Genomic DNA, 240,414 nt, shown 5'->3' with positions numbered 1-240,414 from the left:
GTTGATGCTTTTTGACCCTGAACCAGACCTCCGTGTTTAATTCTGATTAAGCACAGTTTAACATGACCTTGTTTATAACGTGTACCATGAATAGTTTCATAAAAATGATACTTTCTTTAAAAAAAAAAAGAAAGAAAGAAATTAGAAACCCGCCCAGGGATGTTTCTGACCTCAGAGAAACCATGAAAAGTTTAAATCACACCCACTTCAGATGTGCAGCCGTGAAAACTCTTGGTCATGTTTTTGGAAAACACACCAGCTTTTTCTTCCCTGGGTGTATTTGCAATCAATAAGGAAAACAGGGGCTCCTGTAGATAATAGGTACTGAAATAAACTGGTGCACTTAGTTTCAGCTGATGAGCACTTGCCAGTTTGCGTTTCCATTTATAACGGAGGTTCTCACTCATCAGCAATGTGTGACTTAGAGCTGCCACGGCCAGCTCAGCACACAGGCCAGCCTCCCCCTTCCTGATAGTGTAACTAAAATTAAAGGAATACTCAAAACATCAAAGTGGGACATCTCATTCCAGTTCTCCACCGATGCACACGTCTTCCATTACACGTGACCTCCTCTCACGGCTTCAGCTACTACCCCTTTGCCAGTGATTCTGAACCCTGCCCCGTCAATCCCATCTGTCTCCCCACCGCCCGGGACACAGGTATCCACTGCCTCCCAGACGTCCCCTCTTTGATGTCACACAGTATCTTTACAGTCAAAGGAACCAAAGTCGCCTCCCAGATCGGTTTGTCCTCCTGCATCATATGTGACTGGCACCACTTTCCATGCTAACAAGAAACCTGCATAGTGGAGAGATCCCCAGGGCTGAACCGGAGCTGGGCTGATCACACCCCGGCTTACCTGAAGAACTAGTGGTGCATCAGGAGGATTTAGCCAGAGGATGAAAGATAAGAATGCAAAGAACGCTGTCCGTGCTGAGCTGTCTCTACTCATCCTGGTGTCTATGGGGCCACCGAGTCCTGTAATATCTACCTCCATCCCCCCGCGATCGCCTGAGTTCAGCTCTCATCATCTCCAACCGGGACTGAAGTACCAGCCTCCCGTCTGGTCTCTGCTTCTACTCACCCATTCTCCTCCCCTTACTTCTGCGGCTGCAAGGAGCTCTCTAAGATGCAAGTCTGGTTTTGTGGGTCGCCATTGCTTACACTCTCCTTGCTACTCAGGTGTGTACATTGCCTAGAACCAATCTGGTCTTTCTCTGGACATCTGTGCATTGCCTGAGAAAAGTCCCAAGTGGCTCCAGGCAGGAGGGAAGGGTACGAAGCCCCAGTCAAGCCAAGAGGGTCCATAGCACAAACACGCAGATAAAAAAAATGTGAGCAGCAGGAGGGACCAGACAGACAAGAGGCAACTTATAAACATAATGCCCACTTCCTATTTTTTAAATATTTGACAATACGGTCCTCGCCCGTTTCATTGATCGTACGCTGTTTTCCAATTACTACGCATGACATTTCAGGCGGGGTGCAATGTCTCAGACTCCAGGAATTTTATAGTAGGAAGTAAACATTTCATTCAGCTTTCCTCCAACTTTATTCTACAAAACACTGGGGGCTGATAACAGAGATGGAGACCACCAGTGTTCGCCCAGTCAGGGTTAGTTTTATTAACTTACTGCAGCAAGAAGAGTGTGTATATCAGATGAACCCTGGGATGTTTCAGTATGAGGCTGTGGGAAGGGGGTTTTTGTAGGATTTGGTTTGTGCCAGGTGATTCTAAGCTGGGAAAGGTAGGAGAAACAGGATCAAGGTCGGAGGTGGTCCTGAAGGGGGATGGTTTAGTCACTGGATATCTCAGAAATCTTTGTTCGGGAGGTGGGAGGCACCGAGCGAGTCGGAGGAAGGCATTGATAAGAAAACATTAGTCATTCGCAGTTAGTCATTTTGCAGCTGTGCGGCGGCCTCAGGGAAAACACCGTGTGCGCTTGGCCTTGCCCTGGACTTGTTTACGTCGGTTGGGAACATCGGAGTCGGCTCTTCCGGGCTGATTTTCGCTTTCTCAAGTCCCACAAGACATTAGTGGGTGTTTCTGGGAAAAAAAGAGATCTAAATAAGCCTGCAAAGTGCTTGTGAAACCAGGTTAAATAAACACAACATCAGGCTCCCTGGGGCTTTTAACACGCTAAAGTCACTGGTGACTCTTCCCAAAGACACCTTCGGTTTCTTTCAAGCTGCCTGAGGGAGTCTGCTCAAATCTAAGGCAGGACGTCCAGTGGTTTCTCATCCCTCCCCCGCACCCTGAGCGTGAACCATTCTGGCCCCTTTTCCTGTTTATTCTGCCCTCTCCTCTCTCTTCCCCAATGACCCTGGTGGCTCCTCCACGTTCCAAGAGCACTCCTCTTCCTTCTGCCCACAATGCTTTTCCCCACGTGGCCGCATAACCTCTTCCTTTCTCTCCTCTGGGTCTTTGCTCAAGTGGAATCTTCCAGTGAAGGCTTCCCTGTTTACTCTCCGCGAAATCTACCTCCTCCTCAACACCTCCAAATGCCCTTTCACTGCTTTCTTTTTCTTCCTAGCACTCATTACCATTTAAGGTGGGCTCCATTTTTTTTTCTTCTGTATGGTCCCCCTGCCCGCGTGGGCAGGGATTTTGAAAATTTGTGTCCCATGGTGCATTCCCACGACCTGAAATCGAGGCAGGTGTGTAACAGGCACGTGATAAAAATTTGTCAAATAAATGTATGTGCAAACCCCTTCCAAACTTCTCGTCCAGTAGAGGAAGTGGTGAGTGAGGTGTCTGTGTTTTCTGGGTACAGACAGTAGAGAGGTTTTGGAAGAACACATGGGGAGCCTTGGAGGCTCTTCCTCTAGGACTTTAGTACCAGCTCTCCAGATGGCCTCCTCAAGTCAAGTCTTTCCTGCAAGGTCCACCCACCAGCCTGGAACAGAATACGGAAGACCACTAGATGGCACTGTTCACCACGAATTGTTGGATTCCTGGCCCTCATTCTGCTAAGACCTTTGAAATCACCTTCTTCCCAGAGAATTCCGACGAAAGGTTACCACTCCCAAGCTCTCCCTCTAGACCACGAAGAAACCCAGAGGCCTACAGCACCACATATCAACGAGCCACCCCTACCCATGGGCTCAGGTTAACCCTTGGCTTGGGAGCAAAAGATGTTTTCAGATACGGTCGACCCTGGGTACCCACAGGGATTGGTTCCCAGATCCCTGCCCTGTATCAGAATAAAAAACGGCATACAAAAGATGGCATAGTATTTGCACATAGCCTATGCACATCCCCCCACAGGCCTTTTAAATTTTTTTATTTTTTTTAATTTTTAATTTTGGGGGGAGGTAATTCGGTATTTATTTATGTGTAACAGAGGTACCGGGGATTGAATCCAAGCCCTCATGAGTGCTAAGCACATATTCTACTCCTGAGCTGTACCTTCCCTCTCGCATATACTTTAAATCATCTCTGCATTACTTACAATACCTAATACAATGTAAATGCTTTGTAAATAGTTACCTGAATGGTAAACTCAAATTTTACCTTTTGGAACTAACTGGAATTTATTTATTTATTTATTTGAATTTGGGGGGATTTTTCAGTCAAAGTTTGGTTGAATTCGTGGGTGAGGAATCCACTGATACAGAGGGCCAGCTGTACTTCTAGCAGCACCCTGGAAGACTTAAGCAAAGCTTTGGACCTCTTTGAAAAGCTGCAGGCCTCCATGCCTCCCGTTTGCACTTGGCCTGTGGCCTTCTTGGCGCAGTCCTGTCTTCCTCTCTCTACCCTGCCTGTCTGTCCCTTTATAGGACGGCGTACAGGATAAGATGCTAACTCTTTCTCGCCTTGAGCCATGGCAGCATGAGACACAGCATGGAACAGCAGCCTGAGAATCTGCTGGAGGGAGCTCAGAGCAAACAGCATCTCCAGCACACACTGCCTTGAGATCGCGAGATCTTTATAAATGCACCCAACACATCCCAAGTTTGCTTCACACAGCTACGTGATGGGGATAAAATCCTTGGGTTGGGACAGATACAGTGAGCACTAAATGAGAAGATATAAGAGGCTTCAAGACAAACTTTATAGAAAGCTTTGTTTTCCATTTCCAGATACCACCTATATCTACACTCTAATACCTAAGTTGGGGTGATCAGCTGACCTGATGAACCCATGTCTGTAATCTCAGCTGTTCTTAAGATGTCCAAGTGAACAGAAACTCCATGAATCGAACCTTCCTATATTGTCTTAAATAATAGACCAGGAGCCCAAGGTATGTCTGCAAATGCATACATAGAAAGCTACCATCTTTGTGAATGTCAGTCTGTCAGCAAGCATTTATTGATGGAGAACATGTGATCTGCCTTGGTGGTTTAGGATGATTATTCTGGAAGCAAAAATAAGACAGATCGGGGAGAGGGGGTGAAGACAAAGACACCAGCTCATTCTTCAGTGAAACATCATAGTTTCTTATCCTGGAGAGGAAATACGTAAGTCAAGGAATATTAGAATGGCTCTTAGTTTTTGCTCCCTGCCCTCCTTTTTTTTTTTTTTTTTAATCAATGAAACCAGAAATAAAGGTTCCATTTTGGGGAACAAAGGCACATTCTATGGGCTGTTCATTCACTGCAGCCATGATTTCCCACACAGACGGTGCATATGATTAGTTTAAACAAAAAAAGTCCAGTTGTGCCTTCTGGGGACTTCCTGATTGCCGATCCCACGGGACAGTCTCCTTTCCCAGAAATCACCCTACAGCCCAACCCCTCCTCCCCTACCTAGAACCGTGGGGCTGACTTCCTGAGCTTCCTTCACTTTGTGGCCCACCACCTGCCCCCCTCGCCCACCACCCCGAGGCTTTCGTATTCTGTGTTGCCCCTTGTCTTTTACCCTTTTCTCAAAGTACTGCCACACACACTTATCCATTATGGTTCTACTTTTTTCTCAGCCCGCATTCAGAGTGTTAAAACACATCAGAAAAGAAAAAGGAGATTGTTTCCTGTGACTTGATTTTATAAAAATAGAATGGATTTTATAAAAAGCAGCAGCAGGCAGCCGTGGTATTTGCTCACCTAGTAGTTACTCTAATTATAGACCTTTGGGTGTTACGGGCAACCATATTGGGTGACAGAGGGGTTGCCTCAGACAGGATGTCTCATTTCCAACTTCCCCTGTAAATGCCTCGTGCACACCCTGATCAGCATCTCAAAATTACAACCTGATTGTTGACACAAAGAAGAAGTCTTCCCGTTAGCTGAACTGTGGCCTACAATTTTGTATTACCAAGGATGCTTGATTCCTAGACCCTGGCTCAATTCTCCCAAGATTTTGCTGACTTATGTTTCCCTAAAAATGAGAGGTGTTGTATCTGGGAAAAGATGGACACTCGGGAATTCCAACTGGGAAAAGGAGAAAAAGTCAAAAATCTTGTTACCGTTTCCATAAACTGTTGTATTCTCTCCCTCCCCTCACCCAATATCCCCCACATTGCTTCTGTCATTTAGCCTTGAAATCGCTGTGCTAAGAATGTGGAAGGTTATGATGCCACAAGCCCAATATTCAAATCAGGAGTTTCCACTCCCGCAGAACCCAAAACGAGAACTAGGACTTAGAAAAAGAAAAACCAGCCTGACATCAAATGAATTCAGCACCTCTGAATATATTTAAAACCTTTTCCTTGGCTTTTTATATAAATGGAGTTCTGGGATTTTTTTTTTTTTTTTGAGGGTGGAACTTCTCGAAGTGGCTGCTTCTGCCTCTAAGAAAGGCACAATGGGGCCACAAACTGGCCCTCCACAAACCACATCCAGCCAGCTGGTGTGTTTAGTTTGGCTCATCTGCTGTTTTTTTTTTAAAAGGTAAGAATTAGTTGTCAACATTGACAATTTTTACATAAAAATATAAGTTTATGTAAAAATTAACATTTATATAAATATAAACGTACATAAAATACAGACTTCTGTAGTGTCTTGGGGAAAATAAAACCAGATGAGGCAGCCCTGGGATGTTACTTCCACATGGGTCGTTAATGGATCATGAAACATTAGCCCAGGAGCATACACACAAGGGACATCATTCACAGGAAAAACCAGGGCTGGGAAGGTGATCTGTTTTCTCCCATATCTGCATCTCTAAGCCTGGACCTTAACTCCAGTGAGCCTTCAGCTCCACTACCACAACATATCTGAAACTACATGAGTCTTCCTGCCAAACATCTGGTTTCTGAAAGCAGCCGGATGGGCCTCTTAACCATGGAATCAGCTTTAAGTATTCCCTCTTCCCCCCTGCCAATCACCCCTTTCCCCACCAGCCACCCCTTTCCCCACCAGTCACCATGCCCTGCGGTTTATGCTCTCAAAATGTCACTGGGCGACAAGAAAGCTACCAACCACATGAGCGCCTGAAGTGTGGGTAGTGTGACTGGAGATACACTGTAAGTGAAAAAGACACACTGGATTTTAAATACCTACACTAAAAGATAATGCTAATTTAAACTGGCTGATTAATGATTTTACATGATTATTATTATTAAAATGACACTTTTGACATATTGGGTTAAATATAGTGTTAAAATTAACTTGCCCATTTCTTTTTACCCTTTTTTAACATGGGGTCTAGAAAATTTTAAATTATATATACCTTGAACATTTTAAATTATATATGGGTTCATATCTGTGTCTCACATTATCTTTCTATCAGACAGCCCTGCTTCTAAGTATCTCTTGGTGTGTCCATGATGAGGTGCTAATTTGCACTACAATGGCAGTCATATTACAATATATAAATGTATGAAATCAGCATGTTGTGAACCTTAAATTTACACAATGTTATACGTCAAATACATTTCAAGAAAAAAATATCTCGGGTTTTTCCTAACCTTTCTGGCCTTACTGCCATCCAATAGACTAGTTTCTCACATCCCTTCACTCTGAAAATTTCACATTAGTCTAGGCTTTTCCCCCTTCTAATCTGTTCTGCACACCCTGGCCGAGTTTATCTGCCTAAAACACTGTTTTTATCATGAAACACTCCTGCTCAAAACCTAACACCAGCTCCCAACTCTACCCCATAAAGTCCAAATTCTTGGTAATAACAGCTTCCACTTTAAAAAACCTATTGTGCACACTGTGTAATTCTAGCACCTAGCATGTGAGGCTCTTGGTTTTCTAAATAGAACAAAAAGGACTGCAGCATTTGCCTGAGCTGGGAGAGGGGAGGAAAAGCACCTTTGATCTGAGCTGTTACAAGGATGATGCAGTTAAGGCATCCAAACAGCAATTCTTTTCACATAAGATGATTTATACAACACCTCACAATCAACTAAAGAGCAATCAACATCTGCATATCTATGAGTTGAGCTATTTTTTACATCAGTTGAAAGAAAGAATAGTAGCATTGAAAGAAGAAACTGTTATATTTGCATTTCAGAAAACCAAAACCAGAAATCAACTGGAAAAGCTTAAGTGAAATATTGATCTCCACTCACCTGCTGCAGGCTCAAGTTTCCAAAAAAATATAGCTTTGTCACAAAATAGAAAATCTGAATTATGTGAATTATTCCAGTTTAACAATAATAAAAATATCATCTCAAAATGTGAAAAAGCAAGAATTAAAAATTCGTCATATAAATCCCAAACTAGCAGAGTTAGTGATTCATAAACTGGGTTGTTCTTTCTACATGGCAACATGTACTTAGCTTGGAAAGAGAGACCCTTTGTCAGGATTCGTCTAGAATTATGTGAGTTTTTAACTGTCCTTGGTCTTCAAGATGTCATCTCTTTCATAAAATACACCATCCTATACACATTTTCTTTCATTTTTTTCAGCTACAGATCAGATAGGCTTTGCTAAATACTGTGGAGCAGTGTCCTTTGGTGCACAGGTCTTGAAATCAGACAAATCTACATTTTACCACTTACCCTGTTACTTCAGACAGAATTGTTCAGCAGTTCTGTGTTTCAGTTGCAGCTTTAAATTGGGCATAATTATACTTTCTTCACAAACTTTTACAAGAATTCAACGAGATAATATACATAGTGAATACAGTGCTTGACATATAGTGAGAGTTCTCAATGGCAGGGCAATGGATAAGACAACTTCCTATCTATCTGGTCTTAGCATCCTCACAGTAGAAAGTTCAAAAGCAGCCTGACGACTCTACAAGAGGGTGGGGCTTTAGCGTCTAACGCTCTCTACTGAACTCTGTAAGTGTTAAAAAGGACAGGAGGTTGGGTGGAGTCAGAACCAGCGCGTCTGCCTGTCTCCTTTGCCGCGTCGGCGACGCAGATGCGGGATTGCAGCCAGCAAGCCCTGCCCCAGCTGCACTCGTTCTTCCTTTCTCCCGCTCCGCCCCGCAGCTCTGGCAATGAAAACACCACCACGTGGCCTGTAGCCTGTGCGTCACGCGCCTTCACCCAATGGAAAGCCGTCTCACCGTGCTGGGGGTGGGTCGCCAGCCGGGCGGTTCCGCCCACAGCCGTTGCCAATTGGCCAAGGGTGCTCCGAGGCATGGACTACGGACCAATGGAAGCCGGCGGCGGGGACCCCGCCCTCTCGGTTACTTTGTACCCCCGCGCAGGAGGGGCGGGGTCGGGGGGCGGGGCGATGAGGGGCGGGGCGATGTGGGAACAGGGAGGAGCTAGGGGCGGGGGGGCCGGCGAGCCGGCCCGCGGAGCCGGCGCCAGCGGGCTGCTGAGGTGGCTGTCGCCCGCTCGGAGCTGCGGCTTCCCCGGGTCGAGCCCCCGATGGAGGCCGTGGCCGCGGACAGCCCCCCAGGCAGGGTCGAGGGGGCGCTCAGCTGTTTCTCTTTCAACCAGGACTGCACGTAAGCCGAGGCTCCAGCCGTGCCGGGGGGTGGGGGGGTGAAGTCGCGATATGGGGTGTTGTCCAGTCGGCAACTTGTAGCAAGAGGCGCGGGCCTGCGCGCCAAGAGGTCCTCGACGGGACGGCCAGTGCTGCCCCAGACTGGTGCGGGTCCTGGTAGCCACCCTCTGCTCTTTCCCCTTCCTCCAGCAGAGGGGTTGAGCGCCCCCATCCCCCGCTGCCGGCCGAGAGCCGGCAGGGGCCCGCAGACGGCGAAGGGAGGGTATCAGCCAGGGGAGCGGGGCTGAAGAAGCCTGAGGAATATGGGGGAGAGGGGGGAGGGTAGTGACCGAAGTGGGGGTCTGGGGAGGGAGGAGCTGTGGCCAAAACAAAGGAGATGAGAGGGAGGGGGAAGTTGCAAGTTGACCCAAGGCGAGGTAGTTGGGGCCCAGGAAGATGGGAGTACCGGAAAAACTTTACCATTTGTCCTTGAGCATCTCAACGTGGCATCTGGGCAGGGCCAATGACAAAGAGGCAGCCTATCCCTACGGCCAGGCCAGCCCAGTCCCAGCCCAAGAGCAGGGCACTTCGCCTGCCAGCTCTGCCTGTCAGAAACCTTTGCATTGCTCTCCCTGTTTTCACATAGCCCACTCAGAGAGGCAGAACCTCCTTCTCCGAGTTCAGGAGCCCTTTCCCAGGCCCAGGCTGCCTTCTCCAAGAAGAGTGCACTCCACCCCCTTGCTTTTTGAGTGGATTTTTAATGTTTCACCGTGATGTTCACATTCGGACTTTGGCCAGAGAGACAGGAGCTGCTGCACTGTTTCAGACATCTAGAAAATTCAGTCCCTTAGAAGCAAACGTCTGTTTTCTTACCTCTTCTCATGGAATTGTTAGATGCCAGCTCAGGGACCATATGGAATCATCTCTTTGGAATGTGTGCCCAGAGCATCAGGCAGCAGTGACCGCTTCCCAGTTTCCTGATATACCAGTTTCTGTTGTGTTCCTTCTTTGAAGTCGGCTTCAGATTTGTGTGTTGGCTGCCTACGACTGGGCTGTGCTAATATTGAACTTCAGTTGTGTCATTAAGGCCATCGTGTACCATAACCAACTCTCTGCCTTCCATTCCCTTTGTGTTTCTGTTTGAAAACACTGAATGCCAAACAATATGCCTTTGTTAGGAAAATCTGTATGTGTGATCGTGTAATTGGGTAGCTGGACAACTTGGTTAGATGAGTGACTTTCAAGCTTTTCTTGACCGCAGCCCACAATAAGAAATACATATTTACAACATTACCCTATATATTTATATATATGAAATATTATATATGTGTATATATATATAATATCACTGAAAAGCAATTCACAGCATGGTGTTTACCCTTAATATGTGCAATACCCTCTGGTATTTTGTTTCTTTTTTTTTTAAGCCATCTGTGACTCAGTGAATTGTTTTTAGGATCCACTCATGGGTTGAGACCCACAGTTTACAAAAATGATAGTCTAGATAAAATTCTGATGTTTTGTAAGAAACATTTTGCAAGAGAGGATGGCTTTTGAAACGCTTGGGTGTTTTCCTTCCCAATTGAATGCAGATTAAGGAAGGGAGCTAGTTTGCTTATTTGTAGTAAATGTGAAATTTTGCCTTGTAGCACTGTTTATTAGATTTTTTAAAAGGGATGTTAATTTTTACTCTAGGTGAATCCCGGCTTTCTATAGCCATTGGATAAGAATGTTATTTTCAAAACTGTAGGGTGCTTGGGAATTAATTTCCTTAGTCCCTACTGTCAGTTCTGTTTTCTTGGATGCAGGCTGTGCTGGACAGCTCTGTCTCACCTATAAATAAAAGTTTTTGTCACAGTCAGTTGCTCTGAGCCTCAGAGGGTATGACACTGGATTTTAAAATAAGTCACGCCCCTTACTGAATACATTTAGGAGTGTCAAGGTGTCTTTTTCTGTAAGACTAGACTCAATTTGGGACCCAGTGTTTCTGGAGAAGGTGGATGAAGACAACTAACCTTTACCAGTCTCCTCTATTCATACTTCTTGCTAGGTCCTATGCTAGACAATTTAGGTTTATTTTGTCATTTGACTCATGATATGTATTTGTCCCAAACCCCATATTCATGAGAGGTGATGAGAATTTTTTTTTCCTTATGGTTGAAATAAGGCTTTAGTCTGAATTCCCTGATTCAGAGTTTTTGTGGCCATTGATCAACCATTTAAAACACAATATTGCTCCCACTGCCATTTCTCATATTTAACATTCTTCTGTTCCCAGAGCAGGGAATGTTTAAAAGGCCACATTTTTTGGTTAAGTATAAAACTCTAGTTCCAACGTATTTTTCCTTTACTGCAAGCTTTAGAAACCTCAGTTTGCAACTCAACGCACATATATTTATGTGAAACAAGTTTACACGAAGAAAGTTTAAAAACAGTGATCGTTATGGAGTATGTATATTTTGAAGTTTTAAGATGCTGCGGGCCTGTCTTTCCAGTTGCTGTTTGCCGTCATTAATGCTGTAGTTCTGGAAGCCGAGCCCCAGTTCTGTGTGTCCTGCTGCTCTTCTGCAAAGATCCAACACACCAGGGTAGCCACACAGCAGGTCAGAGGGCTCAGGAGCAGAAGCAGCCACCTTGCTGATTAAAAGTCGACAGTAGTCACCTCTCCCAGTGTCCCAGGGAAGAGCCAATGTTTGGGTGGGGGAAAAAAAAATTCCAGGGAAAATCATGTGACCTTCTCTTTTTTAGGCTAGTGAAACAAGAGCCTTGGCCACCTAGGCTTGTAGCTGTAAGCTGCTTATTTTAGTACATGCCTTCCTGGGAAGAACGAAGCTCACCTTTTCATATATTTTAAATGAGGAAGTAGGACCAATTTTTAGGTCCACTTATGACCATTTTAGGGTCCGTTGCAGCTCAGACATCCCATTTCTCAGGGTAGAAATGCTCAGAGTCTGACTCATTCTGAGGGCGCCCCGTGGAAGGTTTTGTGTATCACGCGGGTGTGGAGGGCAAAGGGGGAGTGAGCGGGATGACAGTTCCCAGCTGCCGAACAAAACTGACACGTTTGCTTTCATCCTGGGGGCGGGGAGACCTGGGTTCTCACTCTGTCTTTATCTATTGGTTGAAAAGTGAAAAATTAAGAAAACAGGAATTTGTTTTAGCCCCCCCCCCCCGCCCTTTGTCCCAGATAAGCGTTTAGTTTAGTTTTGTTTGGTTGGTTGGTTGCAATGAACCTTTAAGTTCTCAACGCTGGCTTCACATTAAAGGACTTGAACTAAGAAAAAAACAAATCCAATTAAATTGCTCAGCACTGGGGGGAGGGAGCAGGGGTAAACAGTCATCAGGAATTTTTTTAAAACTTCCCAGTTGAGTTCCATGTACATCCAGGGATGAGAACCACTGGTATAAAGTATTTGGGATGCTTTTGTGGGAAAGTGATGCAAAAGAGCATCTGTTAAATTCTGCTACGGGTGACCTGTTGTGCCTCCTCCAATTATGTATCCCCTTTTTAAGCAAAAAAAAAAGAATAAAGAATTTATTTCTTGGTAGCACTGTGATGGATATTCTTAAACATTCCATTTTTCCCGTTTCTGCCCGGTGAGGAAAGCACGGTGGGTTTGACGTTTCTTTTGACAATAGACAAAGCCCACGTGGTTTCAGGTCTCTTCACCACTTCACATCTTTGTGAGTGGTTGTCTTCGAGTTTTTCTTTCTGGCCGTATCTGCCCACCTGACAAGGCACGTATGCGTCACCGTTTAGAAAGTTATCAAATATCCCAGCTCCTGAGGTGGTATGTTTGTTTATCTGTCCCCTGAGAGGCTAGAGCGAAGGGGGTTGTCAGTGTTCAGGCAGATCGACGGGTGGAACACAGTACCTCTTGCCACCCCCATGCTGTCATTGTCTTCACAGATCCCTCGCAATTGGAACCAAAGCTGGTTACAAGCTGTTTTCCTTGAGTTCTGTGGAGCAGCTGGACCAAGTCCACGGAAGCAGTAAGTACATGTGTGTGTGTGGGGGAGGAATCTCAGGGTCCCCCGTCTGGACTTTAATCCGTGATGCTCCGGGACTTTGTTTCCCTCCCGTAACCCTCCAACGGACAGAGCCAGTATTTTTCAGATTTAAATATAAATCATTGTCTCCACGTGCTTCCAAAAAACCACAATGAGGCACTGGTAAGATCTGGCACTAGCTTAGGTAACATTTTCTTTTTACGTTAAGAAATCCTTTGTTTGAAACCATGTTGACACTTTTTCCTATACTTAGATGAGCTGTCTTCAGTTCTTAAAATTCTCTAACGAATAGGTCATTTATGATTTTTTTTCACCATTTTATTGGCTCTGTAGAATACTGGAAACATTCATTCAGTCATGAAGCATTTTCTTTGTTTTAATAAAGCAACACTATCCTAACTTATATAGTCTGTATCAGAGATATTGCAGTACTTCTAGAGAATATTTTTTTTTAAGTTCATCTTAGAAATGTGACTCTCTTACTGTCTCAGGTTAAGTAATAATTTAACCTTCATAATAGTGAAGAATACACAATCTTTGGATTTCCTGGAAAGAAAGTGGCAAGTAATATATGGGGCTCCTAATTGATTTGTAAGATGTTATTTTTATTATAACATTTTTGTGAAGATTTTACTCTGTGTCCGTCCTGTGTTGTTCCCTATGGGACCAGAGCCCAAGAAAGGCAGGGCTAAGAAAAGAATGTTCTCGAAAAGACACCGAGGCCTCCACCAATGGGCAATCAAAAGGCTTGCTAATTTACCTTCTTCCTGAGTACAGAAGCAATTCTCTGGTCATAGCACAGGTGTCCAGGTTGTTTTCAACAGGAAAGGGATTCCAGAGAGAGTCAGGGAGCACAGAGAGATGGTTCCTGCTCCCCCATCCTGGCGGCACCTGTCCCTGTTAACAACAGGGACCCCAATTCCAAAGCAGAGGCTCCCAACAGAGTGGTCACTCCTTTACAAACCTTCTCATGGAGAAGGAATAGATTGAGATTGTCCAGACCTCCCAGGTATGTTTCACAGAGTGAACAGTGGCGCCCTGGGGCCCTGGGGGTGGGGTGATTCCACCACGCTGACAGCATCAGGAGAAGCTCTGGAAATCCTGGCTTTGTGTTCTGGTCACGAGCGTTTTCTTTAGATCATTGAAAGAGCTTTGAAACTTGGGAAACAGTCAAAGCTTCACTGCCGGGAAGCGAGGAGGGCAGAAATCATTGCAAACATGTGCTAACAGAGGACACCCAGTCAGCAGGACCCAGAGAAGGCCGGCTGACTGGCGTGAGGGAGCGCAGGGCAGGGACTGATGTCTGTGCAACTTCGAGCTGCCTTCCCTCCCAGATGAGATCCCGGACGTGTACATCGTGGAGCGCCTCTTCTCCAGCAGCCTGGTAGTGGTGGTGAGTCACACAAAGCCGCGCCAGATGAATGTCTACCACTTCAAGAAAGGCACGGAGATCTGTAATTACAGCTACTCCAGCAACATCTTGTCCATCAGGTTGAACCGGCAGGTAAGTGCAGGGAATCCATCTGGGTTGCAACTGAAGAGAAAGGTGAGCATCCTTTGTGATGAACGTCTCTACCACAAGCATCAGGTTCTAGAGGGGGTTTTAATACTCAAGCTGAGTGTTATGGGGACACCGTTAAGAGAGTTTCCTCCATGCAATGGTTTCAGTGGTGTGACCTTCCCTGGTCCTTTGCCTGGTGTGCTTTCTTGATGTTGGCCACCGGCTAGGCGGACCCTCTCCAGCTGGGTGCTGGCTGGGGGGACTCTGACTCTGAAACTGTCCGGTGAACTCCTGCAGGGGCACCTTTGAACGCCTCTCTGGTTTGGGCCCTACACAGTGGCATTCATTGCAGGCTGGCCATAATGCCTCTCAGAATAAAGTCCTAAAGAGCAAGTGTGGTCCTCCTGGGTTGGTCCTGAAGCCAGTCAGTAAGACCGCCCCTGCTCGTGCTGTTACTAAGGCCTTCCCAGAGGGCCATGTGTTCAGTCTCATGCTTCTAATCCTTAAAGATGTTTCTTGCAGTGTTTTCTTTGTTGGAAGAAGGATTATTCTTATCTGAAATATGCAATATATATTCTTTCTAAAAAATAAGTTCTCAGATTCCTTAAAAAACTAAAAATAGAGTTACCATATGATCCAGCAATCCCATTCCTAGGCATATACCTGGAGAAAACTCTAATTTGAAAAGATACATGCACCCAAGTTTTCATAGCAGCACTGTTTACAATAGCCAAGACATGGTAGCAACCTAAATGTCCATCGACAGATGATTGGATAAAGAAGATGTGGTATATATACACAATGGAATATTACTCAGCCATAAAAAAGAATGAAATAATGCCATTTGCAGCAACATGGATGAACTTAGAGATTAGCATACTAAGTGAAGTCAGTCCAGTAAGACAAATATCATATGATATCACTTATATGTGAAATCTAAAAAAATGATACACATGAACTTACTTATAAAACAGAAAGAGACTCACAGACAGAAAACAAACATATAGTTACCAAAGGGGCGAGGTCGGAGGGGAGGGATAAACTAGGAGTTTGGGATTAGCAGATACACACTACTGCATATAAAACAGATAAACAGTAAGGTCCTACTGTATAGCACAGGGGACTACAGTCAATATCTTGTAATAATTTACAATGAAAAAGAATATATATATGTGTAACTGAATCTCTCTGCTATACACCAGAAACTAATACAACGCTTTAAATCAACTGTACTTCAATAAAAATTAATTAATTAAGTTCTCATTAAATAAGTTTTGGGGATATTAGCAATTTCCCTTGAATTATTCAGTTTTAAATCCTCTGAGGGCAGCAACTGTATCCATTTTGCTCCCTGCTGTAAGACCTGGGAGAAAAGACAGTGCTGGAAGACAAGTGCCTGGTGACTATCTGTTTCCTGGCTGCCTATTAAATAAACAGACAAACCCATTCTTTGTATGACTGGGCGTACCTGTGTATTCAGTTAAATACTCCCAGGATGCGGAAGACCATTGCCTTCACTTCTGTCCTTGTACCCAAGCTATTAAGTGCTTAATTAATTTTTTTTTAAACAAACGAGACAAAGCGCCATCTGAATTAAGTTTATGAGAAGGGAGAGATGGTTTCTTTGGGTCGATCAGCTATTTTGACTGAATATCCACTGAAGTCTGTAGAAAGCAGCGTGGTAGAACACAGGCTGAGAAATAGAATATGGGAGGTTTTAAGCAAGGAGTAGCAGGGAGATAAGATAAACCGGGTTCTTGGCGGGAGTCGGTAAGGCGGTTTGAGAGTTTTCAGCTTGAAGACTTTTAAGCACAACTCTTGGCTCAAGTGCTCTTGCCGAAATCTGTTGGTTGCACGTTAAATTTCGTTGCAGAACGTTTTTATCTTTGCATGTGGTAACAGCCAGGACATGAAAATTAAGCTTGTTTAGACAAATGTCCCATAAAGATCAGAACCCTCAAATGGTATCGATGGTATTTGTTTGTGTAATGTCTCTCTTACTTGCTCTCTGATATTTTCATCAGCAAATGGGACAAAGAAGGACTATTCAAGCATCTAAGCCTGTCAATCTTTCAATGTCACCCCCTCCTCAATAAAACACTATTAACCGCAATGGTCCCCTCTCCCATCTTTTAAAGAGCATTGATGCACCTGGAACTTCTCCATTGTTCATGGCCAAGCTAGCTGGACCCCAGACCGAGCAGGGCTCTCTTCCCTTACTGTTCCTTCTCCTAAGAAAATGATTTGAAACAGGTCTAGAGAGTCTTCAGGGTTTGCTTTCCCTAACAACGTTCAGGTTTGCAGCTCTACTTTTGGTTTACGGGGCGCCGCAGCCCCTCCCTGCCAGGCCGGGGTCCTGCCGCCTGCCCCCCCCCACCAGGATGTGAAAAGTGGGGCAAGAGCAGCATGTCCTATCCATATCATCGGGTCTTCAGACAGTGCAGTTCCTTTTTAAAAAAACAAAACAAAACAAAACAGGAGAAAAAAGTGAAAGATTTGTGTAGGGAGTTACCAAAGAAAGAAAATCCCTATTTTCCTCTCAATCTATAGAAAGGAGAAATATTTAGTAATTGTGGTCTTGTTCACTTTTAATTGCTGTTATTCCCCTTGCACTAATGGAGGAAATGTATCCTGTGGACTAAAGGCGATGGACCAGATGTGTTTTGAGACATAAATGTCCACAGTTCTTTGACCATCTGTTCTGAGGGGCCCTCGTTATCCAGATGGAGATTGATGGGACGGGAAGCCTCTGAGGGCAGATAGAAATATTTTCCTAATGGATGAAAGGAGTTTTTAGCTCTAGAACCTAGAGAAGTAGATGAGAGCCAAGGTGGCAAGGAGTGAGCAGAGCCTGGGGTTCTGCTGAGACTGGAGACTGATGGCTTAAAGAAGCAGTGACCAGGGTCGCGCTCATCCCAGGAACAGGCTGTCGCGTGCAGTCAAGACGAAGTGCCTCCTCTTCCCCTCTCACTGTTTTCTGTCTGTTTCCCTCCATTTTCATTCTTTCTTGTCTGCAGCCAGCAGGGGGTTGACCCGAAATCAGGCCGAGTAGCCAAGAGCAGGTGGCGTGTTTTAGAGCTGGCGGGAGAAGATGCAGACGGGGTCAGACCAGCTAGCTTGTGGAAGCTGTTCCCGCCCCAGACACATGCTGAAGACCCAATATGCTGGGGATCGCGTGTGCAGCTGGGCGTGGGGGTACGGGAGCGTACCAGAAACCTACAGACATCAGCAAGCACAGAACCCTCTAGTCCAAACCGTAACAAGTTCTGGCAAAAAGGCACAGTGACGGGGGTATACCAGGGCGTGTGTATTCCATGGAGAAACACTAACATACGCCATCAATTTGGAGACCCTGTTAGAATCATTTTCACCCCTCAGCACCCACAGCTTTGGCCCCGGAGCCTTAAGTCACATGGGAAAAGTTGTTTAAGTGTTGTTTTTTGGCGTGAAAGTGACAGTCTCCAGAAAAATCCTGAGAGTCTTCCTGGGGAGCCTTCAGAGCAGGCTTTTCCCAGGAAGAGAGAAAGTGCTTCCTGGTAGCCTTGTCCGGTCCCTCCTTTCCAAGAGGTGTCCCTCGGGATGAAAAAGTCTGGCCGGGGAACGGTGGTTCTCAGAGCCGGGGACTTGTGTAAATGCCTCCGAATCTGAGTCTCCAGGCGGAGCCCAGGCCTTGCCCCTGCGATACCAGGTGCTCATCAGCCCAGAGGAAGCCTGGTCTGCACAAGCAGGGGTTGGGGGGGTGGGCAGGCACTTATTGGACCAAAACCCCCTTCCCAACAGCTCCTCCCCAGCCCCCAGCATCTGCCCTTGTTCTGAGCCCTGCACTGTTGTCTCTACACATCCGACACCTTAATTCTGAGGCCTGTTTCCACAGGGCCTGGGGAAAGAGGCTTTAAGTCTGGCAGGTTTCTTTTGAAGAGGAAGAGAAGGGTGACAGGGCCCTGGGGAGGGGGAGACCCCGGGAGAGGAGCCAATCAGAGCGGGCAGAGGGGGCTGGGGGGCGGGCACTGGGTCGGGTGTCACGTGAGGGTTGAAGGGTTTCTCCAATTCCCCTGAACCAGGGCTGGAGAAAGTGCACAAAAGTGGGTCTGGATGAGTTTGAGTGGAGTCTAGTTAAAGCCAGCAGTGACTTGAAGAGGGCAAAATGGGACACTGTGTGATACAGATGGAACAAAGAAGCCCGCGTCTGTACAGGAAGGAGACTTTGCTGTGAACATGGAAGGGTGGGACATGTCTGGTGGGAACGGGAACTGAACAGTTTACCTGAAATCGTCTTAAATGGCAAAGGAATCTGATCAGGAAGTGTCCAGAAACCCGTGTGCTAAGGGGAGGGGAAGGCACCCCCCCAATTTCTAAATGAAATTTCCTGAGACCTTAAATTTTCTGTTTCTGTTCAAGTGGCTGATGTACACGTGTGTGTGTCCACTTATGCACACTTCACACGATCTTCAAATTGACCATCAGAATTCTTCCCCTTTTATTCTAAGTGAAGTAAGCCAGAAAGAGAAAGAAAAATACCATATGAGATCATTCACATGTGGAATCTAAAAAACAAAAACAAACAAACAAAAACAAAGCATAAGTACAGGACAGAAATAGACTCATAGACAGAGAATACAGACTTGTGGTTGCCAGGGGGGTGGAGGGTGGAAGGGATAGACTGGGATTTCAAAACTGTAGAATAGATAAACAAGATTACACTGTATAGCACAGGGAAATATATACAAAATGTTATGATAACTCAGAGAAAAAAATGTGACAATGAGTGTGTATATGTCCATGAATGACTGAAAAATTGTGCTGAACACTGGAATTTGACACAACATTGTAAAATGATTATAAATCAATAAAAAAAAGTTAAAAAAAAAAAGAATTCTTCCCCCTTTAGGCTTAGAATCAGGTTAGGATTCACATGAAAGGCAAGTGATTTTGGGATGGTGGGGCTCTTTTCGGGATGGTGGGGCTGATTTCGGGATGGTGGGAATCAGTCCAGTAGAGTGATGGGTCTGTGTGATTTCAGAGGCTGCTCGTTTGCCTGGAGGAGTCCATTTACATTCACAACATTAAAGACATGAAGCTGTTGAAGACCATCCTGGATATCCCTGCAAACCCAACAGGTGAGCTCCAAGCACGGAAATGGGTGCCCCCAGATCTCGTGTCGGGGTGCTCCTTGCGCAAGCTGTGTTTGCACCTAAACTGAAAGCCTGAAGCAGCGTGTGTGCTTCATTGCTTTACACATCTTCGTGGCGTTTGCCTTGAAGCTTTGTCTTAATGGCGGCAGATTCAAATCCTATCAGGCTGCTCCTCCTGCAGGGGGAAGTTCCTTCCGCCTGGGACCCGTGCTCAGGGAACGTGTCGAAGCATTTAGGCAGACACATAAGAGATTTCACGCATCTGATACTGAAAGGTGTTTACCCTTCGTTACTTTCCTGGTTGTTCAGTACAGAGTAAGCGTAATAATTAGAAGCAGGTTTTGACTTGATGTGTCTGCGAGGAGACGGACAACCCAAACCGTGAGGAATGTTTTGTTACATTACAAGTGAATCTCTCTACTTGGGTGATATGCTAGGATGCTGGGCTTTAAGTCTCAGATGTAACACCGTTCAATACAATTTCCCACTTCAAGAATGGGAATAGTTTGGACTGGTTTGATTGAAATAGCTGATGATGATGATGGCACTTTATGAATTCATGGAAGTAGAAGTAAACGAGAAGGAAGTCCTTCGTTGTGCGGTTGGGTGGGGAGTCACCAGACTGGAACAGCTGGCACATCCAACGATTCAGGGTAATATTTATAAATTGCACTCCAACTTTGTGTCATTGAATGACTGCCTCCGTTTACTGTAGTTTCCTGATTCTTTGACTTCCACTGAATTTCAAGATCTTTGTGGCCCAACTTCAGGCACGTAGGTTCTTGGAGCCTCAGTCTCACTATCTGTGAAATGGAGTAATAATACCCATCTCCCAGGATCAGCTGGAGAATTAAGGTACTTATATAGACGGCCCTTTGCTGTTGACCTCAGTGCTTTAAAATCTCAGTCCTGCCAAAATGGTATTTTAAAAGATCAAAGCTATTGAGGCTGTTATAAAGTTGGGTGAGATAATGACTTTTAAGCCTATTTCGCAAAATGGAGGGTGGTAAGTGAATTTGCTTGGGGTGGGGGGCAGTTAGTTGTTTTTCGTTTTGGGGTTTTTTTTTAAGAAATGAGAGGTTGAACTAATCTGGAAAATATTTATTGCAGACGTGCTATGTGCCCAGGACCACAGTAGACACTGTCAGGCACAGATTGTGGCAGCCACAGGAACCCAGGAACCCAAAATCTAGCCAGCACTGGCTCCCTGAGGCGGCTTGCCCCACGTGACGTAGTGCACGGCCAGGGCCCTGGCCTCTTTGGTAGGGCGGGGACCCAGGGTGTGACAGCTGAAGGAAGATGTGCTCTTCTGATCGGGCGCGAGAGGAGTCATGGAGCCTGAGCAGAGCCCATGGGATGGGTGGGCCTGACCTGGACCCTGGCGGCTCTGGGCAGAGGACATTTCAGGCGGACAGAAAGCTCAAAAGCTGCCGGTGACTCTGTTTCTTAGAAAAGAGGGGAGTTGGGCACAGTCCGTGGCCTCTCCAGTGGGGCGACCTGCGGGTTAATGCAGTGGTCAGCTGCCCTCCCTCCCATCGTCACACTCGGCCCATTCGGGCCCGAGGACAGGACTGCCTGTGTCCGGGGCTGTCCCTTCTATGAAGAGCCCATCTGCTGTTAATTGTCTGCTGTTACAGCTGTTTGTCATAGCTCAGAAAACTCACTGATTGCCTCAGACTCTGCAGTGAAACAGGGAGAAGATGAGGTTTGAAAGTGTGGGGCTATTTGTGCTTGATGTGAGAGAGAATGTGCACTATCTGCAAAGGGCATCCTTTTATCTCAAGAAAAAATTAGGAACAATGGGAGGTGTTTTCTCTGTCTCAGATAAACATTATGAATGGGTCCCGGTTTAGCACTTCCTCCTGAAAGGCCAGGGGCGGGTGAAAAGACCAAGATGTGTCTTATTACACCTGGGATGTTCTTTGGAGACACAGCCTGAGACCTTTTCAAATCCTGACATTTACAACCATCCTCTCAACCCTCCCTGAGCTCTTTCTGCTTCAGTAAAGTGGAGCTGATCATTTTCACCACACAGGGCTATTCTGGGGAGGATGGACCAGGGCCGCGGAGTGCATGAGAGCAAAGGCAGGTCTGCTGAGCACGGGCAGGCAGTCAGCAAGGCTCCCTCAGAGCCGGCTCTGCTCATGTACTTCCGTCTCCAGCCGGGAGGGTGGCCTTGAAACAGGTCAAAGTTTCGCTGCACTGACCTGAGCCATCAGCAGACCCTGAGCAGCTGAAACCATGACTGTAAGATCCTCAGAAGCCAGGAGTCTCCTATATTTGTTCCCATTCTCTTGTTTATTTTCTGAACAGCAACAACAAAATATAAGAGGGGAACTCTGTCCCTCAGTTTTTCTGAATCCTTAATGGGTCCACAAGGGAGACAGAATCACTTGTCTGTGTCTCCATCACACAAAGTCTGAATGTATCTTGACCTAGTGAACCACAGATACGCGATGAACACGGACTTCTGCCACTGCTTCATGCTCAGCATCGAATGTGGCTGTAAATTTCCTTCCCTTTTGTCTGTTTGTGTCAGGCCCATTCCTGTTGTGTCAAAGATTGCAGGCTGTTTCCTTTCAAGAGTTTGGCCAGACGGGGCCCGAAGTTAATTTCCTGCCAGCACAGCAGTCTGTGCCCTGAGCAGCTGGGGGTGGAAATCTCTACAAAAAACCTGCCAACTGCAGAACTCAAGGATGCCATAGATCAGAGAGCCTTTTACGGAGTGTTGAGGGAGCAGTCTATTCCACGGGGCACCGTGTGTAACAGAGAGGAGTCGCTATGTATTCCCCAGCTAGTGCTTTTATCAAAATGTAACCCAGGTGGGGTAAACAGTGCTCGTTTGCGGTAGCACGGAGCGTTTGCAAGCACAGAAATGACTTCTTTCCTTTCTATTTTTAACGATGGCAAAGCATATTCTGAGACATTAATCAACCCAGAGAGAACTGCGTTTTGTAAATCACTGTTAACTTGCTTTATGTTTGACATGTAATACTATAAATACTGAGGTAAGAATGATTTAGAATCACAGGACTTCCTTCTGATTCCAGCAAATGATGCCACTGGTTCTTGAACGGAAAGCAGGCATTTCTTTCCCAGCTGTGGAGGAATTACAGCCAAACAATTTGTGTGAAATTATAGCTGACAGTGATTTATGAAAATGTGTGTCAAGTTTAAAGTCCAAAAGCCACATCAAAACCTAACTCCTGTAATTTAAAAAAAAAAAAAAAAAAGCCTGGAAGAAAATACTCAAATGTTAAGAGCACTGAAAAGCCTCTGGGTTTTAGAATTATGGGTGATTTCTTTCTCTGTCTCTTTATATTTTCTGGGCTCTGCAAATTTTTTTGCACTATCACTTTTATATTACAAAACATTTTATATTATAAAATAATATCAAAGAAAAAGCTCATTTCCTGCCTAAAAAGGGGATTTGGGTGACATTTGCGATACAAACGGAAGACTTGGTAGGACAGTAATATCTAAGTCTGTAGCAGATTCTTCCTGCTGTCCTCAGAGCCTTCACAAGAAATAAAGATGCATTCTTAGGGCTGATTGGATTTGTCTGACAACTGGACTACAGGAAACCAAAAAAGCTCACATTAGGCATTTCTGGGGACCTTCGTTAAGTTTACAAGGGTTGGTGTGCAGAGTCCCTTGGCTAAATTCAGATGGGCTGGCAGAGGTGCCGGGCCCTAGGCAAAACTGTCAGGTAGGTGGTTACATGTCAGGGTCAACCTGCCCTGGTCCCTTCTCATCAGAATCCAGTGTCACCTCTTCCTCCATTAGGTATTACAGAAAGTTGCATGTTAGCTGAAGAAGTTTAAGCTTTCTTCTTTTCTGGGATATTTACGTTTGAATATAGAAGTCAGCAAGTCACCTCACACTCGGCAAGAATGGCCATTATCAAACAGACAAGCGGTAACAAGTGTTGGCAAGCGCGTGGAGAAAAGGGAACCCTTGTGCGCTGCCCGTGGGAATGTAAACTGGGGCTGCCGCTATGGAAACGCTCCAGAGGGTCCTCAAAAAACTAAAACTAGAACCACCTTATGACTAAGCAATTCCACTTCTGGGTATTTATCCAAAGAAAATGAAAACACTAACTCAGAAAGATAACTGGGCTCCCGTGTTCATTGCGGCATTATTTACAATGGCCAAGACATGGAAACAAACAAAGTGTTCACTGATGGATGAATAAAGAAGTAGTATATAGAAATAATGGAATACTACTTGCTCAGCCATAAAAAAAAAAGAAAGAAATCTTGCCATTGTAATAACAAGGATGGACCTTGAGGGCTTCGTGCTAAGTGAATTAAATCAGGCAGAGCAAGACAAATACCATCCGATCTCGCCTGTATGTGGAATCTTAAAAACAAACGAGCTCATAGATACAGAGAACAGATTGGTGGTTGCCGGAGGCTGGGAGTCAGGGGGAAGGGGAATGAGAAATGGTCAGATGGGGTCAAAAGGCACACACTTCCCAGTTACAAAATAAATCATCCACGGGGGTATAACGTTCAGGACAGAAACTGTCATTAATAATACTGTAGTGCATATTTGAAAGGTGCTTAGAGAATAGGGCTTAAAAGTTCTCATCAAGAAAAAAAATATATATTTTTTTTTGGTAACTATGTATGGTGAAAGATGTTAACTAGACTTACTGAGATCATTTTGTAATATATACAAATACCAAATCGTTATGCTGTGTCCCTGAAACTGATACAGTTATTTGGCAGTTACACCTCAGTTAAAAAGAAAAACATACTGAAGGGCAGCGGGAAGGATCTGTCCAAGCCTTCTGCTCAAAGACCCCTGTGGTTCCTTCTCCCTGCCACAGAGATATTTTCAGTTGAGGAAGTAAGTAAATGAAGACTTGGGATCTTGGAACGTTAAAGCTGGAAAGGACCCTAGATCACCATTGCCCCCTTGCCCCCTCATTCCCCAGGGAGGAAACAGGCCTAAAAGGACCACGTGTAACTCAGCCTGTGTTACACCATCTACAGAGCCTATGTCGATGCCATCTTGAAGCCATGCCCTGGGCCTGTCTCTGTCAGACATTCTTCAAACACTAACTCCCCCGCTCCCAAAATAGCTTTATTGAGATATAATTCACATGCCATACAATTTGTGCATTCAAAGTACACAATTCAGTAGCTTTTAGTATATTCAGTCAATTTTAGGATATTTTCATCAATCCCCGCAAAAAACCCATACCTCTTAGCCATCACCCCCTTGCTCCAAGTCCTGGGCTACTCTAATCTGCTTTCTATCTCAGAGCTTTGTCTGTCCTGGATTCTCATATAAGGGACTCATACAATATATGGTCTTTTGTGAACACAGTATTTTCAGGGTTTATCCATGTAGTAGTAGGAATTAGTACTTCATTTCTTTTTAGTGTCTGATACTATTCCATGGTTAGGATATACCACATTTTATCTATTCATTCATCAGTTGATAGACATTTGGGTTGTTTCCACTTTTTGACTATTATGAATAATGTTGCTATGAACATTTGTATACAAGTTTTTATGCGGCTACACTTTTTAATTTCTCTTGGGTGTATACCTAGGGGTGGAATTTGGGGGGTTATATAATAATTCTGTGTTTAACCTTTTGAGGAACTGCCAGGCTGTTTTCCAAAGCACCACCCACCCCCATTACATTCCCAGCAGCACTGTATGAGAGTTCCAATTATCTGTCTTTTTGATTATAGCCATCCTAGGGGGTGTGAAGTGGTATCTCATTGTGGTTTTGATTAACACTGCTTTTTCTAAACCCATGTGCTCAGAACCCGTCAGCAGTTACCCACTGCATCTTAACTTTTTGATCTGGCTTGGTGCTCGAGTCCTTCTACAGATGCCACGTTCAATCTTAATATCTTTGCCGCCCCTGTGGGAACCCCCCACGCCAGCCAGCCGACCTCCTGATTTTCTTCCCTCCCCAGTTCCACAAGATCAGAATGCCTTCTGTCTGGCTCTTCTTGAAATTGCATTTGTGTTGCAAAGAGCTCAGATGATGATGGGAAATTGGGGTTCCTAGAGCAAAACTGGGAAGGGCTGAGTGGCCTCTTCTAAAGCCTGGTGACCTTGCACAGGAAAGAGGGCTGCAGGGTGCCAGAGCCTGCAGGAAAGGGTGCTGGGCTCAGTCGCCCTCCCACAGCTGCATGGCCAGTGATAAGAGCATAGCCCTGGCTGTGTGCTCAGCAAAGCCAGAGCAGGAGGTAGGACCTGGGTACCAATTCTCAATGTTTATTTTTTTTACGCCCACTCTCCCCACCCCACCCCAAAAGATTAGATCAGGTACATCTTAGCCTGATCTAAAGTTTTTCTTATACTTTTGAAAGAAACCCATGTAATGTACTAACTTGTAACAAAGGTATCAGTCACCTTTTTCATTTAAAAAGACGTCTCTCTTGCACTATCTCAAAGTTTCTATTCTGGTGATGCTTTTGATCCTGATAATTCCTTGAATTCACTTCTATCACGTACACCTCTATGAATCTAAACCATCCTTGTAAAAGTCCCTTACTTACATGCTAGTAGGATCCTCCCCAGCTTGAATCCCCTGGTAAATAATAATGGCTCAAGTTGGTTCAGTTGTTTGATTGGCTGTTTACTCTTCCAGAATATTGTGGAAGCGTCTTCAATCCAAAATGTCCTCTTTCTTTGGTTTGCTCCAGTGGCAGCCACGCTGTCTTCACTGCAGATGCAGCCCTCAAGTGCACCTTCACCTCTGCCTTTATCAAGGCAGGGTATTTGGCTCAGAAACGAGCACTTTCTAAATAGGTCCCCCCCAACCCCAACCCAGCCTCCCTATCCTCCAGCCTGAAATGACTGGCCTTTCTGCCACCTGTAGAAAGGCTAACACCCCCACCCTTTTACAGCTGGAACACTTGCAACAGGAGTAAATTCTCCTGCAGCCCTAGAGGGTAATGGAACTGGGGGAGAAGTAAATGTTATTTCAGGGCCCTGGGGTAAAATGTAAGGAAGAGCATTTAAAATGTTCTAAATTCTGATTTCTTCGCTGTGGAGTGGACGTGGTCGGTGTCAAACGGTGAGGTCTTCCCCTGTGAATTCTCTTTATTGGAGCCCTTTGATGAGAAGAATCAGTTCCAAGGAAACATCGGCAAGGCCGTTCCTCCCCTCACCAGCAGGTGGCACTGTAGTCGTACCGTTTGCAGATGCCCTTTCCAGGCAAGGTCTCCCCTGGCCGGACCCTGGCTTTTCATGTGCGCTTTGCTCCCTGCCAGGTCTGTGTGCCCTCTCAATCAACCATTCCAATTCTTACGTGGCCTATCCCGGAAGCCTGACGACAGGCGAGATCGTGCTTTACGACGGACACTCCCTGGTAAGTGAACAGTGACCCTGACCGGCCCAGCCTGCCTGCCTGGCTGCGTGGTCAGTGGCAGGTGAGGGGCAGGTGAGGCGCAGTGCTGAGGCGGAAGCAGCCCTGGGCGGCTGCTGGGTGTGGAGGGGACGGTGATGCTGTCCGCCCTGGTTGCCCAGTCGCCGTAGCCACGAGGCAGCGTGCCAGGCCGAGTCAGACATCTGCCGGCGGATGGAAGACTCGCACCAGCTGGTGGCCCATCGTCGGATCGAGTGCGTCATGCTGGGCCGTGTCGCGGCCCGCGACAGCGTGCAGCTGTTTCACATTTCCTGTCCTCTGCTCTCGGAGGCTTCACAGAGCGGGCCAGGCTGGCTGCAGGAAGTCAGGCCCCCAGAGATGCACGCAGGGCCACAGCACCCTGCCTCGGCCACACGGCAGGTCGTCCAGCTTCCCGAGGGCAGGAAAGGGGACAGAAACGGAGCAGCCCCTGAAGCAGAATCTAGATAGGCCAGGAAACGACGTACAGTTTATGTGTCAACAGTCTGGTGGAAAGAGAGACAGGGAACCTGGCAGATGAGTGGGAGTGTCTGGGAAGGAAAGAGGAAGGATGGAGATGAAATGCACCTTCCCTTTGCCCCGCCCGCAACATCCATTTTGCTTTTCACCAACAGAAAACAGTCTGCACGATTGCTGCCCATGAGGGGACACTGGCTGCCATCGCCTTTAACGCCTCAGGCTCCAAACTGGCGAGCGCATCAGAGAAAGTGAGTGTTCCCGGGGCCTCGGGCTCTCCTCCAGCTGGGGCGGCGCTGGTTGGCTCCCGGCGCTGAGAGCTGAGGGAAGGAGGCCAGGGACGTGAGGATTGACAAGTCTCAGGCCGCTCAGGATTCATTCAGAGGGAGGCCCCTGCAGGTTGGGGTGCATTTATCAACCCAACAGACCAGAGGCCTCGGCCCTGCAGGAAACGAGATACTTTGCACAGAGCCTTGCGGTCTCATTAAGCAGTGTGGGTGCGTGTCATCGCAGATACAGAGAGATACTGCATCTCATAAGCCCATTAGAAACAGTGTGTCTGGCTGTTTAGCAGGTGAGATTAATCTCTTCTGAGTAGAATAACCAGGGAAGGTGATCAAGTTGAACTTCAGATTCCATGGAAAACAGGTGTATCTGTGACAGGCCGAGACTGACTGTTCTGGGAAGGCAGAGAGGATGGAACAGACACGCCCAGAGCCTCAGGCTAGGGTGGGGAGGGACCGGGAAACGGGAGTGTCCGATTCCCGTTCCCAGGATGGTTTACATGGCACGTACACAAACCAGAGAGCCTCGCTGCTCCACCTTCTGGGCTTCCCCTCCAGAAACAGATGTTCCAAACCAACAAGACGTGCTCCTCTCTAAAGGCTCATGTCTGTGTGAAGCCATTCGTGGTATGAATTGCCCACCTGCTTTCTCTTCCAGGGCACTGTCATCCGGGTGTTCTCAGTACCCGACGGGCAAAAGCTCTATGAGTTTCGGAGAGGAATGAAAAGGTCTGTGTTCACTGTGAGACCCGCTTTAAAGTCCCCACAGAGGTCCCGCCATGGGTGGCTGGCAGCCATCTGGGGAGAGGATGGGGGTGCCGTGCACTCGGCTTCTCCCTGGGAGGATGAATACCTGTTCTTTCTCAGGTCACTGCCTTAAACGCCCCGCCAAGTGCTTGGTATCCCTGAGAGCGGAGAGGGGTTACCCTTGCTAACCTGGGCCTTCAGCCTGGAGAGCCCTCTTTTTGACATGTGCATGGGTGGCCGGCAAAGGAGAAGCGAGATGAGCGAGGAGTCACAGCCCGAAAGTAACTTCCAATTCCCTTCCGTGGAATGAAAACGTGCCGTGGTCGGGGATGCTGTGGGCTGCCAGGCTTGCGGCTGGGTCAGTGCACAGAGCACATGGAGAACCTCCAGCATGACAGGAAGGAGGCTTGTTTCTTCTCACCTGAAGCCATGACCCACTGGGAATCTTTCCGACATTAATTTCAAAATAGGAATGACACAGTGCTGAAGGGACCTTAGACCACAGGCAGACCTCGGGGCCGCTGTGGGCTTGGTTCCGGAGCACCGCAATAAAGCGAGTCACACGCGTTTTTTGGTTCCCCAATGCCTATAAAAGTTATGCTTATACTGTACTGTAGTCTTATTAAGTCTGCAATAGCATTATGTCTAAGGAAAACTATGTACATACCTTAATTTTAAAATGCTCCATGGGGGGATGGTATAGCCCAGTGGTAGAGCACATGCTTAGCATGCACAAGGTCATGGGTTCAGTCCCCTGTACCTCCATTAAAATAAATAAATAAGTAAAACCTAATTACCCACCCACCCCCAGAAAATAAATACAAATGCTCTATTGCTAAAAAAATGCTAACCATCATCTGAGCCTCCAGCGAGGTATAATGTTTTTGCAACAGTAACATCAAAGATCACTGATCACAGATCACCGTGACAAATATAACAGTAATGAAAAAGCCTGGAATATGGTGAGAATTACCAAAACATGTACAGAGACACGAAGTGAGCAAATACTCTTGGAAAAATGACACCGATGGATTTGCTCAAGGCAGGGTTGCCACAAACCTTCAACATTTAAAAACAAACAAACAAAAAAACCAAAAACGCAGTACCTGCAAAGTTTAATGAAGTGCAGCAGAATAGAAGGAGGTCTGCCTGTGCCCAGGCTCTTCAAGACACATCAGTGTTCTTCCTGAAGCTGATTTTTGAACTCTAAGGCCGCCCCCCTCACCCCCCCGGCTCACCCGTCCACTCGTTGCTGTGTTTCTAGGTACGTAACGATCAGCTCTCTGGTCTTCAGTATGGACTCCCAGTTCCTCTGTGCCTCAAGCAACACGGAGACCGTGCACATCTTCAAGCTGGAGCATCTCAACAGCAGGTAGGCGAGGCTCCTCAGCCTAGAGGCGGCAGGTCCTGGTCATCCTGCTGGTGTCCGCAATTGCTTCCCTTTTGCAATGCTGTGAACTCGTTACGTCTTCACCAAAGGGGTGAGTGTGGCTTAGCAGAGACTGAGGGGTGCAACGCCTGGCAGCACAAAACCTGGGGCCCCCCATCCTGAGTTTGTGCCCTGGCTCAGTCCCTTATGAGCCACAAGGCTCAGGCAGGTAATTTTGGGCGGGGGGGGGTGTAGGGAAGACATAGCATTTCTTTTTTTTATTATTGAAGTATAGTTGATTTACAATGTTTCAGGTGTACAGCAAAGTGATTCAGTTATATGTATATACACATATACATATTCTTTTTCAGATTCTTTTCCATTATAGGTTATTATAAGACACTGAATATAGTTCCCTGTGCTGTACAGTAGGTCCTTGTTGTTTATTTTATATGTGGTAATATGTATCTGTTAATCCCTAATTTATTCTAATTTATGTATTTATTTATCCTAATTTATCCCACCTGCCCCTTTCCCCTTTGGTAACCATAAGTTTATTTTCTATGTCTGTGAGTCTGTTTCTGTTTTGTTAATAAGATCGTTTGTATTGTTCTTTTAGTTCCACATGTAAGTGCTATCATATGATATTTGTCTTTCTCTTCACTTAGTATGATAATCTCTAGGTCCATCCATGTTGCTGCAAATGGGATTATTTCATTCTTTTTTATGGCTGAGTCATATTCCATTGAATGTGTGTGTGTGTGTGTGTGTGTGTGTGTGTGTGTGTGTGTGGTGTGTATATATCTTTATCCAGCCATCTATTGGTGGACATTTAAGTTGCTCCCATGTCTTGGCTATTGTAAGTAGTTCTGCTATGAACATGGAGAAGGTACATGTATATTTTCGAGTTAAGTTTTCATCTCTTCAGGATATGTGCTTAGGCAGGTAATTTAATCTTTCTGTACTTCCATTTCTTCATCTGCAAAGCATAAAAAAATCATAATCATAATCATAATGATATACGCATCTTAGGCTTGCTCTGAGTTCCTTGACCGGGAGCATGCAGTGTAGGACAGAGGTGTTAGCCAGTCTAGCCGTAAATACAGTAGTGTACAGGCAGGCCTCGTGTTGTGGCTCTGTGCTTTATTGTGCTTTGCAGATACCACATTTTTGAAAAATTGAAGGTTTGTGGCAACCCCGTGTCGAGCAAGTCTATCGGTGCCATTTTTTCCAAGAACATTTGCTCACTTTGTGTCTCTGTGACACATTTTGGTAATGCTCACAATATTTCAAACTTGTTCATTATTGTTATACTCGTTATGGTGATCTGTGGTCAGTGATCTTTGATGTTACTAGTGCAAAAAGCTTACGCCTCGCTGAAGGCTCAGATGATGGTTAGCAGTTTTTAGCAATAGAGCACTTTTTAAATGAAAGTACGTACATTGTTTTCTTAGACATAACGCTATTGCACACTGAATAGACTACAGCATACTGTAAACATCACTTTCCTATGCACTGGGAAAACAAAATGCGCGTGTAACTTGCTTTATTGCGCTGATCTGGAACTGAACCCCACAGTATTTCCAAGGTCTGCCTGGGTTAATCATTGCCATTCCCCAAGCCCTGAGTGCTCGGCAGACACAGTCACAATGTGTCACTTTCTCGTGTACAGCACAATGTCCCAGTCATGCATATACATACATATATTCATTTTAATATTCTTTTTCATTAAAGGTTATTACAAGATATTGAATATAGTTCCTTGTGCTATACAGAAGAAATTTGTTTTATCTGTTTTTATTTATAGTGGTTAACATTTGCGGATCTCAAACTCCCAAATTTATCCCTTCCCCCCCTTACCCTGGGAACCATAAGATTGTTTACTCTGTCTGCGAGTCTGTTTCTATTTTGTGAGTTCGTTAGTGTCCTCTTTTATTTTTTGTTTTTTTAACAGTCCACATATGAGTGATGTCATATAGTATTTTTCTTTCTCTTCCTGGCTTACTTCACTTAAAATGGTGATCTCCAGGTCCATCCATGTTGCTGTAAATGGCATTATTTTATTCTTTTTTATCACTGAGTAGTATTCCATTGTACAAATATACCACAATTTCTTTATCCAGTCATCTGTCTATGGACATTTAGATTGCTTCCATGTCTTGGATATTGTAAATAGTGCTGCTGTGAACTTTGGGTGCATATATCTTTTTGAATTAGAGTTCCCTCTGGATTTGTGCCCAGGAGTGGGATTGCTGGATGATATGTTTTTAGTTTTTTGAGGAATTGCCGTACTGTTTTCCATAGTGGCTGCACCAAACTACATTCCCACCAGCGGTGTAGGAAGGTCCCCTTTTCCCCACACCCTCTCCATCATTATCGTTTGTGGACGTTTTAATGAGGGCCATTCCGACTGGTGTGGTGATACTTCATTGTCGTTTTGATTTGCATTTCTCTGATAATTAGCAATACTGAGCATTTTTTCATGTGCCTATTGGCCATTTATATGTCTTCATTAGAGAATTGCTTGTTTAGGTCTTCTGCCTATGTTTGGATTGGGTTGTTTGTTTTTTTTGTTATTAAGTTGTATGAGCTGTTTATATATTCTGGAGATTAAACCTCTTGTCAGTTGCATCATTTGCAAATGTCTTCTCCCTTTCCATAGGTTGTTGTTTTGTTTTGCTTATGGTTTCCTTTGCTGTGCTGTGACCTTTACAAATTAGGCCCCATTTGTTTATTTTTGCTTTTATTTCTTTTGCCTGGGTGGACTTCCCTGGGAGAACATTGCTAAGATTAATGTCAGAGAATGTTTTGCCTATGTTTTCTTCTAGGAGGTTTATAGTAGCTTGTCTTATGTTTAAGTCTTTAAGCTATTTTATGGTGTCTTTAAACTAGTGTATGGTGTGCGGGAGTGTTCTAACTTCATTGATTTACATGCAGCTGTCCGGTTTCCCCACCACCACCTGCTGAAGAGACTGTCTTTTCTCCACTGTACGTTCTTGCCTCCTTTTGTTGAAGATTAATTGACTGTAGGTCTGTGGGTTTATTTCTGGGCTCTCTATTCTTTTCCATTGATCCATATGTCTGTTTTTGTACCAATACCATGCTATTTTGATGACTGTAACTCTGTAGTATTGTCTGAAGTCTAGGAGGGTTATTCCTCCAGCTTCGTTCTTTTTCTTCAGTATTGCTTTGGCAGTGGTCTCCACCTGAGTCTATTATTGGTGCTTAAAATAGGAGATCACCACATGGATTCATCTCCCCTCCAGGCTCTCCTGTTTCTGTTGGTCTCAGACCACCAGGAATAAGCCTTGGAGTCGCTCTGGACTCTCCCTCAGCCGGTCGGTGAAGTGTTAACACATCCCACATGAGACGGCTCATATTTGCCACCTTGGTGCCATTTCTCCAGCCACTGCTCTGAACCAAGCATTTCACAGCTCTTGGCTGGTCCACTTCATTACTCTCCTCTTTGGTCTCACTCCTTCTAGCCTCTTCTTACAATCCATCCTATGTCTCTTGCTGGACTCATCTGCTGAACACACCCCTTTAAGCATGACCCTCCCTCCTCTGACACCTTTATTCCCCCTTTGCCCTCGGGAATAAAGTCCCGGCTCCTCCTGCCTGGCATTCGAGGCTTTTCTTGGCGCACCTGGTCTGCCGCTGCAGACTTCCCGCCTCTCCCACCTCCACCGGACCAGCACTGCTCATCTGCATCCACGTCTGACATGCGCTCCGCCTGCGCCCGCCCCACGGCTCTGAGTCAGGTGCTGTGGTCCTAGAGCTCTGCCTGTGCCCTGCCTGCGCCCGCCCCACGGCTCTGAGTCAGGTGCTGTGGTCCTGGAGCTCTGCCTGTGCTCCGCCTGCGGACCCTGCATGAGGTGTCCTGCTTGCTCTTTCTGTGTATCTGTGCTGTGCCTCCACCGTGAATGCAGGACCTGGATGTGGTACCTCTTTGTAAGTCCCAGCCCTCAGCTCAGAGCTATGGCACACAGCACAGGTGTGTCTGGGATGTTCAGGATCCGAGGGTGATGGTAGAAGCCTGGGAAGCGCCCGTCATTTTCAGATGAGAAAATTGAGGCCCAGAGAGTTTTGTCCAAAGACCATCCAGCCGGTTGGTGCCCATGAGGAATCAACCCCAGAGCTTCTGAGCTGCAGTGTGCCCCCCCAGCCTCCGTCACCAGGATCTAGTCCCACAGAGGAGCGACCTCTGAGCGGGTGTGCCGCTCAGCAGCACATGTGGCCCCCCTGGTCCTCAAAGTGCTGACCACTGCAGAGAGCTCAGAGGCAGGCGTGCGCCCCGTCCAGCCTCACGTCTCACAGTGGAGCAGTTGTCCCCTTTGCCTGGTGGAGCCCCTGGGCTGGCGCGTGATGACTGCAGGGGGCGCACTGGGTCCCTGTGAATTATCCCCCTCCCCCCCACCCCGTCGTGGATCCTGGGGAACCTGGGTGGCTCGAGGGCTGTAATCAAACACCATCCAAAGCGTTTGCCTGGAGGCAGTCCAGGACTGCATCTTGCTTCCCACGCAGTCTGGCTGGGGAGGCCTTAACACTGGGACCGGCCTGTTCTTCCGTGAGCCCAGGACAGGCCTGGGCTTCTTCTACAGAGTCCAGGGGCAGATTCCACCTTGCTCTCTCCCCGAGCCCCCTTTAAGAAATCTAGAAATCAGACTAATCATCGGACACAACCTTTTTTTAACGTGGGAAAGCGGTAGCACTGTGAACCTCTTAACGGCTTTGCAGTGGCTTGCTGCCCTGCGGTCCGGCCGGGCCGGCACGTCCCGAATTGTCCTAGGTGGGCAGAACATTATGCGAAGGCCGAAGGCACAGTTCCTTCCCGCCGCGGCGGGCCCAGCAGGTTCAGGCGCGCAGAGTGTTGGACGGATGCCGGGAACCGCGGCCCCGTCTCACCCTGGCGTGTGACCTCACTCCCCCCAGTCGACCAGAAGAGCCTTCGACCTGGAGCGGCTACGTGGGAAAGGTGCTCGTGGCTGCCTCCAACTACCTCCCCGCCCAGGTGTCCGACATGATGAACCAGGACAGGGCCTTTGCCACCGGGCGTCTGAGCTTCTCCGGGCAGAGGAACATCTGCACCCTCTCCACGTACGTACAGTGCCACCCACTGCTGACAAGCAGGAACCATTGTGCGTCTCTTTTCCCAAAGCACGAAATTCCCCAAACACGCACAGATTTAAAGGCAAACCCTCCAGTCACCCGTCCGCTGCTTTTACGTCTCGGGGTGGCGGGGGGTGGGGGGTGCTGGCATAGGAATTTTCACCCTCTGGTCACAGTGACACTGTCTTGAAAACAGTTCCCATTCTTAGGGAATTATGTAAAAAGGCTCTCGTCCGGACGCCTAGGTTCAGATACCTATGGGGTCGACATATTTTACCGAAGCAGTTTAAAAGCGCTTATTAAAGTTGAATATTGTAAAAATTTCATAAACCTGGCCAGCAAGCACGGGAGCCAGTTTCACTCCTGTTTTCCTTTCCGTGGCTATGAGAGGCAGAAACCACGTCCCGCTCAGGTGAGCGGATGTGTTTGTCGGCAGGGGTATTTCACGGAGCAGCAGTGTGTACGCACCTCATTTCGTCTCATCCACACAATTGTTTTTAAAAACAAGAAATAATCCTCAAGGTCAATCACTAGGACACAACGCAAAGACATGAGCAGAAACCCAGGCTCTGGGGTCGGCGGGCTGCAGGTCTGTTGACGGCGGGACGAGAAGTTGGTGACCTCCCCGCCGGAGGAGTGAGGCTTTGTCACTCGAAGCCGGTCCGTTGCCCACGTTCGTTGTGATCACAGCACACGTTTCTCTTGGCTCTTAGGATCCAGAAATTGCCGAGGCTCTTGGTCGCATCGTCCGACGGACACCTTTACATCTACAACCTGGACCCTCAGGACGGAGGAGAGTGTGTCTTAATCAAGACCCACAGGTGAAGAGACTAGTTTTCAAAAAGCCAGCCTTTCAGAGAGCTGACCGCGTCGCGTTGCCCCTTAGCTGAGGACACCCACGAGCCCAGCGCCCTTGCTTTTCCCTCTCGGCCGCGGGCAGTGCCCTGGGCCGCGCTCAGGGCCGGCCCCCTGCCCACCACCGCGCTGCGCAGGAGCCGGGCCGAATGACGTGCAGAACGCAAGGCCCCTCCTCGGACAGTTCCTCCGACACAGCGGGCGCCCAGAAACGTTTCCCTGACTGAACCCAAAAGTCCTCTTGACCTGTGACCAAAGGCAGGGCGACCTCCTGCTGCGGACAGGACCCCGCCAGCTGCCACTGCCCCCGCGCCCCAGGGGGCTCCCCTCCAGCACCCACCTTGGTGCCCTCGCCTGGGTGGGCCGGGAGGAGGGGAGGACCGAGCTTCGTCTGTTAGACGTAAGTGAAGCAAAGCTGTGTGACCGGCCCTGGCCGTTTGAGGCCACTTTGCTTAACGCCCACCCGGCAGGGCGCTGACAGGTCCCTGCCTTGAACTCCAGTGGCCAAGCGCGTGTTTCCTGCTGCTTTTCCTTTTGGAAGTGTCCCAGGCGTGTGGTGATCTCTTTCCCTCCTCCATTCCCCTCTTCTGCAATTAGCTTGCTTGGCTCAGGAACCAGCGAAGAGAACAAAGAAAATGACCTCAGGCCTTCATTACCTCAGTCTTATGCTGCAACCGTAGCCCGACCGAGCGCAGCTGCGGCCTCCACGGTGCCGGGTGAGCGGGGCCCAGGGGCCGGCTGTGCACGGGGTGGCGGGGGGCGGGGGGACCGAGACGTGTGGAGCAGCGACCCCCCCCAACACTGCTGCCTGTGGATTTCCTCCCAGGTGAAGCCTTTGAACTCGGGTGCCTAAACCTGGCAGGCGTAGCCCCAAAACGGTTGTGTCCCTGACAAGCAGTGTTAAACCTTTGCCTCTTGGAGGATTTTGCAACTAGGTGGAAAGTTTGAGGTGCCTGGGGTGGAAGGGTGGGCGAGACCGGCCGTCCGGCTGCTTGGGGACCGTAAACGGTGGGGATTTTGGCTCGTTGGAAGCATGGTCTCTCCAGCTGGAAAGCGAAGGCAGCCTCCACGGCTCCCCTGGATTCTTGCTTTGCTGAGGTCCGGCCCCGGATCAGGGTCTGTCCCCAGAGACAGACCCTGTGGCTCCTCTCACGTCTCATTCTTGTTTTCTAGGTTACTCCGAGGACGGCGGGGCGCTCCGAGGAGAGGTTATTCCTGAACACGAGTTTGCGACGGGACCAGTGTGTCTTGATGATGAGAATGAGTTCCCCCCTGTGAGCATTCGGGATCCCTAAGAGCGGCTCAGTCTGTATGCTTGGCCGGAAACCTTCCCCTCAGGCGCGAGGCGGAGTCACTTCCCGGTTAGCTAGTCTGTAAACGTCTAATCCTCTAACATCGGGAAAGCCGCGGGGCATGCTCTGTGCCGCGCGCTTCAGACCAGGCAGATTAGCCAAGCTGGCAGCGCTAGGACAGCCGAGCACTAGTGCAGGGCGGCTGGGCGGCCTCCCTGCACTCAGAGGCCTGGAATCCTTGACCATGCTTCTTTACCCGTCTTTGCTGCTCACAAGGTAGGAACTTGCCTGTGTGAGTGCTTACTTTTCTGAGGTTCCTAGGATGCTCCCGCAGGACGCTGTCGCCCTTGTGCCAAAGCTGGTGGTCTAACAGGGCTGGGTGCTCAGCCCCCTCCAGCTCCGACAGGACACACACTAGTTAACGGCCAGGCGGAGTGCAGGAGCGGCAGCGAGAGCTCCCCCAGCCCAGGCACCTCTCGCTGGGCTTCTGGCGCCCTGCTTCAGCCCTTCTGCCGCAGGGGCCTGGGGGCTGGCTGGACGCTGGGAAGACAAGCTTGTCCCCCTGGGTGGCTGCCAGCCCTGTTTAGCTTCTGATTCCTTAAGGTTCCATTCAGAGCAGCATATAGACCCCTCTTGTGAGCTGCAGTTAGAGAACAGCCCAGACAGTCAATGGGAAAGTGTTTAGAGGTGGAAGTGGTATTTTGGCCAAGACTTGGGAGAGTCAACTGAGTGTCCCTCCTGGAGGCAGAGAGAAGTAGCCACTGGGCACAGACCCTGGTGTGCAGCGTCTTCGCCTGATCATTATTTCCTGTCAGTTGGATTCCATTTACAAAAGGATGGAGTGTGGGTCTGGCTTCCTTCTTGCGTAGATCCTTGGGACAATCTAGCAAGCACAGTCAGCTTAAAAAAAAAGAAAAAAAAAAAAGAGCAAGCTGCCACGGGGCCCTTTGTGCAGGTCTGAAGGGCTGTGTTCGCGATCTCAGCTTGAGATTGTCATTTCTGGCTCTTAATGGGCAGGTTGCCAAATACAGTGCCAACCAGTGAAGTGTGTATTTTAAGGGTGGAAAGCAGTCGTTCGTAAAAACATTAATAATGTATTTTAAAACATCTGTTGGCTTGATGCCTTCTGATAAACCAGTTGTTTTGCCATTGGGTTCTCTTGCCCCAACTGGCTTTAGAGGGAGTTTTTCTGTTTCTCCGAAGTTGGTGGTTAATTACTTGAAGTTGCGTCTTCCGGGAACCAGAGCAGGTCCGGTGCAGCGGGGATGAATGTGACGGTCCTGCCCGTGGTGAGGTTCCATTTCAGCAATTTTGGTAAAAGTCCGTGGCTGCTTATAAAAGATCGTCAGATTCTTAGATTCTAAACTGTAATCAGAGTAGACCTCGCAGCTTCTCACGTTTACAGAATCAGGATACTTCGGATGTTGGCATTCAGGAAGCAACCCCTTGCCAAAGAAAACCTGTATCAAATAATAGGTACACCCTGCAGATCATTTGGAGTGGGGAAAAAAAATTAGGGATGCTTAGAAACTAGCACTAAAACGTGTCGAGAGGCCAGTGTGCCTACACGCCGCCCGGAAGCCGGGTACGAGCTGTCTGTCCTCTCTCCCTCTTAAGGACCAAATGAGTGAAAGTTGGCTTCAGTCGCATTGGGGATTTTTATTTATACACAAGGAAGGCTTCCTGTCAGTGAGAGTGCTGATCACTGAACGAGGTTCCCCAGAACGGTCATTGGGCCCCAGCAATTTCGGAGCAGGCCCTGTGTGCAGAGCTGGTGGCGGGTGTCTCAGAGGCCATCAGACCCCAGCCCTGCCCTCAAGCCTGCAGGTGGACGGTGAGGAGAGGGCCATGCTCCCGCAAGACAGCAACGTGGTAGCAGGGGGCTCCTCCCTCTCGCCACACGAGGGTCGGAGGCTGGAGTGTTGCTGGGATGTTCTTGCAACAGGGACCACCTCAGTCACGCCCTCGGTGGCAACAGTAGTCAACTGGAGATGCTAGACGCCTTCCCCCCTCTGCCTCTGTTCTGAATCATCAGGCCTATTACCAGTACCTGTCCGAGTCCGCATCTCTACCCATGTTCCTTAAAAATTTCCGGGATCACGTGTGGCTCTTGGGGCTCTCAGCTGGGTTAACGTCCCTTCTCACAGACTCCAGCGTAGTTTGGCCCGGGGAGTCTCACAAAGGGCTCCCAGTGGTCGTCTTCAAGCGTACTGACCCTTCCCTGGGCATGGTCACTCTTACCTCCTTGGGATTTACTTTGCTGCAACAACAAGGCGAGAAGAGAGACCTGATCCTCCCCAGTCCCTTGGAAAGATGCTGTATTCAGGAGGGGAGCCGCTTTCGTTTCAGTAACAAGCCAACCTCGACAAGTCTGCATATTTTCTGACACTAGTCTTCCTCTTGGGAGCAAGAGTAAGGGAATTGGGGCCAAGGGTATTTGCTGGCTTTCTCATGGTGATGAAGCAGTCTGTGTTTACACGTAAGATGAGCCTTGTAGAAATAACACATACACACACACACACATGCACGCACGCATTCAAACACACATATCCAAATACACACCCATCTGTTTTACAAGTAGCATTTTCTGACTATGCCACCCCCGTCTCCACCTAGGTAAGACTGGTGAACTTTCTGTGGCCACACAGGAGGGTCAGTCTGTGGATGTTCAGGAAGGCTCTGCGGGGCCCAGCCGACCCCGTGCGGGCCCAGATCTGTTGACAATGCAGCCTGCCTGACAGCCTCTTCCCGGAAAGAGTAAGGCCGTTCTGTTTTGATTTCGGTAGATAATCTTGTGCCGCGGAAGTCAGAAGGGCAAAACGAAGCACTCCTGATGGGAAGCGCACCTCAGAAATCAGGACCTCCCCTGTCAGGGGGTTTTGGAGGAAGCAAGGAAGGTGGAAGAAAGGAGTGCGAGTGTGTGAGCAGAATGGGGGGCAGGAACCCCAGGTGCCGCCTGCTTAAGCCACGGGACACAGTCCACGGCCCAGCCAGCTCTTCTCAGCCCTGGTTGCCCGTGGGTGCGGGAGACACGGTGCACACACGTCCTGCCACTGAAAGCACGTTACAGCCGTAGAGCCCATGCGAACTAACCATATTGGTCCATAACCCGAATTTTATATTTAAAAAGGGCATCCTTTTAAAATGTCTGCTGTGTAAACGTGTACTTACAGGAAAACCTCTTCGAATTGTACTTCTTGTGTATTACATGCCTAGAGAGAGAGAGAGACTATTTTAGCCAGGCAAAGTATTTTTGCAGTCATTGGAATAAATCATTTATTACCTTTGAGTCCCATTTAGGACACTAATAATAAAATCATGGCAATGCACTTTTGAGGCTTTAAAAATTTATTTCTTGGTGGCGTTAGGAAGCAGGAAGAACTCCTAAAATCTTTAAAATACAGCCAGTTGACCTGTAAAAGGGGGCGGGGGGGCGGGTAGGGACTTGGAGTAATGTGGGCACTTCTGCTCTGAGACCTAGAAACGGATCTAAGTTTGTCAGGTCTGTGTCCACGCTGCTCATGGCATTCCGGGGGGAGCTTCCTAGATGGGGAGGGTCTCAGCACCCCCCCAGGCCCACTTTCACAAGCCCCCAGGTGATCTGTATGCACACAGAGACGGAGAGGCACCGCCCTAGACACCAGCTGGGATGAACCTGTTAACATGACCAGCGAAACTGGGTGCGTTGAAAAACTGGCAGTGTATCGAGCGCCTGCTCTGTGTCGTCTAATACGCCCAGCATTTTTCATATATTGCCCGTTTAATCCTCAAAATCAGCTTGCAAGTTAGGTTAAATAATCACCCACGTTCAAAAGCTGGGACCAGAACCCGGTCTGGCTCCCTCCACAGCCCCGGTGCTTTCTCTTCCAGCTCGGCGCGGAGTTTGCCCTCTTGAGCCGGCACGCGGGAGGGGCAGCAGGGGGCCGCAGAGCGGTGGCTTCAGAGCAAAATTCCAAGACTGACTCTGAAAGCACACAGAGCTGCTGTGAGGAGGGTCTGACTGCAGCTGGGATGTGAACGTGCCCCGTTTCTGGTCCCCCAACGTTCGTGTCACACGGTCTGGCAGCGGCAGGCAGCTCGCCGGGGGTTACAGCAGGGAGTTACCGAGGGATCCTGAGCGTAATCCGCTCTGGAGGTGTTGTCATCGGCAATGTCTCGAAGGACACCCGCCAGAGCCTCTCTGACCTTGGGCAGTGCCCTCCGGTACTCGGTGCTCCCCCTTTCTAGAGGCAGGGCTTCTGCTACATCGTCTTCCAGGTTAAAGATAAGGGGGGGCTCATGGTGCAGCTCGGGCCCGACGCTCCCATCGCAGGCTTTGGCTCCACCTAGAGAGAGGGTGACAACGGACACCCCGTCAAACCCAGCGTTCGCCTTACATAATAAAGAGAACTGTGATGGATTCTAAATGAATCCAAACGTCCCAGGACTCGAATACTCAAAATCATCGCTCTCCCGGTCCAAGCAATCGTCTCGAGAACCTGCGTACTCATTCCGGGAATGCTCAGTTGTCCAAAGTGATTTAGAACTTCTCCTTGGACTTGGCTTCAGAGTCAGTAGGACACTGACTCAAAATACCTTTCACTTCTACCCTTTGGGAGTAAATCTGATTTTTTTTTAATGAATTTCTTGAATACAGAGGTTACTCACCACAGCAAATCAGGCAGGGAGGCGAGATGAGTACCTTCACCTTGGGCTGCAATTCAGATTCTTGTATGAATTAGAATCTGGCTGTTAAGGTGGTCCCCAAAGAGAGGTGATGAAATGTCTGGAGTGATGGCAGCATCCTTGGGTGTTAATGACTCAGATGACCCCCCCACCCCTGTTTGCATGCAAAAAGGTCTTTAGGTTCCTGACAGAAATGAATATAATATAACTGCATAATCAAAAGGAACTGAGGCAAAGGCTAGCCCTTGGAAATACAGGCAATCCTAAACACCCTCTTTTTGTCTCTGAGCTTCTTAGCAACCAAACATGAGTAAGGTAGACATTTACCAACTGCTCTGGGGGGAAGAGGGGCCTTTTTCTGGCTCTGAGGTGCGGGAGAACTTTTTTCCCACTGACTCCTCCTAGGGGGGACCCTGTCTGATGGCACGCACCACAGCATCCTTAGGAAAAACACAGCTGTGTGATCAGGGCAGTCCAGCTGATGACCTTGTATCACACCTTCCCTTCAAGCTGATAGCACAGAGCCCACGTGCAAGTCAGCGAAAGCAAAGCTCCACGCAGGGGCCAGCGTCCTGCCACCCGAGGACACAGCCTCCCTTCTGGGCCAGTCTGGACAGAAGAAACCTTGAAATGCTGAAGGCGAAGACTGGGTAGATCACATGCCCTTTAGGCGGCCCCTGTTCTTGCTTTTCCTCCTGCGACTGAGATTCCATTTGCTCAGCAGAAACTAAGACCTATTGCCTCTGCCTAGTGTTTGGAGTTGAAGCTGGCTCTCTGCCAATAAACAGAGGCGGCCCGAACTCTGGCAATCAATCAAGGTAAGGTTAAAGGCTTCCACTTAAGGGAAGAGTGAAGTAGCTCATATAGAACTAATCCTCCTGCAGATGACAATGTTAAGTTCCAAGCAACAGATTTAAAAAAAAAAAAACAGCCGGTTGAAGGCACCCAAAAATCATCCATGCAGGCAGAAAGGAATTCAGTTCCTGAAAGGAGGAAGCCACATTGGGTTGGGTCTTTAATTTTTTTTTTTTCTCCTGGAGACAGACCCCCTCCCAGTCAGTGCAGCAAGGAGCCCCGGGAGGAGGCTGTGGTCCCTTTGGTGTGAGGGGTCGGGGACAGAGTTCAGGGCTGCCACAACAGATGAAAATTGGTGGCCAAATCCTGGGAGAGAGCTGGAGAGGGGAAGCCTTAAAATCTGCCAGTAAGCGCCCTTCAGAACGTCAGCTGACCCCTAACTGCACGCACTTCATGTTTTCCCACTGAAGTCCCCAAAGGCTCGTGCTAGGAGCAAAGCCCACGTCCCAGAATGAAGGCACTTACCTAAGATTAAGGACAAACTCTGAAAGAGCCAGTTCTAACAAAGGACAAAACCAAGCCGTATACCAACCAAAGCTCCCCAAGTTTAAGTAGTAATTCACTGCTGTGAGGAAAAAAAAACCAAAAGCAACACTCCTCGGATCACGAGTCAGAATCTCTCAATGCATCACACACAATGTCCAGTTTTGAAAAACTACTAAATAGGAAGCGTCTAGTTTCTGGTCCAGCCTGGGAGGGGCCTGGAAGTCATCCCTCCGACCTAACAAGCAAAAAGCAGAACAGACTGAAACACCGACGACTCCTCTTAGATCCATCAGAGGAGTGAGGTCACAGGGCAACCCTCTGGCCCCACAAACTGGAGAGACAGGCAGGTGAGTCCAGAGTCACAACGCACCAGAGCAGACACCCACCAGCTGGACTCTGGGACCCAGCGCCCTGGTAGAAAAACCCAAACTGTGCCTGACAAACTGCTGGGGGCTCAGCGTGGACGAGTCCAAGCCTTCAAAACCCCATGGGGGTGGGGGGGGTCATCTTTTAGATGAAAATTCTAAAAAAAAAAAAACCAGAAAAATGAAATGCCAGTGATCAAAAACACTGTAACAGAAATAAGAATAAGGATTCCACTGATGGACTCGTTAGTAGGGTACGTGGCTGAGGGTCTCTGAGTTTGAGGACATGTCAAAAGAAGCTTCCAAAACTGAAAAGCAAAGAGGAACAAAGTCTGGAAAAAGAAAAAAAAAAAAACCAGAATATCCAAAAACTGTGGGAAAACTACTAAAAGCGTAGTGGGACAACTGCGTAATGGGAATACCATTAGGAAGGAGGAAAGTGAGAGAAAGTAACAGAAGAAATACATGAAACAATAATGTCTGAGATTTTCTGCAAATTTGTGTCAGACGCCAAACCACAGATCGAGGAACCTCAGGGAACGCCGAGCAGGATAAATGCCTTTAAAAGACACTGTCAAGAGAATGAGAAAACAAGCCACAGACTGGAAGAAGATATTTGCAGAAGATACATCTGATGAAGGACTGTTACCCAAAATACTTAAAGAATTCTTAAATCTCAACAGTAAGAATAAGACCCAAAACCTGGACACCTCACCAAAGAATATACACAGTTAGCAAATAAGCAAACGAAAGGATGCGCAACACCATATGTCATATTAGTAGTCGCAAATTAAAAAATGAGACATCACTACACACCTTTTAGAATGGTCAAAGTTAAAAAAAAAAAAAAAACTCCGACAATAACAAATGCTGGTGAGGACGTGGAGCAACAGGAATGTCATTCACTGCTAATAGGAACGCAAAATGGTACAGCCACTTTGGAAGACGGTTTGGTGGCTTCTTCCTAAACACACTACCGTATGATCTAGCAATCAAAGTTCTTGGCATTTATTCAAATGAGTTTATGTCCATACAAAGACCCTTGCATGGATGTTTATAGCATAATTGTCAAAACAACTTATTCATAATTGTGAACACGCAGAAGCAACCCAGGTGTCCTTCAGGGAATGAATAAAGTGGTACCTCCAGGCAATAGAATATTATTCAGCACTGAAAACAGATAAGCTCAAGCCATGGAAAGACACGGAGAAACTGTAAATGTTGTATTAGTCAGCACAGGCTGCTATAACAAAATGCCATAAACTGAGGAGCTTAAATGATAGAAATTTATTTTCTCACAGTTCTGGAGGCTAGAAGTCAAAGAACAAGGTTCTTGAAAATTTGGTTCCTAGTGAGGGCTCTCTTCGTGGCTTGCAGACAGCTGTCTTCTCACTACACCATCACAGGGCCTTTCCTCAGTGCACGTGCACAGAGGGAGGTAAAAAGAGAGAAGCCTGTCTCATATCCCTTCCTATATGGACACTAATCCTACTGGATCAAGGCCCCACCCCTAGGACTTCATTTGACCTTAATTACTTCCTTAGACACCCATCTCCAAATACTGCCACACTGGGGGTTAAGGCTTTAACATATGAATTTGGGAAGGACACAAACATTTAGTATATAACATTCTTCCCCTGGCCACCCCCCTGCAAATTCATATCCTTCTCATGTGCAAAATATATTCACTCCATCCTAATAGCCACCCCCCCCACAAAATCTTAACTCATCCCAGCATCAACACTGAAGTCTGAAGTCCGAAGTCTCGTCTAAACATCACCTAAAACAGATGTAGGTGTGACTAATACTCAGGTATGATTAACTTCTTCCAGCTCTGAACCTGTAAAACCAGGCAAGTTATAAGCTCCCAAAATACAATAGTGGGGCAGGCATAGGATAGACACTCCTATTACACAAGGGAGAAATAGGAAAGAGAAAGAGAGAGTGATTACAGAGGATTCATCGAAAACTACATTGTTTCATGATTGCCACGGTACAGACGAAGTAAGAGGTGGCTGAGAGCCTCGGGCACCCTAGATGTGGGGAAATACGGGGTTGGTGTTTGGAGTCAGACCTTGGATTGGAATTTGTTCTCTGTCCCATAAATCTATTAATCAAGTGGTCTTGGGTGAACCCTAATGTAAACAATAGATTTTGGGTGGCAATGATGATGTCAATCTAAGTTCATTGATTGTAACAGGTGTACCTTTCTGCTTAAAGGGAAAATTGCGGCTATAAACGCTTATGTTTTTGAACATAAGAAAAGTTTAAAATTGACTGTCTAAATGTCCTCTTTAGGAAACGAATAAGGAGAGTAAATGAAAGTAAGTAAAGAAGGAAAGAATAAAAATAAAAGCAGAAGTCATGACATAGAAAAAAAATAAGAAATGAACAGAACTCAAAGTTGCTTCATTAAAAAGATTAATTGAAAAGATAATGAGGGAACATTCTGAACAACTTTAGGTCAATAAATCTGACAACTCAGATGAAATGGATGAATTATTTTAGAAATACAACTTACCAGAGCTGATACAAGAAGAAATAAAAGATCTGAATAGCCCTATACCTAGTAAAGAAATTAAATTTGTAACCAAGAACTTTTCCATCAAGAAAGCCCCACGCCCCAATAGTTTCACTGGTGAATTCAACGAAACGTGAAAGAAATAATGCCAATCTCACACAACCCCTTCCCAAAAATAGAGAAGGGAACACTTTCCAACTTACTTCACAAGGTTAGAAAAAATCCTGATAGCCAAATGCTGGAACAGACATGACAAGAAAGGAAAATATAGACAAAAATCTCAGCAAATCAAATCCATCAATATATATTAAAAAAAAAAAAAAGAATACATCACAACTCAGTAGGACTTATCCAGGAAGATAAAGTTGACCTGACATTTGAAAACCAGTCGGTGTAATTCACAGCATTACGAGGGTGTGAGTATGTATGCATTTATTTAAAAAACTCATCAAATTGTGCAGTTTAGATCTGTCTCTTTCATGGTGTGTAAAGTTTCCCTTAATTGCTTTTTTTTTTAAAAAAGGAAAAACCACAAGAGAACTGAATTCTGGGCTACACACAAACAGAGACCATGCCTTTTAAGGCTCGTCCTAGTTCACAACCAAAATAAATCACATCCTCATCACAGAAGGATACATGCATCTTTTTCTAATCTAATGTAGTAGATGTCAATTCATCTTGCTTATCCAAGAGAGCACTTTTAAGGAACTGGGATGCAGATTTTCAGGGACCAGGGTTGGGGGAGGGAGGAATCAGGACACATCCGGGCGTCATCCCGTTTCATCCCACTCACAAGTTTCACCCCATCTGTTGAGATTTCCGTTCACCCGCGCTAACTCTCCTGGGAGTCTGGTGACTCCTCGGAAGAACAGGCCTCCCGTGGGTATCATAATTCCTATCTGATTGTGATCACTTTAAACAGTCCTATTACTTCATAGCAACATTTATGATCTGACCATTGTGGTGCCAAGGGTTTTCTGGCAGGGTTATGACTTCTGAAATTAACTCAGCCTGGAGAAACCATACCTCTTCGATAGCGTAATGTAAGGGCTGTAATCTAGACACTTTCCATCTGAAAACATAACAGAAATCTGGACTGGTCTGCATTTTACGTTTCAGAGAATCAAAGATTCTTGTGGCATTTTTAATATCCCTCAAGTTATGAACTCAAAGGACTTGTTTTGTTTTCATGCCACATTCTCTTTGGGGTCACTTATTCACGCTCAGGGAAAATCACTTTTGTTCTTTATTGTATAATTCTTTGGAAAGCTCTCACATGAAATAACTGCATCAAATTGGAATCCACATCAGGTCCCAGATTTTGGTGGGGTTTTCTTTTGGGGGGCCGTAGGGAGCTGGTTGCTTTTTCGTTTGTCTTTTGAAAATTGTTAGGGTTCCTACTAGGTGCAAGATTGTGTGCCAAGCACATCAAGACAACAAAGACTAAATAGTGTACAGAGCTCTGAGCTTAGAGAGCTTAAAACTATTAGAAGAAATGAAACGTGTACTTAAATAACTTGCCTCGGTGGCAGAATGTGACAGAGAACGAGAGTTCTCCGTACCCTACCAGCTGGGAAGATGAGAAGGGGAGCCTGTGATCCAGGTGGCCTTAAAAGATGAGAGAGATTCCAAGATGGAGGCCAAGGAAGAGGTCCATTGCTCTGGGAGCTAAGATTTTAAACGTGGAGGGACCTAGGATGGGGGGAGTCTGAATTCAGCTGCAAGCAAGAAGCCACTGGAAGATTTTTGAGAACCATCCTGACCCAGTATCACATTCATAAGACACATGTTTAAGATGGCCCCAGGGTGAGCCAAGGAGACTTACATTTGCTGAATAGACCTCTAACATTTACTTTCTGAAACAGTCTATTGTCAAGTAAATTACACTTTAAAATATCTCTGAGCTTCCACTTAATGTTCTGCCAAACTAACATCAAAAGCGGAACAATGGAATGAAACGTTTTCCGTGTGACAAGGGACTGCATAAATGTGCTGGACCAGCTCTGAGCTTGCTGGAAATCTAGATGAACAGCAGAAAGACCTTGTCTGCATATTTGTGGGTGCAGAGGGTCCGTGTTGGGCCCTCGGGAGCTCAGTCCTTCTGCCAGGCCCACATGAGAGGTGCTGAGAGCCCCTGGAAGGAGGGCAGCCCCCACTCATTCCTGGAGGCCTGAGTGAGGGTCCAGGTGGAGCAGGCGCCCATCACTAACTCACCGGTGATGTAGAAGGCCTTGTAGCGCTCCAGGCGGACAGTCTGAAGGGCTCCATCCTCTCCGGCGGCCCCGCTGTTGGGGTGAAACAGCACCTGAGAAAGGACGGCAGTGCTTACAGATAAGAAAACCATGCTAGACGCTCCCCGGAAAGGATGACTTTCTTTGTCGCGGTCCCTGCTCCCCATCACCCTCCTCAAACCCACCCCCTGACGGTGACCCCAAACACTGACAAGCACAGGCCTGCAGTCCACACCAGCCACACCTGCGGGGAATAGCTCTTCGCCAGTAAATTAATCAGAGTGGGTGACAGCACTGGCTGGACTCCTAAGCCAGGTAACAGCTGTGTAAGCGGCAGAGTCCAGTCACAAAATGAGAATGAGAGAAACCTTGTCCAAAAATTAAGATTTTCAAGAAGACCACAGCACATGTGCTTTACAGCAAGCACGGGGTCCTCCTAAGTGGGGTGGGGGCCCTCTGTGACCGCACAGGTCACCCGCCCAGGAAGCCGACCCTGCCTGCACCCCACCTGGGACCTGGGAACCTGCGTGTTTTAATGTTCCCAGGGGGTCTGACACAGACAGGGGGTGATCCTCAGATGTCTTTGGAAAAAAGTCTTCTTCAGCATCCAGTTGACTTTCTAACTCTCCCTTGAGCAAGGCTGGCACAAGAAGGCATCCTTCAGAGGACACCTCAGTGCCATTTCTCCAGAACTGGGCACCGCTTTTCCTCCAGACACAGATCCCCTTTGACTCCATCCTACCGAGCAAATCCCTCCTCACCAGGTCCCAGATGAAAGAAGCACCCCATGGAATGGAAACACCTAGTTCAGGGTTCCCAAGGGCAAGGTCTGGTAGAAAATAAATGACCAGCATCCTTGGTAGGTCAGTGGATTTGGGCTGGAAGCGTGAGACCGCCCTGGTATGAATCATGACCGATATATATCGCTGGAAAGGCGCTTACGTGATTCAAAGTTTCCATGGAGCTAAAAAAAAAATGAGAAACATCTGTTGGAGCAGTAAACAGCTGTGCCCCCAAGTTTCCTGGCTCTGAAAGGATGCCAAGGAGGGTGGGGCTCCTCCCACACCTGCTGCTTCCGCTCTCGTGACAACCCCTGCAAGTTCCCCAGCCAGCCCGATGACAGCAGGCTCCTTCCAAACAGGAAAAGAAGCCGTAACTCAAAACCCTCACTTCTTCCAACCCTGCAGGAAGCCAAGCCTCTCACCGCAGGAGGCTGTTTTGTTTCCTTGTGGAGAGGGCAGGAAGTGGGAGACTTGGAAAAATCTATTGTCAACTGATCTATGATGTACTCAGACATCCAGAAGATGGGAGTCAAGGTCCGCTGGTTCAGATCATCGACGCGACTTGCGCTTCAGCAACAGAAATTCCATCCGACTGGGCTGCCGTGTTCAGGATGTGTATTTGGCGTTACCAGGCACTACTCCCAAAATCCAAGAGGAAGTAAAATGGCTCACTCTCCGAAACGTGGATGGATTTTGGAGAACCTGTATATGCCTTTTTTTTTCTCTCCTCCTTTGAGCAGACTGGTGATGGTGTTCTTGTTTATATCAACATAGGAAGGAGGTTGGCACAGCTACACATGAATCACAGCTGAAGAGATTTCCTCTCCAGAGGACACCCGGTCCGAATTTCAAAGATAACTTAATCTTCTGCAAACATGTTGCATCTTCCTGGTTGCCTTTCTTACCTGTTTGCTTCGTTTCATTTTGTTCTGTCTGTTCAAGCAGGGGGCATCTCCTTACAATTATGCCCAGGAGGCTGGTGCTTAAACAGCCTTCCCAGAAGGAGGGATCTCCCACCCCATCAGGTTGGGGGGGGCGGGGGTCACAGCTCTAGATCTCCAGAATCAGCCTTTTGCCAGCCACTCCAGGCAGCGTCTTTCACCACTAGGGGCCTCCCTAAGAGAAGTGATCGGCGTTGCAGAGACTAAGACTCAGCTTCTCTTTCCTCAATGTATGGTCTCCAGGGAGGTATCAAGCATTTTATGACTCAAGCAGCCCCAGACTGGTTTGGGCTGGACAGATGCAGGGCCATTAAGGAAGCCTGAGAATTCCTTGGCTAAGAATTCTGGGGCTCGGTCACAGCCACCTGGGGCAGAGATCAGGCTTGACCAGCGGTGGCACTGCAACGGGGAGCCAGTGGGACAGTTGGTGCCAGGCTGTGCACCCTCCCCTGCCCGGTTGCCGTCTCCCTCCTTGTGGTTGGCCTCACTGCCTAGACGCAGACCTGGCAAGATTGGAAGCAGAAGGCTCAGCAGAGGCAAGAAGAGGCACGTGGCATCAGCGGCTGTTGGTTATGAACATCACACACATCATGGCCCAAGCTGTCCATGGGTAGTGAGAAGACCATCCAGTAGGAAAACCAACAGCTCACTATTTGCTTGTCAACCTCAACAGAGGGCCAGGCGAGGTGGCCAGAGGGTATGTGGCCCCAAGGTTGCTTCAGCTTTTCAGCTTTCGGTTACTCATTTGCAAAACAGGGAAGAACCCAATTGCTGATTTGCATTTGCAAAGGTTTTTTTTTTTAACTTTTTTTTAACTGAGTTATAGTCATTTTACAATGTTGCTTCAAATTCCAGTGTAGAGCACAATTTTTCAGTTATACATGAACATACTTATATTCATTGTCACATTTTTTTCTCCTGCTGTGAGCTACCACAAGATCTTGTATCTATTTCCCTGGGCTCTACAGTATAATCTTGCTTATCTATTCTGCATATTGCAAAGGGTTTTGAGATGACTATCTAGGGGTTACTCTGAGGCTTCTTGAAACTGGAGTGGTTTTCTAAACCAACACATGTTACAATCTAGTAAGCCCAGGACATATCTAAGCGTGAACACAATTAAGTTGTGTTTATTTTAAAATGCACGTGTGTACATGTATGTATGTGTGTGTACACACAGGTATATGCGTGCAGATCAATATAATCACTCACAGTTTTACCTCCCGGCCCCTCTTCAGCAAACTCAAGACAATTTACTCTAGTGTCTTTAATGCCTGACCAGAAAAGACCAAGGCCAAATTCAGGGCCAGCGGCTACCTCTGTTGACCTCTCCAGCATCTTCAATAATATCGCATCTTCAATAACAACCCAGTGCTCGGGGAGGCTGAGCTCGGCCCACAGGTGCCGGCACCATGTCCTTTAGCTCTTGAAGATGCCATCGGCAGCTTCCGGCAAGCAGTAAGTCATGACTGTTTCCTTCTGGGCTGTGGGGTGTGGTCACAGAGCAAATCAGCCTGACTCCAGCTGCATTACCACAAATCGAACATCCCCATGAAAACCCCAAACGGTGTTGTAGCTAGTGTCTGGTGCTCCCACCCAGTTCCTGGGCCCAACCCCGTTGGGGCTTAGACCAATAACTGTCCAGCCCCGAGGGCAGGGCGCCCATGAGTCTGCAGAAAGCTGCGACTTGAGAAAGAGAGCGAGCCGTCTCCCATCTGAAAACGGAAGTTTCGCGCGAGGGAGCTGGCTTCCACCGGTGGCCTGACAACGTCAAGACGACTGCAGTCCTTGAAGCACTTCCTGGTGACCCCAATTATTCTGTTAGTAGCCGTGGTAATAAACACTCAGGAGCACCTCTCTGCTGACGTCTTCCATAACCCCCCAGGGTCACATACTGCAAACTCCCAGCCCAGAGGCGGAAACCACCTTCCTGCTTAGCTGTTGTCCTGGAGCTGGGCTTGGCCTGGAAGAGTCTGCCCCTCTAGGGGGTCAGATACGCCAGGAGAAGCAGTCCTTCTCTGGGGGCCACTCCAGGCATCATCTGAGGACCCCTAGAGTCTTCCTGAGAGCCCGCTCAGGACCAGTGCCAGCTGCGGGGAAGGGCAGATTCAGGAACTGCCCCAGTACTTTTGAGTCACTTCCATGTGACCCACGGCAAAGCCAGAAATAGACGCTTTGATGTGCGGGTCCCTAACTGAGAAGCCGGGCTCACCGGGCCTTCCAGAGGGGGTTCCGGGTTCCGCCGGCCTCCTTCCCTCCTCCCACTTCCTCTTCCTTTTGGCAAAAGTAAAACACACAGAGAGACAGGGAAGGGCCATCAGGCCTGACATTTCCTGGCTGTCGCTGCCACCGAGTGCTTCACAGCACCCCAAAGAGGGGACACGGGGGTGCCGGGGAGCAGAAGCCTAGTGCTCATGGCGGGGCTGGGGAGCCGTGCGGGCCGAGCCCTCCAGGAGCCAGGAGAGGTCAGGGTATAAAGACCTTGCCAGCCCTGCCACCCATGAGGTCTTCCCTTCATTCATTTATTCATCCAGTTCGCGTTTATTGCCTGCTGGCCGGGTGCCCGGCACCGTGGTGAGAGCCCTGCCCTCAGGAAGCCTCTGTTCGCGTAGGGGAGCCCCACCAGACACAACTTACAGACACAGGTCCTACATCTCAGCCAGCAGAATGTGCCAATGCCTACGTCATGTCAGAAAATTAAATGATGGTGAGGGGGAAAAAAATCATTCATTACAGGGAATAAGCATCAACGTGCGCCCACCCCAGGCCAAACTGCTCCACAGACATCTGGATTGACAAACTGGATGGATGAGGGAAGAAGAGGAGGGGAGTGGAAAGAGAGGTTCACCTCAAAGGAGTCACCCAGGGCGGTTGTCAAACTGCATCTTCATTCGCCACTTGCCAGCATCTTCTGAGGAGGGTTCTGTCTGCACAAAGGCAGCCAGGCCCCCAGGAGAGGCAGTTGCCCAGCGCCCTGAAAAGCCCAGGTGAGACACGTACCTCCGCCACTTACCCTGTGCCCACTCTGCACCCTGCCAAAGAGCACCTCAGAGGCATCCAAACCATCAAAGTGTCGGCCCCGCGGCAGTTGGGCCCCGGCCAGGGCCACCACGGTAGGGAAGATGTCCAGCACACTGCGGGAAGACCAAGACAGCGTTGGCCCCAGCTGATCCCAGGCTCTCTTCCCGGTAGCACTGTGTTGAGACCTGCCCGGACGAGCCCAGACTAGCACTGACAGACTCCTGCACAGCCCACCCCCTCTGCCCGCCTGTCCTTCCTTCGGGTCCCAACTGGATTTCTGCTCCTACGGGAGGTGGGATGGGATGGTGCGGTGGTTCAGCACCTGGGCACTGCAGCCAGGTGCTGCCTGGGCTCACATCCCAGCTCTGCCATCTAGCTGGGCCCTCAAGTGCCTCAGTTTTCTGTTCTCTAAAATGGACGTGTTAATAGTGCTGACCGCACAGGGTGGTGGTGTGGATGAAACCCATGGGTATGGCATCTTGAAGGCCTGGCACTCAGCACTCACTGGATGCTTGTATTATAATTACTCACAGGGGCACCCCTGTAGGCCTATTTAAGCACTAATGGGTTCTACCTGTCACCAACTAGGGCACTGCCACTCGCCAGGAGGGAACAGTGTGTGACAGGTGTCTGCAAGAGGACATTCACCTCCTTCCTTCCTTCCCTGGTCTTTGTGTAGAATGACATCGTGTGTGAAACATCCCATCCTCGTTCATTTAGCTCTTTCATTTCCATTACAAAATAGTAAATGTTTATAGTTGGGGGGAAAAAATGACATCCAGAAATAATAAGGAGCAGCACACAGCGTGCATCACCCAAAGGCAGCCCCTGCGAACATTCCGCTGGGTTTTGTTAATTCGGTTTTCCTTTTTAAGTCGTGCAGTAAAACCGGGCTCTACCACAGGGCCCATGTCCCCCCAGCCTGCTGTGCTCATGTCGGGGAAAAAACTCTTCAGCAAGAACAGATGGGCCGCCCTTTCAACAGAGCTGTTTACCTGAGAGCCAGACCAACTGAGAGTCAGCGGGACTTGATGGACCAGGAGGGCAGGACCAACGTGAGGCTGAACTTCCCCAGGAAGGAGGGTTGGGACCCCTGAGGCTGTGCCCAGCAGCCGGCTTCAGACTCCCCGCAGGGGAGGCCTCCAGGGCCACACCTCCTGCTTTCCTCCCGCCTGGGGTCCGGGGAGGGGCACCTCGCCCTCCAAGGGGGGCTGCGGAAGGGACCTGCCACGGGGCTCCCACCACCCTCTGCCGGCCTCCTCCTCCTCCTGTCCAGGGCTCTGCCTACAACCCCAGGCAGGACCTCTCCTTTGACTCCGGTACAGACTGCTTCTGGTTTGCCTTCAGCTTTCACAGTCCACGTGGCTGGTGGCTTAGCACTTGAGATATGCACCCCAGGAGCTGGCGTCCCACACCCAGGCAAAGCCAGGAAGTGCACGGTAAGCACTTGCAGGGTACAGAACAGTCCAGAGACCTGTCCGGAGTCCAAGGTTCCTGCCACCAGTCGAGCAGCACAGGACCGCAGTGCAGCCTGAACAGACCGACGGGGCTGGCGCTGTCGGTTTGCACTTTCTCTAAACTGTGCCCCTAGGAGAGATCGGCCTCGCCGATGGGTCAGTCAGAGCCCGGAAAAGGATCTGTGTTAGATTTCGGAATGCCTGGTACACTTTCTTTCTCCATCTCATCATCGCCCCCCACCTCCACCGTCATGAAGCTTTAGCATCCTAATTACCGAGCACAGAACCCTGATGTCTCAGAATTTGGCAGGAACCTCAGAAGTACCTAGTCCACCCAGAGCACAGAGAAAAGCTTCTGGTCCACATCTCCAGCGACGTGCTAACCCAGCAGTGACTGGCCAGCAGAGGCCATCAAAAAGTCCTTCCTTATGTAATGGGGGAAACCACGCCCCCGAGGGTAGCCCTGGAGGAGGGAGGTCCTCCTGGGGGACACAGTCCTGAGGCTGGCCCCAGGCCTCAGCTTGAACTTGGAGAAAGAGCATTGGTCCCACAAGGGCCACCAAAGGGACCGCAGCTGTTCCAAACCTCAAACCCCACCCTCAGGTCCCTCTCAGAGACCCGACAGCACCGTTTTCAGGGAGCACGGGGGGCCCGGAGCATTAGGAAGACCCAGCTCCAAAGTGTGCACATCCGTTACAGAGCAGAGCGTGGCTAGAAGTGAGGGTGGGGACAAGGCCCCCTCCCCGACGCCCCCACCACTGCCCACCGCCAGATACAGGGCAGGGGTGGGGGGACCTTGAAAGGAGACATGTGGCTTGGCCTTGCCCAGGGAGGGTGACACCTAAAGCACCGGGCAACGACGTGGATGTTGCCACTCTGCAGCTCCCACTTCCGGGACTCGCTTCTGCGCCTCAGGACAGCATGGAACCAGCCGAATGCCCCTCCCGCATAGCTGCCTGCCTTTTGGACATGAGGAGAGCCATGCGGTGCCCCCAGGGGACCATCGCTCTCCTGGCTAAGCAGCACCTTTAGCCGTTTCAAACGAGTTTATTTCAAGTCCTTCTCACCGTTCTAGTCACGGTTACTTGCCTCTGTTCTGAACACAGATGGGGGCCTCCCAGCCCCAATGCAGAGCCGACCCTGCACCTTTCTGAACGTGACTCCAAGAAATCAAGCAAGAGCTGTGGTTCCCACCCAGCATGACTTTGTCCTCCCAGGGGACACTGGTGCTGCCCAGGGACATTTTGGTGGTCACAGCTGGGGCAGGAGGAGCTGCTGGCCTCTGTGGGCGGGGTCAGGTATGTCACCAAACATCCTACCAGGCCCAGGACAGCCCCCCCACCACAAAGAACCATCCGGCCTCCAATGTCAACAGCGCCACGGTTGAAATACTCCCCACTCTGGAGTTTCAGGGTCAAACCTCCAGGCCTCCTTCACGTGTGCTGCCAAGCCCTGCCCTCCGGAAGGGACATCCACTCCTGCTCATCAGAACCCTTCTGTCTGATGTGCCGTTACTGCCCCTCCAGTCTTGAGAGCCTTGCGTGACCCGTAGTTGGGCACAACAATCAATCTCCATTGAATAAAGGAATTCCCCCCATTCTGCAATTGTGCCCCTGGGCTTTGGGGTCAGGGCACCTGTAAGACCCTTCCTTGAGCTGATCACATCACAGGGGTGCACACCTGAGTATTAACACCAGCTGTATCTAAAGGTAACCAATAAGATGAGTGTGGACCCCTCCTTCCCCAACCCCCAAATGTGATTATATCAACTTGTCCACTGTCTGGTGGCCATAACGCCTCAGGGCCACTGGGATGTGGGCTTGGAGGGTTCTGGCCTTAGCTTGGGGTGGCTGAAGGGGGTTTTCACTGATCTGGAAGGAGATCTATATCCTCTGAGGAACTAGAGTAAGTGACAGGATAGGTGATTATGAACCACAACAGTGGGAGTGCCTGGCTGGGCATCCAAGAACAGGACGTGTGAGCTTCAGTTTCTTGAATATGGATCATACCATCCTGCTCCTCAGAGCCGACCCCGGGGAGTCCTGCCAATCAGCATGCCCCACCCAAGTCTGCTTCTCATGGATTCACGTGGGAAAAGAGCAAGAGGATGAATTCTATGAAGACAAACTGTCCTGCTACAATCAAGACTAATTTATCACCAAAAATACCTGCCAAGGGGCTGATCGGTATTGTCCTGGTAAAATTCCAGGAGCCCCCTAAGCAAATGTTACCTTGCACCAAAACAACTTCCTTTGGCTACTCACCAAACAATCCCCTAAGTCACCTGTCACCCCTGAGGCCTGAAATTATCAACAAGATGATGCAGTTTTATCTCTGGTGCCGTAGCTGACTGTAGGTACAAACGCCACTCTCAAATGAGAAGCGCATGCTTGGTTTTTGGTGATGTAACCTGAGAGACGGCTGAGTGATTTGTGCACATCCAGCCCAGCCCGTGAACACTTGGCCTGACTGCACTGAGTCAGCCCCATAAAAAGCAGCCCGCCTGGCCCTCTTCCTGGCCGGGCTGACCTCCCAAACTCCGGCGTGAGCTGTTGCTGTCACACCTGCTCGCAACCCCCCACCACTCGACAGTACAGGGCCGCCTGGCAGTTCCTAAGGGCCCAGAGGCTGCCAGGGACAGTGCCTACTCGGCCCCTACGTCGGCCATCACAGCTGTTTGCCCTTCCTTTCCCCTGGACTTCAGGGAGCCCACTTCCTCTCCATCCCCGTCCCTCCGGGGACGCTGGAGGAAGACACAGAAGCTTGCTTTCCTCTACCAGGCTGTATTCTTTAGGCCAGAACCCGTTTGGTTAACGGTAAAGGACCTTTGGAACTAGTACATTAGCGTTTAACCAGAACAAAAATTCCAAGCACGTGAACAAGCAGCTGTTTCTACGGAGGACACCACCCCCACTGTCCATGAATACAGGGTAGAACCGCGGAGGGGACGTCCCCCCAGACAAGGGAGAAGTCCCCATTGTAAGTCACGGTTGCGAAGCTGCGTGGCATTGCCTTCAGAAGGGTGCACCTCAGCCAAGTTCTGTGCCAAGGAGATGGCCTCCTGGATCTGCCTTAATAAGGAGATCAGAGGGATCCTGAGATTTTATCACGTTTACAGTCATCCTACGAATAAAAGACGCACCTCATTATAGAAGCTTCTTTGCCAGAGGTAGGAACACTGTCCTCACCTAAGGATTCATTCCTTCCCTACCAGCCCGGTGGACCCAGCTCCCCCGCATCCTGCCCTCCAGGGCACGAGAACACCTAGACTCCTTTCTTGGGGCCACCTGATCACCAGCGACATGATAGCTTGACACAGCCACCCCTAGGACGCCTGCCCTACCCTCAAGGAAGGAGTAATCCTGGCTCATCCTGTAGATGAGCCATTCCCTCCTGTCAGCTTGGCCCAGGCCAAAAGGGGAGATGAGGGTTCTGCCCTCCTGTCAACTGCCTCCACCCCATCCCTCTTCACAGAGACATGATCCCAGAGGATGGCTTGCATTATTGCTCCATGCTGCTACTGTCAGAGTCTGGGAAGCATCAGGGGACACCCGACCGAGGCAGGTGATGGACAAGTCTCTCTTCCCAAGGTCTCTAGCCACTCAAGCGCCCATGACCTTTCCTTACATCCCAAGGGAGTTTGGGTCTCTTACCTTAACAGAGCGGTGCTGGTGACATTGCTGGAGACTCTGCCGGGCCAGTAAGCCAGAGCCGGGACCCGGTGCCCTCCCTCCCAGGTGGTCTGCTTGGCCGGACTTCCCCCTGTGAAAGAAGGGGAGGCAGCTGGTTCTCTGGGGAAGCAGTGCTCCTCTACAGGGACCTCTAAGGGCTTCCAGTAATTCCAGCAAAGGAACGACTGCCTTTAGGAACCAGCTACTTTGATTCCACTAGTGATAGCTTTCAGTATGTGTGCTTTTATTCTACTGGACTCAACACGCATAAATAGCTGCCCGTGGCACTCTCTGATAATAATGTCTTCATGCCATTTTTAACACTTCACATTGTCTGGCTTGTTTATTGACTGGCCTGTGGTGTGTCCGCTCCCCACGAGACAGCATCAGTCCTGTGCACCCAAGACACAGTTGGTGCTTACATATATCTGTTGAATAAGTGAATGCCTTCCTGCTGATCACGAAATGACTGTCTAGGATGGAAAAATAAAATTACTTGGAAAGAGATAAAGGCAGAAACTCCCCCAGTTATTTGGTCCGCCCAGCACCCAAGTGATCTGGCAGAGATTTTGTTGTATTTCGTTCGCTCTGCTTTGCATTTTTTTTCTTGGTTTGGTTTTTTCTTTTTTTCTTTTCCTTTTTTGGTTTTGAGTGAATGAATGACTTGTTCCTGCGTTGTGGAGACAGCGTTCATAATAGCTCCAACCTCTCACCTCTCGGCGGGAGGTAAGAACAACCTATGTGCAATCTATGAATTTCCACTTGGTAATTAAGGGAATTATTTTTGTAACCACGAAGTCAAAAGTGACCACCAGGATAATGATGACCAGCGGGCTGGAAGGGATGAGGTCATGTTTCATGGAAACATCCTGAATACACGTTGCGTTGAATTAACCGTGACCATCCCCACCACTCCCACACACACCCCAACCTCATCCCAGCTGAGCCAAGGATTCCACAAAGTTAGCGTGTAGCGAGCCCTTCCAAGGCAAACGCTGTCTGTGCCTCGCACATTCCGTGGTCATGCAACTTCCTTATGTTTGGCTGGCGTGAGTAACAAAGGCGGGGTGACGGGAGGGAGGGGGCGAGGAGACCAAGGCTTCTGTCACTCGGCCCTCACCCTGAAGCAAACAGAAGCTTTGATGTCCCTGGCCCAGCCACAGCACCGGAAATGCTCAGCATTCCTGGAATTTTCTCATAACCAGCTTTGGAGTCCCCCGAGTGTGGAAGTAAGAAACAAAACACAAAACAACTCAGGTTGTATGGACTGTTTATGTCGAGGGGTGTAGGGCTCAAGAAGCCACGTGGAGTTGTGTGGGCTGAGTGGGAAGCTCTTTGACTTGGCCCAGGACTTCTCAAATACCTTCTTCCTCTCCAGAGCCATGCCTCCCAGGAACACCTAGAGAGCCCACCCCCGACCACTCACGCGTGCGGAACAGACCCCAGCGCCACGCAGAAGGCACGTGCACGTGGCCCTGGAATGCATGACTTACGCTGCAGACACCGCGGCTTCAGGCCAGAGAGCAGGGCGGAAGCCTCTATGATCGCACGTGCTCGGGCTCTGCGGGGAATTCCTCCCCCACGAGAGGCATGTGTATGGAAGCTTGGGGAATAGATGGGTGAAAATATGGAGCCCATTTATTTACACGCTCCCGGAGCACAAAACTCAAACGGACTTGCTTACTCAGCCTTTGAGGCCAGATGCTAAGCAAAGGCGAAGGTTTCAATTCAAGAAACAAGCCGGTCGTTCCGAGGGTCAACCAGAAGGCCAGGGCTGGGGGCTGGCACTGTGATTGACTATGGGCACCAGAGTCAGCACGCAGGGCTGGGTCTCTGCCTCGAAGATGTTTTCAGAAGGGTACACGAGCCCCTAATTAATAAGTCTTCACCACTAGGAGTTCTGCTCATTTGCCATAATCTTTTGTATTGTTCTTTTTCAGAGGATTAACTTTACTAATTCGTTTTCAGAGAGAAGTATTTCAATGTGTTTGCCCTATTTCAGCACAGAGTCGGAAGCTTGGAGAGGGTATGAGGAATTCAGCTAGTTATAAAACGTGAATGTGTCAACAGGGTGGGCTTACAAAGATTCAGTTGAGACAAACAGATAAAGTAGGTTGGCAGCGAGAAGCCTCTCGATGTGGACACATGAGGGGAAATCCCCCACTGTGTCGTCAAGACTGGCCAGCTGGTACTGGCTATACCTTGAGTTCTGGCTTTAACAGAAAGACACAGTTCTCTATTCCAGCCATGCCCACAAACCTTGTACTTGAAAGGAATTTATCTTTAGAAAGTCCAGAGTGTGGTAAGCAATTATAAAAAAATAAAAATCCCCCACAGCGTGGACATCATCTCACTCCAAATTCCGGTATCTCACTGGCACTGCTAGGGGTGGACCAACTTAAAAAGAGTTGACCAGCATTCTCCATGGGTCCCCAGGGTTGATGCTTAATAACCAAGCATCTGATTATCAGAAACATCTAACAGTGTGTGTTGTGGTTTATTTGCACCAGCATATACTGAAACCCATGGTAGCTGGCCCAGGTCCCCTAATTCTCTTCTTCAGTGATACCTGCTCCTACTAATGGAAACTCATTCCGAGTTAAACATAATAATAACGGCAACCATAATCTCTCCTATTGTTTGAGCCCTTCCTAAGCACCAAAGTAAGTGCACCTAAGGATAATGCTAAGAGTTTCTACCATTATCTCATTTAATCCTCATGACAACTTTGTGAGCCAGGCACTATTAGCCCCATTCCACAGATGAAGCTCAGAAAGGTTAAGTAATTTGTCCAAGGTCACACAGCAAGCAAACAGGAGAGTCAGGATATGAATCCAAGTCTAATGACAATGCCAGCACCCTCACCCATTAAATCTTCTAGGACCTTCTAGGACAGCGGTTCCCATCCCTGAATGCATATTCAAATCACTAAGGAAGCTTTTGAGAAATACCCATGCCAAGGTCCCTTTCCCAGAGATTGTGATTTAATTGGCTTGCGGTGGGGCCTGGATATCAGTACCTTATAAAGCTCTCCTGATGATTTAATGCAGAGCACACCTGTTCCAGGGCAAAGGTGAGGAGGGCAAAGGGCAAAAACCAAAAAGTGGACACCATGCTTTTCGAAACTAAATGTAGCTTATGTGCTTTCTGATGACAGGGTTTATATTGCATGCACCTTAATACCTTTATGCCACGGGATCATAAATGTGACCCTATACGTTATCCTGAGTAAGAACAATAGATAAATCCCTAAATTAAAATAGGGACTTTTTAAATTTCAAAATCCATTCGTTAGCTTGGAGCAACCTTACAACTTCGATCAGTGGCACTGGCACATGAAAAGTGTCAGTGGCGTTTGGCTTTCTGTCGGGGAAGGCACATCTCAGGGTCATGAGAATTCATTTCAATGCACTTGTGGTTAGTTATGACTCTAATTAAGGCAGAACCTCTTACTTAAAGCAATAAATATTTAGCCTCAGCAACCAAAATATAAACAGAACCATGATTCATGAATTTGCTTACTTGTTCTTCCCTGGCTACGGAAGTGAAACGGCATTCTGTGATGCATCAAGGAAAGGGCAGGCTGAGGAAGACTCACCACAGCCTACGCTTAGGAATAGTGGTCCCTCCCAGGAAGGACCCAAAGGCCATGTTTCTCTGAGTCAGAAAGGCAGCGATGCTCAGACGGAGGCTGGCAAACTTCTCCGTACGGGGAGCCGCCTGCAGGACCCCCCGGAGATTCTGATTTCCTAAGTCTTGGGTGGGGCTCTGATTCCAGGTCATTCTGACACCAATGGTCTGAGGACCAGAATTTGAGAACCATTAGTCAGGTAGATGGGAGGACGCCTTTTCATTGCGAGGCCCTGGGCAGAATTCTTAGCAACCCTTGGTCTGAACCTCCCCAGCCACGAAGTGGGGAGGGGGGTGGAAATGACTGTACTGACCTCATGGGATTCTGGGGAACGTTCCCGTGAGCTAATGCATATAAAGTTCTCAGTCAGGTCCTCTCCCACAGTGCCTACCACGGAAGTGCCCAACACACGCAATCCAAAAAACCCCCAGCAAAACAAAACCAAAAACGCAACAAAATTACCTACAGAGAGACAAGAGCAGAAGTTGCAAACGCAATCCATATGCTAAACTCCGCCCCCTTGACGGTTCGGTTTGGCATAAATCATATTTTTTATATGACTTTTTTTTTAAAGCAGTCTAGTTTTATGTACTTGGGGTGGGGGGAGAGGGGAGGTAATTAGGTTTATTTATTTTAATAATGGAGGTACTGGGGGTTGAACCCAGGACCTCACGCATGCTAGACGTGCGCTCTACCACTGAGCTCTGCCCTCCCCCCAAACTAACTCTGAATGTCATTAGACAGAGCCCTCTCTCCAATTTACTAAATCCCTAATGCTGCCTGCAATGGACAAAAACAAACGTTTGTTCATTAATATTACCTGCCTGGCTCCCAAAAGCATTTACATTCGGAACTCGGGTAGAAGAACAGGCCTGTTCTGAGCAGGGCACATTCTATAACCTTCTAAAGAAGCAGGCCTCATTTCTAAATATAAACACGTGCCTTTGCCAAGGATGCCCGCAGCCCACACACTAGTTTTCTAGAAACACAGGGCAGCCAGACCGCTGTCAGGACCGGGGACTCTGGCTGGCCTGGGGTGGCCATGAGTGTGGTGGTGGGGACACTGTAAGCCTGGTGGCCTGTGGCCCAGAGACATAATTTCACTTCCACTGAGTCCCCATCGGTGGGCCCTGCCCGAGCCTGGGCCAACAGCCAGCATCCCTGGTCCCTCACTCTTTCCCCCAGCCCCACCTCTGCCCCAAACTGGACAGAAGGCCCAGGATGTAGGGTCCGCTTCCCAGTGGGAAAGGTTATGCAACAAGCCGATAGCATCGAATTACAAACAACCAAGGTCTCCTAGAAGCCGAGGATGCCAAATTCAACACAATGTTTCCTCATCACCAAGGGGGAGGAAGGAACAGCTCTGCTCTTCAAATAAAACAAGAAAAGATTTTCCAGACAGAGGAGCAGTCAGTCAGGGGACAAACAAGGTGCTGGTTCTGTCCCGGATAGGAAGTAGGTCTGGAGTGGGGAAGGGAGGGACGGCTGCTCCGAGCAGGGCCTGCGCGGGGGGCCGTGGGCTTGGGGTCGCCGGTCGACCCGCACCTCAGACCCGCTTTGTTTGCGAGAAGGCAAGGCCCTGTGCGCTGCCCCCGGCCCCAGGCTCAGTTTCTCCCCTGCCCTGCAGGGCGTGGCGCGGCCTCGCTCCCGGCACGGGGTGAAACGATGACTCCAGGAGACGCTGCCTCATCCCATCAGCTGAGCAAAGCGGCTTGGCCAGGAAAGGAAAGAGAAGACAGGAGGGGGGCTCCGGGGGGCCCGGGGAACAGGGGAAGGCAGCACGTGGCCTGCCGTACTGGGCTGGCTGCGGGGAGAAAGAAGCAGGGCTCTGGGTACTGTTTGTCCTACTCTGTTGCGAAAACATTGACTGTCTTCTCTCTTTCATCTATTCTGGAGACTGGCCTCCTTTACAGCAGGATGTGCAGGCATCCCACTGACAAGGAACCTGAGTGAAGAAGAGCAGGTGGTCCAGAGGGACCACCAGCCTCATGACCCGAGCCCCCAGCCATGTCCCTTCCACAAGGTGCTCTGCCTGGCTTGCCAGAGCCCCCCAGCAGCATTCTGAGCAGAGAGGAGGAAGAAAGCTATAAAACAGGGGACAGGAAACAGGTTTGGAAAATGAGGAAGGAAAAGTTCGCCTTTAGGATCTCCTGCAAAAAGAGAGTAGCGTTCGGCCCCTACCCCGCCACCACAAATTCAAGTGCTGTGTCCCACGGATACCACATCCAGCCACAACATTTATGCAAGGCCTTGCCCCCAAAAGGGTGTAATTTTGAGATGAATAAAATCCAGCTTCAGAGCAAAGTTTCCCAATCTAAAGACCAAAGCACTTGTGAAGTTGTCCATGTTGTTTAAGTTGCCCGTGTACTCTGTAGGAAAATCTTTCTCAGGGCACTTCTTCCAATTCTCTTTGTGGGGACCCCCCAGTTTGTTTGGGTTAAAGTGAAGAAATGGAGTCTTAAGGGGTGAGGGGCAGGGGTTGAGGCCAAGCGCCAGGCTGAGTTCCCTCCGTGCGACGTCTCAGCTGGTCCTCCCCACCGGTCCCCCGAGATGGGTCTCCAGCGCCCCTCCGGAGGAGGAAGCCGTACTGGCAGAGGCAGGAGGCCACCAGGCACCAGTCCCCATGCTGAGTCGAGATTCAAGCCTCCAAAACCATCTTTCCACCTCTCCATTCTGCCTCCCATCAATCTAGAAAGGTTCAGACAGGAACAGGGGCTAACCAGATTTTCCTTGACAACCACGGGGTCCAACTTGTAAGACAGGATGTTCCAACTGGTTGAGCAGTCAATCGGGTAGAACAAAATGTGAGAAACAACAATCCCTGTGTTAAGGAGTGAGCCGACAGTGGTCAAACCACGTGGCCCCCTCCATCACTGGCTGGCCTCAGGAAAGCCCTCCAACCTGCTTGGCCTCAGTTTCCACATTTGGACAACAAGGCAATTGGAATAAAGATGGGGCCTCCCACCCTGGCATTGTTTGACTGTGGGGACAATCCTGGAGAGTCTGTCCCTCATTTATTTTTCATCTTTGGCTCAGTAGAAATGAGTCTAGTACCTGCTCCTCTTCCTTCCCTCAGCCCCACGGACGGTAGAGAGGTCCTTTAAAATGGAACAATGTGTCAGGAGCAGAGGGCAACGCAGAGCTGGTGTTTAAAGTGTATGGGGATTTCTTTTGGGGGTGATGAAGGCTTGGAGGGACCCAGCAGAGGCGACAGTGGCACAACACTGTGAACAGGCTGAATGCTACTGAATTGCACACTTTAGCTTTACACTCCATGAACCTCACCACCACTTAAAAAAATCGAATGCCACTCTCTTATAAATCCTTCCACGATTCCACATTTCCTTAGAATCATGACTAAAAGAAAAGCCCTTCGAACGCTGGCCCCGGATTTCCCTGTCTCTCCACTCAGCCTGCTTCCATGAGCTCCAGATGCACAGACAGCTGGACAGCCCCTCCTCTCTCGTCTTCCCACTCTCGCCCGGGCCATGCCAAACCCCCTCTCCAGCAAATCCCGGGCAGTCTCCTACTCATTCTTCCAAACTCACACCACTCAGGGATGCCTTCCTGTTCCCCTCCCAGGTGGGCGAGAAGCCCTGGTGCTCCCCTCATGGAGTTCTTACCCTGCTTTATAATCACCTGCTTGCGTGTTTGCCCCACAGCACTTTCTGCAATGATGAAAACATGCTAACCAGTATGGTAGCCACGAGCCACACGTGGCTGCTGAGCCCTTGAAGTATGACTGGTGTGACTAAGGAACTGAGTTCTAATTTAATTTTTATATAAATAACCATGTGTGGCTAGTGCGCGCTGTATCGGACAGCGTAGTTCAAATTTTAACCTGCATCCATATCGCCTAAAGGACTTGTCAAAACAGATTGCCAGGACGTAGCCCCAGAGGTTTTTTTTATCCTTTCCAATTTTACTGAGTACAGTTGGCATCCAGCCCTGTATGAGTTTAAGGTATGCAGCATAATGGTATCACCTACATACTTCATGAAATAATTATCACCGTAAGTTTTGTCAACATCCATCACCTCATAGAGACACAAAATGAAAGAAATAGAAACATTTTTTTTCCTTGTGATGAGAACTCTTCGGATTTACTCTCAGTAACTTTCGCATATAACATACAGCAGTGTTAATCATATTTAGCACGACGTACATCACATCCCTTGTACTTATTTATCTTATAACTTGAAGTTGGTACCTTTTGACTGCCTTTATCCAGTTCCTCTTCACCCACTCCCACCTCTCACCTCTGGTAGCCACAAATCTGATCTCTTCCTTGAGTTTGTTTGCCTGTTTTTGAAGCGTAATTAGCCTGCAACACTATGTTAGCTCCTGGCGCATCACACAGTGATTCAGTATTTCTGTACATTTCAAAATGTCCACCACGGTAAGTCTAGTAACCACCTGTCACCACACAGAGAGATTACATAATTATTGACTATATTCCCCACACTGTGCATTCCATACCTGTGACTTATTTATTTTGTAGTAATTGGAATTTTTCACTTCTTAATCTCTCACTTATTTCTCTCCCTCCTCCACCACACCCCAACCCCTCCCCCAGCAACTACCTGTTTGTTCTCTGAATCTATGACTCTGTTTCTGTTTGGTTGTGTTTGTTCAGTTGTTTCCTTTTTCAGATTCCACACATAAGTGAGATCATACAGTATTTGTCTTTCCCTGACTTATTTCACTTAGCGTAATACCCTGTAGGTCCATCCGTGTTGCCGCAAATGGCAAGATTTCGTTCTTTTTTATGGCTGAGTAATATTCCATTGTATCTTACATCTTCTTTATCCATTCATCTACTGATGGACACTTAGGTCACTTCCATATTTTGGCTATTGTAGATAATGCTGCAATGAACACACGGGTGCATGTATCTTTTCAAACCAGTACTTTCATTTTCTTCAGATAAATACCCAGGAACGGAATTGCTGGATCATATGGTAGCGCTATTTTTAATTTTTTGAGGCACTTCCATACTGTTTTCCTTGGTGGCTGCACCAATTTACATTCCCACCAACAGGGTTCCTTTTTCTCCACACCCTCTCCAGCATTTGCCATTTGTGTGACACCCTCACCAACACTTGCTATCCCCAGGGATTCTGATTCGGCAGGTCCGGGGTGAGGCCCTACCATCCACAGTGCTAACAAGCTCTCAGGTGGTATTAATGCATCTGGTCCTGGGACCACACCTGATAACCATGGGTCTAGAACCAAAAGTTCTAGACTTGAATGACTCTAGACTCATATGGTCAAGCTGTGGATATTCTAAGTGGTTCTCAAAGTGCGATCCCTGGACCAGCTGTGTCAACATAACAGGAACTTGTTATAAATGCAACATCTCCATCGCCACCCTAGACCTACTGGGTGCAGGATCCCCAGGGGACCATCTACAATTAAAGCCTGAGAAATACTGCTCTAGACAGTCATTCCTTTTTTTTTTTTTAATGGAGGTACTGGGGATTGAACCCAGGATCTTGTGTATGCTAAGTACGTGCTATGTCACTGAGCTATACCCTCCCCTCCTTAGTATTTCTTTAAATATATGTATCATAATTTTTTTGAGCACTCCTCTCTTGCTGGACACCTGGCTCATGTCCAACTATTTTTTTTAAAAACCTACTGCAGTGAGCATTCCTTTACATACATCATTGTACACTTGGCTAATTATTTCCTTAAGACAAATTCTTAAAGGAGGAATTAATGCGTCAATGGGCATGCATATTTTTCAAACCTTTGGTCCATATTGCCAAATCGTCCTCAGCATGACTGCTCTTCCAGAAAGTGGGGTCCTTGTGGGGAAACTTTCTCAGAGTAGATGGGTGTTGAGCTGGGGGCTGAAGGATGTTTAAACAGAGAAAGGCAGTACTGTGTCATGTCAGAAGATCACCAGCTTTAACTTGGGAGCAAGCCTGGCTCTGTCCTCCCAAACTGTGTGACTCTAGACAAGTTACTCAGCCTCTCTGAGCCTCTCCCCGTCTTCATCTGTAAATGGAGTTATCACTACCTGCCTTTCACTAAGCTTTAGAGGTAATACATACAGAAACCTTGCATGGCTGTGCACTAAATATTTCTTGAATAAATGAGGTAAATTAACAGTTGGATAGATGGAGGAATGACTCAAAGAAAAAATGAAAGAAAAGAAAGGAAGGAGGAAGTGCAAGAACATCAGGATGAAAGGCAAGGCTTATGTGTTGGAAGGTCCACGGACCGGCTCGTCAGGGGGAGGGCTGGTGTGCTGGGAGGAGAGGAAAGGGACAGTCCAGGCTGAACACGAACTTTCTCAGTCCCAGTTTGTTTCTTCCCTGGAACCTGGGAGCTGGTGAGTAATCTGTCCCTACTTCACAATGATGCCCCAAGGCCCAGATATAAACTGGTCCCCCTAGAGGCAGAATCTCACGCCCACACTTGGGCTCAGCACCCGCCGTGGGATGCCCCAACCCGAGCTACCTTGATGAGTTTGCCACGATCCAGTGAAGGGCCCCACGCTCCCTGCCAGCTCACACTTCTGAGCCCACGGGCCATTATCTCCTAGAAACCAAAAGAAGAAAAAAGAAAAAAAAGCAACATGTAGCGGTCAACAGGCAGCAGTCAACAGGCTAATGGATGCTTCAGCCAGTTCTCTCTCTCTCTGGCGCCACGTCCCTGTGCCCAGCAGGGGACTGGAGAGAAAAAGGACTTGTGAAAACAAACATGACCCCTAGCTTTGAAGAATTACCTTTTCTAGGGGACCTGCCTCTGATGGGCTTTCAGAGAGGTGGCTGGCCCCCGCCCCGAGCTACCCCTCGTTGAGGCTCCTGCCTTCCTATACAGTTTTAGGAATCTGGTTTCCCTTGTCATCGGCCCAGCAACCATTCACTGAGCACCTGTGACGCTCCCAGGGCTTCATATACATTATCTCATCCTCCTCCAATGTGCTAAGGAGTAGCTCCGACTGTTAGCTCAATTCTGCAGACAAGGAAAGAGAGGTTCCGCAAGGGTGAAGTAACTTTCCCAATAGTAGAGAATAGACTGAAACACAGGTGTCTCCTGCCCTCGTTCCAGACAGGGACCTGAGACCCACAATGCCTGTGTGGGCCCTTTAAATAGCTCACTAGCTCAGCTCCACTCAGAGAAAAGATGTGACCTGGTGACCGGTGGCAACCTCTGGGATGAGGGAGGATGCTGAAGGGGGAGTCTCAGAACTGCCCGAGGACTCTATAAGTTCACAGTGTCAAAGTCATTCATTAACAATTAAGAGCAATATCCAGATAACCCTAATCAATACCCAAAGGGCCAGCAGGGTACCTGTCCCCTCTGTGCCAGCCTTTCCACGGGTTCTGCCTCGGTGGCCCCAATGGACAGGTGCTCAGCACGCAAGCTAATGAGGCCCCAAGTTCAAGGCCAGCCCCCTGGCCCCGTTAAAGAGGATGACTTGCCCAGACTCTGCTCCTCTGGTTGGTGGGGGGGGGGTGAATGTGCAGGGTTATCCATTAGATCTCAGTTAGACTGGCTGGGTTTTACTTCTTCACCTGTAAACCAGAGGAATGTGTTGTTTTTCGCTGTGCGGTCAACTTTGTCCTTGATCTGGCCCACGAGGCTGTCCATCTCACGGAGACCTGCAGCGTATGGCCTTCGACCCCATGGTTCTGCTGAGAGCTGGGTCCTGGCTAAGGGCACGTGCATGTGGGCCAGGCCCACGTAGAGCAGGAAGGGTCTTCCGCTGGTGCTGAAACGAGAGAGCCAAGAGGTAACCCTCCAGAAGGCACTCTGGCTGTTCCAGTGTCTCTGTGGCTCCCTCTGGCCCCAGTGTCTCTGTGGCTCTCCCTGGCCCCAGGGAAAAACCCAGAAAACCTTCTGCCTCATGTGCTCAGGACATACTCATCTGTCTACACCTCCAGAGGAAATGTGGAGATAACCTGGTTAGCTAGTTAAAAACTGAGAGGAATTGTAATCATTGTCACTGTCCTTTCACGTTTACCAAGAGCTTTTAAGTGTGACTCACGTCGTCTAAATTCATCCTCATAACAACCCACAAGTTCCCTTTTTCAGATGAAGCATCAGAGGCTCAGGGAGACTGAAAGACTTACTCAAGCTTAGTAAATGACCGAGTCTGGACTGAAACTCAGACCTGGCTGAGAGCAGAGCCCTGGCCCCTAACTGCTGCCTTCTAAAGTCCAATGCAAACATATTTTAAAATTTTATCTGCTATTTTGCAGCATCCAGGCCATCATGTCCACTCCCAGCCTCGGCCCTTCCTAGGAGATGAATGGATGACTCAAGTTGACTGCAGGGAATTCCAAGGACAGAGCCGGGAACATCCAGATCAAGGTCCTGTTAGAGGCCAAGGCGCCTGGCCGCCCCTCATCTAATCCTGCAGGTGCCCCGGGAGGCCTCTGGTTCCCGACTGCCCCCCACCCCACCCTTCACTCCCAGGCAAGAGACGGGATCAAGTGCAACTTCAGAACCACAGCCTCTCCACTCCTGCAGCAGCAGGGACCCTCAGGGAGCCCCGTCCCACAGCACACACTTATGGGGAGGGGGGTCTTTCCGAGGACACAGTCAGGGTGAGGGGAGACCTCAGGCAAGTTTGTACAGAGTCGTGATAGAAGTGGGGCTCTTTTTACACCAGTGCAGCCAGAGACTCGACTTTCACATTGACCCAAGAGTTCTTTGCTTCCTCTGATTTACACCACCTCACATCGAGCTCTCTTGAGTCCTCAGCTCTGCATCCAACCTCGCGCTGGACAGTCCCCTGCGTCCCAACTCCGAGGGTCCCCTGGTTGGGACGGTGCCTACACTCAGTTCTCTTTGCTGGACAGAAAACCCAGGGTGCACGTCCCAGCGGGGGCCTCTCCCTCTCCACTTCAATCAGCAGTTTCTCTGCAGCGTTTCCGGAGTTGCTTTGTCCAATGCAGGAGTCACAAGTCACATGTGGTTATTTCGATTTCAATTCATGAAAATGAAATAAAACTAAGAGTTCGGTGTCTCACATGCCACACTGGGGATGAGGCTTGAAGACACGGTACCCAGAGTGGCCCGTTTCATAGAGGTAGGAAGTAGAATGGTGGTTGCCAGGGACTAAGAGGAACAGAAAATGGGGAGTGTTTAATGAGCACAGTTTCAGTTTGGGGTGATGAAAAAGTTCTGGATGGTGATGATGGCTGCAGAACAATGTGAATGTACTTAAAAACATAGAATTGTATACACTTAAAAAGGTAAATTTTATGTTACGTGTAATTTTTTAATCTTTTTTGTTTGTTTCTTTTTTAGGTATTTTTGGTTTTTTATGTTTTGTATATTTTACATCTGTCTGTCTGTCTATCTATCCATCCATCCAGTGTCTCAGTTGCCTTAGCTACATTTTAAATGCTCAGGCTAGTGGCTACCATGTTGGACAGCACAGAGAAAGAACATTTTCACCCCTGCAGAGAGCTCTACTGGGTCGTGCTGATTTAGAGTGTCTGTTGCCTGCTCATGTACAGTTGTGTAGGTTGCGTCCTGCACAAAGACAAGGACTCTCTCGGCTGAGAGAGTAAATTGGAGCTTAACTCCAGCCCACAATCCACTGGCTGGGCACTCTGGCACAGATCAGCGCCTGCTCAGAGGGGACGCCTTTTTTCTAATCTGCAGAGAGACACCATGTTACACCGGCACACTGGGTGGAACTGGTTCAAATTTCAGGAATTCTGCAAGCCAGTTGTTAAAACACAGCCATCATTAAAAATTAAATGAAATCAACTTACAGTTAAACAAATGATATTAAAAACAGGTAATACATGTGCACGACTTCTCATATCCTAATTATTTTTTACATTTTAGTGCTATCTATGCCCCGGAGGTAATTTCACGGACACTGACCCTGTATGGTGGAAACAGCCTAAGATGGGGTGCCCCGGCACATCTCTCCCCAACCCCACATTCAGCGACATCTCACTGGCATCTTAAAATCAGCCACAGTGAGGACTTTTTTTTTTTACACCACAGAAATGGGCAAATGGTACAAATCAGAGCTTTGTCTGTCAGAGTGTTGGTTGTTAAACAGTGATCAGCTCACCACTGCATATGGGCTGGGCGCATGGTCCCATCATCCACCCCTGTCCCACTCACCCTCAGCATATCCTCCAAACTCCCCACCCAGTATCAAATTCCTGTTAGTACCCTGGGCCCGAGGCTGAATGAGGACCGTGATGGTGAGGGACGACAGTACGCATGGATGGGAAGGACAGGTGCCGGAGATCTGCATCCATACCCCTGGAATTTTATTTCATGGTTCTGTCACCCTGGACAATTAACTTAACCTCTGTTGCCTATACAGTGGGGACAGTTATGAACTGCCCATCATAAGCAGTTAATAAACGGTAGCCTTCTTACTAACAAGTATGAGTTTCACGAGCCAGCAGTCGTAAGGATCCATGGTACCCAGGGAAGTACCTCTTTCCCTGCATCCCGATGCCGTGCTAGAATTCATAAATGTGGCATCTTGCAGAAACCACACAACCTAGCTCCCTGGGGGCATTGATCCCCCAAACCACCCCTTCATTATGCTCCTATGCTGAACGGAAAATAAAGAATAAATAAAGTAAATAAAGAGAACTGGTACTTAAAAAAAAAAAAAACGCCAATGACACAGGTGAACTTACTTACAAAACAGAAATAGACGCACAGACATAGAAAACAAACTTATGGTTACCAGAGGGGGAAGAGGGGAAGGGGCTTGGGATAAGCAGATACAAACTACTCTATACAAAACAGACCAATAACAAGGTCCCACTGTATATTACAAGGAACAATATTCAATAGCTTTTAATAACCTATAATGAAAAAGAATCACTATGCCGGACACCAGAAACTAATACAACACTGTAAATCAACTATACCTCATTTTTTTTAAAAAGCCAATTACGGGGGGAGGGTATAGCTCAGTGGTAGAGTGCATGCTTAGCATGCACGAGGTCCTTAGTTCCATCGCCAGCACCTCCGTTTAAAAAAAAAAGCCAACTATAAGACAGTATGATTTCATATATATATATATATATATATTCACCAGGCTGGAAAAACATGCCCAGCTCTATCAAAAGGGGTTAAGCTATCAGAAGAAGTAAGATGCTCGAGGGGACATTCCAGGAGAAAGGATGGGGCAGGGCGTGGAAATGCATTAAGATTAAGACCCGGAGACAGCCAAGTCAGCAAATCACCTGATCCAAAACAGAAAATGGCCAGGGAGGGACACCGACCTCTCACCTCTTAGGAAATGTCCCCACGGGCTTCTGGCCTGAGAGAGCCAGGCCTGCAGGTAGAGGCGGGGCTTCCCTCAAGCCAGGAGTGTTCACCTGCCCAGCTGGTTCCTGGCCCTCTCAGCTCCCCCTGCAGTGGTCCCTAGAGTTGAAAGGTCACGGAGTCTCTCTGAAATGGAAGGCTGCACAATTTTACCCAGCCCCCAGCATTTTACCATCCCCCTCTGGGCTTCGGCGTTCCAGACATCTTCTCAAACCCAGACTTGATCTGTCAGTTCCCTATTTAAAAGCCCACTGGGCTCCATGCAGCCCACAAGATAGTCCAAACCCTGCAGCAGCCCAGCATCCGTCCTCCCCGCTCCGAGGCTCCTTCTATGACGCCAGCTTCCCAAGCATCTCACCTCCATCTGCCTCCTCTCCCAGACGTACCCTGCCTGGCTCCTTGCCTAAATACACCTAATCTGTTCTTAAGATCCAGCTCCCAAGCCATCAAGATTCCTCCTCTGCTCCTAGCTCACCAATAGCTTCCTCCTCCCTTCCCCCTCCCCCAGAGTATTGATCAAATCTGGATAATACAACCTACCTTCAAATCAGCTTTTAAGTTATCTCTTTCCCCACTAGCCTGGGAGCTACTCAAAAGCCAGGACAGATCGAATGTTCCTTTGTATTCCTAGCACAACACCAGCCCCATCTTTGAGGCCAGATCAAGTAACTGACTCATTTATTCACTCATTCAATGAACAGTCATTAAGCTCCAACTAGGCTCCCCCCAGGCACTAGGGATAGAGCTGTAGGCGCTAAGATTAGGATGGGACAACTAAGCTGATTTCCATGATCAGCATTATTTCCACACCCTTGGAGCTTCACAACGAACTCGAAACAGGTGAGAGAAAAATCCAACTAAAAATTAATCAGACACAACCTAAATATCCATTGACAGATGACTGGATAAAGAAGCTGTGGTATATGTATATATACGCACATATACGCACAGCAAGAGCTCTCAGCTAAATGCAACTGCAAGTAGGTTACTGTAAGGTCTTTAAGATAAAATTTCTTCTTGTCAGTTTTTCTTAATATAAGTGCCTGTTTGACTTTACCTGTTGCTTTTGTTAAATAAAGTTTGTATGTTGCATTAAAAAAAAGATATATATGTACAGATATGTGTATATATATCTCTGTACGATGGAATACTACTCAGCCATAAAAAGGAATAAAATAATGCCATTTGCAGCAACACGGATGGACTTGGAGATTGTCATTCTAAGTGAAATAAGCCAGAAAGAGAAAGAAAAATACCCTACGATATCACTCATGTGGAATCTAAAAAAAGAAAAAAGACACTAATGAATTCATCTACAAAACAGACTCACAGACATAGTAAACAAGCTTATGGTTACCAGGGGGGAAGGGGGTGGGAAGGGATAAATTGGGAGTTTGAGATTTGCAAATATTAGCTAATATATATAAAATAGATAAACAGATTTCTTCTGTATAGCACAGGGAACTATATTCAATATCTGGTAGTAACCTATAATGAAAAAGAATATGAAAATGAATATTTGTATGTATGTGTATGACTGAAACATTATGCTGCACCCCAGAAATTGACACATTGTAAACTGACTATACTTCAATTTAAAAAAATTAATCAGATGATCATTACAGACTTAGCAGTGATGATGGAGGAAAAGTACAAGGTGCTGTGAAAGGATGTAACGGGGGAACTGAATTAAGTGTGGGGTGAGGGGGAGAGGGGAGAGATCTCTGAGACCAGGAGGCCTGAAGGACGAGGGGCTCCAGGGGGGCGATGCGCAGTAGGCACTCAAGGTGGACAGAACAGCAGGAGGAAGGCCTTAGTCCCATCACCTAGTGAAGCACGAGTTGGTCATTTCCTCATCAGCTATTCATCTGAACGTTCAAACAGAAAGAAGCGAGAAGTGGCTAGGAGATGAGAATGGTCTTTAGGCTGAACCCGGAGCCCTGATATAGGTGGCAGTCGGTGTGTTAGGTGGGAGACGGGTGAGGGTGGAGTTGAGGAGGTGGAGACTTGGACCAGCACGGGGAGAGCAGTGAAGGGGGCGGACCAGCCCCGCAGAAGAAGGCATCGAGCCCTTGATGCAGGTCCTAGGCTCCAGCCCAGAAAGGCAGGGGCTTCTCTGTGTCTGTGTCTCTCTAGGCCCTGGTTCAGAATGACACCCACCCTGGAACAGTGACCACACACTCTGATTTCAAACACCCTCAACTACTCCTCACCCCTGTGCCCCATCCCCTCGGCCTCACCGGGCCCCGTCTCCCCAGTTTAGGTTCAGTGCACAGTCCGAGACCCTGTAAGGAGCAGAGGACTAGCTCGCTCCTTGACCCAGTAGCCCACGCCATCTGCTCTCTTTCTTTTTTTGTGGTGGGGGGTGGCAATTTGGAGCTTTGCCTGCTGTTTATAAAACTCAAATCAAGAATTCACTTTCAGGCTGGGTGGAAGGATAAAATGGGAGATTAGGATTTACAGATACTAACTGTTGTATATAAAATAGATGAACAGTAAGGATCTACCGTACAGCACAGGGAACTATATTCAATACCTTGTAACAGCCTATAATGAAAAAGAATATGAAAAGGAATATATATATATATATATATAAAATATATTTTATATATATATATATATAACTGAAACACTATGCTGCACACCAGAAATTAACACATTGTCAACTGACTATACCTGAATAAATAAAGGGGAATAAAGAGAAGAATTAGCTTTCAGCATTGCTGCTAGGCTAGGGGTCTAAATTCAAGTAAAGACCCAAGGAAGAACGTTCAAAGAAGTCTTAGGGTGGGACCCTCACTGAGCAGGAACAGAAAACCAGACTTCAGGGACCCCCGGTAGTTCTGACAAACAGGTCCAGGTAGGGTCGGAGGTCACGGAGGAGAAGAGAGTACAAATCTGGGGACTTTTCTGCTGACACTTCAGAAATCATGGGTGAGCTGGCAAGGCAGATCCTAAAGAAATCAGCAGGCCTGAGGATTATTTTCCGTCAAGTTAAAAGCCAACAGGATTCATGTGACTTTTCACTCAATAACTAACTTCACAAATTAACAAACCCTTCACCACTTTCCTATGATAAAGAGTTTTGTTGGTTGATTGGTTTGTCTTTGCGCTGGTTAATTCACTGGTCGATGAACAGCCCCATGTCCACTTCAGAGCGTTAATCAGTCCCCAGCCGGCGCACCCCGCCCCCACCCCCCACCCCCAGAACACTGTGCTTTCACTGCAAAAGGAGGCCTGGACTGTCCCCATCAGCCGCGAAGCACCCACCTGTCACAGGGCACAGGGGCCTGAGGCCGTCTCCAAGCTCCCGGGAGCGGATAAGTGCTCAACAGCCCCAGATGGGAGAAGGAGCCTTCCCCTTTTCATATCCACCATTTGAAAAAACAAAAAACCAACGAAGTGTTTCTCAGGAAGCCCTGAAAAACGGGTAAGATGCAGTCTCCAAGGCCCTAAGGGACCGCTCTCAGGATTCAGGCTGTAAACAGGTTTTGTTATCAAGAAAACATCATAAAGAGATCTGCATTGCTGCCTCCACCCTCCCAGCTGCACTTCTCTCTAACGAAGTCCCAGCACGGTTGAGGGGTTTGGGGGTTCTCTCACATTCCAGGAGCTGGTGAGATCAGTCATCCGAAGGTGGAGTCTATTTTTAATTCTGCACAAGTGGACAGGTGTGCAGCACATTTTTTCTTGCCCACTTAGGCAAAGGCTGTGGAAAATACCAAGAGACCTGCTAGAAACTGCTCCCCAGCCCTGGAAGCGGCTGCAGTCTTGGGAGAAAGCTGAGACAGCACCCGTGGGCTCAACGGAGGACAGCACGGGGTGGCTGTGAAGAGTCGAGACCCAGCTGAGGGGGCGGAGTGGGGTGGCTGTGGGCGTGCGCACGTGTGCCTGTACCCCACGGTCGGTGCACCCCAAGGTCAGGGTGCATTACTTGGGAGCTGTCTGTTGTTTCACACAATCTACTCTCTGCCCTGACCAGGGAGGCTGTAAACCAGCAGCCCTCACACATACACACACACACACACACACAGCTTGCTAGAGACCCACTATGGCACAGGTCTGGGTTTTTTGCTTTTTTTGTTATTTTTAATAAGTAGTTTCTAACTTTTAAAGATTAGGAGATTTGCCAACGGCCACGTATCCCATCTTTCCTGAGAAATGGAAAGATCTGACAATCCAGGCTCCCATTTCCACAGAGAAGCAGCGGGCAGTGAGAATTAGATGGCACACGTGCTTTCAAGTTCACCGCAATCTCCACCACTCCCTAATGCCTCACACTCAGCCTGCTTTCTTCTTTAGGTTACCTGGGACCTGGAGATGCTGAATTTGTAACCCCTGCGTGTCACACTGAATCTAATCATTGGAATCTTTGAGTGTTGCCTTAAATGGAAAAAGGGACTTTGCGGGTGCAATTAAGTTAAGGGTCTTGAGATAAGGAAATTCCCTTGGATTTTCCTAGTAGACCCTCAGTGTAATCACAAATACCCTTATAAGAAGGAGGTGGAGGAAGATTTGACAACAAAAGAGAAGGCAAGGGGACCATAGAAGCAGAGATCAGGACGATGTGGCCAAAGCCAAGGAATGCCACCAGCCCTGAAGTTGGATGAGACCAGAAACCATTCTCCCCTGGAGCCTCGAGAAGGAAACAGCCCTGCTGAAACCTTGATTTTGGCCCCATAAGACTCATTTCAGATGTCCAGCCCCCAGATCCGTAGGAGAATAAATTGCTATTGTTTTAGCCAATTAAGTTGGTAGTAAGTTTGTTACAGCAGCAATAAGAAACGGACATACCCTGCCAACTAAAGAACTCCACAAATGCCCAGAGTGCCCAGCATACAGCAGGCAGGCTCTGCCCCCAGGCAGGTTATACGCCCATAGGAGAAGGCAGAATAATAATGATGGTAGAGCATGGCCTGAGCAGGGATACGGGGAAGCTCCCACGGACTTTGGGAACATACCCGAGGCACTTCTAACCCAGGCCGTGAGATTCCAGGGCAGACTGTTTTCCAGTTTTACTACACATGCATCCATCTCTGCGGGGCAATGCAACTCCGTCGTGGCTCTGAGCAGTGCTGGGCCCAGGGGACATGGTGGGTGGGAGTGGGGACCAGCACCAGGGACGCCAGGGCACTCCTCACCTTGCGTGCTGGATGAACTGGGTAGCTTTCTCGGCATACTTCTGTGCCAGGCTGCTCAAGTTCACGGGCTGCTCCACGATGTTGAGGTTTTCATACAGAGGAAGGGCCACGTCAGAGTAACAGTCCCGCTCAAGGTTCCTGTGTGGAAACCACAGATGGTAGAGTATTCATTCCCACGACCTAAGTAGTCATGGAGTCGAGCGAGATGCTTTAACGCAGCGATGCACATGAATACAAAACACTTAATAGTCTGGCCCCAGATGGTTTTTGCAGCCTGCCGCTTCCTCCCAGTGTAAAACCAATATGAGACCTCCTTGCATTCCCTTTCTGTAGATGTATTGATCCTTCGACAAGCCTGGCCTCTCTGTAAAACTCACCAAGACTTCCGTGAGCTCGGGACGGGGGGACTCCCATTTCTTGAGGGTAGAAACTGAGGTCTAAACAAACTAAATTACTCAAGCAGAGTCCCAGAGCCAATCAGCAGCCCTGGCTCTTTCTACGGACCCCCCCGGAATCATGGCTTCTGGCTGCTGGGGGCAACGCTTGGTATTTTCCCAAGTCAACAGCCAGGACTTCCCATGTCACGATGTCTGACAATATGACAGACGGTTAGCAACGTTTTTTTTTAAATTTTTAAATTTTTAATTTTTTCATTAATTATGTATTTGTTTTCCATCTTTTTTTGGGGGGGTCATTAGGTTTACTTATTTATTTTTTAATGGAGGTACTGGGGATTGAACTCAGGACCTCAGGCATGCTACGCACGCACTCCACCGCCGAGCTATAGATCCTTGCCCCCTGGGAACAACTTTTGAATTTCAAACCATGTTTGGAGAATTTGGAGAAACTTTAGCAATTGGGAAAAGTGGGAGGGGTCAAACCAATTCTATCTCTTGGAAAAAACCGAACCCAGCCCTTGGTCTCACTGATGGGAAGGAATCTGATACATGCACGGCCCAGCAAAGAGGCCAAGTCATGACTCTGACCATGATCTTGGGCAGCTCTCAGAGCTTGACAGTCCTGATCGAAAGTGCAGGGTTGCTCGTGCCCCCTTTCCGGGGGTCTGGGGAGGACTAAAGGAGGTAAGGAATGGTTAGTGTTTGCACACTGCTCAACAGAGTAGGAACACAATAAAAACTCAAGCCCTCCGTCCTGGTGGCCACAGAGAACCAGGAGAGAAGCTGAGAATGATGGAGAGCAAAGGGGGGCCGCGGGAGGCCCAGGCAGAGGAACTGTCCTCCCAGTGCAGGGAAGGGCTTGGGAAGAAATGCAAGTTCCTCGCCACACATCTATGTGCACACGCACCACTCCAGAAGCTTAAGAGGAAGGTCAGACTAGGGTAAATAATCACCAAAGACTTCGATTTTTTTTTAAAAGAGAGAGAAAAAAAAAAAAGGAGCACTGTCTTGGGCATCACAATGCTAATCTCATCATTTGTGTCCAATTTTTCAGCTTTTGATGGTCTTGCCCCATCTCCACCATCCCTTACATCCTTGCCCTATTCCTCCCTCGGCCAGTGCTTTTCTTCTGTTTGGCTGAACACAGATTGAAAAGGAACCGGCTGCTGTAAGTCATACCATGATATGGCCAGTCGTGCCCCAGGTGTGACCCCCAGGCCATGGGCAGTCAGAAGGGCAGTGAGATGTCCTGTAGCATCACTACTCACACTGCAGCGTGCTCTGCATCACCTGGGCACGTTGTGAAAAGGCAGAACTCGGGGTGGGGTCTGAACACCTGCATTGCTAACAAGCACCCAGATGACACCCACGCTGCTGGTCCTGCAACCACACTCTTGAGTTGTTAGGATGGAGAGGATATAGGCTCTGGACTCAGAGAGACCCAGACCAGAATCTCCATCCCCCCCTCTACCCCAGCATGACCCGTGGAACCAGGAGAGCTTCCTTCCCTGTACAGTCAGGGTAAACACTCGCCTTGCTTGCTGTTCACGTGGGTCACAGATAAGTATGCAGAGTGCTTGGAACGTAACAATTCCTCAATAAATGGTTATTATTATACTAACTATTGTGTTATTAATAAGCCACCTGAGACTCATTTCCCCCCGGTGGCTGCAACCTTAAAAATAGCCACAGTGTACGGTCTGAACAAGCAGAGGGCTGGGTTTATGTTCCTTTACTATCCGAATAAGGTTTATTCCCTTTTCTGATAATAACTGTATTGCGTGCTCATTACAGAACATTTGCAAAATACAACAAGAAAGGAAAAAAAAAATAAAGAAAATTCCTTAATCCCTCAACCAGAGTGTGTGAACAATGGTTACCATTTTGGCCTATTTCCTCTAGGGCTACTGGAGGTGTAAATACAGAGGTAGTTATGATCACACTGTTGATGACTTGCTTCCTGCCTTTTTCACTTACTATTCTATTGTGAGCATTTTCCCATTTCACTGAATATGTTTTTAAAACATCCTGTTTAGTGCCTGCATGACATTCCAACGTCAGAATGCTGCCTTATTTGTTTGAGTGGGGCGGGTGGGGGGCGGGTGATGCTTGTACGGAGCTCTGGGTACTTTTTCTCGCTCTCTGTACAGATCTCCCACTTTATGTCCACTGTCTGGGCCAGGTGAGTGGTCCAGGAGCAAAGCCAGCAGGTAGAGGAGGAAGGAGGCCACCTGCATGAGACCTTCAGGTTCTCCCCGGCTCAGCTAAACAGTCCAAAGAGCCTGGAAAGTTCCAATAAAAAATTTTGTTTGCCTCATCTTCACCAGAAGTTTTCTTGCACTCCATGCCCATAATGCGTTTAAATTCGCACTCGAGGTACTCAACCTTTCCTGCTGTCTTTGCTTTCCCTTGTCAGCCTCTCTCATTGACTCCTGATGGACCACACCCTCCAGATCTCTCCTTGCTCTGGAGCCCACAGTCAGTGCCTTGGATCGGATTACCTTGATGGCCTGTTGCCCCGTGGACACGCTGGACAGGGAGGGTGGTTGTAGCCGGGGGTGTCAGTGCAGCCCATATCATGGCTGTACGGGATTCCAAAGTAGTAATCAAAGCCTGGAAGAGAAGCCACGAGTTAGGCTTCTGCTGTATGAGTCGGCATTCTTACGCCCAGAAATTTAATTTTCCACGATTTAATTCAGCAGTAATATGGAGTATGTAATTAAAAGGGGATTTGATTAATATCCCTTTGTAGTATGCAAAGAAAACATGTTGCTGGGTTCTGGCTGCAAGACTAGATTTGCAAAACATCTTGGGATTAGCATTAACCCAGACTGGAAGGAGGGGCTGGATTATCGAACCCCTACCATCCACAGTGCGCAGGACACTCTGAGGGATAAAAGAGTAAATCCTGCCCTCAAGATACTTCCCACCTGAAGGGGAGATAAGCTATAGAGATTTAGTTATAAGAGACAGATTATCAGTAAACCAGCAAGGGAGATCAGAGGAAGAAGTCACCCCTGGGTGCCGTGGGTGGGATGGGGTTGGGATGGGAATCTCAGAATGCTCCTGGACAGGGATGCTATTTCAGCCAAACTCAGAAGGCTGTGGGGTTGGGCTTGGGAGGATGATTGGTGGGGGTCGGGGGTGGTGTGGTGAGGAGAAGGTCAAACTGAGACCTGAAAAATCTCCTATTCACTTTTTTTTTTTCTGAGACCCTCCCTCATCCTGTCTCTTCTCCAACCCAAGTTTTAATCTGAAGTTTCCCACAGAAGTTCCCTGCTGCTCCCTGAGTCCCTGCTTCGGTGAACCCATCAGATGATTTTTACTTCTTACCATGCTGGACCTCACGGGGGCCAGATGTTCCCTGACACGTGAAGAACTGGGTCAAGGGGAACATGGATGGGCTCCCGATGGGGGAGCCAGGAGGGCGGACAGGCACCAAGGAGGGGGACCAGGAAAGGTGCCAGGTGAGAGGGATGTGAGATTAGAGGCAGCATGGATGCTTCAAATGCCCCCAGTGACCCTCTGAACGAAGATGTCCTAACTTAGGAGTGATGTCCCCCAGAGGCAGGATGGCTTAAACATTCATGGAGTCCTTTTACACAGAGATCTTTATTTTCTGTTTCCTAGGTGACAAATCCTCCAAAGAATTCTTACCACGGAAGTTGGGGTGATAAGAGCCATGGTGCCCAAGATGCCACTTGCCTGCAAGAAAACAAGAGAAGAGACTTTTAGTGGAATCCCCGTGGAGGCTCCCAGCCCCTCTGGGGAGCTGATCACACACTCAATTTTTTCATCAGCTTCACCCTTTACTGAGGACAAGCAAAGAGAAACTGCACTGTGTGAAAGCCAGGCTTTGCTCTCTGGGACCGAGAGGGGGTCCCCAGGGAGACAGAAAGTAAGCAAGGATGACTCAGAGCCGCGCAGGAAAGCATGCAGGGAGAGAGGAAAGGGAGCCGTTACCGGGAGCCCAGAGAAGTCAGCAGGCTGAGCTTCTGCCCCTCAAAGAAGGTGCGGGGGCTCACAGTAGCCCCCCAGAGCCCACGGCACCCCCCGCTCCGCCCGCCCGCGCGGGGGCCCTGCGAGGGCGCCCCAGATAGTCTCGGAGATGCCGGTCCCGCCTCGTTTCATCATCTTCCCCTCCGGAGGCATCAGCAGTCTGCAGAAGCTGAGCGAGAGACCGCCTCCCTGCTGCAGTCCAAGCACGGGACAGCAAATGAGGAAGCTCAGACGCAGGGCTGCTCCTCGAGCTGTAAATGCGTTCGTGGCGGGGGTGGGGGGGGGTTGCTAACTGGGCAAAGTGGGGCAGGAGCTCGGACAAGGCTGGAACTCTCTGACCTGCTCACTCTGCGCTGGGCGAAGATCCCGGGGAAATCCCCCACAAGGCAAGGAGGCAAAGAAAAGATGGAGGGGAGTTAGGTACAAAGACCTAAAGGGTGGCAGCACGAAACACAGAGGACAGAAATAAACAGGCAGCCGCAGGAGGATGGCTAGGTAAATTATCTCACGTGGCCTCAGTAAAACACCTCCAAACCATCCTTTAAAGACAAATGCATGTAGCTCAGCGGTAGAGTGTGTGCTTTGCATGCATGAGGTCCTGGGTTCAATTCCCAGTACTTCCATTAAAATAAATAAATAAAAACCTAATTACCCCCCCTCCAAAAAAAAAACTTTAAGAAAAGACAAAAGCATGTAGCAAAAATTGACAACTGGTGAATCTAGAGGATGGGCATATGGGTGTCCATAGGTTTGAAAAAAGGTAATAAAAAGTGGAGAGAAGTGGATTAAACATTCTGTGGAACACTTGAAGCATGACATGGAAATATAAAATTATATCACAATTTTAAAATTATCTCAGGGGGAAGGTATAGCTCAAGTGGCAGAGCACATGCTTAGCATGCCAAAAGTCCTGGGTTCAATCCCCCGTACCGCCTCTAAAAATAAGTAAGTAAACCTAATTACTCCCACCAAAAATAAAAAAATTTAAATTATCTCTAAAATTATAAAAATTATAATAAATATGTAAAATTATTATCACATGGAAATACAAAATAGCAGGAGGGGGAAAGGATACAACAAGGTAAACACACATTAATACGGACCAAGGTTGGAAGCAAAGAGCGAGTGGTGAACACGGACTTGATATTCCTTCAGTAGGTTTTTAATTTCCCCTAAAAGTGTGCTGATGGGAAATTCATAATCTCAACAAGCTGATGTGCTTACACATCCTCTCCCGGATAAGAAAAAGGTGTAATGAGTAGTGAGCGGAGGGGGTAGCAGCTGAACGGTCCATCTGCCATCAGTTGCTTCCCTGGGGTTGAAAGGCACGGAGAAGGAGCGGCAAAGGAGATCCGGTCCAGCTCAAGAAGAACTCAGCTCCCTGATGCTGAGCTCCGGGACCAAACTCTTTCCAGTTGTGCGTCTTACAGGGATGCATGAACGGAGGCCGTAAGGATGCTCAGCCCGTAGTGAGAACTTCACAGTAATTAATGCCTCGGGGTATGGATAGAAAGGGACTGAAAAGGAGAGAAGGTTGGGACCTTAGTTGGTCCCTCCTACCAGTGAGGCTTGTCCTCCTGGGACAATGAATACCGCCCTCCTGTTTGATCTTCTGAGAAGTATGTCAGGCTCCTTGACTCAGAGAAGGAGTCGGGCCAACACACCAGAAACGCCAGTTTCGCCCTGGTTTACACCGGAGCTCCAGGCACCAATAACATCCCCCCAGGGACCCTCACTGTGTCCTGTTTGTCAGCACACTGTCCCTTGCCACTTCACGTGCGGCGGAGGGAGGCAGGAATCCCACTGGACCCAGCTCCTGGAGACTTACAATAACAAGCACAGGCAGCTCGAGGATGCTGTTGGGATGCTGGGTTCTGTAGGAGGGACCAGCGGTCCAGCCAAGCATAAGAGCACAGCCAGGCCTGATACACCTGTCTAGATCCAGCCCCCACCCACTCCAGGATTGGCAACTTGGAACAAATCTATGCACCTGCCTGAAACTCAGTTTTCTCACCCGGACAATGGGGGAAATAAGCATTTCAGAAGGCATTGCCTTACTCTGGTGCAAACAAACACAGCCCAGTGCCAGATACGTTATAAATGCCTACAAGCATTTTAAAGGAAAGAAGGGAGGGAGGGGAATAGCTCATTGGTAGAGCACATACTTAGTATACACATGCTCCTAGGTTCAATCCCCAGCACCTCTTATAAAAATAAGTAAGTAAAACCTAATTACACCCCCAAAATAAATGAATAACTAAAGGAAAGGATGCTGTTGGACAATGTGGCAGAGGCTGCTGGTTGCCTGCCGTACACCCATGTCCCCACTTACTCCGCTAATAGAACTTTGGTCTTGTTCAGGGAGTGGGCAGACCTGTGCCCAAGTCCAAGTCAATCATTATAATCCCAAGGCCAGCTTCGCAGCTTTCTTTGCAGCGAGGGGTGGCCACCCGACCCAGATCCACCACTAAGATTTGAGTACATTTCTGCTGGAGGCAGGGGGAGTGTCCAAGAGAAGATTTGCTTTCCTGATAAAAGTGAACAAGTGAGTCTGGCACCACCTCCCCGTTTTCCTTCTTTAAGCCACAATGAATGGTACCAAAGCCACCATTTTGCAACCATGAGGCCACAGGCATGAGGACAAAAGCCAACACACTAAGGATGGCAGAACAGAAAGATAGAAATGATATCTTTGAGCGGATTAGCCAATGAACTCAATCACTAACCTCTGAGTTTGTCATAATGGGAGGAAACGAGTTCTATGTATGGTGAGTCCACAGTTAGGGCTTTTCAGTTACTTACAGCTGAAAGCATTCCTAACTCACACAGTAAGAAATAAGCAAACAAAAGCAGACTTGAGCAGAAGAGGTGGCAATGTTTGGGGTTCTGCAAACACAAAGCAGCCACCACAGTAAGTGCAAGGGCAGATGGGGGTCCCGGCAGTGGGGCTCAGTGTTACCAATCATCCCGGTGACGTAGCCAGCTTGCTGCAGCACCTCGGCCAAGGTGGTCTCGTTGAGCGGGAGGCCCCCCACAGAGGTGACTGCAAAGTTGTGAGTGACTCCATTGCGAAGGCCGAGCCGGCCGGTGAGCAGTGAAGCCCGGGAGGGCGAGCAGGTGGAGGCAGCTGCGTGGAAATCCACAAACCTGCACGGAAAGGAAAGAGATCGGGATCCAACCACAGAAAACCAAGCCAGGAGAAAATTCAATTCCCACTCAGTTCCTAGGATTCCAGTGCTGGGAAAAAGCTCAAAGGTCACCCAGTTGTGGGACAGCTAAAGAAAGCGAAGCCCAGAGAGGTAATGCAATAATCCGAGGTCACACAGCTAATTCAAACTGATTTAATCCAATCTATTTAATCGATTTTTTTTTAAGTGAAAGCAAGTTTATTTAGAGAGATACACACTCCACAGACAGAGTGCAGGCTGTCTCAGAAGGCAAGAGAGAGCCTTCATCAATCCTCTTTCTTTGTAGTTTCCATACTTTGAAATCCTCTACTCCCTAAATGTCAGTACTCATGGCTCTTAAGTGGTCATTCACAGGCATACGCAGGCCTGTGAAAATTCGAGCCGCCCGCTGGGAATGTTCCCAGCTGAGGTCGAATCAGGTGACCTTCTTGTTTGGACTCTCACACTGCACGCAAGTGTCCTCCCTTTCACAGTCCATTTAGTGCCGTGGATTTTGCACTTTTGTTCTTTTCTGTTGGTGATTTCACTGTTTCCAACAGCCCCTGAGCGCAGTGCCAAAGGGTCGCCTAGCGTTCCTGGGCTCACGAAGTTGGGATGTGCCTCGTGGAGAAAACACAGGTGTTGGATGAGCTTCGCTCAGGAATAGTTAAAGCGCTGCTGGCCGTGAGTTCAACGTCACCGACTCAAAAATATACATTAAATAAGACATCTTTATACAGAAACACACATAAAACAAGGTTCTGTACTGATCAGTCAACGAAAATGTTGTGTCCAGGGGCCCCCAGGAACCTAACTCTGCATTTCCCCTGGAAGCAGTGGTTCCAGGTTCCCGAATTCATCGTTCGCAGGGACTTTAGAAAGAAAGTAAATATTGCCGGCAACAAGAATTGACTGTCACTCACTACCATAAGCCCAGCCCTTTTTCAGACACTCTGGAGAAACAGAGGGGTCTCTCCATTTGCCTACCCTCAAGGAATGAGGTTAAATTTAATGTCACTAATAATGGTGTCTCCTGATGAGAGACTGCTGAAGTTCCCAACAGCAAGGATTCCTGCCCAGAACGTTTAACCTGAATCTAATCAGACCTCTGGACCTAATTTCCACATTATAGGGAAAATAACTAAGAGCAGAGCAAAATAAAGAATACCACAAGAAAATAATTCCGCAAACCAGTCTCTGGACGTTCTCTAAGACAACTGGTCTGATCTCTTCAAAAAGTCAATATCTGAGGGAAAGATGGGATGGAGGGGGGATATTCCACAGCAGAGAAGACTAAAGAGATGGAGTCAGTGCAATTCATGACCCTTGACTGGATCCCAGTTCAAACAAGCTGATGACGCCTTCGAGGGCTAATTCGAGAAATTTAATAATATGAACTGGGTATACAGTGACATCTGGGAATCACAGTTCATTTTTTTCAACGTGGCCATGGGGAAGAATGTCTTCTTCCTCTCCAGGTGTACTGAGATACAATTGACAAATAACGGATTAGTTTCAGGCATACAACATAATGATTTGATATAAGTATATATTGTGAAATATATACACCATGATAAGTTTAGTTAACATCCATCACCTCACATAGCTAACAAAATTTTTTCTTGTGATGGGAACTTAAGATCTACTCTCCTAGCAACTTTTAAGTATACAATATAGTATTTAACTATAGTCACCATGCTGTCCATTACACCTCATGAAGTCTTATCTTATAATTAGAAGTTTTCACCACCTTCACCCATTTTGCTGCATCCCCCACCCCCGCTTCTGACAACGACCAATCTGTTCTGTTTCTGTGACTTTGGTTTTTTTTAGATTCCACATATATGTGAGATCATACAGTATTTGTCTTTCTCTATCTGACCTATTTCACTTAGCATAATGCCCTCAAAGTCCATGCATGTTGTCAAAAATGGCAAAATTTCCTTTTTTAATAACTAAATAACATTCCGTTTTGTATCACATTTTTATTACATCAAAAATATGTTTATTGATTGACCAACAAGGGCTTAATTTCCAAAATATACAGACAGCTCGTTTAACTCATTAACAAAAAAAAGAAAAAACCAAGCAACTGAATCAAAAAATGGGCAAAAGACCTAAATAGACATTTCTCCAAAAAGACATACAGATGGCCAACAGGCACTTGAAAAGATGTTCAGCATCTTTAATTGTTAGAGAAATGCAAATCAAGACTACAATGAGGAACCACCTCACACCAATCAGAATGGCCATCATTAAAAAGTCAACAAATAACAAATGCTGGAGAGGGTGTAGAGAAAATGGAATCTTCCTACATTCTTGGTGGGAATGTAATTTGGTGAAGCCACTATGGAGAACAGTTTGGAGGTCTCCTAAAAAAACTAAAAATAGACTTACCATATGATCCAGCAATCCCACTCCTGGGCATATATCCAGAGGAAACTCTAATCCAAAAAGATATATGCACCTCGATGTTCACAGTGGCACTATTTACAATAGCCAAGACATGGAAGCAACCTAAACGTCCATTGACAGATGACTGGATACAGAAGATGTGGTACACACACACACACACACACTGGAATATTACTCAACCATAAAAAAGAATGAAATAATGCCATTTCAGCAACATGGATGGACCTAGAGATTATCATGCTAATTGAAGTAAGTCAGAAATACTTATGATATCACTTATATGTAGCATCTAAAATATGATACAAATGAACTTATTTACAAAGCAGAAACAGACTCACAGACATAGAAAAGGGGTTTGTAAAAGGGATTACAAAAGGAGAAAGGGATGGAGAGGGATAAATCAGGAGTTTGGGATTAGCAGATACAAACTACCATATATAAAATAGATAAACAACAAGATCCTATTTATAGGACAAGGAACTATATTCAACAGACTGTAATAAACCATAATGGAAAAGAATATGAAAAAGACTACATATATATATATATATGTATATCTGAATCACTTTGCTGTACACTAGAAATTAACACAATGTTGTAAATCAATTATACTTCAATTTTAAAACAAGAATATGTGTTTATTATATTAAGAATGTATTTTATTACATTAAAATGTTTTTTACTCTTAAGAGATGCATGCTGCAGTATTTAATAAAAGGTCATGATGTCTGTACCAAGTGATTCAGAAAAAAAATTATAGAGCAAACATAAGAAAAAATGGAAAAATATTAATGGTTGAGCATTCCAGCATTTATTTGACTATTCTCTCCCTTTTCCTTTATATTTGAGATTTTTAATATTAGCAAAGTTGACTGGGATGACGGTCTGGAGTCTCGAGCGAGCAGGGCGGTGATGGGTGGGTGGCCAGGGCCTTGCTGGAGGGTGGAAGGGCGGCGCTCATGTAGAGCGAGGCTCTGAAGCCCACATCTTGTCTGGGCTGCCTGGGAGCCCAGTGGGCGAGCTCAGCCGCCACTCTGGGCAGAGGGAAAGCCAAAGTTTGGGAGGGTGCAGGACAGACTGACAGCCACGGGATCAGCTGGGGATGAAGTGGGTCTCCCTGCCTCTCCTCCCCACTGCAGCCGGGTCGGGGGGGCCAAAGTGCTCCTCTGAGCACTGCTTAACACCCTGCATGATTCCCCGGGGCACTCTACGATGCTGCTCCCCCTGGCCGATCTTCTGGGTCTCTCCCTCCCTCCCTCCCTCCAGCCACAGGCTCAGTCTTACTTCAGTTCTGCAGACAGGCCAGCTCCTTCTCAACCTGTCCTCTGTCCACTGGGCACTGCTCAGGGTGCTCTCCCAGGTCTTCCCATGGGTTCTCCTGGTCCCTCAGTTCTCCTGACAAGAAGCCTCCTCTTTCCTCTCACCAAGCTCCCGATGGCACTGGTCCCAGATGAGAATTACCTTGTCTATTTTGTGTTCATATTTTGTGTTCATTCATCCCTCCACTAGAATGCAAACTCCATGAGAATAGGGCTTTGCTTGTAATGCTCACCGCTTCTGTCCAGCTCCTAAAACAGGGCTCTATAAATAGAGGAAAGGGGAGGGGAGGGGAGACGTCTTTCCTCCCCAGCCACTTCATTTGCAAATGTAATCAAACACCCAAATAACAGTTACTGGGAATGTGACGAAGCAGGCGGGGTTGGGGACGTAGTTTTCCTGAGCACATTCACCAAAAGCAGCGCCTTTTTAACGGTTTTTAAAATAACATGCTAACATGGAAGTTGCAAGCACAAGTGTCATGATGTGAAGTGTCATGAAGAGATGGGACATCAGGGCACCATGGGGAAAAGCCAGGGAAGGAGGTCACGGAGGGCAGTGCGAGTTTCAACGCTCCTTCCCACCCATCATGGAGCCTGCCACCACCACGTCTCAGGCTGGGTCACCAGCTGCTACAGCCTCAGGTCTCAGCCGTGACCCCAGATCTGGGCACAGGCGGCTCCCAGAGTCTACGGACCACAGCTCTGAACTGGGCCCAGCCACCTCCCCAGGCATCTTGGCCAGGGCGGTGCTTGCTCAAGGGCTAAGACCAGTTCGGGGACATCTCCTTGCGATCTGTGCCCTCATAGAGGCCAGCCTGGCACAGGAATGGGGGAAATGCACTCACACCCCTGCTTCTCCATCCAAGCAACTCTGGCAAAAGCCCAGCACAGAATGGGGGTTGAAACGTAATGTTTACAAGGGACTCCAGCCCACACACATGTCACGCAGCCTCTCTCTGGCCACCAGAACCTCCTGGAAACCACAGAAGGTCCTATGAGTCATTAATGCTTTTATACCCCTCAGAGATGCCCCACGGAGCAGCCCCCAGCCTAGTTACAGCGAGCAGGGCCCCGGCAGACCCTGCCTGTCATCATGGCCTTGGCGTTTACAGAGGTGATGGCTCTCGAGAGCAGTGTGGTCTGCAAAGCAACACAGTGGGTTCCTTTCTTTTCTTGAGCCTTTTCCCTCTCTTCTTTTTAACTATTACACAGGCCTAGAGATCATAAGGCAAAACTTTTAAAATCTAACCAACCGATTATGATCTGAGCCAGCAATTCCATTCCTGGGAGTGGAATTATCCAAAAGAACTGAAATCAGGTACAAAAATTCTTATACACGCATGAAAAACAGCAACACTATTCACAGTAATCAAAAGGTGGCAAAAAAGCACAAATGTCTGTTTGTGTGAATGGATACACAAAATGTGGTACTGTCACAGAATGGAGTATTATTCACTCATGAAAAAGAATGGAGCACTGACACGTCACAACACAGATGAACTGTGAAAACGTTCTGTAAGTGAAAGAAGCCAGACACAAAAGGTCACACAGTGTATGATTCTATTTATATGAAATATCCAGAATGGGTAAAATCCACAGAGACAGAAAATAAATTGGTGGTTGCCAGGGGGCTGGAAGGGGGGGGGGAACAGAAAGGAATTGTTTTTAAATTCCTTTTAGGGTTTCCTTTTGGGGTGATGAAAATGTTTTGAGACTAGATGGAGGTGGCGGTGTACAACATTTTGAATGTACTAAATGTCACTGAATTGCTCACTTTAAAATGATTCATTTTAGGTCATATGAATCTCATCCTAATTAAAAACAAACAAACAAATAAACAAAATCTTACAGACTGAGAGGCATATGCTCAAAGAGAACCTCTCAGGAAGGAACCGAGGCCCCGGAAGCTGGAGGTCAGGTCTGGAGGTCTTCAGATGAGACATTACTCATTTATAACTGAGAGGGTGAATCATCACTTCATTCATTTATTCCAAAAGGGCTGACAGAGCAGCCATGAGGGCAGATCTGTGACAGATGCTAAGGACGCCAAGAAGCAGTCCTTGTCCTCAGTGACCTTACAGTTTAGTTTTGGAACAAACGTCCAAGGAGGTCATTTCCATTTTACAACTAATTGAGCACTAACTATAGCCCCGGCTCGTTACATGTGCTGACTTGTTTAATCCTCATGGTGGCCCCAGGGTGCAGATGTCAATGACAGATGAGGAAACTGAGGCAGAGGCAGGGTAAGGAACTCCTGACCTTTGCACCATATGGCCAGATAGCCAAGGGCAATGCCTTTGAACTTGGGCGTGTCCAATTCCAAATCCCACATGTGCACCATCAAACCACGCTGCCTCCACTGGAGCTTGTCCGGAAAGTCAAAGGGAAGGGGTCGGAAGGCTTACCTACTCCACAGCCAGTCTCGGGGGATCAAGAGCCCCAAGAGACAGAGTGAGGTTTTAAAGCAGAAAGGGCCCAGTCCTCCAGGCCTAGGGTAAGAGACGTGAGAAAAGAGAGCCAGTCTGGGCACCAGAAGAGGCTCTGAAGCTTAATCATCCAATGACTGACGTGGGACACACACACACAGCTCCCAGATCTGAGCCTCCTCTCTGCCACCTGTGGTCATTGCCTCAACGGAGGCCCTGGGAGTGAGAGTCAAAATCAGTATAAGAGGTTGGTCTTCCTGCCACCCCCCTACCCGCATTCTCCATGCCAACGCAAACGTCTTTCTATAGGGCACATCTGATCGCATTGACCTACTGAAAAACATGCTCTCTCTCTCCGCCCACTTCTCCGGGCTCATGGGCTGCCCCGCCCCGCGCCCCCCCAACACTCCCGACACACCATGTTACTCCCGTGCCTCCGTGCCTTTGCTCATGCCCTTCCCAACACTGGGAAGGCCTCCCTTCTACTCTCCCACCTTATCTTGACTATCAAGTCCCAGTTGTCTTCAAAGCCTAGCTCAAGGCACAAATGTCACCCCCACTGTGTCCTCTTCCCAGACTCTCCCCTCCCCACCACTGCCCACACAGAGTCAGGGCCCCCTCTTCTTTATGAATTTTATATATACTTTGGCATCTCCTTTACAACACTGAAGTATCATTCTTTTGTTTTCATGTTTAGGACATCTTGAAGGTGGCCAAAAATTCTTTGACAGGCCTCCCATTGAAGGTGGGGTCTGAGTCCCCTCCTCTTGATGCTTGATGGCTTTGGCCACTAGAATAATGTGGGAGTGACATTGTACCAGTTTCTGGGCTCAGGCCTTATGAGATTGGCAGCTTCCACCTCCCCCACCCTTGAAACATGAGGCTTGAGCTGCCGTCTAAGAAGTGGGGCTACCCCAAGGCTGCCCTGCTGGAGAGGCCATCTGTAGATGCTCTGGACAGAGACCCAGCGGAGGCCACTGGCCTCTAAACGCCACCTGTGTGAGTGAGGCCATCTCGGACCTCCCAGCCCAGTCACCTGCTTGCTGAATTTCACCCGAGCGGCCTTAGTCAACACAGTGCGGAAAACAATTGCCCAACTAAGAGATGCCCGAATCCCTGACCTACAAGATCATGAGATGTAAGAACGTGATTGCTGTTTTGAGCTTCTAACTCGGGGGATAGTTTGTTACTCAGCAATTACACAACCAGAGCAACATCTGTCTCTCACTAGACAACACTTACGTCCCCATGAAGTCCTCAAGCGGGCACCACCCACCGTGTGTGGAGTGGGTGAGGCCACCACCATCCTCTTTGCTTCTGTACAATGTAGTGAGTCTGGCTAAAGAGATCTGGGCCTCAGTCCCAGAAGATGAGTGTACTCCCGAAGACCATCTTTCAAGGCGACAAATGGCAAAGAAGGGACAGCATCAGGGAGCAGTGACATGACACTGTGAGGTCCCAGCCACGCCTGCCTGGAAGCACTCAGCCTGGCCCTGAAGCCACGCTTTCGGCAGCGGACTGTGTGGCGCCTCCGTCTGACAGAATGAGGGCAGGGAAGATAAGTGCTGGGTCCACACATGCTGGGCAAGGCCTCCCTCCAGCCTCAGGGAGCTCCCGGCCTCCCAGCTCAGTTCTCACTCCTGCCAACACTTCCTCCCTGACCCTCAGTCCCCTGGGGCTGCGAGAAGCACGTGCAGCCTTCCTTCCCTCCATCACTGGGCACCTGGGGGTAACTCCCCAGCCACAGGCGTCTCTCAAAGCATCCCCACCTGCCACACGTCCTGGGGGCCTCAAGGAGGGTGTCAAACTCCTGGAGCAAAATCCAGGGCCCTCGATGTCACAGGTAACAGGCAACTGCTACCCTCAGAATCCCAAACCGAGTTCCGCTTTGGTGCACACACTTTTGTCCCAAGAAAACGTTCCTCTCTCCCCAGCCTCTTCCGTTCTCTTCCTCCGGAGATTAAAGCACAAGGATCCTCCCAGCTCACACCTAAATGTTCTCTATAATGATTACTAGGACTATTATTAGTCATTATTAGATTACTATCCTATTACCAGCTGTTAGATCACCATTCTCACTCTCACAGCTAACGCTCGTCAAGCGCTCCTGTAATCCAGGCACTTCGAGCACGTTACGTACCTGAAGTCACAGGCATCTACTGCCCCTGGACTCATTGTGGTTTGAACGTGCAGTTCTGCGTGGGCTGGCCCAAGCTGGTTGGTGTCATCTCTTTATCCACCACCCCAGGGGCAGCAGCACAATTTGCGGGGCCCAGTGCAAAATGAAAACGTTGGGCCCTTGTTCACAAATTACCAAGCATTTCAAGATGGCGGCAGCAAAGCTTTAAACCACCAGCCACACCTGGGTCCAGAGTTGAAGTGTGCACAACCTGCCCGGCTGTAGGCGGCAGCCCGGCTTCCCATTTACAGTTCCTGCTCCCAGTTCCTCCTCTTCCCCCTTTCCAAGGGGTAGTCAAAGCAATCTTAAACATCGTTTATCAGCTAACGTTATTCCTGGCTGGATACCCAGGAATGAGTTCTCACTGCAATCTGAGTAAACCCAAAGCCATTGCTGTGGTCTATTGGCCCTCCACCAGAGCTCTCCCGCCCAGGAGCTGAACAGAGAGGGCCAAATAGCTCATGGGTTTTCTGAGATCCAGTTCCTCTCAGCCCCAGGAGCAGCCAGCGTCTGGGCAACTGGAGGGTCCAGGGCAGTATTACAGCGACCCTACCTGTGCCCTGCACAATTCCAGGCAAAACGATCCCATAATACAGAGACAGCCTTTCAGGCGAGGCGCCAGGCATCCTGGTTCGAGGCCCATGCTGGCCACTTCCAACTGCCAGTAGCCTCAGTGGAGACTCTTGGAAATGGACGCAAATGTCATTCGTTTCCGTGTGAGACACCAGACAGAAAAGGTGGGAACTCAACACCTCTGGTGATCTGGACTCCATCTGACATCTTCCCCACCCCACCCCAACCGCCCAGCTCTCTCTTCCATCAGCCACGCCAACCAGAGTGGCTCTGCCTAGAACACCTCAAGTTTGTTCCTGCCTCAGGCCCTGTTTATGCCCTGTCCCTCTGGAACGCTCTGTTCTGGTCTCCGCGTGACTGGTCCCCCCCCACCCGTCATCAGGGTCTAGGCTCTCATTTGCCCTCCCCGGGGAGGCCTCCCCTGACCTGACCACCCTCCACTGCATCACTGTTCTATTTTGTCTTTAGCCCTTATCAACTCTGACCTCACCTTGTTGGTGGATTTGTCTCCTTGCCTGAGGCCCGGCTCCCCCAGATGGAACGGACGTCCATGGGCGTGTCTGCCCGCTCCCACCGCCGCCCCTGGGGGCTGGTTCCTTATCTCAGGAAGGGTCCTTCTCTGCCTTTGGCAGCTGGAGTCTTGTGCTCCACTGGGGAGACAGTTCTTCCTGTCTGGAGGGGACACTGGCTTGCTCCACTGCGTTCTTTGCAGACACCAAGGCGTCATCCCGCCAGTAGCAGGGTATGTAGACTTTGAGATGCTCCCCCATTGAACATTCCTCCCCTCACCCATCTTTCCACCTCCCAACAGACACACAAGCACATCGCCCCACCCCTCAAAGCTTCCGCCTGTGAGCTGCTGGCTTAGTTCAACCAACCACCACCGAGGAACCTCAGGGAGGGAACCACAGCCCTTTTCCATCAGGAAGCTTACTCTTTAGCAGAACGGTCGAGACACATGTGGATAATAATACAAAAGAAGTTGAGCCTGATTAGAGAAATACGAAGAACGTGCTATAGGAAGTGGAGGTGGAGGAATGAGAAAAGTGTGGGCAAACGTAGGTTCAAATCCAGTCCCAGCTCGCTCCAGTGTGAGACAAGACAGGTGACTTAATCTAAGCCTCAGTATCTTCATCTGCAAAATAGGCATACCTGTGCCTACCTCACCCGGTTATTTGGGAGATTCAATGGCATGATGTACAGAAAGCACTTAGCAGAGCTCGAGGTTCAGAGATGCTTTTCCCCCAAATTCACGGTAGTCCATGTGTTTGCTATCATCACTAGCTAAATGGGGAAAAAAAGAACATTCCAGGTGGGACAGGGAAGCAGCGTGCAACGCATGATGGAATCCTAGGGGTGGATGGCACCTGGCTCCTGCTGGGACTATGCAGGCATGCGATTCACTGCTGCAAGTCCATCGCAGGTCACCTCGGCCCCAACGTGCATCCACTCTTCGAGGGCCGGTGTCCACCCTCCTCGCCGTCAACCATCACCTTCGAATCTCTCTGCTACCCCTTGCCTCCTTCAGCTCCTCCCATTCCAAATGACACCCCCCAGGATCAACATGGCCATTGTCCCCCACCTGAATCGCTTCCACGACCTTCCAAGATGCCAGGCACACTGACGGGTCATGCCAGCCACTCCCCGATCCCAGGTCGTCAGTGACTCCCTCTGCTCGGCCACCACATCCCACCAAGCACCAGCAAGACCTACCTCTTCAGCCTCTGAGTCCCTGCTGCCTGCTATGAGTTGAACTGTGTCCCCTAACCCCCATACCTCCAAAGGTGACCTTATTTAGAAACAGGATCATAGCAGATGTAATTAGTTAAGATGAGGTCATCCTGAAGTAGCCTGAGCCCTTAGCTCAAGAGAACTGGTGCCCTGATGAGAAGAGAGAGACACAGAGAGGAGAGCTCCACGTAAAGACACAGAGGCACACAGAGAGAAGATGGCCAAGTGCCAGAGGAGGCAAGGACTGCAGTCGGACTGCCACAAGCGAAGGGATGCCCGGGGCTACCAGAAGCAGGAGGAAGCAAGAAGGAACTTCCTTAGAGCTTCAGAGGGAGTGTCGCTCTGTCAGCACCTTAATTTTAAACTTCTAAGCCTCCAGAACTGTGAGAGACTACACTTCTGTTGTTTTAAGCCACTCGGTGAGTGGTGCTTGGTTGCGGCAGCTCCAGGAAATTAACGCAACACCCTACAAATCCCCAAAGTTCAGCCCAACGGGACTCTTGTTCCTGAAACATCTCGCACCCCTCCCTCCCTCCCAGCCCACGTGCAACTCACCAACCCAACACCTTGACTCGGCCGTAGCTCAGCCAGAATGCTCTACCCTCTACTGGCCCTCCCAGATTCCTACCTCACCTTCAAAGCCTTCCATTGTCACGAAGTGTTTCCTCATTCATTCCCCAGAAGGCTGGGTCTCGACTGTGACTACTGGAGCACACTGAAACTTTCCTGCCGAAGGTAGACATTCACCCGACAGTATTCTGAGTACTTAACGAAAGGGGTTTACTGCGGGGCTGCCGAAGCCCGTTCCCTGCCCCACGCCCACCCGCCCCAACATGGGCCCAGGACTCTAGTGTGGGCTAAGTGGAGACCAGCCCCCCGGCCTCAATGGTCAGGCCCAAGACCCACGATCCAAGCAGGGCTGTTCAGAATCCACACCTGGAATTTTCCGAACCAAGAAGAGAGGACTAGCTCTTTCTTCTCCCTTGCATCTCAAGCTAAAAGGATGTCATCCCAGAAGGGCCAGGGCCTCATCTCCCATCATAAGCAGGAGCCTGAAAGAAGGGCCAACTGGCTCCAAAGCCCAGACAAAAAGACTGAGTCTCCCCAGAGTTTAGTCCATGAGCCAAAGCTGTGCCCCTTTGGTGCTTAGGCTGCTTGAGCTGGATTTCTGTTGTTTGCAACCAGAGAGTCCTGGCTACCACACTGCAAGGGAAACCGGATAGGGGCCTGGAACATAACAAGTACCAGAACGAGGTCAGTCCCTGCCCTCACGGCGCACGTAGTTCAGTGGGGGAGGTGGGTAGTTCCAGCGGGCGAGAGGCAAGCGCTTCTTAAAAGAGCTCCATGTAAGCTGAGCCCTCAAGTATAAATAGGCATTAACTTGATTTAGGTTTGTCTTATGATACTAAAAATAGCCACCATTTATCACAAGGCTACCACCCTAATCGTATGACATGTACTGTTTCAAACCATCAGGATCCCATTTTACAGATCAGGAAGGTAAAGTAGAGAGTGTGCGTAGCTTTCCCAAGACGGTGCAGCGGGTTTGAGCACAGACATGTCTTCCTCTGTGTACTCACTGTTTGGTATCAAAGACGGTGGGTCCCTGCATATAGGAAATGACAGAGCCCCAGGCCTGCTCACCCAAAATTCCTTGCACATCCCCTTCCATTTGAGAGAAATCTGGCTGGTGCCGGGCTAGTGCACAGAAGGAGCTACCTTAACTTTAAGTCACTGGTCTTGGGCTGAGACTCACTCTTGGAGGTGCCAACCCTGACAGCCTGACTCACATCCACACAGACCATGTGAGCCCGTGAGAGACACCGGAATGCCACTTCCCAACTGACTTCCGAGAAGAGGCAGAGGAACCAGAGTTCAGCAAGGTCAATGTGTTCTCTTCCTGCACACGAACGACACGGGAAATCAGAATCCAAAGTCTGTCTTCGTGAGTGTGGAGTTAATGAATACAAAGGGAGTTAAAATGGGTCACAGAAAACGTCCTCCTGTGTGCTCAGCTCAGGGGACTTTTGTTCACTGTGGACTGAGCTTTGCCAGTGGGTCTGAAATGCTCAAAGGCTGCTGACCACCGTTTCTTCTTGCCTGGTCCTCTGGACTAAACATTGCTTCCTCGAAAAAATACATTATGTTCAAGCCCTTACCCCCAGTGTGATGGTATGTGGAAGGGGATGGGCCTTTGGCAGGTAATTAGGTTTGGATGAGGTCATGAGGGTGGAGCCTCCATTGATGGGATCAGTGTCCTTATAAGAAGAGGAAGAGACCAGAGCTTTCTCTCTGTTAAGTGAGGACAGAATGCTGCCAGCCAGAAAGAAAACCCTGTGCAGACCCTGACCAAGCTGGCACCCTGATCTTGGATGAGCCTCCAGAACTGTGAGAAATAAATGTTTGTCATTTAAGGCTCCGGTTCTATTGTTTTTGTTATAGCAGCCCGAGCTGACTCATACGCCTCCACAGTGACCAAACTGCATTTCCTGGATGCAATCCTGCCTGTCTGTTTTTAACAACTGTGCTGAGTGTGGTCTCTCCTTCAACATGGTAAGGCCATCAACTTGGAAGAGATAGAGCAGTTTTTTTTTTTTCAATGGAGGAGCTGGGGATTGAACCCACGACCCCTCACGTGCTAAGCATGGGCTCTGCCATGGAGCTATACCCACCCCCGGCCCAGAGCACATTTCTATGGCAAGATGTAACTCTGAGTTCCTCCCCAGACTGTAGGTTCTAGGAGATGGGGCCTCGAGTTGCAACTCCAGCCCCAAGCAGACAGCCTTGGTGGGAAGGGTCGCTCCAGCAAAATCTGGTGAATGAACAAACAAAACTTGACAAGAGAGGCCCAGGTCATTTGACTAGAAAAAATATGTTCGTATTTTTCCACATAATTGCTTAAGCTGAGGCTCTTAGGGCTCAATTCCTTCCCTACTGCGTGTTAAAGTTCACAGCTTAACTCTCAGAAACAATCTGATTTCCTTTATTTCCAAGTCTTTGGACAGCCCTGACTGTACCTCTCTCCTTCCCCCACCACACACACACACACACACACACACATGCACACACACACACACCCCCCTTAACGACACCCCACGCAGCTCAGTGAACTGACCTCCACGTCACCTTTCCCCCTCTCCCAGCCTCTGTCTCCATTTGGCAGGGGCTAATTAATAAGCAATAAAATGGTCTTGCTATTTGGAAAGCTTCTTTGGTTTTTCCCCAAATCTATCTGGGCAGGCTCAGGCCAGTTCACCAACAGGGGTCCTAATTAAAGTCTGAAACTACATTGTAAGGCAAACCTAGAAATACAGAACCAGACGTTACAGCAGCCTGTTAACAGGAAAATCAACTCAAATTAAGACACAGCCAGACAGAAACCAAAGCAACTTGCCATTGCATAAATTACGCGTATTAGAATCAGGAAACGTTAGCTCTGGAAACGTTGCCTCCAAAGCCCCCGGAGAGACATAACATCGAGAAGTTAAACGTGTCCAGCCTTCATTTACAAGGAATTTAAAATAGATGATGAGACCTGCTGTGGCAACTCCCTAAATTGCTATGTGACTGGAATAAAAGCTATCCGTGCTCCATTCATAATTTAAAGGCTTGGAGGTGAAAATGGGTTTCAGAAATCTTTGCTGTGGCCTTTGAGCTTAGAGGGAGAGGGGTGTTTAGTGAGACCTGCAAAAAGGCTCAAGAAGGACTTGGGCAAATCAGCTCAGTTCAGCCTCCATATTCTCTTCTGCTAAATGGGAAGGACGTTAAGTGGGATCCTTGAGACAACCAGTAGGCAGGCCCTTTGTAAACTACAAGCAAACATGGCAGCACAGAGCCAGCTTGGTGTGTTTTGCTTATTCATCCATCTACCCATCCATCCATCCACTCATACTCTTGTTTTTTCCAAAAAAGAACAGCTGGCAGCTGAGTTTGATATGACCCTTGGCAAGTTTCCCCTTTCCTTTTCACTCTCATCGTGGATATGTGCGCAACCACGTTCAAGGAAGGACACACACAAAGTACTGAAATAAGATGCACACACAGGCATCTCGGCGCCTCCTGGATCAGACCCTTCTGCCCATTACCACCACTCTGAACTGAGCCATCCTGGAGGTTCCTGCGATATGGCTCCTGCCCTCTCAGCCACCAATGTGGGCCATGCCTAGTCAGCTGGAGCAATCATCTCAAATGCAGCTGGAAGCCTTCAGTGCTCAGGGGTCCCCATGCACGTGACGTCCCACACCAGCTGCACTGTTGGTATCCCAGCCAATAGAATGCAAGCCAGCCTATCTCAGCCAATAGAATGCAAGCCAGCCTATCCCAGCCAATAGAATGCAAGCCAGCCTATCCCAGCCAATAGAATGCAAGCCAGCCCCAGAGGAGCTAGCGTTTTTTATTGAATCATGGTGTATTCCCAGCACGTAAGACACCTAGGGGGCGCCTCTGTGAACACCTGTTGAGTTGAATGGGCAACTTTCAATTCTGGATCTTTGCTGATGCTTCCCCTTTGCCTACAACACTCTTTTCCTACCCCTTCATCTGGCTAATTCCTACTCATCTTTTAGGGCTCGACATTCAGGTCCTACCAGAAAAGTTTATTGAGTGCCTCTTAGCTTCCCTCTGGAGAAATGGCCTTTTTTTCCCTGTAGTCCCATAGCACCCTTTTTAACATGCTCCTCGCTCTGAGCTTCATCGTCCAAAAGGTGAGAAGCCCAGCAGGACTTTTCTCATTCCTGTCTGTGACCAGTGTATTAGTCATGTGCTAATTCTGTCCCCAGGATGTCAATTACATCCAACTCGGATGATAAAAACCCAAGGGGTGGGAGATGCATCAGGAGTTCCCACTCTCATAGCGCAGGACCCTTCTGCATTCCAAGGGCCAGTTTTCCTGTCTTTATTTGTCACCAGGCTGTAAGCCTCTTAAGGGCAGCGCCGGCTGGGGTCTCCCAGCATGACTCAAAACCTACCCTGAATAGAGATTCATTGTTGAATGACTGTAGTTGGGACGCTTAAAAGCAGAGCAAATTATAGCCCCTGGAAAGGCTGTTTTGAACTTGCAGTTGTGACGCAGGCTGGCACCAAGGCCTCACTGGTTAATATTTCAGTTCCTTTTCTCTAAGATTGGCTGTATTCTAGATCGTCACGTTCCTGCCTGTCCCTGTCTGCCACACAGAGCCACATGGTGAAGGTTGAAACTCCACCTTGCCCTGGTTAATAAGTGGGCATTACGTGATTTTTAGGTCTATTTGACCTACTTATCCAAGGACAGAGAGATAAAACTGCCTGTCCCATGATGCTGAGAGTTCACAAGGGGAAGATAGAATGGGACCTCCCAGAGCAAACAGCCCCGAGTTAATGGGAGAGGTCACAGGGCCAGAGGATTTCTCCCTGATGAGGGTCCTCAACCTTGAACCTGAATTGCTGTGTGGGGTCAGGGGTGCGGGAGAGAACGCTGGAAGGAGTTTACTTGGTGGGGGGAGGGTCTCATTCAGGAAATTTCTTTCTGGCCTTGCTCTCAGGGTGTCCATGAGACCTCAATCCCCTGCAGTTTCCAGTGCAGCCCGGCTTCAATCTTCCTTCTGCAAAATCCCAACGGTGGCAGAATGGCTGAGAAAGGCCTGAGAGGTAATAGAGCAGATGAGTGTTTGCAAAAAGCCAGTTCTGAAAAAAGAAATCACACCAGGCGTTTGGCTGAATGGACAGCTCAATTCATTCCTCACCGAGGCCCTTTTTTAGAAACAGCCTGAAGCCCCTGGGAGCCTCTGACCTTCCAGGGGGAACAGTGATCTCTGATTTCGAGCTAAGCCACTGCCTAGAACTCTCAGTGCAGTGCAGACTTGACTCAAAATTAAATTGAAGGCAGAGAAGGGGTAACGCAGGGAGGAGGAGAAATCAAGGTGCACCGTTAACAGATGACAAGTCAATTACATAAGTAAATGTATTCACAATACACTGTCAACTTCACCTCTACGTTCATTGCAGCATTATTTACCACAGCCAAGATATGGAAGGAACCTAAGTGTCCATCAATAGGCGAATGGACAAAGATGTGGTATATACACATGGTAGAATATTACTCAGCCATCAGAGAGAATGAAATCTTGCCATTTGCAACAACACAGGTGGACCCAGACTGTATTAAGCTTAGTGAAGTAAGTCAGACAAAGACAAATGCTATATGACTTCACTTATAGGTGGAATCTAAAAAACAAAACAAATGAACATAATAAACTAGAAACAGAGTCCTAGACACAGAGAGCAAATAGGTTGCTGCCCAAGGGGAAAGCGGATGAGTGAAATGGGTGAGGGAAATTAAGAGGGACAAACTTCTGGCTACAAAATAAATGAGTCTCCGTATGAAACGTACAGTGTGAAGAATGCAGTCACTAGACTTACCATGATGATCATTTTCACATGTACAGAAATATCAAATCACTGTGTTGAGTACCAGGAACTCTCATACTCTTGTAAGTCAATTATGCTTTAAGAACAAACTCAGAAAAAGAGATCAGATTTGTGGTTACCTAAAGTGGGGCGAGGAGGGGAGTGAGAGGGTGAGGAGGAATTCAAGGAAGGTGGTCAAAAGGTACAAAAGTTCCCGTTGGAAGATAAATAACACCTGGGATGTAATGTACAACAGGATACATATGTTCTGTGTGTATCAGAACATACAGCCTCTTACAGGGTTGTACAACAATGCTGTATGTTATATGCGAAAGTTAAGAGAGTAACTAAGCATTCTCAACACATTTTTTTCTACTTTTTTAACATTGTAGCTTTGAGGTGATGGATATTCATTCAACTTAACGTGCTCATCATTTCACGATGTGGGTCAGATTGTTACGCTGTACACCTTAAACTTACATGGTGCTGAATGTCAATTATATCTCAAAAAAACTGAAAGAAAAAGGAGAAATAAAACTAAAAAAGAAAAGAAACAATATACTGTCAGCTTCATTTCTGAGCCAGCCTGGCAAATCATTTAAGTGAGGGGCCAGTGTCTGGGTTGGGCTGGCTGGGACTACTGCTGTCTCACTGTCACTGGTCACCGTCCCCTCTCTCTCTCTCCAAGGACATCAATCAGGTGCTCACACCCCAGTTTGGACATCTTAAGCCAATGCCTGAATCCAGTCACCCAGCCAGGAGACTTCACAAGTTGCTTCTCAACCCGAGGATTTTCCGTCTCATCATAGGTGGAACCAGCACTGGCCTTTCCATGGATGTGTTGCCGGCAAGACCCAAACCAGAGCTGCCTTACCAAGGTTATTCACTGGGCTCTCACAGAGATTCAGACGCTGTTCAGGTCGCTTGGAAGGCTGGATGAGATGCCCAGGAAATGCATTTGTCCTTTTCTCTTTTTGAAAGTAGGAGCAATGCACTCCTCTAGCCCACCATGTAACTGCAAGTTTTCTAATTGCTTGAAAAGTTTACATTTTAGTGGATGACTAAGTCCCTGGCATCGTCACTGAAATTCCAACATTTCGATTTTCTTCTGGTTACCCTATCATTTTTCAGCTTTCAAAGGTTCAACAGCCCTGCCCAGCTCAGATTTGCACAGGACACTGGCCAAACGACAGCTCAGCTCTCGAGGTCAAGGGCAAAACCCCTTGGCTGATGAGCTTATTGACAGAAGGGCAGGAGTCTTGCAGCCCGCAGTGCACACATGGGCCACCCCAGGGAGCCCCACATGGGATGCCCCCGATAAAGAGGTGCGGTCACTTTCATTTTCTTCACAAATAAACTGTCTATCATTATCCCAAATGATTTAACGTGATGAACTGGCAAACTAGATAGCCTGTCCCCACATGTGAGAGGGCTGACTGCAACAGTCAAAACACTTCCTTGCTCTCGGGGCCTCAGTTCCTCTCCACCATAACGTGTGATGTGGATGCTCTTAGACCTGAGCTGCCATGAATGAGGTCAAGGCGTGGGGTCTGGGGCCCCAGTCCATGTTTTATCTCCATCTAATAGAGTTTAGAAAGTCTGAAAAGGGACATCGAAATCAAGACGCTGAGAATTTTGCTTCTCTTCACCCAAGGATTCCTTTATTTTTGTTTTTTTTTTTCTTTCTGCAACAATGATGACCTCACAGTTACTCTGTGAATGGTGCCCGTTCTGTCCACAACATTAGCAAATTGCATCTGCAATAGTCAGAGTAACAAAAAGAAGAAGGAGGAGGGTGGGTGGTGGCCGAGGAGTAAAAGGGAAATGTGACAGAGACGCGGAAGTGCTACCTTGGGGACTTGGGGAAGGGGCAGAATTAAGCAGATTCCAAGAGGACAGCTGAGTTCCATGGCCAAGCTGGGGGAAGGATGGGGGGGGTCTGGCCCCGACAGAACGAGGTGCTTCTGGAACACAAGCTAAGCAAATAGGCATGACTCTCCAGCCAGGGGAGGGGGCGGGGGGAGAGCAGAGCCGCAGAGCCAGTGACACAGGGAAATACTAAGAGCTAACACCTCCCAAGCATGACTATTTGCTAGGAACTCATGCAACTTTACTCATTTCCTCCTCAAAATGACCCGCAAGGATGCCATTACCATCCCATTTTAGAGATGAGCAGACTGAGGCCCAGCAAAGTTTAGTAACCAGCCCAGTGTCCCAGAGCTAGTAAGTGATGGATCCAGACAGCCTGCTTTCAAATCCCATGTTGGGATTAACTCACCTATGCATGTCCAGAAGGTTAGACCCAGGAGTCCGAATCCATGCACAAACATTTTTTTGAGCACCTACCATGTGCCAGGTATTGTTTTAAGCACTAGAGGCAGGAACAAGATAGATCAGATTGTTCCTCTAAGGAGCCGACATTCCAGGGTGAGAGCCAGGCAATAAAGAAGTAAAGAAAGATCATGTCAGTGGTGATACAGGTCATAAATCAGGAGAAAAGGTCAGAGACACTTGGTGAAGGAAAGCAGTGTTCAGGACAGTCCTCCTCAAGGACGTGACATCGGAGCGGAGACTGGAAGGATAAGAAGGGACCAGCTACTTGAAGCTGAGGGAAGAGCTTGCTAGTAAGAGGGACAGAACAGGCAGTGCAAGGGCCCTGAGGCAGAATAAAGTGTGTTTGAGGAACAGAAATAAGTACACCATCAAGAGCACGGGAGGGGCTTGGAGATGAAGTCCAGAGCAGGCAGGGGAAGACCGCAGGCACCTGCAAGTTTGGCAGTCACACATTCTTTACCTGTCAAACTTCCTGTCCAATGGTTACATCAACGGTTGACATCTAACCCACATTTCTCTGATTGTCTCTTACATCTGCACAGCACAGAACTCCTCTGTCCGCTCCAAAGGGAAGAGAAATATTGAGATTCTAACCTCTACCTCTTCAACACCTCCTTCCCTCTTACCAGCAAAGCCAGCCTGGGCCTTGAAGGACACTCTTGGCAAATTCCCCTCTACCTCCCAACCATTAAAGATAAGGCTCTCGAATGAGAGAATGTTGATTCAGCCAGTCATTAACTCTGGGCGAGTGACTCAACCTTGATTTCCTCATCTGTGAAAGAAGAGAAACATCAGGTGGCAGCAAGAATTAAACGGGGTGATGCCCAGAGCTTGGCACCTTGCAAACACTGGGAATGGGTTGGTTACTACTGCAGCTGTGGGGCTGATTCAAATACAGGTGTTGGCCCTGTGTGCACAGTCCACGTAGAGACTAACTGCGATACAACCCCGGACTCCACTCCCCCTTCCATGATTTATCATTCAGACCTTTCCATATGCAGAGCAGCCAATTCACACGGACAATTCATTGTGGCTTTTTTGCTTTTTTATTTTTTAATGGAGGTACTGGGGACTGAACCCAGAACCTCCTGGATGCTAACTAAGCATTTGCTCTACCACTGAGCCATACCCTCCCCCCACACTGACAATTCACATGGATATTGTTTCCGAGAACAGTAACAAAAATAACCATAGCTCACATCTATCCATGTCTACTGTGTGTCAGGCTCTGTGCTAACTGCTTATGTGGATGACTTCACTAAACCGTCACAGCATCCTATGGGGTGGGTGCTCCCATTGTCCCCGTCTACAGGGGAGGAAAGCAAGTCTCTGAGGAATGAGGTGGCGTGGCCAGGGTCACGCAGGTGGAAAGCAGTTGAGCTGGGGTTTGAACTCAAGCCCTCTGGTTCCAGAGCCAACCCTCTTAAGCAGGATAATTAACCTTCAAGGCAATAAACACCTAATATGCCACATGCTCCAGACTATGTTGAGAGCAGAGGCAAAGACAAGTGTGGCATAGCTAATGGCTCTGGGTTGAATCGTGTCCCCCCCAGATTTCACGTCTCTCCAGATTTCACCAGTCCTTCACAGGACCTGTGAATGTGACCTTATTTGGAAATAGGATCTTTTCAAATGCAATCAAGTGGAGGTGAAGTCACACTGGATTAAGATGGGCCTTAAAAGCCAATGATCAGTGTCCTCCTGAGAAGAGGGAAGTTTAGACACACACGCGGTGGGGAGGCATGTTAACAATGGAGGCAGAGGGTGGAGGGGTGAGGCTACTAACCAAAGGAGGCCAAGGATTGCCGGCAACTACCAGAAATTAGGAGTGAGGCATGGAATGGATTCTCCCTGAGAACTTCCAGAAGGAACCAATCCTGCTGACACCTTGATTTAGGACATCCAGCCTCTGAGCTGTGAGAGGATAAAATGTGCTCTTTTAAGCCACTTAATTTTTTTTTTATTGGAGTATAGTTGATTTACAATGTTGTGTTAGTTTCAGGTATATAGCAAAGTGATTCAGTTATACTACGTGTGTGTGTGTGTGTGTGTGTGTGTGTGTGTACTTTTTCAGGTACTTTTCCATTATCGGTTATTACAAAATATTGAATATAGTTCCCTGTGCTATACATTAGGTCCCTGTTTCTTACCTACTTTATAAATAGTAGTGTGTATCCGTTAATCCCAAACTCCTAATTTATCCCTCCCCACCTCTTCCCTCTTTGGTAACCATAATTCTGTCTTCTATGTCTGTGAATCTGTTTCTGTTTTGTAAATAAGGTCATTTGTATCATTTGTTTAGATTCCACATATAAGTGATATCATATGACATTCGTCCTCCTTTGTCTGTCTAACTTCCCTTAGTGTGATCATCTCTAGGTCCATTCGTGTTGCTGCAAATGACATCATTTCACCCTTTTTTTTTATGTAGGCCACCTCATTTGTAGTGATTGGTGGCGGCCATCCTGGGCCATCCTAATCCAAGAGAGACAACAGAAAAGAGACTTTCTCAAGTCACCCTTGGACCGTGTTTGGCAACAAGCCCTCTGGTCTGAAAGTCATGGTTCCCCACTGGCAGTGAGTCGGCAGAGGGAAAAGCCGCGATGAATCAATCCCTGGCCTCACAGGAAGCCTGCCTTCCTGTCAACAAAGAACACAGTGAAAAGCCGTCGACATCGGGCCAGAGGGCCACCGCCTGGCCCCTGTCACAAGGCTCAGACAGAGAGAATCTTGTCATTGATGGGAGGGAAAAATAGGAGAGCCCACCCAACTGTGTTTGCACCTGGTCCCCAAGAGGCCCCTCCTGCTCGGGGTGCGCACCCCCCCGTGGGGACAGCTGGGAAGATGAGGCTGAGGCCCCTCGAATCTCAGTTTCAATAACGGGCCAGATAGTTCCCCACAAACCCACTTGACACTCAAAGCAGAAGTTCTTCAGCATTTGGCAACCCAGTTCCCTTTGAGCATCTGGTAAGTGCCATGCATCAGCTCTCTCCCCACGGGGGAATAAATCCTCTGATCTGTAAAATTTCAAGGCCTCCTGAACTCCTGAAGCCCATCCATCAATGAGCAAATATTTCGGAACTGCCTACTGGCCACCAGGCACTGTGCTGGAGGAAGAGACTAGGCATTTTTCTTCCTGAAGCCCAGTGCTAGGAGGGCGGTGCAGAACTTCCCACGGCTGCCATAACACGTCACTACAAACTCGAAGGCTTAGAATGATAGGAGGGTATTTGCTCACAATTCAGGAGGCAAGACGTCTGGTATCATGATGTTCGCAGGGTTGGTTCCTTTGGGAGGCTCAGAGGGAGGCTCTGTTCCATGCCTCCCCTGGCTTCTTAGGGTTGCCGGCAACCTGTGGCCATCCTTGGCTTGAAGACACATCACCCCACCCTCTGCCTTCATCTTCACATCGCCCTCCCTTCTGTGTATCTCCCTGCGTCCTCCCCTCTTCTTCTAAGGACACCAGTTGTTGGATTTAGGGCCCATTCTGAATCAAGTATGATATCACAGAGATCTTTAATTACCTTTGCCAAGACCCTAGCCCCAAATTAGGTCACATCCTGAGGTTCTGGGTAGACACGAATTTGGGGGTGATGCTCTTTAACCCAACACAGGTGGTCGGATGGTTAAGCAGTCACCATGGAGAGCAGCAAAGGTGATGGCTGAGTCTACCTGAGGCATCCAAGACAGCATTCCTGAGGACCTGAAGAGCAATTGGGAAGCAAATGGTGAGTAGAAGCTAATTCAATGGGAGCAGGGGAAAGTGCCCCCAGAAAGAACGAATCACACAGGTGAGGCCCAGAGGGAGGCCCCAACTGAGGACAGCTGTAAGACGGAAGGGGCCATGCAGAGAACCGGTATGGAGGACGTGCTGGTCTTATGAGATCCTCTCCGGAGTTTGGGTTTTATCCTTAAGGTCACAACACGCCTTTGAAGTGTGGGAAGCAGAGGAGTGTTTCTAGAAAGTTCACCTTGGCCAAGGTGAGGAGGATGGACTGAAGTGAGAGAGACCAGATGCAGGAACCCCACGGGTCTATACCTCACGTGAAAGCTCCCAGCTTGAGGATGCAAGTGGCTGAAACCCAGATGTTGCACGTACTGTCCCAGCCAGGTACCTAGAATGACTCCACTGAGCCAAATGGAGGGATTCACCCCAGGCAGACGGTATCGGAGCAGATCCATCAGATCAGCGTCAGCCCAAGTAGAAACCCCAAAAGTCTGAAAGCTGGCACTTGCTCTCAATCTAAGCAGGGAACGGGGCTAGGCCCTGGAGCAAACAAACGTATAAACACTTGGCCCGGCTCAGATACACACGCCTTCTACTTTTGTGGTCCCTTAGAGTTAAGTGTGCCTTAAATGGTCCAGTACGTCCTGTCTGCTCACAGACAAGCCTGTCTGACCTCAGTGCACCCCACTGACTTCCAGTCGCTCTTCAAAGGTCACCTTCACCCTTGAACCCCTAGGCTGAGGTCCACGCCCTCCCCACAGACTCCAGAAATTCCTGGTGCAGGCTCATGTGCTAGATTGTAATCTGTCCTTTCCTTTCATTCTATCTCCACTACCAGACCTTGAGGGCAAGGATTTTTATCTTGTTCGCCTTTGTGTTCCTCGCTCCCAGTACACATTCGCGCACAACCCCACACACAAAATAGGTGATATTGGATGGATGGATGGACGGACGGAAGGATGGATGGATGGGTGGATGGGTGGATGGATGGATGGATTTCTTCATGATGCTCTACTGGCTTCAAACCAAATTCATCAACCAATTAATTAAATCAACATGCCCCCATCAATTACTCTATAAGTGCTTTGTGCTGCCCTCTCCCTCCCTGAGAGTCAGGGTAAGACATCCAAAGAGATGCTGGCTTGGCATCCTCAGGACTCACCTCATTCCTTCTGCGGCCATCTTATCAAGGTTGTCAGTGTCCTTCGTTTCTGCCCAGTTAGCTCCCAGGTCACCCCACCCCACGTCATCTGCCAAAATGATGATGAAATTCGGTCTCTGGCGTTTTGTGTCCCCACTGAAGCAAAAATCCACAAGAGGATAAAGACATCCCAGGAAACTCACCCCCACCAACAAAACCTTTAGGAAAAGCCAGGCCATGGTGATAAGGGGAGGAGTGATGGCGGGCCACAGCCAGAAACTTTTCCAAGAGTTCCCTTCTGCTCACTTTCAACTCAGGGAGTCCTGGCGAGCAGTGGTGGGGTTTGCAACGGTGATCGTGGTGGTGCTGGTGGTGGAGGCAGTGTCTAGAGGGATGGTGGGGCTACAGAAACAAGGCCCCCATCTGGAATCCTAATTCGAGAGAGTCAGCAAATTTGCAACCCTGAACTTGGCTTTCTCCACTGCAGCTCTGTAAGATGACCGGCTGTGCGCGTTACTCAGACATCAGTGTCAGCAGCTGCTCTTTGGCCACTTACAAGACGTCCCTTCTGTGCTCAGGGATGCGGGAGCCGGAGCACAAGCCTTGCATCTGTTCGGGACTCCAGCTGGCGAGTGCAGGATAAATGCTCACATCTGCAGAACACCTGGATGTTCTGGAAGCCACAGTCGGCCCCAGTCGAGTTTCTGAGTCCCAGATGGTTGAAGGCTTCATGTGTCTGTAAGGTTTCCTGAAAGAACAAAAATTGACAAGAAAACAGAGTTAAAACTGCCAGTGCAGCTGTGTTTTACTCAGTAGCTTAGGAAATAATCACTTTTCCACGCCAACAGATGTTTTCCTTCTTATTCAAATATTTAACGGGTTCATCAGTTTCTCCACCTGAGAAATACCGATGCTTATAATATTTGCCATAGCCACCTAATCACAGGGGTGGAAGCGACACTGGAGATCATCTGTCTCTGCTGGCTCACTGTATACGTGAGCGCAGCGAGGCCCCGTGTTCTGCAGGGGGCAAGGACCAGCACCGGACTCTGAAGTCCCAGTGCTCCCGCCACCTCCATCCCACCGCGCTCCTCTGATTCGCAAGAAATTCCCAAACTAACTGTGACCTTATCAAACCCGTTGAGGATTCTAAAAGAAAGGATGAGACCCTTATCACCAAGACATGCTGTAAACAAACATTTCTACATAAAATTCTTGATAGAAAACTAATTTGGGGAGGGGGGGGAAGGACAGTAAAAATATATATAAAGTTATAAAGTTAAATATATATAAATACATATGAAGTTAATGGTAGACACTAGGTGGACAGTCTATGGGAGCGCACTGTAGAACTCTTTCCATCCTGCTGTATGTTTGAAATGTCTTGTAAAAAACGTGAGAAAAAATTGCCAAAAATTTCCATTAAATGTGTCCCTTTACATCTTGACAAAAAGAAAATCTTAAGACATGCTCAGTGAGGGCGTCTCACATTTGGACGTACATATGAATCAGCTGGAGATTTTATTAAAATGCAGATTCAGTGGTGAGGCTGGGGCCTGGGATCTGTCTGTCTAATGAGCTCCACGTAAGGCCAGTGCCAGGCTTTGGATCACATGTTAAGTAGCAAGATGCTCAGATAACAAAAACGTCATGATTCTGGTCTCAGAAGAAAACCAGCTAACTGGAGATGATTAACCTCGCTGATGCTTGACCTAACTAGAGATGATTCAGCTTCAGTGGAAAAACACAAAAGCAATCAATCAGGTTGAGTTTTGAAAGACAGAAATGGAAGGTTATGCATTCCACTGACCGTAGGCTGCAAACCGGAAGCAGAGAATAAAACCATATTGCCCCCCCCACCGCCAGTTCACTTAAAAGCCCTTGGTTTACAAGGTTAGTAAGGAGACACAGACTTGAAATTCGGGATCGGGTTAAAAACTGCAGTCGAATGCCCAGCCCATGGAGGAGATTAAAGGAGAACCAGTTTGCAATACATGAAGGTGCTACCCGGGCTGGGCTTACGACAAGTGCTATTTTCAGTCATGTATCCCTGCCCTGGAGGGAGGAACACACAGCTGACAAAGCCAGCCCACCAACCCAATGGCCAGCCCGAGTGGAAGGGAGTGGTTCTGGGGGTATGCAAATTCCAAAAGACCTAGATAAACTCAAAACGATAGGCAGACATGTACTTAATCAAAATGAAAGGAAGTCCAAGTCCATAGCTATGGTTCTCTGGAAGCCAATGAATCCACTGTTCAGAAATGTGAACTTCTTCCGTTTTCCAAAAGTAAAGTTATTATTTCAAACTCAATTAGGTTCAACTGGTATTTGTTGATCTGGAGGCCCCGAAGACTTCCTCCTTTCTAGAAGAAAGAGCCTTGACACGAGGTGGGGGCCAAACACTTGTTGACCTGCTGGGTGATTCCCAGCCTCATTTTACTGGCTTCTGACCATGAGCAACAAGTATTGAAAGCTTTTCTTCTTAAAGCTACTTAACTCGGAACCCTAGAGTGGCCTCATTCTTCATCCATAATCCATTTCGGAATGACCCAACATAAAACACTTCAGGGGGAAAAAAAATCTCTTAAGAAAGAAGTTAAAATTAAGGTGGGAACATAAATAAACAGATTGTTTTTCTTAGGAGTTCCATGAGAAAACATTCCTCTGAGGATTTTCAAAGAGAATCATTAATACTTAAATTTTTCATAGAATGGAAATAAGTTAATTTAGCCAGTACACCATTGCATTATCCTTCACGCCCACACCTCCAGGGAGACATTTAATCCTTTCCCCCATTTATTTTTTTTTTTTAACTAAAGGAAAAAAGTAAGTCAGACATGCAAAGAATGGACTCCAAGCCACGGACTTTGATTAAGATCCAAGCTGACATTATGGAAACAGTATGGAGGTTCCTCAAAAAATTAAAAATAGAACAACCATATGATCCAGCAATTCCACTTCTGGGTATCTGTCCAAAGAAAATGAAATCTTGAAGAGCTATTTGCACCTTCATGTTTATTGCAGCATTATTCACAGTAGCCTAAGTGTCCACTGATGGATGGACAGATAAAGAAAATATGCTGGATACATTATACACACATACACACAATGGAATTATCCAGCCTTAAAAAAAAAAAAAAGAAGGAAATTCTGCCATTTATAACAACCTGGATGAACCTGGAGGACAATATGCTAAGTTAAATAAGCCAGGCACAGGAAGACAGATACTGCATGATGTCACTTACATGTGGAATCTAAAAAAGTGGAATTCAGAGAAGCAGAGAGTAGAACGGTGGTTGCCAGGGGGTGGGTGGGGGGGAGTGAGGGAAATGGAAAGATGTTTGTCAGAGGACAAAGTTCCAGTTCTGCAGAATCAATACCTCCTGGAGATCGAACGTACAGCATGGTGACTAGGGTTCATAATACAGCAAGTTGCTAAGAGAGTAGATGTTAAATGTTCTCACCACAGGGGAAAAAAAAAGAAGAAGAAAAACAAACAAACAAACAAACACCTTAAAAGGTAACTACGTGGGGTAAGGAATGTGCTAATTAGCCTGATTGTGGTAATTATGTTATCATTTATATGTCTTTCAAAACATCACATCGTATATGGTAAATAGTACAAATTTGATTTGTCAATTATATCCCAGGAAAGCTGGGGGGAGTTTTTTAAAAGATCCAAGCTGAGATGTTGAGCTCAGTGTCTGATCTGAGATTACTTTCCCAAATTTTCTTCAAGGGGAGCGTGGACACAGGCAAGGAGCACTCCTGGGAGCTAAGGAAGGAAGGGGGAGTCTTTGGCAAATAAAGCTTCCACCCTCCATCCACTGGGCTGGAAGGTACTCGACCATCTTGCTCGACAAACTGTGAAAGGAAGGCCTACCTGCTCCATCCGAGCAGAACAGACTAGGGTAGATCTCGCTGAGCACGAGGGTGAAACTTGCCCACGTCTCAGCGCCCTTCAGGCCGCAGGGGAGCGAGCTTTGGTAGCCAACCCGCTTTGCAGTGGTCTGGGTTCTTCTCCACGACCCCTGCTGGGTCTGTGGAAGTTGGCCTCCCTTTGGATTTCCGGCTGACTGATAGGGAAAGGTATTTACAAGCCAGGAAACAATCCACAGGCAGGCTGTAGGCCAGAAGGGCTGAGAAGAGGAAGGGATGAGGCAACCTGAAGATGCGCTTTGCATCTTGCACACCAGGGCTGGGGGCCCATCACCTGACCCTGGCTCCCCGTGGGCCCCCTGTGGCCAAGTGGCCTGTGAGAGCGCCTTGCAAACAGCTGAAACAACAAGAAGGTCGGGCAGACCTCTCTGGCCGAGGGCTCTATTGGTTTTCCAAAGGCAGAGCTTCTGATGAGCTGAGGCCAAAAAAGACAAAGGCACAGAGGGAGTGTGAGCTCTGGTTGCAGAGAAATGTTGATTCACCAGGCCAGTCGGAACACGGTCAGTCGGTGCGCTGGCTGCGGCCAGGAGTCACATGGGGGCTGCCAGAGGGGCTCTGAGGCACCAGCTGCCCACGTGGAGTCTAAAATGATCCCCCTGCACGCCCCCCCCGCCACCCCGACTCGGGGCATTCAGTCACCCTGCCAGCGAACAACATGGACCTAGTCACAGGTCTCCATCTGGGCGCTGCGCTCAGCAGGGAATCAAACCCAGAATCCACTGCCCAAATGCCACTGACCTGCTTTTAGGGGGAAGCCATGGAAGGAGGGCAATGTGTCGCGGAGGAAATCAAAGCAGGAAGGGGATCGGGGGCGGGGGCTGGCAAGCAGGTGCAAAGTTAAAGAGGGAGGTCAGGGACCACCTCGCTGGGAAGGTGATCTTTCTCCAAGGATCCACAGGAGGGAAGGGAGGAGGCTCTGGGGCTCACGAAGCTGAGCAGCTATGGGAAGGAACGCGAGGCAGAGAAACCTGCAGGGCACAGGGCTGGCACGTGAAAGGGCGGCCAAGAGGCCACTGCCGAAACAGTAGACTGAGGGCAGGCGAGGATTAGGTGGAATCCAGGGTAAGGCAGCCTCTACTGGGGGGGAAGGGAAGCCAGAGGAGGGTTTGAGCAAGAGCGGCAAGTTCGGACTTACATCGGAGCAGAATCCCTCTGGCTGCTTTGCTGGGAATAAATAATTGTGTCACAGCGTGGCACAGAAGAGAAGGCGAGAGGTTAGGAGTCCATTGTGTCAGTCCAGGTGAGCCCAGGTGAGAGACAGAGCTGGAGTGAGGCCAGCCAAGTGCCCAGGGCACAAATTTAAGGAAGTGGCACCCCACATCAGGTGCCCTGACCGTGCTGACAGGGCGCACCTCCTTAAATCTTGCCTCACCCTAATCCAAGCCCAAGTGCAGAGGAAAATCCAGTTACCTTGGTGGCCAGGTCAGATGCTTATTTACTGTCTACGTGTAATAAACATCCTCCTGGCCCCTTCCCCTGCCCCCAGACCCCAGCGTATCAGTTTGGGGCTGGCCCAACTTGGAGAGATTTCTTTTTTTAATTTTTTAAAGATTTTCTTTCTGGTGGGGGAGGTAATTGGGTTCATTTATTTATTTTAATGGAAGTACTGGGGATTGAACCCAACGCCTCGTGCATGCTAAGCATGCACTCTACCCCTGAGCTATACCCTCCCCCCGGGGAGATTTCTTAAAGTCTTATCTGGGGGGAGGGGGGGCCTCAGTTTTAGCTCAACAGAGGATGCCAAGGAAATCTTTTGTTTTGTTATTATATTTTTTTCTTTCCATTTTATTGAGATATAACTGACATGCAGCACTGTATAAAGCTAAGGTGTACGGCATAATGACTGGACACATATATATTGCAAAATGATGACCACAATCAATTTAGGAAACATCCATCATCTCATACTGATACAGGAAAATGAGAGAGAGAGAAAAGAAAAACAAATGTTTTTTTCCTTGTGATGAGAACTTTGAGAATTTACTCTCTTAACCTGCAAGTGTTCCCTACAGCAGGGTTGAATACCGTCACCACGTTGTGCATCACATCCCCAGTACCCATTTATCTTATAACTGGAGCAACGGAAACCTTTGAATGCCTCCATCTAAGCTGGAAAAGCAATGCCGCTTAGATAATTTTTAAAAACATTTTAAGCTTGAAGATCTCCAGCCAGACCCTACTGTTGGGACTGCCCCTTCCGGGACCCCAGCGATGCCAGGAAACTCATCCACAGGGACAGATGACATCCTGCCCGATTTTAGGCTGGAACCACCCGTTGGGATCATCCCAGTAGGAAGCCATGTGGCAGGAGCCAATTTAGGAGAGCAGAGGCGGCGTTGTGCCATGCATCTAAAAACTCAGTACGCCAGCAGAAGTCCTATCTGGGTCCTCGAACCCAGGTCAAAAAAACACAAGAGAGTGGGTGGGCCTCTGAATAACAACATCCTTTCTCTAGAATTCCATCCTCCACTTGAGAAGAAAAATCCAGAGGGGTGTGATCAGGCGAAAAGGGCTTACGGTCAATTACCTGAAAACCACTCCCTGAATGCCTGTTTGCCAAAATCTTAAGGACCCCTTACAAAGTGGTGTTAACTTATTATTATTAAATATTTATTACGGAAGTCATCCAACATGCAGGAGTTGAGAAACTCGCACATACCTAGCTACCTAGAAACATCTAGATCTAACAGTTACCAACACAGAGCTGGTCTGGTTTCATCTGTCACCCCTCCACCTTCCATGTCCCTCATCCTCCACATACACTGGATTATGTTGAAACAAATCTCAGCAATCATGTAACTTCACCCACAAGCATGTCTCTAGAGCTCTGTAAATGGTAAGAATTCTCCTAAAATGTCACTACAGTTCTAATGATGGCCCTTTTAAAAATTAACGATAATTCGCTAGTATCATCAAAAATCCAGTGTTGAAACGAACTCCCTCCTCTCACCGATGTCCTCACCAGCACAAGTGCCTGCTCTCAGCAAGTGACGAGATGCTGGTGACTGCTCTTCCCTTTCTCAATTGTCTTGAGGATAAAGAAACAAACACGAGCACCCTCTGACAAAGCACTAGGCGAGCCCAAGGCATTACTAAAATTAATATTAAGCAAAACTACTCTGAGCGTCGATGGTGAAACCCGGGCCCCCCGCAGCTGTTGGCTGAGTCTTCGCCATAACTGTTGGTCAGCATTCTTGGCAGTTGGATTCTGAATTCAGAAAAGGTAGCAGATACAAACACTATGGTTATACCCAAGACCGAAGGGAAAGTGAAGCGTCACCCTGATTGGCGTTTTCGAAGCTCTGAACTACATACAGTTCCTTGTCACGCAGTCCTGTGGCTGTCGGTGCCATTTTGGAAAAACCCTGAGTTGGGACCCTCTGCCTGGGCGGACTCTGGTGACAGCTGGCATGGTCCTTGGAGTACACTGCCTACCAACAAATCTGGTTTTGGACAACATAGCAGGACGAGATCAAGACGTAGAGTGGGTGTGAGGGGAACCTCCCTTTGCTGATGATAACTGAAAGTGGGGATTACATTTTTGTATCAGAAACATCCAAAAGAACGACTGGCCCAGGACACTGAACTAGGTGCTCCACCCGGAAAAGGCCACGACTCTAGGGTGTAAATTCCCCAAGGGCAGGGATGTCTGTTTCATGCACTGCATAATCCGGTTACCTGGTCCAGAAAGCGTTCAATCATTATTTCCCCAATGAGTGCATCGGACACAAAGAACTATGGCTGAGCCTGCTCTATCCACCCTGAAAGCTCAGCGGCATCTCACCACTTCCCCAATCTCAGATGATCTTTTTAAGTTCCCCTCCCTCTCAGAGTCTCACTTGCAAAAGTGCCCTTGTTGAAATGCTCCTTTAGGTGATAATCACACCCATGTCCTTTCTTCTGAACTAGAGGGTGAACACTTTGAGAGGAGGGACCACATCCTCTAAGGTATGGTTTCCTGGCCTGGAAAGCTAAAGCGTTCATCAGTGCGCATGCGTGGCCTGTGATGCGCTGCTGGGATAGAGGAGCGATGGGTGTAGGATGGGAGGACAGATGCTCCCTGTCTCCAGTGCTACCCTGGATCTGTACAAAGCATTTAAGCTCAGCGACAGAGGCTAGGGCCCTCCATGGACCACAGCAGGGCGGGGTCCCTCCTTGCCTCTTACCTGTAACATGGTCCTGGAGCATCCTTCTAGCTTCTTTGCCTCATCTGCCTAGCCATCTGGAAATATGTGGATGCCCTGCTCCTACAGGGTTAAAAGAGAAGCTTAACACTGTGTATTGTTCCAGGGAGCAGCAGGACAGGCCATGCGTGTTTAGACAAGACGGGGAAAGCCAGCATCTCCCTTTAGGCAAGAAACATAGCAGGAGAGCAGGTTTTTATTCCTTGGGCCTTGAGGAACACGGTGTGTGGGACAACTTCAGCAATTATCCAGAGAAAGCCGGGTTTAATCAGGGTGAAACCCAATGGTCCCACACTGAGCACTTTCCGACAATTCCAGTTAGATTTCGTGACCCACAACTGTGTCATAAAAGTCGAATGTGATACGTATTTATTCCTGAAAGTAGTGTGATAAAAATCACGTTGTCCTAAGAATTTTGATTTTTGTTTGGTTCTGTTTTTAGGACTTTTGCAACAGGCTTGAGATCACTTGGAGAGGCCTCCTCAAGGCAATTTTCTCTCTTTTTTTTTAAGCAGTGAGAGGATGCCAAAACTACAGGAGCAGTAAACGAGTCAGGCTGAGAAGGAGGAGATATCAGCGAAACAAGTATCAGCGTTGAAAGCCAGGAACACTGGAAAACTGACTGCAGCATGAATTGGACACACCCAGTGATACATCACCAATACTTCCCAGAACGGTAACCAGGCGTCAGAGCTGCCAGAGCGCCGGAGGGCCCTGGTGCCATGAGTCGGGAGGCGACCTCCCTGTCCCCAAATCCAGCATGCTCTCCCTCCCCTCTCACCTTCCTCTCCTGCTCTTCACCCTTCCCCTCTCCACCTTGCCAGCCCTTGCAGGATCTTTCCCATCCATCCTAAGCCTCACTGAGCTCCACCATCGTCAGCCCCCTCCCCAGCCAGGAGTCAGAGCTTCAGCGTGAGTCGAGCACGGCGCTCAGATGCGGGGCCAGTTCCATGTTAATCGGTCACCCGAGCACTGAGCACGCCCCCCACAACAATAACCCTGCGCAAAGGTGTATTATTATCATCCCCATCTCCTTTCCACAGATGAGCAGACTGAGATAGAGAGAGGTTAAGTAATGTGCCCAAGATGACACAGCTAGTGAGGGCAGAGCTGGGATTCCAAGTCAGGCTTCAGAGTCCATGTTCCAGTGCCCCCTACATCTGCAGCATCCTACAGGGGACGCTCAGCGTGCAGCCCCTGCCTGCCTGTGCTGACTCTCGGGTTTGTTCTCTTCAGAGAGAACCTCTCTGTGAAGGCAGGGACCACATCTTTTCATATTTGGGTTCATAGGGATCATACTCATTGGCCTGCCTTTTTTTTTTTTTTGCTTGGGTCTCCTTTCTAAGAATTTGGAAAAACAGTAAACCCCCTTTGTATAGTCAGCTCAAGCTGCCATAATGAAACACCATAGACCCGGTGACTTAAACAATACAAACTCATTTTCTCAGGGTTCTGGTGGCTGGAAGTCTGAGAGTCTAGAACGGCCAGGTTCTAGTGTGGACTCTCTTCCTGGCTTGTATAGCTGTCTTCTCATCACATCTTCGCAGAGCCTTTTTTCAGTGTGTGCTCGCAGAGAGAGAGAGAGACAGAAAGAGAAATTTCTCTCTTCCTCTTCTTTTTTCTTGGCTTTTTAAACTTTTTAAAAAAAAATTTGCAGGGAGGTAGTTAGGCTTATTTATTTACTTACTTATTTATTAATGGAGGTACTGGGGGTTGAACCCAGGTCCTCATGCTCGCCAAGCATTCACTCTTATCACTGAGCTACACCCCTCCCCACTTCCTCTTCCTGTAAGTGTACTAATTCCATCATCTGAGCCCCATCCTCTAGACTTAATCTAACCCTAATTCCTCCCAAAGACCCATCTCTAAATATTGTCACATGGGTGGGTAGGGAGGGGCTTCAATATATGAACAGTAAGGGGGAACAAACACAGCCTCTAACACTCTCATCCAGTTTTAAGTTATCTTCCATGTTTCATCAGAACTTTAAATTACTGCAAAAGATATCATTTCAATTGTATCTGTAAATGTTGACTTTTATAATAAAACTACTAAACCACTCTTTTAAATGTATCCAATGTAATACAATTTGGAAAGCACCGTCATTGATTTAAAAATTTCTTGAGACTATTTCTCATTAGGTTGGAAATTTTCTATCATTTTTTTTCTCTTTTTTGCAAAGCTGTACTTCCATTCTATCTCAATACACTATACCTTTATGTTCAAAAGTAGTTAATTACTTTATCCTACTTCTCTGGAATACAGACTTTGTGTATACATTGAAATTTAATTTTTTACATTTTCCTCCAAGTGTTAAAAAAAATCCCTCCAGGATAACTGTAATTTATAAACAAAAAACACACATTATAAATTTTGACAAATTGTTATTAAGCACAAGATAACCTGATTGGAAATGCATCCTTAATAAGATGCGCTTGGGGGGTGAGACATTGACTTGAAGAAAGGGGGTTTCCCTCTTATGACGTTTGCATTCTCCCCCCAGAGATGCTAACAGCTGGCCCAGCGCTCCTAGTGACATCTTGGCACTGGTTAAGCCAGAGGCGGCCCACAGTGCGGGAAAAACGGAACACCAGGCCTGCACCACGGTGGGCTCTCCTGGCTTTAGGAAAGAGCTGATGTTCTGAAAAGTGATTCCCCCTAAATTATCTGTGCCTCAGAACCCCTTGGCAAATCTTCAAATTTCCCCATAAGCATGCATTTCTGTTTGAAGGAACCTGCCTTCCTTCAGCTCTTCCAGTGTGGGAGTTGGGGACGTCCTGTAGGCCGCTGGATGTACCTAGCACCTCGTGCTGGAATATCGGTATTGTTAGAAGGAAAAGCTTGTGACATTCTCTGCTGTCTGGAGAAGCTGATATTAAAGTTTTAAAGCAAGAATTCGCTTTCATCAAATATGCGTGGGTCACGAAGAATACCTGCCCATAGGTGAGCTCCTGGGTAGGTGGTGCAGAGGCCGGAAGGGGGAGTGTGGATGGGCGGGCAGGCAAGCAATCCAGGCCTCTGGGACAAGCCCCCTCCAATACACCCCTCTTCATTGGCTGCTCTGCAGACCCAACCTTTAAAAGCAGGCTTGCACCTCTCTGAGCTCCAGACAAGATTGCTTTCCATCTCCTTACCCCAAGTTGAAGTTCTCACGGGCTGGTAAATGCAGGGAGCTTATTTGCAAGCCAGGGCCATATCTGCCTAGCAACCCAACACGAAGACCAGAAGGGCTCTAAACATCGACAGAGAACAGGCCAACTTTGCACAAAGGAATCTGTTCTCATGCAAATGACTTGAAGCAAGAGGGCTAGGAAAGAGAGAGCAGTGGGGAGAGCTCTCAGGAGCCAACGTATTTACAGAGAAGATGTTGGGGGACTTTCTAAGGGCATCATTATAGCCTTGCCCTCTGTAAACCACGGGCCAGAGGGGTCTGCTGCCACTTGGGTTGTGACAGACACAGCAGAAGAGGCTAAGAGGGGCGCCAGACCCTTAACTGAATTTCCTGATTTTTCTGGTTCTGTACTCCAGACTCCAAAGGTCCTTTTGTTTGCATTTAGAACTAAACAGAGTTAGTTTTGTTTAGAGGGTAGTGGGGGTTGATTAGCATGGTAAGGTCGTGCTTTCCTCCCTTGCTCTCCCTCGAGGAGTGAAAAAAGCAGGGGTTTTCACGCTTGGTCTCACTAGCATTGAGGGAATAAGGTGAAGCCGGCCACTAACCAGGGCGGGCAAAAGTCACTGGTGTGTGGCTACAAGACTGGACAGAGGTTGAGTTTCCAGACACCTCTTTGTCGTCCAATGCGGGTAGCCAATGTCATCTTTGGATGAGCTCTAGCTGCAAAAAAAAAAAAAAAAGCCAGTGTGTCTAAACCTTCGGGGGGATCCCACCAGGGCTCTGTGCCAAAACTTTTCTCATCTGTGAAATGGGGATGAGCATCAACTGAAGAAGGTTGCTGATGGGGTTAAAATTAGATCCCATGAATGGTACCTAATATAGTGTTGGGAACAAGCCAAAAGTGCAAAAAACTAATAATAGGTATAATTAATATTAATAGAAACAGATTTATTATTATTATTATTATTATTATTATTATTATTATTATTATTAGTTATGCCCCCCAGCAGCCAGTCATATCACTTGGTCAAATACTCAGATGTCACTTCCCCAATCATTCATTCACCCCTAGGGCTTTTTGCATTATTTGTCTAATTTTTAAAACCAAGCAGCTGAAGCACCAAGATCTTCTGTGACTGGCTTAGAATCCCTCAGCTATAAATAATGGGCTACACTCCTAAGTTCCTAAGCAGGACACAGTACAGTATGTGCTGTGTCATTTTAAATATGGCATTTCCATCCAAGTGCAGTGACAGGTCCTAACGCAGGATAAAATCCTAAATATCAAAGATTACATTTACAGTCCCTCCTATGTTAGCATTAAGTGTTTTCATCCTACGTGCGAATTCTTCGAAGAACAGCTCGAAAAGGATCGCGTGCAGGTGCGGGCTGGAGTCAGCTACCAGACTTGATCAACCATGAACGGCAGTGATGTTAAGAGCTACTGGCTAGTGAGGTCTTACCATATGCCAGTCACTGTTGATCCGTGCTTCACTGGCATCATAAATTAAACCCTTCGTTTCTGGGAATACCACGATTGTCCCCCTTTTATAGATTTGGAAGTTGACGCTCCAAGAAATTAGGTTACTCCAGCGAGGTTGCAAAGCTCATCAGTGGTCCCCGCTGTATAGTGCTGGTGTCAACAAGGCACTTCGAGCCAACATACCTGCCCCCCACCTAACCCACGCCAGAGCTTGTTAACGGCACAGGATGGCATTTAACCCAGTCGGTAGACCCTATTCCAAAATTGTAAGAGAAATCAGGAGCGACTGCAAAGGGATTTTTTTTAATTAAAATTCAAATCGCCGATTCCTCCCGGTGGCAACCCTCCGTACAGCACTCCCAAACCAGGCTCGCTCGAGTTTCTGACATGAGAAACACACTCTCCAAACCCCAACGAAGGGAGCCGCCAGTGCCAAAGTCCGCAGAGGAATGTGGAGAATGAGGCCTCTGCTTCCGAGCAGGTCTCAGATAGGCCCTGGGGATGTGAGGTGGAGACCAGGAAGCCAACTCTGCGCCCCGCAGGCTCCGAAATGCCTGGGACCTAACACACTGCTTTGTCCCGAGCTCGTAAGTGAGGTTTCCCGCACATCATCTGCTGAGTTTACCATAATCTTGGGGTCGAGGACCTCGGTATGAGGGGCATTGTACCCCCACAGCATCAGGGTCCCTCCCCTACCTGCGCTCCCTGCGAGTTAGGCATCCATGCACCTGTATGGACGTCGCCTCCCGCCAGGCGGGGAGGATGCGCGCGCGCCCCGGGCCGGGGATGCTGACTCAGCCCGGCTGCTCAAACACATCCCTTTCGCACAACGCGATGCTGTTGCTGCTGCTCCTGCTGCTGCTGCAGCAGCAGAGGGGGGAAAGCAAAGTCCCCGTGGCAGCCGGGCCGCCAGCTCCCTGGGGCCCACTGCGGCACTCCACCCCCAGCCAAGGGGAACCGTGGGGGTGCGCGAGTTGACGAAATCGGGGGAAGTGGGCGCAGGAGGAGGAACTAGGGGTCCGCGGAGCCGCGCGCGCAGCTCACACCCAAACTGGAAGGAACCTGTTCTGCCCGGGGCGGGCGCAGAGCTGCCGCAGCCGGGAGCCCAAACCCTCCGGGCGCGGGCGGGGCTGGGAGGGTCGCTTGGGGGGCTGCGGGAAGGGAGGAGGCCCCGGAGCCCCGAGCGCTCCCGGCCGGAGGTGCCCGCAGAGTGGGTGCCGGCGCTCCCGGCTTACAGTGCAGCGGAGCGCCGGGGTCTGGTCTGGCCAGGCGCGCAGAGCCGCGCCCGGCTGGAGACGCCTGGGGGCCGCATGCCTGGGACCCCGGCGACAAGGGCGGAGGTGGCCCCGCGGGACCCCGCGGCGGATCGGGGACAGTGACGCCGTTACCTTCCGTGACCCCCAGCCCCGGCCCTGGGCGGGCGCGCTCCCGACACGGCCCCGTCCACGTGGGCCGGCGCGCGCGCGCCAGGCCGGCCCCCCTCCTTGGCGGCGCTCCGCGCTCGCAGCACATGGTCGGCGGCGGCGCGCCCCCGAGGCCGGCGGAGACCGGCTGCAGCCGGTATAGGATAAGAGATAGGAAGCAACGCGGGGCCGGGGCGCGGGCAGCAGCACGCACGGCCCGGGCGCAGGCGGCCGGGGCGGGGGGCGGGGGCGGGCGCGGCCCGGGTGCCCAAGGCGTGGGAGCGGGTGGGGGCCGGGGCCGGGGCCCGGTGGGCCGGGCGCCCGGTGCTCACCCGCCGGAGCCAACTTGCCATAGGCTCAGGCCCACGCCCTAAGGGGTTAATCCTTTCTCATGTTACCGAGCGGCTTATAAGGAGGGGGAGGCCAAGCCTCCGCCTTATTGGGAGCCTTTTGGGGTTTATTCTCTTCCCTTCTAACTTGGTGAGTTGGTTTTATTATTTTACATGTTTAAAAGTTTAATGGTGGGGTGTGGGGTTTTTTTTTTTAATCTGTGTTGGGAGTTTTTGGAGGGTGGTGGGAAGGTTGGAGGGAGGAAGAGGAAACCACTTAACAGCTTAACATTTTGGAGAGGTTATTCCGAAAAAATCTCTTTGACAGTTGGGAATGCTCAGGGCCACCGGGATGACGCGCTCTCGCCAGTGTGGGCAGCCGAGAGTTGCATGTCGGTGGCTCCGGTACAGTTGGGGTCCGGAAAATACCCAAAAGGCAGATTTGGCCTTTTTAGTGCCCCCGGCCCCGGGTTAGGGGCTGCGGGCCGTCGGGCGAGTGGGGGCGCCGTGCTCAGCCCCCAGCATGGATTTTCCGCATGAAGTTGCCTGCGCGTCACAAGAGCGAAATGTCAGAGGTACCTTCCCCAGGCTCGCGCGCGCACGCAGGGCGGCCACGGAGGCAGTGCGAGGGAAAGTGGGGTTCTCGGTCGCCCCTCACCCGACACACACACACCGGGGGTGGCCAGCGTGACACCCCCCTTCTCCCAGGGAAGTCAGGGATTTCCCTGCTGAGAGCAGATCGTCCACCTTGACCGTCAGAGCTGTCAGCGGCTGAAGGCTGGTCCCGTTCAACTTCCAAGGTTCCCGGGGCTGCCAACCACAGGAAAGCGCCCGTGTAGCTGAGCGGTTCTCTAGCGAGGGAGGATGGTTTTGCAGAGGAAATGGGTTATTTCCTTCTGTTCGTCCTCTTTCTTTCTTTCTTTCTTTATTCCATTCTTTCTTTCTAAAAACCTAAACACCCATGCTACCGCAGCAGACAGACAGGTGATAGAAGTTTCATCGGTGACACGAAAATGTCACCAAATACGGGGGGCATTAGTCTTAGAAAAAGCTCCCTGGAGTTAACTGGGGAAGAGCAATTACAACTTGTCAACCTGGAAGCTGGTTTTGTTTGCACAGTTCTAGACACTCCGTGCCAGCGCTTTCTCGAAGGAGATGGTTTCCTCCCTGGGAATGAGATTTCTCAGTACCCTTACTGTTTTGCAAATCATAGTAAGTGGAGGGTCTTGTTTTCAACAACAGAAACAACAACAAAATAACCAAGTACTATGCAGAAATCTCTAAGTGGCTCTAAGTGATACATCTCCCATGTGCCAAGCACCAGTACGTGGCATTTTTGGGGTCAACAATACATCCTGCCTGGTGGGTATAGAAATACCTCTTTTCATAATTAAGGGAAACGCGTCCAAGATAGAGAGTTACAGTATGTAAATAAACAATGCAGCCAAGTGGAAAAGCTCCTTCTATCTTAATGAGTACCACTAACCCTGAGTTTTCCTTCTGTGGTTTCCCAAAAAGGACTTTCCTCAGTGGAACTCCTGAGGAGGACACTTAAATTAGGGGCTCAGGTTTCAACACCATCATCTTGTAAAATGGATGAATCGGTTCTATCCAGTGATTCACAGCTGCTGAGGTGGCTGTCCAGGTTAGGATTCGGATTTTTTTTTCTTAATAAGAGAATCGAAATGAACTTTACCTAAATACAGACTGGTTTTGACAACTAGGGCTGGAAACAACTTGTCGAAAGCTGTTCTCCAGGCTACGCCTTTAAGAAGAATGGAGATTGGCAGTGCGTTAGCTGAGGATTTGCTCAACGCTGGCTGCACCAGCAGCCATCACCACTTCCATCCAAAGCCTGCATTTTGAACTTTGCTCTGAACTGACCCTGGACTAACACTCTGATGGTCTATAATAGTCCAATATTTTGCATTCTTCATGCCTCTAGAGCAAAGCTTTTTCTCAACAAATCCAACTGCAGTGAAATTCCCAGATATAACAGATTTCTCAGTTTTGGCAGGATACTCATTTATTTAAGATTAGCTGACCAAATGCTTATAGGAAATACTCCAAAGTGCCTGTGAATTTTGTTGTTATACTTGCTTTGGAAGAAGGGTGAAGGAGAGATGGCTGCCGGGAACCCTCATTCAGAATCATGGCATTTTACCCTCCACAGCAGTCTGTCTCACCCCTGCTTTTACCGAGGATGAAATTTAGGAATTAAGTGATTTCCCCAAGATTGTGCAGCCAGTTCATGGTAAAGAGAAATTCAACAAATAACGCAGAAGGGCCTCAAGAAGACAAACCCATGGGCCTGGTGTCAGAGGACTCCCAACACGAACTGAGAAAGATGAAAGGGTAACTTAGAGCAAGTCAGGGTCAAAGGCTATCAGAGAAATGTAGATTTTTAGGGCAGAAAGAGATCTGAGATCATCCCAGTCTAGTTCAGTTCCCCTGTTCACTTCTTGATGACACTGAAAGGGAGCAGAGTGATTCTCCCAAGGCCGCAGGGTCGCTCAGCTTACCTCACCCACTATCTCCCCACACAGTAAACTAATATCCCTTCCCATCAGATAAATTCACATGCCCATAAAGCCAAAACAGACATTTCCATGTCCTCGAGTTTACAGAGCCCTCTAAGCAGCAGGCCTTTGTTTCCTGCTTTGTAGACGCTGACCCTTTGCTAAGCCAGTTGGTCTGCTGGGTGAACAGGCAGAAAGGAAAGGAGAGGCCAGGGAAGGATTTATTCTGCAAGCAGGGACTTCCTCACTTGGTGACTGGGTTTTACAAGGATAGAGTGGCGCATTGCATCAGGAGCGCCCCAAGACGCATACTTTGTTCAAGTGAAGTTTTATTGAGCATATATCATGTGCCAAGCACACTGCCAAGCACGGGGTCTGGAAAGAGCAGCTTACTGCCCCGTAGGTGGCCCTGCGTGCCAAATTCAGATGTTATCAAACAGTATGTTTTGAAAACCAGGTTATTCTATTATCATTCTATATGGTGGTCTTCAGAGCTATGTAGATACTAGGGCATAAGATGCTTTAGGAGGATGAAGGCATAAACTTTGGAGTAAGAGTGGGTGCTGGGGTGTCATCTTTCCTTTATGATGTTCCCAGCAATAACAACCAAAAAAAGCTGTCCTCCAAAATCCTAAGAATGCAGGTGAAAGTTATATTTGGATCTAGCTCCTGGAGAGTAGAACAGATGTAAAGCAAAGTTAAAAAAATAAAAAAGAATTGAACACTCCAGAGGAGCTCAGAAAGTAAACAAAAGTAGAGCAATCAAAAGTCCACCATCTTCCAACCAGCTGAGATCAGATCTAACCAACGTCCGAGTCCTTTACACCCACGTTTGCAAGAACCAGCTGACATCTGCACTTTCCTTCTAGCTCCCAGGTCTCCTCGGGCCACCAGGTTTGGCCTGGGGAATCAGGTGATTGAGAACTCAGGTGTCAGCTGCCAAAGCTGGGTGGATGGGAGCTTTAAGGATTCCCAAGTCCAACCTCTTCATTTGAGGCATTCAGGCCCAGAGAGGTGCAGTGACTTTCTCCAGGTCACACAGTTAAGTAGTGAAAGAGTTCTCACAGATTTCTACACACGAAGGCCAGGAGAGCTTTTATCTCTGAAAGAAATTGATTCCTCGAAATCTCTATATAAAACACCCCCTTCCCTGGACTTCTAAATGTTGTTCTGTGTCCTAATACAGCAGGGCCCTGGGAGGCAGGAGATTTGATTCTGGACCATGTTGGTCCAGTCCCTTCCCATCTCTGGGGCTCAGTTTGTGAGTGGGATTTTACAAAGAGGAGATGGACCAAAGATGGGCTCCCAGTTTCCTTTCAGTTTTAACATTCTGTGATTCTAACTCCATCCCGGGGCTGCGGGTTCCTCCCAATGCCACCTATCCTGCACATTCAAACCACTGACAGCAGCAGGCAAAGAAAGAGAGTGACCTGGGCGCCTGTCACCAGAGCTGAAGCTCTGGCCTGACCCAGAGCCTTGCGATGGGTAGGAATCTCATCTTCAGAGAAAAACTGCAGTCTGCTCTTGCTGATCTCAATGCAACCCGACAAAAAGATTCTGTGTCTTGCTCCTGCAGTGATTTTAGGCTAGAGAGAGATTCAGCTTGTCTCTAGGGGGCCTGTATCACATTTTAGCCCAGTATGTTTTTATTCAAGTTGGTCCTGAGCCCTGTATTAAAACTTAAGATCTTACAGGTGCCCAGGGTGGTGGGTATAGCTCAGAGGTAGAGCACGTGCTTAGCATGCACAGGGTCCTGGGTTCAATCCCCAGTACCTCCATTTAAATAAAGAAAAAAATTTTTTTAGAGAATGCAGTGGTTAAAAAAAAAAAAGTCCTATTTGAAAAAAAAAAAAACCTTGGACTTAGTAGCCACTCAGTCTTGACTGCTTGTCAGAAATGTGCTGAACTCCAGAAGGACATGGCTGAATGGTTTTAAAATGTGATAGATTTCAGTCTTAAGGTTCCTGATCCTTGTCATCAACAAACGGTTAAGTTCCTGGAGGCAGAGGCCATCTCTCTGTATTTTCAGTCATGTCCCCCGGTGCCTGGCAAAGGCCCTGGCACCTGGTAGGTACTTTGTTGAAAAAAATAAATAAAAGCCACATGCAAGGTACTTAGGGGCAAAGGGATACAAAGAGATAGAGACCCCAGATTTTGTTTTCTATGAGCTTACAATTTAATTGAGCAACTAAGATAAATGCATACAAGTCAGTAATACCCCCCATTGTTCAAATAATACTTGTCACACAAAGAGAGCCCCTTAGGTTGAGTCGATCAGAGGAAGCATTATGGAAGTAGGAGGATTTGATGGGGCAGGTCTTACAAGTGCCAGCTGGAAGGGGGCCTCCCTCCAGCCTGGGAAAAGGGCCTGGCCACAGGCAGGATGGTGAGAGACCAGGAGGCAGGGAGGAGTCCCTTTTGGTCATGACAGGGGAGTCGAGTCATTGAACAGGAAGAAATAAGGCTACAGACACCCGGGGGGTGGGGTGGGCGGTGTGTCTCATGATCCGTGGATGTTATCCTTCAGAAAGAGGACAGCCACGGAGAAAATGTGAGGAGAAGCATGTCATGGCGATGCAGCATTTCAAAAAGATTAATTGTGCTGGACACGTGGAGCCTGTTAAGAGACCAGTAACGAAATCTTGGGCTCAAAGGAATGGCCTGGTCGGGGTATGAGATGGGAGGATGAAGGCTGAGGACCTGAGCGGTGGGCTCACCAATTCCTCTTCCCCCTCCTTCCCTCCTACTCCGCCTCCCGAGGGATGAGTACAATGCTGAGGCCAACACTGGCAAATACCTTTTTTTTTTCCCTGGTCTTCTCCATCTTAAGCCAGTACTGTTGTCACTCCTCTACCCCAGCTGCCTCACCTTGGGGGTGCATTTTGAAAGTCTAACAAAGGAGGGATCTTGTGAAAACCTCCGTTGCTGGAAGGCTCCAGGTTCCCATCCTAAATCAGTTGCTTTCCTGCTGGGAACACTAAGGACAGACTGTCCCATGGTTGCTTAGCTGACATCCTGAGCTACTTAACGGCCCTTCCCGCCTTTGCCCCTGCTCTTGGGGATGACACGTTGACATGCATCAAAATGCAAAGGCCTTTGCTGCAGAGAGCATAAGCTTCTTAAAGCATCTCCTGCCCTATTTTATGCAACCAAATATCTAACCGTAATAGAGCGAAAAGTAAGTAGACGGTCCTTCCCAAGCGCTAGGCTGCTATAGGGATGGTGCTGTCCGTAGGATGAACAATATGAAACTAGGCCAGATTTGCTACTTCTTAAGATTCTTAGAGCAAATTCAGAATATTTGGTCCTCTTATCAGAAATTGGCAAGACTGCTGGGGAAGATGAAGTTTTATGCTTTTTTCAGTCACCCTCCGTTATCAATAAAACCTGCCTCAGTCTGTGAACACACCTCACAGCTAGGGAAAGGGTACACACGCATCCTGGAAATTCACCTGGATCACTGTGTCACTGTAGAGAATTCTTAAACTCAAGGTGGGTTGCCATTACGAGCTCTCAGACCATGGGCTCATTTATTATGAGAGAGATTAATTTTTAGTTGGGCTAAAAACACCCATGACTGTTTCAAAGTATACGTAGTTGCCAAGGTTTTGAAAATGTCAGTGTTTAGGGGGCTAGAGCCCATCACAGAAGACTTAGCTTAAACGGCCCTCCCTCCAGTGTTAAATCTAGTGTCTGAGTCGTGTGGCGCCACAGGTCTGCTTGTTTTGATGTTTGTTGCCATTTGAGCAGGGAAGCAGGGGTAACCCAGTTAAGTTCACTGGCTGTCCAGACCCTGCACACTGGTGGCCTGATTCGGTCACTATATTCCAGAGTACTTGTCTAGTGTGTAGAAATTCAGTTTCTCATACACCACGTCGTGACCAACTTGGAGGAGCTCACTCACCCCAGACCAACTCCCAGAAGACAGAAGTCCCACATTTTGATTTATGGTCACGTTCTGTCCATGTAGGTACATCCACATGGGACCCTAGCTCATCAGAATGTTGCTGAGTAGGAAGCGGGATGGAGGAGAGGTGGCTGGATGGTTGGGATGGCCAGTGGCACCAGGTAGAGATGCACAGGATGTCCAAGCATGTGTCCCGTGGAAAGTGCTAGACGTACTATCAGTGTCGTCTTAGCCTCTCTTTTCCTCAGTCCTTATGGCCAGTTCAGTCTTCCTTCACCTGACTTGTCTTCAGGTTCAAGGTCAGCATCGATACTTGGTCTTGTGGTCACTCTTTGTCCTTCAGTGTGTCTCTAAATATTCTGCTCGGATTCCTTATGTTGGCTTAGTTAGTTTTTCCCATTTAACTGCCACAGCTTGGAAGCCCAACTTCCCAAAATCTTTGGGTGCTCCACATACAAGAGATAGATGGGTGGATAGATGGATAGATACTGTTATTATTCAAAGACTTTATAATAACTGCTCATGATTCAAATATTCATCAACCTAAGAAGTGCGGTAAGTTGTGCTTACCTGTTACATGTACTGAAGAGTGTTAGACTCATCCAGCCTCGTGCCGTTGCTGGTCTGAACTTTTTTCTTCAACTTTTTTTTTCTTTCAGATTAAGAATGACCCAAAAGAAATCACAGCTTTGTTCCAGAGCCAATGTTTATACTCAAGTGCCTGATGGAGGATGGGGCTGGGTGGTCGCTGTTTCTTTCTTCTTCGTTGAAGTCTTCACCTATGGCATCATCAAGTCGTTCGGTGTCTTCTTTAATGACTTAATGGACAGTTTCGATGAATCTAACAGCAGGATCTCGTGGATAATATCAATTTGTGTGTTTGTCTTAACATTTACAGGTTAGTACATCTTTCAGTTCGAACGCTCTGTAAGCACGTGCCTCGTTCAGTCTGCCTTATTGTGTAACGTTCGGTGCGTCTTATTGTGCAACGGCGCTCACTGTGCCGTGATGTTTCTCCTTAGATGACCTGTTGGCCCTTTCCAGCCTCGATTAAGTAATCTGGTTTTCAGGGGTTGGGGATGGCAAGAGATAAGCGGTACCAGAGAAAAAAGCCTATTTGTCAGATGTGACTGCCTTCGGGTTAACACACGTGTTAAACGCCTACCGTATGCACTCTCTTAGGATCCCGTAGGTAATTTTGGAGAAACGGCCCCTCAGGTGCAGTTACCGTAGGTTATTTTGAAGACAGCAGTAGACCCCAGTTCGGTGGGAATGTAGTCATTTCCTAAAGAAGCACCATCAAACGTACTTTGCCTCCTGGGCCCTCCCTGGGCTCATAAAAACACGCTCAGGAAACAGTTTGGAAACATGAAGATGTGGCTACATGAGGAAGAAAGATGGAAGGTGTAAAAGGGTATCATGGAAAATTATAAACGTTGTCCGGGGGGGACGTTCCAAATTCCAAACACCTGTGTCCCTAAAGGACTTCCCTGGCTAATAGGTGTACCGTGCTCCCAAAGCCAACAGCATCCAATAAAATAGGGGTGTAGTAGAATTCTTAACAAACTGATTTTCACTTGGCCCCATATCCAGACCTAATTCCACATGTCTGAGTGGTCTTCATGACAGTCCGCCCATCTGTCAGGGGCCACCGTAGGGTTTTCTGAGAAAGCAAGGACGTTGAACTCACCTCAGATTTCCCTAACTTTACCCTAATACCCTGTCATGGGACGACTGTCGCTGACGTTTTCTAAGCCCGTCTTTCAGTGTAGCTCGTTTCCTGCTGTAGACTATCTTAAAGAGGCAGCTCCACTGTTCTCTGCTTTTGAGAAAAGTCAGAATTTCTCTCAGGAGTCCTGATACCATCTCCTACAAGTTTCACTGCAGAACTCCGAGCTCCAGTTTAAGCATTCAGATACTTAATTTTTTAAATCACGGGATGTTTACTTTCTCGGAAAGATACGAATTAGAACCAAGATTTTACATCTGGTAATCTCAATAAAAAGAAAATCCCAAAGCTTGAACTTTTCTAACCAAAGATAATACAGTCCACAAGAAATTTCCAGTTAATACAATATCAGATTATCCAGAGGATAGTTCTTCTAAATGCTATTATTCTGGTAGGTAACGCTTTAAGGCAACACACTGCCTAAAAACAATGCTGCTGATGGTGTCATTATATGCATGATATTAGCATGTTAGTGTTCAGCTAACATAAGAGCTATGTATGGACCAACCCCCAACAAAATTTAGTCCTTTTTTTCTTTGCTCTTTCTATCCAGCATGCACTGTCTTGTTTTTCCTTCCCCCCCGCAACTCTTGATGGCTCCTTATCTCATTGGACTCAAGTCAGTATCAGCGGTAGCCTGAGTAACATATAACTAGGAAACTAATTTTCCAGATTTAAATGTCCGAGGGGATGTCGTGCATGGAAGCTACGCCAATTGTAATTCATCAGCCACTCTGAATTCTCTGTCCTCCCTCTGGTATGCATGATGGAATTCACCATACTCTTATATCATTTGCAGAAAAGTCAAATGGAACTAAGCTAGAATTTGACCCTAAATGGAGCCTTTTTAAAAAGAATCCAAAGCAGTGAGTATAGAAAAAAGAAAGAAAGAAAGAAAAAGACTCATGCTCCTAGGAAAGCCCATTTTTATTACAGAATAGCATAAATGTAATGCATGTCTAATTGTATAGGTGCTCATGGAGAGTCTAAATCTTTCATCTGACAATACAGATGTAAGTTTTATCCATTACTTTGGCTTTCTTTTTAAGGAGCCCCCCACCACCACCAAATATATGTCCGGCTTGAGCAAATACTACAGTAAGAGCTGAACTGACTTTCAGGAACCGTTGCACAGAATGTGTTATATATCTTACATCGTGCCTCCATGGTCAAGGCTTAAAGGATGGGATCTAATGAAAGTAAATGCGCACGCCTCCAGGAGTTAAAATACCACGTTCTGCTCTCTTAACACAGCTCCCCTCTCCACTGTCCTGAGCTCCCGTTTTGGACACCGTCTGGTGGTGATGGCGGGAGGGCTGCTGGTCAGCACAGGGATGGTGATAGCAGCCTTCTCGCAGGCGGTTTACCAGATGTACATCACCATCGGCATCATCTCTGGTAAGTGTTCCCTCTGGGCTTACAGTTTCTCCAGATGCTTAGTTTGAAGAACAAGGAAGAGGAAGAAGAGATGCAAAAGTGTACTTCTTTCTGGCTTTCTCTTCTTTCTTTACCATTAATAGCTTCCCAGATCCATGGTCTTGACCTGGGTTGCATGGACTCCGGCGGTAGGGGAACCGCTTCTCAATGCCCAAGATTTTTTTGTCTGACTTTTTTTTTTCAAGTCTTTACCGATGAGAACAAGAACTCTTTTGCAATGGTTTGCAGGCAAAAGATATCATTTTCACAAAGGAAGATTTGGATTTCCTTAGCCAAGATTTCCCAAGTTGGGGTGTGAGGATCCTGACCTGGAGGGGAGGGTGCTGTACTCTTGACTTAGTCTTAGGGGTCTGAGAAAACTTTTTTCCCTTTAAAAGGAGTCCCTACATTACTCTCAGATTATCTATTATTATGTGTATGTGTATATATACACATCTGTATTTAGTTAAGATTTATACACTTAAAATTTTTTCATATATTCTGCACATATCAAAGCTCACTTATTTCCAAATAGAAGTCTTATAAAAACTATTATAAAACTACATTTTATAATATGTATCAAATTATAGTCTGATCATTGCAAATTATATAAATTTGGGGTAAAAATTGCAGAACAGTAGGGGGAAAAAAAGTTGTTTTTTTTTTAAATTCTTCGCTTCCCCAAAAGAGCTGTTGCAGTTTCTCCAGATCTCTGAGGAAACCTGTTTTTCCTTGCGACAGCACTGTTTTCCAGAACGAATGACTGAGCTCCCAGAACTCACCGTTTTAAAAATAAACACACAGATCCCAGATCTCTGAACGCCTCCTTCCGCCATCCATGAGCACGTGGTTCTGACTGCTGTTTTGGACTTTCCATCACAGGTCTGGGATATTGCTTCAGTTTTCTCCCCACTGTCACCATCCTGTCACAGTACTTTGACAAAAGACGCTCCGTGGTCACGGCCGTTGCTTCTACGGGAGAATGTTTCGCTATGTTTGCTTTTGCACCAGGTAGGTAGACCACCCCAGTCCACGTGTTCACGGGGAGGAGCAGACTGGCTCCTCCACACCCTGACCTTTGCCGACTGCTAGTTATTGCCAAGCTCGTAGGCGGAGTCAGCCACGTGCAGAAGGAGAGGCCAACGGTCTTCTCTTCTCCAGCACGTTTTTAGGTCTGTCCTCCTTAACCCCCGTTTTAGGAATTCGAACATTTTAATACTGGTCCAAGGTTACATAATAGGAAGATACATGGCACAGTTTCAGTGGTATGGCTCAAAACATCCATTCCCAAAGAGATGATCTGTTGATTTCGGATTGTTCATGCTATTCTATTTCTCTCCTTGGTCAAAAGAGCCATCTTCAGTATGGATTTAAGTTGTGCCAATAAAATCACTTTCATTCACCATGTGTAGACACTCTCACAGTGAGATTTTTATCCCTGGTTTAGTTCCCTATCTTAATGTGAACATGTGAATTTCACTAACAACTAGCAGACAGATAACCTTGGAGACTTAAGATTCACCTCCTCCTCCCCCGCTTCTCCGCCGTTGCTGGGCGAATGTGTTGGTGAACTGCAGTGGGTTTGTTCAAAGGAGATATGTGTTGTAGTATTTGGGGGGTGACATGTCATAACATCTGAAGCTTTTCAGATAGTTTCAGAAAAATTAATGTATGTGTACAAATACAGACAGGCAGACAGAGAAGAATGTTAATTGTTGAATTTAGGTGAAGGGCTGGCAGACTTAGAGGGGTAATTTCCCCTTTTCTGTCGGTTTGAAATTTTTCTTGTGCCTCTAACTGGCTAGAGGCCCCTCCAAAGCTCTCCTGGAGCGCCGGGCTGAGAACTTTTATTGCATCTCTGTTCCTCTTTATACGCCTTCCTCCTCCTTGACTCATAAAAGCCCCCAAACCCGGAACGAAGCCGAGTGCCTGCTGACTGCATGCACACGGCTGAGTCGTCTGTGTTGAATCATTTCCAAATCTGGGTCCATTCTTTCTTGCTCTTTTCTCCCGGGTCTCGTGTCCATTCCTGACCTCCGGTTTTGTTTCCCCCTCGCTCCCGCCTATCCAAGCCATCATGGCGCTGAAGGAGAGCATCGGCTGGAGATACAGTCTCCTGTTCGTGGGCCTCCTGCAGCTGAACATTGTCGTCTGCGGAGCGCTGCTGAGACCCCTCGTGATCAGAGGGCCGGGGACGCCGAAAGCCACCAGCCACGACAGCCGGAGAGAAGCGCAGTATATGCTCGAGAACGAGAAAACACGCACCTCCATAGACTCCATTGACTCAGGAGTAGAACTAACTACCTCACCTAAAAACGTGCCTAGTAACACAAACACGGACCCGGAGTCCAAGGCCGACCTACAGCAGATCCTGGGCAAACCCGGCTCCAAGCAGAGCGACCCCAAGGCCCCGCTGCTGGACTTCTCCATCTTGAAGGAGAAGAGTTTTATCTGTTATGCGTTCTTCGGTCTCTTTGTGACCCTGGGATTCTTTGCACCTTCTCTGTACATCATCCCCTTGGGCATCAGTCTGGGCATTGACCAGGACCGCTCTGCTTTTTTATTATCCACCATGGCGATCGCGGAAGTGTTTGGAAGGATTGGCGCGGGTCTGGTCCTGAACAGAGAGCCCATCCGTAAGATCTACATCGAGCTCATCTGCGTCGTCTTGCTGACTGTGTCTCTGTTTGCCTTTACTTTTGCGACGGAGTTCTGGGGTCTGATGTCCTGCAGCATATTCTTCGGGATTATGGTCGGGACGGTCGCAGGGACCCACATTCCGCTGCTCGCCGAGGACGACGTGGTAGGGATCGAGAAGATGTCCTCAGCGGCTGGAGTCTACGTCTTCTTCCAGAGTATAGCGGGACTGGCCGGACCACCCCTTGCAGGTAATTTAAGTACCCCAAGTAAAACCCTTGTGTACAGTCCCTTAGTCAGTTGTGCTATCATCCCTGTTGGGGGTCTCACCCTCCAAAAAAAAAAAATCAATTGATTTTTATACTTGCAGAGAGAACTTGAGAGGTGTCAGGATAGATATTACCTGAGCCAACTCTCTTGACTTCAATATGAGGCAACTGAAGGCCAGAGAATGAGCCGATAATCCTACAGTAAATCAGTGAGCAGGTTGGGATTAGAACCTGTGTCTGCAAGCCAAGAGGCCAGGCTTTCTTTTCCTACCACTTCGCCCTATAAAATGCTGGCGAGGTGTCCATGGATTTATGACTTCGTTACCCTCTGACTTTTGGAATAACACACTAAAGGGCTTCTGTCAACCATCTTCCCATCTCCAGAGGGGTTTTAGGGACTGGAACACAGAGCGACACTTTGCAGAGACTTCACTGACCACTACAGAATGTCTCCTCATAGGAAGGACATGGGTGTGCGGTATGCCTTAGACCTGAAATGGGACCTTAAGGTTACTGTGATTAGAAGCTTCACCGCATGTTAAAAGATACCCGAGGTATCTCTTAACTCTTTCCTCTCTTACGACGTCACCTTTTCAAAGAAGCACGCGTCTAACCATCCCCACCTTGTAGATTCTCGACTCGGACCGATTAGACCCCGGACCGATTAGACCCCGGACAGAGTTTTCTCAGGTGCTAAGTGTGCTGTATGTGTGTCTATGCTTTCTCTCCCGTCGGGACAAGACTCCTACCTTCCACACCCTTTTATTTCTTTAAAAAATAAGATAAAGCTAGGAAGGCAAAGAACTCAAGAAGCTGCTGAGTTTGCGGGGAGCCTGGGGGGAGAGAGGGTTGGTGGCCGTGTCGCTAACTGATGCTGGCGCTCCCTCCCAGGTCTGCTGGTGGACCAGAGCGAGATCTACAGCAGAGCCTTCTACTCCTGCGCCGCCGGCATGCTCGTGGCCGCCGTGTGCCTGGCGCTCGTGAGGCCGTGCAAGAAGGGGCTGTGCCGGCGGCCTCGCGCCCGGGAAAGGAGGGCCGAGAGCCGTTGGGGGAAAACTTTACCCGACATCCCCGAGGACTTCCTGGAAATGGACCTTGGGAAGAATGAGAATAAAGCTCCTGTGAGAATGGAGCCCGTATGACGCCCTTCCAGGGCACGTGGGCCGCCCTGCTGGCTGGGGAGGGCGGGGGGCCAGGGGACCGAGGGCGGTGGAGGAGCTGACCACTCTACCCGCTTGCAAACTACACTTTAAAGGGAATGTATCCGTGAACACCATGACCAACATCCTTTTCTTCTTTCTTTTAAATTTTCCTTTTTTGCTTGTTTTTTCAGCCAAAACAAAGACAACCAAACACCCTTTCCGTACGTACATACACCTGGCTGTATTCAGTAGCAATACACAGCTAGAGGAGGACTCTGGTTCACATTCTGGTTTTAAAATAGTGACATGAATTGGCAAAGTGGTTTTAAGGGCTCTCACATGTGATAAACTACTATCTTATTAGAAAATGACACCTGGCCCAGGCCATTGAAGTGAAATCAGCCATTCCAAAAAAGAAAAAAAAAAATCTTGCATCATCATTTTAAAAATTTCTCATTTTCAGAAATATGAACAAATTGTTTAAAACCCTTTGAAAAATACTGAGGTTTCCATTCACAGATTCGGGCCTCTTGATTTTCCAAATATTCCATGGAAGTGAAGTATAGCTTAAGACCAAACATTTGGCTAACAAATGGAAATTTTTAAAATATATGTAACTTGAACTTCATAAATGTGAAGATTACCACTTCTTTTTAAGGCCAGTCATTACCAGAAGTATTTCAATACAGAATACACAACATGACATTCAAAAATGTGTTTCCTGTTGCTTTTAATTATTCAGAAATATATGATTGTAGTGTCTTTAATTTAAACCACTATTTATTATTAAGTTATTCTAGGATGATTAAAGTAATCAAAAGAAAGAAAATTTGAGACATAAGCAGAATTTTTACCTCCTTTCTGCAATCCTTTAAATGCCTCAAAGAATATGTCTTAACTTGTAAAGTTACTCTCATAAAAGGCCAAGTTGTAATGATTCTTCAATTTGATAAAAGGCAACGTGTGTGATTTAAAGGGGCGGGAGGGGAGGGGGAGACAAGAGCAAATCGCCTTAGCTTTTTAAAATGATTTGTTTTATTGCCTAAGAATACTTGAGGATCTTCTTTGATCAGAGTTATATTTCATGGAATTGTTAAAGCATTTCTGATTTTTTAAAAAAAAATACGTCTAACTGTTGAAGCATTTCTGTATTTCACATGGGGTGGCAGAGACATTTGTTTTACCATCACGAGTTATAGGTTGCAATTTACGTCATATATAAACCTTGATTGCTCTGTGCTGCCAGAGTTATCGGGTTAACTGGTCATTGTCTTTCTGGAGTTACACTACATGTATAGTATTTCTATGTGCGTATTTTTCTGTAAAAGGGCAAGTGTGAGGATAACAGGTGGACTCCTGTGTCCTGAATCTCACTCTGCAGGTGATGGTCAGTACCGCTGCTCCATTTTATTCATCATTTACTGTTAATTTATGACAACTCAGGGGGAAAAAAAAATATAACAAGCCTAGTTTGGTTACAGGTACACACAAGCTTGAATATTTCTCTGCACTGAAATGAAAGTGACATATAGTTCATCACCACCTGCTACATTTTGTACAGCATTTGATCAGCCATAGAAATAGGACAATCTGTAAAACTTTGGGGGGGGGCAGGGGAGGAAATGACAAAGTGTCCGTCTAAAACAGACACACCAGAGACAAGGTGGATGTAGCAAATCTCTGTCACTGCCAGAGAAGGACTTGGAGCTTGTGGCAGTTTTGCAGACTTCCGTGACTTCAGCACTTTACCACATTTTTTACTATGAATGTTCAATACAACTTAATATTTATAACTGGTTTCTGAGCGATCCGCTCGATGTCCATTCTGTTAACTGCATGAAAAAAAAAACTGTATGCCAATTTCAGTATGTCAGTAATCAAGGTTTTATATGTTTGGAAGAAAATGAAAGCAGGATTGCTGATTTGTTCTGTATTAGTGACATTCTGGTACTTCTAGATTTGCAATAAATATATGGCTTTTTTTATTTAAAAAGAGGGATTCGTTTTTTATTGACTTCCGGGCATTCACTGTTGGATCCAACTGAAGTTATAAAAACTTAAGGAGGGTTCACTTCAAATAAATAATGTTCTTAAAAACCTTTCAGCAAAATCTTCTTTTTTTTCAGCAAAATCTTTTAACTCTACTAGAGACGCATAAACTTTTCCCAGACGTGTTTGCTGAACGTCGTTATTTCATAAAAGAAGAATGAGTGAATGGAATGATATCACAGTAGCCACAGAGCGGTGGCTAAGCCTATCAAAAGTACTAAGTGAAAACAGTTAAAGACTAGCCGTAGGCAGTTACAGAGCAGTCCCCAAAACTGGTCTAACCTCTAAGTAAACAGCACGGACTCTCCATGCCAGAGATCTGCGAACTTCTTCTGTCAAGGTCCAGTTAGTAAGTATTTAAGGTTTTGCTGGCCCTGGGACTCCGCCTCTGGAGGGTGAAACAGCCACCGACCATATGCAAAGAACGAGCATTGGCTGTCTCGATGAAAGTTTATTTAAGGATACTGAAATCTGAATTCCATAAAGTGTTCACACATTATGAAATATCATTGATTTTTTTCCAACATAAAAATGTAAAAACTATTGTTAGCTTTCAGGCTGTGAAGACAAACAGGCAAGTAGCCTGGATGTGGCCCGTGGGCCTGCTCCATGAATCAGTGACACTGGGACCGACAGGGACCACCGGCGGCCCAGGTCTGAAAGGATGACTCTGCTCAAAGCGATTCCTGGACCACAGGTGCCAAAGGCAGGAAAGATTAAAGAGCTAATGGCAGAGTCTCCGTTTTCATTTCCTGTGATTAAGGAGATTTTGCTTCAGCCTTGCAGACCGAGCAACTTCACTATAAATGTGGACTGTTTCCCTCCCCGAAGTGAAAGTGTTCCAGTTGTAAAAAAAAAAGTTAAGGTCACATGCTCGTCTAAGACAAATTCATCCTGAACTGAGAAATGTTTCCAAGCCTTTTAACAAAGTTATTCGTTTTCCGCTCCAAGAATGGTTAACGGAGCTTTCGGGCACCTATTTGCCTTTCCTTTAGCTTAATACCTGGTGATAAAACAGAAAATGGGTTCTAACTCCATTCCTGTGACCTGCTCACCCATTCAAGACACCTAGACATGTTTATTACATTTAGATTCTGCACTCCTCAAATACTCTAAATCAGAGAGGATCCAGAATCTTTATTTTTGAAAGTTCCCAGACAGGAGGCTCGCTCATAGGCCTCTAGAGCTTAGAAGCTTTAAACTTTTAAATGGTTGTGAGCATTACCTAAAATGACTAATTTAAAGACAATCCAGACATGGTACGTGTCACTCCTATAAGTATACATTTCATTGAAAAATGTGAAAAATGTGAAAAGAGAAACTGTCCTGGTTTTCAGATTTATCTTTAATATAGATGTTAATGTGAGCGCTACAATCTCCAACAGGTGGGCCAGGCACCGCGGCGTAAGCAAGGACACTAGCTCCCCCTGGCGTCCAGTCTCTATAAGGACCACCTGAGGGTGCAGAATGAGAAAAGTGCCAAGGTCAGGAATTGGCAAAATTTTGCTTGTCGTGTAAGAAAAACTCTCACACCCAAATCAAAGTGACTACAGTCACTGGATTTCCTAGAGGGCAAAATATACAGCAGAACTGGTATCTCACAACACTGTATCTAAGAAGGTTTTTCAGATACAGCTCACCAAAGGTTATGTTCAAATACAAATGGTGGCCATGAATTTATATTATTTATATATAACTTTCTAGCAACTCAAGAAAAGAACAAGCACGCTAACTACCCTAGCAACTTACTCCACTACAATTCGCCCAAAACTTCACCTCTTCTACAGTGAGGACTGCCATTGTAAGTCCCAACTTCACCTCGGATCTCCTGACCGTGTGACAGCAGCGGGGCCAACCGAGCTCTCCCAGCTTAGCCTGTCCTCGGCAGAACTCTTGCTCATCCTCCCCAAACTTGCTCCTCCACAAATCCTACCAGCCCTACTTTCTAAATATATCCAGAAACTGACTGCCTTTGCCAACTCCACCGGTACCCTGATCCAAGCCAAGGTCTTCCTAGCTGGATTACTGCTATAATCTTCTAGCTCCTTTGCCCAGTTTCACTCTTGCTATGCATCCACCCTAGCCCACCCTGGCCTTCATTTTCCATACAGAAGCCTTGCAATAATCCTTTTAAAACCTAAAATCCTTCCTATGGGCTCTCCATGCACGGCCGGGGCTAGTATTTTCCACCTTGCTCTTGCTACTGTAACTGCACTTGCTTTCTTATTGTTCCTTGAAATCACAAGCCTCGGGCCTTGGCATCTATGGTTCCCTTTACCTGGTCCGTCCTTTCCTTAGATGTACACATGATACAGGACCCTTCATTTGGTCCCCACCCCCCGACCCACCTTGAAGAGGCATGCCTGACTATCCTATTCAAAACAGCGCTTGTCAAACTACCCAATCGAAAAATGGGCAGAAGAGCTAAACAGACATTTCTCCAAAGAAGACACCCAGATGGCCAACGTGAAAAGATGCTCCACATCACTAATTATCCGAGAAATGCAAATCAAAACCACAATGAGGTCATCACCTCACATGGGTCAGAGTGGTCACCACCAAAAAGTCTATAAATAATAAATGCAGGAGAGGGAGGGAAGAAAAGTGAGCCCTCCTACACTGCTGGTGGGAGTGCAATTTGCTGCAGCCACTGTGGAGAACAGCATGGAGGTTCCTTAAAAAACTGAAGACAGAGTTGCCATATGACCCAGTAATCTCACTCCTGGCCATATATCCGGGAAATACAACTCTAATAATTCAAAAAGATACATGCACACCAATTTTCCTAACAGCACTATTTAGAATTGTCAAGACATAGAAGCAACCTAATTGTGCATTGACAGATGAATGGATAAAGATGTGGTAAACATATACAATGGAATGCAACTCAGCCATAGAAAAGAATGAAATACCGCCATCTGCAGCAACATGGATGGACCCAGAGATTATCACACTAAATAACGTCAGAAAGAGAAAGATAAGTATCATATGATACCACTTATATGTGAAAACTGAAAAAATGATACAAAATGAACTTACAAAACAGAAACAGACTCACAGACACAGAAAACAATCTTATGATTACCAAAGAGGAAGTGGGGAAGGATAAATTAGGGGTTTAGGATTAACAGATACATACTACCATATGTAAAACAGATAAACAAAAACCTACTGGATAGCACAGAAAACTATATTCAACATCTTGTAATAACCTATAATGGAAAAAGAACCTGGAAAAGAATATACATGTATGTATAACTGGATCACTTTGTGTACACCTGAAATGTTGAAAATCAACTACACGTCAATAGAATAATAATTAAAGATTATTTAAAATTTCAAAAAGCAGAACTTGTTTCTATCCCTTTACTCTGGTGTTATGTGATAAAAATTTTTGTTCACTCATTTATTATCTGTCCCTTCCACCAGTGCATTCGGGTAGCAGTTTTCTGTTCGCAGCTATATTCCCAAGGCTTTGAGCACAGCATAGATGGTGCTCCAAAAATACTGCTGAATGAATGAATGAATGAGTTCCACGTTTCTCATGGACTTTTTTTTTTTTGAGGTATAGTCAGTTTACAATGTTGTGTCAGTTTTCAGTGCAGAGCACTATTTTTCAGTTACACCTGAACATACATATATTCACTGTCGCATTCTTTTTCACTGTGAGCTACCACAAGATCTTGTATATATTTCCTTGTGCTCTAAAGTATAATCTTGTTTATCTATTTCTTATGGACTTTTTCATGAGAAAAAATTGGTATCTATTTACGATTACAGCTCAAGAGTCCGGTGCTTCTATGAAGCAGCTGGATGGCTGTGGGACACTGAAAGCATTGTGCTCAAAACCTGCTCATCCAATATCTGAGATGGGTCTCAAAGTGCCCCGCGGTAGAGGCCTACGTGGGCGGGTCCGCTGTGAGGAAGAAAGCACAAATCCAAGGGAGACTAAACAAAAGCGTAACTACCACTAGGTTAGACACGCAGTCCTCTGTATCTGCCGGTTCCACATCTGCGGAGCCAACCAAACGGGGATCGAAAATATTCGGAACAAAAATTCCAAAGGTGCCAAAAAGCCAAGCTGGATTTCCCACACGCCTGGCAACCACTTACATAGCACTTACCTTGTAGTTACAACTATTCCTATTGTTTTCAATGTTACAAGCAATTCTAGGGATGATTTCAGGTGTACTGGAGAATGTGCACAGGTAATCTACAGATACTACAGCATTTTATATAAGGGACTTGCGCATCCATGGATTTGGGTATGGGGTGGGGAGAACAGGGAAGTCCTGGAACCAGTCCCCCTGCAGATAGAGAGAGAGAGTTGTATGCAACCGGGGGGCTGTGAGTTTTAACATATTGCTGGTGCAGAATTTATTTTAACTTTACCTATTTTCCAGTAGACTTTTTTTTTTCATGATGCTTTTTTTTTTCTTTTAATGGCTCGACTATAGCAAGTGCTTTTCTGGATACTGAATCTCTCTCTTTTTCTTTTGTCGGTAAAGCAAAGTACTGTGATTTCTCTGACTTTGAGCAACCCCAGATAGCCCCACTTGAATAGAAAAGAGGTTGAAGGAAAGTTTAATCTTATAGCCTCTTCTGTAAACAATCTGAAAAAAAATCAGGTCTCTGGCATGAGGCATTTTACTTCTTATGAGGTCACATGGCACAGTGAAAACAAAGCAGAACTTGGAATTAGGGAGATCTGGTCCCATTTTTGCCACTGGGATAACTACACACAAGTTTCCTTCGCTACTTGTTTCCACATTATTAACACTTCACAACCCTGCTTTCCAAAAGTGCAAACACATTCAAAGGACGCACCAGACCCTTGGCCATAGAGGAGAGACTAAAAAAACCATCTGCCATGGAGAGTAACAGCAAGATTCAAAAGCAAATCGGTACCAGGTCCAGAGGCCCTTACACTGCTCACAACCTTTCAGCCTGAGTGTGAACACTCACTGTCCCAAATGTCAGGAGATCCCAAATGGCCTTTTCCTTTCAAAATCCTTACTCTCCTATTAATTCAACTTCATAGGTGCAGCTTTTCATGCAGACGAGAAATTGGTGCTAATTGAGAGCCGCATTGTTCAATTACTGTCAGCCCAGGAGCCACCCAGAGCTGTTGAGCACTTGAAATGGGACCAGCGGGAACTGAGATGTAATGTCAGAGTAAAACACGCTGAAATCTAAAGGCTTAGTGCGAAAAAAAAATATTGTAAAGTGAGATAAATCGGACAGAGAAAGGCAAATACTGTGCGATATCACATCTATGTGGAATCTAAAAGAGCATAACTAATAAAAACAGAGACGAGAACGGTGGTTATCAGGAGCTGGGGGCGGGGGAACAGGAGAGAGGCTGTTTAAGGGTTCAAACTCGCAACTGTAGATAAATAAGTCCTGGAATGATCCAGCGCACAGCATAGGGGTAACGGACAACACTGCATGAGAAACCTTAAACTTGCTAAGAGACTAGATCTTACACACACACACACACACGAATGTCAAATATCTCAGTAAACTTTATATTGATTACATGTTGATAATACTTTGGATGTATTAGAGTAAATGAAATAGCTGATTAAATTAATTTCACCTGCTTCTTTTTGCCTGCGCTAACCTGGCTACTAGAGACATTACAACTACACAAGCGGCTCCGATTATTCTGGACGGTGCTGCGCCAGATCAGCAGTCAGAACTGAGTTAGTGACTACGATCCGGACGCTAACAAGACAAGCCTTTTGCACGCTCGACTCGCCTCCAGAACGGATTGCACTCACGCTCTTTGCCGAGCCCCGCCTAGGCCGGGCCCACGTGGCTGCGGCGCGGGGCTCCTCTGGCGGGTCGCGCGGTCCGGCCGCGGAGGAGTGGGGAGCGGGGAGGGTGGGTGGCGGGGAGAACGCGCTGCGCTCGGCGGCCCCGGGCGCGCGGGGAAGCCCCGGGCGGAAGCTGCTGGGCCGCGGCGCCCGCTTCCTGCCGGGGAGGGGCCGGGCCGGGCCGCGCCGCGCCGGGTCTCCGCCGGCGGCCGAGGGGGGCGCCCGGCCTCGCGGCCCCACTGCGACAGCGCCGGCGTCGGGGGAGCTTGGGCTGCCGGACGCCCGCGGCTCGGGGTCCCCCGGGCCCCCCTTGCCACGGGCTCCTGTATAACCCTCACGACGAAGTCTTTACGGCCTGGAACATTAGCACTTAACCCCTCCCTCGACCAGAGAGACACGACTAATTCCGTGGGCGCCAACGGGAACGGTTCAGATGCACTTTTTTTCTAGAGTGGTGGTTAGACCGTGGAAAAAATCCTTTTCTTTACCCTCAGATACCTAGTTCGTTCAGCATCTGCAGAGCAAAACCTGCCTAGATTTCTGTTGGTGGCTAAGTGAAAATAAATTGGCTAAGTGAAAATAAATCATTTTTTAAAGCTACAAAGATTTGTGCTCGTTTCGGCAGCACATATACTAAAAAAAAATAATAATAAAAATAAAATAAATACCTATAGCACATATAGTTGCCTTGAACAAGTTATATTTTTTAACTTAACCCCAAGAAATTTTCCAACAGCAAGTACAACGCAATAATTAATCATACACAACACTTGAGTGATGACTGCCTGTTACATAAAACTTAACGCTTATCCGACTTTTAACAAGAGTGAAGTATTTGTTTCAATAGACCTCTTCCTGGTCTCACAATGCAGAGCAGATACACATGGACTTACAGCTTGACCAAATAACTTTAACCCCCAATTTACACACTTGGCCAAATCTGAGTTCTTTTAGGTTTGTAACTAACGCTGACCTACAGGACTAAAACTGTGTTCACCCTGTAGGAACATGAAATAAAACTAAACAGACTGGAGAATGGTTAAAAGTACGTTACTCAGGAAGGAAATGAAGCCCATAACAGAATCCATAAAGTCCACGCTACACTGGGTTCTCTTTTCAGTAGGTAGGAAGACTAAGTGTCCCGTTAGTTTTAATGGCAAAACACCGTTTTCTAAATGACTTCAAAAGGTTTCATCAAGTAGGAAAGAGTGAATGTAAGGGAGACATTGATTCAGTTATAAAATATGCTTTAAATCATACTGCATAAATAGTAACAGTTGAAGAATTTAGGCATCAAAGTTTAAAAAAAAATTACCTTTAGTTTCACCTCCACAGTTAAACAGTAAGTGGGAAGTGCTTTCTGCTCAGCATTTGGTCAAGTGATCCCCTCTAGTTTCTAGATTTCCAGGATTCATTGATCTGTCAGGTCTGAGGTTTTCAACCTCTTCCCCACCGTGGAAATCCAGCCAATGGTCACAGCCTGACAGGCCATCGTGGGCATTCTTCGCACATCCAGAGGTAACCCCATCACACACCATCCCCTGCTCAAGTTAACACTGAAGGCAAAGGAGTGAGATATTATTGTAGGGAGAAAACACCTGCTTAAACCTATATTAAAAGTGCAACACTCACAAACGTAATGACCATTATGTAATAGGGAAGAACACAGCTAACTCCATACTGGATCTTTTCTTTTACTTTAACCTTTGTATTCTGTTGCTTTTGCTACAATTTAAGACTGTTGCCTATAACCTGAAATGTACAGGATAGTCCATTTTCAAGGCTGTGAACTTTAAAAACGTAACACTTTTCCATTCATAAAGATAAAAGTTGCAGAACAGTTAACATTCGTCTTGTTGGAGGTTTACAGGAACACCGTGACCTGACCTACCTGGACAGTTGCAAGACCGAAGGATTCTGACACCAAAGTTTGCACCAACCACCCCCACCTCCTCCCCTTTTAGTATAAAAGAAGCCTGAGTTCTAACTCAGGTAAGATGGTTCTTTGGGATACTACTCTACCATCTTCTCAGCCTGCTGGCTATTCCTTGCCCCAACTACTCGTCTCTTGATTTACTGGCCTGTCATGCAGTGAGCAGTATGAACTTGGACTTGGTAACAATTACAACAGATTATTTGCAAGACTCCTCAGAAAGGATTGTTAAAGCTGAGAATTGCAATGTACCCACCACAAAGGTTGGTGCAGTTCAAGTACCACTGTCATTTTCACTTGTAAGTAAGAGCAAGAGGAGGTCACATTTTAAGCTGCTAAAAACTGAAGTGAGTTATTGCTTCTTTCAGGATGAGCTAACAATTAAAAAAAAAAAAAGGAGGTAAGGCAGCCCAAAGGGTGGAAAAGCTTGCAGAAAAGCAGGAGGGATGTGAAGGGAGAAAATGACTTGGTCGGGTCAACAGACGGGGAAAGGCAGGGGAAGCACCTCTTTCTAAAAACTGAACCAGAAATCACCCCCTGGGAATTACGTTCCTTGGAAATCCTTTCTTAGGGCATATACAACTATTTTTAAAGGATTTGTTTACTTACTAGTTACTGCTGGTCCTAGCTCCCTCATGAGACATAAACACATGTGAAGAATGGAAATGATGAGCTAGCCGTCCCAAACCAGGCTACTGAGACAGAAGAGAAAGTTTCCAGTTTTTATCAGTCAAAATGAGCCTCATTTCAAAGTTCAGCTGCTTTAAAAAAAAAAAAAAAGTTCCACTCTGTTACTTTGACACAGTGCAGAGTCAATAGAACAGTTTATTCCAATGAAGTACTCCACCCAAATGACTGCATAATGTGCAAGTATTTATTTTTATTACTCCTATCGGAAGGTACTTATTTTTGGAGAATGGCCAGGCATTTTGTGATCCACTCTTTCCATTCCTTAAAGGCTTCCACAGGTTTTGGCAAGTTTACATTATCCTCACAACTGTGTTTTGGAGTAACTCCAGGTGTGTCAGTGGACTCATCATCAATCCACCTCACCAGCGCCTTGAGAAACAGAGAACAGATTCGTTATTTTAACACATCACAGCAAAACTGTTTCAGGCAAAGAGAAAACAGTGGCTCCTAAATCAACTTAATCTAAACTAGTGACTTATGTTGCCCCATGAAGATGTTCCATCTGATAAAGATGGTGACATAAAAAAACACTTGTGATGCCAGGCTGAGTGGAAGGGTGCGCACCGAGAATGCCAACGCCAACCCTGAGTACAAATTACACTTACAAATGTGCACAGGAGAAGAGATTAGAAAGAATTACACTGATCCTCAGTTTTTTTTTTAAAGTGGGGAGATAATTATTCTCTTTTCTCAACTTGCTGAGTGTTCCAGAAGGCATTACTCTGTTCTGTTAACGTGATGTGTCTGTCTCTACACCAGTTAAGTGTACACATAGGTGTAGTGAAGACACACGTGTAGATGTGAATTGTAGTCACACCCACAAGTAGGAGCATGACGTGTACTGACACGTTCGTGGGCATATGTGGACACACGTTCATTCATTCACACGCACACTTGAGATTAGGTACTTTCCTTCCACCTTAAAAATCATCCCTTCCTCCTGATGAGTATCGTATGGTTTTTCAACTTGAACTCTGCCACACTTATCGATATTCTGCTCTGCAAAGTCAAGCTCTCTAGCCCTAAATGAACGGGAAATACAGAAACCTCTTCCACCGTTTCTCATTGAACTCTAAGTGTAAGGCACTCAGAGGCAAGTCAAAGTCTTTAAGAAAGTTATGTCTTTGCAATTTTTTTAAACCACAGCTTCCTGCGTACCTTTGCACTCATCTCCTCCCATAAATCACCTCCAGAGAAGCGCCTGATAGAAAATGGTAGTTGGCTGCTTATAACCACTTCCCCTTTTGACTCCCCCCCCATTTACTTTGTATCTTTCTTCAATGCTGAAGCCGACAGCACTCTGCAACTTGCGTAAACAGATGGGGCAAAGGTTGAGGGGGCGCCGGTCAGCTTCTTCCAAGTGGTTGGAGCCCTGCATGAGGCATGCAAGCCACTGGCAGTGTCGAAGTCCAAAGATATGTCCGATCTCATGGGTCAAAGTCTGCAAGACATTCACATGGAGGCTTACAGCACCGCCATCAGCAGCAGTGAGTTACACCCCTGCTTTCTCTTGCTTTTCTAAGAAACAAATTTATAGGAATCAGCTTCTTTACCATCATCACTAAAACCTCAATCTGCCCAGACTTAGTCCCTCTCTTCCCTAAATGCCTTATTGCCTTCCTCTCTGTACTTAATTACTTCCCCCAGACCAGGGTTCCTCAGCCTTGACACCACTGATGTGTTGGGTGGGATCATTCCTTGGGCTGGGCAGGGAGGGTGGGGAGGGGGAACAGGGGGGGCCTGTCCTGTGCACTGCAGGCAGCTTAGCAGCATCCCTGGCCTCTACCCACTAGATGCCAGTAGCACCCCTTCCCCAACTGTGGCAACCAGCAGTGTCTCTAGACATTGCCAAATACTCCATGGGTGGCAAAACCACCCCTGGTTGAGAGCCACTGCTCCAGACCAATGGGGTACTTGCTAAAATTTAGATTCTGAGGCTCTTCCTCCAAGATGCTGAGTCAGCAGGTTGTGGGGGGTGGGGGGGTTTGATCTGCACATGACAAGCACACCAGGTGATGCTGAGGCAGGGAACATACAGCTGACCCTTGAACAAAGAGGGAGTTGGGGTGCTGACTCCCCAGTCAAAAATCTGCTGGAACTCTACAGTCAGCCCTCTGCATCCGCAGTCCCGCATCCCGGACTCCAGCCAACCTCGGCTCCTGTGGTACGGCAGCACCTGCTGAGTGCCTGTTGGTAGTTAGTGAAAACACACACACACACACACACACACACACACACACACACACACACACACACACACGTGGACCCGTGCAGTGCAGAGCCGTGTTGCTCAAGGGTCAACTGTACTTTGGGAATACTGTTCCATCGGGTGTGGTTCTCAAACCCCAAAAAACAGGACTGGTGAAGGCTGAAAAGCCTTTGCCTCTGGCCACGAAGAAAGGAGAACACGAGGAGACAGGCTTTCCACAGAGCAGGGGTGGGGGAGACATTAGGAACCACCAGTGGGACGACTGCTGTAGAAGGCGGCCTGCTGCCTGAGAGGAGGCCCATTCTCCTCAAGAAGCCAGAGAGCAGGGGCCCCGAGGCCCCGGGGAGGCAGCTTTTCTCAATGACCACGGCAGCTTGAAAGAGTAGGTTCACCACTCATGCCAGAATTGTGGAACTAACGGTGAGGATGTGGATACAGCCAAGTCTGCCTGGAACTAACAGGACAAAGAAACCTGGCACAAATATTGTAAATTTCAGTATTAAGATATCCATTTAAATTGTTTTAATTGATAACTTCACTCAAGCAATAGCCACCAAAAGTGTAAAAACGATACAAACTCGTTGATTCTATTACCTGAAGGATTGCTGGCACATAAATTCAAGGAATTAAGATCTCTTTAAAAAAAAAAAACCTCCTCCTGTTGGACTTGGATTGTTTGAACAACTCACCTTACAGGACCGAAGCAGCAAAACACTAGTCACTTCGGGAATGTAATAGTTATCAAAAACCGAATAGTCGCTTGAAGATTTCTTCTGCAGCTTCTTCACTTTGCCTTCGTAGTGTGAGCTGTAAAAATCGCTGCCGTACCTGGCAAAGCTGAATATTCCCACACCTACAGAAAGGGGACAGGCAACGACAGAGGGTAAGATTCCAGAAGGAAAGACCGAGAGACAGCCCGCTAGGGACCTGGCCAGTGGGTGCACGTCTGTACTAGTGAGTGCGCGCGGGCTCATGGGCTTAAGGTTCGCCAAGACAAAGAGGACTTTTTACCCCAGATTTCCCGATCAAAATCTGCTACCCAATTTGCTCTGCCCTGTAAAACTCAATGGTCTTGAGGTCAAATTCTTGAGAAACTGGAAGTTTCAGAGAACTTTTTTCACCACAAAAGAAGTCTTTTTCTTAAACAGTCCAAATCAAGTACTCCAGAAGGAGGAATGGAAGAATGATCACATGACCCACAGGCACTCACGATTTCACTCGTTCTGGACACAATAAACATCCCTCGTACCACGTGTGTTGGTGAGGGCTCCATATCTCCCTCACGTCATGTGCCACAGAGGAAGACTGCCCGACCACTGCCCTGCATGCCTTGGCGAACACATGTGGACCAGGCCTTCAGACAGAAGAACCTATTCCGTCCTACCCCTCTTTAAACACAGCACAACTCTACAGCGTGGCTGGTTCCACGTGCCCAGAACAGACACCCTTGTGTCTGACCTCCTGTGACATTTGGGCTTGTTTCAGCCATCTCTGCATACAGAGAACAGAGTCTGATGCACAGCTCATTCTAAAGGGGACTGACCGCTTTAAGATTTGACTTATTGACATCATCTCTTTTCCTGATGCCTCTCTTAGAGTTGCTATTCAAAAGTAATACGGGCTTTTTTGTTAAGGAAATGAATTCATAGTAAGTCTGCCTGATCTAATTCCATGCAAAAAGAAGGCTCCTCACCGCACTTTGGTGTTTGAAATTTAGGGGAAGAGAGCATTCTGGTAAAGCTAAGAAAAAACTAAATCTATTTGTGTTACATGTGGTCTCCTCTGACCAAACCAGCGTAGGCATATTTCACTGTAATTCCTTTAGCAAGAACATTGTTTCCTTCTAATAGTCCAACAAATAGATTATTTCCTTTAGTAATTAAGTACTTCTCCATCTTAAAATACCAATCTTTATAAACTTGGAGGGCATAGTGACTTGCAGTAAGATACGGCCCCACTGCACAGCAGGTCAACCCTGTCTCTTCCTACATCTTCTTTAATGTCATGCAATGTTTAAGACATTTACTGAAAAAAAAAAATTAAAGTACAAACATTTGGGGGGAATGCTTCCTGATCTCCTTAAATGCATAAGACAAATTAGCTAACAATATCTAAGTAAATGTATTGTTTAAAACATATTATAATGCTTCCATCTCAGGTTAATAATAAAAGGGGAAAGATTTAGCTCATACAAGTTCATTTTTGAAAGCGTGTGCAAAAAAATCAGGAAGACAGCAGTGACCTAAGTCTCTACGAGTGCACTGACAGGGTCGTGGGGAGGGGGGCTGTAAGAATATAAATGGAGAAATGAGGATGAAGGGGTAGGTGGGAAAAAGAGGCTCTGTAGTGCCCTGTGCCTCCACCTATGATGAACGGGGAAGAGATGTATTTAATAGGAAGAAATATTCGTCAGTGAGGGCTCCCCACCGCCAATAAACCCTGAGGCCAATGTAACATCCAGACAATCTGTCAACTCTGTATTCATAAAAGTTCAGTCCCTGGTACTTACTCTCACCCCCAGAATGCTAACGGACAACCACTCTCCTTAGTTCACTGGACTTTTCCCCTTCAAATCTGTCTTAGATCCTTGGAGGATGGAAGCAGAAAAATAAAAGCAAAAATGGAGGGGAAAAGAGAAGCAGAGAGAAGGCAAAAAAGAAAAAAAATAAAAATAGGCAAAAACATGATTCGCTTCCAGATCGTCTCCCACCCTCAGTGTTACTACAGGGTTCCCCGTGAGTCAGTTTATTTTCTCTCAAATCAAAGACTGAAATTGACTTTTCAAAAAAACAGAAAAGTAACAAAATGTTATAAGACACAAGCTACGCCATCAATGCAGGAAGACTACCAAAAGAGTTGAAAGACAATTAGCAAGATTTTCACTTACATTAACGATAGCTCAAATACCGTTTCTTAATCCACCTTGCCACTGAATTACTTACATTTACCATCTGTGGTGCTGAATGCCTATGTACGTGCCAGGCATATACACACGCTTTTAATGTATCACCATTTTCATTTAAATTATCTCAAAATGACACCGTGAAAGAGGTATTATTCGCTTCACGGTTGTGCAGGCAGCGGACGGCCCACCTGGAGAGGAACCCAGATCATCAGACTCTACCAACAGCGCGCTTCCCACTACAGCACGGCCGGCACGAGAAATACCACAGTCTTAAGTATCAAAATTATAACTGGTTGGAAGTTTTTTCCCCCTCTTTCAATATCTTCAAATATTCTCAAATTGGGTAAGTTTCTACCAACAACATCAAAAAGGAATACCATCCGTCAAAGAGGCCTGTCCAAAGACAAAATTCCAGGAGTCTCTTGGGTAAAGATCGATCACCGTTATTCCCACAATACAGAAAGCATCTTCAGGTTTCCTCTTTTTTAAGAATTTCAGGATTTGCCCTATTTAAAAAGAAATGTATGTATGAGACACACACACACACACACACATATTACTCAGTTCCAACGGTACAGCTGTCTGAATCACCTGCGTGAATCTGCAGGTTCTGCGTGTTATCGTTGATTCTAAAGGAGCACCTCGTTGCAGAGACGGGAACCGGTTCCAGGAGTTTGACTCTCAGGCCATAGAAAAACGCTTCGCAGTAGCCCTTGAGCCATCTCACATATTCTTCACTGATACTTCTGGTGTTTCCTAGAGACCCTATGATGTGCAAGAAAATTTAAGACCAATTTTAAGATGATTAAAATATTCAGTCTTTACTACCTCTGTCTCTAAAAAGAAATTTGGAATTAGAAACAAACGAACTCTAAATTTTCAATACACTTTTATCATTCATGGATGCGAATACGAGTTAGAAAGAAATATAACCACCTCTTTTAAGGCAGTTTGGCTACAAATCGTCCACCACTGGAGTGAATGTCAAAAATGATGACAAAAACTGCCCGCTTGAATGAGATCAACAACCCACACTCTCCCTGGCAAAACCAAACCAAATCTAACGTCTTATCGATATATACCAATGCACTGTATATAAATACTGCATTTCGCTGGAGAAGGTGTCTTTCTGTAAGGATCACTGAAAAACTCTTCAAAGTCTTGAGGAGCCTCAGGATGGGAGTTTATCCAATCTGATTGTGAATGCAAAGTAATGGGTCCAAAGAGATCACTGTCTGGCCGGAAGGCTTCGTTCATCAAACGGCGCTGCCCAGCATCTAACTTCTCATACTGTGACGCAAGCGCTGGGTTCTTTGAGATGAGAGCTGTTTTTAGTGTCTGTTCAGAGTGCTGTACTGTTTGCATCTACCACAAAGACACAAGTAGTCAAATATAAATGCATATCCGTGCTGGTGACTTTAACCCACCTGTCCTCCAATTACATTTCTTATTTCTCTCTAGAATGGAATGACTGATGGATTGCTAATGCCTTGGAGTGACCACATCAAATTCCTGTCTGCTTTCCCCATTTCTAATCAATTTCTTGGGGAGGGTAATCTGAAAGAGTGAAAAGAAAATCATGAAATTCCTTCCTCCATCTTTTAGGGAAACTGCTCCCATTATAAAAACTGGTAACCATAAGACATGACCTGATTTCCCATTTCCTTCTGTCATCTGGGTAATAAGAACAATATTACGAACTGACTCATTACAGCCACATGAAAAATACTCACCCTTTCCAGTGTGACTCAAAGATGTTCACGACAAAAAAAGAGAACTACTGTAAGTCCTGCCATGTCTGTAATTTAACTGCAGGCTGATACTATATCTCAGCCACTGAAGTTTACGGTCTCAGAGTCATGTCATCCTGGGGAAGACATCCAGTGACTAACCAAAAGCCACACTCACAGTGACAGGCCTCTTCCATTCACACCATGTTCCTATGTAGAGATTTCATCCTTCCGTCTGAATGGGTCCAACAGTTTTCCACCATAAGGCTTTCTGAGTTAGGAAAGGAAAAAAATTGGTCATCACTGTCTGGGACCTATTGTATTTTCTAATTATCTAGGTTTTTCCAGTTTAATGACAGACGACTGAAGGGAAATTTTAAGCTAACGGCTGTTCTGGCTGGGTATCTGAATTCTGGGATTCCAGAGTGTGGAAGAAATTCCAAAACAAAGATCTCTAGCTGTCAAAACTCTCATGAGCATAGAATCTTCCTCACTGCTCCACAACTGGGCTGAAATGTGACTTCTACAGGACAAAATATCAAGCAGGATGTGCCCTTCTGTATTTCTACCTACCTTTAGGGAAAGGGAGGTTCCCACTGAAGCTTTTGCTTCACGAGGACAGGCATGTCTGGGCCTGGTCGGGAACGTGCTGCGCGGCTGCCTTAACCCTAACAGTAAAAAGGCAGCGTGAAAGGTCAGGAGGTCTCCTCCAACCTCCCAGGTCTCCTCTAGGTTGAGACGTGCGGGAGAAGATGGGACCACGGGAGGCAAGACAAGGTCGCTTCAGGGGGATGGAGGCCTGCAATGCCGTCAGTACTCAAACCAGCACGTCTCGAGCAAACCGGGACAAGATGGTCACACCGACTGGTCGCCTATGGCGACTCGCAGCTTGGGCTCAGGCCCGTGCAAGCGCGACCCGGCCCCCAGGTGGCGGGTGGAGAGGGGGATCCCCGCAGAGGACTCTCGCTTCGTCTTTTCTCCCCAAGGAAGACCGGGCCTCGCTCCCTGGAGACACCCGCCCCCGCTGCCCTCCCCGCTTCCGCCGCGGCGGCTCCTTCCACATCCTCATCTCTCCCCACAGCCCGAGACGGTCCCCATGCTCTACAAGCAGGCTGCCCCGCCAGGAAGCCCCAGCCCGGCTCTGACGGTTCCGCCGCACTTTCCTCACCAGGTGTCACCGCCGCCCGCCCGCCTCCCGCGGCGGCCCTGCGCGCCTGCTCAACGCGCGCTGCGTCTTACCACGCCCCTTCGCGCAACGCCCCGCCCCACCGTGTCACGCCCCGCTCCTCCGAGCCCCGCCCCTTTGCTCCCGCCACGCCCCGCCACGCCCCCACGCCCCAAACCCAGCCCAGCCCCGCCGCGCGAGGCCATCTGGGCCTGTGCACCCTCGAGCCGAGCAGGGTCACGAGGGGGCGACGAGGCGCCGAAGTCAGCCCCCGCACTCGCCTTTTCCCGCCTCGCCCTCGCGGGGGCGCCGCCTCCGGTCTCTCCGGGGCCGCTCTCCGGCGCGCCAGGTCGCGGGGAAGCTGGGGCGAGGCGGCCCCGCTCCTGCCTCGGGCCACGCCCTCTTTTGCCGGGTTTGCTTGTTTGTGAATGTGCTCAGCGGGTCGTGGGTTTGAGAAGCGCCCTCGACGTGACTAGTGTAAGCAGCTGGCTCGGAAATAAGTCAGCCGCGGCCGCAAGTTGACGCACGGCCTCGGCTCGCACTCCCCGGTGCCGTCACCCGCTGTACTTTCCCTTTATCTGGTTGCAGCTTCTGCAGCCGCCCGGGCTCGGGGAAGTGCCGAGTGGTGGGCTGTGCGGAGGCGGTGTCCGGTGCAGATGTCACCGGCAGGATATGTCTTCTTCCAGGGATGCGTCCCTTGGTGTCTCACCGGTGCTGAAAATGCCAAAATGCGTGTGCAAGAGATAGGCTGGGAAGTAGAAAAGGGCTCGGCCTCCTTAGAGGACCTCAAATTCGTAAACGTTGAGTTTTTCAGCTCAGTGATCAACACAGCCTCTTGTTTGTGCCCCTCCCCCGCTCTTGACATCTCAAAATTCATTCTTTGACCATAGTGCCCATATCCACCCTTACCTGAACCCGTTCTTCAATAAAATGTGTTCATACCATGCCTATTCTCAGAGTTTCAAACTGAGGACATTGGTGCATCCTTCTTACCATACCTGAGAACTAGTGGGCTTTCTTGAATGTTGTGCCTTGTACTGAGTGCCTATCTCTGGATATCCTGAGGTAGCACAGAATCTAAGATCATGGTCTGTGTTTGAACCCTAGAACCCCTAATTGTTAGCGCGTGCCCTGTGTCCGTTATTTAACCTCTTAGGTACCTCTTCCCTAGTTTGTACAACAGAGATCATAACAGCACAGATCTTACAGAGTTTTAGGCATCAAATGAGTTACGTTGGATGTTTTGCCTGTTGATTGCATGGCCTCCTGACAACCTGAGAGGTCTCTTTAGCTTAGTGTCACCTCTTCCATAAAACTCTCCATAACCCCACCCCCACCCCCAAGACAAAACTCCCTCTTCTGCAATGCTCATCCATCTCCTTGTTCTTACTGCTATGAGATGCTGGAAGGTAAAGACTTTCATTTAGGGTACCTGGAACATAAAGGTATTCATTCAATTACTTATATTCATTAACAAGAATTTTTCATTTTGCATTTAAACTGTTTAAATTCATTTTCGGGGGGGGACTTTGCAATTGCCCCCATATCTTAGAAGGATACCACATTTCTGCACAGTCTCAAAGTATTTAATATTTATTTTTTTAAAGCCTAGGACCTTGTGGTTTTTAGCTTTTTTTTTTTTAAGAATAAAGATATTTTCTATTACCAAGGATGCCGGAATAATAGGTGGTTTGGAGAAAAAGTCTGTATGATAAGAGGAACAAGTAAGAGCTGACAACGTTAAATCTGGGATAGGATTCTAAGATTTTTTGGCCTGTTAACTCGTATGCAGTTCCAGAATGAACCATAGTATATCTACGTTTCTAAGAGAAATACAGTTTCTCATTTTTAGAAATGAATGTACATGCCAATCATCCAGGTTGTTCAAAAATAAAATTTGTAATGAAATTAGAAGGCTACAGAATGGGGGAAAGACATGCAAAATATATGACAGATGAAAAAAATTTTAATGGCTTTTACAAATCAATAACAAGAGATGCCTACACTATTGGTGGGAATGTGCAGCCCCAATGGAAAACAGTATGGAGAGCCCTTAAAAACTATAAATAGAATTACCATATGATCCACTAATCCCACTCCTGGGTATATATCTGGAGAAAATTCTAATTTGAAAAGACGCATACACTCCAGTGTTGGAAGCAGCACTGTTTGAAATAGCCTAGACGAGGAAGCAACCTAAATATCCATCAACAGACGGTTGGATAAAGAAGACAGACAGACAGACAGACACACACACACACACACACACACACACACACACACGAATATTACTCAGCCATTAAAAAGAATGAAATATATTGCCATTTGCAGCAACATGGATGGGCCTAGAAATTATCATATTAAGTGAAGTAAGAGAAAAACAAATATTATATGGTATCACTTATACATGAAATCTAAAAAAAAGGATACAAATGAACTTTTTACAAACCAGAAATATACTCAACTTTTCCTTCATGTTTTTCCATCTATCACATTGTAGTACTCTTCTGAAGTTTTCATCAACTATTTTTTCTTTTGAATATATATTCAAACATTCTGTTCTTCAATAACCCAAAGCCCTTTCTTGTTCTGATTGTTTATTTTGCACCTTTTTTTTCACTTCATGGGTAAAAGGCCTCCTCTTATCTCTCTACAGATATTAACTATATTGCTTTTGAAGTTTTGTTCTGCTGTTTCCTGAACGTAGATCTTTTGCTTTTATGTTAGAACTTTCCACAAACATCTGGTGATCCTTGGCTATCTGTTAAGATTTTATCATACAAAAAGCTGGTTGATGGTTTTGTGTGCATGAAAGCAGCTTATTCACTGAAGTTTCACAGATGTGAGCTGGCAGAGAACCAGCTGATTCACTAAGGGGAGATCCCCCAGCGTCTGAACCTGCGACAATCCTGTTTTTCCCAAGGAAGGATCGTTTCGTAACTGACTGCCAGTGTTCTAGAAGCAGGGCATTGTAAGCCTAAGAGTCCCACTAATGAGAGTTCCCTTTATGTACAGCTTCTGAATCCTTAACCCCTTTGTTTTCAGTCTTAGGTCTTAACAGCCCAGAATGACTCTCAAGTCTCACAATCAACCCATTTTTAACATGAGAATATGCTAAGAGGGTGAAGAGGTTTCAGTCATTCACCCGCTAGTATGAATTCATTCCTGCTCACTTCGCTTTTCCTCTGGTCCTTGTCTGATATCAACTGCTCTGAGGACATGGAAGTCCAATTGGTCAGGAAATGTGGGAACTTTGAGGGCGCAGAGTCCCTCAGCAGGAGATCAACTCAGAACAGATAAGGCAGACTGGGGAGGGTGCTGTAATCCAGGGCACTGGGAACTGGATGACACAAGGGAGGTGGAAAGATGGGGGAAAAAGTTGACCTAGATTTAGATTGTGCTCAGAGCCAGGGCTCTCCCTCCTGCACTGCAAAGACCTGCACTCAAAGACCCAGAGCTCAGGTACAGTCGCGGCTGGACAGCACTGACTCTGCAAGTGAACCTGAGGACCCAGTCTCCCAGGGAAAGACGGTTTCTAGGGAAACACATCCTGCATCCAAAACACCCAGCTTACAAATGATCTTTTGGACCCTGTCCCGCTTGCAAACTGAAGCTTGATTTGCCTGTAACGGGCCAGCTCCGGCAGTGCCAAGGGAGAGAGGCCATTAGCAGAAATGAGAAGCAAGAAATCTTTCAGTCCATTAGGTTGAAAGGGGATTTTTTTCTATCTTTGATTATTTATGATTTGTGACTTCAGTTACTGTTTCCCGGAACAAACAAAATGTAACAGTCCTACTTCAGCTTCCTCACGAGCAAATAGATGCCTATCATCAATCATGCTGCAAACTGCTAAGCAGCCTGTCCTCAAGGCCTTTGGCGCTTGCTGTGGCCTCTTTTCATAGTTCTTTGATGTTTGTCAGGCAAGTTATTTTCTGTGCCTCAGACAGTTTCCAAAAGCTGCTGCAGTCTGGTGTGTGTGTGTGTGTGCGCGCGTGCACACGTGCATATATATATATACACATACACATATGTGTGTTTCTATTTTGCAAATGAATATAGGCAACTCAGTGACATGAACAAAAGCAGACTTTGCTTCTTACTTTAAGAAGGTCACTCCCTGAAAAATAGGAATTGGGGACCTCAAGGTTCTCCTGTGGCATCATTGAGGACTACTTGGGTGGCACCTAAGAAAGTCAGCAGGAAGTGGGGAGGGAAGGCCGGATAGAGTGAGCTCGGGGACCCCTGGAGGATGCTGTGATCCCCCTGCTAACTGCCCCAGCTTCTGCTGAAGGATGACATGGTCATGCATGTGGTCTCCGCACTGTTGCTGCATCTGAATTTACAGTTTTTCTTTCACGTTCCCCTTTTGCAGTCACCAAGAAGACGGGGGGGGGGGAGGGAATAAATGAGACACAAGTGAAAGAGGAAGTGTCTCAGCACGAATGAAACATAAAACAGCCCACTCGATCGGTGACCTCTATGGAAATACTGAAGACAACCTCTGCGGCCTTTTAGACTTTCTCAGGGAAGGGACAGCTGCTACCCAGAAGCAACCAGCTTCCCTCTGGTCAGGTCATCATGGTCACCTGCCTGGAGGTGGAAGGAACTTGTGAGGGGAGGGTAGTCGGATGCGCCCAAGGCAGGGAAGGCCTCCTTGCTTTGGGTGGCCCTTAAGGCTTCTTCCGCAAGCTGGAATGCACTTAGCTTCCCATGGAGATACCCAGACTGTGTTCAGAGCAGGTGTCATCCAAGGGGGCCACCCTGGGACCATGAGCCCAGTTCACTTTCCAAGTCAGGCAGCAGCTCCCCAGTGAACACCTGTGGGGGCAGCTGGAGCTGACTGAGAGACAGGGAGGGACTGACAGCCCTCTGAAGGAGAGGACAGGCTTGAAGGCAGATGACAGAGGGCAAAGGATAAAGCAAGGGTGGTGCAGAAGAGACAGGAAAGAGCGCGTGGGCAGAGGTTATAAAACACGTATTTCTTATGCAATGTAAAAATACATTTCTGCTGGTGTCCACGTATTGAGAGCCAGGACTGAGACATACTTATAATAGAAATATTCAGAAGGCCAGGAGAGTGGACAAAAGAACAAAAACACTCCCAGTCCTACCCAGAAATAACCTGTATGAACAGGGGCTAAATGTTTTGACTTTTTCATGGCCTGCACTTTTTAACATAATCGTAATTTGACAGAACCTCGAAAATTATACACACTAAGTTTTCAACCTATCTCTTTCTTATTCCAGAAAGAATACTCAGTCTCTAAGGATGCACACTGATAATCTGGAAAACCTGAAAATGAATGGTCATCATTTCAGTCGAGTAAATGAAGTTATAATCTCACAGTAAAATATTATGTAGTTGTTAAAAAGATTGATCTCATGCTGTTATTCACATGGAAGGATATTGCCAAGATCTGGCTGAATTTTTTTTTAAAGTTTAAAAAATAGTATATATAACTTGAGCCCATTCATATAAAAACATGGGTGTATGTGTCTAGTTTTATATTTTTTAGAATTACTCATTTTGAGAAAACATTTTATGTACTGATTGATATAAAATATATCCATTATATAGTGAGTGAAGAGTTACAAAATGTATACATAATATACCATTTTGGAAGGTGACACTTCTAGGTACTGATTGGCATGTTATATATAGATATAATTTGTGACTATAAAAAAATACACAGTACACATATTAAATACAAAATTTACATATCCATTTTACATGTGCGTATAAAAACAAGCTTAGAAATGTATTCTGTGCTTTTTAAAAAGATAATTACTGTATTATATTTTAAACAATACTGGTATTTCGATTGGAGGGGAAGTAGTGTTTTGGGCTGAGTCTTGGAGGAGTTGGACTGGCCTGTGCAAGACAGTCCGGCTGGAAGGAACAGCACGTCCCCAAGGCGCAAAGTCACAATAAAGCGGGGCACGTTTGTCGGCCTGTCGTCCCTGGCATCTAACACCACGGCAGCTCCCTCCTTCTGAAATTTCGTCCTGGCTTTTCTGTGTCACTGTTCTCTCTGGGCTGCGGTGGCTCCGGTCAGGCAAGCGGACCCTGGGGGCCCTGAGGGAATGAGGCCCGGGACAGCGACCTGGGCCGTGCTGGGCAGGGACTCCGTAGAGATTAAGAGGATGAAACCAACCTCGTTCATATTCTCTTGGAGGCTCAGGTCCCGGCACCAGGGGAAAGAGAACTTAGAATCCATGGCACTGGACTTGGGTTCAAGTCGAAAGACCACCATGCCCTCAATGGCCCATCTCAAATGAGCTACTTCGCCTCCCCAAACCTCAGTGTTGTTATCCATAAAATGGGGCGATCACCACCTCTCCCCCGGAGGGTTACTGAGAGCATTATAAATAAGCCTCAGAAAAAGCCCCTGATGGCTAGCCATTTTGTATCCAAAAAAGCTGACTCCAGGAATAACAGCATAACAAAACCCCAGAGGCGAAAATGCAAAGCCCTGCTGTTTCCACAGGTCATTTTTTTGGCTAAAAAACCAGCGCTCACGACAAGCTCTTGTGATGGATCCTCGTGGTTGGACACGTCAGTCACCAGTTCTAATTATGGAAACGCTCTCTGACAAAACAGCCGGTTGAAGTGAGTCACTGGGGTGGTTGGAGTCTCCAGGCCGAGAACTCTCCTGAGAATGGTTTGCAGAGATGTGTGTTGTCAGGAAGAGAAAGCAGTGACTGATAATCATTTTCACCCAGGAGGATTCGCCCACAGGCCAGATAGTCACAGGCTCGTCACCCAGCAGGTGTTAAGAACTTGCCAGGGTCTCCTTCCTTTTAATTTTCTGCGTCAACTTCTGGATTTTCACCTGTTTGGTCTCTCCTTTGACAGACACACCTCTGTTGATTCAGGATCCGGCTTGGTAACCTGGGTGAAATGTTTCAAATGGCAATTCAAATAGCTTCAGTCTGATCGTAAAACGCAGACGGGAGAAGAGTTTGCTTACTGTGGGCGGTGACAAAGTGGCTTCAGAAAGGGATTGGGCTCTTCCTGACGGGCCAGGGTGTGAGAGGAGGCCATGACGTTGCTTTTCTTTCAAGGGCGAATATTTCTCCCTCCTGAATATTTGGATTTCTTATCTGGAGGCTTCCTCAGCTTGTTTTCTGAACAGTCAGGGTGTTTGATAATGTGGAAAGCCTCTCTCTGCAGGATTCTGTAGCGTGGCCGTTAGGGACACACACATGCAAGGCTGTCCCCAAGACCGGGCTGAATTTTTTTTCTTTTAAGTTTCAAAACAGTGTATATAACTTGATCCTATTTATACAAAAACATGGGTGTGTACATGTGTGTAAAGAAGATGTTGGCCAAAAAAGCAGCAGACTCATGGATAGAGAGAACAAACCAGTGGTTACCAGTGGGGATGCAGGGTGCATATGGGGATGGCTGAGCGGAAGGTGTAAACTACTGGGTGTGAGATTGGCTCAGGGATGTATTGTACAACTTGAGGGTGGATAACAGCCAATATTTGGTAATAACTGTAAATGGAGCACAACCTTTAAATATTGTATTAAAAAATTAAAAATTAAAAAAAATTTTGATTAAAAAAAAAAAGATGTTTGACAAAATGTGGCCTGACAATCATGGGAAGAAGCCACGGATTTGCATCCCAGTCTTGCCGCTTACCGGCGTGTGTGACCTGGGACAAGGGCTTACTAAACCTCTCTCTATTTCTTTGTCTCTGGAGCTGGGACCGCGACTCGGTGTGAGGATTCCGTGAAATACAGGACGCCCTGCGTCGTAAGTGCCGCTGATTATGATTCTGCCGCCCTGAGACCTGGGAGTAATGGGTCCTGCCATTTGCTTAGCAGAGACCCAGAAAAGCAGAATGCGGTGGTTGCAGTAAAGCACGACTGACTGAACTGGGTGTCCCCTGGGGGTGAGCCAGCACGTGGAGGATGGATCAGACTCCTGCTGCCCGAGTTCACAGAGAGGCTAGTGCAGAAAAAAAAAAAAAAACCCCACTGCCATGTGGTGGCCACCCTCACAGAGCCGAATACCTGTGTTCTGAGGTCAGCACATGCATGCCCTGCAGACAAGGGAAGCCACATTCTAACAGTTTTTTCCTTGGTCAACCTGGGGGATTTGTTGGGTGATGCCAGTGGCTCCTGCCACTCAAAGCCACGGTGGGATCAGAGCTGTCCCAGACCTGGACGTCCATGCTTCTGGACAACATTAGAGAGAGCGACCAAAGCCCCGTTTTCTCTTTGACCCTCCTTCTTCTGCTGTTGACCAACCCCCTTTCGGATTGGCACATTCCTAGGATGTGTTACGAGAGGGTTTAAAGTGTTTTTGTAAATATGCTTTTCTTAATATTCTCCAATTACAATCCATTCTTGCTGAAGGATCCCTTCTGGCTTCTTAAGGTGACTCGATTTTGTTCTGATCCGGATGTGTTTTATACTTTCACTCTCCAAGTGGGGTTGCCAGATACGACTCAGGGGCCCCAGTTCCATCTGAGTTTCAGGTAAACAATGAATCATTTTGTGTGTGTGTGTGTGTATGAGTATGTCCCATATGTTCTATGGGACCTACTTATACTAAAAAATGATGGGTTGTTTATCTGAAATTCTAATTAACTGGGCATCCTGTCTTTTTATTTGCTGAATCTGGCAACCCTAGCTCCAAGGGAAATCATATTTCCCTGCTTCCAAATTCTTGGAGGGGATGGTGAGCTCATGGCTGTGGATATAACACATACGCAGCTCTGGGGAGGGAAGAGTGGTGATTCTTTAGGTACAAAGACACACTTCCACACAAACAGCAAGCATCTCCCCTTGCGAGGCTCAGCGCTGGGTGACTTGGGGAGAGCAGAGCCTGGTAAGACCCAAGCCCTGCCCTGTAGAACACAGTGCAACTAACACAGAGGGAAACGGGGCAGCGCATGAGCCGTGCGGAGGGCTCCAAGCGCTCCAAGTTCAGGGGAGAGGGAGGTCACATTTGACAGGAGGGGTTGGATGAAGAAAGGTTCTTTGTCGGGGTGGAGTTTGGATGTGTCTTAAAAGCATCAGGTGGAAGAAATGAGGAGTGCCTACCCCTGGAGTGGAGATTGAGGCATGTTCCCCACCCAAAGGTGGCTTCCTTTGGGCAGAACACAGAAGACACCAAGTGGTAGAGAAGGGAGTGTAAGGCTGGGAAAAGTAGGTTCAATTCCATAAACAAGCAAACAAAAACCAAACCAAAAAAAAACAAAAAACAAAAAAAAAAAAACCAGTCACCGAAACTTCTTCTGCATGTATAATTTTCAAATACTGAAAATTTCTCCAGTATTCTCTTGAGAGAGGAGGTGGGGGCTGGTTATCCAGTTCTTCAAGGAAATGATTTTATCCCATCTTGAGTAAGTAACATTCACCAACAGTTGCTGCCATCAGTTAACTCAATCTGGGGATCAAGGAAAGGGTGAGAGAGAATCAGGTCTATCCAAGCGACGCCTGGGCCGAGGCGGCCGTGGAAGGAGAAATACGGGTGTCCTTCGTTGGACAGATTACATACAGTCCAGAGACGTTGGCCAGGAAATGAATTTCTGAACAGCAAGTTGATTTCCCAGTTTTTCAATGAACAGAATGAGAGTCCTGGGCTTCCCGACTTAGTTTGCTCATTTAACGCGTGGCCTTTAACTTAGCAAGTGTATGACCTGATGGGACTCGGTTTTCTCATCTGTAATATGACAGTATGCCCCGCATTGCTATGTTTCTTTTCCAACCGACCCAAAGGAGAGCTCTTGGTGACAAAGGGGTTGGCAGTGTGACAGGCCCGCTCAGAGGGCCCCACGACACCTGCAGTTCCCTTTGTCTTTTCTTGATAAGATAATTGGAGCTTAAGCAACTCCTGGGAGCCAACCAGTATGAAGGGTGCTGAGGGGTAGGACCAGCCCTCCATCCGCTGAAGAATGAGGCTCCACCACATTACAGGCCTGCAGTGAGCCTGCGTCCGGGTATCCACGCCCTCCTGGTGTGCAGGGTTCTCATTCTTGAACCTGGGCTGGTTAAGACAGTAAACAGTGGTGGCACGGCCCCAGCTCCAGCCCCATGCCTCAGGGAAGCTTGGTGGGTTCTGCTTTTGCTGTGTTGGGAGACGTGAGCTCCCACATAACATGTACTGTGTATCCTGCTGGGAAGGCCACGTGGAGAGGGAGAGGCCTTGTGGCTCAGTGGAGGAGCGCCAAGGACCTCAGCCAGATGTGTGCCCCTGTACAAGGCCATCCAGCCACCCCTAGACTTCTGAGTCACCCGATATGGGGGGTGGAGATAGCATCTGGGATCTTCCACCCACACAGGGACCAGCCACCCAATCCGGGCACCCTGTTTAAATTCCCGACCCACAGATTTGTGAGCAAATAGCATTGCTGCTATTTTCAGCCATGAAGTTTTTGGGTACAGCCCCGGGTAATGAAACCCCACACTTGCAGGAGAGGTAACCTGCCCAAAAACTGTCAGGAATCTGTGCCATCCAGCCGGTCGGGTTTCTCAGGATCCAAAGAAAGGACGTGCATAGTTTACCCACAGGCAGGAGCACTTCCCATTGGGGACCGAACAGGAGTTCCCTGAGGACGCCTACTTTCTGGACCCTGGGGTGGGACTGGGGCGCAGGCTCCAGGGGAGTTTCTCAGCTCTTGCTCTGAGCATCCCTGGGCTGGTGGACCGGCCCCAACTTTGTTGGGTCACAGCTTTGCTGCCCCAGAGAGGCAATGACACAAGGAGCTGTGTTCAGGAGAAGCTTTGGGGCCATCGATTCAGGGGTGTCCCCCACCTCTGGGGAGTAGCAAAAACCAAAAGAGACAGGAGGAGTGGAGATGGATGGATGGAGGCAGCAAAGGTGGCTCCCAGGGGCTCCTTCAGTCACCCAGGACAGGAAGCAGGACAGAGGGTGGCAGGAGGGTACCCAACAGGAAGGGGTGGAAATTCACGGCATGGACTGGAGTCCAGGGAGGGCTCCACGGGCAGGGACAGACCAAGGGCTCTGAAGGCAGCACACACTTCCACGGGGTCAGGAAGGGGCAGGGCGTTCTGCACTCAGGGGATGGTCCCCTGAAGGTGCAGAAACAGGAGAGCAGGCATCCTGGCTGTGCAGGTCCGCTGCTTGGGGCAGTGGAGGGTTTGGGGTCGGGGGCAGGAGGGCAGGTGAGAAATGTGAATGCCAGGCTAAGGCAGCATAGGGACCAGACTGTGGTGGAAGATTGGGCTGGATCTGGTCCATCATCAGCCAGCCCCGCCACCTCAGCAGCTGGCACATAAAGATGCTCAACAAATGTTTGCTGAACAGAGGGATTTCAGTTCTACATCAAGGAAAGACTCTGATGCTATTTCCACAGAGGTGATCTGTAGAGGAAGCAGTGTAATGGATGCTAGGGAGACTGGTCAAAGGGGAGACTGGACGGAGAGGACCCATCAGGCTTCTGCAGGCTCCCCAGGAGAGGAGACAAGGGCTGGGGGTGAAGGATGGGGAATAGTCCTCAGGAAGCATTTTATCAGAGTGGGTTTCCGGGGCTGTGGGCTCTAGCCCTGCCTGGTCATCATACCACGTGTGATGTTGGGCAAGGTGCCCCCTCCTCTCCAGGGCTCAGCACCATCTCTGTGAATCAAAGGTGTTGGAGGAGAAGTTTTCCTTCTGCTCAGGGACTCTGTCCCTGAGATCTGGTGACTAATACAGAGTGTGGATGGGGGTGTCAGGAAGGGAAGGAGCTGGGAGGATCAAAGATAATTCTGAGGAGGGTGATGGAGAAAATGATGCAGCTGTCGGCAGAAACAGGAAGTCAGAAGGGAGAGCTGTGCTGGGTGGGAAAGATGACGTGTTTGCTGTTAGGGAAGTCTGAAGGGGACGAGGGCACATCTCCAGAGCAAATGGGCAGCGGAGGCAAAATATCACAGCCAACTAGAACATTCCTGCCATACTCCCCCCAAAAGATACCCAAGTCTTTATATGGTACCTGATACGGAAAAGGGTCTCTGCGGATGTGATTAGGTAAAGGTCCTGAGATGGGGAGATTATTCTGGATTATGGGGTGGGGACCCGAGATGCCCTCATGTGTATCCTTATAAGAAGGAGGCAGAGGGAGATCTGACACTCAGAGGGGAAAATGTGCGAATACAGAGCAGAAAGAGATTTGAAAATGCCGGCCTTGCAGATTGAGTGATGTGACCACAAGCCAAGGGCAGCCGGCAGCTCCAGAAGCTGGAACAAGCAAAGACCGGGTTCTCACCTGCAGCTGCTGGAGGGAACACAAGCCAGCAAGAGTTTTCAGCCATCTGGCCTCCAGACCTGTGAGATGAGAGATTTCTACTGTTTCAAGACACCAAAACTTTGTGGTAATTTGTTACAGCTGCCACAGGAAATAAAGACACTGGCCATCACAGACTCTCAACTTACTCAGGCCCCTTCACTTGGGCCCCAGGTTGAGTGCTTTGTATAGATTGTCTCTTACAGCTCAGAAGAGACTGTGAGGCAGGAACTGTTAGCATCCTCACTTCCCAAAAGAGGAAGAGGAGGCGTAGAGGTTGAAAAACCTTCCAAAGGTCACAGGGCTGGTCATCAGAGTGACAGGCTGATTCATGCTGAGATGGGTGTGACTCCAGGAGTAATCAAGTAACCCTCGTAACCCACTCTGCTAGTCTATCTCCCAGCTAAACACATATTCCTAAACATTTTACCAATGCAAGCTTTTGGGTCCTGGTAAGGAAATTGGTGCCTCATTTGCTTAGTGCCCGAAGTCACAGAGCCACCACGTGTAACAGCCACACCTCAAAATCCTAACCCAGTTCTAGCTCGGTGATGGCACGTTAGTCCTGCAGTGGGCCTTTGAGCATCTGTCTCCTGTGACCTGCCATGTCACAGGGGAACACACAGGGACCCTGAGGGGATTGCTCACGGTTTTAAGGCTGGTGTCCCCATGTTAGAGCCAGAATCAGAGGCCAGTCCAGAATGTTCCCCAGTTAAGCAACTTAAATGTGAAAAGAAATGCTGGCTTGGTGAGACCCTTCCTAACTAAGACAACCCCAAGACCACTCTCCAGAATTAGAATCTGAAGTCAAAGGCGCTCTCTTTATACACCCACTCTGGGCACGTGACGGGTGATGCCTGTCACCCACCAGAAAGTGTAAGGGCAGGGCAACTGGGCACTTCCCAGGGGGTTGATTGGATCAGGGAGGTCCCCTGACAAAGTGGACCCATCTACTGGCTACCTGGTAGCCCCCAGGGGTGCCTCCCAACGGGGCAAGGTATTGGATTAATCAGACTAGCTCCCTGGAGTGAACTGGAGAATGTGGAGAAGACTGATGAGGGACAGACAGAAAGACAGACAAAGAAACCCGCCCCCCGAGGGCTACTTTGCATCCTGGAAACCTTCCCAGAAGAGGCTCACACACCCTCCCTCCTCATCCTGAAAGGCGATTCTCCACTTTTCTGAGTGGACTTGAGACCCCTGGGTAGCTCACAGGGCAAAAACAATCAGCAGTATTCGCCCCACTCCTTTTGTTTTGCATCTTTGCATTCAAATGTCTACATCTTTCGTTGCTTTTTTGAGGTGATATTCTTATAACTGCCTTCCTGAATTAGTCTTGCTGCCTGTCACCCTCGCAAATCCATCTGGGCAAGTCAGATTTGCAAGGGAGTCCTCACCGCTGAGACAGGTCCCAGGGGGGCCCCTGACGGAACCAGTTTCAAGCAGAGACTGCATTGTGTTCCTCTTTTTCACGCTCTGAGGACCAAAATGAGATGGGGCAGCCTGGGGCCCCAGCTTTTTCTATTATCAATCTGGCCTGAATTTAAAATGTTTGAGAAATGAATGTTAAACCCTTCACCCATTGAAGAAGGCTTAGTATCTGCCTGCTAACTTTAAAAAATATCTATTTTGTACTTTCCCATAGTAAAATAGAATAAAGCTGAACTCTGATGGTCCTTGGTCATTGATTTAACATGGATTTATGCCTGCAGTGCTCAGCCGATCACAAGACTGGGGTGCACGTGGACTCTGCTTACAGATTCTATTCATATAAGGCTGAACTTGGCCAAGGGCACCCTCCCCCCTCTAACTGCCAATGCCAAGACGACTCCTTCCTCAGGGGACCTTTACTTAACTATCACCTTTGGGTGATAAACGTGGTATTAGAGACTGAGAATTTCACACATGGGTTTCTGGTTTCTCGGGGGAAGTTGTCAAGATGAAAAACAAAAGAAACAAAAAGGAGGGTGAGAGTGAAGAAGGAAGACAAAGAAAGAAGCCAAAGGAGTGAAAAGAACAAAATTTAAAAGACGGAATTAAAAAACAAAAAGATAATAATAGCTACCCTCAATTCCTACCTCGTGCCTGGCACTGTAGCAGCCTCTGCATGAAAGGCTGAATAGCAAACTCATTGCGTAGGTGTTGCTGATGAGGCAGTCAATGCCCAGAAAGGCCAGGGTGTCTGCCAAAAGTCACACAGCTTGGTAAGCAGAGAAGCCAGGATTTGAATCCAAGTTCATCTTACTTCAAAGACCATGTTTTTGTTCATCCAGCACAGAAGCAGCCTATAGTCATTCCTCAAAGAATCTCACAAAATAAGAGCAAAATGAAACACAGGAATTCTCTGGAAAAGTCAATGTAGAGTTGAAAGCTAATGAGCAATGAAAATGTAATGAGCATGCCCTATGCTGGAATTGGCAGTTTGGACCTCTTATATTATTGAGCACAGAGGTCATTAAAGAAATGGATCACACAAAGGCTGGGGAGAAAGTACAGTCCCTCGGGGCAGCCTGGTAATGAACGAGGCCACGTGAGGACTGTGGCTGAGATGAAATCTTGATGTCTCGGATTTGGTGTAACTCAGCCCTGTGTGCCTTCTGGTACGGACCCCACTCAAGCCGAGGTGGGAAGCACCAGGAAAAGACCGGCAGGACCCACAGGCAGGGCCACTACTTTCCTGCCAGCGCCATCCGGTTCCCTGGTCTGGCGGTGTTATCTCACTTTTGTGCTTCTGTAAAATGGCTTGCTTCTAGGAGAGCAGAACTTACCCCTAAGAGTCTATTGGTTCCCAAAGCTCACTCCTGATTGGTCCATTTCTGTCACTCCTGATTGGTCCATTTCTAACACCTACTCTGCATATGATGTTGCAAAATGTTGCAAAGTCTAGACTGGTAGCCTGTAACAGCCTGTGTAAACCTACAGACAGGGTCCATAGCTTGGAGTGTTAACTCCTCTGGGCCTGCTGGTGTAATAGACCTGAGTTCTCCAACCCTCCGAGTGTCGCTTGATCTCTTGCCAGGATCCACGTTGCTGTAACACTGAGCTGCAACACAGTTTGCTGTAACAAAGTCTAGGCTTTGAAGCAGTTTTTACACTTACAACACCATCCCCACAAATTGTGCCCTCTTTATTTTTTCCAACTTCTATTATGAAAAGTTTTCAAACATATATAAAATTTAAAAGAATAGCCCAATGAACAATTAAAATGTTATCATTTGCTTTATATCTCTGCCTCTGACTGTCTCTCAGAGAGAGTTCTTGCTGCTGCCCCCCAACTTGTAAGTTCTACCATACTGCAGTGCCTTTGCACATGCTGTACCCTCTGCCTAGAACATCTTACATGTTGCTCATCTTTTATCATAGCCCTTCCATATTTTGTTTCCTCCAGTGGGCAGTGAACTCTTTGGGTGGAGATAAGAGAGCTGTTTCTCCTCTTTACTTCCAGTGCCTTACAGAAGGCTGCTTCATCAAAGATGCCTTCTCCTTTCTCTGCTGTTCCATCCATCCAGCACGCAGCCTTTCTGCTCCTTATGTCCAGATATATTTAAGTCATCTTTGAAGGCCCAGCCCAATGCCTTGTCTTCCACAAAAGGGTCCTTGATTCCATCTAGATGGAAGTAATTTTCTTTCCCTGAAGAACCCATAGCATTTTTCCATGTTTTCAGAAGTGGTAATTATTATTATAAATCTTGGGAGTTAATTACTTATTTTTGCACCTATATTTTCTCCCCAACTAGACAGTGAGCATCTTAAAATCAGTTCCACAAGTGGATCATTTTCTTATCACTAGAAGTATCTAGCACATAAGCAACATAGTTGACATTTAGGAAGTTCAGTTAAATTCTACAAATATTTTTGAGTGCTTATCTATATCTAGCAAGCTACTAGGCTCTGGGTGTACAGAGGTGAAGGAGACAGACAGTAATCTCTGCCTTCTGGGAGCATACAGTCTCTTCTAGAAGTTAGACTGGAAAGCAGGTAATTACACACATGATGACCAGGATGAAAGGAGAGGCAGAAGAACTGTTTCAAAGCAAACACAGGGGCTTATACTTTGCTGGTCAAATGCAGGTTTCTCTTTCGCTTTTAAATGTTTATTGATTTGTTTTCTCAACATAAAAGTAACAGGTGCTCTTTGTAAAAAATTTAGAAAATGGAAAAGTGTAAAGATACAATATATTATGACTCCCATTCCTCCAAAACAAACATTTTAATGTCTATTTTCAGTTTTTTTTTTATTTTTTTGCAAACTCTGTGGGGTGATTGAAAGCTCAATTTTTTTTTTCAGAAACAGCCTTATTGGATATATAATGCACATACCATCAAATTCACTGATTTAAAGAGTCCAGTCAATGGCTTCTAGCGTATTCACAGTTATGCATCCATCTCTACAATCTAAGAACAGTATCCTCCAAAGCAGCCCACACCCATTAGCAGTCACTGACCAGCTCTCCTGTCAACAGCCCTAGACCACCACTAACATATGTTCTATATCGATAGATTTGCCTATTCTGGACATTTCATATAAATGGAATCATATAATGTGATTGTAAAGAAGATGAAGCCTTTTATGTCCGGCTTCTTTAACTTAGCATAATGTTTTCAAGGTTCTCCAACATTGTAACATGTATCAGGACTTCATCCATCTCATGAATAACACTCCATGAAGGAAGATGCCTCATTTTATCCATGTATCAGCTGTAGGACATTTGGGTTATTTCCACCCTTTTTTCTATTGTACATAACGCTGCTATGACCATGCATGTACGTGATCTTGTTTGGATGTGTTTTCACTTCTCTTGCGTAGATACCTAGGGGTGGAACTGCCGTGTCATATGGAAACTCTGTGTTTAACATTTTGAGGAACTGACAGGTTTCCAAAGGGAAACAATCCCACCAGCAATATATGAGGGTTCCAATTTCTCCACCTTCTCATTGTGGCTTTGACTTGCATTTCCCTGATGCTTAATGATGTCGAGCATCTTTTCATGTGCTTACTGAGAGCTCAAATTTGGACACTGCTACAGAGATCTTGGTTACTTGAGTCCTGTGCTAAAGACAAGTATCAAGTTACCAGTGAATAAAAGCTTAAGGTTTGGTAGTCAAGTATCCTTTCTGGGCTCCACCCATAGAGAGTTTAGAGCTGGTTTCTGTAAACAATCATGAGGATTGTAAACTCTATACTACTGGACACACGGAACTAACAACAAAAAAGTCCCCCAAATCCAGAAATATAAGAGTAATAAGACTAAAATAAATTTTAATTTTACAATGCAGAAATAAAATTATTTTATTATTTTTTCATTACTAAATGGGTAAAAAATTATTTACTATAAGAATTCGAGGTATTGTCCTGAAACTGCAAATTCTTTATGCAATACCAGTGACCCACAGTATCTGGGATCAATTTTAAAGTTTTCGGTTCTGTTCTATGATGTCACAAAGAGTGTGGTTCAACTCTCAGAAAAGACCTTCAAGATACTGAATTTTGGAGCACACTGGAGAATTTTAGAACCAAACTCCCTGGCTCAGAAGTAATCTGATTTGCTGAAGCTTGAAAACAAAATGGGCATAATCATTGTTGCTATTGTAATAACTTCACATCACACGTTTGGGCAAGAAGTTCAAGCAGAAAGACATGGACACAATGTTGTAAAATGACTATAACTCAATAAAAATGTTTAAAAAAATAAAAATAAAGTTTTCAGAGCAGTGCCTGTCATATTGTCAAAAAAAAAAAAGACATGGACAGGCACTGAGTGAAATATGCAACTATTTAATACAATTATCATTAAGACTTGAGCTCATGACATGTTAGTGAATCATATATAGGGAGAACTCACTAGACAGAAGCATTAAGATTATTTATAGTGGTTGTGATAGAGCAGTAAGACTGGGGTAATTTTTTTTTTTTACCAAAAGTTTTTGGCAGTATACAGAAAAGAAAATTTATACCAAAAAAGGTGTTATACAGAAGATGCGTAGGAGCTGTTGGATTCTTATCTTTGCACTGATCACTGAACACACAAACAAACGAAAAAAGATTCTTCTTGGAAAAAAAGGCAGAAAATCAAGCTGGATTCAAATCAATGCTAATGATGACCGTTATGGACTGAGTGTTTCTGTCCACTCCAAGTTCATGTGTTGACACCCTAATCCCGATGTGATGGTGTTTGGAGGTGAAGGCTTTGGGAGATAATGCAGTCATGAGGGTGGAGCCCTGATGAATGGATTAGCGCCTTTGGAAGAGGCCAGCCAAGTGAGAATACAAGAAATCGGCAGTCTGCAAACCAGAAGAGAGCCCTCCCCAGAACCTGACCATGCATGCCTGCACCCCATCTCCACTTCCAGTCTCCAGAACTTTGAGAAATATATATCTGTTGTTTGTAAGCACCCAGTGTACGGTATTTCTTTTTTATAACTGGCTGAACTATGATCATAAACCAAATGCATCTGACCTTCACATATCTGAAAGCTCCAGTGAGTTTTTGAGGCTATCAGAGCCTAACTTTCAACACCACAGAAAGACTAACAACACATTCTTGAGTATCTGTGGTCTGTTACAAGGAGTTTCCCTGTGAGGAAAAGAGTGCAGGAAAAAAAATAACACAACACTGGGGGTCAATTTTTTAAAAACCTATGGAGTTACTGTCAGTGTCTTCAAAGACACGTATTTTCAATTTCCCCCATAGAGTCTTTCCCTTTACTTTTTTTTATCATGAAAATTTGAAGACCTTATCATAGGAATTTTTATTATAGACTGTAATGCTACACTACAATGTACACAGCTTTTGTTGCAAGTTGGAATACTCTCGAAGGCTTTCAAGAATCAGCAAAGAAAACGGAAACCATCTCACTCAAGCCCCTTACTTCCCAGATAATCAGTCTAATCAGGCCACTCCCCAAGTGAGTGACAGTCCATTCCAGGGTCACTCGTCCACACCGGAGGGCGGAGCTCTCTCTACCCCTCCTCAGTCTGGTTTCCCTCAGGCTCCCATCACCGCGTGATTGTGAGTCTCCTAAGAAGCAGATCCCGTGTTGGTTCCTCTCGAGAACAGTCAGATGTGTCAGGAGGGCACACAGGGAGTGTAGCAAGAGCATCCGTGTAATAGTGTCAGGCTCAGGCCACAGCCGAGCAGGAGAGCTAAGATGTGGACATAAGCAGCTCTACAGTCAGTGCCCTGAGAGAGGGATGGGGTGAGGACGCAAGAGGTCCACAAGGACAACTGCTCCCAGCCTCGGGGTGGGTAGCCATCCTGCCGTCTTCCTCAGGGCCATGCCTTGAAGCATGAGCAGGATCTGGCCCATGGTACAGAGAACCAGAGAGAAGAGGCTTGGGGAAAACTGCCGTCTGGTTCAGTTGGAGTGAAAGAAGCAGGAAGGGAAGGGTGGCTGGGGAGGGAGGCTGATGCCTTGAAGGTTGAGGAGCGGGAGGTTTGCATGTAATTCTGTTCTACGCACTTTAGAAAGCGTTACGCTGTCCAGTGTACCTGTGCTACACTAATGCTCATTATTTCCATAAATTTGGGCATCCAGTCTTAGTTTTGTACATTGACTTTTATAGCAGCTTCCCGCACACTATTACCTGTCACATGATAAATGCCAGGACGGCCTGTCCATTAGCTTTCATGTGTAACGTCATCAGTACCACTGAGCCCTGGGTGCTGGGACGTTGGTTTTTTTGTTTTTCTCCAGGATAGATTCGATGTACTCATTCTGGCGTTAAACCAGCTAGTTAAATCTCACAGAGTTTACAGGAACTGGGATTTTCCATGTAGAATAATAGGAAAATAAAACCACCACACTTTCCCCCTCCCAAGGGCAGCAGTGTTTGGCTTTGTTGCATCATAGGAGCTTGCTCCCTCTTGGCTTCAAGGTTTGACGGGGTGGAAAATCGAGCCCGCGTCTAAAAGCGCCAGTGTGGTTAATTGCAAATGATCAACTTTTAAAAAGACTTCGTTGCTTGTTTTCCTATCACGTACCTTCCCCGGGAAAAGGAAAAACCAACACACTCCTCCACTCGGTATAAATGTTAATTCTGGACACAGCTTTCCTCTGTGTTCTTGGGGCCAGCCCAGCAGCTCAGCCCAGCTGCCCTGAATAGTTACTTTGTGTTGAACATTTGTTTGAATCTTTTGTTGTCTTGGCCTCCTTGACAAAGGGACGCTTGGGAAATGTAGTTGACAGTGTTTATTCCTTCTTCCGGCCGCAATGCTGTATTTCAGGTGCTCCCCATCTCATTTCTGAAGGAAAATTACAGTATCTTCTAAAACACTGCCGGAGGTCATTTGCTTTTTGAGGATTTGCCAAATTTCCCATCCACCAAACAAATCTCTAGTTTAACCTATAAACTCTTGAGTTTCCTGCATTCTCGAGAGACCGAAGTCTCTCTTTTCTCTTTCAACAACCCAGATTGTGGGCAGTGGAAGAGGTCATTTTGAGAGAGCATCCCCTGCCAAGGATACATGATGGTGCCAATCAACCACAAGGGTGCCCAGCACTTTACTGGACAATAGTTTGAGTTTCAGCTGTTTCCTTGGACAAATGAATATTCTCTTGTTCCAGCAATAGCATACTTTTTTCTTCTCCCCAAAGACTTCTTGGCTTGTTTTGTGGATTCAAATGCTCAAGTGAGTTTCGTTTCAATTTTAAAAGATCTTAAATCTCACGAAGAGAGCCTCATTTAATGACTTGTTTCCAATCTAGATTTGTAGGTATCTGTAGATATTTCTAATTCTAAATTTTTCTCAGTTTTTCTTGAGACCAACAGTGAAATTTCATGTTAAAGGTGAGGCCTTAGACAGAATTTTTATTTGCCAGGAAGGCCTTGAGCCAGCCAGTCTTGGATCATGGCCACCGGCACTGAGCATTTATTCACATGTTTTACAATTTGAATTGTGGGAAAAGGAAGAAAGCACATTCTGCTTGGTGGAAGGAAAGCACACGCTCAGCTTTCCATAAACGCCAGTTAAGGAAAAGTATAAACATGTCAAAAGTTATTGAACAGCTTCTAATTCAGCTGGAGTTGCGAGGGGGAAGATGGTTGGAATGCCTGATGTGATTTCACAACTTTACGGCTGTGATCCCCCAGACTCATAAGCCAGTCTCATCACCAGGAGAGCATCAGACAGATCCCAACAGAGGACGATCTACAAAGTATGTGACCAGTATTCCTTCTACTCAAAACTGCCACGGTCATCAAAAACAAGGGAAGTCTGAGAGATCGTAACAGCCAAGAGAAGCCGAGAGACAGGACAGGTCAGTCTAAAAGGGTTCCCTGGATGGATTCTGGAACAGGAAGAGGCAACAGGGAGAAACTAAGGAAATCTGAATAAAGTATGGGCTTTAGTTTAAAAATATCAATACTGGTTCATTAATTGTAACAAGCCATACTAATGCAAATGTTAACTGGGGAAACTATTACAAAAGGAGGGGACTACAGGGAAACTACCATCTTTGCAATTTTTCTGTAAATCATTAAGTTTTTTGAAACAAAAAAATGAGTGGTAACATGTTGATTTGTTTCTCGAACGCCATTTCAATTACGAAGGTCACAGCAGCCATTACTCCTACAGGTGCACAAACCGTGAGCCCAGAAACACCCTAGTGCAATTTCAGAAATTTTAAGAGGAGCAAAGAGAACAGTGAGTGTCCCTGTCCCCCCATTCCCACATCCAAACAGACTAAAGTGTCTGGGAGCTTTCTTGAAGTCGTCCATCCTCAGGAAGGAACCGTTTACAGACTAATATTTAGATCACTGGACATCTGCCCAAAGACTGACTTCTGTGCTTTCACTGGATGAAACTTTTGCTTTCAAACTTCAGGTATCTGCCTTACAGTTACATTTATTGAGCTGTTAAATAACATCATAGTATGAAGTAGTTTATAAATGTTTATTAAACGTCAGTCATTTTTACAAAGCAAAAATTAATAGCAAGAGGCAAAATGTCTGCAAAATATGTACAAAAGTAAAAAGCCTTAATGTCTAGCAACTCATTTCATAAAATCAAGCCATTCTTCCCACTTTCAAACCTCCTTTAGAAATAATTTATTGCCAATCCTGAACTAAAAGCACTGACAGAAAAAAATTTACAACGGTTATCGGATATGTGCTCAGTTCCTGGAAAGTTATAAAAAGATATATGTATAAAAAAGCCAGAAATACTTCCATACAGAGCTAATACAAATCATGTTTTGTTAGGTACAGTATATCTAAGAGGTTGTTACAAAACATACTTTTTGATAAGGCTTCTGTGGTAAACGAGCTCTCACCACGCTAGAGTATAGAAAAGCCACTGAAACATTTTGCGACTCTGCTTTCCAGTAAGAGGTGAAGAAAGGATAAACAGTATAGTTTGCTGCTTTTTCACATCTACTTCCCAAGAACTACCTCCTACCCGCCCCCTCCCCTTTTTACTCCTGGCACCATCAGACAGGCATGATTGAGGACAAATGCATCACTTACTATGGCAAGAAATATTACAAACAAGCTCTCTAAATACAAACCCAAATCAGATACCAAAGGGGTAGCATGTACCTATTACAACATTCACTGATTGAACATTTATGCATAGCGAGTTCTAGCGCACTGCAGTCCATCCGGAAGTGTTCGTCAGTATCAGGTATGGATAGGTCGCAAAATCTTAATCAACCCAGAAATTACTGTCCTATCATTAACACTTTTTGTTCCACATGAGCTCTGGCATTTGAAATCTGATAGTTAGACCTAGATGCCACAAGAATGACTGCAGATATTTAATTGCTAACTATACATTCAAGTACAGACAATAGAATGCTAGTGGTACAAACATTGTACTTCAGTTTATGTTAATAATCACTTACCAGCCTAAAGCTAATGCCAACATGATGGTACTTGAAAAAGCCATGAAGTCCAACTTGTTTAAAATGTCCAGGTTTAGACTAAACCCTAGTATAGATTTATTAGTCCCTAACTTCGTACCGTAAATTAATGGCTATGGACTGTATCATCTGCTTTATCTGGAACATGGAGACATATACACACCCACTCACATACAATCCCTGCCTTCCTCATGTTTTCTACACTGAAAAGCCAACTTGTATCCTATCAATTAAAAAAAAAGTACTTTTAGTCCAGCAACACAAACACAGGGATAAATCATCTGTGACTAATGTAACTTGATGTGTTCAAATGATGGGAAAGAGAGAGAAACTCAGATTTCCAATTGAAAGACACCTGCAAACTTTCTGTTCTTGATCCTTCAATTAAAACTAAAAGAAATGAAAAGGTAACAAAGTGGCTTTCTCTAGATTTATTAGGGAGTTTGTTACAAATGTTTGACTGAGCTTTACAGGCATGATTTCACGGATTCAAACAAGAAATTGAGTTAACAGTGAAGTTAGACTTCTCATTACGTGTACAGAAATAACATTGCTACAAATGGCAATGGAGAGAATCTTGTTTCAAATGGCTTGGCTTGAGGTTTTTGTCTCAATGTATCATTATATAATGAAAGCACCAATTTGACGGTTTCTCAAATAGTGATTTGAGTTTCAGAACATAACAGAACATAAACTTGTTAACTTTATTCTTCATATAAATAAGGCATAACCGGGTATGTGTACTGATGCTGAAAATACATTTTACCGAGAGTATAAACACAAGTATTTGGGTATGCACTGGAAGTTAAGATTTATTCATTCCTGCTTACAAAACATTATGGGGCATATGATTCTTGGGAATCTAAAGCAATGCTTCTCACCACTTCTGATATTAAGGTAATCTTATTTCCTTCTACTTTATACCAACCACTGCCAACAACTGAACATGGATTTCCCTACACAACCTCACTTGAGATATTAACCACAGGATCCTAACCATGTGAAAATACATGTCAACGCAACTTCAAACCAAACCAAACCTTTTCACTCCACGATGCCTTCTTTGGTTGCTGTTGCGTTCTTGCTATCAAGTGCCCTTTCCAGACGGTAACACTGAAATGAAGGTTTCAACTTAATACAATATTTGGCAGCAAGCAATGATTCGCATTATTAAAAATAATATTTGAGTGGCAGAAGCATACCTTAAGTTGTCTGTATTTTCAGAAAACATTTGACAAGACTTTTTCCCTTTAAAAAAAAACAAGGCAAAAATCTGCAGTGTTCTTTGATTTATAAGGCAACTCTGTATACTATAAATTTCAAGGTCAATGAAGACACTTGCGTGACATTTCTTAAGAACTAAACAAGAAGACACTCAGACTTATGAATAGAATGCAATAGAGAATTAGGCACATTTTATTCCAAATCATAACCATGAAGACTTAGAAAATCAAACACCGAAAAACTTTATATTCAAATTACATCTTTAGAGGTTGGGGGGAGACTGGCATAGGGAAAACTACGAGCACCTTTCAATTTTGCTCACTAAATTTCATCTCCCTCTTCACACAGCGCTATTTCAAACGGATCTGGTTTTCATGGTATATAAGATGTAGGAGTCCTTCAAATGGTTTAAAAATAAACAGGATATAAAATATGTGGACTAGCGCCTTCAGACTGAACCTTACGGTCCCACTGATGTCTAAGCAAGCCTGCCATTAAGTGTAAATGATTTATTACCTCAAAATACAGCCTAGATTTTATTTTAAAAGAAAGTTGATTCTGAGACTTCTTCAAACCTCTCAGGAAAGAAAACCTCAAATGCTCAAAATAATGTATCTACTTGGTGCTTTGCCATTTCTTTGTGGTCGTCACACTGGTGACTCCTGCTTCGTCAGGCAATGTTTATGGTTCATATCACAGATCTTAAATATAACTTAAATAAGGCTGTCTTTCCTCTTTATACCTACAGGGAAGTGACTTTAGCTTTAGCCTTCACTGGAATTAAATAATATTTTGGCCATTCAGTGAAACCATTTGCTAAATTTACAGGCAGACTCTCCACCAGAAGTCTCCAGGTCACTGTGCGCATATTCAGACACCGACTAGCACTGAAAGGATTCTAACTGCGAATTTCAACAATGCATTCTTTCTGGTACAAAGCACCAGATGCAGACCTACTCAAACACACATGAACTAGACACTACACAAGGCACCTCGCACTGTGATGTGGACCTACATGTCAGGAGCTCACGGATTACCGAGATGTGGGAACACTGGCAAGTATGGATGAAATGATGGTGGCAATTTCAGATGCAAGAAAAGTCAGGTACATTAAGAACATCCCCTGGTGAGTTCACTGCAAAGCCCTAATCTCACCAGACAGCAAGACAGACCCAGCGCCAATGTCTTGGAAAGGCTGGATGATCCATAATGTTGATCAATCTTTCAAGGACTTTTTAGCCAGTAAAATACCTGAGAACACAGTCAGCTATAAAGTGACACGTGTCACAGTCTTAATCACAACTCTCAGGAAAAGGAGAAAAGCTGTCAGACTTCCCAAATTGTCACCAGCCTTGTGCATCTGTTTCTCTAATCAAATTCTAACACTGCGTGTAAACTACTAGGCAGTATTTGCACGACTATAAACCAGCCATTCTGATGAGCTCACGATGAGTGTACCTGTAATCACAAAGCTACTTCGTGGCTACGCTGTAATTTGGTCAAGTGCTGGGGGGAGGTCAAATGTTTCACAATCCAGAGGTTCACTAAAATTCATTTTCCTCTTTCAAAGTATATTTTAAAGTATAAAATTCATACTCTTTTGGTATGAACCAAAAAAAAAATCACTACTCATTCTCAGAAGTATCCTTGAAACATTCAAAATGTACCTCAATAAAGCTGGAATTTCATAAATAATAATGTTGCAAACGTGTACATACCCTTTCAGAGACACACACATACTGCCCTTGGCAAGCTCCAAATAAACAAAAAAAGTCCCATAAATGCCACCGTCAGGAGTTGATGGGGACAGATAGGAGAGCAAAAAAAAAGGTGTCTGTGATGGTGCAACAATGACTTCCCACAGTAAGGACCCAGGATTTAAAAGTCTGAGTGTAAAACACGTAACATTCTGGGGAAAGCGTCTATTCATTTAGAAAGTTCTTGTATCAGGCTGCTTGTACTTTCTGGTTGCTGCTATGGCCAGAATGTCTCTCATGTGGCACATTTAATACATGATATTTAAATAAGAAAAGGGCACATTATACTTCACTCGACTCTTAATCAAAACATTATAGATGGCAGGTGCCTGTCTTTTGCTCCCCCCTGCCCCGTACCATTTGTGAACGTTCATTAGCATCAGAGATCCTTATGTAAACTTTAAAACACTTAAGAATATTATCTGCAGGAACCACAGAAATTTTAAAACAAAAACAACTTTTGCATATATAAGCAATTAAACATGAAGGCTAAGTCTGGGTAAATGGACAGAGTGCCATTCCTTGGATCAACCTTTTCCAATGGCCCTTTCAAAGCAGGTCGGTCACCATAAAGCTAGGCACAGGTGTGGCTGCTACACATAGGGTAGACAAAAGGTTTTTTTATTTTACTGGTTTCAGAACTGAATATTCTTAACCTCATACCTACAAATATTTTAAGGACATCTTCTATACTTGGCACTACAGAGAATTCAGTTTGAAAAGTGGAAGAATTTAAAGCCTGAAATATACCTAGTCTGAGGTCTGGCTGGAAACTGTAACTCCACTTCAACGGAAGCCAGACTGAAAAAGATCAGAGCTGAACGTCAGCAGATATTGGCAATGTGTCATCCAGCAGCTGTCAGCCACAAACCAAAGTCCACAGAAGAAGGACTAAGATTTCCAAGAAGTTAAACAGAATCAAGATTTTTCTAATTCCTGTTGTAAACGTCTATTAAAAAAAGACAAAAAACAGAAAACAATCAAAAGGACAGAAAGGTATTAAAACAGCAAGTCTTTTGTACATCACTGGAGCATGAGCTGCTTGAGGTTGTCATGAAGAATAGTATCCTTCACGTCACGGAAAACAAGGCGTATGTTCTCCGTGTTGATGGCGGTGGTGAAGTGGTGGTACAAGGGCTTCTGCTGCTGGTCCCGGCGTTTGTTCCGGAAACATTCCACCAGGAATTTTTGGACGTCTCTTAAGCAGTGGGGATCCCCTTCAAATTCTAAGAAATAGTCTTTGATGCTCACAATTCGCACTTTCTCCTCAAGCAAATCTGTCTTGTTTAAGAAGAGAATTATGGAGACGTTGCTGAAAACCCGGTTATTGACGATGGTTTCAAAAATGTTCAGAGATTCTGTAAGGCGATTGGTCAGTCGATCTTCCATAAGCACCTGGTCAAATTCACTTGAGGAAACAAGGAAAAGTATTGATGTCACACTGTCGAAGCATTCAAACCAACGTTTTCGTTCTGATCTCTGACCACCTACATCAACCATTTTGAAAGGAACATTTTTAATTTCAAAGTCGTACTCATGAATGCCTTTGGTGGGTCTTCTGGCCAGCAGAATGTCTTGCTGTGATGGAATGTAATCCTGGAAAAGAAAACTGCTGGTTTATACTCAGTAATCCAGAAGTAATTAGAATGCTTAATGTACTACTGGCTGGTCTAGTGAAGAGATATGCAAACAAAATTATCTTTCTAATGACATCTCCAGGTATCATTAAAGGATCAATACCACTATTATGCTCATTATAAAATGTCAAGATACACTAAAATGTTAGTGTACAAACTGGTTAAAGATTCACTGCAAATAAGAGGCTCCTACTAAATTTTTTCAGTCCTGCAACACTACTCAAATTTAAATCTTATCTACCAGCTGTCCTCACCCCGCCCACCGCTGTGCACCTCCCTTTACTCTGACTCCTGAGCACTGCCCACTCCAGCACCAACCAGAGTGACCTTACTGCTCACGCATCCACCCACCTGCTCCTCATTCCTCCGTGAAAAGCAATGAGGTCGGCATGTCAGTTCACGAGGATCACATGCCAGTTCAAGGTTCTGCCGCTCTCTCTCTCCAGCCCATTTTCCAAACGTTCCTGCTCAGTGCAGCCGCCTCGATGACTAAGAACCTCCACGCAGGTCGCTCCACGTCATCACTGCTACAAGACTACTTGTGCGGGAGCCGCCCTGGCTACTGTAACAAGCTAACTGAACTGACTCTGGGTCCCTTCCAAGCTTTGTTTCTGGGGTGCAGTCTAAGTGGCTGTGCTCCCGCTTTCTCCCTATTGACACAAACCACTTCTCTGCCAGCACCCGTGCCTGTGAAACGAAGGTGCCTCGGAGGGAGAGCCTATGCCAGCATCGAATGAGTCCTCCCCTGTGAACGGACAGTCGACTACAAGACCCTGAACAGAGGGAAGCCGCGGGTCTCAGGAGGCACCGGCCACCCCTCGATGGCGTGCTTTCCCATGCAGTGGAACTGGTTCTGTCTTCTCAGGCTGGTATTTTCCCAGAACTCTGACACAGCTTTTTGACAGTACTGAACAGAAGAGCTTTCAGTGCTCATCATCAAGGTCAAACAGTTTTTAAAATCAAGGCAGAATTTTAAAACAAGGCCAACTGTTATTCACAATGCTGCGATTTATGCCTTCCCAAACAGTTATGATTTTGAAATTTCATTATAGTGTGAAACTTATTTCCTTAAAATAGTGCGGTTAAGAATAAAAACAAAATGAAGGCAGTTCTCAGGTATCTGTAATCCACAGCGATTTATGAAGTAACTGTAGGACCCCAATAACGTGTTGGTATTTCCATGTTTCCGTCTAGCTTTTGCACACATACTTAACTACTGTTCTTAGAATCAGCACAGCCAAACAATCTTTAGCTTGCACCCACTTTTTTTGCTCAACATTTTATCATGAATTGGTCCACATGCTGATACGGTTGTATTTCATTTTAAAAGAGTGTAACGGGCATCTCCTGCCTTCTGAGATGGCCCACGCTCCGTCTATGGAGTGTGTATCTCCCTCAAAAAAACTACTTTTACTTAAAAAAAAAAAGTACAACATACATCAAATGGATTACTGTGCTGTAATTTACATAAGTATTCCCCCACTGTAAGTGATCCTTTAGTTGTTTCCAATATTTTGCTTTAATTAATATAAATGCTACAATTAAACTTCTCATGCACATATTTTTTTACCCCCCTTTTGGACTATTTCCTGAAACTAAATAACCAGGAATAAGATTATGAAGTCAAAGCTTATGAACATTTTGATGACCCTGGACACTTAATGCCCAGCTGCTTTCCAGAAAGGTGCTAACCAACTTACAGTCCACGAGCGTGACAGCTGCCTCAGAAAATGCGAGCCCTGAGTTTTTTTTTTAATGTTCTAATTTCATAAACATGAAAAGCTCTTTATTAGTGCCTTAATTAGGAGCTAACAATCTAGTAAGGAAGCTGAAGGTTAATTCACATGAAGCACAAAACAGAGGACAATGAAATCAAGTGCTGAATGGTCTGGCAGAGTAATACTGATTAGGACTGAATTCTCCACCTATATTACCTGTGTGACCTTGGACAAGTCACTTAACCTCTCTGTGTCTCAATTTCCTCCTTTGTAAAATACAGAAAACAGCACTCACAGGGGTGCTGTGAGGACTGAGTTCAGAACTGGGTTCGGCATACAGTCCGTGTGTTACTAGCCTCGCTGTTCTACTGCACCTCGCAGCACCACCGCTGCCAGCGCTGTCGTCACGGCCCTAAAGCGAGGGAAACTTCCATCCAAGTCTCTCACCTGTAAAGGCTCACCAATCGTTCGCACCTGACAATCCACTCACAACACAAGTTTCAACAAGAAAACTGTCTTCCTCGCCAACTCCTCAGTTCAACCAGGACGCTCTCCTGTCTACATCCTGCCCCGCCAACACCCCCGTTCTCCGAGCCTTCCTATCTCGGTGGGACTTCTCTGTCATCTCCTACTTTATGTCAAATCCGACTGCTGCTCCTTCTCTGACTCCTTACGTTTTCCCTTTATTTTCACTGTCCCCATTTTTATCATCTCAGCTTGGAGCACCATCTCATCACTTGTTTCTTCACCTTGAACGTCTTGCCCCTTCTGGATCCATCCCTAAGCCAAGCCCAGACTAACCCTCCTGCAGCATGACTTCAGAGCTCCGGAGCCGAACCGTGACCTGGCCCTCACGACCCTCCTTACTCCCCGTGTGCTGGAACCGGCAGGCCCTGCTCCACACTGCTGAGGCTCAGCAGAGCCTCACATCTCGATACCGTAACATGTCCATTCACGTGTGATAAACAACAGTGCAATGAGTAATGCATCCAGATCCAAGTGACTGCCTTCTAAAATCTGTTCTCGTAAGTTAGAGCCAAGAACTTGACGGTCCTTTGTCGGACAGCTGTGCGTGCCTCCTCATTTCGCCCGAACCCAGCCTGCCCTCAGGCAGCTCAGGCTCCCTCGCCCTCACGGGCTAGCTCCTGCTCCAGACTAACAGCTCTCTCCGTCCTGTGAACTCACACCATCTTCACGATCAGTATCATTTAATTGTCCTCTGCTTGTCTTATGTATGTTAGTTTTGTCTCTGACTAGAATGAGTTCCTTAAGTGTGGAGATCAAAGAACAAAATCGCTAAGACTGAGCATTTACTACACACAAGGCGCCAATCTGAACACCCTACTGGGCACTACGGGCTGAACTGTTCCCCTCTCCCCTCCAGTTCATGAGCTGAAGCCCTGACCCTCAGTGTGACTGTATCTGGGGATGGGGCTCTCAGGTGGTTATGAAGTATATGGGTGGTGTCCTGATCAGGTAGTACTGACGGCCTGTAAGGAGAGTAAGAGAGAGATTTCTCTCCCCTTCTTTCTTCACACGTATGTGATGAGCAAAAGCCGTGTGAAGACACCGCAAGAAGGCTGCAGTCTGCAAGCCAGGAAGAGAGGCCTCACCACAAACTGACTGTGCTAGCAGCTTGATATGGATGTATAGCCTCAAAAACTATAATAAATAAATGTCTGTTATTTAAGGCACTTGGTCTATGGCAGCCTGAGCAGACTAAGACTTGGAGCTTATTTCATGTAACTGCCCCCTTAACCTATGAGGCTGGTTCTCTTACTATGTTCATAATACGGATGAAGAAACTAAGGTTTAGAGATGCCGAAGGTCACACAGCCAGTCTGTGATGGAACAGGGACTGGAACCCTGGTCGTCTGGCTGTAGAGCCCATGTCCTTGACCCCTGGGGTCCCACCTCCAGAGGGTCTTGGGGCTCGGCACACAGAAGGGCTTCAATGGTCCCGGCACTTCTGTCAGAGATGGAGAAGCAAATGCGATCCTGCAGCCTGTCCGACATGCACAGAACGGGTGGTCAGTCTGTAGCACAACTAGATTTTTTCTCCCTGCCTTTACAACTATCACACAACTGATCACAGCACTTCTTTCTATTCCAGATGTCGCCTCAGGATTGTTTGCTCTCAACACAGAACTCTAAGCATCCAGTGCAGCTGGAGCTGGCTCAGAGTCACTCCCTTAGAAGCTACCTGGCGAGCGCCAGGCTCTGCAGCTAGGCATCACGAACTCTGCTCTTCACACCAAGACACGGGGCCCTCGTGCTCGCAGAAGGGTGTGGGGAACCGACCAGTAAACACGTAATGGAGTAAACCAACTGCAGTAAGAGCAATGAAGTTTGAAAAAAAGCAAGGGCTGATACTGAAAACAAGGAGAGGGACCTACTTTGAATGGCGTGCTCACGGAAGACCTGTCTGAAACGGCAAACTGGGAAGAACAGGGAAGTCATCACTACTTGGACTGGAAAACACGACAGAACTCTTACAAAGTTAATGTACTAAGGCTTCACTCCATCTGGCCTATATTAACTCTTTTTTTTAAGTCTTATAATCTGACCAGATAGAAAAATGACAATGAAGCAGTAAGTCTTAATACAAAGTTTTACTGTGAACTGGTGAATAAACAGATATGGAGATTCTAACTTCTGGAACACCTGTGTCTAGGGAACAGGAGACACACATATGGTACTTTTTCACGTGTCCTAGATACATCAGCACACCGCTTTTCTGCTTGTGACGGGGGGTTCACTCAAAGAACCCCTAAGACCACACTAAAATTTATAATGGAAATTTAGTTTAAGAGGAGGCATATGAAGCTATATTCAATTTAGTACATAACAAATGACTCTGGGGCAATGGCTTTCAAACTCTTTCTACGTGGCACAGAACTCATCCAGCGAAGTCTCTGCACGTGTCTAATACTGAGAACAGACAGTGGAGCTGTCCTCCCCCAGCGGGCCAGGGCCGCCGGCGCCAGCCACAGCTGAGCGCGGCTGCCTCTGAGGGATACCCTACTGGAAAACCAAATTCTCTTTCCAAGGGCGACCCCTCTTATATCACGGAGTCCCTTTAGCATAGCAAGCCTTGAGCATCTAGCCTTCCTCCACAGGAACTGCACACACACGAGTCCTGAACTGGAAAATACCGTTTGCTGAAAAGTTTTGAAATCAATCAAGCCACTGTGTTCTTTCTGTTTCTGCTTACAAAAAAAGCAAAAGACACAGAAGTAGAATAGTTAATGTGCCATTTCATTTTCAAGCACAAACTTCTTTCTGTAAACAGTTTTACTTTCATGGAACAGTGGACAGGGCATTCCTCAAGGAAACGGCAGAGATCAGGACGCTGACGGGTGGAAAAACAAAGCAGGAACAACCAGAATACTGCCACTAGGAGAAAGGAAATGGTTTCTACCTAATTTTTTTCTAAATTTCATAATCCTGATTACTGCTTTCAAATGACAATAAACATAAACATTTGGTTTAAAAACTTACTGGTTCTCCAAGTTTATCCAAGTTATCCAGGAAATATTTTACAGATTCTCCCTAAAACAAGAAGAAAATAAATAGTTATTAGGGCTCAGAAATGGAAGACTTTGTTACAACAGTTTATATTAAACCGTCTGGCTGTACACTTAATCCAAACATACCCCGTTTAGTCACCAATTTCAGACTGAACAGCTAACCCCACTAAAAACGTGTAAAATGTCTGCCTCTGCCAGAGAGCGGCAGCCTGGCTCATTTCACGGTCGTTACGTAAGCCACCGTCCAGACAGGATCACATGGTGCTCTCTGATGTAACTGTGCATCCAGAGAGAAGATGGAACTAAACGGCGGAAACTGCTTTTGAGATGAACATACAACTACAGTTCAGGTGGGATTACTTCTGTGTACATTTTTGTGCCTTAAGTATTTATCAGCGGTGGTTATCTTCAGAGACAAGAGCAAGCCAGAGGTGAGGTAAGAACACCGTACAAGATCTTCCAGTAACAGGCAAATGCCTGGACAGACAGGCTTTGCTTCTGAAGACTCTGAACAATGCTGCAGGCTTCCCATCGGCAAATAGGTCTTCTTTTCCTGAGTGACCAGCCGACGCTCTCTGAGCCCAGATTTCTACTAGACCTCAGGCAATTTCGAATACCTAAACTGTATGAGGATAAAACTCCTTAAAGGAAATACTTGAACAGAGGCCAGACAGGTAAGAGGGGAACCATCCAGGGAAAGACGGGCTCTGTGTCTTGGAGTCTCCCAGTGTTTCTGCTTTCTTGCTGGATTTCTGCTTCCCCTGCCCGAAGTGGCTTCCACAAGTTCCTGAAGGCAGTGTTTTTTTTTTAACGTATAAGACAATCCCCTGAAGATCCTGTTTGCAGGTTCCGATGGGGTGGGGAGGGGAGAAGAGTAGTGTCTGCAATTCAGGTGATTTCTGGGACCACACGTGGGCGTCATAAGGCCTTAAAGCAGCAGTTCTCACATTTTTAGCCTCAGGATCCCTTTGTACATCTAAAGATTCTTGAGGACACAAAGGGACCTCTAAGGGGGCTATACCTATCAATATTTACCATATTACAAAGTAAAACTGAGACATCTTAACAAATACAGTATTAATTCATTTAAAAATATCAACAATAAACCCATTCATGTTAGCATATTTTAGTACAGCCTAATAAAAGACAGTGAGACACTCCTCTGCTTCTGCACTGGAACTGCTACAAAGGTTGTTTTAGTTGTAGCATATGAAGAAAATCTGGCCTATATGCAGAATATTGATTGGATAAGGGAGTTATTTTAATAATCTTTTCAGGTAATTATAGGTATTTTCATTTTACACCAGAACTTGACAAATGGTAGTTTCTTAAAAGTGAGTTCCCTGAGGGATGGAAAGCCCACCAACGAGCTTCCTGTCCTCTGTTAAGTCCATTAACAGTCACCGGTGTATCCTGTGCTTGCAGCGGGTCTTTGACCCACCCCCAGGGTTGTAACATCCAGTGCTGGGCACGTGGAACACAGAGAGTAACTACGTTACACAGATCTTCCAAGTGTTGGCATGTTTCAGTACATGGTATTAAGAAAATCATACTCATTAAATATCACACTGATCTCATCAGAAGCCTGAAGGCTTGAGAAGTTGGCGAGCTCACAGTGGTGGGCAGATACAAGTTTTCCTACATTTTGATTTTCACTTCAAAGCTCATATTTTATCAATGGCAACAAATACTGTTATTTTCCTTGAAGTGACAGGCTATTTTCAAAGAAAATGCCTGTCAAATGCTCAAGTCTGAGTAAGTCGGTTGTCTTTTCAGATAAAAATGGTGTTCCATGAAAAACGTAGTTAGTTCAGCTCACATCACAACCGGCTGCAGACGTGCTTCCCCTGAGACCATGGTCCTGCTCCAGGACACTGCAGGGGAGTTTTCAGGGTGCTTCCCACTCCGCCACACAGAGTTTTAGAGAGCTGTGCCCTCAAGGGTTGAGATTTAAACTATTAATTTCTACTGTTTAATCAAGGATACCTTTAAGTGAAACTGGTGTGTGTTTTAAACTGCAAACACACAGCAGTGAAGAAGACAACCAGTAGTTTGGGGCCAACACGCGGACCTGTGCTAAGGCGCTGGCAGTTTTAGCCACTGCTATTCTGTACTATGAGTCCAGGTGTCCACATTATGAAGGGAAATAACATCTCATTAACATTATAAGGAGTGGTAAACACGAAGACTACTTTTAGAGGGTTTCTGGGATCCCCGGCGGTCCACGGACCACACGTTGAGAACGGCTTCCTCCCAGTATGTCACGGAGAGTGTGTACCTAGGTGTGTGTGCGCTTGTGGTGGGAGCGGTGGGGCGGGGAGGGTCTGCCTGTGACTTCCCCATGAGTATAAGCAGTAGCAGATGGTCGTGCTTTTTTCTGGACCTGGAGTATTGGCACAGTATTTATAGCATCTAAGGATGATTCTTAAGAGAAGGGAAAAGAAAAAGCTTGAAAAAATTCATGTTGGGTTACTGAAGAGATTATATGGTCAAGCCTGCACAGATATTTTGTATTGTATCATCCATTTTAATGAAAAACATAGTATTTTTGGGTTTTTTGATGGATAACATACATAGGCCAAAGGGAATCGGGGCTTAATCTTTAAATAACATCAGTGTTTACTTACAGAATTGCTTGTACAACCCAAATGAGGTTATACACATTTAAAATACTTAAAAAGTAAAATTAAAACGAATGTTACCAACTGTGTTACACTGAAGTATATACACAGAGTCTCTTGGACAAATATGATAAAAGGTAGTCATTCTGTTTATGTAGAAGACTAACAAAACTATTACCCTTTTAGTAATGTGCATATTGAATCCTTAATGTTAAAATTGAAAACATTTCAAAAAAGGTGTTTTTTGACTGGTAGTGTTATCATGTTGCATTTACTGACTTTTCTTGATTTTAGAATTAGTACAAATTCACTGTAGACAATTTGACAGTTATAAAAACCAATAATCTAACGTCGGACCGCTGAGTTATTTCCCCCCCTTTTAATAAACAGTTTAAATATTTTTAAAATAAAGAGTGTTGTGTAAACAGCTTTAGTATAACTGTACATGCTCTTGAATGACGTTCTTAGTGGTCTTGGAAGAATTACTAAGGCAAAGAGATCCAACATTTTAAAGACACTCACTACCTATTGCTACAAAGGTCCTACCGATTCTCGCCTACCCAACAGTTAAGATACTGAGTATATTAATAGTGAAACTATGATGCAGATAAACTTAGCCAAGATCACATCAGCGTGCTTTGCAGATGCTTCTATAATAAACTAAAGTGCAAACTCTCAGAGGCCCCACGTTGTGCTGTAACTGAAGCTTATCATTTTAGGGACCCCAGGGCAAACGAGCTCTGTTTAAAAGAGAAAATGACATGTTCCATTTCCAAATTGACAATAAAGGTTCAACTATATAAACATCTATTTCAATTAATATTGCTGTTTAACTAATGGTCAAATAAATGAGGGTTAAAGTAACCCTAAGATGAACATATTATCTAAAGCAGCAAGCCTCTTTCTCCCGTTAAACAAAACAGATGCTTGTACCCAACCCATCGTTTCTAGAAACTGGCATACTCATTCTAGCAACCTTGCAAATCCACACAAACTTTTCAGAAATCTATGGGTAGTCAACTTCACAAAACTTTCAGTGAAGTTTTGTGCATTCTAGCGAATTTATTCAACATGAACAAAATGATACAAGCAAAATTTTTCCACTTATTACGGGAATGATTTAATAAATTTGGTAAGCTAACATAATAACGTAAGTCATCAAATAATTATTTTTATGTAGTTGCTATACACGACATATTTTTATATCACTAAGTGTGAAATTAAGTAGCAGACTACAAAGCGAAGGTCCACAACACCTTATCCACAATTTGTTTTTGTTTTTGTTTTTTGTAAGCTGGGCCCCAACACTCACTTGGCAGCAAAACCTGACCTGATCTGAGGTGAGGCTCTTTACAGTTTTTATTTCTCCTACATAGTGAAACTATTCAAATGTTTGGCTGCAAAAAAAACTGTGGTGATTACACATTAAAGAGTACATACATTATATTATCTATCTGTAATCCAAAGAATTCTTAATTGAATTAACAAGTACGGACTCAGGGATTTATGATAAGAATGGGTCTGTAACATTATGTATGTTCTGATTTTAGCTATTTAAAATGTCGACAAGGTGATTTCGTGGTTCTGTGAGTGACTATATTCCTTTTTTTTTTTTTTAAAGAAGGAAAACTCATCCCAATTGGTTCTTCTCTTGGCATTACAAATAATAAGAAAAAAAATTTTTTTAAGTTCTTTTTACTGAAGCTTTCTGATTCAATTGTATTCCTTAAGAGGGGTCTTAGATCTTTTGGGCTCCAATTACTACACGCCTTTGTTTATTAGGAATTCATCTCTCACCAGAATCAAATGATGATATTACAGAAACATGTATGTGCTCCTCTCATTAAGTTTCAGCTTCTACTGAAGGAAGCTTCATCAGTATAATTTACAAAGTTCTTTGTGCCCTTAAGACTATAAAATCTAAATAAAAATACTTTAATTCATTTTCACACATCTGAATGTGTGGATTATCTCTAATATTTTAAGTCCTAGATAAGGTTCCCTGCTGCCAACTGACCATACTCTGCCTTCTCCCCTACCACTCGGCCAGTATCTATTCAACCACTATAAACACTTGAAAACGTTTTTCTTATGAAAAACACAGTTTGGTATAAAATAACTCCCCAGTCAAAAGAAAAGTTATGTGAATTCACCATTTGTGTCATAGATGGTACTGCTGATCCTTCCACGGTAAGAAAACTGAAAGCGGGAGACATAAGAATACTTAATAATCTTTTAATGCACATGGTTGTAAACTAAAGCCTCTTACTGTTAAGAGAGCAGGTTCCCCCATATGAACCTATTCTGAAACAAAACAGTTTCAAACACACATGCAAAGGCACACGTGCACATACAAACATACACGTGCTATAAAAGGATGAGGATTTTTCTGACTTAGGTAATTTAGGGGAATTTTACAGTACCTTTAAAGACCTTTACTCACAAACAAAACAAAACAAAACAAAACAAAACAGAAAAAAACAAACCAAGAGAAAACCTTTTTATAATCTCAAAAATATTTTTAAATTAAAAAACATAAAATGTGTGTTATTTGTAATTAACCATGAAGGACAAAGAAAGTGAATAATGGCATCTCTGTTCTCAGTAACCAAGAGCGTCTGACCATAGCTGTTGGTTTGAACTTTAGTGCCCTCACATGCAAATTTTATACCTAGCTTAGCGCCTGGCACCTGGTAGCCTCCTCTTCTTCCTCCCCACGTGTTTAGTGAATGAAGTACGAATTATTAGGGGAAGATTTCCCTCAAATACTTTTTACTAACTGTTTCAAAAGTGATGGAAAGGTCTTCTGGGTGTCTAATATTAATGAGATGTGAAAGCTAGTCCTTGCTCTAACATTGAGTGATCTATCTGGCAAGTCTCTAAACTCCTCCAGCCCTCAATTTAACGGTCAGTAAAATGAGGAAGTTCTGTGGTTCAATGGATAATTACCAAAGTTCTGCCCCAGGCAACAATTTCAGTTTGTATAATTGATTTAAATTTAAGCTCTCCTTTCCTTACATCTATATACCTATTAATCTTAAATTCATTTTTGTTGTGACTCATTATTCAAGTTATGTTCTTAGTCTCCTGGCTAATACAGAAGTAAATAACTTCATGTATTGGGCAAGAAATACCAAGAGTTTAAGATTCTGCTGGTTATGACTTGAGGCTCCATTATAACTTTCCTCGATGTTTTACGTTACTGAAGGGAATTTTTAATAAAATTCTGAAGAAAAGCCATTTGACACTTACGACTTTTAAAATTTAACATACTTTGTATCATCCATTAGTTCTTTTTTCTCTGTTTGAAATACTGAGATGACTTTCTAGGTTACTGTAGTAAGCCTGGAAAGTACAAAGCATCAGGGCACTCTGAAAGTCTTCCAGCATTCTTTACCCTGTGGATATCTGGGTTCCATCTAAACAATAGCAGAGCAGCCAGGGGACCTGGGTTCTAATCACATGACAGGCTCCTATTGACAAAGCCAGTGGATCCTGGTGAAGTTAACTCAAGAATAAAATGAAATGATAGATGAAATTAATTAGCTCCAGTGGCCCTTTGAATTTAAAAATTCTATTAGTTCTAAGTGCCCGGCTAGCTCAGTCGGTAGAGCATTAGACTCTGAAAAATTCTATTAGTTCTATGAACCATATTTTGTGTCAGCTTTCCAAATCTGTGTCTAAACTAGGAATGGCCTCAGTGTCGTCCGCACTTACAAGAATCATGTATTATAAAGTCTTTGCTTGCAAAGACAAAAAGGCTCAGGGACCTTGAGTTTGAAGGTTAACAGAAAAGTTGAGAACACGAATTAGAAAAAAACTATTAAATAAATGTGTAGTACCAGGGAGAGTTGGCAGTTTTTTTGCTCAGTTACCAAACAAGTGACAGATTTATTCAACACTCTCTTCTGCATAACTAAAATATATATAGGACAGGATTTAGAATGTACTACTTTAAAAGGATGTGGAATTCAAGCTAGATAGCCAAAGAACACACAAGATCTGCTTTTTTAGAAGAATATACTCAAATACTGGCAGCTTTACAGCAACAGGAAGGGAACAACTCTACTTATACATTATAGGTACAATCTAGTACAGATTTTCACTTCAAAGATTTATCTAAACTTCTAAAATCTGTAGAGATAAGGATCAGATATTTTAAAAGCAAGGCATACGTATTCTAGACAGCAATTTGGCATATGTAACAGGAGCTGTACACAATGATCTGCATCACGGAGCTACAGAAGCGTATGCGAGTACACGAGTGGTGAGAATTTCTACTGCGGCAGGAGGAAAGGTTAGCTGAGAGCCACTGGATCGTTCCACGTGTGCATTTTATATATTCTGGACCAGGGGTCCTCCTACTATGGCCTGCAGGCCAAACCCAGCCCACTGCCTATTTCCGTGTGGCCCTTTTCTAAGTGGTTGGGAGGGGGGAAGTCAAAAGACTACTTCATGATGTCTGAAAATGATATGAAATTCAGATTTCAGCGTCCACAAATAAAACTGCGCTGAAGCACAGCGTGCTCATCTGTCAGGGACTGGCTGTCCCTGACTGCTTCCGGGCCATGGCCGCCAGAAGAGCAGACACGACGGGCAGTGTGCGGCGCTCTCCTTGCTCTGCACCACAAACTGCACCGACGTAGCTAGAGCTTGGAAGGACTTCACGTGTCACCAGTGCTGCAACACCAGGACTTTCTTCTTTATTACTAGGGCACATCCACCACAAGAAGCAAAAAGGGAAAGAGCACTTTATATGGCATACTTTTAAGGCACAATGGAATGCGGATAATTCTGATATCAAATGAGACGGCAAAGCACTGGGTTTTGTTATGCCAGGAGCCTAGCGCTGCGCTAAAAGGACACATGAACATCAACACTACCAGACTAAGCGCCCTGGAAAATCATCTCAACTCGATGAAAAGCAACAGTTGGAAAAATGACAAAATTTAAAATGGAACAGTGCATCACAGAATTTCTTCACAAAAGGAAAAAAACGAAAATGAGATTGCAACTGCTGGTCAAGCCAGGACTGCCACAGATTGCTCAGCAGTTGTTTCCTCAAGGGATCAATGCCAAGTGTGAAGTGACTGAAAAATTAGCCTGTATGAATAGTCTGTGTGGAAGAACGACAGGTGAGATTATTTTCAAAGAAGCTGAGAAAACAATCAATACAACCTGAACTGGAATACGTTAGGGTGTGTTACAACTGATGGTGCTAAAAACGTGTGTGGCGCAGAAAAGGGACAAGTTTACAAAGCTGTGAAAATGGTTACACCATGTATTACTCACCAGCAGGGACTCTGGAGGAAATAAATGAATCTATAATGTGTTATTGAACCAGTATTGTTAACGATGAATTTAACTCACTCTCATGGACTTGATCACCATCAGTTCCACGAATTTTTGTCAGAAACAGACTTGCCCTATGTGCTAACTTGCCCTATAACACAGTTTGATGGCTCAGCAGAGGTAAATTTTTACTGAGTTTTTTTGAACTAATGGATGAAACTGAATTTTTTTCTGAACAAGAATCACCTTCAACCACTAAGGCAGAACAATGAATGGCTTTTCAAAATCAGCTTTAGGGAAGACTTAATTGCATTTCTTAATGAATTCAACCCTAAACTAAAAGGCATAACAGCTGTTTGCCAAACTTATACTGTGGAAAAGTCATTTTAACAACCAGCAGTATTTAAATCATAAGCAACGTCCAACTGCTTTATATACTTTCTTCACTGTCAAAAGTGAGAACAGTGGGCCTCCATTCTCACATACATTTGCGGCAGATATGTATTTCTAAAATCAAACTATAGTTCCAGCAACATCTTTCAGACTGTAATGCAAGTGCAAATGCAAAAAGTCCATACTTCAAAACCCATTCAACTGTGCAATGAGGAGCTTCCACAGAACCTTCGATTGGAAATGGTAAACCTGCAATGGAAATGACACACCAAGAGGCAAACGTGGAGAAGAATCTAACAGAATTCTATAAATGTCTTCCAAGCGATGTTTATGCTCAATTAAACTCATATGCTCATTTGGTAGTACCTGTGTGAAAAGACACTTCTAAGGATGGAACGTGTAAAATCTCACTACAGATCAACATTAATGGATGGACACTTGCAACTGATTCTGATGAGAGGGAACACTAAAACTTCAAACTACACTTGAGCAAAATGTTCTCCCAGCTTCCAACAGAATCCAGTTCTTCCCATTAGTAAACCTGCGCTACAAAACATTGTATACACTTTTATTATTGTATTTTGAATTTCATCAATAAAACAATCTGTGGAAATTTGAATTCTCTCTTGTTACTTACCTACAAAATGCCCTTGACTTTGACTCTTGGCATGCGAAATCTAAAATATCACACTATCTAGCCCTTTATAGAACGTTCTCTAACTCCTGTTCTAGACCAACAGTTCTTAATTTTGGCAATGTATCGGAACCACCTAACGTGCTTGTAAAAATAAAGACTCCCAGGCCTATCACAAATCTACTAAATCAAAATTTTAATAAGCTCCAAGAGAAGTGATTCTGACGTAGCCAACTCTAGCATCAATTCAGACCTGGACATCTGTTTGACTCAAAACTGGATTTTATATTAATTTTGTCTTTTGATATTGATTATACAAAATCAGCTAGGGTTTTTTTTTTTAAAGCTTTGTAAAAATGCCAAGAATATTAAACTAGATTAGAAACTTATTTAGCTTTATCTTATTACAAAAGTAGGTTTCAAGCAACATTTACTTTCATTCAACTAGGTCTCACAAGAAAAGCATCACCTGACATATCCAAATCGTGACAGAAACAGTAGAATCGTATCTACAAATAGAGCTTTCTCTTTTTAAGATCTGATTTGGTGGCTCAGGCATACTTTAGTTCCTACTGCACTACAGTTCCAGCTGCCTTCCTTTCTGAGTTCCTAGAGCCTGATTTCAAATGTCCGCCAGAATCCATAGCCTTGAAAGCTAGCTCCCAGACACTTCTGTGGTTTAAAATTAATGAACCTGGTACTCCAGCTATAACACTCCCAAGCAGCTAAAAAAAAGCACAAATGAGAACGATTATTAGAACCACTGTTACTTATATTTTAGCAACAGGATCCAAGGAACTTAAAATCTCAGACTTACACAATTAATTCACTTCTGAAAACAGACACCTAAACTCTGCAAATAAGTAAACAAAGCAATTCAAAGTGCGTAATAAAGAGCATTATATTTTTTTTACCTGGTGAACAGGTGAAAATTACACCTTGGAATGAAAAAAGGTCACAAAATTCAATCAAATGCAAACTATATGTAATGCACTGGATTTTAGTTTGCTACTAAAATAAACTACCATTGCTTAGTCTTGTAAAATGTCTAGAATTTAACTGCAGGCCAATTAGGTATGTCTATAAATGGTAGAAAATTCACGATGAAAAAAAAAGTCAACTAGAAAAAAATAAGTGAATTAAGAAGTATCCCATTTTTTATGTGTAGAGGCGCTTTTAGTTATGAGACTAACATTACCTGAAACAGTTTTTTGTTTAAGAGTAAACATAATAGTACAAGAAATATTAAAATTCAAAGAAAATCTATATTACCAAGAAAATTAAGGAGTGAGAAATTTTCTTCTGAAATCTAAGTATACATATGATTCTGCAAATGATGGCATAACTCAGAGTTAATATCTAGTTTCTCTTTATAGAGTGGTAACCACTTGCCAAGTATTATAAATAGCAAAACACTTCCTGAAGTACTAGTAAACTACAAAATAAAGGTTTGTATTCTAAAACAGCTAAGTCCAATGGTTTCAAGTGGTTCACACACTTGCCATGCGTATTAAGTCCTTCCATTTGCAAGTTTGGAATATTTCAAAGAGGGAAAAAAATCGAGAGATTCTTGAGAGAGAAAATTACAAATCTGTTTACTCCTTAAATTGACTACAACTGTGAATTATACTGCCATATGGCACTGTCTCTATTGCCAAAATAAGGCTTTTGTACACCCATAACATGCCTTTAATTTTATCAGTCTTATAATTCCCAAACTAAGCCAGGTAGAAATGTTTTCTGAATATTCATTAAGCAGGCTTCATTAAGCATATGTTTGGAGAAATCCATTCAACAGGAAACTTATTAACTTGCCTTTAAAAGTGACCCAGAAGTAGGGTTTTTTTTTAAATCGATAATTCGTATGTGTATACACTAGTAATTTCAGCCCTGTAAATATCTTGAAGTCACATCTAAATAAGAAGTCTTTAAATATTCTATGAATAGACTCTGAGTAACATACACCTTTCCATCTAACATTTACTTCTATGTAAAGTTTACAGCAAAAGTCAAATGCCAAATATAAATGAAGTACAAAATGGAAATGTTTGGCGTTAAAGCTGATTAATGAATCAAGCAAGACTCTTCATTTCAATCTAAGGGTGTGGTCAGTAATAAAAATAGAGGGTAATATTTCTTACTGAATGGGTTCTGTATCTTTCCCCTCCTTAATTTTTATTTCAAAATAAAATATGATAAAGAGGACAGCTAGTTTCACACACAGGGTAGGCACAAAACTCTCCTGGTTCTCAGGGCTTCTGCCATGGAACAGCTTCTCTTCTGCCTCCATTTAAGTACCCTTCCAACATTCCCCCTTTGCCTGGTCTTCAAGAAGGATCTATTTTATTGTTTCTTATCTTTGAGATGACCTACCTTTAAAGAAAAAATGACTTTATTCATTTTCCTCTGGAAAAAACATCGTAAGGTACTGATGTGACATGCAGTACATATTCAGTAAGGGTAATACTGCGTCTTTATCATTAAAGCATACTCAGAGTACTACCACTCACGCCTGTTTTTTGGTTCACAAGGAGAAAGACAGTATTTACTTATAGTCAAAGAAATATAAGCTATTTTCCTTTGCTCTGTAGATAGGTCAAAATTAAGTAATACTCCAACTGAATGCAAATTTCTCACTAGCATTTTCTTTTCTCACTAGCATTTTCTATGTGCATTACTCAAAACTCCTGAAAGAACCAAAATTAGTCAGTTATATTATAAACCACCTAAACATTTGAAAACATTCCAGACCAAGATAGTTTATAACAGCCTAAACAGAATTTCAAAGAGAATACCTCTAAATTAAACAGTTAGTTTCAGATTTTCCTTGCATATAAGCTATTAAAACAAACAGAGGCACATCAGAAATAAGATTTTTGGAAAGAAGTTAGAACTTTATTTTGTGAACTGCCCTTTTCTTGCCACTGCTTACAAATTAATAAATTCCTTTTTATAACAAGTTTTCTAATTAGACTTATCACCAAAATGACTTAAAGCTAATAATGATCTTCGTTTTCTAAGAGTCTTCCTTTGGTTCCACCAAATCCCAGTTTATATATCACACAAATGTAAATGCAGTTTAGTAATTCTACTACAGATGTCACAAAAAAGAAGGTTTTATCCTGGAGAGGTAGAAAAAAAAAAGTTTGGTCATTAAGTCTAATAAGCATTTATAGATGCTTATATCTTATAAGCTATTCAATGTTGTTATCTTAAAGCATCAATTATTTTCAAAACCTCATATAAGAGTTACAGCCCCTTCTTTAAAACAGGTTTCAGAGTAGCAGTCGGCACTTCTTTATAAAATCCTATTGCCTTAAAAGTTAAGCAAAAGCTTTTAATGTGAAGAAGGAGTTCAATATTGCAGAGACGGACTTGCTCTGACATAGTGTATAATGCTGCTCACTAGGTATGATTTCTGTCATCACTTACTCCATGTTACCACTGACCACCGCTATTCATAAAAAAATACACATACGCAGGAAAGAATTTTCCATATGTCAAAAATTCACATCCATTTCTAGAAGAATGGCTTACCGGTCCTCTGATAAAATCACCACCTCCAGGAAATGCTAATAGTACAACATTAAATGAACAGGATATAAAACGGTACAGAAAGTACAGAAAAGTTTATCTCAACAGCTAACACTGCATTCAAATACTGGAAGGAAATACACCAAAATGTCAACAAAGATGTCTTGGGGTGGCGGTACAGCGGCTAACTAGATATTCTACAATGGACATACACACATTTAAAAATTTAAACTTCAAAAAAAGCTAATTTGGATTCTGGAGCCTATTACAAGTAATTCCCTCAAAAAAACAAAAACAAAACAACTTCCCTGCTTCTCAGTTGTCACAGAATGATAATACTAAGAAGCTTAGAGTTTTGAACCCTGAAAAACTCCTCAGAGTTAAAACACTATTTTGAAAAGGGTCAAACATATGAATCCTAACAGCATATAAAGAAATTTCTCAAATTCAGAAAGAATGACCTCGACTGTTTAAAAAAAAAAAAAAAGGATATGCAGTTTTCCAACATGAGACATAACTTCCCAAATAGAGTTTCAATTCCCCTGCTATCTAAACAGAGGGCCTGTAAGAGCATTTCATAACACCCACAAGTCCTTGTGAATGCGCACCAGATGGAAAGTTCTGCTCTCTGCTGATGCACTGCAACGCATCTTGAAATCCCCACAACTCAAACGTTATGCAATAATCAACTTCAATTAACATTAACAATCAACATTAACTTAAAAAGTAATTCTGTGCCTAAGGTCACACAGCAGGTGAGAGGAAAACCCAGATCACTTTATTCCCAGGCACCTGTTTTGATCCCATCATCCCAAATGCCGGGCAGCAGAGAAGCTCTACACAGCTGCCATGGGCATTAGCCGCCTCCCCCACCTCATCTCCCATTCAATCACATCAGACAGCAAAGACATGCAGCCTCTGAATGTTTCTAAATACTGATGAATGTGGGTAATAGCTCAAAGTTTTTTACTGGCATATCAGTTCCTGTTTCCGAGTCACTACAGGTTAGTTGTGTCATTAAGGGACGCAGGGAAGCATGGTAGTAAGTATTCAATTGTGACTCTCACACTCAAACTAGCTGTGCCCTTAACCTCTATGGAGCCGTTTCACGTACAAAATGAAATGAACTGGACCACCTGCCCTCCTGTGTCTTTTCTACGTTAGTAAATACTTATGATCCTGCATAATCTTGGCAGAGGAGCTTCAATGCAGCATTCTACGCCGTTTATTGTATCATCTGCAAGTGCTGTTGGGTGACTAACCTGCTCCTTATTAGATCAAGAGCCTGTATTAAGGCAGACCAGACAGGCAGTGCCTGAGTCCCTGAGTCCCCAGGGCCTGCTCATCCCAAACACACCGTGGCCAGGTATTCAACACACACTTGCTGAAGGAACAAAGGAATGAACGAGCGCCATGGTGTATCACTGCTCGAGTGAGTGCCCTCACTAGATAAGAAATGGTCCTAAGGAAACATCACTTGCGTTTGCTGGGCCTAACAGATGACCAATGTCATTAACTGACATTGACTCTTCTTCTGAGAGTGAGGCTCAAAGAAATTGGTTAATATAAATACAATGTCCTCTTAAACTTTAAAAAGGCTTGAAAACCCAACCTACTAAGTCAGGTGGGTTGCAAGCACAGGAAAAGGGAAATGAGAACAGTCAGCCTGATTTCAAGTAAACCTTCTCCACTTCCTCACCTCCTCTCCCTTACATCACGGGCCACAATTGGCAATAACCTTCCTGTTGCCAAAATCAGTGGATATGTCTGTCTTCACTGTACGAGACCTCTCAGTGGCACATGGCATTGATGACCACTTTTTCCCTCCTTAAAACACTTTGCCAGCTTCATGGCATTACATGTTTCTGAATTTCTTCTACCTTTCTGGCCATCTCTGCTAGCATCTCCTCCTCTGAACAGTCTCAAATGGTTTGAAGGTTCCTCAAGACTCTTTCCTGAGCCCTAATCTCTTTGACACCCTTTCCCTGAGTAACTGTGCATATTCTAAAGACTAAACATCACCTGAATACAAACAACTCCTGAATGTCTACATTTGGCCCAAAGCTCTGTTCTGGATTCCAGACTATGTATACAACCGTCCACTTGATTCCTCCTGCATGTCTCATAGAGATCTCAAAACCTGATAAACCCAAACTAAAGCCTTCATCTTCCCCCTCAAATTTTCTTCTCACAGTCTTTTCATGTCAGTAAAAAGTACCACCGCCCCCCCCCCCCGGTTGTTAAGACCAGAAATCCAAGTCACTCTTCACGTATGCTTCCCTCCCTCCTCTCATACTCAACCCATCAGCAAACCAATGATTTTCCCTACAAAGCATACCTTGAACCCACTGTCTTTTCATCTCCACGGCGACGACCACCACGAGCACTCTCTCTGTGACAGTCTCCTAACCCTGGAACACTGCTCAGCACCCAAACAGTACAGAGGTTCTCAATCAAGGTCTGACCGCTCTCCTCACTTCCCTCCAACTTCCACACCTCAGCAAGCTTTTTCTCACCTTCGGACCTGCACACATGGTGCTCCTTCTGCCTCCTGACCTCTTCTCTCTCCTCACCTGGCCGACCCTTCCTCATCCACAGGGTCTCAAATGTCACCTCTTCAGACCACCCTCTTGTTCTCTCATTGCCTCCTTTTCCTCTCCTTCAGAGCATTTCTCACGTGTGTGATTATTTACTTGTCTGTTTAATGTAGTTTCTTCCTACTAGCACCTAAGATCAATGGGAACAAAGATTTCTTTCATTGGTTCACTAGCAAGCACGCAGTCTGCAAAAAAGCGCCTGACTCTTTTTAGATGGTCAGTAACATGCCACTGATTGGCTGCTGAAGGCTGCCAGTTAACATTATTTCATTGATGTTTAACTCTTGGTAAAGAATAACCCATCTCCTGAAATGTGCTATCCAAGGCCTCTTGCCCTTTTACATTTGCTCTTCATTCTTCACATTTGAGGAGAACAGAATTCAGATTACCGCCGTAATGAAAATGGATACTCTTACAGTAATGCCCTAACCTTAACACTTGCATATAGTATAAAATACAGTTACATACAAAAATATCAAATGGACACATACACACATAATCCTATCGGAGGAAGTTCTACAGAATGAATTTTTTTTTAAATAAAGAAAACTTTCTTCAAAAAAAAGACATCTTATATTAAGGCCAAATGTGCAAAATACTATATGAGGTGAGAACCTTGATTTCTTACTAGATTGTAACACCAACTTTAAAACTGGTAACATCTGATCATAACATAACAATTTAAAAAGTCAACAAGAAAATTAAGCAAGTATAATTCTCCTTGTCCCAGCCTACAGCTGAAATGTATATAATCTATATGGCAACAATTTAATGTACCCATCATTTTTGAAGCTGTAGCTAGTAAACAAGGACAGTTTTCTGCTAATGTGGCAAGTTAGTACCAGTTAAAAATAGCAAATCATTTGTCTTGCAGTATTTTTTTTAATTGAAGTACAGTCAACTTACAATGTTGAGTTATTTTCTGCTATACAGCACAGTGATTCATTTATACATATATATATATATATATTCTTTTTCATGTCCTTTTCTGTTATAGGCCATTACAAGGTATTGAATATAGTTCCCTGTGCTGTGCAGTAGGACATTGTTGTTTACCTATGTATTGCAATATTTTAACTCAACAGGCTAAATCACATTGCTCTTATAAATATTTCAACTAGGATATATGATATTTGCAGCTTTGTGAATATAAAGCATTCAATCATTCAGCTTTAAAAAAATCAATAAAAATGAATTTAGAGACCATCTTACATTTGCATAGCAATTTATTTATCTAAAGTATCTGCATGTACGTCTCATCTGTTAAGCCTCACTTAGCAGAGCTGGCCAGGAAATAACTTGCGAGCAACTCTCTAGCAACCTGGAAAACCTAGTACAGTTGCCCTGAGTTTTTCTTTTACTTAGTGTCAATAAATGGAAACAATCGCACTTCAGAGTCTGAGGTCTAAATGCAAATTGCATGATGATATAAGAGGACAGATTCTCTCTCTCTAATTTCCATTGACCAGTTTGTCCTATTTAACAGGAAAATAACTTTAAAAAGATTACTGACGGACAGAAAAATGGTAACCAGGATACTGAAAGGGAAAGTGAACGCCTCTCACCCCAATTACAGCATTCATTATTCCAGCACTTTCTGTTTAACCCTTCTAGAAGAGTAAAAGAGAAACGTCCCATTAACAGGCCAAATGTAGCTGCAGTGGCTCAAAGAACCCAAAGGCACGGTTTTGTTTCGTTATGTTTTGAGGCGGGAGTGAATACAAGAGTTCTGTTCGCAGCCTAGCATTGTTTTTAAATAGCAAAATTAATAAAAGGTTCCTTTTCTTTAAGAAGGCAAATCTGAAATTTGTTTATTTTGCTCCATCAGAAAAAGCAGAGATTCAATTAGACTAATGTTGTTAGTTTTTTTTTTAACAAAATGGTCAGTAGTTCTAAAATCTCATTAAAAAAAGTAACATAAAATATTTTTTAAAAAGGACACTCTGTATTTTATGAATGTAAGAAATTTTTTTTTAGGTTGGAAAAGAAGCCCAAATAACCTCTTTAATCTGAGTACTCACAACACCTCTGCCAAGCCACGGGAACCGGCAAAAAGGGAAAGAGTATGAGGTGCGTGCAGGTGGAGGCGCACCACAGAGACAGACAAGAGGGAAAGAAGAGAACAGCACGCCCAGCGGCAGTGGCGGAGCACCTGCGCCCACGCCGAGGCTGTCCCACCAGACCTCTAGCAGGAGGACGATCTGGCTACTTCGGCATACACAGCTGCAGCGTTTCAGGAGCACTCTCCAAACAACTAAACAACTCCGGCTATAAATCTCACCGTGAACATGGGCAAGAAGAATACTGGTTAGTTTCACCACACATCTATATAATGCTTTATTATTTCCAAACCATTTTAATTTTCATTATTACATTTGATTCCTTAGAATTGTGAATGTTTCAAAAATCATGCAAAAATTTACACAGGGACTAACAATAAAGATACAGACCCACTATTTATAAAATGGTTTTTGTTCAAAATGAATGCATAAGCAAAGGCTTTTCAGAAATGACATCACTATGTCTATCAGGGAGACAAATTAAGCAATATTCTTTAAAATGTATCTATTTGTCAAGGAGATGGAAAATATAGTCAAAACAGTGACAGGTAAAGGTAAAGTGTGCTAATCTGGGTCAGTATAATAATTTATGTACCAGAAAAACAGTCAATATAAGTAAGTAGAGAGCTGACCTTCAAAGGGACAATTGCAATTAAATATTTGGAGTTAATGTTTCTAATGTTAAAAGTTCAGAAAGTATCTCCATTCTCACAAAACATTAAAAAGCTACTATGAAGAAATGAAGAACCACATCATAGATTTTCAATCTGAAAATCAAGCAAAGCGGTATCAGAAGACAAGAACCAGCATAGCAACGACAACCTCAAACCTCTCTTTGGTTTCATTACAGACAACAAATGGTCTAATGAGAGTGTAGGTCAGGTTTTGCATTCCTCAGAATTCAGAATTTTCATACTGGAAATCAAGTTTAGAGAGTTTATCAAAGTTTACAGTGCTTTATATTTTAGAAAACTATTTGTGGTTTGCACATACGGCATTTTAGGAATATTAATTGTTAATAATAATGTGGTTACTACATATAAGGCAACGTGCCAAAGGCTTGGATTATCTCATGTAATTTCTACAACAACTAGTAACAGTAGTTGAATCATCCCCATTTCACAGCTGCAGTTAAGTCAGAGAGGTCGGGGGACTCGCTCAAGCTCAAACATTGAGCGGCAGAACCAGGACACAAGTTCCATCTAGCTCCATTTTATCCCACAGCACAGTAGAAAAACACATCACATTTTAAGGTCATCACAATAAATCATTTGTAAAAATGGTTTACAATATGTAAAATAAGTCAATAAGTTTGAACACAGGTATTTTCTAATTTGCTTGGAAGAAACAAGTGAAGTTCCACGTAGCAAAACCAAGTATCCAGGTCTTAGGACTTGGACCAAAAACCAAAATAAATCAGCAGACAGTAATTCTACTTAAGTATTCTGCATCTGTTGCAGAGTAGTTGTGGATGAAAAAGTTCACCCATTGCAATAGTTTAAAAATCTTTTTCATTCGTTTTGCCAAAGGAAGAGAGATTAAATTTGAAAGATTAAGATGAACAACTATCACTGAAAGAGACTGGTAAATTTAGCCAAGGCCACTAAAGTTCAGTTCTCAAAACAAAGCTATTTCCTTGATCCGTATCAGCCCATTCTAATAATGCTATGTTAATGTGGATGTAACAAAAATCTCAAAAAAAAAAAAGGCATATTGTAAAAAAAAAAAAAACTGCATGTTCCCAACACAGACTAAAGTGAATTTTATTACATAGCTGAAAAAAAAAAGTACTTTCAAACAAAGAAATAAAAATCAATGTTAATTTCCAGAAATAGGTACTTCCTAACTGGAACAAAAATTTGCAACAAACTGCAATCTGGAATACTCATAAGTGGAATGAAATCTGTGACGACTACATGAGAAACACTGCAAAGGAATTCATAAAAACAACAGAATAAAAGTGCTCTGACAGCCCCTTCTCCAAACCAAGAGCAAATCTGGGCAACTGTATACCAGACACATGCCAATTTCTAAATGTCACTTCCCTAGAAGAATATACTGCTGCCTTTCAGATAACTGGTTGCCATTAAACTTCTATTTTTCAAGGTACATTAAAAACTATGTTCACTGATGAAACATCAGTTGAGGGTTACTAGTAATTTTCAAGGAGGTGAACACTCAAACAGCCTTTATCATGATGCATGGTGGTTAGGATAAACTGTACCACTCAAAGTTAGTAAATTTACCATTAAATATAAAATTATTACCATTGCTATCATGCCTATAATCTAAGCTAATAAAGTGAAAAAGGAATGGCACAAAGATGTTATGAACAGTTCGGAATACAAAGAGAACCATGTCAGTATCAGTGTAATGCTATGTATTCCTAAGAAAACCTTACAGATATTTAAAATAATCTGCTAGAACTTACTAGTGGATCGTTAACTATTTCGGTGTACGTGTGCTGGTCAGAAAAGGCTGGTAATGAAAGGAAAGAATGCCCCACGGATAGAAGGCACGAGTGCTTGCCAAATGGTTTAGAGGCCAGCTCTGCGGACCAGGAGTCAGCAGATCGAGGTTCCAGTGTCTACCCTCACACCATTTACTACCTCTGGGATCTGAAGGAACCTCACTGCATCTTAATTTTTTAATCTGTGAAATGAGGACAACAGCCCATATTCTAGGTTTTTTTTCTCCCGCTTAAGGATTAAATGCTAATATATGTGATAGAAGCAATTAACATCCTTTGAAAAGGACAAAGCAATTTCTGTAAAACACAAACTGTTAAAAAGTTATGTGCTTAATTATTAGCTCTTGAATTAATTTTCTGTAGAAAGAAAACTGGCACCTGTTTTCAGCTAACAGGACAGGATATGGCGAACTGTCTGGGCTGCTGCCTATCTGTGAAAGATGAACAGGGACTATTCAATGTACCGACTCCTTTGGCCATTGTGTTCTTAAAAGCAAGCTTACAAATGGTTCTCCTGAGTTAGGTCCACATTCTAGTAGAGAACAGCAATAAATGGTAATAATATAAAAAGCACCACAGTATTTTACAATCCCTCTCCATCACCCAGAGCTTGGACATCCCACAGCTAGTCAAGTTTCTACCAAAAAATAAAACGATGTAAACATGAACATGTCAACTTGACACAACACATCAAGAGATATAATTAGGCGTGCACGTATGTGTTACACACACACACAAAACCACACAAAGTTACATTAAAACTATAAGCACTTGCCAAAAACATCCTGTTTTTAATGTATAGGGTAGTACAACTCTTGAGTTTCCAAGTTTTTGATAAAATGTAACCATTCTGACATCTCATCAAGTTCACCAAAAACAAATGCTATAGAGACCTAAGTTTAAAAATATCTACAATCTCTAATGTAATATACAATTCTTGTTATATAGGCTGAAATGTTTTACCCCAAGCCTAGAATCAGTAGGTTTTTAGCAACTTGAAGTCAAAGTCCTTTTTAGGTTTTAAACATAAAGGAAATGGACCAAATTCTTCTCCAACAGAAACTTGAAAATAGTTTATAACTGAAAGTAGTAATTAATTCACCCTTTAAAGCAAATCCAAATTAGTGTTAAAGAACAAATGCCTCTAACTATACAGTATTTCAAAGCCATGCCGCAGTGCAAATAAACAAATACTTCAGCCCAAACTGAGTTCCTATTTTATTTAGTACTCAGCCCCTTCTCAAAGGCCAGTGCATGTGGCTTAATAGTTACTTTGTTACACAGACTGAGGGAAGCTCTGTCTTAATGAATAAACCAGCTCATCAGCTTTCGAAGTGTAACTACCACCAGGCACAAACTGTACTATTTGAGTAAGAAAAATGAAGTCTAACTGAAGGTACGATGATAACAAAGAAGACAGTTTTGGTGGCAGGAATCGCAAAGAAAAGACTGATCATTACAGGAAGCTGTATTAATGCTGACAACGTTTAAGTGTTCACAGAACCAAGGAGTGCTCATCCCAGTGTCACACACTGTCTTGCCCTATATAACCAGGTATATACATTTTGCTTATATTCCTGTGTAAGCACCTGTATATTACACACACACACACAAATTTTAATTGGCAGTGATTCCTAGCCCCTTGGTTAGTTTCACCATGTATCTCCAGTTGTAGCAGTTCCCAGCCAACCTTTGACTCCCATCTTTTTAGTCATCTAAGTTAGCAAATGCCCTAGTTACGGTCACATATGGTTTTCTAAAGAGAGGTATCTCCTCAGTACAGTGGTGGGCTCTCGTGCATGTACAGCCAAAGCAGAGCATTACAAATATTTAATCAAGACTGATAAGAGATCACTTCTTAGGATATATTATCCTCAGTGTGCTAGTTTACAAGAAGGAGAAAGGCACCATAAGCTATAACAACGTGAATCTTCAGATTTTTCTTTCTCCACAGCAAGCTATTTAGCTTGCCCATAATAAAACTAACCGGAAAAAGAAATGTTTGCCTTTGGGAACTGGGGAAAGAAAACATTCATGTTTGCACCCGAAGTTATTACTAACAAACGAATGGTCTGCTAAAAACCTAAGCTGTGATGTCACTGCCTTACCCTTTTCCCCAAGACTGATCAAAGGACAGTCGTTCATCTTAAGCAAAAAAGCTGTAGCGAGGCTTAAAAACTGCAGCGAGGCTTAAAAACTGCCCCCATTTTTCCTGCATTTCAATTTGCATTAATAAGTTTAACCACCAAGTGTTGGTTGAAACCAAAAAGGCTAATTTTAGTTATTTTATCTGCTAAATCCTCCCATTTTCCCTGATGTTTACTTTTTCTATCCAAGACTCCAGAATATACTACACTGTTAAATGCAACAAGAAAGAAAAATTGATTCTGTAATACAGGAACTTCCCATCCCTTGGAAAACTAACAAACTAACATACAGAATCACTCACATTTCCCAGAAAAGATGTGGACGGTTTCTTTTTTTCTAGAATAATATAATGCTGACAATGTGAAAAATGAGGAAGTAAGCGTCAGGCCCCACGCTAGTAGAGAAAAAGGAAAATAAAAGGCAAACCAAAGAACCGTAACACTAGGTGAGGCACCGGATGAGGGTCAGCGAGCACGCACGCTCAGGAGACGCGCTCCAGGTCGGGGGACTGGGGATGCTTCATGAGGGAACTCAGGACCCAAGGCACTGTGGCCACAGAGCAAACCCACCCAAGTCGCCTATGGCTGTCTGCTACGAATACAGATCACTGGTCCCCTTCCCAATTCCAGGAACAGAGTCTAGGGAAGTGTGTTATATTCTGTTTAAGCAAGCGTTCCAGCGGAATCTGATGCAAGGGGTCCATGGACCACATGTAGTCACACAGAAAGGCTGATCAGCATTGTTCCAGGTGAAGGGTAAGACCTAATGAATTCCCAGATATGGGAATGAAATGCCCTGGTAGAGGGACTCTGTGAAGATAGCCAGGGTATGTGGGATTTGAGAGGTTATAGGATAGGTGGAGTGGTCTAATGAAATAGATTATTAGAATCATAGGTAAGCTTGTTCAGAGTCCTGACTCACATTATGAGGTTGAACTCTGTTCTGGAAGCTTTGGAGAATAAGCAAAGCTTTCTGCACAAATCCAAGCTATGTTTGAACAAGATTACTGGGAGTCCGAGCAGGAGGTACTAGGACAATAATGGAAAGGTAGAAAGGAGGGAATGATGCAAGAGACTTTTCAGGGGTAGAAAAGACAGGACTTGGGGATGTGCTGTATGTAGACAAAAGAAGGAACTGACGAGACTTTGAAGAAAATTTTAAATAAGCAAAGTGCCTTCCCAGTGTTCGACACCATGCCAAACACCACAGAGCATCCAAAAGTATGAGAGCCATTAATCCAACGTAATAACTAAGCACCTACTGCACACGCCAGGTACCATTAACAATGCTGAGAATACACACAGGATGAGAATCCTTGTCTTCCAGTTTAAAACTAGATCTCTCCCTGCCACTCTTCTTGTGCCTCTACTTTTTATCAGGGAAAGTGTTTCTGGAACTTGTCTCTTCTTGTCCTTAGGCATACTTTGCTCTGAAAGCATCATTTGGCTCAAGTTAAGAACTTGCAGGTCCTCACTCTGAATGGTTTTACCTATCGTTCAAGAAGTGTCAGTGAAGCCCAACTTCAATTAAACGCACTTACGGAAAAGTTTCCTACAGAGAACTTTACAGTGCAGTCGTTTGCTTGTTCACTGACTCAACATGCAGCGTGCGCTATTACAGATGGATGTTTCTTCCCTGCCTGGAAGGCTGAAAAACATCCCAGGAAAACTTACAGTTCACTTTTCAAAGTGTGGTTTGTTGAGAAAATGAATTAAGAAGAAAGGAGAATAAGCAGCACCTAGAACAGGAGGGAGGGTAAAGGGAGATGAGCAGGGGTGTGTGGAGGACAAAAATTAACTACCAATCTGAGAACTGGATGGAGGTTACATGTCAATTTAAATTCATAATTTTCAAAATATAATGCTGCCAGCTACTGAATTTTAACAGCTATGTGAGACAGCCTCTGTCTTTCATTAACGCATAAACTACTCGACAAGTTACACACTCCGAAGAGAGCTATACAAGGCGGTACATAATCAGGTGCTAGGCTGTATGACACATGAGCCGTAATTCAGAGAAAGCAAAGACTCGGGTCTCACTTTTATCAAAAGCAATCCTGAACACTTTCTAGAACTTTCAACAGCCAAGACTGCTTCTGAGTACAAACTGTAACAGCAAAGACTGCTGGCTGTACATCATTTTGCAGCCACACCCATAAATGTGAATTGCTTTAATGCTGGTGACATCATCAAACAACTTTCTAAGCAGTTTTACTTTTAACTGTCACTTTACTTTGAGCATATTATAGTGAAACACTTTAGATCTGAACTCCTTCCAAATTGCATACTGTCTAGATTGCTGTCATCCTTGGGATCTTTCTGGTCTTTGGCAAATAAAACCCCGAACACAATCAGAGCATTCACAATTAAGTTACAAAACACTTGATTGAAAAAAAAATCTATTTCAATTATTATTTTTGTATCTTTAACCTAGATCAGATCTTTTATTTTCCACTCTCTCTTCAATGTTGTGTAAGAGCTACCAAATTTTACAGGGACTTTTGTTTAAGACAAAGTAGAAATAATAAATGTAAAATAAATTCTAGGTGCTTTCCATGTGAAACAAAGGTAGAGAAAGTAACAGATTTTTTTCTTTTTTAAGGAACATTTTGTAAAATGTGCTTAGAAGCCTTAAAAAAACATAGTCTGCAAATATATAAAAAGCACAGTAACTGTTACACATTAAGGACTTTAATCTTTTTATACATTAACCTGTATCATGAAATAAATACTTCTAAAGATTAAAAAGCACATTTCAATTGGGTTTAGTTACTGAACTCTTAATCCAGAAGTAAAAGGTCAGTTTTTTAGAAAGATCAACATTGTTGCTCTAATTGGGAGGAAATTACTTTCAAAAGGAGAACAAAATTAGATAAAAATGTCTAAGAAAATCATTATGATCTTACTTTCAAGAAGGAAAAATGAGCAACTAATTATAACAACTTCATCAAATCTGTGGGGTTTAACCTTATTTTCATTTTGCTTAGTTTAAAAAGGTCATCTCTATAGCAATCCAAATTTCTAAGGCTAAAATTCTGGATAGATACATTATATTGTAGAAGTCAGTGTATCTAGTATGTTTGAATCAGACACTAATAAATGTCATTAAAGTAAAATCACAACATTTAAAGAACCAAATCTCTTACCAGTTGGAATTCTCGACGCCGGTCATAGGCATTCTGTATGCCACTGTCTGCCCACAATGCTCTTATAGCAGGAAGATACTGTAAAAACACTCGAGTTTCCACGATTCCCTGGGCCGTCAAGGGGGTCCGGGTGTCAAATGCCATCATCTTGTCTCCATTCAGCTGGTTTGAGTTATCTCCCCAAGGAATGTGAAGCTTCTCTCGGGCATCTACCAGCACCCTCATACCTTTGTTTAAAAAGAAAGGAAAAAATAATGTGATGGGAGTCATTAGACTTTTCTCAGAGATTTGATTCTAGTATTATTTCCTTAAACTTAAGTACTCCAGGCCTACTGCCTCCAAAAATGGAGACCAACATCAAAACAAGAGCGAGTAGCTTCCCAGAGGGTAAAAAAAAAACTAACAGCTGTTCAGTCATAAAATTAGAGCTTTAGAAAGCAAATACAATTAACACAATTGGCTCTTTCTGAAGGATCTTGACATGCTCTAATTTATAAAATAACTTCTACGTAGAAGGTAGTCACAAGAGAACCAAAACTAGCGAAGGAAAAAGAAATTATGCTGCAAAGCCGGACTTCTAGGCTCTGAAGATTTACAAGCAAGATTTTAGGAGAGATATTTATTTATGAAATGCCAAGAACCAAACATTATCACCCTGTGTTCTGTGTGGCCCCTGAGCAACTTGCTTAGCCCAACACTGAGTCAAGAACACATTTAAAGCTCAGAAACTTCTCCCATTCCAAGCTCCAAATCACTGTGAGACACAGGATAGCCTTAGACATCCCTAACAGGAGAAGACCAACTACAAAAAAGATACAAAAACAGAGATTTCAACTCACAGAGATTCATCCAAACCCATTACTTCTATCACTAAACTGTTGTCTTTAGCCCATCTTAACAATCACATGACTTGTTTGGATAAAGGAAAAACTGTTTTGCTATCAATTTTCTGATCACGCCAACTCAAAAAGTAGCTGTCTAGTACGTGCCTTCATCTCATAATCGATACGCAAAGTAGGTCACACTTAGAAGCCTGTGCACATTAAGAACCAGGTGTTGACCTGGCCCATAATCAATGAACATGTTGACTCTGTCCATTGACAGGATTCCTTAAGTTCAGCTGCATCAGAACACAAAGGTACCTTCAATTAAACGACTGGCTAAGCAGTCTTCGGCCTTGAAAGAGACCTTAGTTTTGTACTAAACATTAAGGGAGGATAAGTACAACTGTTTTTTACACCTTAACTACAGAAGTACTAGGCTGGCTGCGGTGTGTGAGCTCCTGGCCTAGTGCTCTTCCCTGTCATTACCCCACGCACGATGCGTCCCCTCCCACCCCACCCCACCCCCCAGCAGTTTTCCTCTACTCAGTACTGGGAGAGAAAAAAAGTGACACGAAAGAGTGACTTAAGTACTTCCTGAACAAAAATTCCCACTTAAAAAAAAACCCTACTGCTTAAGAAGGCTTGAAATCTGTAGCAAATTCCTAGATAATTGCGACCCAGATGCAACTGAGAGAACCCTGACGCACCTGAAGTAGCAGGCACTGTACCTCAGTTTTGTCAAAATGCCTTCTATAAAGTAGAAAACATGTGATACTAAGGAAAATGAGTGCTAGTTCTCTCTCAAATGACAAAATAAAATCCCTCTTCTCTAATTCTTTGAAAGTCCAGAAACAAAATGCTTGTGTTTCTCATTTAAGAACAAAGCTTAACCCTAATTTCAAAAATACTAACAAACAAGCCGAGCCTATGATCCAAGCTGATACTGATTCACTGTCTTTAACCTGCACAGGCTCCGCATTACTTTTAGGCCAAAGATTCTTTCTATCAACGCACAATTTCACTTACGACGTAGAAGCAAGTGGTGGTACCCCGCTCCCACCCCCCCGCCCCCAGTTATTAAGCAAAAGGAGAGTGGAATGTGTTGCATTGTGATTACAGGCAAACATCCTGCCCAACCGTGACACTGGGGCGAAAAACCACTGATGCTTAACATTTTTAGACTAACTGTATGGGTCTTGCCCTTTCCTGACGCCAACACAATAAACAGGACTCTCTCAAGTTTCATATACTTGTCCCAAAGGGCTCGAGAGCTGTCACCCTTCGCCCTTGACTAAAGTCTCGGGCAAAAGTTTCCTTACTGCGACAGTTCCAGAACTCCCTGGCTCAGGAGGCGACGGAGGAAGCAGGGAGTTGGGAGCAGACCCGATCCCATGTGACTCGGGTCACCCACCCACCCGGGCCGGCGAGGTTCGGCGGGCAGCGCCGGGGCGTGGGGTGAGGGTGTCGAGACTGGGGTTGGCTCTCGGGTCGGCCTGCCTCGCCTGGGCGGAGGAAGGCAGGAGAGGTCACCCCCCACCCCAGAAGCAGCCCGCCCGCCTCACTTCCCTCTCGCAGGGGGCGAGGCCAGCAGCGGGGTGGGGGTGGGGGGCCAGCCGTACCCCCGCCGCGGGGAAGGGGGAAAGCGGGGCGCCCCCAGGCATCCTCCCCCCGGGGCCGAGGGCACCAAGGGCAGGCAGGGCCGGTGCCCGGGGCGCGCCCCCTTCCTTCCCGCTCGCCGGCCCGCCGGGCCCCGTCCTTCGGCAGGGACCGAGGGAACGAGGGCGGTGCCCAGCCCCGCGCCGGCCGCCCCGGGCCGGGGCCCTCCGTCCCCCGGCTCCGACCCCGGCCCGGCACCTTTGATCACGTTGCTGTAGATGGTGGGGCGGAACTCCTCGCGCGCGCGCTGGTCGAAGTCCTGCCCGTGGATGATCCGCATCTGCTTCAGGAAGGTGGACTTGCCGCTCTCGCCCGCGCCCAGCAGCAGGATCTTCACGAGCCGCTTCACGTAGGTCTTCTCCCGGGACAGGCATTTGTCGATCTCCTTGGACTTGCGCTGCTGCTCGGCCTCGCCGCTCGTCAGCACGCAGCCGGGGAAGCACACGGACAGCACGGACCGCGACGGCAGGAAGTCCGCCATCTTGCCGCCGCCGCCGCCGCCTCGGCGGGCCCCTCCGGCTCCCTCCACCTCCTCCTCGGGCGGCGGGCGGCTCCGGCACCGCGGCTCGAGGGCGGGGAGCGCTGCGGCGGCCCGAGCGCGTCGGGGGAGGGAGGGAACCAGCGAACTGACTCGCAGGGCGGGCCGGGAAAGCCGGGGAGGGAGGGAGGGCGGGCAGGAGGGCGGGCACAGGAGGGGCGGTGGCCCCGGGGCGCGCACGCGCCCGCTGCCTCCCGGGGGCGCGCACGCACGCCGCGGCCGCTCCCCCGCCTCGCGCCCTGGACCGGCGATTCACGTTCTATCGCGAGCCCGCGACCGCCGCCGATCGCGCGCACGGGGAGGGGTCGAGGGTGGGCTCAGGGTGGTCACGTGAGCTTGGTAGGGGCCAGGCGCCTCCGCCGGGGCGCGCGCGTGGGGAGTTAGACTTTCTGTTTCCTTTTAATTAGCTGCACCCACCTACGTGCAAAAGGGCAACTTCCGGGAGCCCTGGAGGCCGGAGACCACATCCCAGACATTGCCCTTTGGGTTCCCCAACCGCTCTTGCCGCTCTTACTCTGCGGTTACTTGCCCGCCTCCTGCTGTCACCGTCCACGCGCCTAATTTCGTGCCCATTGGCGCCAATGTTATTCAAACGGCGAGCGTGAGCTTGGAAAGGTTTTCGTGCATCTTTTTAAAGTAGCTTCCTTGACATTCTGCTCTCCCAAGCCCAGACTGATAACCAAACGTCATCAATCCTCTCCTCCACCCTCACCTGCAACTTTTTTTTTTTTTTTTGGCATTCTCAGACCTCTGCAAATACCCTCTTTTGAGGAGAAAGACCTGGAGTTGATGTTAATCTGCGATGTGCTGGGGGTGGGTTGTTGGTGTCTCACTGATGTGGAGTCTCACCCGAGTGGCCGGCCGCGCTGCAATCTTGACGGTAGCTGCAAGAGGGTGAGGTCATGGTGAAAATCCCCCTTAACCGGACACTGTGATGCAGACTCTTCCCTACAAGGAAGCAGATAAGCAAACAAACTGGGGACAAGAGCCGGCAAATTTTAGGTTTCCTGCCAGCACAGAGGATATGACCAGCCAAGGGACTTTTTTTCCTGGCCTAACAGCAGATTCAGGCCTGGACACCTGAAGGGCTGCCAGGAGACAAGCGACAAGTGACAGCTGGTTTGGCAGAGAGACTACGCAGCAAGGACCCCGGAAGCCAACTTATTCATTTTTTGTATTCTAGTTTCAAGTGGAAAAAGCCATTTGAATCGGTCTCTGGTTTTGTCACCACAACCCTAACGCTCCTTGATTAGGGCTTCCCTGGCTCAGAGATTCTGTGTGTCAGGCTTTGAGGTAAGAAAGAGATCAGCACTCTGAAAGGCTCATGAGCAGGTTTAAATTTAAAAATCAGTTTACTCTCCGGGTTGGGTTAATGGCTGAGGAGCCTCATGACTCAGTAAAATGACTGCAGTAAACAATGCCTGTAGTAGGATTATCTCCTGTTGTCCTGGCCAAGCCCATGGGGTGGACAATCTACAGTCTACAAAGTAGCGTAGTTGCCACTTCAGTCTATCTGTGGGTTGATGGGGTCAGAGTCACTAGGTGGTGCCTTCAGGCAAAATATATGGTAAAATTCTACTCTGTGTGGAAGAGCTTAGCTGGTGTTCAGGAAGTTCTGTTCTCCATCTGTGAAAGGACCAAACTCTGCCCAGGCTGGGCTGTAACATTGACTCTTAAGCACCATTTCTGCATAGACTCCAGATGCTAATTTGAACTCATCTACAAAAACAGGAAGAGGGAAGCCTATGAGTTAGGTAGTTGTCTTTTTTCTTTTTCCAGAAGTCTATGCAACATAGTGGAGAACCAAGGATGCCCGTGAGGCAGGAAGGTATTCCTGCCCAGCCAGTTCGTGTTCTGACACGTAGAGCAGCAGAGAAAGCTGTTCAAAGCCCTGCCTGTAACCTTGTGTTGGGACAGGCTTGGCTCGGATCAAGCCCAGCTGCTCTGATCAGTGTTTCTGAAAAAAGAGACCTCTTTGAGCCCAGCCTGGGGTCCAAGGTAGTCAAGCTAGTAGTCAAACTACCTTGAAATTATGAGCATAAAAATGAGTCAGAGGTTTGGGGGTTCCTCAGAAAGTTAAACAGAATTGCCATATGACACAGCGATTTCCCTCCTAGGTATATACCCAGAAGAATTGAGAACAGGTGTTCAAAGAGAAAATTGTACACCTGTATTCATGGCAGAATAGCTCAAAGGAGAGAACAACCCATATATCCATCAACAGATGAGTAGATAAACAAAATGTAGTGTATCCATGCAATGGAATTATTCAGCCATAAAAAGAGATGAAGTACTGACACACGCTACAATGTGGATGAACCCTGAAAACATTATGCCAAATGAAAAAGCCACTAACACAAAAGGCCACATATTGTAAGGTTCCATTTATGTGAAATGCCCAGAATGGACAAACTCAAAGAAACAGCAGAATAGTAGTTGCCAGGGGCCAGGGAGGGAAGAATGGGGAATGATTGCTTAATGAGTACACAGTTCCCTTTTGGAGTGATGAAAATGTTTAGGAACTAGGTAGTGGTAATGAGTCATTCACTGAACGGTACACTTTAAAATGGTCAAATGATGAATTTAATGTTACCTGAATTTCACCACAATAAAAAATGAGATAGGGAAAACAATACTTTCCATAAAAGAAGTCATTGGTGTTATTTAACATTGAAGTACTCAGTGTGCAATATTCAGTGAATGAAAGGGTCATTATGTTTATTTTAAAATAAGACTAAGAATTTAAATTATTTGCACCAAAAGCAGATCTACTCTAGCTGTGACTTCACGTTACATTGTAATGATATTAGTGATATTTTAATTTTCAGATAAATTGTTTCATAACTGAAAAAAAAAACTTTAAGGGAATATAGGGTCTTTTGGTTGGAATTGAACCTGCTGGGTGCTCTATTTCCAATAGACCCAGATGTGATTCATTGGAAACATCTGTATTGTTAGCCAGTTAATCCATATGCAAGTGAGGGATTCAGATGTCCTGAGGAACTGTGATAAAATGATTAAACAGTTGATTAGTTGCAATGCTCTTTTCCTTCTGGAAACTCAAAGTCTAGTGGCAAACGGACTTGCAAGATAAATAATGAAAATGTAACTAAAAAAATGTAGAAATACATTTCCAACATGGCTTTTCTCCTCTAATGTGGTCGCCTTAGGATGGAACAAATCCTTTCTAGCAATACTGCCAATTCCTGAAATCTACTACTTGGAACTTTATGTTGGAACTGAAAGAAAAACAGCTTTGCTGTCTTATAGTCATAGCTTTAAAAAAAAACCCAACACTTTTTTTTTTAAGTGGCATTACTTAAGCTCATTTACCAAACTTCATGCCAAATAACCTTGGGCTGTTTACAAAAATCAGCACTATCCACAAAGGACAAAAATTTGTCACCCTCAGACATATCCAGAAGAATGTGCCAGAGGCTCTAGGAACAATTCCAAAAGATGAGTTGAAAAAAAAATTTTGGGGGGAAATGATGGGAAATATAATTTAAAGAACTGTTTTGCCTGCCCAGGTGACTACTCACTCCTTGGGGTGGGACAACACCCATTTAGATATGTTTATTTAAAAATCAGTCACATTACTTGATGGTTAAACCGTGTGTTAATTTTCTAATAAGGATGATGACATATCCAGGATTCTTGTTACCCAACTCTGTTCTGTCTCAGCACCAGCATAAAATAGGTGAATTCGAATTCTTTTTTACAGATAAAACAGGCACAGATTTTTCGTATCTTCCTTTCCATACCAGAATAAGAAGGGAATTCCTAGCCCTCCCAAAATACAAATCCTTTACAGTTGTGTAATGTGTGTGTGTGTGTATGTGTGTGTTATGTTTTAAATGCCCCAAAGCACTTTGACTTACTTTATCTCATTCTCTGTTCACAATAGCCTGATTAGGAACACCCAGCATTAACCTCACTCCCATGGCAGGACGAAGCTGAGGGGAAGAAAAATTTAAGTGAATCAAAAAAGTTTGAGTGCTCAAAACCTCACTCAGCCCAGCCAGTTGCAGAGCCAGAGCTGGGAACCTCCCCCGTCTGACTCTGAATCCGGAGCTCTCCCTGATATGCCAAAATCGAGGTAAAGCCCTGGGTCCCCAGGTGTATGAAGATTAAGTTTGAGAAACAAACAGCTAACTGTACTTAACCCCGAGACACCATAGAGTCCAGTTGTTACGTGTGTTGGTTGGTTGGTTGGTTGGCCGGTCTGTTTTTCCAGCCCCTTCTGGGGTAACTGCCACCTCCAAGTTTACCAGCTCTTGGGCTGATTCTGGTAAGATGTTCTGTAACGGAGCTCAGCCTCTGGTTTGTGAAGTGTTCCGGGCAGTTGACGTAGAAATAAGAAAGGAGCCACGCTTATGGCAATATTTACGTGGTGCACCATCCCCAGATGTTCCCTTACTGAGTGCTCGATGTGAAAAGGCAAATTTTGTTATGAAATGTGATGGTGCCCTTACCAGCGTGAGCCTCGCATGTGGAAAGTTTTGTAGGAAACTCGGCATGTGGAATTGCATTGTCAGTGGGTTTGTTGCTGTTGTTATTAGTGGAAAACGTGACTTTAATTACTGGCTACATTTTTCTCAGCCTCCAAGAAAGACCCATGAGCTGCTGTTGACCAACTGTGACCTCACTTAGCTTCTCCAAAGTCGGTGGCCTGTGTCTTAAAGATACTGTCCACCATTCGTAGAAACTCTTACACCTTGCTTACTGCATCTGACGCATTTATGGGCAGTCTATTTATATAACACTAAACACAAGGCTTTTCTTGTAAATCTGAGATCCTTTCCGGGAAACACAAAATATCCTGTTCAGTTTCTATTTTCCCTTACAGCTTTTAAAGATGAGGAATACTTTTTAATGTTTAATTGCCTGTAAGTGGCAGTAATGGGTAAAGGTTCTTTAATGTAAGTTCTGTTTCTCCAAAGAAGTTTAAGTCTGCAAAGTCTCAATTGATTCTTGTGTCTTAAAATCCTCTGCTCCCAGTCCAGCCGCTTCAGTTTTCTTTTCCTTGGAACATGGGCTAGCTGACTGCGACCTGTTGCTACCAGGAACCACACCCCTGGCTCGCTGGCCAGCCAGGTGGTGTCACTTGTCAGGACCTGTACACCTAGCCTTTGCCTCTGTATAAATGCCAGGATGAGTTAACCATCAAGCAGTAAGGGCTCACCCAGGGGCACAGAGAAATGGTCCCCGTGGCCTTGGTCAGATGGCGGCAGCCTGGCTTCCCGGAGCAAATGGTGTCATCAGCGCATCTGTCTCCAAAGCCCTGCGTCAGCTGCTAAGGAAAAGAAGAGCTAGCACCTGGCAGGATTCAGGGGGAGGTACCAGCTGCTGAGTCAGAATCACAGAATCAGAGGTCCAGCGAAGATGAATAACGGCCGCAGAGGGTCTGATCTAGCTTTAGCTACTAGCTTTCTCCTGGCTGTGGGGGGGGGGTCATGTCAGGCCCACCCAGGAGAAGATGGCGAAGAAATAAAAGCCAAGAGAAGCGGTTCCTTGTGTGTCAAGCGATTTTGCACTGTGATTGCTTTTTTTTTTTTTTGCTAATAAACACAATGGTAATAGGAAAAACAGCCTTAAGCAGTGACTTGAAGTCATCTGCTTTTCTGGCTAGACCCTACGAAGCATATCAAGATTGCCTGCTAGTTGTGGTGTTTCCCGGAGAGGGAATGCAGTCCAGGCATGGGAACTTGGGGAGAACTTAGTTAACATATCTGTGCCTTGCCTTTCATATCGGTAAAACGGGAGCATTTGTACATAAAGTTACGTCCTGAGGATTAAATGATAGAACAAATGCACTCTATCTCCGTCCATAAATGAGAAGTCTGGTTTTAGATTATTTGAGGACGGAGCTACCAAACTTCTTTAAAACGCTTTGGAAGGTTTAGCTGTACTGTCCTGGTCAGATGTGCTCCCATGTACTTTCTGAGCCCTTCCTTCCGTGGTTTAAACACCTCTCTTCTCTTTCCTGTGTGCAGATTCACTCACGGCAGTTGGTGTGTCCCCAGAAAGGGTCTGCTGATACAAGAGTGAGAAAAATACATGTGTGATAGGGGTTGTCCTCCAAATCTGAGCTCTGATGAAGGGCCGGGTTTATTTGTTCCCACCAGCACAGGGAGCACGAGGAATCACCCCAACCAGAGAGCTGAGGTTCTAGTGGAGATGCTGGCACAGTGCATTAACAGCATGGCCTTTGTTCTCTAACCTGTAAAGTGGGTATAACAATCTAAGTATTTGGGGGGAATTATGTAAAATGACAGAGCAGGCTTTTAGTCAATGTCACCATGTTTCCTTTTGTCAAAAGTATTCGCTTGTCCAATTGATGAACCAGTATCTGTGCCATCAAGGTCATGGGAACGAGAGGATGCCTCAGCCCATGTGCCGATGCTCTGTGCACACTCCTGCCAACAGCCTCCATTGAACAACCCTTGAGCCTACAGGTGGTGCACCAATGGTGCAGTCATCCCTTAGGACAGACTCACACTCAGGGAAGCGGATTTGGCCTGCTTGAATCAGGAACTCTGGGCTCCTGGGTACCTGGCATTTGGTTAGGGGGAAGCATGGGCTTGGGGCGGGGGGGTGTCCCTTGGCCTTGGCCTGGAGTAGGGACAGCACTAGAAGAGGGCCAGGGTAGGACCCTCTAAAGCATAGGTCAGTGGTGGGGGCTTCTCTTGCCTGGAGCTAGGGCAGTACTGGCTGGGAGGGTGTGATAACATCTAAATTGCCCTCATTTTACAGACATGGGGCCCAAACTAGACCTCAGAAGTGTCCAACTACCCAGGCTCTTGAAGTGGATCCCAGTGGGGGAAACTTGTGACTGTTTGGCTGAAACACTGTATTTAAGTCATTCATTAGCCAGTCCCTTGCTGGGGACTTTTGTGCCCCTCTAGTAAAAGCGTGCCAGTTTCTCGGGCATCACTGTCCTTCCCAAGGTCACCCTGGGCACGAAGTCAATGAGCACTTACTAGAAGAGCAGACACATAATGTGTTGTGAACCGAACCTCAGTCATCCCCTCACCCTGGATTTCTGCTCAGGACCTCATAGGAAGCGAAGGAAGCTACCCCAAGAAGTTAAACCCAGCTGCAAGAAGAAGTGGGGTCCTGGGGCACAACCTCAAGCAGGATGTGAAGCCCTTAAGCAAAACTCATCCTCTGCAATTTGGGAGCTCTGTGTGTGCTGTTTGGAAGGCAGAAAGGGCGAGGTGCTCAGACAGTAAAAGATGAACACCTATTGCCTTAGGCGCATTTCTCTCTAAGAAGAGATTCAGCAGGTCACAGAGACACTTGGCTAATTTGTTTTAACAATTAAGGAATTGGGGTTGGGGGGCTATTTAACTCCCCCTAGGACAGATATGACCCTATAGACTCACCAGGAAAAGCACAATGAGTTCTAATGTACCTCCATTTATGTCTTGGGCCCCCAAAAGATATGTCCCTCCATGGCCCTATTCTTAGTTATTTAATCTTCTCCATAAATGAGGGAACAAATAATAGTAGCAGCACCTTAGCAATAGCCAGGGGCTAAGTGGTGTTTCTGAGCAGCCTTCCCTCCTTCTCCCAGCGTAATCCTCTCATGGAATACTAGCATTGTCTTAGGGAGACTTTCTTTTGACAAATGACTCTCTTGGTGGATGTCATGTGCATCTCAACAGCACCAGCCATTTTCTGGTTTGCCCGGCAGTGGTAGAACCCACAGTTCTCCCTGATTTGCTCCCTAGGCCGTCTTCCCCTGCCTCAGATCCTTTCCTTCCCCTGCTCCAGCTCCTTTCCTTCCCCTACTCCCTCTCCTGCCCTGCCCTCCCCCACCAGCACCCTGTCCCGGCCCCATCCCTTCCTTCCTTCCTTCCTTCCCCTCATCCCCCCTGGTCTGGTCAAGGTACCTGGCCTCTGAGGTCCTGCAGCATTTTCACTTCTCCCATCCCAGCACTGATCACCCTGGACTGTCCTTGTCCCCTCCCTCACCCACCCACTGCACCAGAACATGGGCCTTCTGAGGCAGGGATACAGCCAACTTACCCTGTCCCTTTTGCGGCTGGTATGTCATATTGTTCATGTATGTAATTTACGTGAGTGTGCACCATCTGCTACTCTCAAGTTGTTTTTCTGCAATTTCTGATGGCTGCCAACTGGATTTGCAGCACCCTGGGACTGGAGGGACATGTGCAGTGACTAGAGGGACTTTTGGCTCAGCCCCACTTGTCTGAACCAGAGTCTTGGATGGTGCCGTACCCTCTGCTACCGTGCAGTGGCTGGATAACACCCCCTTATGGGTTATTAAGTGACTTGAACCAGCTGAAGGGTGTGTGTGGGGTGGGATGAGTGGGACACACCATCACACACCATCACACATCAATCAAGAAGCCTGCCCACAATGGGGCGAGCAGGACAGCGAAGTTCACCTGGGTGGGCCAGGGGAAACTAGAACTTACTTCTCAACAGCTGCCCATCCCTATCAGGCAGGCACTGGGGTCGCCAAGAGCAGCAGCGAGAGACACGCAGGGCTGGGTTCAAATCCCAGCTCTGCTACCTCACGCACCTACCATGAGTGTCCTGGCAAAAACCACCGAAACTCTGAGCATCATGTTTGTTATCTGAGAAATGGAGCTAAGGATGCCCACACTTCACTGGGCTCCTGAGAGGACCAAGTATGACGATAACATATAAAGAAACTGGCAAAGCGCCTGCCCAAGATAGGGGTCAGATAATGGTAGCATTTGCTGCTAGGCCCTGGGGATTGAAAGTGGTAATGATTTTGCTATGTAATTATAATGATTAAAAAAATGCAAAGTTGTGTATGCTAAGCTTTAAATGTACTATACTGATCATTGCTTCAGGCACCTAGAGTTTTGAGCATGGCTGTTTAATAAAAAATGTAATGCAAGCCATATACGTAATTTTAAATTTTCTAGTAGCTACGTTAGGGAAAAAAAGTGAAATTGATTTTAACAATGTAGTTTATTGAACCCAATATATCAAAAATATCATTTCAACATGTAATCAATAAATATAAAGATTATTACAGAAATGGCTTACATTTTTCTTTTTTTTTGTGAACTAAGTGTTCAAAATCCAGTGTGTATTTTTTATAGTTGCAGTAAATGCTACATTTTCATCGAAGATATCTGGTCTATGTTTAGGTTTCATAAAATTTACAGTTGAAAAAATAGAATCACAACCCCAGATTGTTCCAAACATACTTAAAACTTTCACAATACCTGAGTTGAATATCAGTCTTTACATTTAAATTAATTAAAATGTAAATAAAATTTAAAATTAAGTTCCTCAGTGTCACTAGCCACATTTTAAGTGCTCAACAGCTCCTTGGAGCTGGTGGCTATTTCCTGGGCTGGTCCATGGGATGGGGACAAAATCCTGGAATGATTGGTTCCAAGGAAAGATGTGAGGAAGGGCATTCCATGCAGGTGGAATGAGATTGGGCAAGCGCCTGTCATATGCATGGGACAATGTGGGAGCCAGCTGGATCAGAACCAAACAGTTGAGGTTAAAGAGGCATGGTGGAGTCAGATTGGGAAGGGGTGGGATCCCAGGTCATGACATCAAGATTTTATTCTGTTGCTAAACAAGAACCACTGTAATATTTTTGAGCAGGGAGTGGACTCCACGTGCACCATTTTAGAATGATCCCCCTGGCGCTGGTACCCATGAGGGAAGGAGTGAGGAGAGACAGCAGCCAGGAAGAGCAGCTTGGAGGTGGCTTCGGTAATTCAGGTGTGCACTGATAGTACCTGGCTAGTGTGAGAATGCATAGAACCATCTGGAGAATTCTGGAAAACAAGGAGTCTCTTTAGAATGAGGGCAAGGACAGAGGCTCAGAGGGTGGGAGGCTTGGGGACTGCATGTTTGGGAGACTGGGCTGACACTGAAAGGTTTAAGGAACCAGAGTGCTTCTGCCTGTCAGAAAGCAACTCCCTTAAGACAGATGGCTGAACCCAGGTCTAGGAGACTGTTTCTTTTATGGATTTTATTTTAAGCAAATGTATAATTTATAACATCCACTCCACCCTCTGAATCACACGGTGGACCCTGGACTTTGCCCAGAGTCTTGGCGATTGTGAAAGACACTCCTTAATTCTAGAGAACTCCCTGAGGTGCTGGATCCAGGCTGAATTAAAGACTTCAGAAGTGGGAGGAAAAGTCTAGGCTACAACCATTCCCTGGCTAGTTGTTTCCATACCCCTAAAACCTTCCCTGGGAGAAAGCATTCCTTCTAACGTGAGAATTCGGGCTTCACTGTGTTGAAAGGAGGAAGGCTCTGTTGGAAAGGAGGCCCTCCCTCCCTCCACACCACCCTGGGCTCCTCTCATCCTCCAGTGGCCTGAGTCACTGCAATCGCCAGTCTCCTCCTGTGGATGGTCCAGGGCAAAAGCAAGCCTGCTGGGGCTGCTGGCACACAGTGAGGGACTGACCTATGGATGGCGAAACAAAGCCAGCAACACATCGTCTGGATGGGTGAGGAGTGCCTGCTTGGGCCGGGCACTATGCTACATGCTACGAGGTATAAAGGGGAATGAGTCTACCAGGTGTTTACAGTGGGTGAGGACAACTGGTCAACCAGCCATTACAGTGCTGGGTTGGGAGCAGGGACAGCTGCCCAGGGCCATGAGAATTTGAGCATGTCAGCTGGCCTGGGAGCTCGGGGTGGGGCCGCTCTGAAGGCAGGTGGGAGGTATTGGAGTGGAGTTTTGGAAGAAGAGAAGGGGAAGAGGGGGAATGGGAAGGAGGGCATTCTGGGCTGGGGAATAACATTCAGATGAAGACTAAGAGGCGTGGAATAATAATGGAATAACGAGATTATGCTGGTGGTGGTTGTCTGTGTGCACTCGCTGTGTGCTAGGCACTGTCCAAGGGCTTCTCGTCTCTCAGCTTTGTCCCCCTTTTCCAGCTGGGGAAACTGAAGCTCTGAGCTGTAAAGGGCACTCATCAAGGTCACACTCAGGGGGTGATGCTGATGCGAATCCAGAAGTGCCTGACTCACGCCAGCTGTCTCAGCAGCATGGTGCACTCCAGGGACTGTGAACCATTCAATGTCCCATTGGGAGCACGTAAGGACCCCACACTGACTTACAACTTTAGGTTTTATTATCATCTCGATGAGTAGACCTAACTGGAGGAGTTGAATAGGTAGTTCTGTGCAAGGCACGAAGGGGATATGTAAGTGACCATCATGGACTTGCCCGGCACTGGAGTGTCTGATGTCCGGGTGGCCCTGGCCCCGGGCATGTCCATGTCCGAGCAGCTTTGAACTCACTGGCTGGGTGGGTCTGGGCAGGCACTTCCTCCCAGCGCTGGCTGGGCACCAGATGTGGGTTTTTCTAGGTCAGGCGGGTCTATCTTCAGCTGCCCGAGGATGCAGTTTGTGTAAACTGCAGACATCACCCGAGTGCTGCGTAAACACAGACTATCTCCCACTCCAGTGTTTCCTCTGGGAAGGCTTCTCCTCCAACTGAGATGCTTGATTCCAATTGTCTTATCAACTTGAGCTTCCTACCCTGATATAAGGAAGCTATTAAATTCCGTTTCCTGGTGTTGCCTGGACCTCACCCGGTCATGCTCACATTGAAGTGAATGTCTCTTAGAGGAGGCTATTTTTCACCTTTGAATTTTCTTTAGCTTCAAATCCCCCACATCAAACAAGCCTTCAGGCATTTTGAAAATGTGTTTAGCCAAAGCCTTATGCCCTTAACGTTTGCTTCCTACTCCAGCTAGTTTCAGCGTGTTCACTTGGCTTTGGGGACTTTCTCTGTGCCGGCCCAGGATGCCTCTTGTACCCTATTTCTGGACTTCTTTTCCAACCCAATGTCAGTCTCCCTTTTACTATCCCTCCTATAAGTCCTGTTCACGCCTTTTATACTTTTCCTCAAACTTGCCCTTCTGAGGATAAAGTCCTACCCCCTCTCTCCAAGTGCTATGGAAATAAGGACTATGAGAAGGAAATGGTGACGGACTTCCCTCAAGATCAAGCTATACAAAAAATCCACGGGTACCCTGAGCACACTAACCTTCATTTCTCTCCCTCTCATCTGAACTCCCACGGAACTCAGAGCCCCTGCCACACCACGTAGGACTTGTGGTTGTCCCCCTCCAGGATGACCTCCACTGGACCTCTCCTCCTGGAATTCACACCCTCCCCGGGTGAACAGGGCTGACCCCCATAACTACTAGGTTATTGTGGCACAACAAAAATAATAAAGGACTCTGTGGCTTCCACCTGGCTCTCTTGGATGATTCAGCAGGGAGGAAGCCAGCCGCCATATTGGAGGGTGCTCAAGCGGCCCCATGGAGGGGTCCACGTGGGGCCAGCTTGCCAGACACATGAGCGAGCCCATCTGGGAAACAGATCCTCGTCAAGCCCCAGGCAATCCCTTGTCTGTAGCCTCTTAAGAGATCCTGAGCTAGAACCCAGCAGCTGTAAGTTGCTGCCAAATTCCTGGCCCCAGGGAAATCATGTGAGATAATAAATGTTTATTGTTGTATTAAGTGGCGAAGTTTTGGGGTGATCTGTTATGCAGCAATAAAAATCGAATTCAGAACTTAAAAATAAAAAATGATAATCATCATCATCCTAAGAGCAATTGACGTTACTGAGTGCTATTAACAGTGTAGTCAGCAATGATAATTACAGCCATGAACACCAACCAAAGTGCCAGAAACTGTTCCAAATGCTTCACACGTAATTTATTCAAGCCTCATACGTGGTGCTACGAAGCAGGTGTTGTGATTGCTATCATTCCCATTTTACTTTTAAGGAAACTGAGACAGAGAGAAGTTGAGTGACAGCATGTCCGGGGCACATGGCTTGGATGTGGCGGAGCTGGGACGGGAACAGCTGTATGAGTTTCCCAGGGCTGCCACAACAAAGTGCCAACCCTGGGTGGCTTAAAGCAGCAGAAAGGCCTTGTCTCTGTCCTGGAGGCTACCAGTCCCGATTCAAGGTGCTGGCAGGGCCATGCTCTCTCTGACAGCTCTAGGGGAGATTCCTCCTTTCCTTCTTCTAGCTTCTGGTGTTTGCCAGCACCCCTTGGCACCCCTTGCTCATAGATGCACCTTCCTTCTGTCCAAATTTCCCCCTTTTCCAAAGACACCAATCATACTGGATTAGGGTCCACCTGACCTCATTTTAGTGTGATTTTCTCTATACAGACCCAACTTCCCAACAATGTCACATTCTCAAGTACCGGGTGTTGGGACTTGGATGCATCTTTCGCAGGGGGCACAATTCAACTCGTATCACTAGTCTCACCAGGCTATTCTTGGCAAGCCCCATAGTAAAGGAGAAAGAGACAGGGAGACAGAATGAAGAATGAAGCAGGGTTAAGGAGGAGATAGTAGAAAACAGACTCAAGAACACACACAGCTGGAGGTGGTGGCCTTGAACCAGAGAAATGACGCCTTCTCTGAGAGGAGTGAATGAAGATGAGTTTGTGTGGGGATGGGTTTGTCAAGGTCAAGGCTGCAAGCAGCTTTGCCAAGTGAATGCCATGTTGCTTACAAAGAACAAGGAGGGTGGAGGTTTGGTCAGGGACTTGGGAAGAGGGCTAATGTGTGGGTGAGCTGCAGAGGAATCTGCCAAGTTCAAAGTGGGGATGTGTGTCCTCTTTTTTTCTTTTTCTAGATTTCAGATATAAGTGGATTCATATGGTATTTTTATTTCTTTCTGGCTTACTTAGAATGACGATCTCTAGGTCCATCCAGATTGCTGCAAATAGCGTTATTTTATTCGTTTTTATGGCTGAATAGTATTCCATTGTATAAATATACCACAACTTCTTTATCCAGTCATCTGTCGATGGACATTTAGGTTGTTTTCATGTCTTGGCTATTGTACATAGTGCTGCTGTGAACACTGGGGTGCATGTATCTTTTCAAATTAGAGTTCAGTCCAGATAAATGCCTAGGAGTGGGATTGTTGGATCATATGGTATGTTTATTTTTAGTTAGGACCCATATTAGACGGTAACCCTGGGATTGTTCTGATGGAGTCTGACAGTTACGTTTTCCTCCAGGTTCCTGCTCGCTTGCATATGAAATCACCCCTCGCCTGGGGGGCTCGAGGGGAAGTCTGCTGGTGGGGTGGGAGGCGGAGAAACTCTTGAGAAGTTAGTTCATGTGACTGATGTGGAGTCCAGGCGAATGAGGAGGGCCTGACGAACAAGAGGCTGAAGGGCTGGGCCCTGGCACTGAGAGGGGAGTGAGCCCTGGAGGGACTGGAAGCCGGCTCCCAGGGCCAGGAGCTAGAATTCAGGTTTTGAAGGCAGCATATTTCTGGGTGAGGACAAGGTCCAGGGTGTGGCTCTGGGGAGTGGAGTGGGTGGCTGACGTGAAGGGGCAGCAGAGGACCTTGGGGGTCATGAGATTAGGAAGTGTGATGGGTCACACAGGGGGACTCCGAAGTCACCCAAGATGAGGACAAGAGACTGAACACAGGGAAAAACTTGGAGGCGGCTACCTGGATGGGTGGAGGGGGCAAGGCTGGGTGGTGTGAGCCTGAGGGGAGCTAGGCTTTTAGCATCTGAGTGGGGGCATGTCCGAGGAAGCTAGAAGTCTCTGCTCTGGGCTTGGGCAAGGCAGGTAGGGGAGCTGCTAGGGAGACAGTGTTCTCAGGGCTGCTGAGTTTCAAGGCGAAGTTCTGGGGAGACAGAGGACAGTTTGTTTAGGAAGTGGGTTGGATGGGGAGGGAGGGTGGGGAGACTGTGTGATGTGGGGGCAGGGTGAGGGGTATGAGGAAGTTGTCCCAGCCCCCCTGCTGTATCCCTGGGGACAGTTGCAGTCCACAGGGGACATGGAGCCCCTGTGAGCTGTGTGTCACAAGCAGGTACAGAACCAGCACCAGAGCAAAGGAAGGAAGCCTGGCTCTGACTGGGGCCCAGGGAGATGGTCCGGAAGCAGGGCATCAGGGCTGCAGCAACGGTCAATGATGTGGCGGGAAATTCAGGCAGAGGAGGTAAGAGCCAAAGGCAGGTTCAACATGTGCCCAGGAAAAAGCCAGTCCCTGGAAATGACTAGAGAAGAAGGTGTTAGGGTGCAGCAATGACTGGAAAATTAGCTTAGACCTGGGCCAGCCTTGGAATGCCAGGAGGAGGGGCACCGTCTTCTCCCGGAAGGCCATTGCGAGCCACAGATTTTTTTTTTTCCACAGAACATCTTTGAGGAAGGGATGCTAGCCATCCTTGTGGAAAATAAATTCTCTGTGCTTATGAAAGAGTTAAAAACAAAACGTTTGGTGTCTGCAGGGCATCCTTGGCTTTGAATCTAGAAAAGCTGCCTACCCAAGAAGAGAGAGGAGGCAAAAGGGCAGGGCTCCAGCTTCCAAGGCCAAGGTGCCGGCTAACGTTACTGGGGAAAGAGAGAGGAGAGGGAAGGAGAGGGGAAGGAGAGAGAGAGGGGCAGTGTTCAGACCCACATGGCGAGCGAAGAGAAGTAAGAGTGAGGGAGACGGGGTTTTAAACTCCCTGTTGACATAAAGAAAGTGAAACTGGTGGATGTTAAACAAAATCCTTGCAGGTGCTTGTTTTCATTTCCTTCTCCTGGATCCGTCATCTTCCTGAGCCCTTCCAGATGTCGCTGTTCCCAGGAAAATCAGTGGAAGAAAGCAGTGGGGTGGCAACTTTGGAAAGTCCCTCACTTGGGAAAGTCACAGTTGGACAGACACACTTGCTCCTGTTCCCCCATCTGCTCCTCAGGGAAAAAAATTATCTGCTGGAAGCAGAAGGAGGGGCTGGGGGTCCAGGAAGGCTAAGCCAGAGCCTATCGTGGGAACACCGGGGACAGCAAAACCCCAGGGGGAGATCTCGGTGGCCAGTGTCCCTGAGGGCCATCAGCTGGTATCCAGTGGGGCTGAGGGAGCCCAGGGCTTGGGAGGGAGTTTGGAGTGTGGACTCTGGAAACCACCTCACTGGGGTGAAATCTCAGCTTTCCACCTACCATTCAAAGCTACATGATATGGGCTAGTTATTGTAAGACTCTTTGACTCAGTTTCCCCATCTGTAAAATAGGGCTCAGAACTGTAGCTTCCCCTTAGGGATGTTGTGAGAATTCAGTGAGTGAAAGGTGTCAGGGCTCAGCACTCTGCAGACACCCAGGAAAGGTGGGGTACTCTCCTTGGCTTCATCTATGGTGCCTCAGGGAGACCTGGTAAAGCAAAGAGGCCCTGGGACAAGGTGGAGGCGGCTAGGGCAGGGCTGGGTTGCACCGTGTGGGTGAGGGCATCTTTAATGCCCCATTCTGGAGCGGTGCCCTCAGCCGTCTTCACTCATGGGTGAGGGGTGGTGTCTGCAAGGGTAGATATACCTGTCTTGAGCGCCTGCCACTGGGAATTCAGCTTGGGGTGTCTAAGCTCAGAGGGGCCAAACACTAAAACTGCCCCACCACCTGGACCACCGAGGGCACCCTTAGAGCCCCCTCACTCTGCCTGAATTAGACGGGCTGAGCACAGAAATGGCACTTTTTCTTCTGATAAAGACCAGGTGGGAGAACTGAGCTCAGTCTGAGGGTCACATGGGCCTGCAGAAGCCAGAACGAGGCAGTATCTCTCACCTTACCCAGGGCAGGGCTTCGCAGGGCAGGTGCTGCAGAAGCCATGCAGCCTGCAGGATGCTCAGTGCTTAGGAGGAAAGGGGCCGGCGGCAGTTCTTCCAAATTTGCCCATCTGATGAGTCACCCCACCTCCTCTAGGACAGAATGAGTAAAGGGGCGGAGCCAGGATGGGCCTATTGGGGTGTGGGTGGGGCAGGCTGGAGGAAGGAAACATGGGGAGGGGAGGGAAGCAGTCTCCATCCATATCTTTATTCCACAGACGTTGACGTCACACTTCATGTTGGTGCTGCAGTGCGGGGCGGAGGTGACTCTGGACTTTGGAGCTGGGCTGCTAGGTTGGCATCCTCTCTCTGCTACTTCCTAGTTCTGTGCCAGGTCCCACGGGGCCTCCTCTCACCTAAACAGTGGGGACGGTATCCAGTACCCCCTCAGGGGGAAGTCTTTGAAACGCTCACACCAGCGCCTAGCTCATACCAGGGTGGCACGGTGAACTTTGTTATCATTCTTGCTATCTGAAAGGCCTCCGGGGTGGGGCTGAGGGGGTTCCAGCACTCCAGGAACAAAAGGGCCCTTGTGCCACCTTACATAAAGTGATTGCAACTACATGTCTGTGCCTTGAAAAGCAGCAAAGTCAACAGACAGTGGGGCCTCTCTCAGGGGCTGAAGCCGAACAGACAGAAACTGAGCCTCCTGGGGCCATGTGGCCCCTCATTTCTGTTCTTGGGGAGTCTTTCTGAGTCTCTATCTTCTCTCATAGATCAACTGAAAGTCTGCTGTACCCCAGGCATGATGCCAAGTGCTGGAAATAGTATGTGAACAAGAGAATTGAGTCCTTGCCCTCACAGGGCTGACCGTCCAGTTAGGAAGACAGACAGACAGACAGTACTGAATCACGGAAGAATCAACCATGTTGTAGCATGTGCCAGAATTCCCTTCCTTTTTGAAGGCTGAATAATATTCCATTGTATGTCTTGACCACATTTTATTTATCCACTCACCCATCAGTGGACACTTGGGTTGCTTCCACCTTTGGGCTACTGTGGCTAAAGCTGCTGGAACATGGGTGTGTAACTCCAACCTTTCCCTTTTACAAGTGAACGTGGCCCCATTAGATGGTGTCACGGTCGCCCAGGCAAGAAGTGCTGGCAGCTCTGGCACATCCCTTTCCCTCCTACGTTCCATTTCAAGTCGCTCAAGTCTCCCCCAATTGGATATTATCAAATGTTTAAAAATTTGCTTTTCTCTATTTCTAAATTTTTAGGAATGAGTGTATATTTATAGTGGAAAAAAGAGACTTGTAAAAGCAAAGACGTCAACCTTATTAAGCAGAATCTACTTGACTCCTGTTTAAGGGAGGGATAGTATGGTGTCTTCTGGGGGACAGAGGATGGGACAGTATAGTCATATTTGCCTTTGATGGTTTCTAGCAAGTGTTTCTGGGAAATTTCTGCCCCGGACTCATTGTAGGGACTCTATTCCTTAGAAGGGAAAGGATGGAGGGGAAACATCCCTCATAACAGGGTGACATACTGGGGGTGACGAGGAGCTCTTACTTAGAGCAGATCATCCTGTGTGAATTCCCTGAAGTCCTAGCACCCAGCTGCATGCCTACATTCCTACCCATTTCCCCCCTCCCTCACTTACACACTCACCCACCTCACCTGGAAAGTATGGAGGTGCAGGGAGGAGAGAGGAGATCTCTGCTTGCAGGAATGAGACATCCTCTTACTTCCCAGCTGATCAATTTAGACGGACAGATGTGATCTAATCAATTGTCCTCTAAGGAAAGCAAGATCGTTTATCAAACTCAAATGTATTTTCACTACACTATTCTCCCGTATCTTGGGCTAAAATAAAGCAATGTAGGTTAAACAAATATTTGGATAAATAGAGTTACTCGTCTTGAAGATTATTGAGATTGCTTATTTTTCCCTTTCTCCTTGACCTTGTCCAATTCATCAAACCATCTCCCACTCATTACTCAAATATAATTTATTTATATCTCAAGTCATTCCAAAAGGAGTTGTTGTGGCTTACCAAAAGACAAAAACTCAGATAATAAAACAAATAATATATAAGCTCAAATAGGAAAACAGATTGGAGAGAAAATTAAAAATCAAATGTTCACAGCAGGTGCTCCAAGGGAGCCTTATGCTAGATTTGAAGTGTTCTGTTGATCAGGATGAAAAAGGAAACTTGATACTCATCTCTCTCGATGAGAGAAAAGGCTACACTGTGATTTTATTTTTCAGGGAAGACTCAGTTTTTCTTGGTCCTAAACTTGGAAAGAAATTTCTCCTATGGTACATGGTAGACAGCTAGAATGGACACTGTCTTGACAACAGTTTTGGGTCAAATCAGAATTTTTCCAAAAAGAAATCACATGGCTTGTTACTATAATGACTTTTGGTAATAGCTGGAAACCCTAACACTGCAGTTTTACCCAGAGATGCTGATTCAGGGCGGGCATTTGAAAGCACACCAGGTGAAGCTCAGACTGGCCAAAATTTCTGGATGTGAATGCTGTTTTTCTAATGTACTAGCCATTTTTTTTTTGGCATCTTTGTTTGAAAATGTAAACGTTATGTCATCAATGTTGTTATCTAAATCATGATTTTTCAATCAGATGTAATTTCGGGTCGAGCCGGTGACACGCAGCTGGAGACCTATCTCTGTAATTGGGGATATGGTCATTCAGACATGTGTCCACTTATGTTAGTTCTCATCTGAACTATTTGTTTATGCATACCATGTCTATTTTCACAACTGGGGCAAGGAGGCATACAAGAGATGCATAAAATAAAATGGTAAACTATAATGACAAATCAGGATAAGGAAAACAAATTAAATATGGAGTCAAGACCAGGGCGGGTATAGGGTTAGGGTGGACAGACTGAAGATATATGATGGCAATAAAGTCCTACTATTGCCATGACTCGGTTGCAGATTTGCTTTGGGCTCTAGAGTAGGGGGCAACGTTCACTTTTTTCCCCTCTGGTCCACAAATGTCTTGCTGAAACACAACTATACTGTATTTCCATCAGTCCCCTAATCTGTAGCCCATTACTTCCACGAAAAACTAACTAAAGATGATACAATTTGCTCTTTGCCAACACTCCCCACACCTCAGGGCCTTCACTTCCATTTCTAAGAGTTCTTGGGGGTATCCCTGCCTCTCTCTGTGATGCTGATCCAGTCTCATTTCTACCCCAGGCTTTTACTGCCTGCTCAGAGTGTGTCTTCTGCCTAACTTTAGCTCACCAATGATTTTGCCGCATCATGGATCTGATTCCACCTTGCGGCTTCTTTTCAAATCTGGCCACATCAACCAGCCAGTTCAAGTCGGGTAATCTGGTGGGTCCACTTCATCATTTTACATCTAGCCATGTTACAGGCTGTTGGCCAGTCTGTGGACCGGTGGCCTGGGTCAGATACTCCAGTGTCCCTGGTCCAGGTAGCCATGGCTCACGTCACATGGTCCAAAATGTGAACCAGTGAGTATGGAGGGAGCTGTGGCTGAAAGCTTTTTCTATGCAACGTGGTTTAAGTCCGGGAAGCAATCAAAGACTTCATGTGTTCATCTGGGAGAGAGAGTGAGCGTGAGCGTGGGAAAGCCAGGTGCTCTCTTGCCTCGCTTGCATCGGTTTAAAAAATAAAGACCTCTGTCTTTCTGAGCATCCTTTCTGGGCTGTTCAAGCCATTCTCTCCGGTGTATGTTAGAGACTTTGGGGAGCCCTGCAGTCAACAATCCCTTTTAAATGTAGGAAGCAGATGCATTTCTGAATGTATTTCACTAGAACCTCCTCCCCACTTTTTATTTTTAATGTCATATTGATTTGTAGTCTGTGGAACAGGTCTTTTTAGACCTTTGTCACTAGATTGAGGTCAGCATGGGCATTACCTGGCAGCTTGTTAGAAATGCAGAATCTCAGTCTCACCCCAACCTGCTGAATTGGAACCTGCATTTTAACAAGATCCCCAGGGGACTAGTATATGCATTAAAGTTTGAGAAAGGCGACTTGTAGAGCAAACTTTGGGAAACACTGAACAACCCTGATGAGGGGCTGAGGCTCCAAGAAATGATACGTCATCCCTGAAGTCCCCCAGTGGGTCAGCGATAGACCAGAATCCAGATGTCCTGAGTCCTAGTCATACTCTGTTTCTGCCACCCCATGACATCTCCCTCATATTCCTAGGAGACGAGGAAGCTCACTTAGATCACTGCTAGAGTAATAAATTGTCAGGTGATCAGGGTGACCCATAGGAGTTATCATCCAAGCATCATCACTTCTGAGAGGACATCATGAACTACTTTTGGACAACCAGTGACACAGGTGGTCACTCTATACCCTGAACTTCTTTTCTAGTTTGCAGAGACCTCTCACGTCTGTTAACTAATTTAAACAGCAGAAATACTCAATGACTAGATGATCTTAAAGTTCTAAATTTTCAATAAAGTCTGATTCTCAAGTAAATACACACACACACATACACACAGTCTCATAATAGATAAATCACAGTCTAACCTAATGAAGAAAAAAGAGAGAAATCACAAATCAACAAAATAAGAGAATTGGGAAATAATTCTCTAAGATACAAGATACACACACATTTGAAACGATTCTGATATTATTTTGCTTAACCCACTCCAATAAATCTGGAAACCTGGGTGAAATGAGTGGTTTCCTGCTGTCTGTCATGCACCGTCTCAGTGGCCTCGCTGGGGCAGGGACTCCTGGCTTTGCACCAAGTCATTCCCCTATGAGTCAACCAGACCTCAGCGTTTGGTTTCTGAAACTGTTATTCCAGCACTTTAACTCAGAGCTGAGGTGTCTGGGCAGCTTGGCAGGAACTTGGCTCTTCTGCTGGGATGGGAACCGGATCATCCGAAGAGCCGTTTGCAGATTGCACCTCCTATGGCAAATGCCCACCTGCCCTCTTCTGACATTATCTGCCACTCTCCAGCTGCCCTGCTCTAGAATGAAAAACAGGCATGTCCCTGATCCTGAGACTCCTGTGAGACCTGGGAGGTCTCATCCTGTCGGAGATTGGTTGGTTCTCGCCCCTTCTTTTACAGATGAAGAAACTGAGAGCAAGGGGAAGGAAGTAACTGTTAAGACCACTTTCATTCATTTTGTGCTCTTTCTATTGATACTAAACTATTGATACCATTTATAACAGTAACAATTGACATCTATTGATTGTTTACTCTGTTATCTCCCCCCCCCCTATTTTTTAACCTCTACAAGTGATTTCTTAGGCTTTAACTGAGTACCTCCTGCATGCCATTCACAGTACTAGTGTTTCAGTCAGTTTGGGCTGCTGTGACAAGGTACCATCAACTGGGTGGCTTATACATTACAGAGATGTTGCTTTTCACAGTTCTGGAGGCCAGAAGTCTGAGATCAGGATGCCAGCATGGTTGGATTGGTGAGAACCCTCTTCCGGGTTGCAGACTGCCTGCTTCTCACCGCATACTCACAAGTTTGAAAGAGAGCAAGCTAGCTCTCTGGCCTGTTCTTGTAAGGGCACTAATTCCATCTGTGGGGGCTCTGCCCTCACGACTTAATTATCTCCTAATGGCCCCACCTCCAGATCATCACATGTTTAGTAGGAAAGCAATACCTGCTACATGATTTGTGAGGCTGAGGGCAAAATGAAAATGTGGGGCCCTGTACTCACAATTATTAAAAATTTTAAGACAGTGTCAGCAGAGCATTAGACCCAGCTTGGGGCCCTGTGTGACTACACAGGCTGCACACCCATGAAACCAGCCTGCAGGAGGGAGCTCTCACCAGATGGTTTTTTTTTTTCATCGTCTCCCCTTAATAACCTTATTGTGTAGGCAGTCATGGTGTCATTCCCATTTTACAGAAACTGAAGCACAGAGGGGTTACGTAACTTGCTCGAAGTCACACTTGGTTAATCAGTAAGCAGCAGATTTGAGATTTGATCCCAAGTCATCTGACTCCAGAGCCTACACGCTTGCCTCCATTTACTACTCCAAGAGTTCTCATGTTATTCTGAGATGATATATATCTCAGACTAGGAGTGCAACGGAGCCACTAGGCATGGTAATTTTTAAGAGTCCCAAGAGACGTAAGAGAAACTATGGTTTACCTAACATTCGCCACATGTCAGTTATGGTTCTAAGTGCCTTTACATGTATTAGCTCAGTAATCTTAAACCCAAAACCAAAACAACCCCCCCCCAAAACCCACAAGGAGGGTGCAGCATCCTCATTGGTAAGATGGGGAGAGTGGAGCAAAGAAAGTTTCTGTAACTTGCTTGAGATCCCACAGCAAGTGGCTATCCGGGGTTCAGAGCCAGCCTACCTGGCAGATGAACAGCAGTCTTCACTGCCAGCCACACCCCACTGTCAGTTAACTGGGTTATTCATTCCGTCCTCACAGCACCTGACAGACAGGTGTCCTTTCCTAGCCACTCACTTGCTTTTCTCCAGTGAAAGGAGGAAATCGACGCCCAGAAACTTAAAGCAACTTGCTAAGGCCCATCCAGGGAGCTGGTGGCAGGCTAGCCAGGGGTCCAAAGCCCATGGTGTACTGTTTTCACTCCCTCGGGCTTTCGTGCTGCGGTCCAAGGGGCGCTGTCTGCGACAGAGCTTCCCACTCGCGGGTCCCGGACACTCG

At 46.2% G+C, this 240,414-nt stretch overlaps 5 protein-coding genes and 1 long non-coding RNA gene across 15 annotated transcripts; 2 read left to right on the top strand and 4 right to left on the bottom strand.

Annotated features, from left to right (window-relative positions):
- Positions 1 to 1,605: 1,605 nt before the first annotated feature.
- LOC140686343 (uncharacterized) lies at positions 1,606 to 8,300 on the bottom strand. Its single transcript, XR_012060085.1, has 2 exons — positions 7,891 to 8,300; positions 1,606 to 2,047 (listed from the first exon to the last, which is right to left on the bottom strand). It is a non-coding gene; the product is annotated as an uncharacterized lncRNA (long non-coding RNA).
- Positions 8,301 to 8,618: 318 nt separating this feature from the next.
- On the top strand, positions 8,619 to 40,238 carry WIPI1 (WD repeat domain, phosphoinositide interacting 1). Its single transcript, XM_006199340.2, has 13 exons — positions 8,619 to 8,795; positions 12,684 to 12,766; positions 14,119 to 14,288; positions 19,306 to 19,402; positions 26,664 to 26,761; positions 27,412 to 27,504; positions 28,196 to 28,266; positions 29,549 to 29,656; positions 34,586 to 34,750; positions 35,476 to 35,583; positions 36,215 to 36,333; positions 36,791 to 36,891; positions 39,696 to 40,238. Exons 1-13 carry the CDS (start codon positions 8,716 to 8,718, stop codon positions 39,741 to 39,743), a joined length of 1,341 nt encoding a protein of 446 aa, XP_006199402.1. The 5' UTR covers positions 8,619 to 8,715; the 3' UTR covers positions 39,744 to 40,238.
- Positions 40,239 to 40,249: 11 nt separating this feature from the next.
- On the bottom strand, positions 40,250 to 123,924 carry ARSG (arylsulfatase G). Of its 6 annotated transcripts, none has more exons than XM_072939465.1 (12): positions 123,853 to 123,924; positions 109,768 to 110,494; positions 85,310 to 85,497; positions 82,009 to 82,056; positions 80,853 to 80,964; positions 77,954 to 78,091; positions 69,065 to 69,261; positions 68,004 to 68,084; positions 57,887 to 57,995; positions 52,769 to 52,889; positions 48,016 to 48,106; positions 40,250 to 41,234 (listed from the first exon to the last, which is right to left on the bottom strand). In XM_072939465.1, exons 2-12 carry the CDS (start codon positions 109,983 to 109,985, stop codon positions 40,960 to 40,962), a joined length of 1,578 nt encoding a protein of 525 aa, XP_072795566.1. In that variant the 5' UTR covers positions 109,986 to 110,494; positions 123,853 to 123,924; the 3' UTR covers positions 40,250 to 40,959. The 6 variants fall into 6 exon arrangements, with proteins under 6 accessions (XP_072795566.1, XP_072795565.1, XP_072795567.1 ...); XM_072939464.1 differs by lacking the exon at positions 123,853 to 123,924 and adding an exon at positions 123,161 to 123,425; XM_072939466.1 differs by lacking the exon at positions 123,853 to 123,924 and adding an exon at positions 117,852 to 117,911.
- Positions 123,925 to 124,228: 304 nt separating this feature from the next.
- Positions 124,229 to 139,816, top strand: SLC16A6 (solute carrier family 16 member 6). The gene is made up of 6 exons (XM_015235219.3): positions 124,229 to 124,347; positions 131,282 to 131,520; positions 133,606 to 133,749; positions 134,650 to 134,778; positions 135,840 to 136,655; positions 137,565 to 139,816. The coding sequence occupies exons 2-6, from the start codon at positions 131,289 to 131,291 to the stop codon at positions 137,813 to 137,815; spliced, it is 1,572 nt and encodes a 523-aa protein (XP_015090705.1). The 5' UTR covers positions 124,229 to 124,347; positions 131,282 to 131,288; the 3' UTR covers positions 137,816 to 139,816.
- Positions 139,817 to 148,476: 8,660 nt separating this feature from the next.
- On the bottom strand, positions 148,477 to 156,416 carry AMZ2 (archaelysin family metallopeptidase 2). Of its 5 annotated transcripts, none has more exons than XM_072939470.1 (9): positions 156,319 to 156,416; positions 155,724 to 155,818; positions 155,154 to 155,421; positions 154,503 to 154,785; positions 154,012 to 154,185; positions 153,798 to 153,926; positions 151,205 to 151,368; positions 149,571 to 149,747; positions 148,477 to 148,675 (listed from the first exon to the last, which is right to left on the bottom strand). In XM_072939470.1, exons 4-9 carry the CDS (start codon positions 154,783 to 154,785, stop codon positions 148,520 to 148,522), a joined length of 1,083 nt encoding a protein of 360 aa, XP_072795571.1. In that variant the 5' UTR covers positions 155,154 to 155,421; positions 155,724 to 155,818; positions 156,319 to 156,416; the 3' UTR covers positions 148,477 to 148,519. The 5 variants fall into 5 exon arrangements, with proteins under 5 accessions (XP_072795571.1, XP_072795570.1, XP_072795574.1 ...); XM_072939469.1 differs by having other exon boundaries at positions 155,329 to 155,421; XM_072939473.1 differs by lacking the exon at positions 153,798 to 153,926 and having other exon boundaries at positions 155,329 to 155,421.
- Positions 156,417 to 179,830: 23,414 nt separating this feature from the next.
- Positions 179,831 to 217,303, bottom strand: GNA13 (G protein subunit alpha 13). The gene is made up of 4 exons (XM_031685639.2): positions 216,853 to 217,303; positions 214,175 to 214,401; positions 189,252 to 189,302; positions 179,831 to 183,991 (listed from the first exon to the last, which is right to left on the bottom strand). Exons 1-4 carry the CDS (start codon positions 217,133 to 217,135, stop codon positions 183,419 to 183,421), a joined length of 1,134 nt encoding a protein of 377 aa, XP_031541499.1. The 5' UTR covers positions 217,136 to 217,303; the 3' UTR covers positions 179,831 to 183,418.
- Positions 217,304 to 240,414: the final 23,111 nt, after the last annotated feature.

Source organism: Vicugna pacos, chromosome 16 (genome assembly GCF_048564905.1).
Source record: "Vicugna pacos chromosome 16, VicPac4, whole genome shotgun sequence".
Lineage (NCBI taxonomy): Eukaryota > Metazoa > Chordata > Mammalia > Artiodactyla > Camelidae > Vicugna > Vicugna pacos.
The sequence above is the reverse complement of the archived record's forward strand: the minus strand, read 5'-3'. Positions and strand labels throughout refer to the sequence as shown.

What these genes read in the sequence shown, in the direction of transcription:
- WIPI1 (XM_006199340.2), top strand. Translation starts at nt 8,716, where the DNA reads ATGGAGGCCGTGGCCGCGGACAGCCCCCCAGGCAGGGTCGAGGGGGCG. An exon ending in TCTTTCAACCAGGACTGCAC is followed by an intron (nt 8,796 to 12,683) that starts GTAAGCCGAGGC and finishes TTGTCTTCACAG; the next exon opens with ATCCCTCGCAATTGGAACCA. An exon ending in GGACCAAGTCCACGGAAGCA is followed by an intron (nt 12,767 to 14,118) that starts GTAAGTACATGT and finishes CTTCCCTCCCAG; the next exon opens with ATGAGATCCCGGACGTGTAC.
- ARSG (XM_072939465.1), bottom strand. Translation starts at nt 109,985, where the DNA reads ATGGCCTGGCTTTTCCTAAAGGTTTTGTTGGTGGGGGTGAGTTTCCTG. An exon ending in ATGGCCGCAGAAGGAATGAG is followed by an intron (nt 85,498 to 109,767) that starts GTGAGTCCTGAG and finishes CTTTCCGTGCAG; the next exon opens with GTTTGTGGATTTCCACGCAG. An exon ending in ATCGTGGCAAACTCATCAAG is followed by an intron (nt 57,996 to 68,003) that starts GTAGCTCGGGTT and finishes CTTCTTTCACAG; the next exon opens with GGGGAAGTCCGGCCAAGCAG.
- SLC16A6 (XM_015235219.3), top strand. Translation starts at nt 131,289, where the DNA reads ATGACCCAAAAGAAATCACAGCTTTGTTCCAGAGCCAATGTTTATACT. An exon ending in CACCATCGGCATCATCTCTG is followed by an intron (nt 133,750 to 134,649) that starts GTAAGTGTTCCC and finishes TTTCCATCACAG; the next exon opens with GTCTGGGATATTGCTTCAGT. An exon ending in TATGTTTGCTTTTGCACCAG is followed by an intron (nt 134,779 to 135,839) that starts GTAGGTAGACCA and finishes CGCCTATCCAAG; the next exon opens with CCATCATGGCGCTGAAGGAG.
- AMZ2 (XM_072939470.1), bottom strand. Translation starts at nt 154,785, where the DNA reads ATGCAAACAGTACAGCACTCTGAACAGACACTAAAAACAGCTCTCATC. An exon ending in GAACCTGCAGATTCACGCAG is followed by an intron (nt 153,927 to 154,011) that starts GTGATTCAGACA and finishes CTTTTTAAATAG; the next exon opens with GGCAAATCCTGAAATTCTTA. An exon ending in TGCTGCTTCGGTCCTGTAAG is followed by an intron (nt 149,748 to 151,204) that starts GTGAGTTGTTCA and finishes AATGTCTTGCAG; the next exon opens with ACTTTGACCCATGAGATCGG.
- GNA13 (XM_031685639.2), bottom strand. Translation starts at nt 217,135, where the DNA reads ATGGCGGACTTCCTGCCGTCGCGGTCCGTGCTGTCCGTGTGCTTCCCC. An exon ending in CTACAGCAACGTGATCAAAG is followed by an intron (nt 214,402 to 216,852) that starts GTGCCGGGCCGG and finishes TTTTAAACAAAG; the next exon opens with GTATGAGGGTGCTGGTAGAT. An exon ending in GGCGTCGAGAATTCCAACTG is followed by an intron (nt 189,303 to 214,174) that starts GTAAGAGATTTG and finishes TTCTTGTTTTAG; the next exon opens with GGAGAATCTGTAAAATATTT.